The sequence below is a fragment of the Astatotilapia calliptera genome, chromosome 18 (assembly GCF_900246225.1).
Source record: "Astatotilapia calliptera chromosome 18, fAstCal1.2, whole genome shotgun sequence".
Classification (NCBI taxonomy): domain Eukaryota; kingdom Metazoa; phylum Chordata; class Actinopteri; order Cichliformes; family Cichlidae; genus Astatotilapia; species Astatotilapia calliptera.
In genome coordinates this window covers 18,743,601-18,991,366 of record NC_039319.1, presented here as the reverse complement: position 1 = coordinate 18,991,366, position 247,766 = coordinate 18,743,601, and the positions used below count along the sequence as shown (strand labels likewise).

General features: G+C 39.5%; 1 protein-coding gene across 4 annotated transcripts; it reads right to left on the bottom strand.

Moving 5' to 3' along the window:
- Nucleotides 1-17,257: 17,257 nt before the first annotated feature.
- tnr (tenascin R (restrictin, janusin)) lies at nt 17,258-226,935 on the bottom strand. Of its 4 annotated transcripts, XM_026149494.1 has the most exons (31): nt 226,804-226,935; nt 160,992-161,044; nt 124,889-124,941; nt 98,849-98,972; nt 96,197-96,419; nt 95,995-96,095; nt 93,681-93,843; nt 92,371-92,847; nt 77,716-77,835; nt 77,403-77,546; nt 76,372-76,487; nt 72,543-72,693; nt 68,461-68,639; nt 68,111-68,201; nt 67,577-67,677; nt 64,567-64,669; nt 63,680-63,769; nt 61,725-61,858; nt 61,522-61,651; nt 58,321-58,587; nt 55,183-55,302; nt 54,651-54,794; nt 48,155-48,274; nt 46,140-46,283; nt 35,364-35,494; nt 28,560-28,692; nt 26,745-26,896; nt 26,452-26,548; nt 21,059-21,220; nt 20,453-20,616; nt 17,258-18,085 (listed from the first exon to the last, which is right to left on the bottom strand). In XM_026149494.1, the coding sequence occupies exons 4-31, from the start codon at nt 98,960-98,962 to the stop codon at nt 17,966-17,968; spliced, it is 4,191 nt and encodes a 1,396-aa protein (XP_026005279.1). In that variant the 5' UTR covers nt 98,963-98,972; nt 124,889-124,941; nt 160,992-161,044; nt 226,804-226,935; the 3' UTR covers nt 17,258-17,965. The 4 variants fall into 4 exon arrangements, with proteins under 4 accessions (XP_026005279.1, XP_026005276.1, XP_026005277.1 ...); XM_026149491.1 differs by lacking the exons at nt 124,889-124,941; nt 226,804-226,935 and having other exon boundaries at nt 160,992-161,020; XM_026149492.1 differs by lacking the exons at nt 160,992-161,044; nt 226,804-226,935 and having other exon boundaries at nt 67,577-67,659; nt 124,889-124,935.
- Nucleotides 226,936-247,766: the final 20,831 nt, after the last annotated feature.

Here is a 247,766-nt window from a genome sequence, read left to right as displayed (position 1 = left end):
CGGATGTAACAATTTGCCTTTTCAAATAATGGAAAAAAACAGCAGGTTTCAGTATCAGAACAAATAAGAGGCAGATATTGTAGAAATATGTTGTCAGGGATATTTTATTTTTTATTTTATAAAGATATATATATGATTTATATGCATTTCCCTGACAGACTGTGTTTTGTTCTTATAAACCTCAGTCTCTATTATCTCTTTCCTTCACTCCTTCATTCTGTGGACACCTTATGTTTAGCCTATACTGCAGTGACCCTCATATACGTCCCATTTCCTCTATGGAAATCTTACTCTCCATTTATACTACCTCGACCCTGTGCTATAAAGGGTGCAGCTCCCATCTGGTTTATAGAAACTGCTCGCAGCGGAGCTCACCTCAGAGAAAAAGGTTCCAACGATATATCTCTTTATCCTACTCAGGTCTGTAGCTGAACAAATTGCGGGAAAGACCACTGAGCTCATGTCGGATCACTGGTCATACAATCATGATGGCAAAAAAAGTGACTTTGACATTACCAGCAGCATTAAGTAAAGCCTCACAGAATCAGTGGACTGTGCAAAAGGGCATTACGAATCACCATGACCTGCTGGTTCTGCCAGCATACACTGAAACATGAGTATGAACCCTATCCAGTGCACTGTGAGAGTTTCTGAATGGGAGTGCTAATGAAAACTGGCTAAAGGGTTGCTGTAGACGAATCTGACAAATGTCCAGAAATAGCCTGCTAATAAATCCAGTGTCCACCGGAGGAAAACCTGAGCTATAATCCAGTCCTGTAAAATGTCTAAGGCCAACTCTGTGACAACGGGCAGAGAGCAAGACAGAGAAAGAAATGATTTTGTCTATATAAGGAATTGCCTCTTGCTCTCAGAGAAAGTCATCTTTCAATAGCAATCGGTTGGCATTATAAACTTTGGGCTTTTTTTATGAGAGCACATAAATGCAAAAATCTAGCTATGATGTCAGTGTGCTATTTTAACATCTATTTATGTAATAATCTAAGCATAGTTCTTATGTGACACAAGCTCTACTTTGGGAATAAATATGTTAAACATGTCTTTCTTGGCTTGTGAAGAAGAAATGTCCTGCCTGTTCTGCTGCATAAATAAATACAGAGTAATGCTGTCAGCTTGCAGTGAAGGAAGTGTTTTTCCAGAGCACTTAATTATAATCAGCGGGGACTTTCTAAGTTCCTCTTTCTTGGCCTAGGATTTCCAAATACAGAAGAAACAGCGTGACACACTGTGGGAAAATAAAGTCACTCGTGTTGGACAACAGCTTACAAATACCTTAAGTGTAAATGACGAATACAAACCGCAGAAGAAGACCAGGCATTCTTTCCTATTTTTATGCAGAAATCTCTGGCACCCCTCATTTCTTTATGTTTTGCTTCCAAGGAGTCAGACATTTTTGTATTTTTTTTAAACTGGTCTGAAGTAATAGTTCTCCAGGCTTTCTGAAGGTCTTTCAAAGTTTTTCTCTCAACGTTTGTGGCTTTCAGTCTCATTTTTAGTCCAGCCATCATACCTGAATCATAGGAATGTTTTTTGAAAAAAAATATCAGTCACTGTCAGTCATGGATTGGCCTCCCAGAGACCAAACCCCAACATTACTGAAGCTATGTGCAATCATATAGACAGAAAATGGAACAAAGATTACTGAAGACCACTAAAGGAGTATAAGAAACCTTAAGAGAGCTCAAAGAGAGTTCAGTATAAGGGTGGTCATACTGAATATTGACTTTGATGTTTCTTAAAACTGCACATTTTTTCTGTTTTCTAAGCAAAATCCTAAGAACTAAGGCCGCTCAAGACATTACTGCACAGTTTGCAGTGCCCATTTAAGGCGACATAACATTTACTGTCTTTATCTCTTCCAGACAGACTTAACTTCTTTTTGACAAATAGAAAAGCTTGATGGACAGTCTTGAGACAAAAACAAGCTGTGTGGCAACAATATGTGGTCATAAGATAACAAAGAAACATAAATACACTTCCTTTCTTTTTTTAAATGCATACGTGTGTTTGGTTTGTCGGGTTTGTCTGTTTGCTTCAAAGGAAAGAACCTGTGTAGTGTTTCACAACTGTTTAGTGTAAGTGAAAATGATAATAGAGTGCCTGAAGCACATGTTTAATTTCTAACATGTAGTCAAAGAAACATTTTGACACAGTAAACAAATCCAATCAGAAAATGTTGAACCTGCACTTTTATTTAAATTATTATTAAAACTCAAAAGCACTTAACTGTTCAACCCCAGTTTATATCAGTGTGATGGTAATTGAATGTTTTTCTTGCATTAATCCCCCCCGCTGGGTCAAATTTTCTCGTCTTGTTATCACCATTGATCAACTATTCAGACTTAAATCTAAATCACTCAGAGGCCATTATGTAAGTAAGGCAGATATGCTGGTATGGTAAATATGACTTAACATCTTCTGTTGTTGTTGATGGCTAATCAGCTTGTGCTTGTGTTTACCCAGCGGGGTATAAAACAATACGATTTAGCCTTGAGGCAGTCTATGGAAAGTTCTCAGTAAAGTCCTTAACTTGGGTGATGATCACTTTGATTGTGCTCGTGCTTCATTCTGAGTAACTGAAAGTTGGATGGTGATCATATTTTGTTTTAGGGAGATTTTATTTCCAAGCATTCCTGGCATCCCGTGTTTGTTCCTAAGTCTTTACTTTAAAAAAAAAAAGTAAAACTGACAGCCTTACTGAAATGCCATTACAGCATAATTACCATTTGCTACACATAGTGAGAGGTGTAGCGATCTCACGCCCTCATAAATGCACAGACAAAAACATACGTTTTCCCACCATTTTCCGCAAGAATCACTAAAAAAAAATCTCTATCCAAAGTCTACTCAGTGTAGAATTGCTTTCCCTCTAGGTGATGTGACGAAGTACAGAACATACTCTCTACTGCGCTTGTCCCTCGGGTCACTGTAGCCCTGAGAGACACTTTCACATGTCTCAGCTCTCATATCTGAATGGCTCCCGAGGACTTCTGTGTAGTTCAAATGATGAAGGAGGCATTAAGGATCCCCTCTGGCACACTACAAAATCAAAATCCATTTCCTACTTGGCCTTAAATCATGGAAAGAAAATGGCAAAGCATGTCTTTGCAGGAAAGAAAGGCAGGGGGGGGGGGGTAACTGACGTACTCTGAGTACAAAAAGTAAACAAATACGAACAGTAGCAAAATATGGGTTAATCAAGTGTGGCTCCCCATGTGGGTAATGCGTTATTTTTGTGTATGTGCACACACATGTTAGCAATTCATTAGCTGGTGTATCCATATGCTGGTGACACTGCTGTTGTAGCTGAATAAGGTGGAGCTAATCCATCCAGTTGGTCATAAACTATCTGTAACGGGTCACCAGCTGATATACACTAAATAGTGAGATACTCTGTAAGCATTTTTTCTTCACTTTTTATCTTTTAATAGATTTAATAGGAAATTAGCCTTGGAGGAAACGGCTTTTTATAAAGCAGGTCACAAGCCAAGTATTTTTAGCAAAACACCTTTGGTCTTCAGTTTAGGCTATAAATTTTAAATGTTACACCTTAATCTTGCAAAAACAAGCAACAGGAAATGGAAAGTCTCACTGTCCTCCATGTAATGTTTGGATACCCACACCCCCACATCCAATGTATCTTGTTTAGCTGATTTCAAGTCAACTATGACAGATTTCTTTACTATTTTTTCACATAAAACACAGTAATATAGAAAGTAACAGAACACAAAACCCATCACAGAACTCTGGACACCTTGGAGTACTTAGTAATACACCCTCTGGCAAATATCACAGCTTGTAAAGGCTTTTTGTAGCATGTAAGAGTCTTTCACTTCTTGTTTGTTGGCTTTTTGACCATTTGTCCTTATAAAAGGCTCCGCCCAAGGTCTTTTAGCAGTGCATAAAAGACCTTGGGCAGTCTTTTATGCACTGCTATTCTAAGGTTGCTTCACAGACTTTTGATGATGTTTTGGTCTGAGCCACAGACTTTGAGACCCTGGCAAAACCTTCAGCTGTCATAGCTCAGCCTTGCATATGTTGAGCGTATTATCTGTGTCATATATATATATATATATATATATATATATATATATATATATATTTCTTTTCCTTGCTTTATTTAGTTCTTTGTATTTCTAATCTTGTTATCTTAATCTTCTGTTCTCAGTAATTACTGTGGCTTTCAGGCTGTTTTTAGTGACTTCCCTTTTGTGTTTCATTCCAGTGTAAAATATGTGCCTCACCTTCAGTGTTCCTCTTTGTCAAGTTTATCTTGTTTCCCCATTTACTCACCTTAATTCATGTTTTATTTTGTAAGTGCTTTTAGCTTTTGGATCTTGTCTAGTTTCACTTCCTATCCCTGCCTTCACTCATTCCTTGATTGTCTTCAGTTGTGTTTAGTTGTTTCCTCTTCCCTCATTACCTTTTGTATATATTGCCTCAGTCTCTCAGTCATCAAATCACTGGCTAAGCGCTTCAGAAGCCCCGGGATTTTCGGACTTGGATTTGTGCTTTGTGATTCTCTGGGCTAAGAGCATTAAAACTTCCTTAAAGTCTCCTGAGTCCACGCAGAGGTTCATAATGACAGCCAACCTGTTTTTCTTGGTAGGCACCATTCTCTTTTTATCTACAGCTTTCCCCCCTTTTTTTCTCTGATAGATGCCGTAATACTTGTTATAGAACTTTCAGGGATTGGATTGAACCCATTATTTCCTCTCCAACTTCACTTGAGAATGGCTGCAGCACAAGCCCAAAGCATGATCGATCACCCCGTGCTTGACAATTCATCTTCACTCATTCTCTTATTCACAGTAATGGGCTTTCACACCTTACTGCAGCTATGTGAAAGTTGGGCTCTGATATGCAATCAGGACCACAAACTGGTATAATATCTTGAGTATAGGGTATGTTTACTTTGGTGTTCTGCCTGGGTCAAAGTGAGTTCATTAAGACTGCATAAGAACTAAGCGGGAACAAAAAAGTCACACTGTAAATTAGTTCAGTGTCCTGCTTCTGAAACTCCAAAATGGTAGTTTAAAAACAAAACATAAAGCTTTAATATCAACAATATGAGTGACCATGCTTTACATGAATTTGCATGCAGCTATGTTTTCTCTGCAGATAAATACTACTCTACAAACCTTTCCAAAAATTCAATCTGTCTGTGGGAGTACGATAAAGGCTTACACAAGCTCATCTGATATGGCTGTCAGGGGTACGCTGAAAAGGACTAGAGACCACTAATTTAAATTATATATCAAATACAACAACCTCATAGGAAAGGAGGGGAGGCAGGGGGAGGATGGTAACAGTCCTTAATAGAATGAATGAAATCAAAACTAGAACAAAGAAAGTGCGTGCTTTATCCTTAAAGAATCATTTGTTTTAAAAAAAATCATTTTCTCTTGTTTTACTCTTTTCTTAAATCTTCTCCGGGAGCTCAGCTGTCAGTTCTAATGTTTTACCCGGAATAACCGCACCATAAGAATCACGTCAACTCATATCTACTTTTGCAGGTCAGCCATGTCCAGAGGGATGATGGTTAAAGCTTAGCTTAGCAGCTGCAGACAGTAAATGCTTTGGACTAAATTTTAAAGATGAAAAAGTGCCAGTCATATCTGGTCAATCACTACAGGAAAAAAAAATAGTCTTATGAAAAAGTACTCAGGCGTCAAACCTTCAATTAATGCATTCATTAATTAGCTGCAAGTGTCCAAGTGTGCTGAAAGCCCTAATGAGGGTTAGACAGTCCTCTTGAATAATAGGAGCTTTTCCCATTTTCATTTTTTTGTATTTTCCAATTTAAAAAAACTGGAGCATCACACACAAAAGCTAATGGAAAAACGTATGAGACTGTGACCAGCACAGCCAGATCTTACCTCACATTCAACTTGCTGAGGCTGCACAGACCAGTCTTCATGCCTTCCACTGCACTTGTGATGTATGTGAGGCCCTACTCATGCTCCCCCATCCCAACTCATGGAGCGCCAATAAAAGCATGATGAAAATCAAGCTGTTCACCAGCCGCATGCCCAATTAAGCCCCAGTGTTTACAATGCTATCACAGAGAGAGTCTAACTGGGAGAGCTGGATTGCACCTCCTTCTTATTCAGATGCCTGCCAGGGCCTGTTAGCTGTATGAGTTCAGTGAGATGTAAAGAGACTCCAGGAGCGCACGGGAGACTCGGGATGCCTCACAACGCCGCTTTTCATCAGCTTCAAGCCATCTGCATTCAATCCTGTGGAGAGATGTGGAGACATTACTGGATGGATGGGACGAGAATAAGATGAGTGAGGGCAGAAAATGCATGAGGAGGGAGGAAGAAGATGATGGCTCACACGAAGAAATGCATGGCTGCCGTTCCTTTCACCAAACACTGAAGTCATGTAGCAGCATTTTTTGTTTTTTATGAAATTTGTGGCTTGTTGTTTAAACTTAACCTTTTCAGTAAAAGGAAAACTCGAACTTCTATGTCTCAAAGGGAATTTTCTATGTAGTAACTGATTGTATCTTTTCATTATTATTTCTTTTTTCAGACAGCAATATCATATGATATATCTTTGGTTCTGAATTGCCTGATTAGAGCTTAATTAGTTTTCCATATGAAAACATTGCTTTGTAAACTCACAAAGTCTTCACAAGACTTTACAACAAAGCCCTCTGGCACTTTTGTAGAGGGGACTCTGTCGATTTTTCATAAGCTGGACTTAGCAGGAATGCACCCAAACATCCACAAAGCAGAGAAAGAAGACACTGGGATTTAGCTGAGTTAGTGAGCTGACATACTGGAGTCAACAAATCATCTTATGGCTGGAACTGTGTCGGGGCAAAGACGTCCTAGTGTAGCAGTTTGAGCCTGCTGGGCTTTAAAGAGGATTCATCAGTTGTGCTCTTTAACTAACAACCACTATATGTCCAGTGTAATGGTTAGTGAACGCATAATTTAATTAAAAAGCACAGTGTTGCTGCTCCACATAAGAGTAGGATGTTTACCTGACTTCATTAATGTTTAAATTCTGTGTTTAGTTTTGAATAATCTCCAGGTTGGTGCACTGTAGCCCCTCTGTCTGTATGATTACTAATTCTTTTTATCTGGACTGGCACATGACTGAACCGAAGTTTAGTCACAACCTCATTTCTAACAAAACTGTTACAACTTCCTCTGAGTTTATCCCTTATTTTCACACAATGAGCCCTAAGAAGTCATGCTGTTCCACCTGGGAGTTCTAGATAATAAACATGCTGCTATTTCTGTTTATATATATAAATGTAATAAAGTTATTTTAAACACCAGTGGCCCTGGGGTGGAAATAAATGATTTAAAATAATTGGGTTTGCAAAATAATGTAACAATACTTGCAATGCACAAATGCCGATGGCATTTTAGTTCTAAACTGAGTTGTAGTAGCTTTTTTTCATCGTACTTTGCATACAGAAAGCCTCATATTTTTTCCCCACTGTTGTTGTCACAGTGCAATAGAGCATCTTATTCCACACATTTGTGCTTTTTTGGTATTTGATTTAATGTAAAAACAAACTTTCTCAATGCTTTTTCATGTGAGCATTTACAGTTAACAAAGCAAACAAACAAACAAAAGAAAATATTTTGATTAGTCATGACTAATGGTTCATTAGTTATGATCACAGATAGTATAAAATGTGGACGTGGTTTCTGACGAAGTCACTCAAACCTGCATTCTACTCAAGGCCACCAGATGGCGATAGTGGTAGTTACAATACAACTTCCAGGATTATAGAACTCTGTGGGAAAACATCCCTCTGACTTGACATCTATCAACACTTTTCTCATAATTTTATGTTCTCAGTTACTAATTTCGGGGTCACGTTGTATAAAAAATCAAGTTTGTTTTGTAAATCTTGGTCATACCATGTGTCAAAATGAAGAATTATCTGTGGTATGAAACTTCTGGCTCATTGGCTAATGACCTGTCAGTCAGCTCGTTAGGTAATGATTATGTGCTTTTGCAGTCAGACCTGCCCCCCTTTATCATACCCAGGTTTTTGCAGCCAAAATGTTGACAGCAGGCTTCAAAATGGGACTTCATAAGCCAGTGGGCGATGTCATAGTAGATACATTATCCACTGTATCTAAGGAAACTGTCTAAAATTAAGATTAATATTATATTTTTTATGACAAGATGCACAGTATCCATATGAAATACAGAGTACAAAATCATAACACAAAGATGGCAGTATGCAAATGAAGCAGATTAAAACAGAGCTATTTTTTAAGTGCAAGAGTTACAGTGACAACAGACATTAAACATGAATGGTTTTTAAAGCCTTTTCAAATTAAAAAAAAAAAGAGTTCCGTTTCCTTCATGAAAATAGGGAAGTGTGAGTCTATAGCTCAGATTAGCACAGACATGCACAGTAAGCATTTGAGGAAGATTGAGATGTGCAGCGCATGGGATAATCATAATCTACTGTCTTCTTACAAGTGCCATCAGACATGTTCCTTCATTTATTTCCCTTTATACAGAAAAGGAAATGTGTGTGTGTGTGTGTGTGTGTGTGTGTGTGTGTGTGTGTGTGTGTGTGTGTGTGTGAGACAGTGTAAAACCACTCTTTGACTTAGCTCAATTAGTGGAACCTAGTGGAAAGTATTAGCTGTAGCTAAGTTGCTACCAAAGCAGTAGGGTTTCATTAACCTTTTATCATAGTATCATACAGGATCACTGGACTTGTCATTCTGGCTGTTAAATTACAAAATAATTCTCATCTTTCAGGAACGATTTGGATTTTTTTCCTAGTCTAAAATGGTTAAAGAGTTATAGTAATGTGAAGCTCACATGGTAAAATGTAGGCAGAGCTGATTTTTCTGTGTTCAGATGGTACTGCTTTGTAAATACTTTGTGTTACTGTGATAAACTGAATATCCCCCATAAAGTATGTCTTCTCTTCTTTTAGAAACCATTGAGTTTTGTCTCTAGCAGAAACAGTAACGCAGCTACGGTCAGTAAAATAGTGCTTGTAAAATGGTCCTGCCACCAGAAAGGGTTAAATTGGCTTTACTGGCTAATTAAGCCAAAATAGTTATTGTGAATATATTTCACTGGAGGGAAATGAGTAGTACTGAACCTGATACTTGGGTTTTAGTCAGTACAGTAATGCATTGCAGTACAATACAAAAAGCCTTTTTATAATGGCTCTGCCTGAAGGTGCCATTTTGGCTGCTGCTATGTTGCGTTTTGTGGGCAGACGTAATAATATCAGCTAATTTAGAAGTTAAGTTAGCAAGCTACATCCATAAATTGTATGGGTGCAAAGGCACATATCTCATAATTACTGCAGTAACAGCATAAATCACTAACATTTCATTCAGGCCACACAAAAAGCAATTTTATTGGTTAAATAATTCAATTAAAATGCTCCAAAAACCATCAAGACCGCAAACATGGTCAAGAGGTCCTGTTCAGGGACTCCAATTAGCAATGGTGAGGAAAGAGCGGTGAGCTGTAGTGACCTGTTTCAGCAATTCTGTCCATCACAGCAGCCATGCACCCTACTTTAAGCCTCACCAGTACTCTGTCCAAATAAATTAGCTATTTAAAAATAAAATGTACCAACTGTACAGTTTCGGTGAAAGGGGATACTTTCCAGAAAACAAAACTATTCACGAACCATGTTGTAAATGTTTCTTTCAGCTAATAAGTTGGTCTCTTTAGTGTGTATGTGTATGGAAACGGGATTGCTTGTGGACTCCTCCAATTGTTGTGTAGGTCCTCAACAAAGACACCTGTGTTGTTTCTTGCTGCTCTCCTTTACTGCAAGACTAAAACAAAACAATAGTAAGTAAACTCTCTCTTTTACTTTCAGACTGAGTGTATGCTATCTTCATATACAGTACGCATTGTTATTGTATGTTTGCATGGTTCATTAAGACTTGTGAGTGTTTTGTATCTATGTTTATTTGTATGTGTCTAATTTCTATGCTGAGTTTTGGGTTGTTTAGGGTTTTTGTTGTTGTTTTGGTACATATGTTTTGAGTATACAGACCAAACCAATATTTAATTACAGTTTTTGTATTTTTTACATTTAAGGTCAGTTTTTAAAGGTTTTTGTAAATTTAAAAAAAGTTCCCTGCTGCTTCCAGTTAAAAGAGAGTTTTTCCTTCCCACCGTCACAAAGTGCTCGCTCCTCAGCAGTCACTTGATTGTTAAAGTTTTCTCCAGAAAATTGTACAATATGGTAATATTGTAGTTCTGGGTTGTTTGGTGACCTTGTGGATGAGTCATTGATGCCTTCTTGGAGTAGTTTTGAGTGGACGACTACTGGAAAGGTTCCCCACTGTTCCAAGTTTGCTCCATTTGTGGATAATGGCTCTCATTGTTGTTCACTGAAGTCCCGAATCCTTAAAAATGCTTTTGTAACCTTTTCCAGACTTATAGATGCCAATGAATTTGCTTCTCTGCTGGATTCTTTTGAGACATTTTAGCCTACCTCTCTTTGCCAGACAAGTTCGACATAAATCATTTCTTGGTTCAATAGGTTTAGTAGAACTCAGGCCTGCGGGTGAACTGAACTCAGCTTTCCAAAACTAAAACTGGTTAATCATTTGTTTTCAATCATTCATCAAACAAATCAGTTTGTTTGATAAACTGGAACATTTAAATGCAAATATACAAAAGAAATTGCAAATGCTTTTTCACAACACTGTGGCTTTGTGAAAAGGACCTTGTGTTAAGAAATCAGATGAAAACATCATTCTCAATAAAAGCTTAGACATAAAGAAGACTCTTGAAGTGTTGGCTCAAATCAGGATTTTTTGTGTGACTCCCAAATCTGTGTCCATAAACCAGTGTAGCATGTGATGCTTAGTAATTCTGCACCAGTCCAACATAATAACTGTATCCCCCAGCTTAATCTTGCAAACTGAATGAGTAAGCTAATATACACTAAGTTGCTTCATATCTCCACTACAATGCTTTCTGTTAAAGATTAGACATACTTCTCCTAATTGGTTCTGACATCAGAACAGATCTAATCTAGCCTGGAAATTTTATTTCATCATTTTTGCAGCCTCGGCAGGTTCAGCTCAAAGTGTCATGTGCGCTGTTGTTTGACAATGTCAAATATTGCATTATAAATATATACAAAGTGCAGATATATACTATACTTTTGTGAGATATAGCCTTTGCTGCCTTGGTAACACACTCTCATATTTTGAAATATTATAATAAACAACAAAAGAGTTGAAACAAGAAAGAAAATGTCCCCACCTGCTGGTCCAAACGATGCTGTTTGCAAACTGGTCCGCCATTTTTCAAATGTATTTGCCATGAAAAAGATCCAAAGTTAATCCTCTGTAATTCCTAAATAATGTGGATTATAATTTGTATACAACTATCTTTGAATGCCTGGATTTGAATGTTTTTATTTCATAACTCATTTGAATACCTTAAACAAAAAGGGCCAGTGTCCAATTATATGGGCTGAGCTGTACAAGCCATATTTTGCAGTTGCCATGCAGTAGCTGAGATCTTAGTTTTGGTTTAGTGGAAGTTGGCACGTGTTTGTGAGTGGCTACAAGCATGAAGTAGCCTGTGTGACTTTGGCTGCAGAACAGCATTTTAGCCAGCAGCGAGAGGGTGACATGCTGGTTGGATATAAGGGGATCCCACTGAGAAAAACGATGCAGAGCAGGGAGCAGGGCACACTGGCTTAATCCTCAATCAGTGTGGAAGAGCTGAGCAAAGCAATAGGCACATGTGAGGGGAGGAACTAAACCTGAGGCACAGGAAACAAGAGGTTACTGGGAATTAAAAAACAAGAGTCACCCATGAGATTTAGATTTGGCTTGCCCACAGGCTACACTACCATGCTGGTGATGATTTAATGGAAAATGAGTTTAAATACTGCTGGAGGTGAAGACTGGATGAATCAAATGTCCAAGTCCACTGACCGAAGAGTTGGAGGAACCAATTAAAAAAGTGTCTGATCTTACCAAGAAATAACTTCATGCCATGGACGTACCTGGTGAGCTGATTGGGTGGCAGGCAGTTATTTTACACTTGTTGCTCTCTAATCTCGAGCCTAACCTGCTCCAGTCTGGGTTAGGTCTCAACATAAGTTGCCATGGCAATCTAACCTTGTAACTGAACCCCTTTCATAAATAAAAAGACACAGTTAACCTTGAATGTACCAGGAAATTAGCCCCAATCCCACTTTGAAATGAGAGCCTCTAGCTTGAGCTCTGTCATTAGTTAAAGGATACGTTTGGCACAGTGTCTCCTTGTTGCTTTCTGAATGTTGTGTCGATTATGAAGAAAATGTCACCCGATTACACATATCAGTTCCACATGACCGGAGAACCCTGTCGAATTGCGAGGATTACTTTAATGATCCAGTTGTGCATGTGACATGTTTTGTTTTGGTAAAGACTGAACAGATTAGCTTGTCTCACTGACCTTTATTCCACTGGTAAAGTCTGTGTTGCTCATCTATTTGTGCTTGACTCTAATATATTCACAAACTCCGCACAAGCTCATTACTTACCAAAGTTGTTTTTTGCTGACCAAACACATGAATGGATTATTATTGGATAATTAGAACATGCTGAAATCAAACAATGAATCTTAAAACTGCTGAACTGAAGATTTGCGAGTATTGTAGCTGTGCATTATAATAATGATAATAAAAACAATAATACATGGGTATAGTTGCGGTTGCACATATTTTTTTCCGCAGGCTCAGTTGTTTGATTTAGGATCCATGCTAGTCATTGCATAGTCTTTAAGCCTACATTTACAGCTAAGGACATGATGCTGTTCCCCTACCTTTAGGAGACATACATTAGGTGCTGCATCCAAGTCAGATTGGCAGAAAAAACATTTAGAGTCTTCTTCCATTGTTCTGCCATATTGGCCTAAACATGCAGTTATTTGAGAAATATTTTAAACAGACTCCATGCAATCTCGTGAATAAGTCCACCTCGTGATCCAAAAGCCTGTACAGCCACCTTTAGCAGCAATAACTTGAAGTAATTCTTTTCACTGTGACTTTCTCAGTCTCTCATCATCATTGTTGAGGAAATTTGGCCCACTCTTCTGGGTAGTGTTGCTTTATTTCATTGAGTATTACATTCATTTCTTGCACATCTCTCTCCTACCACATCATTTCAATGAGATTGAAGTCTGGACTTTGACTGGGTCATTGAGAATCCTTGATTCTTTTCTATTTGAGCCATTCTGTAGTAAGTTTTCTGCTGTGGCTGCGATCATTGTCCTGTTGCATGACTCAATTTCTGCAAAACTTTAGTTGTTGGACTCACATGGCCTCACATTTGACTCTAGCACACTTTGGTAGACAGATGGTTGACTCAGTGAGCGTAAGGTTGCCAGGTCTTGTGGCTTCAAAACAAGCCCAAATGATCAACCCTCCACCATCGTATTTGACACTTGGCATGATGTGTTTGTGTTGATATGCTGTGTTTGGTTTTTGCATATGTGATGCTGTACATTATGTCCAAACATCTCAACTTTGGTCTTGTCTCTCCAAAGTACATTGTCCCAGAAGTCTTTTAATTTGTTGAAATGCAACTTTACAAACCTAAGCTGTGCTACCATGTCCGTTTTAGAGAGCAGACACTGTCTCCTGGCAACTCTTTGAAAAAGCCACACTTGTTCAGTCCTGTTCTAATTATACTGTCATGAACTTTAACATCTAACATGCTAACTGAGGCCTAGAGTAGAGTCTGACATGTAGATCTGTTTTTTTCCATGCTCTCTCAGCATTGCACAGTCTGACCTTGTGGCAACTTTGCTGGGCTCCACACCAGCTAAAGTTCTGCTTTCATAGAGGTGTTGACACTTGCTAATGATCAGTTAATCAAGTGCAGTTGATTTCCAGCACCTGGCTGCCTCTTAATTCCTGTGGAAGAAGCAAGCGTGTACTGCAAATGTTTATGTATTGAGTACGGGAAATACACATTTTACTTTTGTCTACAATTAGTAAAAACACTAAACTGTAGACAACAGCTGATTCTCCTCTTTTTTTCTAAGCTAACCTTACAGAGCAGACGTTATCCAATTCCCGTGGTTGTTTTTTTTAAACAATTTCACTTAAAATTGCACCAATACTAAAAAAAAATCCTCCTCTTTGTAGATGATTAAAATTTAAAATGAACGTGTTATTGTTCTTCTGTGCCTACCTGTAATATTGCATAGGTTGGGTTGTTTTAGGTTCATGCAGGCCTGTTTTGTCTGTTTGAGAATAAATTAGAGGTCTTGTAGCCAAACCACACTGGCAGATTGTTATTACTGCCCCTGGCACTATTCACGAGTAGAAGTTGCATTTCAGTTCAGTTTTTAATGGCCTCCAATTAGAGGTGGAGAGACCCCGTGAGCAGTTCATTGTGTCATCAAATTTATGTAACAGCTTGCAGTCAGCGCTCACGAAACAAAAAGGAGAGTCAGACACCGATTCAGACTATTTGAATATTTTATTAATATGTAGAAAATGTATTAAAAAAGGAACTATATAGTACATGTTTAAGTCAAACTAGAGCTAAATTTGACAGTAATATCCAAGGTTATCCAACAATAATTCCTAGTTTCAGCTTACATGAGCGTTTCAAACAGTCAAGATCACATTTTATCAACATTTACATTTCCATGGCAAGATTTGTCAAATGAATGCAGTTACATTATCTGCCTATATAAGAGTTATTACCAACCACGGTGGCAATATCAGTTAAGTAATCTGTGAACACAAACCCAATAAATAAAAGCATTTTCTTTTTTTTTTTGTTGTTTTTGTGTCACATCAGTCACAAAGAAACAGGAAAATAAATAGCAGTGAAATAAATAAAGGGAGCAGATATCCTCTCAAGCGAGTGGGCCAGTCGAGATAAATACATTACTGGGTAATTATACAATATATGGACACAAGGTCAATATTGTCCTATTGTGTCTACAGAGAACATCACCAACGTTTTAGCTAACTCAATGTAAATGGTTACCAGGAGAAAAAAAGAGAAGTGTATGATTTGTGATGTCTAGGACGGACAGGTTCCAAGCTTTGAAGCATTTGGCTCAGCCCTAATTATTATGCTGTCAGTATATCAGTAGCATAAAAAGGTCATATAATCGCCATAACATTGGTTAAAGATGGTATCGTAACTTGTAAGAAGTTCAGTACGAGTCTTAAGTTTAAGCAATGGGGATAAAATGTACTTTTTAAACCGGATGCTGTGCAATAGGTGGAAAAGATTTTATAAAACACAGAATATAGACCAGATGTGGAAAAAAATATCAACACAACTTGATCTCAGGTAATGAGGGAAGGAAATAATATCAAGAAAATATTTCAGGCCCCTGTTTTTCTGTAGAATTTCATTGGATTTGTTTTCTCATGTAAATGCAAAGAAGAAGAATGGATGTGGATCTGTGGATGACGTTAAACAAAATGCTCGTTCTGTGAAGTTATTAACGGTTGAAGGATTATTGCAAAATAGAAAAAAATCAAAATCAATGGAAATATAACGTTAGCTTTCTTTAAGAGCACCTTATAATCCGCAGTGAGAGGTATTCCTCACAATGCAAATGATTTCTGTTCCTTTTCTGCTTCCCGACCTTTGTTCCTCGTACATAAAACCCAATGAGGCAAACTTCCTCTAATTAGTTAATGAAATAAGTACAGATAATTCTCTATTCTATTATAAATCACTACAGGAGATGGGCTGAAGCAGTTACTTAGACACTGAAACATAAATCAGACTCAGGAGAGATCATGTGATCACCTGACTTGGAGGCTGATAATCAAAGTGATCTATATCTTCTACCTAACAAACTTCAGGAGCACCTTTTACCCAGATCAACAAAGAAACGTGACTACAAATCAGATTGCAACGCATCCTCAGGACATATGGTTTTTACTGTCAGGCTCTTGATTGCATTTTAGTCCACATGCACAAGTCTCCCTCCAGCCTTCACCACAACACTGGTTAAAAATACAGCACTTAAAATGGAGATGTTCAAAAGGGCTTGTTGAATTAGTTCGCATCTTAAGGGGGAACACATCAAAAGCTGTTTTCAGCTCTATATCTACATGAGTATATTGTTAGTAGTTCATAGAGGGGAGAGTTACTAATATTTTAAAGTCTAAATGGGGAAGAAATAAAGACAAATATACAAAGTCGCAATAGGAGCCAAAGTCGCTTGCTTACTCCTGTGAGAAAAGTGAAGAAATAAAGAAAAGTTCACTTTCCAGCTGATCAAAAATTGAAAAAAACAGAATCAGATTATCAATCGTGAGACCAAATGTCGCTTGCAGTGATGGTGACATCGATTTCCGTGGACTGCTGTGTGGTTCATCTTCCGACTCCGCAGAGGGCATTTCCCCCCCGAAAAGGGGCCAGCAAAACTCCAAGAAAACAACTTCAAGAAAACCAACTGGCTCCCAACACTTTGTGCGACTCTGTGAGCGGTGAATTAAAGCAAAATGTTTGGTGGGCACGCTGCAGATTACACCCGCCCAGCTAAAAAGGAATACAGGCTCAGCCGTGTTTGCTGATTTTGTTGTTTCACCAGGGAGCTTAAATTGTGAAGCGAGTAAAAGAAGAGCACAGAAGAAAGACTTGGCTCCTCTCCACCTACTGTTCTGCTTTCTTTGTTAGGTTCATTTTCAGCCAGCAGTGGGAGAGAGGTGGGCCAAAACATGCGCTGTACCCCTGACTGCATAGAATTTAGCGATCATAATGCATAAAATTACGCCTGGGGACACAGTTACCATAAAAAGTCCCTGAAAAAGTGGGACTCTTATTAACACAGGGTGGAAAAAGCTGCTTCAGTGACTTTGGTGACTGGCATCTTTCCAAACAGCAGGCCGGGCCGTTATTATGCAGATCTTTGGTTAAATGTTGCATCTATCAGCGCCATCTCTGCAAGCAATCAGAGCATCTATAGCAGGGGTCAAAAAGCAATTAAGAGATTGTTATTTTTGGCCAAGAAGACGAGCTCGAAAAATCTAATGCCCATTAGCAACCGAAGAAATGAAGTGAATGACCAACAATAGCTTTGCTGTGTTCCCACTCACAGTGCAAATACTGTCTCAGCGTGGCCACCAGTAGTAGTAATAATAATAATAATAACAACGATAATAATGATAATAATAAGAGAATCGTTTTATTCTGCTTTAAAATCCATAATCCATAAGATAATGAAAAAAATAAAGTAGATGGTTATGAAGCTGCTGCTGGTGCACTGCTTTGTGAATGTTTTGTTTTTTAATGCTAATTATCCAGAAAATTAATATTAATTTTAATATAGGGTCAAAAACCAAGGCATCAAATAAATGGACTTTGTCACAATATCAGGTATAAAAATAGATATATATTTTACAGAGGGTTTTAAGGGCATATACAGGTTTTTTTTGTTTTTTCTTTTAGTTAAAAGTGTTATTTTGTAACGGTTAAAATAATGCTAGCTCTCACTCCTGAGGGCGCTTCTGAGCACATCGTAGGGAAAGACAAATCACGGATTAAAAGAAAAAAAAAAACAAAGCTTCCTGGTTTGCCTTTCCTCTTGTTTTGTCTTTTTGTTTGTTTTATACAGCAAACAGAACCATTTTCATTCATAGTATTTAATAAATTACATACAGTGTCTTCTAACTTCTGGGCAGAAGTACAGCAGGGTAAGACAGCTAAAGCTGGGCAGGTGGAGAGATCAACAGAGTTCGGACATTGCTCGAGCCTCGCTGCTATTTTATGATTACATCCGTGGTTATAACATCTTCTTGTTAATGTTTTAATAAAATATTAGTAGATTTTTGTCATATTCTGCTTCTTCTTTGAGCCTCACTAACGTTGCCCTGCCGCGGTCACATCCCAGCCTGCTGCTCCTGTCAGTGAGGCACGCGAATAGCAAAAACTCAACATCCGAACTCCATTTATCCATGACTCTGGGCTGGATCGTGGCGATTCATCTATACAGGGGCAGACCGCCTCCTCTTGCTGCTGATGCTGCGGAAATTGAACGGCCTCATTTTCATCTCCACAAAGGGAATGGAGAACTCGTGGCCTTTCCAGTGGTACCAGTTGATACCCTGTAAAAAAGCGAGAAGTACAATTTGGGAAGCAGCTCGGATCAACAGGATTTTTTTCTTCTTCTTCTTTTATTTTTTTTTTGAGCACATGAGATATGAGATATTTCTGAAGATGGAAAAGTTATGCTTCTATTTAAGTGTAGTTTTCATTTAAATGAAGCATTCAATCCAGGATGATAGGAATCCTGACTTAATAGCTAGCAAAAATACGACCCTGGTGTAATTACAGCCTGAGTCTAGCCTTTCTAATCCCCATCACCACCAACATTTCTTTCGCCGCGTGTCTTTATGGCCGAACATCTCTGCTGCCACCTGTTCCCGTTTCATGTCATTAACAGATGAAGAGGAAGGCACGGGAGCAGAGTGGGAGAAGCGGCGATGCTCAAAAATCCTAATCACGGCTTCACACAACACATTGAGCCATTTCACTATGAAGCAAGCAAAACGAGGAATACCACACACCAGTCAGAAGGGACACGAAAAGCCCTCAATTATCCCACATCACATGTACAAAACACAAAAAAGTGTCCATTTTCGTGTTTGGCTGGGGTGCCAGTGCTTTTTTATTTTTAATCTCACATTTAACAATTTGTTCCGTTCCTTAAAGGAACTTGAAATGCTTGAATTGTTTGAACTTACTGGGAAATGAAAGCGTATCTCTTGACAAATTAGTCTCAAGCGCCATCCTCTTTCATTAAAATCAGACGAGTAGTGTAGCAGATTTGGTCCTTCAAATTTTGACCTTTCATTAAAAAACTCCTTCATCAAGATGGATGCTGGTAGCAAGTTCCATGTGATTTCATTTGCTAATTATTACCCTTTCATAATGACAAGTTTTAGCCTTTAATCACTGTTCTGTATTGGATCCCATTAAAGTGAGACTTGTAAATGCCAAGATACACTTTCAAAACGCAACCTTTTTCAAAAGATGGCACTTACTTTAAGGCTTGATTCATTCAAATAGCCAAAAAAAAAAACACATTTTTAAAAACTTTCCCACTTAGAACTGGCACGTTCATGCAGTAAGGTTGAATGAAGTTTTCAAAGGATTCCTATTCTTGTGAACGTGGTATCCATTGCACACCTCGTGGGAGCTAATTTGGCACAAAGTTGATGTGGATTCAAGAATGAAGTCATTCAATTTTGGTCATGAAAGATCAAGGTTAGCGTGGTCTCGCAGAACACATTAAAAAAAATATCTAAGAGGACAAAACTGTAACGTTTAAAAGATCAAAATTTAGCTGCAACATCAAAAATATTCGGCACAAACATTTGTTGGCCGATAATCTGAACAGAGGTATTTCACAACGACTGCAAAGCTCTTTTACTATTTTTGTGAAGATGTGGGCGAAGAACATCTACATGCACTATATGTCTAACTTCATGGCTTCAGTTTTAATCCCATAGCATCAGCTGGTGTTGACATTTCAAAAGTTTTCACCACGTATATAAAATAAGTTGGACATGGAAGCACACTTCAACTGACTCGCTGGCCAAAATACTCAATAACCCACAAAACGGCTATCAACAACTTTCCCTTCAACTACTTCTCATCTGTTATTTCTAATGGAAACACTTAAACTGTGCTGAATTTCATTCCCATTGCAATGAGCTGACAGTTAAATTTTCACGCTACAGTCATGAAAAGGAAAGCAGTGATTAGAGACCGCAAACAAATTATCGCATGTGTGTTGAATTTGCGATCGTGCTGCCTCTGAAACAGTTGCTTCCAGGACATCGTTCAGGTTTGTGACCACTTGCAGTCATCTGCATCTACCTTGACTTTGTTGCATCAAGGTGACAATAAAACGGCAATCAATTTGCAACCGAATGGGGTCAAGTTGCAATTTCAAGCGGTCTTGTGATAATGTGGAAATTGTCTGAGAGTGATTGGAGTCAGATTGTGGCTGTTTGGAGACAGGTTGCCTTCTTCCAGGCATTGCAAACTTTGCTGTAACAACTCACCTGATGCAAAAAAACCCCACAATTTTTCCTAATTGCAAGGAGGATGCCACCCTATTTTTACTGTAGTGTGACTCAGCCAGGTGATCCCAGAAGGAAAAATAGAGTGGTTTACATCATATTTTCTAACATAAACACAAATGAAATCAGGAAGCACAAAAAACAAAATAACTATCTCCGGTCGCACCGACTGAAGTTGTGTCCTGAACATACTGTCAAACTAGCATAAACCTCTCGGAGCTCAGGTTGCTCTAAGAGACTCCGTCATGTTTTAAATAACAAACACAATAGTTTTGCCCTCTTTAAAAAAAAAAAAAACTTGCACCACAAAATTGTCAAAATTATATATCATTCATTCAGGATCATTTCTTTTTCATCACTTAATATGTATATATGAGCACTGACCTGACTGTGCCTGGACTCGCCGTATTTGCCATTGAGGTTAGCCCGGTGGCAGTTCTTGTACCACCAGGCTCCTTTGTATGACAACGCACAGTTAGTGACAGCGATGTCATTGTCTCTGTCTTTTGTCGAGAAGGGCCGACCCTGGTGGTAGCTCAAAGAGTCACCTGGGATCACAACAGAGAGAGAGAGGTAGAGAGCTTTTAATATTAGTACTGCTTCCTAAGAAACACTGAACTTCTGTGAATAACAGCGGGACATAAATGAGCCAATAAAAGCAGGAGGGTGACAGGAAGATGTAAGAGGAAAAAAGTCCCAACTTCAGGCTCTTTGAGTTTATCATGAGAGAGAGAGAATTACGATCATAAACATAAGGGCATCATGGATAATTGTGGTATATTGTCACACTAACAGACTGAGTGGACAGGAATGGAAATGTGGAGGAGTGCTGAGGCAGGTTTACAACGACAAAAAAATGGCAGAGGCATAGGGACAATTCTGACATAAAATGAGGGTCATATAGCAAAAACTGACAGCGCTGAATGTCACCACTGGCTATTTTGGGGTATATATATATAAATATATATATATATAATACATATAAATTACCAGCTGTGCCATTGTATTCTCCTATCCTGAGCTTGTAGAGATTTCTTGCATCTCCAATGGAGAACTTGTCATAATTAGCGTAGACTGACTCCTGTCCGTCCCTCATGTCAATCCTCAGCTCATAACGTCCCTGAGCGGCAATCTTCTGGATGTTGTCTAGACCTGCAGAGAAATGTGCAATTTTAGATTCAAACTGAGTTATATTTCCCGTCTGAATTACCCCAACATTCGATCACCAAAAAAAAAAAAAAAAGATTTCAGGTTTAGTCAGACTTTCCTGTAACAGAAACATCACCAAGATGTGCAAGCATAGGCAATAATGAGCAGTAGCAGATTTAAATGAAGACTGTGCTGCCGAGATAAGGCAAAGCCCTTAAAAGAATTCACAGAACAATTTACAATTTGTTGTTTGCAAACGCCTAATCGCCCCGAGATGTTCTCATGTGACTGCTTTAACCACCTGTTACAATCTTCACAGGCCCGATGTCAAGCGTCTTCATCAGCTGGCCTTGTGGCTCTACTGGATATGATTGGCAGTGTCGGCCAGTGGACACCGTCACCACCAGCCCTCCGGCAAATGCCAAGTTTGCGAGATATGCAGCTTTGCTCTCTATCTTAAAGGTAGCAGATACGGGGGGCTCGTTTGAGCCCCGACAGCCGATAAGGCCCCGCACTATCCTGAGCGATTGGAACTGCCTTCGCTATCAGATTACAACAAGCACCCATTTGGAAAAAGAGCCTCCTTCCCTGCTTAACCTCCGACAGAAACACACATGCACTTTTTCTGAACCCTTGGAACATTTTGAGCAGCAAATAAATAAAATAAAATCCCCAAGCCTTCGCTGATAAGAAGTAGGAAGTCAAAATCGGGGGAGAGCAGGGAAACTAAATCTGCTGTAATATGTCAATGGAAAGTAGATAAAATCTATGTTACAACCCAAAGGCACTTAGGGTGACAGGGGAAAAGCTATTGTTATAATAAAACTGTGTTTAACACTCAGTCATCTCTAATATCCATAGCATATCACCGCATTATCAGCAATTAATCTGTCGCACATCGTTTTTCTTTTTTCTTCTTCCAACACTTTTATGGGATCAGACTGCTCTATTCCAAACTGAGGCAATTAAAAATGCATTGTGAAACACTATTGCGCTCTTCTCCTATTATACTACCAATATTACCATCTCATCAAATTTTATTACCACTACATTTCTCTCACAATGAAGTAGAAACAAGGAATAGGGGGATTAAAGAAAAATCGAGAGCAGGGGATAATGATCGCAAATCGCACACAGTCGCTGTGCGTTTCTCTCCATTATGACATCATCAAACTGGCATTGGATTCGGGATAAACCGGTTAAGGTCAGCGGGGGTGGGGGAGAATAGATTGGCCTAGAGCTGCAATAAAAATGGCTGTTCTCAAGCTGTAACGGATAATAATGAAAGTTCAATTTCCATATTCTTTACTGCTGGCCCGTTAAGTGCTCCTTCTTTTCAGTTTGAGTGGATTTAGTATCAATGTTTATGGTTGGTATATTGCTATTCTGTGTGCAGAGGCAGTGATTAGCTAAATGTTCCCTGCAATGGCTCTCCAGGGCTAAGACGGTGACCTAATCTCTTGAAAGAGGAGTGAAGGTCACCTACTCTGGAACTGCAGTGACCATCTGTAGGACGATAACCTTCACGTTTTTATGAGGATAGACTTCTTTACACAGTGAAAAGTGAAATGAGAGCGACTACAGCGCCAGAATGAGACGCAACAGAAACATAGCAATTAGCTTAATTGATATGAACACAGCTCCCTGTAACATTTAGGAGTGCAGGGATATTCCGATCAGTGATTTGGGAGGAAGTAATGTCCATTTCTACTTGTTTATTTTGGCTAGCAACAGATGTCTATGTATAACACATAATATACTCCAAACAATGCAACATTCGCTGTGTTGGGGCTTGATGAGGGCAGCGATTAAAACCAGCATTTCATTTCACAATCAGCTTTGCGAAGCAGTGTAATTCCTGTCATCAGAGACTTTGCTCGTTCAGGAGAAACAAGTTGACACTGGGCCTTATGTAGAGTTTGATTGATTTTTACATGCATTTTAGGCAGTAAAGACATTAAAAGACAATTAGTGTTATTGACCAGGGGGGCAACACTGCATATTGCAAGGAAACCCTGAGGATTTTGTTCTTAAATTAAGCATTCATCACAGTTATAAAAGTAGGCCTTACATCAGTTACACCACAAATTTCACCGACCCCAGAGTGATCATTTTCCTCCGCCTCCTCGGATCCTTTTCACACATAATATTTTCATAACACATTTCAAAAACCTGCGATATATGTAGTGATGGCTGCACTCTGATCAGCAGTTTCATTTTCATGGTGTCTGTAGGTGGATACCGGATCATGCTGTCATGGTGTTACGAGGGCAGCTGAAGAGCAGAAAGCCATCAGTAATGTTTCTGGTGATTCCTGTGCTAATGGTTTCCTGCTCACAATAATTTTAACCCGTGGATGAACAGAAAAAAACTGGAGTTAACTGGAATAAAAACTAACAGCGCTAATACAAAAAGTAATACATGGAAGAATTTGTTCCAATCTTCTATTGTCCAATTTTAGTGGCCTATGTGAACTATAGCCTTGATTTCTCTGTCACACACACGCATTGTGTGTTCAGAGATGCTTTTTTGCATACCTTAGTTGTAATGAGTGCTACTGAAATACTATACCATTCTATTTGGAACCAAAGCCCATGCCACATTCAAGTACATCTCCTTTTTTCCCCATTCTGATGTTTGGTTTGAACTTCAGCGAGTCCTCTAGACCAGTGGTCCCCAACTTTTTTTGCGCCATGGACCGGTTTATGTCTGACAATATTTTCACGGACCGGGCTTTAAGGTGTCACGGATACAAACAACAAAATGAAACCAGTACCGGTACCAAAAAATGAAGAAGATTTATTCATAACACATGGGAAAAGACCCAGGGAAACCGAGTTAATGATAAAAACGATTAAAAAATAACACTTAAAAACCAATAAAAACCCTGAAAACGATGAATTTCACACCCAAGCCTCGACTCTCGTGGCCCGGTACCAATCCCGGGAGTTGGGGACCGCTGCTCTAGTCCATGTCTACATACCTAAATACACTGAATTGGTGACATGTAATAGGCTGATCAGATATTTGTGCTAATGAGCAGCTGAACAGAACCTAATAAAGTGTAAATAAAATTAAAAACTATAAAACTAAAATAAGTGTAATACACTAAAGAAATTAGTGTTCTGGTCTCAACATTTTGTGTTAAGACCTGTAAAGCTGAGGCTTCTGTGTGCTGTGCTGTCAGCATATCTGTCTTGCTTTATGGGGGCGCTCTTGACGCTCCACACCCTGAGGTTACATTAAGCTCCTTTTGTGCACCGAGGACAAAGTTACAGCGCAGCCAGAAGAAATAGGATGGAATGGGGGAAAGTGTATCCTGGGAGGCACCTAGAAAGTAAAGGAAGACCCTGGAGATGAAGGTACCGTTCTACGGGGCCTGCTCAGAATCGGCGAGAGGGCAAATTATAGCTGATTCAGCTGTAGTGGAAACAGGTCAGATGAAATGTAGTCACTGAGCCAGATACGCTCAGGCATCTTTAGACTGTATTGTACTGACATAGCCATTAAAAACAATCTTTCAGATCTGTGCCAGGAAGCTTTTATGCGATGCCTTCAGGTGCCTCCATCAGAAAGAGAAAAAACATTCCTGTCACTTTATAGTTCACTATCCACACTCAATACTTAACAGTGTGCAAAGGAGAGGGATTTCTCTCTTTATTCTGTGTGTGTGTGTGTGTGTGTGTGTGTGTGTGTGTGTGTGTGTGTGTGTGTGTGTGTGTGTGTGTGTGTGCAGTATCATCCTAAAAAAATATTTAATATTTTTATCAAAAGCTCTTTGCTTCCGGGAGTAATTTCCTCTCTTCTTTGTTGAAATACAAAAACAGATAAATTATTAATTCATACCAGCAGACAGCAATCCAACTTTTCCTGTTGAGATAAAGAGCTACCTTTGAACGCGCTCTCTTGTGTGCATAACAGTAACAGGAACAGCTGACAATATTATTTAATTCGGCTCAACAACAACTCAAAATAAATCTTTAAAAATAGCCAGCGTGAAACCCCCACCCCAAACAAATCTGATATGCTCAACAAGAACTGTACACTCTTTTACTGGATTATATTATATTGTCAGCTCATGATGGGTTAGATTTAAAAAAAAAAAAAATCCCTTTATGCTTTTACCTATTACAGCGTGCTTAGTCACAAATGGATGCCGCAGCTATCTTGCATTATTATCCAAAATGTGTCATCAAAGTAGCAGGCTTCCTTCTGGCGATAATGCAATGCCGTAAAATTTCCCCGCCGTGTTATTTCTTTCTTTAATCAAAAAGTTCAAAAAAGCATTCCACTCAAGGTCCTGATTCACTTGATGAAATATTCATGTAATATTTTTCCTTTAATCATCTGCACCAAAACAATAACACAAAAACTGGCCCATGAAGAAACATGAGTCATTTGCACATTTTTTTAATGAATATAATTATTGTTTCATAATGAGATTTGGAGGGGGGGGGCTGGGTGAAAAGTATTCAGCCGTCCATCAAAGCAGTGAGGACGTTCTGTTGTTTTTGTCTTTGGATCAGAGTGACGCTAAAAAAACAATTACCAAGTCATTTCGGAGAGAAATGAGCTTTCAGAGATTCCAGTAATGAATCGGATAGACTTTGTGAAGTCAAGTGCTAAAAGACGAGATGAGCGGCGTGACTCTCTGTCTTTGCACAACGTGAAAAATCTGACGAGAAGGGCTTTACAGCCTGCACAAAATATTGAAGACATCTTTCCTCTCCATAAAACAGATATATCAATTGAAACCAAGTGAAAGCTATGAACCTCTATTGATTGTACCTATTAAATCCACCTCAGTCATGGGGGACAGGGTGTAGACAGAGAGAGTGTTACAGCCTTCAGAAAACTGCAGCAGAAATTGAACAAAATGGGTGGCAGCTTGCAGCTCAATATTGCCCATAAAATGCAGCTGAAATATATTGGGCAGGGTGACAGGCTGAAATACGACGGTGGCAGACCTGACCTTACCTGTGAAATGTGCGATTCACCGACAAGTCAATCAGTGTCAGTTTTTTTTCCAAGAAAAACAAATAAATGCAGATAATCTCACCCCTGCCACCTTAACCTCACCGAGTGATGCAACATATGTTTCTAGCCAAGCCCGCAGACTTTCAGAAACTCAATATGTTTTTTTTCTCTGTCTTGCATTTGACAACTAAACATAATGAGTGAACCTTTGCTTTGGAACCACAGTTTATATAATCGTTATCTAGTGGGAGATTTACCAAGCCAGAACTCATCCTCCAGGTTTCCAAAGCCGACACGATAATCACTCCACTTCCTGGAAAAGTCCGTCAGGCCGTTCTGACGACGCTGGAATACCTGCAGAACAATAAGGTTTATTGAAACCGTTTGAACCACACGGCTCATAGGAATTTGTCTTGGCGTGTTCACATATAACAACACAAGACGCATCTAACAAAACTCTATGGAGGTTATAGATCAACCAATCAAAGTAGTACATCCTATACTCAGATTGGTACATAATTATACACTAGCTGTCTTTACACCCACTTACAATCCAGCCTCCTTCATCCGTGGTCATGTCACAGTACACCTGCACCCCCTGGCTGGGGTCTCTGTTGATGTAAATGGTGTAGATGCCGCTCAGAGTCTCTCCATTTAGCAGGTGTTGGGCGCAGTTCTGAGGTGTCGCAAATAGGCGACTCCCTGGAAAAAAAGGCGGAGGACCAGTGATGAGAAGTTAAAATTTGCTTGCTGTTCCCCATTTTGACTTAAAAATATTCAGCTTGTCAAAATGTTGCTCTATTACAGTATTTAGAAGCTTGTTACTTTAGATATTATATCAAAGGCGTGCTTTTAAACATCATTTATTAAGTATTTTTTGCCTTAAGAAAATGAGCTCTCCCCTGACTCTAACTTCCTCTAACAACTTGTGGCCATCATTTGGTTGAATTTGTTGAAAAATTGCAAAGGATGTGTCATGCAATGTAATTTGCTCTGCAGGTCAACAGTCGTTCTCAGGACTTTGGAGGCAACACAGAGAATAACCAGAAACAATTGTTAGGCATTGAAGTAAAATCAGAATTTGTCACTTTTACAAGCCTGGCAGTTTGTGCCAATGCTGGAGTCATCTGTGTAGGTTTACAGTTATCCGGTTAAAGGTAGTCTTGAGAGTTTGAAAAGAAGCCAACAGGACTCCAGTTAGAGTCATTCACACCTAGCTCCTATGCTGGGTAGTTAACAATTTGCTGTGTGAGCATGGTACGTTCCATCTGAAGAACACTGACCAGGCCCGCTCTATGAACGTGCTATAGCTTGTTTTTAAGTGCAAAAAACCAACCAATGGCTGTATTGCTGTAATGCTGGCTCTACCTTACTGAGGAGCAAAACGTTCCTGTTTTTCTTTACTTTTTCAACTTTACTGTTGGAATGCTCTCAGGTTAGGAGTGACGTCACTCCCAGCTCTGGCATCTGACTTCAGAGGCAAACAGGAGACAGGATTAACATCATCTACAAAAGAATCCAGTCTTTCTAGTAAAGTGCTTCTGGTCAAAAGGGAATATGACCAAAGTCTAGGGAAATCTAGGGCATGATTATCAGGGCATTAAGTTCACTTACAAAGTATTTCTGTGTCTTATATTTTGAGGCCAGTAAATTTGCTGTCAGTTTCAATCTATTCAGAAACTGCTGATGCAGCAGGTTGCAACAACATGAACTTGGTGTTTTGAAATTGGATGTGACAAGAGAGCGGCTGGGTCTGACTGTGAGAGCACACACTCATTGGCTAACAACCTAGCATAGGCCTCAATTTTTTATTCAGTACAACCCAAAATGAGTACAACTTACTCATCAGGTGTTTACAGACGTTTAGTCAGAAAGCTGTTTTCTATAGCTCTGGGTGTATTTCTGTCACCACAGGTGTCGCCACCTGGTGGCCAATAAAAAGAACAGGCATTTCTAAGATGGCTTAACTTTTCAGACCATGGCGCGATGTCTATCCTTTTTGATTGCCAGTGATATGTTTGTATGCCACAGATGTTGTGATTTATTCCTGCTGCTTTATGATGCTTCCTGACGCATCAGACATGCTGTCACACAATAAAAATTAAAGCACATTATTCATACAGCCACCCTGCAGGTGCAGCCTAACAGTAATTTTCTCTCACTAAGCGATGGGGTAAGGATGGAAATTGTGCTTGACTTTGGGGAACCATTACTGTGCACGTCTGTTAGAGTAACTGTAATGCAAAATGCAGCGAAAAGTCTCAGGGGCCAAGAAAACTCTACACATTAGTATTGCTTTCCCAGCTTCAATTAAAGAATACAAATGCATTACGTGTGCGTGTGATTGAATGAGTGCATTCTGTACCTGTAGTAAAGGTGGTAGAGACTACAGCGCTGGTGTCTAGTCCCCTCGCAGCCTGGAGCTTGACGGTGTACTCTGTAGTCTCGGCCAGTCCCTCCAGTCGAATCCATGTGTCCTCTGCATCGAGAATCAGCTCCTAGTGCACACACAGGACCAAATTCACTCGCGTAACGCATACTGTGTGAGGGAGACGATGTCCGATAAAGAAACTACATTCTGTAAAAGTAATAATTTAATGTGCATTCAGTACAAACCTCAGGGTAAAAATAAAACTGTGAAATTAAATTCTGAGACCTTCAGATATTCGTTTTTAACACATGACAGCTGGACTTCAGGCCCAGTGGCCCATGGGGCGATCGTGGCTCAAAGAGTTGGCAGTTCATCTTGTAACCGGAAGGTTGCTGAACCCGAACTCGAACCCCGGCTCGGACAGTCTCGGTCGTTGTGTCCTTGGGCAAGACACTTCACCTGCCACCTACTGGTGATGGCCAGAGGGGCCGATGGCGCGATATGGCAGCCTCGCTTCTGTCAGTCTGCCCCAGGGCAGCTGTAGCTACAACCGTAGCTGCCTCCACCAGTGTATGAATGTGAGAGTGAATGAATCGTGGAATTGTAAAGCGCTTTGAGGGCCCCGAAAAGCGCTATATCAATGCAATCCATTGTATATTCTCATGCTAACAGAAACAAATGAGGAGTATAGCAAAGAAATTAAAACTGCACATTAGGTGAAACTTAAATATTGTACGAGTTACGGTAACACTTCCTTTGTTTTCACAGGTGAAAGTGCAAGAGAACATGCAAAAATTTAAAGAGCAGAGGAAGTGAAAAACAAGAGATGCTAAGGGCGGGGTGGGTGGGGGAAATGAAAGACTTTTATCAGACAGCTGCGCTGAGAAGCTGCAAAGCAATCAGGAAACAAGAATTTCTATTTTAAGGCGTGACACCACAGTGCAGTCGCTTCCTTTGTCTTTGTCTCGAGGAGCCAAGACGTTTGACCGATTTGTGAGCGTACTTTCTGTGACACCAGTTTCTTACATGTGGCATGAATCCAATGGCATGAGGTTTGACCGATGAATACAAACTTGTGGGTCTATGTGTGTGTGTGTGTGTGTGTGTGTGTGTGTGTGTGTGTGTGTGTGTGTGTGTGTGTACATGTGTGTTACAGTCTGGCCTGAGTACACATTAAATATAAACAAGAAAAAATGAAATATTCAGCCGGTTTGGCCGGGGAAAAAAAATCATACATTCTGAAGCAATGTGTCCATGTGAATTATGCAGGGAAGCAGCTGGTAAACGGTGTCTCTCAGTCTCAGAGGATCTGTCATTGTCCCGCTGGGTTTTCAGGGTCAAGATAAGATTTTTATTGCAAGTGAGCAGCCCCGTCTTATCAAGGCTAATATATACCTACGTGCGCTTGCTATCGATTGTGTACGTGTAGCCGAATGGTTGGATGTTGTCCTTGTGTAAGATCTTTATCATTCCAGGCATGACCATTACTGATACATGTATTTACAAACTGTTCTGTTCATCAGATAAGAAATTAATCTCAAAGCTACTTTGTGTAAATTATAAGAGCCCATTATCTCGCTAAGAGGAGAAGCTGATTGAACAGCTTTAAGGCTCACCACTATGTGGTTAGATTACTGCTGAGGTAAGACCGAAGCGAGAACGAGCCACACCCTAAAGCAGAGACTGAAAGAGAAAAATCTTAAAAGCACTTCAGTCTGTTGCTGTTGCTTTTATGGGTTGAATGACTCATGTGTTGTTCAATACCCTAAATTCATGATGCTATGAACAATCGTTGTTTACGCAGCTCATAGCAGTGAACAAAGAATGAATAAATAAATCATCACATCTGAATAAATGATAAAAGACAGGGTTCACACAGGTGCTGAAATACTTGAGAATGCTTGAATTTTAATGTGGTGTTTTCAAGGCTTTATAAGAGCTTGGATTTTGAATAAAGCAACTGAAACTGAAACAAAGCAACTGAAACTTCGCTGCCATATCTGCCTAAATAGATTGCTTTTTAGATAAAGTAAATAAGCCCGAGGGAGGATAATTGCTTTTGCCTTTTACAACAAACACAGACAACGCTCGAGGCTCACTTGCCACCTTAATCTTTTCGTGCGTGGCGTCAAATGTGATCTGCCGGTGTTTTTGGATGCGCGTCCTGTGATGCAACGTGAGCAGGAGATGACAACATGTCAGGATGTTGCTGTTTAACTTAGTGAGGGCTTAAAAATAACAACCGCAAATCGTGGTCGAAAAGAGGAGCAAATACTCAAAAGTCTGCAAAAAGAGCACGCAGCCTTTCACAGTAAGAGAGTTTGCGTTGTAAAAGATGAACCGCAAGTTTTTATTTATTTCTTTTTATTATTCAGTTTGCTAAATTATACATTTCTCGAATCTGTACCCCATCTGGCAATGTTAACACACAGACTCCTGAGGATGAAATGGACTGTGATGTTTAGCAGCAGAGAGTCAGTCTCCAGTGAAATTCCTAAAGCTTTTATTTTTTTTAGCTGTAAACTCTTCACACTTCACTCACTCAGCTCTGGACTAATCTGATCTTTCTCACATTGCTAACTCGGTCAAGTCTCTGAACTCTTTCCAGTCATTAACATCTGGAAAAACACCCAGGACATTGTTGCCTGATGTCTGAAGAAACAGATGTACATATATAGCTTTTGTGTGTGTATATTGATCTATATTGATTTTTCCTCATATCACGTGGCATTACACCAGCAGTTGTACTATAAAACCCCAGAGAGGTATACCTGAAATCATGCATCTCCACATTCCTCCACACAACCGCTCCCAAAGTATGGAAATGCAATTTTTCAGCTTATTTACATAAATATGCACATATATCATTTATACCAGCTGTGTGGGGCTGGAAAAGCTTAATTTTGCACATTGAAATGTGTCTGAAATCATCTTCAAAAGATTATAGAAACCCTCAGTTTGCCTATAAAATGAAAACAATTTCTAAATCTGTTAGCTTATTTTTTTTCTATTACACAATTAAAATGCTACAAGGCATACTTTGTAAAAAAATAAATAAATGTCAAAGTGACTTAAATAGCTAAATAGCTTTCTTTTCCTCTCTGTCTCTGAAAGAGTGTATTTGGAGTTATAATGAAGCGTAAGAACAACCAAGATACAAAATGAGTGAAGTCACAGCTGGAAATTTTAAGCAGCTTATGTGTCAGTTTTTAAAGATAGGAACATTTCTCCATCTCTCCTCTAGAACAGTAAGAGGAGTGTTTAGCTTGTTCAGGTAGCAGCTTTTTGGTTTAGTGCTGACCATTGCTCACTTTTTGCAAAAGCATCGTCTGCAGCAGGTCATGCCATCTGTCGCTAATTAACATAAATACTTCAGCACCTTGATGGCACTTTATTATCATCATCATCATTATTATTATTATTATTATTATTATTATTATTATTATTATTATTATTATTATTATTATTATTATTAATAATAAAGAAAATTAAACTATGGCCACTATGGATTTTTGAGATCACTGCTGAAATGCCCTCTTTCCACTTGACTACCTTCCAAGCGCTTAGAGTGTGTGGCATATATATATGTGTAATCAACATTTAGGTAAGTAAATCTTAATTGCATTTTTTTTTTTAAATCCAGTAAGAAGTTCACTTTCTTTTTATCCACCAGGATGAGCTGACCATATGAAGCAAGATAGGCCAATGCTTTTTCTGTTGTTTACTCCAAATAGTTTACCTGCTATCTGAACGTCCCAGCAAAAATTGAGACTCATGCAGACAGCCAAAGTTTTTGTAATCTGTCCAAATGTCTAATTTCTGTGAGCTTACATGAACCATAGCGTCAGACTTGCGTTCTGAGCAGACAGGAGTGTCACCAGCTTCAGCTTTAACCCACCTCCCTTAAGGTTTAATGTGTTGAGTGTTCAGCGATGATCTTCTGCGGTTTCCCCCATTTCCAATTCCCAGTTTGAACTTTAGGGTCACCTCGGCTATGTTTACATGCCTTAAATCAGGGATATCAAATATAAGGCTTGGGGGCCAGAAGAAGCCACTGGACGGCTCTGGAAAATGTGAAGGAGTCATTTACTTTTAACTGTATTTTCATAAGTTTTACAGCTTTTCCTACTGATAACGATTCCTGTTATTAATAGAAAAGTAATTAAGTAATAGACAAACAATTACATGAGACAAAGTTCCTGTTTTTCCACTATGTCTTCAAATGTATATTTGTATGTATTTTTTACAGTGTGTTCACAGAAAAAAATAAGATTTTCTCTGAATTAACAAAACCTTTTTATTTTAATTATGGGACAGTCTGACACACCTTTTTCCTGTAATTTACACATTTATTATATAGTTTCACTGGTTCGGCCCACAGTGTAAAATGACATCCCAGCCTTAAATGCTTCCAATTCTGCCATGTGATTGGCTTATTATATGCATTATAAAGTGGCCGAACTTGTGTAGCTAATAAAGTGGCTGCTGGGTGTACCCAGAGAGAGCAAAAGTAAATAATATAACAGTATATATTTAACGTGTACTACTATATTATTTACTTACATTCGATTTAAATTCAGAAAATTCATGGAGTTATTAATGCACATGAAAGCAAAGTGTTAAAACTAGTACATGAAATGTTGATTCTGTGTTTGAAAACAAACCATTACTGTGGGGAAAAGGACAGAAACACAGAGAACAGGGTCAGCAGAGAGATTCTTGATCTAAGAAAGAGCTTTGCTTGTGTAAAATCTCATAAAAGAGCTCATCTCAAGAGTCAGACTGCATTCTTTGTGCATGAGTGACACCCGATGGACAACCGCACAGCAGTGCCACACTTGCAAGGTCAATTTGCGTGTGTGTGTGTGTGTGTGTGTCTGTGTTTGTCTGAGAGAGCAAGGCCTGTGGTAGGTCATCATTACAGTACATCAGTATGGATCTTTGTGCTTGTTTTGACCACATGGCTCTCGCTAATGTGCTTTATTACCGTTACTGAGCCACATCAAAACATTTAATCAAAATAAACAACGTCTCTACCGAGGCACATTATAATCATATCTCTATTTGACAGGCAATTTCACTGTGTGAGTGTGTCTGTCCCTGAATGCGTGACCGCTCCCCAACAAGGGGCTTTACCTGATTGAAAGATAAAATTAGAACTTTAAAGGGATTATCATGAAGTTGTGATTCTGCATTAATATTCTGTCCTGATCACTGCTTAACTCGGTGTATTAATTTCACTAAATTCGCACTTTCCAAAAAGAGGTTTCAACACATCTGACATGAATTATCATCTTTCCGATGCATTTGCTGTTGATTATACCTGAGCAATTAACATCCAATCATCCTCCATGGCATGTATATAACTCTTGAGGAGGATCATTCGGTTCTGTTGTTTGTTTATTTATTCATTTTTAATAACCTTACAAAAGAAACAGGGTTCATTGTTGGGGCAATGATGGCATGAGCTTTGGTCACAAATGCAGTTTAACTGGCTGATATTTCAATAGGAGCAGTGAATATAGTCACATCTTCGTCTATGACATCAGTAAATATTGTCAGAATTTGTTGTTGACAGTTTACAATCGATGACAGCGATGCTCGTGCATTTGTCATTATCGAGGACACGATACGAGACTGTGTCTGCAAGAACTGCCCGCTGACGAATACAACGAGAGGGAGATATTACCAGGCTGGATGCTTGACCCCTACGGGGAGGGGGTCCGATGGCTGTGCTGTGATCTGTTTGATGAGAGTCTCTGCTGGCTGCTCTTCTCTGTCTGTGTGCTATCTGTTTCACTGTGGGCGTGTAGCTGCAGGCTACAGAGGACATCTATCAAAATGTATGTGTATGCGTGCATATGATTTTAAGTGTACACCAAGTTAAAGTGTATGTTCCAATTAACGAGGTGTAGCTTGCAACGCATGCACACCTACATGAAATGAACACCAGACTCACACCTATGTCTTGGAAAACTGCGGCTGTGTATTCCGTGGTTGGATGAGATCTCAGATTTGATTGAATCCAAGCGATGCCACTATTTACTCCACTAATTCTTTAAATTTCAAATAGCTCTTTGCTGTTAAGCCAGTGTTCAAAAATCTCTGTTATACAAGTTACATAAACATTTTATTGTAATATTTCATTTCATTTCGAAACAAAAAGGAAAAAAAGGTCAAAATATACCACATTAGTATAAACACTAAAATAGAAAGTGCGTGAGAGTGGGAGTGCTGGGTGGATGTCTTCAGCTTTATATGGTTTAAAAGATGATATTATTTAATGAGGGGAGAGAAAAAAATAAGGAAAATAGGAAAATGAAAAAAGAAAATAAGATAAATACATACAGGAAGATCTTTGTCCTGTGTGTGGATTCTGTGGATACTGGGAAAAATACTCCTTCACATGAAGCCTCTGGCTTTACTGTTACAAGTAGTTCTCTTGTTTTGTTTCCAGACTAAAACCTCTCCAAACAAACAACATTTCAGTCAAATCAACAACTTATCATTTTTTTCACGTTCAGTTACCAACTGAAGCTGCAGCAGGTTCATGGTTCGACGTGGGGTTTACTTTGGATCAGTAAGTGGACCAGCCCTTTCCATCCGATATCTGATGGAACCGAGACTGTGACAAGATCGGATAGACTCGCCTTTTAGACACTGCTCGTCGTTTCATTTAAATAGGTTGCAAATATCAGAATACAGGTTAATTATGCTATACAAAAAATAGGAACCAGCACTACCAGTGGAGCTCAGGTTTAGGGGGTCGAGTTGAGGCGAGCGGGTTATGCCACTTACTTTACGGCTGCCGTCGGGTGTCTTGTAGGTGAGCATGTAGTTGTCTATTTCTGCAATGGGCGGCTGCCATGAAATGAGAGCACTGCGGTGATTCACTTCACTGGCTGTCAGGTTCACGGGTGCATCCATGGCTATCAGAAACAGAGAAAACACATTACTTTGACACTCGTGAAGAAGGTTTGCAAGACATTTAGGCAACGGTGAAAAGACTTCTACTGGTGCTGATACTGCACATAATAATGCTGTTCTTAACCCTATAATGCCCTTTGTATCATATTTTTGCTGTTTCCGAGACCTCTATCTCAGCAACATGATCAATACTTGCCATAATTTCAAAATGTTACGGACAAAACTCTTTTTTTTTTTAAATATAAAATTAACATTGTTGTTAACAAAAAGTTGCCAAAAACGCCCAATGTATTAAATGCGATACAAAAAATATATAATAAATACATAATACAAATATATTATACACAACATGATATAGCAGAAAAAATGTGGATTTTGTTATAAGGGTTAATAAACATCTCAGTTCCAAAAAAATCATAATTTTCTGGCTATTTTTTGACGGGTTGAGTCTTACAGAGTAAATACCCACTGAGATCATGATTTATTACTCAAGACTGTTATTAAAATGTTCACTACCTTTATATTTTATTGGTCCAGTAGTGATATGGTACACTGGTGTCGAGTGCATTGTCCAAGTACCACCCCTGCAGTTTGAGGAGCTTGAGCAAAGCTAGGAGATGCAGATGGGTACAAAAAATGACATCTCTGAAGCTCATCTCTTTGTTTGGATAAAACTACAGCCTCCGCTGCCTGCTCAGGTTTTCTCTTTATGGACAGAACAAGCAGTAGACGAAGAAAAGTGGCAGTGATCCAGCCTTCTAATAAAACCTCAGAAGCTCAGATGAAAGAGTCTCGAGTGTTAAGATATAAATTGCATTCATGCCAGTACTGCTGAAGGCCATCTTGAAAGGGTTTAATTATTTAGATTTTTCTGCCACTTAACCACAAGTGCAGCGCTGCTGATCTCCATGAAGAAGGATGAGGCTGCCATTACCACATATCTCTTAGTGTTAACAAAATGAAGAGATCATGCACAGTAATTTGTTTTAGTCCATACGTCAGTATTTCATATGTTATTTCGAAAAAAAAAATGTTACTCAGACAGGAGTCAACGGCTCATTTTGAGCTGCAGAGTAATATGCCAAATATTTACTGTGCTGCACTGATGTATGAAGGGATGTGTCATCCGCTTAATTTGTGTGACTCATTTAGTCTTTTTTTTTTTCAAAAGAATGAAAGTCTATGATACAGCTTTTTAGTACTTACACTACGAGACCATAAAAGTTTTCTGTATATATACTCTAAGCATTTAAAAGATGCCAGTTTTATTATAAAGGCCCCTATTGTGCTCTTCAGTCAGATTCTGTTGCTTTTGTAATTGTGAATTTGTATATCTATGGTGCGAGATGACATCATTGATTTATTTATCTTGGACAAAAAGGCTCATAGTGAACACACCATCCCCGACATCCAGCTTTTCAAATGTTCTTTTCACATTCATTACATATAACACACAAAATCTCTCTGTCTGTCCATCTGTGAACTCTGACACAGTCAGGAGACGAGCAGGCAAACTTGAGCCACAGCTACACCTTTTCCACATCACATATTATCATTGTAAATGACCATTAGCTTGCTTCAAAGCAACTTTTACAGATGGAAGCAGTGAGTCTGATAAATGCACAACTTGATGGCAAAATGTTCTAGGTGTGCTCTTTCTTTAGTGGTTGTTAAATTCTGTTGTATGTTTTATATCTGCCTACGGAGAATCGATGTGAATCACAGAATGACACAGCCCTGAGCTGCCTACAGACTGCAAACGATAGCAGAACTCTAATTTCCTTTTTACCTTTCATAGCATCTGTGATATTGAACCCTTGGTACGACGACCAACGTATGTGTTATTCATTTGTTTTATGTAAATGTTGCAAAGATCTAAAAAATACTGCAACATAGTGTTTGATGTAATTTCTAAACTGATCACCTGCCAATGGGCTAAAATGAGCCATTTTTTATGGCTTATGCACCTACAGCATCATATAAACATCCTTATAAGGTCTCATTTATGGCCACAAAACCTGAATTATACGTTGTATATTTCCGAAAGCACCTAACAATGGACTAAAACCACAGACTAAACAATACTGTAGCATCGACATGTCCAAGTGAGTCCAGTGTGTCCACCTTAATGCTTTATGACCAGTGATGATTTTGGCATCTTACAACTAAATTTATAGCCATAAGCTAATAGAATAAACAAAAAAATTCAAAGCACACCTCACCATCTCTACCTTCTAAGAAATTAACAACAGAAAAGAAAAGAGGAGGTACTTGTACACTTTAAATGTACTCCAGGAGGTGTGTACTCTAAAATCTCCACATCAGCACTCCTGATTCCCTTTAGGGCCGGCTAAAAAGAGCAGCAAGATATTTTTCCATGTTTAGTCGCTGCATATCACAGCCTCAAAAAGCATTCAAACCCTTGATCAGCAAGCCCACCCAAGTTTTACCGCACATTACATTACATCATCCAAGAATATTCTGGGTCCCTGCACGGTTTTAAACAAGGCCTGATTACAGTGCCTTTGTTGCTACTTTAACCACATCACAAGAAGACTCACCTCAGTTTCCAAACCTTACATCACCCTTTTTAAGCCAATATCTGATCTTCTGACATGTCGCGGAAGCACCGACATGCTCCAGCCTTATTTTAGTGCATAATATAAAATAGATGACCCTCTATTTGGAAAATCGGTTTCTTGGAGTTACATCATGACTCTGGGGCACATCGTCAGACACTCACGCAACAGCGCTCAGTGTTAGGGAGGACTGAAACAAATGAAGTGCTGAGCTTTGTGCGCTCAGCAGTCCAATGTCACCTCTGTGAATAAGAAATAAAGATATCCTCTACATGGCCGTCTCTTCTTCCGATTCCCTCTGTCTGATTTCCTTGCTTTTGATAGCCCCCCCCCCCTTTTTTTTTTTCTCTTCTATTCGTCCTCTGTAGGGAAATTAACATGAGTTTTTAGGACTCCAAGGATTAGAAGAGCTGGGGAGTTAACTCTGAGCTCAACATCAAGCCCCAAGACTGAACTCAGACTTCATAAAACTTTGCAAATACAAAGAAAATCCTCAGCACCAGCTTCCCCGCACACTTGTCAGTTAAATCCTTTTGTGTGTACACATGTGGAAAGATCAATGACAGCTCGGTAATTAACTGCGTGTACCTGAGCTGATAACCTCCTGAGAGATGCAGGGTGCCTTCTCTCACAGAAGGTGATAGGCAGACTCACGCTGACGGGGGGATGTTTTAGGGTGAGAGGAGTGAGTCGTCCGCTTTAAGACAGAAGAGGCACTTTGCAGAAGTCCAGGGTGACGTGGCAACCTCCTCTCATTGCATTAAGTTTATTGACCTCATCTGCATCTTATGTCTGCTTTTCCTCCTTGTCCCTTTGTCTGTTTTCTCCCACGTCCACATCAACCCGGGGCCTTCCACTTTCCTTATCTCCATTAGCGCTTATGTTTCACTCTTCTTCTCGTTTTCCCATCCTTTGCCCACCTCCTCTTGTCCTCCTTATCTGACAGGCTGTCACTCTCTTTCAGCGTGCTGCAGAAACAATGGAGTTTATCTATTCTTCTTTTCATTCCCCCGTTCTGATGAACACTGCGGCTGGATTATAGCTGCGTAGGGGACAGGTGAGAGTGGAGCTTCTGATTCATAGAAATATAACAACCATCATTTAGCTCGTCTTTATTCTCCCCTTTCTCTTCCGTCTCCAGCTAAATCTGTCCCCTTGTCTCTCTCTCTTTCAGGCTCTCCCTCCAATTAAACCTTTGCATGGAGTGCGGCCGAGCAGGTGTTTCACAGTTCCTGGCAGCTCTGGCGCTCTATCTTTGGATGACGAGGTTTGAACAATGGGATTGGGATGAATAGGTTTGGCTACATCTAATGACTCATTAACACACGTTGTAAACAATTCCAGAGGAGGAAAAAAAATAAGCACACACAGAGCGGCAGATGGGAAGGGCAGCATGGGCACCAGCAATTTGTTGCAATGAGACAAGAGGGAGGAAGTGACTCTTCTTTTTTTGAGTGGATATCACATCCCTGTGCCAGTTTACGAGTGAGTGATGGTGTCTGGATGATGTATAGGCCATCCATTTGTGTTTATGAAGTCAAATGTAAGCAAATGCTACTTGGATAAAACTCACAGATGGAGCGATGATGGCCAAGACAACACTGTGTTATTATCTTTTAAAGTCCAACTGTCTACTCCGGTATACATACGTGCCCGGTCAGTCACTTTTTTCTCCGTTTCCTTTTGGAGAACAAAAACATTTGGAAATAAAATAAATGTGTATGTCATATCTTTTGTTTTCACAATTGCTCACACCGCGGTTTTGCCTTCGTATGCAAATCAGTCACACTGAGCTAGACAGCAACCTGCTGCACAACACAAGGACTAAACACCTTGAATAACTAATGTTAGCTTTTCTGCTCAAGTCTTTTTCTTATCTAACTATTAAACAAGAACACAAGTGTGGCTTCTTTAAGGATATAAACTGAAACAAACATCTTATGGCAAAAGGTGCTCCATTAAAGTCAGTTTGTAGGATGTATTGCCAATTAGCTGGTCAGTTGGTGGAACTTGAGAAGTAAACAAACTTGCAAAATTCACTAGATGTGAGTATTTTGTGTCCTACGGTGGAGCAAAGACACTCGGAAAGTCTGCAGGCTGCTGTCAATCAAACACATCCATTCCCTATAACCAGCTGAGATGAAAAGCAGCATTTCTGTCTGTTAACAAATCATTTATGATGCACGGACAATATTTAAACGACAAAAAAAGGATGTCTTGACGGCTTTAGTGCATATTATTTGATATTATACTAAAAACACAATATACGATATATACGATGTTCTATTTTCCCATAAAACATTTAACAGTGCAGGCTTTTGAGGAAGCAAGACGATAAAACTGTCCAAAATGCATCATTTGCCTGAAGAATAAAGATTACGGTTGTGTAATAGTGGCACTCGGTGAAGAACTACAGTATAAACCAGAGCTGCCTGCAGCAAGGATTGCTGCTGCTTGAGAAACGTGCCAAGCTCTTCTCAGCTAGCGGGTTCAGACACATCTGAGAGAAAAGTCCCGGTGCTGCAACCTACAGGCTTATGTGGCCACCTTCAGCAAAATCCCTTATTTTCTAGCCTTTTAGCTTAAATATCTGCCTGTGGGGAGCCAAAACTGCCTCTTCTGACAACAAAAAACTTTCATCTGTGGTTAACAGGCTTGGGGAATCCAAAAAGTACTGTGCCACCACCCGAAAATAAATAAATAAATGATTAAATAAATATTAACTGTGGATGAGCCTCATCTCTTTTTCCACACTTCTGTCTGTGCTGTGCTCAGCAGGCATAGAAGAAAAGTGAAAACCTGACATCTAGAACTTTTACTGACCTTTTGGACATGTATATGTGTTTGTATCAGGTAGACAGGAACTGCAGCTTCTATTTGAACCTTTATGGATTCATTCTTAGTTTAAAAGAACTTGTTAACTTATTTAATTCCACGCTAATCAATATATCTATGAGTGCAACGTGAGAGTACCTTTACAAATTTAACAGTATGATCTTTCTGTGTAAAACATTTTAGTCAGCAGTATTTGTGCTCTAGACAAAACCTACTCACAGGCTTACTGCATAAAAAATACACAGAGCAGTAATTCTCAACCCTGTGATCAAGTAGACAGACACAAGAACAAAGTATTCAAAACAAAAGAAAAAAGCAGAAAAAAAAGATAGCGGGAGTAGGCAGGGTGGCACAGCAATAGATCCAAAGCCGGAGTAGCTGACCAAAACAATCAAAGGTCTCATGTTTTCTCCCAGCTCATTCGCAACTTGACATTTTCGGCTGGAGTGCAACAGCGTGAGAATGCAAGCTGTGAGAGAGGAACAGAACCGCGCTTTAAGGTTTCAATTAGGAAGTTTAATTAACAACACTGGAAGAGCTCTTTGAAGCTGAGGTTGACTGAGGCTCCCCCTGCTGAGACATGTCATCATCAGTCCTGGAAGGCAGAAGACTTAATTGTTGTGCGTTTGAGAGCTCACAGGGCCACACAGCACACAGCTGTGTGAATAGAGCCTACTGTATACAGTACGTGTGCACTGTGAGGCCGACACTGTCAAAAACTCAAATTGATTTTAGTCCCTTTGTGAATTCGGGCAAAACTCAAGAGAAAAAGCAGTGGATATATAAGTGGACAGAACAGAAGTACAGTAGAAAAGAGAAGGAAGAAACTTATTTTCTCATCTACAAATTTAACAGAATTCAGCTTTGATAATTTCTGTGGCTTTATGCTCTTTTAATGTAGGGCAGAATAGATCAAATACATTTCTGAATGAATACACCGAGTCCTCTGCAAATGCCTTTTCCTCTTTTCTGTCTTCCCCACCTGAGAATATTTCCTCCAGATTGGCACAGCGAGAATACATTTAGTCTGTTCCACTCAGAGAAGGACACCAACAAAAGGGAAGCACCCGACCGTTTTCTTAATCCAATAAGACAGGACATTCAAAACAAAACAAAATCCTTGTCCTCTTCGCTCACTCCGTGGCGTTGCCTGGATCACAGCAATTTCCCAGCTTCTATTATATGAGGGATTCTAACCGGGGCAGGAGCGCGCGTTTCCATCCTTCTTGTTTTGTTTTCTCGAGAAGCAGAGGTACGTGATGCACAAGCAGAGCTACTGTTTCAAAATTAGAAGCACCTTAAACTGCCAAGAACATTTGTTTATGTATGAGTTACTATATGCATATGCCGCATTGACATGGATGCAGGCACACCTAATTTTCCTGAGCCCACATACATGTTTTGAAGTGTCTGGAGCCTTGCTCTCATACATTGTCAGAGCTTGTTTCCATTTCCAGTAGTTCGTATCTGCTGCAGTGCAGGACAGGCATCTCTGGTGCTCAGATCCCATAGGGGATGTGAACTCCTCTGCTGACTATTTTTTTTATTTTTTTTCCCCTGGAAGAAAAATCTAAGTTTACAGAGCTGCAACTCAGCTAAACTAGAACAATTCCTTCACCCCTAACTTTCCTTTCAGTGGAGCAGGCGACAAACGTGAATTTACTGTGGGGGACAGGTGGAGGTGGAGCAGGGATGAGTTTAATCCTCATCACATAACGACTGTTTCACCACATCTACCGTCAGGCAGAATACAGACTGTCTGCAGCAGGTTTGAAAAAGAATCAAAGCTATTTAAATCAGTATCAGAATACATTATTAATCCCTGAGGAAATTATGTAATAAAGGTGTACATACACCTGACTGGCACTGTGAAACAATCCATCACAATATTAAGTATGCCTGAAATTCTTGCTGTTAGTCTTTTTGTTCCAAACTTTGATGCATGCATGCAAAAAACTTGTCATGAAAGATGGTAAAGGTAGCCCTTTACAAGAGTGGTACAAAGCGGGTAATACCATTGTAACAAATAGGTAGCTTCATGGTGACATCAGCATAAGTAAGTCAATAACTTTGGTTATTTGTCAGGATTCAGTGCGCAGAATATGAATAAGGCAAGAAAAACACACTGCAGTAAATACTGAATTATTTAAACATTACCGCTACTTATTGTTAAATCATATTTCTTAAGTTGGAGCAGATTTGTGTTTGCAATAAATGGGGGTGGGTGGGTGGGATATCAAAGCAGCAGATGGTGCAGATAAAGTTTAATGTTATAATCCTGATACAAAGGAGCAGATTTTAGGGTAAACATATCATGAGGGCTGTAAAAAGACAGAATTCCCTCTTTTCAATATTGTTTTTGTGTTGCTGGTTCACCCATCAGAGCTTCTGCAGCTAGTGTGACTTTGATATGCAGGTGAGTTTGCCAGCCAGCATTGCCTTCATCCAACAGCAGTGATCTTGGAGCCCTAAAAGGCAAGAATGCAGTGAGCTGTATAAACAACACTGATGACTTCTTACACCTGTCAGCTGGTAGTTTCTCCCACTCTTACTTTCCACTGTGTTCGAGCTCTTAAATGTCTACAGAATTCCTTTCTTCATTGGCAGATTTCATGTCTCTGGTTTTAGTGCCATTAACATCAGGACTGGACAAGTTCAAAACAGTCCAGTTTTTATTGTTGTTTTTCTTTTAGATAGTAAGCAATCGTTTTACATCTTAAGTTCATCAAGCAAAAGGCTCTGCTTGGTTTCAGTTAAAAGGTTAAAGCCACCTTTCTAATATTATGGTGCTAATGTTACACCCTTGAGCCACCAAAACAGCCATCACACTGACACGGGAGGACTGGGTACTCGAGTGTCTGGCATCAGGCAGCAGTGAATTCTTTGGGTGCTGTGGGGTTCGAGGGTGGAGCCTCTGCTGACCAGAGCAATAGGGAGGTTCAATTCAAAGCTTTGGGTTCTTTCTCTTCTTCTTGTTGATGGTCCTCGCTATCCAACAGTGACAGTTCTTGTCCACAAAAGGCAATGCTCAACAGACTTTCTGAGAGGGCACCTTTGTTCCATGTGTGCACCGCACAGTGCATGGCAGGATCTATAGTCCAAGGATACTTCAACTGAACAGGCACCTGGCATTACCTCGTCAACAGCACAATCAACTTTTGCTCCTGAGGTGAGGGAAGAAATCTAAACTCTGCTGGAGAAAAGGCTCCAATAGTTCCCACTCCAAAGACCCACAGCTACTATTTCATTGTTTTGAAAGAGCCCTCTGAGCCATGAGATAACCATGCTAAATAAGTACTTTCAGTTCAGAATGCTAACTGCATGTCAGGGGGTTGGAGTCACCGTGCACAAGGAGCTGGTTAGATTTGAAAGAACCTTATTTTCATTGCAAGTCCTAATTTCATCGAAGCAGTCCTTTTGTGTACTGGATAACGGCATAAAAATATTGTGCTCTCTCATTCGGAGTCTTGCTTGTGGCTCAAGGCATCGTTGGCACCCATCATGACAGAGGGCTTCTGGCCCCTGAACTACCTCTATGAGCTATTGATTTGGGAGAATTGGCTCATCCAGCCAGCACTCACGCAGTCCTGCTGATAATAGATTTACAATCGCTGAGGTTCAAACCAAGAGAAATACCATCTTCCTCCCAGTTAGAAAGTTTCTTTCCAGAGTTGAAGTTGGACTCTGTAATTAATAATGCATGGTTATCCCAGTGTGGTCAGGCAGTCCACACTACCTGACCACACTGCTTCTTTTGGAGAGACAAAGTTCCTTTCAACATGAACATGCAGGGCAGGGCTGTGCAAAAACAAATATGTGAATTTTGTTTGGCAGGACGAGGAAAGGTAGTATATCACTCCGTTAGAGCTGAGGCATTTTTACAGCCTCAATCCCACTGCAATTTTTATTTCTGCACCACGATGTAGACCGTGACAATACCCCCATATTCACATATATTCAGTGTTAGGATAAACTGCCCTTTGCCCCACTCTCTCTTTCTCTCTGTCAGCCTATTTAAATATGGTGCTATAAGCTGCTATCCCTAAAGGCGCCTCATAAACTGAGAGTTCTAAACCACTGAATGGATTTCAGCTCCTTCCAGAGAAAGAATGCGGTGCACGGAGAACAGATACAGAAACGATTTGGCCACTGTGGATGTGTTCACCTCCTTTACTCACACAAGTTGTTGCTACAGCTGCTGATTTAGGGCCAAGTCATCCTAATCTATCTGCCTGGGTATCACTGGTTGCAACTGAAAGGGGGCTGGGTGTTATGCATATAACCAATGAGGGAAGGAAACTAGATATAACACAGGTCAGCTCCTTACTGCCTAAGGAGCCTGTGAAGTGCAGTGTAGATTGAGGAGATGAGACTGTGCAGCATCTTTAATACCCCTTAGGGAGGGCGAAGCCTCTTGTGCCAGCAACACTCTCATTGGCCTTGACAGGCACGTTGAAGTTAATTTTTCAGGTCTCGCAAGGATCCAATGCACATACTGATGTGGTATACCTTGTCTCTATCCCTCAGGGAACATTCGTTATGCAGTTGTCGTTTTTTTCTTATTATACATATATATATATATTTTTTTTTTACTTGATATTGATTGTCATATTTTCCTATAGTTTCATACAGCAGGTGCCAATAATAGTAATCACATTACTGTGTAACTATATTAATGCAGACAGAAATTAAACCAACTGACACTGTATTCTTTATCCTTTATGGGTTCGACATAACATAACATAACTGCTTCTTGTATCATTAAGGCGTCAGTCTGTGACAGGCCTGAATTATATAAGACCCACCTTCTTGCCATCTAGTTACCAATTAATAGGAAAAACAGTGGCATGAGTATTTTGTTTTTGCCATTTTGCACACTTATTAAATTGATATGCACTAGCAGTTTTCTCTGTTAATTATAATTAATTACCGGTATATATATTTTTTGTAAGAAATAGCACAGCTGATTATTTTGAATTCTATTAATCCCCTTTGAGGGGTGAATGATCCATTGCAACTTTTCAAGGGTAGTGCAGCAGCTGCCCTTGGTCATTAAAAAAGTATCAGAAAAATTAACAATTAACATAACGATAGTTTTTGCTATAAATAAAACTGTATGTGCCCAGGACACCTGCACAGACCCAGTAGGCTAAACTCAGGCCTGCAAGAAGACGGCAGTGCTAGTTGCTGAGTCAGCTGCCCACTGTACTAGCCGAATCAAACGGATACATACGGGTTTGGAGGTTGGTGATGACGGTGCCACTTGTAAGTGGTCCTTTGGTGGCGTAGAGGGCTACAGAGTAGGTGGTGCTTGGCTTGAGGTTGGACAGCTGCAGTTCCTGCTTGTTGCCTTCCACGAGGAAAGTATCAGCCGTTACTAGAAAATGAAAAACAGAACACAGAAAACACATGAATGTTTACTACATTTAAACCATCCTAAAAAGATTGCAGTGTGTATCTCTGAAAATATTTCCCAACACAGGAAACATCAAAGTTTATAACTCCGCCTTGTGACACCTGGACTATTTTCTCTTCTACATTGTACATAGTAATATTTTAACTTGGAAATATTTCATTTTAATTTTTATTGCACTTTATATTTTTCTGTTCCTAACTGTGTGGCTCCATGGTGCAGTGATTTACACATTACACATTCAGTATTAAGAGAGCTCTTATTTACTTTAATATTATGAAACCAAGTAAGACACTGTGCTCAGGCTAAGAAAGATAATAATACAAAAACAATGCCACATTCAGAGGCTCACTGGCAGTATTTGTGGTTGTGGAGTGTTAAATTAAGGTGGCAATGATGGAAGGTCATCTACACGATGTTCTGAAGCATCTTATAGATGCAGTTCTGGATATTTTGAACCTTTTTCAGTTTCTCCTTCATCCTTTTATATACAGAAACATCACAAGAGCACTGATGCATTTTAATTAATCTAAAACATTACAGTAGACAGGTATATATTATTCGTAGTCCATGTGATACCATTAATCTCTGATACCACGACGGCTTGGATTTTATTTTATGTGGGTGTTTCCATCAATAAAAACTATTTTGTCATGCAGGACAATGCACAATGAAATATTTAACTATTGACCCTGGTTTAGTACATTAACACTCAAGGGAATTTGTCCACAACTTACATTGCACTTCTCTAAACCTTGGCTGGGGCTGGTTTCCAAATATGTGTCCAGCATATAGATGCTGTCTCCGTATCTGTGATGATCTGGCTGCAATCCAGTCAGTCAGAGTGTAATTTACACTCAGACTCTGACAGCTGAGTAATACAAATTTCTCTGGATAACTCCAGGCGTGGCATACTGCGTGGGGTCATGTGCAAATGAGAAAGATGCTTCCCATTACATTTTCCCCAGCCAGTTTATAAAAATAACAACAGCATGAGATAACACTGGTTGAGTGTTGTATTGACCTATTAGTAAAACAATATCCAATTTCTTGGAAACCTTTTATACCTACACATATCAGCGCTCTAGTTGTGTGCATGTCAAGTGTCTTTAAGCCATATCTGTACCTACTGCTGCTTGGCAGTCATCCACTTGGTTCAGGGAGCACATTATAGACTGGCTCTGAGGGGCCAAGCAATATGGCTATCTTTTACCTGTCTGGATATGGCTGTCAGATGCTGAAGACATGGGCTGCATCAGAAATGCATGCCGCCTAGTAACTGCATTGTTTTTGCCAAGGCTAAGCAGTTTAACCAAGCATAATGAACTGTTCTGAAAGCAAGACAAATGGATCTATATTGCCTCAAAGGACTCATTGCACTGATCTCACTTCTTAATGGGAAAACTGTGATGGTACCTGTCACATCTTCACATGCAACCGATGACTCTCATTGCACTGTATGCTGCCACTACTACAGTACTACTATATGTATGTATGTATGTATGTATGTATGTATGTATGTATGTATGTATGTATATATATATATATATATATATATATATATATATATATATATATATATATATATATATATATATATATATGTGTGTGTGTGTGTGTGTATGGTATTTATGGTCTAAAGTTAGAGCCAACTGTAGATGGGCACTACAGTAATTTTGTCAACGTAAGGAAGTATAAGCTAATGTTTTCATGTGTTTTAATGTGAAGTAGTCACAGTGTCGTGCTACAGTTTAATGGTTGTTAATGATGTTATCTAATTGGTGTCCTTTCACTGACTTTCCAACATCAAATCAAGCAAATGAATGCACACTCACCCTGGTTGTGTGTGAGAGTCACCACGTAGTTGTCAACATTGGACACGGGTGGATTCCACCTCAGCAGGGCTCCTTGAGGGGTGATGTTGAGGGCCGTCAACTCCGACGGCATATCCATCGCTATGTTTGCAATACAAGACAAGAATGAACACAACAGTTAAACAAAAGATAATATCAGGCTCTTTGAACATCTTCCCCATCATTTATGAGATACTGTGTCAGTGCTACACAGATAAATTGACAGCTGTGGATCACAACCAAGAATGACAGCGGTCCGCTCATTGCAGACAAACACAACATGTTTGCTATACATTGTCGAAATGATCTTGTTTGTTTGTAGCGTGTGCAAATCTATACAATTTTTTGTCAGCTTGCTTAACAGTGACCTATAAATCATTTGAGGAAAAAATAGGCACCCAAGTCAAGAGGCGAGAGAAACAGAGAGCATAACACATAACAGAGAACTTACCAAAGAACCCTTTTAAAATTTTAAATTGGTCTTTTTGTGTCTAGAAACCTGTTGTAAAAATACATAATTTGTTCCAAAAAAAATCAGAAGTGGACAAGAGGATGACAGAAGAAGTGACATGTCCCCCAAAAAGATCTACAGCCAATCAGGAGTATTTGAAAGTCATGTCCTCAAGAAATAAGAAAGAAATCCAGCAAAAATCTGACCCTGGACTTGAGAGATGTATCTAGCCTATCAGCTGCTTAATCTACACTTCAAATGAGTCTTCACTTAAGCCATTCTTACGGGAAATGTGGGGGAAAAGGCTGAGGAATGCCAGAATAGAAAAGGTCTTATGGAGCAATGAATCCAAATTTTTGTCATCATCAAAAGTCATCATCAATATGTATAAAAAAGGTCGGGATAGATGTACATCAGTGAGTATCTACAGTCATCTGTGGAGTCTCTGTCATTGTTTGGGTCTGCATTTTAGCAAGTGGTGTTGGATCTTATCAAAATTGATGTAATTATAAAAATTATAAACGCAGAAAAGCATAATCAGATTTTGATCTACCATGCAGTACCATCCTAAAAGCATCTGATTGGCATTAATTTCATTTTTCTGAATGACAATGATCCCAAACACAAGGCCAATGCAGTAAAAGTACCTTGTTTATACCTTGTTGTCAAACGTGTATGGAACAAAATCCATCGCGGATTGACAGAGAATAGAATAAAAGGCAGCCAATGTTCAAAGAGGAGTTTTCAATGTCCTTCAAAAAGCCTGGAGAACTATTCCTGAAGTCTATTTAAAGAAGTGGGAAAAAAAGCTTGGCTAACATGTTTCCATAAACTCCCGATTTCCTAGTAAAATGTGAGAAATTAAGGATCTTTTTTATATTACTGTGCATAGTTAAACCAGGAGACTGCTACACTACTTTTTGTATCACATAACAAAGTTCATGTAAAATCATGTATCTCTTAGCTGCTGGCTGTCACTGGATTTCTCGCCCAGTAAGCTCAGAGCAAATAAAAGAAAAAGGGAAATTGACTCTGTCAATCACCGCTTTTAATGGAAAATAACTTATCACTGAATTGTTCACAAATTAACAAGCTGCATCATATTTCCCTTCATATGCAGAGAGCTTTGTATTTTGAACACTGTGTGAAATTCAATTGGAGACACACCTAAATTATTAATTAGACTGACAACAACGAGATATATATTCATATGAATTGCAGAGACAAAAAAACTTTGCAAGAATGCTGATTAATGGTGACTTCACCGTGATGCGAAAGTTTCATATTCTCTTAGGCCTCCTGTTTCACACCCTCTCCCTAATTTTGTTCTCAGACTGCTGGACATGCCAAAATTGAGTTTGAATTTAATTATACCTTTAACCTCAGTGCTTCAACCCCAATTTCTCCTCAGGCATGTTATTTTGGCACAGCAGAGAGCGTGGCAGGAGAACACAGAACACTGCGAGTGATCCCAATCTCTGCCCAGATGAGGTAATTAATGTTGCCCTGCCCTCATCAGAATAATAAAAAAAAAAGAATTGTGCTCTTTCTTAACACTGCGATAGATGGACGAACCTGATTAAAATCATTACTTTAATTGCAAAAAGGTTTAAGTGAATTTAATGGAGCCTTGCCAAGTCAATTAGATTGGCAATGGAGATAGAGTAGAGATGGCCAAAATAGAAAAAAATAAACAGGTCATCCTCCTTCATCAAGAGCTGCGATAATTCAATCATCATACTGCATCTACTGATTGCATGGGTGAATTACAGGCTCAGGCTATCTATATACTTTCACTCAGATCTGGAAGTCAAGGCCCAGTGGGAATATAAATGCAGGCCATTATATGATTGCAGAAAATGATTTGATCACAACTTTGTATTTATTATGTACAGTATGTGTCGTACTACGATGATTTATTGGCTCATCTTCTGACTTAGCCTTGGGAACAGTGGATATTTTTCAGAACTTTCTTTGCATCCATGATATCTGGATAAGCAGACAGTTGATATCCATGCCAAATATCCTCAGAAGGGACCATACTGATGTAGCTGAATGGCTCAAGGATAAACCTTTCATCTAAGAGATAAGAAAGGCAACATATTATTTTTAGACTTATTTTTCTCCCAATATTTTTTACTTTTTACCTGCTTATTTCTTTTCCACTGTTTGGTTAGATTTAGGCAACAAAACTACTATGATTTAGGGTGAAAAATATAGAGTTTCACACAGCAAACCAGTTGCTTGAAACCATTTCTTCTTCTCTTGTTACCATATTTTTCAGATCTTAATTGTGGCACAACACAAACAACACAAACACAGCAATACCTGATAGACCTGCAGCAGTCCTGGTGAGGAGATGATTGAGGTTTGATGTTCTAAGTCGTCGTTATATGTTTTATTTAGGGCGCTCGGCTTGCTGTTACATGCAGAAAATATGCTCTCAGCTCATTATTAGTGTGTAATTCACAACGTAGGATATTTCAGAAACACTCCAGCTGTGCCGCTTGGTCACGAGGTCAGCCTGCGTTGTATTGAGACTGTGGCCATTAAAGCCAGTAAGACACAAAACTCCAGTAAATCTCTGTACACCCTCTCATTATTGTGGCAAAGCAAAAGAAAGCCGCATGCTCTACACATTAACCTCGGAGCTACGCTGAACGTGTATATGCGTGCTCCTGGTGTCGCGTTAATACTCATGAGGCGCACAAATATTTAGACACATAAACAGTGTTTTGGCTGCATATAATCTGTGGCGTTTTAGAGCCGCAGGGATACCGGTTGACTGATGATGTTGGATGTTGAGTGTGTTTCAAGTGTAGGTAAAATGCTCACTCATACAGTCATTTAAAATGTGAGACCAGTCATTACGCCCAATCATTAAGTAAAGATTAATTACTGGTTTTGTGGCACTTAGTAGCTGAACCTAAAGGAGTCTTTAAGATAAGGATCATTATGTAAATTCACAGAAAATAATAATTATCATAACATTAGCATAGCGGTAACTGTCCTGCTGATAAAGTGAGTTCTCTGTTTTGTGGAGCTGCACATTATTGCAATCCCTACTCGAGAACTGTTTCTTAGCAAACATGTAACAGTCACCGACTGTTAACTATTTCTGTGCCATTTCTTTTTTTAGTGATCCTAATCCACTAGTGATGAAAAAAAAGAATAAAAACCTATTTTCTCTTCTCCTTTCCTTTATTTTCATTACCCTTTTTAGTCAAATTTTTTTCCATTTTTGTATTTACCATTTCCTCTGCATGCCTGGCATTATGCCTTTTGTTTTTCTGTCAATTTATGTGTTATCTCTGATGTTCATTAAGTGTTATTTGGTATTGTGTGGACTATTTTAAGCATGTTTCAATTAACAAAGCAAGTGCATTCCCCTCCTCTGTTTTCTCTTAACGCAGCTGGCAGGGAGGATGTTAATGTTCTTTCCACAAACTTCAGTTTTGGGAAGAGTAATACTTTACTGGGGGTCCTGACACTTTGCTAATGAGCACCGTCATTAGCCCTTAAACAGGCCTTCACACAGTCCATTTAGTGTCACCCCCGCCAAATTCATCTTAGATTAGCAGTACCTGCTGCGCTTGCAAAATGAAATATGGCTCCCCGCTTTCTCAGCCCTTCGCACAGTAATTGATTACGGATGTGAAGTAAGTCGAAATTGCAGCGTTACCCAAGTTATTACATACTTGACCAGGCAGTGTTGGATTACGCTTTCAAATCCCTTGTTTATGTATTGTTGTTGAAAGCAGTGTAAAAGTGTCCCTGGTTGAGCATTCTTGGATGTGAGGAAAATGTTGTTTACCATTTCTAACAAGCTTGACTTTGTAGTTATGTTCTTTTCAGGCTATTACAGCCCCTCCGTCTCTGCTCATTGTACCCATGCTGGGATTGTTGGAAGAAGGCGCTGATAATAAAGAACAGGAGGAGGCAGGAAGCGAGGCAGGGGAGAGAAAGAGAAAACAAGGGAAAGGGTCTCTTTCAGCTTCTTTTTTCTTACTGGATTCTTGAACCTTGCCGCTCCAGGTGAATCAGGTCTCATTGGTATGCAAACACACCTTCTACTCGCCTGTTCCCGCTCCAATTCTGCGCTCTCCTCAGCTTTCCCTTTCCCCTCTCTTGCACGTACACCGAGCATTTTGAATACAGCACTGGGAGAGTGTGTTAATCTCAGGTTAGCGGAATTCTTCAGAGAAGAATGGTATCTCATTGTCACACGTGTGTGCAACGGCGAGGTTTTATTTTTACCTAACTTATGATTTGGTGCTAATTTTGAAAGCATGAAAACACAAGACCTTTGATTTCATTAAATTCTGAAGACACAACAAAGGAGGGAGGTAGGGCAGAGAAGATGGAGGGAGGAGGAGAGGAGGAAATCGAGGCAGAATGGGCGAGACAGAGAGAGACATCACAGTGCTAAAAGACTGAAGCGAGTCAAAGGATAGAGATAGGAGGCAGGAGAGCAGCCAGAGAGATAGAAGACAGTGAGATGGAGCTGGGAGCAGGTTACCAATTACTGGGTCACGGAGTGGACGCTTTCATCTGTTGCAGCGGCAGAGACTGCACCGTCTACAACATGAGCTTCACCCTTGGATTGTGTGCATACTTGTGTGTGCATTTTAGTCTGCTGCTCGTTTTTAACACAGCTGTTATAGCTGTGGACAGAGCAATTGACCCGAAAGTCTAGCAGGGGAGGAACTCTTCATTTATTTTACATGGCAAACATTTGTCCTTCTGCTGCCCTCTCACAGCAAGACTTACTTTATTCGAGAACTGTCAGCACTGTGATTTTACGACCTCAGAGGAGAACAAAATACCACTAACCTGTGAGGTGATCTTCAGAAAATTAAACGTAAACTATTTTACAGATTATCTGACTTTGATTGACTCATTTTTTAATTTACTGTTTCCTTTTTTAGGAGAAGAAAAAGTAAACAATTCGATTTCAGAAACACAGCTGTGATTGTTTCTCTTAATATTAATTAAGGACAACAATGTCTAGATCAGAATATTATAGTTAATCGAATACTAAAGATTCGAAAAGTTTATTATAATAAAAATCCATTATGCCCTCTACACAATAATAATTTAATCAAACAATAAAAACTAAACTGAAATTATAAAATCCACTCTGGAAACTGTCTGAAGTTAAGAAGAAAAGTCTCAATTAAAAAAGAGAAAATAATAATAATTAGAAAATACAAAACTATGATAACTCTGGTGTTGATAAATTGAGTATAAGCATGGTCATTAGTGGCCTACCTTTAATTTAACCTGTTTCAGTCCATTACTGCTCAGTTTGCTTTGCTTTTGTACTTAACTCACTATACTCAGTGTGTTTGCTGTTAGCCAACATATCTTCATAGGAGACGGGATAAAGACTGTATGGCTATCTGCCTGGCGATGGACGCTGCTGCTAGCTGGAGAAACAATGGGCTTACCAGAACATTAAAGGTTAGTAACATCATCCTTTGCACAGGCACCTAACTACAGTACATGCATAAAACCTGACAAGAGAAAAACAATTGTGTATATGAATAACAATCGATGGTTAGGTATGTCTTTCACTATTGCGAAAATGTGGAAGCTTTTTATTCATTTATTTTTCTGCAGAGGGAAATTTAGGTCGTGTCACTCTGAGGTGGGGTTGCTCACTTACCAGTCATTCACAGTGTTGCCTTACTTGAGACATTATAGCAGAACTATAGTAGACAGCAGCTCTTTTTTAGGTGTCTTAGAAATACCTTACAGCTATTTAAGACCTGGAACAAACACGCAATGCAATAAGGTTTTATATAAAGAGAGGGCACTATGTGGAGAACAGCTCAGCACACTTGAATACCTTTACATGTGTCCACCTGAGCTACCACACTCTGTTCTCCTTGGCTGAGTTTCCTGCACTAACTGTTTCTGTGTAAGACATCGGAGTCTCCTCAACGTTCTTCCTGCATGAGTAAACCCGGTCTCGAAGGGCCCCCACAACAATATGGACCTAATGGTTCTGTGGTTAGCTCCTACCTGTGAAGACGGAAGTGCTGACAACACTGCTCTCCTGACTCCCGCTGACAGCTTTGAGACTGATCTCATATTCTGTGGCAGGAAACAGACTGGACAGGGTGTAGTTTGTAACATCGCTGTCAATCATCACGCTGTCTACTCGACCTGCAGGGGACACGAGAGAGAGGCCAGCACCTGAACACCAGAACTGTCACACTGATCTCCTTCTTCACGTACAGGGTACGCAGCGTAGCCAGCTGCTGTTCCTTTATTTTTTTTTGCATCACAGGGAAAATACTTAATAAATATGGAATTTTAATTAAAATTTCAATTACCTTTCACTGATAAAATGTTATAATTAATTAGGTGTGTGGCACGGCGCTCTGCTACAAAATGTATCTTACATCAGAGGGAGCCTCCTACAGCAAATGCCATGCTCATTTAACTGTAACAAGGAACAGCAGTGTGCTCTGTGTATGCTAATATAATAAATAGCGTGTTATTCAAATGCACTTAAGAATAACATCACGGTTTGCAGTTATGTGCACGCTACCTCTGGCCGACTGGTAGGACAGCTTATAGTATTCAAACGGAGCCAGCGGTTTGATCCAAGAGATCGTCACGGCGTCCTCGGTGACGTCCGACACCATCATCTCTTTTGGTGGGTCCATGCCTAAAAGTGCGATGAGAAAGAAAACACTGTCATGCGGTTCAAATGGTATAAAAAAAAAAAAGGATGAGCCCCAGCATATAATAGGAGCATGTTATGTTATGTACAAAGCTAATTCAGTCATTTTCATGAAAATCTATAAGAAAGACTGCCCTTGAAGGCCCGAGTAGTTCAGTAACCCTCATTTTGTCCACATTTAATGTCCTCTTCATTAAATTTACATAGAAACAGAGCTGTCCTTGGGTCTGCGAGACTGTGTGAATTTTTAATGCACATTTTTATTACGAACAAAACACCATCAAAAGATTAGCGAGAAGAAACTGAGCAGCATCAAGCTAAAAAAAACACAACCGTTAATGTTGAGGCTGAGCAGGGTTTACACAGAGGAGACCCCTCCCCTGCCAAAATTCTGTTTTATATGTCTCCTCAGACCACTGAGCTGCCACGGAAAAGGTTACGGTGAAGACAATTTGAGCAAACAATTAAAGCCCTGACAGATCCTAGGGAAAAAAAGAAAGATATTTAGACAGTGAAGGAAAAAAAATAAGAACGTACGAGAATGGAACAAAAAAAAAAACAAAGATCAAGATTAAGAGATCGCTTCCATCTCCTGTTGTGGGCGATGGGTAAGAGCACTTATAGATGACTGCTACACTCTCTCTTCCCTGATTTGAGAAGAATTATGGCTATTATTCCCACGCAGAAAGCAGGAGATTTCAAATTCTTGGAAGAGGACTAATTTAAAGTCTGCTCGCATGGAATACAGTTGCATTTATTCAAGTCGTGCATGTTTTACTAATTACGTTTGCTTTGGCAAATGTAGAGCCAAAGAAAGAATAATGGCTGTAAAAATTTATTCTCTTATAAAGGTTCCTGGGGGGGGGGGGGGCGCAGGCAGAGATATACAGCTAGTCACTTTTGCATTATGTCAGCCAAAGCGGAGCTGGACCATAAAGTAAAACTGTGGTTAAATCTTAATGCAGCACAGTTCAAGTGTAGCAAGTGATTCAAGGCAGCAAGCAGCCCCCCATCAATGCTCACGTTCAAACACGTGAGATCAAAGCAGGGCGCTAAAATGATCACAGCGTAAAGACCGGTGCAAGAAATAGTGTACATCTGTCCCATCCCATCCAATCTCACCCCCTGAAAATCTGCCTCTTGTGTGTGCGTGAATGTAAAGCGAGAAAGCGGAGGCTCCAAGCTGCCAAGGGGGTGTTTGAAACCGGCATGTGCAGGTGTTTCTGCCACCGATGCTAAGTTAACATCTCTATTGTTTACTGCTGGCTCTCCTATTTTCTCCATTTGTCTCCAGCCCTCCATTATTTTTTTGTCTCATCCTCTTCCTTTTGTCCCCCTCGCTACAAAGAAAGAGAGCGATCCTCTTTCTTCCAGCTCATTGTCAAACTCTCCGGCAGGTTATAATACTGACCCTCTTCTCATTCATTTATCTCTCTTCTCTCTGAGATGTAAATAGCACAGTCGCAATCAAATGGGAGAGGGAGAGCTTCTTTTCATAATCTGCCAATTAAACTGGAATTTAGAAAGTCTGCAGAAAAATGACACAGAAATACTGTACTAATTAACGAGGGGTCGCGGTGGCGTCGCTGAAGGTAAAATAGGTTAATAAGACATGGAGAGAAGTGATAGAGAAACCGTAATTAAGATGTAAGAAAAAAAGACAAGAATATACTTAAATGGGTGAATACACAGGAAAAACAAAACAAGCAGACTGCTCCTTTCTGTTACTGCATGGCCTTCACTCCATTAGGCTGACACTTGTTAGCCACTTGTTTTTTCTCAAATATAATCCAACGTTACATCTGGGTTTTTGAGGTTAGCTTCAACTGTGCAAACCTCAACCATCTGATAGCACTGAGGAGCAAAACCTTTATTTTTGGCACTGCATCTCTACATCTACATCTGAACAGAAAAAAAGGAGAAAAATGAAAAAAATTAAAAAGCCTCCAAGGCAGTTTCTAATTACAAAAGTCATTCTGCTGTGGTGCTGCGCAAATGAAAGCCTAAAAAAAGCATTTCTGCAAATACATATTTAATTTAAAATCACTTTGTATTTCCATTTCTTAAACTAATTTTCTTTCTCTTTCCTTTTACACGCTACCTCATACATGTTAATTCAATATTTTGCTCCCCCAAAATCCTTTCTTTCCTGTTCCCCATCTCTGTTTTTTACATTGTATCCCTCATTCATAAATATGATTAAGGTGATTAGAGTTGGAATCTTTCTTAATTGTTAAGTAGATCAAGCTAAAACAAATAAATAAATGCTGGGAACTTGATGTCATTTTACATGCACAAATACAAAGCATTGCTAATTTAGAGCTTCTGGGGTGTGAGATTGTCTTGAATAATACTAGACTCAGAATATTTAGGATCCTTGGGGTTTTGTAGTGTTAAAAATAATACTTTGAGCTTCAAGAAGTTGTGATGATCATCTTTTTTCTTCACTTTCCAATGAACTGGGATGCTGCGTAAATAACAACATAACAACATAATACAATGATTTGTAAATCTCACAAAGCCATATTTTATTCACAGAACATAAAAAACATATTAAATGTTTTAAGTGAGACAATGTGCTGTGTAACATCAACTATTTTTTCACAACAGTCAACAAACGACTGGGAGTTGAGAAGACTGGCTGCTGGACTCTTGGGTCTGATATAGGATTCAACGCCTCTGGGTCATCTTTGTCATAGAAATAGCATCTTTTTGCTGGATGTCTCAGTTAAAACATTTCATGTGTTTTCTAATATAACTTTATGGGTTTTGCAAATGATTGGATTCTATTTACATTTAAAAAAAATTCACAATCATTGGGTCGGAGTTGCAGAAAAATGCATGTACTCTTGCCACACATAGACAAACAAAATTACTATGACCCTAAGTGTGCATATCTACTTGGACAGGACCCCCACAAAGTCACAAACCTTTATTTTGCTGCTGATGTTTCTCTATTTTCATCACTTACAAACTTTTTTTTCCATCATTCAAGCAGCTCACCTGTAGTAAGTGAAGCTGTAATGGGCTCTGAAGCAACGTCCCCCTGTATTGTGATTAGACTGACGGTGTAATGAGTGGACGGCAGCAGCCCCTGGATCAGTGACCTCGTCTTGGAGCCATGCAGTGTCACCTTAGAGGTGTCGGTCCCGTCGGCAGAGCTGTAGCTCAGAATGAAGAGTTCAGCGGGCGGTGCTGGGGCGCTCCACGCCACTGACACAGAGTCTGAAGTCACCTCTGATAAGTAGAGGTGGGTTACAGGTCTGATTCCTGGAGGAACGAGGGGGTTTAGAGGTCACCGAGGAGCTTTCAAGGACAGGCAAAAATCCTGCTATGAGCACGAAATGTTAATGGGAAAAAAAAAAACAGGCAGTTGCTGTCATTATAGAGATGACAGACAAGCCGTTAAGTGATGGATGAAAGCCGTCCTCGATGATGTAACAGACCGTTTATAATACAGTTGAGAAAATTAGCCTTGGGTGTAATCTTGATGGGGAAGGTGAGAGTCAAAGAAAACCACAATCATGTGGCAGTAATGAATTAATTGGTCATAAAAAGGGAAACTAATGAGATTACCCGCCGTTAGGATGAAGATGTGATGGGACTGTTCATAATAAGAAAATGGAAAAAGGATGATAGCAGCAGATGCTGTTGTCAAAATGTATGACCTGGACGGGAGATGATGTAATGAATATGAAGTAGTGTACCAGCTGACACAGCAACAAATGCAAGAGGACTTGAATTTAATTAGCCATGCGTGGATGTATAAGCAGGGGAAATGTGGCAACACTGACTTTCCTGAACTGCCAGGATTACAGGCATCCTGCGGAGTTTTCTTTGCAATCAATCATCATATGAAACCTGCATTGTTTACACTGGCCTGCATCTGTATTCTTCTTGGTGAGCTGCTGCCTTTTATTATTCTTCACAAGTTGTCAGTATGCATTACTGCCATGTGCAGTCAGCAGAAATTCTGTATCACATAGACCTCACGATACCAGTGCCTGTGTGCGTTCATGATCTCAACAGTGGTGGAGAGACGGGGTACGAAAAAGATCCAAACGTGTCTCCAGAGCAGCTTTAAAAAGAGAAGATTGTGGCTACGCATTGATTAAATATGAAAAAAATGCAAAAGGGGTCGAGAGTCTGTGTGAAGCAAAATTCCACAGACGTGATGAAAGTGCCGTCTTTGATCAAGATGACAGTGATAAGCTAGTTAATGGTTTAACAGCAAGTAAGACCACATAGAGGCAATGTGGGTGATGTGAGATGACAATGTGACTCACCTTTGTAGATATTAATGGAACTTTTTTATAGAGAAAATTATGTTTCCTTAAAGAGAAACCCTTGTCCTGGATTGTGAAAAAACTTCAACTTCACAGTTAATAAAAGAAAAGTTAATATTATCTCTAGCTGAGGATGGAGGATCTTGCGACAAGCAGTCTGTGGAAACAGGCTACACTCTGAGTCTGAAAGGACTTTGGTTAAAAGGTTAGAATATAAAGATGCTATTAAATGCAAAAATATGGGGTTTAACATCTTCGGAGGTTGGACTATATTAAGAATCACATCCCAGTGTGACAAACTAAATCACTTAATAATCTGTCATAATTCACTACACTTCTACACTTCATAAATATGAACATAGCTACCGCGACGTGCCCAGTGGGTTGTCCTGTTTAAAAGTCTCGAGATGGTCATTTTTAAAAACTCACGTGACAAAGAGAGGCGGTTCTGACTGTGAAACTGCTCACTCATTGGCTATTGACTTGTGATTGACTCGTAAGCCGTTTCATACCACAGATAATCCTCTGTTTTGAAACGCAGTATGAGAAGATTTTTTGAAATAGTCATAAATAAATATGTCCTAAAAGTGACTGAGCGCATAAACTCATCAGTGTTTGCAAGCATTTACAGAGGTCAAAAGAGAAAGCTGGTTTCCAATATACATAGCTACTGCAGCTATCGCCATCTGGTGGCCTTCAGACAAAGTGCAGGTCCGCATTAGCTTCATTTTTTGGACCCAGAAGATAAGTCCATGTTTTATCTCTATGGTTACTCTTACTGATGTGCAGATCGTGTATTAGAAAACTCTGAACGCATAAATGCTGGAAACATGCAAATGAACGCATCACCTGAGTATACCTGAGTGAAGGCGGACAGATGTCTCCAATAAGTGAATAGTGGATGAGAAGATGACAGGTAATTTATGGTTTGTCCTCTGATTCTCTTGATCTGTCATCGTATCATTCCTTCACGTCTCCCCAGACAGTTAAAGTGGTGTTACCAAAGGAGTGCGAGATAACAAAAAGATTAGAAGTAGGATGACATGATTATGACGCTGCGGCGGTGACAACAACGATGGCCGCAGCAATAAAGAAAAAGAGATGATGATAATGACACTGGTAAAGAAAGGAATGATGGCAGGTGATTGCATGTCCATCATCTCTGAAACCGGCCTTTGTGCAACTGAAACTCACGTCAAGCTTTCGGAAAAAGAAAAAAAAAACAAAGAACTACCAGAGTGGAGTAGCCTGACAGGCGGTCCGACGTATAGTTGGGCGGATGGATGTGAGTTTAGAGGAAAACGAAGTGATTGAAAAGAAAGGAGCAACATCAAGCTGAAAAACAGGGCGAGCAGACAGCACAGAGCGTGACGGCAAAGGGAGAGAATGTGGTACGAACCGGAGTAAGAAGAAACAGAAACACAAATACATTGAGATGCAAAAGAGAGGTGCAATTAGGAGCGCTTGTAACAAGCTCATTAACGGGCTGGAATAATTTGCCTCTGCTAATTGCTCCTTCGAAGTCTTTCACGGTCCTCCATTTTCTTTAAGCGGTACTCCCCTCACCTGATGTCACACTTTAGTTCATTATATCCATCATTCAACTTCATTACACCCTATACCGTCTTTAGAAGTGTTCTCCAGCTTTCCGTAGTAATGGGCTGATCTTTCATGTCTTTGTCTGTGCAGAGACGCTCGTGAGTGAATTTATTTGAGCTCCTTATGAAGCCTGAACGGATTAAATGAGTGCTGTTTAGGAACGTTTAGTTGAAGCTGTTGCAATGGAAAAGACAAAGGGAGACTGTTTGTCGAGGAAATGATCTCATCATTATGTTATCTGTATGCACGTCTCTGCTGATCTTCATTAAACACTTTAAAGTTAGTCCTTCACTATATGAAATTAGACTACGCTCCCTACCTGTGAAGGCGTCTATGGTAGCTGCAGTGCTCTGCTGTCTTCCTCTTCTTGCTGCTACAGTGATGGTGTACTCAGTCCCAGGCTCCAGGTCCTTCAAAGTGGTGGTGTTGATGTCTTTAGGCACCGTCAGCTAGAACAGGGAAGATGAGTTAAACAAGGTCCAAATCAGACATATACATGGTTATCGTTTCAGTGTTCTTTACCTCATTAGTGACGCCGGAGGCTGATGTGTAGGTGACCTTGTAGTGGTCAATGGGGCCCTGGACTATGCCCCAATTCAGAGTGATGGTGTTGTCCGTGGAAGCCGTCACAGTCAGATTCATAGGTACATCCAGAGCTAAAACATGGAAAAGCAACACTCAAAATTAAACTCAAAACTCCAGCCCAGATTCATGTAACACTCTCACCCTGAAAGATATATCTGAGTGGGTGCACATCGAAAAAATACATGACCTTTGAGGGACCTTCCTCTTAATCCTCCTTCAAATTCACAAGTATTTATATTAATGTTGTTCTCAGTCGTCTTCTCAACTGTCTTTGCAGCTTCTTAGCCCATTACCACCTGCTGTCATTTGGGAAAATACTACTGTGTTGTGTCACCTACAGTACGTGCTCGCGTGCATTTGCATAAAACAAAATAAGAGTTTATGGAAATATTCACTGATTCAAATTTGATTTGACATGTTGTTTTCTACATTTGAGGGCAACACAATTGCGCTGGATTTTTAACAATATTTTCAAATAAATTTAGAGCCAGATTTACTAAACAAGGTAAAACATCACGTGAGCATAATCCCCAAATAGTGCTCGCACATGTGGTTAGAAAGATTCATTTCACTATCAAGCGCTATCAGTTTGCGCGCTTGAATATCCTCCTGTCCTTATTTTGCACCTTGAGAAAAGATCTCTCAGAAATGCAACAGGTGTGGTCGCAAACATCTCACAGCCTTGTCATCGCATTTTTGTAAATACCAACAGTGCTTTTATTCAGGTTAGTAAATCTAGCTCGAAATGGTTAAAAATAAGAACAAAAATGTTGCTTTCATGATTTCAGTGGAAACATAATTACTGCTACTGGTTACTATGTTTTTTAATTCATGTTTAGTTTCTGCTATACTCTTGTCTACTTGTGTAACTGTGGTGCAGTTCTCACATTAAAGGACAGACCATTACTAATAAAACATTTACAGCGTTTCCAATGGGTTTAATGCATATTACCACAACGATCTGACTGTCTCCTTTAATCTTTTTATATTTCTTGTGTTTTTAAGTGAGTTGTTCTCTTCCCTGCAGAATGAGTAACCCAGTTTGCCCAGTGGATCATCAATGTTTAATCCTCAGCTAATCATCTGCCGCCTTGTTTGCCTGAACCTTTGGTGTTTCACGGCTTTTTAGGAGGTCAAACAGACATAAACAAAACCTGATGTAAATGTGTGTTAAATGAAATGATTATTTTAGCAGCTCTGGCTTAAGGTAACACCGGCGCTGCCATGAAGCTGTCTTCATAAACGGCTCTCTTAAAGCTCTTTAAGAGAAATGCGACAGATGTGATGCATTTTAAAGTTCAAAACGAGTGCAGGGAAAAGAGGCGTTACAACGAGCTTGTTTGTAAGACAAATGGAAGCATAATTTTTTATAAAGTGCAGAAAACCTTTAGCCATTAAAATAACTGCACCTGGATGAAAGATGTGCTTGACGGTGAACGTGAGGGGAAAGATTAGCGAGGCACCTCCACGCACTCACTTTTCAGACAAAGGGTTACATTTTTTTCTCCTTTCAGCCAAACAACTCAACAACACAATAAATATTCAAATAAAGGATCAAGTATGGAGGTAAAGAGAGGGCCATTAGCAAAAAAAAGTATGCATTATAACAGCTTTAAAATGTTGTAATGGGAACTTTGACCCAAGCCGACAATACCAAACACTTCTGGAGAAGAGTACAAGTCACGGCGAAACATATTTTGCTTAATTTTCTAAAATGGCTTTTAGTAGTTGGAGTGGCAGCGCCGACCCACAGGTGAGAATTACACGTATAATAACAAATGGGCCCACGAGCCTGCTGTGATGCTGCGATTCCCCGCTGTGATTTCTGTGTTGTACATGCGCGAGTGACTCACTGGCTTTTTACAGTGGAGCACAAAACATAATTCACTCACTCGTCCTGGCGTTCATTGTGGCTGGTGTACTCTGGTTGCTACCTTTCATGGCAGAAATGCCAATGCCGTACTCTGTGCCTGGAAGCAGGTCTGAGATACAAAGAGAGACAGAGAAGCAGGAACTAATTTAACACATAACGTAGCAGGAACAAAAAAAAATCGTAATAATAATAATAATCACAGACAGTGCTTCACGTTCTTGTCCTCGTGCAAAGTGCACATCAATTACACTGAGTTTTTTTTCATGACAGCCCCAATTAGCTCGACACCGGTGATGAGGTCTCGGCAAATTTACATGTAGCATCGTTGTGATTTCTGAAGAAATTTCTTTTTTTTTAAAATCAACTGCACAACTGATCAGTTTCAAATCGGTTGAGTGCATCCACAGAGAGGATCTCGAGCTACAGAAATAGAGATGAAGAGATGAGGAATGAAAAATAAGGAGGCGGACGACAGAGATTATTAGCGGAGGAGAGCAGGGGGAGAGGGAAAATGAGAATGACAGAATGGATGAGAGTGAGGGAGAGCATCGATGGCAACGAGCGAACAGAATAACACGGGGACCTTTTGCTTCTATTCTTATGCAGGCCGTGCCCTTTTCAGCACTCTGGCCTTTCAGAAAAAAACATCCCAGCTGACCCCATCTTTCTGACAGCCTTTCAATACGCCCGCAGGACAACAAGCGTTTCTACAGATACAATCAGTGGGCCGTCAGCCAAGTGTTAGCTCCGGAGATAATCTTGCCATGTAAAACACAGACACTTCCAGCTTCTTTGGTACATATTAGATGCATTGTGATGATACTGAAAGCATCAGGAAAATAGGAACTCTACAAATGTCGAGGATAAATAATTCAAAACGCAAAAAAATGGTTATTCCTCACTTACCTGTGAGAGTAGTCTTAGTAGTGGCTCCCTCATTGCGCGGTACGATGACTTTGTCATACTGATCTCCTGCTAATGTGCTATAAACCACCTGGTAACTCTCCACCTACATTTAAACACAAATATATTTACAGCATTAAAGAGAAGGTAATGCCTGAAAAAGTCTCGCTATGCAAGACTTACACAAACAGTCCAAAACTGTGTGGTTTTTTTTACTGTGCATTGTTTGGTTTATTTTGTCTCGGCACAGTGTGATGTTTGGCTCTTTGTCAACACTGCAGTGCAGAATCAGAAGGATGAATAAATTTGCCGGCATCGAGACAGACGGTCTTTATAAGTCTGAATGTGTGGTTAGCGAGCCCTGGAAATATCATTGTGACAGCTGAGCAAAACGCAATTTATCACATTTTCATTCACAGCAAAACATTCGGTGACCATTTGCACCGAGTGAAGCGCTTGCTCCAGCGCTCTAACTGGCATTTTCCAAGGCAGCGAAAGGCAGACCCGTCTGTGTGGGATGGTAACGTGTCCAAGAAGGGGAAAAAAAAGAAAAAGTAGAAGGAATAAAAAAGCTGTTTTATTGAAACAATTTAAGAGGAGTCATAATGTCAGAGGGATTAAGAGGAAATTAGCTGTTTTTTATAAAAAGGGCAAGGTAAACATGCAGCAGGCTCACTGATATAAGATGTACCTGCAGTATGAGAGCCAGCAGAAGCCTTAATGTGTTTCAGGATGGTCCACTACACTTATTTAATGCAGTGAAATAAAACAGCAGCTTGCACAGTATTACAAATCCAGTGACAAATTAAAGGTAAGCCATAATGAAGCATCTTTGGTAGGTGTTAGGCCATCACATGCCACCAAAACAGCTTCAAGTACCTTGGTACTGATTGTCTAAGGTCTTCTGGTGCCGAACACTGGCTTTCAGTTGGTTTTGAGTTTAAGATTTGCTTGTTTTTAAGTCACTGAATGAGTTAGCGCCGCCTTACCTTCCTGATCTTTCAACAATGCACACTCCCAATAGATCATGAAGGTCAGCTGACCAGATGTATCCACTAAACCTGCCTGAGTCTTAACACTAACTGTTTTACTGCTCGTGCTGTTTAACCTTTCAGCTGTACAGCGCTCTGGTCAGTGCTTGTTGTTTTTAAATGTGCTTATAAATAACTTGATTTGACTTGACAGCATTAGCCCAAAAGATCTTCCCTCATTTGGTGTTTGATGATGGTGATGGAGATTATTAGACGGGACTCCCATAGTTTGATTCACTTGATTTTTATACTTGTTAAATCATCCAGTGAGCCCTGTGGATCATAACCCAGGAAGAGATCACCTCCATGTTTCAATTTTGTATTGATTTACATTTGAACCCACATCAGCACAATCTCGCCCACAGACACCAGATCTCAGTGTATGAGTTTATTCCTTTAATTTGTTCACCATCTTTATATAACATTAAGTTGTTATCATCAGGATGTACGCAGCACTTCTATGTTGTAAACTCTCTCATTATTCAGGTCGCCCAGTCCACCTAAGGAATGCTGCAAGGATCCGATCAATCCTGAGCTTTAGTGGCACTCAGACTATCGTTCATGCTTTTATTTTCTCTCGGTTAGATTATTATAATGTGTTTTTTTTTTTATCAGGCATCAATCAGAAAGCATAAATAGGCAGCAGCAAGACCTCTTACAAGAACCAAGAAAACTGAACATATTACGCCGGTCTTAATGACTCGACACTGCCTGCCCATTAGAATTGATTTGAAGATTTTACTCATTATTTTTTAAGCCCTTCATGGCCTGGCCCCTGAATTTAAACCAATCATATCTCCCAACCAGTGTGCAGCCTCAGATTCTCAGGCAAAACCTGATAACTGCTCCCACCTCTCGCTTAAAAACAAAAGGCAATCCAGCGTTTGCTGTTGGGGTTGCTTTTGTTGTGGTATGAACTGCCTGAGGAAATCTGGCCTCATCAGTATCTTCTTTTAAATGACTGCTAAACACTTTTTGGGGGAAATTTTAACATGGATTTTATATTGTCTGACATTCTTAGCTTATCTTATAACTTCTAAAGTTTTATGTTGATTTTAAGTTATTCCTTAAGGTGGAATCATACTGTGTTTTATTCCTATTCTTATACTGACTACATACAGAACTTAATATATAAATTGTTTTGAAAATTTCCATCTAGTTTGTTCTTTTTTTCTGTGTTTCTAGTACTTTGTAACACTGGTTTTGATCATTTTTACAAATAATGTTTATTATGATTAATATTTTTATTATTAGATAACTTTGGCTTATGCTTGGTGATTTAATGCATTACACTGCGTATAATTCTATATATTTGTCATGTGTTAGCTATTAAATCTAAAGATGATATAATTAATATAGCATCAGATGCACTTTTGTAAGCATATGGAAGCCAAAATAATAAACAACAGATGCTTCGTGTCAAAGGTGTTGTTAATGATAAAGTTTAAAAAAGAGCCAGAACGATATAGGATGTTTACGACCAACACCGATATTTGGTCTGACAAATGTTTTCTTTCAGACATAAATAGATTTGCCTAACATTTATTATGTGTAGTTTTCTATTAGTCCTTACTAAGAAAATATGATAATGCAGATTAAAAATAAACGTTTATGTTCTGCCCAACTCTACTCGGTTGCTGTGTTTTGTTGCCAATGGGGAATGTGCAGAGTGCCCTCTGGTGGACAAACATAGAAACATAAGCACTCGTAACATGGTTGAATGGTGTTTCTCAGTCTCTTCTTTACTTTTTTATAACTATTTGTTTATAGTCATTAGCAATTATAAATGCAACCATTAATATATTGGCAAATACCTCATATTGGCCGTATATTAGCCAGGGTCCAATACACTTTTCATTATTGATGGCTTCATATTACCTGCAAATTTTTGGTAATTGTGCAGTCATGAGGACTAAGTCAAGCTGGTTATGCTTCACTATACTAGAACATGGGCAGTTAAAAAATGTCAAAAGACTTCCTACCTCAGCTTCACTGTTATCCCATTCAAGCTCAAGCGTGGTAGAGGTCTTGGAAACGAGACGCAAGTTCTTGGGGGCATCAATCTCTGAGAAAAACGATAAAGCTGACAATGTTGGGGACACTGAGACCCATTCTCAGAGATTGTGAACAAGCAAACAACAAACACAGGTCACATTAAATTGTCAGTTACTCATATTTAGCTCTTCATGTTCATCAAACACATTTCTCTTTGTATTTTTATAAGGTGTATCCTCTTCAGTTTTCTGTAGATTTTACTTCAAGTATCAACCACAAATAGATATTTAATGTGTAAATATGGCATCAGCGGGGAAAAACAAATCAGCATAGTGTTTCCATAAATAAGTACAAACTTTAGGAGCGTAAACATTCCCCTGAACAGATGTTCACTACTCCCTCCAATACAGATAAAAAGTGTGGCGTATATTAGGCCATATGTCATTACTGTTCTACTCTCAGAGGCAGACGCAGGATCACACACACCAGTATCACCACATCTGCTTGCTGTCAGACCTCACCGGTAGTAAATTCAGTGGAAATGGATCCGCTCTCGTTTCCTCTTCTCACGCCGCTCACTGTCACCTCGTAACGCGAGCCAGGACGCAGGACCTGTGGAGAGGAAAAAAACCCAAAACAACAGAGGCCGTTTAGTCTGTGTATAATCTCTTTGCATTATGTTTTTTTATGTGTTTGTTTTCTATTTGTTTTATCTCCAGACACAGAAGGCAGACAGACTGTGAGATTAGATCGTTTAACATGCATGGCAAGTACAAACACAGACACACACACACACACACAGATATACTGGTAATACTATACTTGTGACCTATAATGACTCTAGCCAAGTCTCATTTCAAAGCACACGCACCTGCAGAGAGTACTGGCTAAGTGTGGGCTGGAGGCGGAAGGTGGTCCGTGGCCCTTCTCCTCCCACGAGGCCGTAACGCAGCACAATCTGATCAATCTTTGCCCTCGGTGGCGTCCACTCCACAAATGCCACTGTGTCCGACACGTCACGCACAATCAGCTGAGTGGGACCATCGATTACTGCAAAACAAAGAAAATGTCTAATTATAAGGTCCCTTGGTGATGTTGTTACAAAGCACAGTCACCAGGGTGCGGTTTCTTTGTTAACCTTTCCGAACTTGGATGAAGTACATGTTGACCAGGCTGGGTATTAAAATTGAATGCCAAACTATTACTTGACAATTACTATTACAAGTTATGATCTCTTAATTTTTCACAACGCACTTGTGTTTTATCATAGTTTAAAAAAGTAAACTTTCATTATATGCAAAGTTAAATACTTCACTTGAGGATGGCCCCAAAGCAAATCAATCCCCACACACGCCCACATTAATAGAGATAAAAATAGTCTGGAGAAATAACTGTCTGGTTTTGGATAGATAATTTTTTCTTTCGTGACAACTGTACGAGAGGTGACTTTCTTTATGGCTTAAGAATCTATAAAGCTTTTAGGCTAAGGGGTATTTATTATTAGAGGCATGGCTGCTTTGACTGATTTGTGCTGCGAGCTGTGTGCGAATTCAAGTCACTTAACTTGACCACTCAACCGGTGTTGGTGCTTTTCGGGGCATTTTAAATGTAATTAAAATAATATGGCTTGTTGAGCAGCTGATTATACTTTTGTAGTTTAAAAAAAAAAAGGTTTTAAAATGGGGCTTAACCAATGCCTGAATACATAAAGTAATAATATAGAGAATCTATAGTTTAGACCAGTTGGAGAGACATCCCCAGAAAGAAACTGTCAGATGGTAAACATTTGAACAGATTATTTACTGAATAGCATTTAATCTGTCATTTGATCCCAAACAAGCTGAACCCCTAAAATGTAATCTAATCCCAAGAGGATGTAGTGTCATTGCCTTGAATTTTCTGGAGCGCTGGATGTGGATTTGATATCAGTGAAAGCTGTTCTGACAGCCAGTCACGAAAAACATATCAGACCTGACGCACGCTGAGACAGTAGGATTTATCTGCGTGAAAGGGTTAAAACATAAGCCGTGATTGAAGTCTTTCCATGCTGATTGCTAGAAAACAACACTTATCAAGTTCGCAGAGCTCAAAATACATCAAGGGAAAACACAAATGTCTGACAGAGGAGGGATTCACTAAACATTTTCTCTGCACTTGTTACAGCATCTATGCCAATGCACAGACATTTTGTCAAGGTAATGGGGTGTTAGAGAATGTGATAATTAGCACTTTATTTCATTAACCTGTTAATTACCTCTTTCCGCAGAAGCTACGGTTTAACATCTGCTGCGTTTAACATATTGTCTGGGAGAATGAAGGAGCGTTTGATCTCAAATTGAAACTTTTCGGCATAAATTTGCTGCCGTTAAAAGAAGTTCAGAGCTTAAAATGAAATGGCATTCTCGCACAGTTCGTGGCACTTAATTTGAAGTAATCAGCTTTTTGGTTCCGTTTGAAAAATGCGTGAAATTTTTAAATGTTGAGGTACTGACCAACAGAAAACTCCACAATGGATAGTTCAGCATACATATTTTTTAATTGAAAGCACCATGCTGTGCTGTAAAACCATAATTATTTTCCACTGCTCAACCCTGTGGGAACTCAGGTGAAAGGCAGATCTCACACACTGGGTGATGTAGAGCCAGTTTTCTTTTCTTTCAAACCTTTTTTTCTCTTCTTTTTAGTTTTCTGAGGTCTAAATAAAGTCTCAGACTAAGGCCTGACATATTGCAGGTCCGGCCTGATTCTTGATGTATTAGAAATTGGCCCCAAGGGTCTCGTCCTAGAAAGCATCCCAGGGAAGACAGTTGCTGAGAACCAGTTCCTAGATCAGCTGCGCTCACTCTCTGGCTTTCCTCTGACTCCTCATGGCGCTACGTTGTCTCAGAGGAAGGATAAATCATTGCTCTAAATTATTTAGTTACTTCAAATTTGTCTTTTCCTCTTTCTTTATCCAATACGGTGTCATAGAGTGGGCTGCTGTAAAAAAATAATGAGCGGGTGCCATGAATTATTAATCGATACTTAATTACAACCCAAGAAATGAACAAAGACTTGACAGGAAATTGATGGTGTTTTGACTGTGCATATCAGAGGCTGAATTGTTATGGAGGAGGTTTGAATTGGTGAGGAGTGGGGGGGGGGGACGATACTTCAGCGAGGTTTACGTCAGGGGCCTAAATGGTTTGCAGAGCAAATACGTCAAGGTGACATTCGCTGCTTTGCTGAGCGTACAGTGAGTCGGGAGCGTGCAGGGAAAGCTGTGCTACGGTTTATGTCGAAGTGATTAGCTAATTAACTGATTAACAGAAAACTTTTTGTAAACATTTATGCAGTTTCATTAAATATTTAGGTTTAGCACAAAATATGCTAAACTGTTTCTTTTTTTCAGTTTACAATTACAAGGATTAAGCAAAATAAACAAAACAAAACCCCCAAAAATCATCAGACTGAACTTATTTTTTGGCCTAATCACGTTCCCAGTTTACCGAGGATAAAAACTGATTTAGCTTAAAAAGGTAAAAAAAAAAAACATTCCCTGCAACCCTCAACATGGTAAGCAGATTCTGAAATGGATGACTGAAAGAATTTATGGTTGATCAGCGTCGAATTTTATAATCACAATTCAAAAAAAGGTGGGACGCTGTGTAAAATGTACATAAATAGCAGAATCTCTTCTAATATTCTTAATCAAATATATAAGATCTTTAAATTGTACTATTTTATGAAAAATATTGGCTCATTTTCAATTTGAGGACCAGCTGCTTGTCCCTCTTTTGTCTGAGAGACGAGTCACTCAACAGTTGTGGGTCTTCTTTGTTTTATTTTTCATGCTTTTATGTGTTTAAACTTGGAGAAACTCTTCTACTATGAAGCCATTCTGTTGTAATAGCTGCAGTTTGTAGTTTAACATTGTCTTGCTGAAATATTCGAGGCCTTCCCTGAAAAATATGTCATCTGGATGGGAGCACATGTTTCTTTAAAACCTGTTTACACCTTTCAGCATTCATGGCGAGCTTCCACATGTGCAAGCTGTCAGTTACATATGGCACTGCCATACCATCAAAGATGCAAGCTTTTGAACTGAGGACTGATGACAACCTTGTCATTTTTAGTCCCTCTTTAGTCCAGAGGATCTGGCGTCCATGATTCTCAAAAATAATTTTAAATTTTAACCACAAAACAGTTTTCCACTTTGCCTCAGTCTATTTTAAATGAGCTTCAGCTCAGAGAAGATTATCATCACCACATATGGCTTCTTCTTTGCATAGCAGAGCTTTAACTTGTATCTGTTGATGGCATTGTGAACTTTGTTCACATATAATGTTATTTGAAAGTGTTCCTCAGCCCATGCTGTGATTTCCATGCTGGCTGAGGGTCTGAAGATCATGCACAGTACTGAGTTTCAGTCTTGTCCCTTGCACACTGATATCTCCAGATTCTCTGCACCTTTTGAGGATAATATAGACGTACGACATATGACAACACGCATTATTCTGAAGTTGTTCCCTGATTTGTAGATGCAGTGTTTTTACAGAGCAGTGAAACTCTGCCCATCTTTTTAAAGATGATCTTTTTAGTCCTGTTCATGTTACTTACCTGTTGCCAGGTAACCGAATTATGTGCAAAACATTCCTCCAGTTGGTTTTTTTAGTACTATTTTCTTTTCAATGCTTTTGTTGGCCCATCCCAACAAAAGCAATTGTGTCATATTACTGCCATCAAATTAAAAAATAACTAATACTTCTCATGAAATAGTAAAATAACCCAGTTTAAACATTTTATACGTTTTGTATGTATGTGAATAAAATATGGATTTATGAGATTTGCAGAAAATGGCCTTTCTTTTTAACGCACATTTCGCACAGCAGCCTAACATTAAATACAAATTTTGGTGGTTATAATATTATAGCTAATTGTTGTTAATTTACAGCTTCCAAACTGAATACATACGTGTTGTGACAGTAGCTGTGACTGGCTGGCTTCGACCTTGGTCCCGGAGCGCCACCAGGTTCACTGTATATTCTTCGCCTGGCCTCAAACCAGTTTGCACAAATGACGTGATGGTGCTGGGCAGCTGTGTAGTCATCCCTCCATCATTATCCTGGAAGAAAAGCAAGGATTAAAGTGACAAAGGGGAAGGAAGAGAGAGAGAAAGCTCCTATCTGTTTTAATTTTTCAGTAAATATCAGCAACTGTGTGGCACAAACAGCGTCTCTCAGTGAAGGTAAGAAAAAGGCCCTCCCCCAATGACAGAACTTCAGCAGCTAATTTACATGCAGTACATTTTCTGTGTTGTATGCTTAAACTTTTGGAAGGTTTAGCACATTAAATTCCCAAACCGAATATCAAACGGGCTAGAGTGATATTTCTCTGGCCATGTTCTGCAAAGGCAGCACTGTGTGCGTTTCCAAAGGCGTGTCACTCATCCATACAGAGTCACAGCCATTCCCAGCTGTTCTCAGAGAGCCAGCATTGCTAATGCACTACCTGCCATCACACAGATGTTACACCCACTGCTGGTCCGAGATCTCCAAACCCCTGCGCTTTGACGGTTGCTATTAAAACAGAACATATAACAGCTTGCTGCTTTCCTGAATCAAATCTGTAATTAGAGATGTAATCCATTTAATCACCTCAGCTCCAATTACCAGGGTGGGCAGTAACACTCACAATGGTAATGTTCTAACAACAAGTGGTGTTCAATCTCAATAATAATACAGTTTCATGGAGGTAATGCTAAATTAAGCAAAATGAATCACCACAAAAGTATATCCCACTCCCATCTCATGTGTCACTTTGCTCATAATTAGTCATCATTATCTGTGCCGACAAGATCGCTTTGGCGACTTAGTCCCTTGTATTTTCTATTGCTTCCGTTTCACTGGATGAAAAGAAAATGTAGCAATTTAACTGCCCATTCATACATTGACTGTTTTCGTTCTTTTCTAATGATAAGAACTAGTGGGAAGTGTTTTTAGTCATCTCACAATTCAGAGGAAAAAATTCTGTACAACAAATACATCTAATTTGTTTACAGTTACCCGCGCTGAAAACTTATGTGTGAAAATCATTCATTATCCTTTTTAAACAGACAGCAATAGACGGTAACAAGGAAGATCGAAGAGTTCCCCCAGCCCGACACACAAAAGTATAGTCTGTTATTCAAAGTAACGGTGACACTGCTTCCGGAAAAGACGTTCTCGTCTTTTGTCTTTTAAATGTCATGTTTAATGCTGTGAGCACAAATATCAAAAAATCATCAACTTTGCTGTCTTAAGTTGAGAAACACTTCCTCAAAGACTAGTAGGAGAAAGTTAACAACATGTGTGCACGAGCTCGTTTGTTATCCTCTCATTTATTAACACATTTCTTTTTAAGGTGATTTGAGAAAAATAGACTTGAATTGGAGTTTTTCATGGTTGCATTTTTTTAAAGTTGAAAGAGTCCTTACAGAAAACAAATATGACACTAATGAACACAAAAATTGTTTAATGTCAATATGTGACTGCAATATCTGTCCAATAACACCAGCCCTAGTTGTCAACTGACTGATTCTTCTGCTTTTTCTCCTTCTTGGTGTCTTTTATCTCATTCTTTCCCTTCCATCCTTTTCTATCCCACCAACCGTCTGCATGTCTGTGGTTCTCCGCTTTTCCTCTTTCCTGGCAGCTCCATCGTCAGCATCCTTTTTCCAGTGTATCTACAATCCCACCCCACCTGCACATGTCCAAACCCTCTCAGCCTTCCTTCTTTTTCTTTGCCTCCAAACTGCTCAACCTGAGCCGTCCCTCCGATATACAACTGCCTTTCTTTGTAGTCTTATCTATTTTTTTATTGAATTACAAAATCCAACATATGAGATGTTGCAGTACTGCACGCATGCAGTACAAAAACCCTGGCAGCATATTACATTATGGGAATGTACCATATATACTGTGCTATAGCAGTTTCTAACCATATTAATGGTGGGTCCTAAAGCTCACCTTCCCCCCTTCCCTCTCGCTTTGTTTCCTTTTTACAGGGTAGTGAGTTTTGTGTTTGTTCGCATAGGCCAAAGCTTTCATGCCTACTTCCATTACAAGATTGTCAAAATTCACAATCCCTACTGCTGGATTAAACCCACCAGGGGTGGGACTGCCAACTCATAATATGATTTCCCCTGCGGCTGGAGAGAGAGGGAGGGAGGGAAAGCAAGGGACGATTGAGGAAAGAATATGAAAGAGAGAGAGAGAGAGAGAGAGAGAGAGAGAGAGAGAGAGAGAGGGATGCGAGAGAGGTGAAACAAAAAGGGATGGAGGGCAGTTTCAAGGGGTAACTGAAAAAAAAAAACAGTTACAGATTTCAACCAAGGGCTGTTGGATGGAAAATAGAAACAAGGGATTAGGTGGAAAGGCCCGGGGGGGATGGGAGAACACAACAGTGATGAGACATGAAGGAATGGACAGACCAAAGGAGGATGGGAACACTAAAAGCAATAAAATAAAATTAAGATGAGCACTTTTTTTTAACTTACTATCCTTAAAAGGCCTTGAAAAACAAACACACAAAAGCATCTTAACATCAGATTTGAGACTTAGTGCCTGGCTGGACCAAAGGATATCTCCCTTGAGAACACCTTAAAGGAGAAAACCAATTACTGTGAGAGGGGACAAGATTAGAGTTCAGAGTACCTGAGTTTACAGCAGGAATTAGAAAGAGAAAGGCTTTTGCTTTTTGGCTTTGAACCTGGCCCTAGTATGGCTTCGCGAAGGGTTATTCAGGAAAAAAGAGTTCAATGGCTCATCCATCTAATAGCCAATAAGCTTAAGACAATCCGCTCGTTTAATTTGGTATGGGCTTTAAACCCCCAAGAAAACCTAAATCCATGCAGTTTTCTCCCCGTTTTTACAGACATTCAAAGCTAGAGGATGGTATTAGTGAGATTTGAAAACAATTATTTCCAATCAAGATTTCACAAGCAAAACCCTGAAAAATAAAGAGTGTGCAAATATGTATCTAAAGCATAAATAACTCTTTATTCCTTCTGTTCACCTCACAAACACACGGGGATTAGGCGAGACTCGTGCACTCTCGCTTCTGAATGGGTAGATGTCACATGGTGCTGAACTACATTATCAATCCCTTGTTTTACTTTTCTGGCACTGTATGTGATAAAAAACAATCAAAATTCAACCTCTGAAGCACCATCGTAGACGTCGTCAAATCACATTGATTCAAATGTTCCAGCAGAGCCATTAACCAATGAAATGATGGTACGCAAATGTACTGAGAGTCTGGTTGCCTGGGCAGTTGATCATTGCGGTGAATAATCAACCTGTTGAACAATCGAAGCTCAAATAGCTTGCCTTGTGATTCCACTCAAGGTACACCCCAGCCACACACAAACACACACACACACATATCAGGAATGCCCAAAATCAAGAATCGCATCCATGTGTGTCATGTTTGAGTCTGCAAGCTTATTTAATGGTAAAAGGACTGATTATTATACAGCACTTTTCTACACTTTTCATTGTTTTTATGTCTTTGTATGTTATAATTTTGGTCTTCTTCTTAACCAATGGTTGACAGGCCAACAACAGCACTAGCGAAGGTAGTCGTGGCGACAATAAATGGTTACCTGTAGACAACAGTCTGCAAAACTCACAGCCAGCTGTGCGAAGGACTATTGCAGAACCATACTGGATATGTTTCACTGTACTTTCAGCATCTGTGGTGTAGTCTGACATAAGGAGGAGTGTCAATTCCATTCATTTAGATTCAGACAGGTAGATTGTACCTTGGGGATGAAGCTAATCTCCCATCCATCGAAGGAATAGTAGAACGGTTGCCAGTGGACCTCCACTGATGTCTCTGCCATGGATTTGAAGACTAAAACATCTGGACTTGAGAGATCTGAAGGAGTAGAGACATATCATTGTTCTTCAGTTAACCAACAGTCCATAAATCACAACTGTCTAATGCTTAAAAAACTCTCTTCTTTCTCTTTTTAAGTTTGGATACGTGAAAGTTTTCATAGTTTTGATGATATATAACTCACTGAAAAAGAACAGCTCATTCTTTAATTTTCAAAGTGCTATAATTAAATGTTTCCCAACAATCTTTCCAGAATATCTAATTAAACCCTTAAAATTAAGTTTAGCAAAAAAATAATGCCCAAAATAAATCATATTCTAGTGGAAAAATGGATCCATCAGAGTAAAGTGCCCTGAATCTAATTTATTAGTAGAAATTCTACTTAAATTAAATTCAGTTGTTGTTGAAATTGAGAATAATTTTACAAGCCAAGCCAGCACTAATAGCAATACACTGTATGTACCTAAACGTCACCTAATACACCGATCATACAATATTTTGCTTCCAGTGGAAGAAAGAAAAACTTATTCAGGGTTTTAATGCTTGCAGAGTGTTGGTAAGCGTGAAAGCAATTGGTGTATTTCAATATCAGGTGCAAGGACCCGGCATTAACACAGTGTGTGTGTGTGAGTGACACTAAGCAGTTGTTACAGGTGAAAATCACAAGCAATTTGCACAGACAAGCAAGTGGTATTCTCACTCTGTTGACACAGAGAAACAACTTTGGGAGGACTTGACAAAAAAAAAAAAATCGTGATAGACACTGTGTGCACATTTGTTAATGTAGAACTGCACGTGCAATAATCCAGGAGCCCGGGGATATTGCATGAAGGTAAATTGAGATATTAAATTGGGAAACAAAGATGCTTTCAGGCTCTTTCTGTTGCACCACAAGGGAACATTTTATAAAAAAAAAAGAACAAAAAAAGAACAAAAACATATGACTGCACTTACAGGTCCAAACAGTAATACTGGCAGGAACGCTGATAGTGTTGTTAATGACAGCGAACACATTGATGTTGTACTCCATGCCAGCTTGGAGCTCCAAGATAGTGCAGGTAGTCGTGTTGCCTGGAATCCTTATCTCTAGCTGCACACCTGACAGGGAGGCAGGTGAAGAGATATACACCGATACATGGATGCACTGCTTTTTTTTTTTTTTTTACAAAGAAATAGGAGATGTCGATGCTTTCAAGAGATTTCGAAGCAACGGGAAGTTAACTCACGGCTGTCCTGCTTTGAAAGGTCAGCGTGGATCTGTACTTACCTCCGGGGGTGCTCGGTGTGTAGGTCACCAAGAAATCTGTCAGCACAACTGACCCCTCCCACTCCAGCTCGATGGTTTGATCTGTCACCCCTCGAACTTTCAAGTTCATGGCGGGTGCAACTGTTAACGAAAAACAGAAAGCAAAACAACTAATTTGAATTTTTTTTTTGTACATTTGTTTTTGGTGTAGCAATGAAAAATACAAATCTTACACTAGTAATCTGCTACTGTAATAAATATGTGATAAAAAAAAAAAAAACCTTAACACAAAGCAAAACACTGAAAAATAGGCTTGAGTGGTACCATCTGTCTACCAGCAGCAGAAAGATGAGCAGCCGGACAATCTGTCCCTTCATCAGGCTGACACTGAAGCAGAAAGTTACAGGATTAAAATAGTTGTCATCAGCTTAGCGGAAGGAAATAACTACTGTTTTAACATGAAGATTTAATTATTATTAATTGTACGGATTCTTTTTTTAAGTAACATTTGGAACCATATTAATTCTTACAAAAATAATTTGTTTATTTGTGTGATTTGAACAAGTATCTGTGGAGATTACTTCAGTAGATGCCAAAAAAACAAAACAAAACAAAAAAACGACGAAGAAAAAAATGTTGTGCGCCTGCGGTGATGTGTGACTCACAAGAATGGCAATCTGTCTGCTCTGTGAGATGGGCGAGCGACAGATTGCTTCCAAAAAACGTTTTCTGTGTGGATTCGCCTACTTTAATCAGAAAACTGTGAGCATTTAGTAATCGAATTAGTATAAAGGCTGCAATTTGCAACAGAAGGTTCACATGGCATATGTCATTATTTCAGTGACTCGCACAGAGAGCGGTCAACCAGGTTGTGTATCCCTTGCTGTAATCCTTTGGTGAGCCAGCTTAAGCGCAGCCTGTCCAGTGAGTTAAGTAAGCCTGACATCCAAACTCTACAGATAAAAGATAATTTTACATGAGAGCTGTTGCCTTATCAGCTCAGCCAGATCAGTCAAAGGGCTAGAAAATGTTAAGGTGGTTATTAATCATGCCGATTTTAGAAGAGACATTAAAGTCTTACTTGTGGGCTTCGCAAGCTACTTAGTAGGAAATATGAGAATTTGTGTATTTTTGAAGCATTTCTGCAATAATCATTGAAGGTCCTGTGAAAAGGCTGAAACTTTTTAAAAGAAACTGGCTCGCTATAGTGGATTATACTGTGAGTGGAGTTTCTTTGGTGCACGTTCAACATAGCCAGACTTCAAACCCCAGTCAGAAAGGATGTTAGTTAGTTATCATCTTTCTTTGTTAACCCACACGTTGTCCTTCAGGCTCTGTGCGTGCTCCCATTTAAAGGAGGTGTTTGACCCATCATTTGACTTTTCTTTCTCACAAAGTGGATCGATTCAGTGCAGCCTACTTCAAGTCAGAAACCCCGTCAGACCAACAGGTGATGGAGATCTATAAAGAATGTGAGGAGTGTAACGGCAAAACAGAGCACTAGTTGGAAATAAGGTAAGAAAGCAATGCTGACGCTTGATCGGGTCTCTTTAGATTTGTGGCAACAAAGTAAAATTCATCCGTGCAACATTCTTGGTAATAACTATCCTCCTGACAGACTGATCAGTTTTGTAGTCTGTGTTCTGGCAGCAATTTCAGGACTGTACAACTAAACTGATGTTGAATTAGTACAAAATGTAAAAACATATCCCTGCACTATTTGTATCACATTTGTCTCATCACGCGTGCAATTATTCCACATTTCCTTTGGTGTTATTACCAACATATGGCTAAACAAGCTCAATGTATAAACTGTATCTATTCACCAGAGAATATAAATCACACTTATACCGCCGCCGAGGAAAAGAATCACTGAAAACATGTCACTTCCACTCAATTTACACTAAACTAACTAAATGATGCCTTAACTGAACACTTGCTTTGAGTCCGGTTATGTTTTAAGTTACAGTAAGAAAGACACAACCATTCATGCATGTCTTTGGCGTGTAGGAGGAAGCCAGGGTACGCAGGGGGAACACAAAAGTGCAGAAAGGCTGCAGATGTGATGGGTTCAAACTGGGGAGTGTCTTGCTGTGAGGCAACAGTGCTAACCACTGCACCACCATGTCGCCAGCTGACTTTGTGACAACGAGAACTTCTAACTCATTAATCACGGTCTTTGGTACTCTGCTATTTAGCCTGTATTTATTTAGATTTTAGAACATTAAGTATGCAATTTCTCTTTTTCCGATCTAACGTCAGATATGTTAACTAACAGCATTAAATACACTGACACTGAAGAAATTTTAAAAAACTGATGATCCATGGTAAGCTGTGATGCACTCCTTTTTTCTGGCCCATTACATCCTTACAGTGAGTTACAGCTTTTTTCACCAAATTGGCTATTAACTGTTTTTTGCTTTGTATGAGATAATATCTCAATTTAATGTTTTCTTTTTTCTTTTTAAAGAAAGCAGTGATGTAATTAAGAAAGTGCACATGCTCCACTGCTTATTGAGCAACATGCATACAAATAGGTTGTACAGCTAGTATGACCAAATTTCCTGCATCCAACTGGACCGTTGCAAAGCCACAGTTTGATTTAACGTTAAGCAATAGTAACTAGGCATGTTGAGCTTTCAGAAGAGGGGGAAATTCAGAATGTGTGCAAATGAAACCTGCAAATCACATATACTGTTTCAAAATATTCAGCTGACAAATTAAATAGTGAATGTGGCTTCCCAGCACAAGTGCTTTCTCTCATTCATTTCAGAGATTTACTATTATTTCCTTTGGAATGTCTCTCATTGACAGTTGAAAATGCCATAAATTGACACGCTGGGTGCTGGAGCAGCACCCGACAGGGGCGGGACTTGGCTAAAGGTCAGAAGCTTTTATTTATTTTTTTACATTTTTGCCTCATACTGCCACCCGTGCATTTCACGCAGGCTGACAAGACGTCATCATCATCGAGTGGCGAACCTATTTTGTGGTAATGGAGTATGAGTAGAAAATATATTTATAGATTATTAAGATCTTGGTTATGAAAATGTTCTTACCCATAAGGCAGGCAGTAATTATTATATTTAAAACTTTTGTTTGTGTTTTAATTATCCCGAAGTCACGCCTAAATAGTGCTCTGTTAGTGCTCTGTTAGTTTAGACACTGTGATTAGAGACAGATGTTAGCCTGTCATACTTAGAGACAGCTTATTACACCCATCTCATATTTGAACAGATTGCATTGTTAAAGCGAATCCCAGACAGTAAAAGAATACAGTGCTGGGTGCAAGAAATCCTGAACTTGAGATCATCAGGTCGTAAACCTAAAAGGTGGTGCTGAATGCAAATGTGGAGCCATAAAGAAAGACCGTCCACAACTCCCACAGGCAAACACAACAAAAGGGGAGGGGGAGACAAGTGAAGGACATAAAGGAGGTGAGACAAGACAGATGATACAAACAGTTTGACTTGGGGGGGAAAAAATGTAGGATGGGCTGGATGCACAGAAGACACAGAAGAGGAGAAAGAGATCTGCTGGAGAAGAATAAATAATTTAACACTGAAAAACAACTAAAAGTAAACTAGAGCAAAAAGGATGAAAGAGAGAAGGAGATAAAGGAGAATTGTGATGGTGTGAAAAACAAAACTCTCCCCACCCCTGTGATACAGGACACTACAGCCGATCAGTGAATCCCCCACCGGAAACCCTTGGGCACTTTAGTAGAATTTTCCAGCACTTTCTCACGCACTCGACAGATGGGCCCATCCTGTACAGTGGCTAGATCATTTCAGAACTGAGGGGCAAATCCTGCAGCATTCACTTAACGAGATTTATTTCGTCAGTTCAACTTGTCAGGTATATAAAGGGAATGATAAATCAAAGAAGGGGCAATAATCCACGGGACAAAAGAATAGTGACTGAATAAGGTCATGCAAGAGATGAATGGATGAACTCCTCGAAAGCAAAGGCATACAATACTATGCAAAGGTCTCAAGCCACCCCTCATTTCTTGATATTTTCCTTCCGAGAAGCCAGACTTTCTTCGGACATTTCAAAGTGGTCTTGGGCAGTAGTTCTCCAGAGTTTCTGATTTCCTTTGGTCGTTGCCTACTTTTTCACTCATTTTTAGTCCGTTCGTAGTACCTGAGCATTTTTAGAGGAATGCTGTTTTGCTTCTTATGCCACTTAACACTGACCTATGAACCACTCAAGAACCACTCCAGCTCAAGGGATAAACAACTGTGTCTATATATACAACTAAGCAAAGAACTGAATTTTCTAAAAGTATCTAAATGAAGGATGGCTCAAGACTTTTGCACAGTACTGTAAGCACAGCAGAAGGTCAGGGGTAGAGTGATTAACAAGGTTACTCAGAGAAGTCTGTCAACAGTATTAAATATTATTTCACTATGTGGCCATTGTGGAGCAGGGAAATTATTTTACTGCTATTGTTAAATTATCATCATTATTACCATTGCATTAATAATATAATCTGGAGTTTATATTGCATTCAGGGGTTGAACAGTGTGTGTCTTTCAGAAAGGCTAAAAGTCACAGGCTGACAGGAAACAGGCTTGCAGAGAGTTTGCAGAAGCAGGAAGTTATTTTGAGCAGCAGGCTAAGACGAGGCTTTAACAATGTAACAGATAGCTTTAAGATGGCCTTAAGATGTTTATGATGATGTTAATTTTGTATTTCAGATGCAGTTATAACTATTGTGTACACAATGCATATCTGTGCTTATTTGAGTTGATGTTCAGGTTCTTTAAAGGTCTTAAGCTTCACTGACGTGACTGTTCAGGTGATACATGCTGAGGGAAAACTAGAACATAGAAGGAATTGCAATACATGCTTACAAAACACTTATATCAGGTCATTTTATATTAAGGTTTTAGTAGAGGTTCTTGGTTAAAACATTTATTTAGTAGAAGACATACACATAGTCTCAGTGAGCCTCTGGTCTGGTGAAAGGTCAGAAGTGCAACAGGTGAATTGAGAAAGAGCATTTGAGGTCAACACACACACACATGAGTTAGATTTATTTAGAGGAGAGATTAGTCATGTCTCGGTAAAAGAGGAACAATTCACTTTAAGACAAGAATGGAAAGTACCAGCCATGAAAATAGAAGATGATCTTCTGGGTTAAAAGTCATTGTGGTGTTGATCTGATCTATGTATAAAATGTATCTGTGACGCATGAAGGGGCGTCAGTAAATCAAACCCTGATGCTATAAAATATCTGTTCATGCTTTGAGGAAGTCGAAGACTACTTGCTGTCTGCGTACAGAGTTGTCTTCCCACACGTGTGTGTTCATTAAAATCATTGTTTGACCAAGACCTTCTGGACCAAGGGTGGTTTGTACTCTCCCTCCTCAATTTTGAACCTTAACATTTGGGGGCTTCGTCCGGTGGTTGAGGAGGGAGAATTGGAGGTGTAGATGGAGAAATTTGGTCTTAGGTGGTCTGACGGGCAGACATGAATTCCAGTGGTCGAAGTGAGTGGGCATAAGCCGGCTTATCCAAAAGGTAAGGCACTACCTGTTGAATTATTTCCAAAGTGTGCCAAATTGGACATGATAAAATTTAAGTCTACTCACTGAAGTTACTGGTGGATGTCTGTTTTGATTTTGATGAAAAATCTCATGAGTTGAAGCAGTTAGAGTTCTGCTAAGAAGAAAGAAGAAATGAAAGCAGTTAAAGTCTGCGAGAGCAGTTAGAGTCTGCCAGGAAAAGTTTAAATACTGGGTTGAAGTCCCAAAGAAATTGAGTTAGAGTCTCAAGTAGTTTGGTAGGAAATTTGGTCATTTTGTGGGTTAAAGTCCCGGTTGGTCATTAGGTCAGACCTTGGTTGGTCATTTTGTGGGTTAGAGTCCCCATTGTCCATCAGGGTAGATCTGCCTCAGTCATACACTTGTGTTGGGTGTTGATTGTTGTTTCAAAGTATTATAAATTATTCTAGAACGGCAGTTCGAGTCTGCTAGGAAGCGCAGTGCTCAGAGGTAACGCTTGCCAATGCCAAGGACGCTTAGGCATTGTCCTCGAGTGAACTGTTTAAACCACAGTTGGTTTTACAAATACTGCTGCAAACATTGTTGAGTGTGTGTTTAAGATGCCATTTATGTTTATTAGAGGACTATAAATAAAGTTTTGAGTTGCCGTAGTGGATGTATAGTAATTGACTGAGTTTGGATGTAGATATATAAATATATTGAGTGCACTGTATATACTTAAGACTAACACATTACTTTCAGTAGTAACTTTTCTCCAGCATTAGTTGCTGGTGTGGTTTATTTTTTCAATTTTTTGTGTGTGCGGTGAGAATTAATGGAGGTTTCAATTTTTCGTTTGTTTGTTTTTGACTTGCTCTTTCTGATTATGATAAGCATGTCTAAAATACTCTTAGGAAAGTGTGTTTTGAGTTATATTTCTCAACTCTAGTCACAGTTTAAGTGTGTGAATGCAGTGACTAGAAGGTTTTGAATGATGAATAAAGGTGAGAGGTATTTCTTTGGTGATGTCAAGTAGGATGTTTTAAAGTTTGAAAGTGTTTTTAATTTGAGAGAGGCATGAGTGATGTTATAAGAGTTTGAGTTTCTTTTTCTTTCAGTTCAAGAACGCATAAGTACATACACTTGGTACACCCGTTTACTCTTTGACTTTATTAAAACAGACGGTGTATTTGAGTCTGAATTTCAGTAATTGTATGTTGATATGGTAATTTAGTTTTATGTTAGGTGAAGGAGATGTCCATCTCTGCGTCTCGCAGGATTGAAAGTGAAAGTTGAAGGTTGTGATGTGAATGCTGTGAGTACTCGATTTGAATGATTCTGTGTGATTTGAACAAAATAATAAATAATAATAACACTATGAAAGATTATAGTAGAGTGAGTGCAAGGCGGTGTGTGAACAGAGGAAGTCTGCAGAGTGTGTGTGCGTAAAAAGAGGGTGTATTGTTTTTACATCAAGGTTTAGTAGAACTAAAGTAGAACGTTACAAACAAACAGATAAAAAAGTAAAATTGAAGAGAGAAAATAACTGACAATTACATTAATGAATAGAAAACACACATACACAAAGTGCCATATGTGAAATTATTCTAGGAAGGAATCAGAAGTGAGATAGTTTAATATAAGATGCAATGAAGGAAGCAGCTTACACTCCTTTAATTTCCAGAGCCAGTGTGTTCCCTCCCCTGCCCACTTGGGCCCCGTATCAGGCGAGTATGGAAGGCTGGATAGCCCATGACGGGTAAGATCCCACCTCGAAACCCTGGGACAACCTAAGGCAGGCACAGTCACGATTACTCGGCCTCACTCAGTCCCGGTGAGCTCAGACTCACTGGTGAGATGAAGTGAAGAAGACGGGACCTCACGGGTAAAGCCGCTGGGCTGAGGCAGAGGGGGAGAGTGGCAAGTGGAGCCCTGACTTCTGGCTGAGGAGCAGGAATGCTGTTAATAAGGTGGGAACTTAAAATTTGGGTTAGCAAATTTGGGAAAGAAACTGACGGCTTAAGTGGAGAATTATGAAGGAGTCTGACACACTGCAAAAGCAACATATGCAAATTGACATACACAAACATAAAATACATTTGAGTTTGAAGCTGAGGAATAACTCAAAGAAGCTATATGACGAAGGGAGTGAGTTATGAAAACAAACGGTGATTAAAGTAGTTTTAAAAAGAGTGACTTAGGAGTGCTCTCTCGTACTGAGTGATCAAGTAGTGATCACTGTAGAAAGAAATAAAATGATTTAATGAGTTGGTAATGTTTAAACATATGTTTCTGTTGTTACAGCAACTCATTGAGAGATGACTCAGTATGCAAATTAGTTGGAGTGAGTGGTGACGAAGGAACTTCCTGTGTGTGTGTGTGTGTGTGTGTGTGACTGAGGAAGTGACTTTCAGAAGAGGAAGCATGGCAGACAAGAGAAGTACAGATTGGGGTAGGAAATTTATAGTTTAGTGATTATACGTTGTCGTAAGGGGGTTTTATGCTGAATTTAAGTATGTTAAAGGGGGTGATTTTTGTGTGCAAATTGTGTGGTTTTAATGAGACTTTCGGTGTATTGAGGAGGTGAAATTATGTGGTGGCAAGACTTGTGTGTTTAAGGTTGTTGAGGTTGTTGTGGTGATGGGTTGATTCTGTCAGTTAGGTTTGGGTTGTTGTTTTTGTTTTTAATAGAGGGAGTTTTAGGAAACATCGACATGTCTAAAATTGGGCCCATTATTTTGTAACAGTGCACTTAAAGAAAACCTGTCAGGTGATTTTGTTTTGTGTTCTCATGAGCTAATAATCAGCTCTATTTTTTCTCATTTCTGTTTTAAGGAGGCCTGCAACAGTGAATAACGGCGCTGAAAATTCTCGGGAAGAGCAAATATAAGGGGGCTTTCCAGATTACAATTGGCTGAGGAGAAAGCTACCTGTAGGGACTATTCATAGTCCCTGTAAAAAGGATTTTATGCGAGTCAATCCAGTCCAAAAGCATAAAGAAATATTTTCCTATGGAAAATAAAAAATGACTGAGCTCATTTTGCTGAGGGTGGAGAATCTGACGCGGGAAGCTCCACTATTAGCAAAAATATGGAGTGAATGTGTGACTGGATGAAGGAGGATGAATTAATGTGGACAAACAATTGGCTTTTACCAGAGAAAATTTTTGTTTTATTAAGTGGGGTTAGATTATGGGATTATAGTATATTGTTGGGAGAAGGCCAAATGTTACGGGGGAGGCATTTTCTGATATAACTCAGTTACCATTAATTGTAGAAACACATGACTGATAATTGTTCTGTGTTAAGTTTATTTTTATGATATAGATTGGAACATGAGTGGGGAAAACTGAGCATTTTTAGTTTTGTATAGTATTTTGACACATTTCATGTATCAAAATAAAGGGGGGTTTAGGGTGTATTAATTTAATTGTTTAATAATTTAGGATCATTTTAGGACTTTTGGGGTTTTTGATCATTTGGATATGGTAAAACTGAAACTGTTATTTTTATGTTAAGGTTAAAGGATTAAAGAACTGAATCCTGTTTAGAAGATACAATACCAGGGTTTTAAAGCTGTGTACAAATCTTAGAGGGAAATATGCTTAAACTTAATTGATTAAAGTGGTTGTTTTCTTTTGGAGCTTTTAGTAGAATAGGCGCTTACGATGATTTAGAGTAGAGGAACTTGCAGCAGCGACAATTTGTGCACAGGATGTTGATGATCAGATAAGGGAAAAATAGAGCGAGCAACCGGACGTAAAAGCAGGGCTTAAAGAGTTTTAAAGTGATGAGTAACGTTGAAGAATATACATAAATACAAGTCAATAAGTTAAGAAGATAATTAGGATCATGCTTTTGATTAAAGAGTCCCAAATAGGATAAGTTAGGGAGGTGCAGGAAAAGGTGTTTTGTTTCCTTTGCAGAAGATCTCGACGACCACAGGGAGGTCCGAGACCACCAGAGAGGGACCGAGAAAACCTAAGCTTACACATGGAGTGTTCTCGAATGGGAGCGGGTGTTTATTACTGGACCAATTAGATGACATGAGGTTGTCTGAGCGAGGACACAATGTATTGCGACCTCTGGTGTTCCAGAGGTCGAGAGAGGGAGTGTGGAGCAGGGAAATTATTTTACTGCTATTGTTAAATTATCATCATTATTACCATTGCATTAATAATATAATCTGGAGTTTATATTGCATTCAGGGGTTGAACAGTGTGTGTCTTTCAGAAAGGCTAAAAGTCACAGGCTGACAGGAAACAGGCTTGCAGAGTGTTTGCAGAAGCAGGAAGTTATTTTGAGCAGCAGGCTAAGACGAGGCTTTAACAATGTAACAGATAGCTTTAAGATGGCCTTAAGATGTTTATGATGATGTTAATTTGTATTTCAGATGCAGTTATAACTATTGTGTACACAATGCATATCTGTGCTTATTTGAGTTGATGTTCAGGTTCTTTAAAGGTCTTAAGCTTCACTGACATGACTGTTCAGGTGATACATGCTGAGGGAAAACTAGAACATAGAAGGAATTGCAATACATGCTTACAAAACACTTATATCAGGTCATTTTATATTAAGGTTTTAGTAGAGGTTCTTGGTTAAAACATTTATTTAGTAGAAGACATACACATAGTCTCAGTGAGCCTCTGGTCTGGTGAAAGGTCAGAAGTGCAACAGGTGAATTGAGAAAGAGCATGTGAGGTCAACACACACACACATGAGTTAGATTTATTTAGAGGAGAGATTAGTCATGTCTCGGTAAAAGAGGAACAATTCACTTTAAGACAAGAACGGAAAGTACCAGCCATGAAAATAGAAGATGATCTTCTGGGTTAAAAGTCATTGTGGTGTTGATCTGATCTATGTATAAAATGTATCTGTGACGCATGAAGGGGCGTCAGTAAATCAAACCCTGATGCTATAAAATATCTGTTCATGCTTTGAGGAAGTCGAAGACTACTTGCTGTCTGCGTACAGAGTTGTCTTCCCACACGTGTGTGTTCATTAAAATCATTGTTTGACCAAGACCTTCTGGACCAAGGGTGGTTTGTACTCTCCCTCCTCAATTTTGAACCTTAACACCATGTAAAACCTCACTATCAAACAATTAAGTTGGGTAAGGTTTTGGTTAATTTTTATTTACCCTGATGAGTGGTCTAACAGAGGATTGGTGCATTCAGACATCCCATCAACATTTCTAGTTGGTGAAAAACCAAGAGTGAATGACAGGCAGCACCAACCAACCTTGGATGGAACTAATCGCCTCTCTTAAAACGATCCGCAACATAAATCACATATTTCAAAGTACACTGCTTGAATCACATGAACTAATTAAAATGCTCAAGGTTTTTGTCTTCTTCAGCTTGTATTCTTCTGAATGTTTGCTTGAGAAAGGGCAAGTTGCTGAAGGTTGTTGAAGAATCTTGCCCGGAGTGTTTAAGTCTCATTAAGTCTAATCAGTATACTATTATAGGCAGATATAGCAGTATCCACCGAACTAAGACCCCGATGGTACAACTTTAAGCACACAACGAAGGTCAGTGCATCATCAGAGAAGGAACCTACCTTCAGGCTGCTATGTGTAATGGAATTTTTCATATAAATCACGCTTAAATTACTAAACTGCATGTTTTACTGTTAATTATAATATTTTGGAGTTTCTGTTGGGTGGAAAAGAAAGGACAGATGATTTTTAGGAAGCAAATCACGACAGATATTTTGAAGATACAGTACAAGATTGTTTTCTTCCTCTGGCTCAGAGTAAAAGACTTACTGCTGCACTTTGAATGATCCAAACAAACCAATATCTCAATAATAAATCAAGCTGAAGTTAAACAGACTGAGTTATCAGACTCACAAAGCCTGATAATCGTGAATCACAGGCGCGACTACCCGCTGAAATGTGATAACTGCCAACACAGACAATGCTGAATAAAAAAAATAAACAACAAGCACAAAAAATTTCTTTTGTGTTGTTTTTACAATAGTCATTGATAGAGATGCAAATAATAATTTTGTGTTGCACATACAAAAAGAGCTAAAAAAAACAAACAAAAAAAACAAGCTGAAGCACAGTTTCAGTCGAAACCATAATAACGATGTATGTTCTCACCCTGCTGAGGCTGTCCGTGAAAGCAACACGTGAAAAAAAAAAACCCACCCGCACAGCTGTCAGCCGATTGTGACAATGCATTACTGTGCGATGAGGCGAGTGTCACATTCCTGCCAAAATCGCTCGAGCTGTTAATCATAATATAATTGTATGGAGCAAAGTTAGTCTTTTAACAGTAGGCTTGTTTTAACTGGGCTGCTGTAAGTAACAAGGCCATGCTTTTGACTCATGAAGCCATAAAACTGACTGATGCTGAATGGGGCAATAAAACAAGGAAACAACATCTATAAGCAGACCACAGCGCCTAACTCTAAAAAATAAAATGTATACATGTGGCTTCCACTTTGTCCTTTTACAACACACATCCATTAAAATGGTTACATACATTTTTAAAAATCTATAATATTCATATAGTTTAATGGCATAATAAAGCTATTACAGTTATGGCGCATAAAGCCAGCAGCAACAGCCCTTAATATTAAAAGTACAGCAAAAGGTGATGCAATTTTGCTTGTATGACGTCAATAAGAGTGAATTTTTTTCACACCCATGCAGCAACATGCTTCCTCTTGCCTGGAAATGTTAGATGACGTGCTGCGGCAGCTTCTCGAGCCACAACTCCCGCCACGCAGGCTCTGCGGCTGTTCTAACCTGTCAACATCCTCGAAATGAGGATCCACGACTGTCACGCGCAGGTCGGGTAAGCGGTGAGGCCCGGGCCCCGAAGCTTTATCATAGCGCTGATATGATGAGAAATGTAAATGTCAGTTGTCACCACTGCAGCACTCAAAGGATGTCAACAAAGCAAGATTGTCACTGTCTCTCCACAGTGGCGTCGGGACTCATAGAAATGATCGTGGAGCACTTCTGCTGTATGGCTGAATGTCACTTTCCTCCGGGTGATTTTGGCTTTTTGGGGGGAATGTATTTTTATGTAAAGATATACTATTTCTTACTGCACGCCTGAAACGTCCAATTTAAATTCAACAACCTCCATTATTTCTCGTTGCGGGAGAATATAGGCCACCATTATTGAAGCAAAAATACATGCCGCTTTCTCCAGTTTGTGATAACGTGAAACACTTAAGCCTGTCACCCTACAAGTCTCCGGTAATTGAACTGCTTCGTTTTGTATTCAGCAAACTATCCCCTACAAGCGCTGCCTATTTTGGTCTCTAATTACAAAGAAATAGGCAATTCGGTCTCCCTCACTTGGTGTAGATATTAAATGGGTGGGGTAGGACCGAGACGCCTTAGTAATATGATTTTGCATCCCTGCCTTTCTATCACTCGCTCTTCTGTCTGTCCCCATCCGTCACCACGTTGACAGGCCTCTTAAATGGCAGAGGAGGATCTGATATTTTGGCGTGGAGAGCTGGCTTTGAACAAAAGCGGCTCAAAAAAACGTCTTAGCTACGGCTAATATGACAGCTCTCCCCCAGATGAATGTGACTTTTGACAAATGAATGCTGTTACACCTTTGGCTGTCCAGCAAGTCAGGCACCCCACCACCTCCATTTGAAGCACAGATGGGTTTATTTTTCAGGTGTGCTTTCAAACCTGTGAAGTCTACTTCCTATCCAAACACTGGACTAGGTTGTTGCATTAACAACCTCCTTTGTTCGTGCACGTGTTCATGCAAGCTCTCTGCGGCAATCACAGATAGTACTGGGTATTTACAGGAAGCTTTAAGTTTCTGTGTTATGTTCCACTTAATGTGGAAGCAGTCAGTTAATACATTTAAGACAGAATTCTGAAAGTGAATTACGCACATATTTGATCACGGTTTTAGTCAAATAAGAACAAAAAGCCTCTTAAATGTGATGTTTTGCAGTTTTCCACTGCTTTATATAAAACTGTAAGATTTACATCTTTAGGTTTAATGACCGATAACTGATATTGCTGTTTCTTTGGGCTCAGGGAAATTGTGATGGCCTTCAGGTAATTTAATTAATTAACTGAATAACAATGAAGTTGCAGCCCTAGCTGTATGTGGGGCAAATATGTAGGACTTGTAAAATCTCTAGCTGGATGTAAAATAGTGACTAAAAATATCTACTGCTGGTAGTTTGTTTTTAACAAGAGACAATTTCTTATTTTCCTTTCTTTCTTTCTTTCTTTTTTTTTTAGATCTCTATAGAAATAACACTGATATCCTCTTTATAAAGATACTCGTCTGAAACATGTCACATCAAGCATGGTTATGAGATACATAACCAGAACTTAAAGAGGAAAACTTTATCATGGTACACTCAGGAAACACTGTTTACAGATTGTCTGTACACTGAAGTTGATTCTTGTTCCTCTGAAATGGTTGTTTTGGAGACAAGGACTAGTTCTGCGACCCCACGCAATCAGTCATTGCCTCAAACGATTTTTTGGTGCAGTAAGTCTGAGAAAGACCGCCAACTGTGCCACACAGTGCCAACTGTGGCACGCGTGCCTAGGGTTGCCAACTCCTGCTGTAACTGGACTGAACTTCAGTTGGGAGAACTGAGATAATCCATCCACAATACGAGGTTAGTTATCAACATACTGCTGCATGGGCTGAGCTGTAGTTACATCGTAAGGTTTTAAAAACTGAGCTTAGCAGTAATAAAAACCGAGAGAGGCCGACAGTGATCACAGACTGTTTTTAGGGCCTTGTTGAGATTAAATGGAACAAGATACAAAGCATTAAAACATGTAAAAAACACAAAAGCCTTATTAAAGGCAGAGTAGTTTGGGCCCGGAAGCAGGACTCATTACGTCATCACTTAAAGACCGAATAGAGTCACTCTATTAAACATTTTAGCTACAATTCCATAAAAAACATGCCTCATTTGTAAAGAATTCAGTCTAATCTGTCTGTGGGTCACGCAGTGTTACTATAAAATCTGCTTAGACTGGATTTCTGTTCTGAGTGTATGATCCTGGTCACACCGATACCAAGTGTTAAGAAAGACATCTCCTTCTCCAAGAGTTTCTGCTCTAGGAAATAGAACCACAAACGTCAGACCAACTGCTTTTGGTACTTGCCAACAGGCAGACGATCAAAGCGATCAGTGGAAGATCAAAATTAGCAGCCTACCAGAGTTGCAGTCATCTCCAGCATATCCATCCTGACAGACGCAGAAGCCCTCCTTGCAGATTCCCTTCTTGCTGCAGTTGTTTGCACAGTAGACGAGCGAGCAGTCCTCTCCCACATACCCAGGCCGGCACTGGCACGTCCCGTTTATGCACAGCCCCTGGTCCGAGCAGTCATTGAGACACCTTCCGACCATGCAGTCTTCGCCTGTGAACGACTCCTCACAAACGCACTCCCCATCGATGCACAATCCGCGGCCAGAGCAGTCCGAAGGGCAGCGCGGCTCCGAACAGTTGTCACCTCCAAAGTCACGGTCGCACACGCACTCCCCTTCAACACACACCCCTTGACCGGAGCAGTCATTTGGGCAGCGAGGCTCGGAGCAGTTTTTGCCGGTCCACCCTTCCTCGCAGATGCAGCTGCACATATCGAAGCTGAAGCTGCCGTGGTTGCTGCAGCCTGGGACAAAGTCCAAACGGCCTGAAAAGACAGATTGAATCGCTTAGTACTTGATTCAAGTACAAAACCTCCCACACACACATCTTTAAAGCGGGAGTTTGAAAAGTTAGGGTCACATTACTTTGTGCATTTTGGGATACCTACCTCAAGTAACCACCATGAAATACATAGCATATTTGAAGAAACATATCAATTCAGTATAGAATAAAAAGTAACAACCAATCAGTTATCATTTAGTTAATGTTGTCAAACAGCCCTGATTAAAGAAACAGTAGTTAAATCTAAAATACTCCAACTTTTTCTACTTTGCCTTTCCCATCCTCCCATTGCTCTCGCAGGCTAAACATTTCATCCTCTTTCTGATTCTGATCGTGACTGCTGGAGATAATCATATTCTCACAGTGGAGATGGAGCGTTTTCAGAAAATATTTGACGGGGGGGATGGTGTCAATGGAGCAAATCCTTTAGCCATAATAAATTCTGTAACTCTATCAGTTGCAGTCCCCTCATATTATAATGGCAGCATCTCTTGAATAGACAACACATTTTTGCCAGTAACAAAGGTTTCTCCACACATTTCAGACTGTGAGCAAGACAAAAAGAGGAAGAAGAAGAAGAAGAAAACCCACCTTCCAGCATCAATATTTTACTGGCGTCTGTCTTTTCTTTTCTGCCTGGTTTACAGTTCATGTAATTCTTTTCATAACGCAGTCTTATTTCTTTGCATTTTTGCCTCAAAAAGCTCTCTGCAACACCACGGTCTGTTTGTACAGATGCTGAGGGGATTTATAGACAAAAACTACATTCTACAAGTTTGTCTATAGTATTTGTTGTCAGTGTTAAACAGTACTCACCAATGGCCGAGCTCTCCCCGCAGCATCCGGATCCACACTGAGCTCTGAGCATGGAAACCTCTCTCTCTAGCATCTCCACCCTGGTGGCAAGCTGCTGGATTGTGGCCGTTGCTGGACAACCGCACGCTGCTTTGGGGATATTGATGCGGTGTGTAAATGTCACCTAAACAAGGAGAAAATTTTGACAACTAAGTGCATCCATTAGATAAAAGAGTCACCATGAAGTAGAAATGCATCTTTAATTAACATCTTGAGGAAATCCCGAGTATATGCACACACAAATATCTCCTTTCAAGGTGTTTTTATTACACAACCAAGAGGTGCTTAGAAACATTATCATTCATTGGGAGTCGTGCTCATGGCTTCCACAGATAGCTCTGTGATTCACCCTTTTAGCTCTGTTTTTGTGCTACTCTCTCCTGATGTAAATAGCTGTCTCTTTAGCTGCAAAAAAGTCTCTGCTGTATTCACCAGATAGTTGCCAGCTCTGCTGTTTAATGCTGAGCAGGTAGAGTGGGTTTTTAGAGCTTTATTCCCCAAAAACAGTTGCCTGCTGCAGCAAAAAATCAATGCTATGAGAATGACGGGAGCTTACCAAAAGAGTTGTTGGCCAAATCGCTAGAAGATAAGCTAGACTAGCTATAAGCTCTGTAAACCCAGGGAAGCTGTGGATTTGGGTGATAATTCTCTGTAGGTTTATCACTCTGAGCTGCCGTGTTCACATTATGAAATGTTTTTTCACATTGTCACGTTCTCATTCTAGCATTTTAAACTTCTAATTATTTATAATGGATGAGTCGGCAAAGACTGTTGAGCTGCATTTCATGCTCCAAAGCCTGAAATAGCACTAATTATATGACTTCTTACCTTGTGTGTGCTTGTGTAGAATCATTTAGAAACAAATATAATTCATGGATAATCATAAAGCTTTAGAGGTGTCCAGGTGAGACGTAAATGAAGGCCACATTTAAAGGACAGATACAGATAGGGAACAGATCCATCGTGACAAAGTTATTAATGTCTGGCCATCTATTTTTTTCCCTTCCATTCCTAGAGTTTCTCAACAACCCCCTTCCTTTTCTTTATTAGCATTGTCATTTAATTACTTTAATTAACTTAAATAATTAACTATATATTTATATATATATATATATATATATATATATATATATATATATATATATATATATATATATATATATATATATATATGTATGTATATTAATTCATTTATTTTATTCCAATCTTAGGATTCTGATCATTTTTATCATAGATGACATTGTTGTTGTTATTAGTACTCGTTCATCCTTAACCCATCTTGGTCATGTGTGATGTAATTAATCACACTCACACAGCCTTGAGTGTAGTATGCGTCACACTCTTTTACACGCCAGTTACCCTACCATCTACCCCCCTTCTATCCTGTTTGTTTTGGCTTTGTCATGCTTTCTTTGTATGTTCATGTCTTGTGATGTTGTTGATCTGTTTTTGTAAATAAAGCCGTTTTAAGCTGTAGTGCTCGCTGTCTGAATCCAGCTTCTTTTCACCCACCCAGACCATCTACATCCTAACCACCTGTCCTTCGCGCTCTCTATTACCAGAATCTCACTGTAGAACAATAGTTTTCAGTTTGACAGTTTCACTTTGACTGGATTTGTCAAACCCAGTTTAAAAGAAGAAGAACAAAACCCAGACAGAGAAGCGGAGGGTTATGTGCCCAGATACAATTTAAAATTCACCTGTTTGCACTCTTGTTGGAGAGCGCTGAATCGTAATAAAGGGAACTATTAAGGTTCTGTCCCACATTAACTGTTACAACTGGATTGTCATTAAACAGGACATAGTTTAAAGTAATGAGGTTGGCATATACACTACGTAATCCCTGTGAGTCAAATGCTTTGGCTTCATGCTAAACATTCATGGCAGTTTTTTTATTCCTAACCTGAATCTGAAGAGAGGTGGTAACTTTAATAAGGTCATCTCAGAAAGAAGCCCAACTTACCTGCTGTTCAGTTTTATTATTTACAAGGGGTAGCCAATCAGGAAAATACTGCCTAAAAGGAGGGCGACCTTACAGGGAGAGGAGCTACAATCAGGGGCTGCAACAAGGCCCAGTATGAGATAAACAGAGATTTTTTTGATTGCTTTTTTGTTTTAATTAACTCTGGCAAAAACATCCCCATGAAACTCTTTCGTATCATATCTTTTCACATTAGATCATTTAATTCAACCCAAGAAGTCTCTTCACGTCTCGTAGCTCTTCCAAATTTTTAATGCTAATTACACACAAATAAAACACTGTTGAAGCACCCACCTGGCTCTCAGCATCCAGTGTTTGCTCTGTGTATTCTGTTGCTCCATTTGGATCCACTGGACCCTCTACAGAAGGTCTGGATCCCAACTCAGCACGAGAACCTATGATAGCAAAAAGAACAAGTCTCAAAAACTTCTTAAAGGCTTGTGTGTGTATTTGTGTGTTTGTGCGCGCACGCGCAGGACCAGAAATCGATCCTCACCGTCCCCTGGGCCTGATGGTGCAGAGGTGTCCAAGTCAACAGAGCATAGAGACTCCAAGGGTACGTTAATGTTATAGACGTGGTTAAAGACCAAAGGTTGCTCCCGCAGGGTCTGGTTGGCTGATAAGTCGGAGGGGGGCAGATCCCCCCCTGGGGTCTGCCTCCTCACTCTGGTGGTACGAACCAGCCTGTTGTCTCCTGATGGAGCAGCATGAGCGGCACCCTGGAGTGAGACACAAAATGAAACAAAAAAATAAAAACCAGGACACGTGGTTTGTACTCAGAGGCTTCCAATTGTTTTTTTCTGATACCTTCTGTTTACAAAATGATAGAGTGAAAACTCAGAGGAACCCAGGGGACACAAAACAAGATGACACTAATATACAGTATATGAAAGATTTTCTCACTGGCTGCAACACTGACAAAACAATTTTCACATGAAAAAATTGGGTCATTTTCAAAATTCTGTGGTGACAGTTTAGTGTTTTCAGCTTGCACTCCCGGCGTGTGAGGTAGAGAATTTGGAGAATTACTGACATTTAATAAAGAAGTAATATTTGAAGCAGAAAGGGAATGATAAGTAAAAAAATACAGCCTGAAGCAGGTACATTTGAACTCTACTGGATGAGCTCTTAGTATAGAGTAACTGCACCTATCTACACAATTAACTGTTTGTTAAACTCATTCCCTCAGTAGCACAGCAAATGGTACAGTATGTAGCATATATTTCTCAAAATGTTTCCACATGGCACAGTAGCTGTACACCTGTATATATTCTGCTGTAGCAAATTAATAAATAAACTAATATTTTTGTCAGTGCTATCACACTATCATGCTATAGCTATAGCTTGATAATATAGGATTTTTAGGATTTCACTAACATCTGTTATCAGCTGGTAGTTGTGGCGATTTGCCAACAGGCAGGTTGCAAAGTGTCCTCTGGTGGCCTAACTGCAACAGCAACACGTTGTAACATATTGGCAAATAGCTAATAGTGGCCAGTAATATTGGCCCACAATAACTGGTTAAATACAGACTACATGTTAGTAAGTTTTTGGTGATTACTTTTCTATCTATAGTTTATTTCAACTTGACCATTATTTAAGAGTCACAGAGTGCATTTGCCAAAAGCATAGACACTTCTCAGAAAAGTGTATTCATCTATCTGCTTGTTAAGTGGTGGCACATCAGCCCCAGTCCAAGTCAGCTATACGTTGACTGAGGCTGTCTTCGTAAAATGTTACGTTCCCTGCGCTATAGTGTTTATATTAGCCTAATGATAGCTCTGCAGCTAGCCACTAGCTATCATTATATGTAAACTTGCCCAACCACTAACCCTGCTATTTAGTCTTTTGTCTTTGTTTACATCCAAACTTGTAGAAGAGCTGTACATTTTAGCTTTTTAGGAACACCAACGGTCAGAACATGGTGTATTATCTTTGTACTGAAACTAGCAAGCTAACGTCCTGCTAACTAAAACTCCTAAATCCTCTTTTTCATCGATGCTGTTAAAATTTATTGTTACACCTGGCAGAACAGCCACACTGATGATTTTATTGAAGTTGAAAGAATTTGGACCACTTTCCCAGTGCCTCAGTATCTCGGTTATTACTGAACTGAAGGAGGGTTTGTACCCGGACATAGCTAATGATGTCAAACCTAACAAGTGGACAGAATTAAAAGAAAGCAAACTGTTTGACAAAACATATCTTGGTAATACAAATCAAACAGCTATTACTGGAACATGTCTTACATCTTTACTGAAGAATGATAGCAACATGTCTTAAGTTTTTTCCCCTTCGATACCTGTCCCATAATTCTATTTTATTCTATTCTGTTTTAAGTTAGTGAATGTGATCTCTGCCTATACAGCTTATTAGGGCTACCCTTCAAAAAACCAGCAATCTGTTCTAATGGTTGTCAAACCATATCTTTTTTGACATATAGTGAACTGTGAAAACTCATTGAGAGTACAGGGGAGGTTGTCAAATGTTGTCGAGTATGCCTACTTTTTACTTGACCATACAGGTTTAGCCTCATCCTTGAACACTGTATTGTGTTTGTAGCTCTCAAATAAATACAAAAAAGCGTTTTCTTTAAAAAGAAATCTGAGAAAGGAAAAAAGATGTCAGTTACTAACTGGTGGAGAGAACATTAGCTTAATTAGGTAGCTAGCTGCAGATGTCAGGGACAGCTGTCACTGTCAAGGAAAAAAGAAAAAGAGGAGCTTGCTTTTGTCGCACTCTTTCTACCTCTTTCACTGAGAATTTCAACCTCTTTTTGTTGTTTATTACAGAAAACTGCACAAGTGTAACGCAGGAGCAGAAAGCTCGACAAACACATTAACTAAGACAGTCAACTGTGAAACTTTGAGTTTAATAACTGAAACAGTCTACTTTCTAGAAGAAACTGGAACAAACTGAAATGCAAGCAGTCGAACTCATTATTTCTTCTCGATATTCAAACTGGCCAGGGCAGGATTTCAGTGGATTTGTGCCCAGAATCAAGTGATTAACATTACTGCCAATAATAGTTCAGTGGAAATAAACAATGAATGTGAAAAAACAGTGCTACTCATTAAAAGAAAAAAGAAAAAAAAAACAGAAAACAGAACAAATAAAGAAACCAACAGGAATATTTTTTTTAATTCACCTGTAGAGTGAGAAACAGAGCCAAAACCAGGATCCAGCTTGTTGTGGGCACACTGGCCTGGTGATGCTGTCGTGCCATCGGCATGCCGGAGACAGCCCGAGTGAACAGTACCATCCACTGGAAACTGCGAAGGAGCAAAGAAGTAGAAGAGAAAGAAGTGAAGCAGGGAATCATTAAAAATTAGGTTTCAGGAAAAGAAAAGTATGGAATTACTCCTGTGTCTGTGCATCTCTCTGTCTGCTGTACGTGAGCGAATGGGTAGTTGTAGTACCTTCAGCTTATCCGCTGTAAATGATAAATAAATGCCTTTGATCTGATGTGAAATAATTGGCTTTATAGAGAAAAAGAAACTCTTCCGGGGATTATGGAGTCAGCTAAGAACCTTTGAATGGATTTCACTGTGCAATACCAAATATTTGATCTTCCCACTTGGGAGCAATACAGAAATATTGCTCAGGGAGAGGGTTGATAGATGGATTTCAGCAGAGACACGGTCTGAGTGATGCTGCTGTAATCCCCTCTCCGTTGAGCAGAAGAGGGAGAACGGGAAACTACTGGAATAAAAGCCGCACAGCTGATGCAGATGCTCGAAGCAAACTGTCAGATATCAGCAGGGACATGACAGGACTGAAGTTTAATTTTAAAGCTGCTAGTTTAGTCACAATAATAACACATTTTCATTTTATGCTCGACCGTAGATATTCGCACATTACCCCTAAGTTTTAACAGACATATGTGGTTAGTGGGGGCGAAAGGAAGGAGTTAAAAACGAGTCTGTGTTGTCTGCATTCAAATAACCTTTTATCACAACAATACAATCTCATGTTGGTGAAGCAGGCTATTGCTCTCAGCTGGCTCCTTTTGTGAGAGACAGATGGAAATGTTCTTATCGCACCTAACTGGCTCAGGCCTTTTTTTCTTCTTTTTTTTGATCATTTAGGGTGGAAATGTTGAAACATGAGTGTATTTGCACATAAATGAAAAACAGAGAGACCCCCAGTGCGTTTGAGCCAAGCATCTTTAAAGTTGTCTCATTCAGAGAAAATGATTTTTTTTCTGGAATTAATGCATACGCAGTGTCTCGGACTATTTGCTTCTATACTGAAGATTAGTCACACAGTCACATATCTACCTGAGCACATCCTTCATTTTGTGACAGAGACAAAAAACCCTGAGTAGATGTGCAAGGGATTTTCTATATGTGTGGTGAAGATCTACACTCACACAAAGCACGACAGCGCACACAGTTTATCAAAGCGGTTCCATAGGAGGAGAATGGTTGGGCATATGTTACCATTTCCAGCACGCCTCGCTCCACACTGTGCTTCTAGCACTTTTAAAAATGACTTTGGCCTTGCAGAAATTGACTTCCAACCAGCGCTCTTCACTTTATGGTGAAGAGATGGAACTTTTTTGTACTTTGAAACCTCCCTTCAAGCATGGAGCTACTGCTCGACAAGACTGGAGCCATTTAACTGGTGAATTCAGCACAGAAACGATGAGCATGAAGATGATGACAAAGTGAGATGAACAAAGCCAACTGGAACTGTCTTGTTCACAGCCATTAGCCAAAGATGGATGCCATTGGCGAGCTTCAGTGGACGGCGGACGCATTCTTAAAAAATGACAAATGGCATTACATATGTAGGGATTTCATTCAGTTCCTAAGAAAGGGAAGACAGGAAGCAGCTCTCGTGATCAACCTTTACCACGATGTTATAATATAAACAGCATGACTTGTGTCAACATATCAGACTGTTCAATGACACAGAAGGACAATGACACAGAAGTATCACAAAAATTTTCATTTCTCTTACTATAAACAAATAAGGTAGAGGTCTGGGGTGTGCATTCAGAGTTTCATCCTTCAAGGCAAATAGCAAACCCATATATATATTTTTACGCTGGCAGTAATAAAACTTTGAAAGAGGTTCAAAGTCACAAGAGTATACTTCTGTTCCAGGGTCATGGTGCAAGCTGATGCCCACGAGCATTACCGCACAGACAAGGTTTTTCACGGAAGCTCAATTAAATACAGACCCACTCATTCACACTGAAGAGAATCGACATGCTTTAGGCAGTAAAACAGGCTTAATTTACTCACTTTTTTCCAGGAGAGAGAACATATGCACTTAGAGAAGCAAACACAAAGCCACCCAGCAATGATACACATGCTTTCAAATCCACAATGCACTCACAGAAAGCCCCCGTATGCACAAGTACTTCAAAAAATGTTTGACAAATGTGTATATTTTCATAAAAACACACTTTATGTCAAATATAAAGTGTTTTTAATTCTTCTGTATAATAGAAGCCTAAAGTGGAAGTTTAAAAAATATTTCTTCAGCTTCACAGGAAAATATGAGCGCATGTGCATGTAAGATCAAAGCCATTTCCTTACCGCTAACTATTTCGTTCATCTAGGAGAATATAAATTTTATGGCTTTGAGGAAGCTCTGAAACAATGCTGTCACATCATGTATTACCTGGTGATTTTCTTCAGTGAAATTGGGTGAGTTCACCCCCTGCGAGGCTGAAATGAAACTGCCTGTTCCAATTATAATAAAAACCATCAGGGCACTTTATGCAATGTCACAAAGGAAAAGGTAAAATCAGCCTACACAAAGGAGGCCGCTACAAAATATCTAGCGCTATAAAATGAATCACAAAAGCCAGCAAGCTTATGAGTTTGATGTTAAAAAAAAGTTGCTTTGATCTCGTCTTTCTAACTTTTTTCATCTCTGTTAGATTAAACTTCTCTCTGAGGTGAATGTTTGAATCCTTGACAATATCTCTCCCTTTCATCCACAATGGGGTTTATGAGCAACCGAGTCAACATAAAAAGAGAACTGAATCTAAAAATGCATAGTGTAATTACACTGAGATACTTATCCCATTATTTAGAAACAGTCCTTTAATCATATTTAGTAGATATTGAAGCTGGAGCTGGTAAATGGCAAAACTGTATCTTGGTTTTAAGACATAATAATCAAACTATGACACATATCAATATGTAGATGATGTAGATGATGTTTACAAAGGATTAATGAATACTGTAAAGCGGAAACATTTAAATTATTATACAGAGTTAAGTGTATCTCACAGTCTCCAGACCAGCTGTTACCAGCAGTACATGACAAAATATCCCACCTTCAAAAAACATATTAAGTATTTTACTCAAGCAATGCAATACTGAAATATTCTTTGCATTTTTTGACATTAAATACGTCAGTCTTTTGATTGCATTCCACCGCACAGCTCCTGCTTGTGATGTTTTAGCATTTGATTGAAACTGTAACATGTGCTATGTATAGCATCTATTTGTATTTGCATGATAAATGGCTGCCAGTGGGTGGTACAGTTGGAGCAGTGCATAACACTTTCACCTCACAGCAAGAAGGTGTTGGGGCCTTACAGGTGCAATCTGTATGTTGTCCATGAGCCAGCATGATACTTCCCCATTTGCTTTGGTTTCCTCCCACAGACCAAAGACAGGATTGTTAATTTAAATGCTGATTCTAAATTGGCCAACAGTACAGCTGTGAGAGTGTGTGGTTGTCTGTCTCTCTGTGTTAGCCCTGTGATGAAGTGTTAAAATGAAAATGGACGGATAGCTGTGGGAATCTACCATTTTTAACATTTTGTGATATGCTGAGTACTGTAATAATATATACTACAATTTTTTTCCAACTGCTAATTATATCCTTAAAATTATATTTGTTAGTGTTACACTTCAGTTGTTTTTCTTTTTTTGAGTTGTGTAAAGCAACCATCACTGCCACTAAAACCTGCCATAAATGTTGTCATTTGACACTGTTTGTTACCAGCCTATGTTTGAATCAGGGACAAGCTGTTTCTGGTAATACAGCAATTAACACTGGTAAATAGTTACAGTCAATCGAGTCAAATCCCCTGGAGTTACACTCATTGATAAAGACTCATTCAGCATTTATAAACTAGGCAGCGATCATTTACCAACCTTCGAAAATCTCTTTGAGAGTGGCCGCAGTCAGTCCAAGTCAGAGTGCAACTAGTTGCAGAAAGATTGCCTTCTACTAGATGTGATGAGCCCTTATAGTTGATGATCCTGTATCAATACAATATTGCCATGCAAAAAATTGCAATACTAACGATACATACCCCCCCACCCCCGACCCTACCCCCCACCCCAATACCTACTGGATGGATGGATGGATGGATAGATATATGGAAATGTGAATGCCTGTTCTTAGCCTCTTATCCAATATCATCTTCAACAGGCTCCAGCATATCCAAGTTGCTACCCTGGCTGAATAGGCAGTGCAGAAAATATTGCAGGCTTAATGTTCGCTTGAGTGATGTGATAATCAATTTAGCACCTCTAGCCAGATTTCCACAAAGTGATACAACACTTGGCCTTGTCAGTAGAAGTCTTCATCTTCTGAACCCAACCTCTACCCTTTTCACTAAAAATAGCATTTTGGATCTAATAAGATGTCCTGGGAAGATCACCAGCTGCTCCAACAGACTCGGAGAAGCCAAAGTAAAATCAGAGAATATCCACATACTCTCAAGTGAGCTAACAAAGGATCTCTCTCTCTTTCTCTGATATTAGCTCAAACGTTTACAATCTGTGCTATAGAACTCGATTTGTCACACAAGTTTCTACAATATTTACAATATACAGAACTGTTTTCATTACGAACCACTGAGGCATGGTTAATTAACTAAACCTATTTTTGTAACTCATCACTCATAAGTTTCGACTACAATAAAGGAAGTTTACTGCAGTGTTTTCCGTTGGGGCTACTGCAATTTGTGTTTGAAGACAGCAAGTCACTCAATCACAGTGTAAGGGTGTCAATGCTGCTTGGTGCCTTGATTAGGTAATGCTCATGCTTCTGATCACATTCTTACTTAAAATCTTACTTAACCTCTTTTGTGTATTCCCCAGGTTTTAAAGGTGATCCTTTCAAATCTGAACATACATTATGTTTCTGTATGAGGATATTTCTCTTTTTTTTCTGGTTTTGCCATATGCGACAGAGCAGACAATGGAAACTGAACCATCCTGAGATGTATAAGGGAGCTTTATTTTGCTTTTCTGTGTCTCTCCTTGCTGTTTTCCTTAGACCTCTCTCAGTACTTTTTATTTTTAAAAAAGAAAAACTGCTGCACCACATGATGTTCACTGGCATTTATTCCAGTGGCTCTGCTTAGATCACACCTCTTGCTGATTTTGGCTCTTATTCAAGCATTAATTGAACCTGTTGACCCAGCCACACTGAACGTATAATATATTCAGGTGCCGTTATATTATTCATCCTTTAGAGGAGCTTGCAGACCAAGTTAACAAGCATGTTTGTGTAATAGCATAGCCACTGACGGTAGGAGAAAGAAGACCCTTTGTTTTGTTTTTTTGAACTAGATCCTGATGTGACTGTGTCGTGACTCTCACACAGTGTAATGTGTCAGAAAAGTTTTTATCTGACTAAGAAAGCTGGGACTTTCTTTCATCTATGAGGCAGCTTTTTTTTTTTTTTTTTTGCTTTTTATCCATTCACCTGTATTTCAGACTGTATTTCACACTGGTTAAATAACAAACCTGGGAATACTTAATAAATTTTTGCTATAAAACCAAAGCCTATTGTTTCCTATTGTTTTACACATGAGGACATGATAAAAATAACATGATAAAAAAAACATAGCGTGTTATTAAGAACTGTGCCAAAATGCAGAAGCAGTGTGTGAAAAAAACATGAGTACGTCCTTTCTGCGAAAGTAAAAGCAATACACTGAAAATCTAATGTTATGACAGCATAATTAGAAAAAGACTGAACTGTGTTGCCAGGAGAAAACCTCGTATCTAAGGGGCCGAAACTAGCATCGCTGGCGAACACAGCTCATTGTTCGCTAGTGGTGCTAGTTTCAGTCATTATGCAAATGTGCAGTTTGAAAGTTTGGGAAAACCTGCAGTCAGCTGAGACTTAAGAAGTCACTTGGATGCCCTCTTTAATAGACATTCGTATTTGTTCTATATCTTTTTACTTATTTGAGCTACCCTACTAAGTCCTGATGTGCTCAACAGTGAGCATCCTGACCTCTCCAATGATATCTCATGTGTTTGGGTGGCCTCTTTTCTGACTCCAAACAGGAAGGAAATCACAAAAAAAGTTGAACTGAACAAAACATTTTTCCTTGGTTCTCATAGAAGCTGGGCTGTGCCTAGTTTTTTTTTTTTTTACATGCTAACTCTTGACTTCTCTTTAGTTTCTGTTAATAATAATGATATATTGTTATATGTCGCGTCTTATTGTTCATCTGAAGTTCTTTATCATGCCCTGACATGTAAAAACTTAGAACTGAAAGACAGTCTAGTTTTTCATAGCAAATATTACTTTTGTTAACAGGAATAGAAAACATATTTTTCTGATGACTATTTCGACCCACAGATTCATATCCATTTATTACACATGGATTTCAAATAAACAGTTTTGTACAAATGATAGTGAAACAACACATCGCCCAAGCCAGTACAGTAGCTTAAGAATGAGCTGTTGCTATATTTGGGTAGTTGCAGTAGGTAGTTGCAAACACTCGGCTGTACTTTTCCCAAGGATTATTATTGCTGTTGTTTGGTCATTCAAACTGCAGATATTTTTTTTAAAAACATATTGTGCTTAATATTGAACTTTGATGTCAACAGACTCACACAGAGTCCTGCAGTGCTGTACAGCTTATTCTTAGTTTACACTGGAGGTGTGAAAACCTGTCTTTCTATGTGAGCAACAAAAAACACAACAGGTTGTTATTAGCGCAACAGTATCAACAGCCGCTGTAAGCGCTACTCCCTGCCTCATCCATTATGATTCCCTCACCGCGGATGAGTGAACCGAGCCATGAATTGTGCGAGTGTTGTGCTTGCAGCTCTTTACTGAGCGGATAGCAAAATTTACAACGACTCGTGGCGTTCTCGCTCCCGTGGGTTTTCTCTTAAAACATGTTGCACCACCTGCATTTACACTTGAGCGCCTTGTAAGGTTCTGCATGAACCCACTTTTTTCATAATTTATACCAGTTATTATTTTAGGGGGAAAAGTGAAAGATTTGAAGAAGATGAAGTATTAGAAACTATAGGAACACAAGGGAAAAGGGGGGGGAGAGTGTGCACAGAAAGAAATAGCATGCTACAAAAATAACAAGATGTAATTACAGACAGGAGTGAAAGTAAAATGATTACAGGGATGTAATAATGAAATAAAACAAAACATGAGAACCAACAGAAGACGGTTCAAGAGATATGAAAAAGAAAGTTGAAGAGAAGGAGCACGCAGCTGAACAAGCCTCTCTCATCCAGCCAGCTGCACCATGAAACGGGAAGCAGCCACTGAATGCCTCACTTCCCACACTCCCCTCACGATCATAGAGTCTCTCAGAAAAAAAAAATGTGTGTGTAGGTGTGTGTATCTGTGTGTTTTAGCAGTTAGGGACCCACAGGAGATTAACATCCCTGTTGGATTATGGAAGGGATGCGTACTGGAAAGCTTCATTAACTCTGCATGTGTGGGTGCGTGTGTGTGTGTGTGTCTGCCGCTCTCGTTCCATGGCCACGGGGCTTTTTAGACTGTTGCCTCCTGAATAAGTGTTTGCTGTCTGCCCTGTATGTCTCAATCTGTGCATGTGGTCTCCTTCGTCTGTGGAAGCCTCCGGGGCTTCACGAGAACAGATAAATCAGCCCTGGGAGCAGTTGACTGTCACTATCCCTTTACAGCTGTCCAGAGGAGGACAGTGAAAGTGTTTATGAAGCAATCGCCTTCTGTAATCCAGCCCTGGTGATCTCTGGGGCCTCCCTAGCTTATAAGACACAGAGACACATCGGCGTAGAGAGACACTGTGATCAAGCCCTCCTCTGCTTTAAGGTGCAGCAGACTGGATGCTAGACTCAGGCCTGAACTGCTATCAGGGGGCACAACACATCCATCTGCTGAAATGTTGCCGGTGCTCTTCAGTAACACACCGCTACATTACAACATGGAGTCGGTGAGGAGAGGATGAAGGTGACAACGTTTTTTCCCCCTCATGATTTTATTCACCTCATTCAGAAAAATCACCTTTGCTCTATCCCGGTCCATCTCCTCTTTTTTGCTTCTCTCGTTTTTTATTATCTCCAGTTGTCACTTTCACCATCTTCTTTTATCTCACTAACAGGGATTTCATTTTCTCTCTTTCTCTGAGGATTTTCTTTATCCCTGAAAGTCATTTCTTCCGCACTGTGAAGTAATTCCATTCGTCCGGAGATGCTGATTTTCAGACTGAAAGCCACATGCTGTAGAGATGGAAAAACTGACATTTCTCTCCTCTGCCATCATTTATTTCTTACTCTCTTTTTCTGGAAGAACCCCTGTTGTCCCCTCCTGGCTAACCCTATGGAAGTAAAGCCACAACTTCCATTTGCACAGGTTAATGTGCAGCCACCTCAACATGAACATAAAACCAATACCATGCTTTCTTGCGTGGGTGATCGCTCATTTTCTCTCTCTCCCATCGCTCGCATTCCTTTATTCCTTCTCCATCCTCGCATCTGCTTCTTTCTCCCAGTGTCTCTCTCTCTCAGTCTCCCTGCTTCCCTACCTTCTAAATTGGACTCAGGCAACATCACGATGCTTTTCTCATTATTCCCATCACTCTGGCCAAATTGCCTTGTCTTTCAGGACCATTGGGCTCTGTTCATTGGCTGTTCCTGCAACCAGTCTTTCCCCCATTTCAGGGCTGTTTCAGAGCAAAGATGGGACCAAGAAATGGATTCAATTCTACAGCAAATAATACAACCTCAGGCCACTGATGACTGTGTGCTCCACACTGCACACAGTGATCCATTTATCAAGGAACGTGTAAACAAATGTTCACAGGAAGAACTGTGATAACATGCAGTGAAGAAAGAACTGCTGCACAGTGGTTGTTCATCTGAAAGAAGTTTCTTTAATCTGTGTCTTTCAGTCTTTCACTAATTTGTTTCTGCTAATTAATAACTTTCAGCCAAACACATGGCCAGTACAACAACAATAGGCCAAGCAGAAATCCCAGCAAGACTTTACTCAGAAAAAAAGACATAGAAGAGCGAGACGAACATTTAGCATTTGAGGTGCCAGTCTGTGAGGTGTGCTACATGAATTAAGGATGGGCGTGTTCCACTATTGCCAGCTTTTGTCATAATTTAGAGTGTACACCTGAATGATTAAATTCAACTAATGTCGATAGATGAGAATTAACACACCAGACAACATTGTTTGAGTTCCTAGAGGACTCAGGGTAGTCTTCTGCTGTTGTGGTCTATCTGCTTCAGGATCGATATGTGGTCCATTCAGAGATACTCTTCTGCATACCTTGGGAATAACGAGTGGTTATTTGAGTTCCTGTTGCCTTCCTATCAGCTCAAAGTAATCTGACCAATCTCCTCTGATCTCTTCCATCAACATTTTTCTTTTTCGGATCCATTCTCTGTAAACCCTAGTGATGGTTTAAGTGACTTTGAACCATGCTATGTTGGAAATTAGTGGAATGAGCTTTCTTCCCTGTTCTGCTGCTCATATTTAAATCCAGCAGGTCATTCTGACCATGCCTACTCGCCTCAAATGAGTTGCTGCCATGTGATTGGATAATTGGCCGTGAGTGTATGTACCCCATCTAGACTCCTTTTGTGTTTAGCTTATATTCAAACGTTGAATTGTCTTCTCTCACTTGTTCAGTGCTGGTAGAAAAATAGTTTGTCTCACAAATGAGACAAATTTGCACAGTTTGACAGAAAATGAGACAAACTGCAACAAAAGATAAATCCTGAAACAGAGATAAAAAGAGAACATTCATAATGACAAAAAAAAGAAAAAATCAGGCAGATAAACAGTGGAAGAAAAACACAAGCACAGAGTCGGTGAGGAGAAACCAGATAAAAAATAAATAAATAAATGCTGCATAGACACAAGAGAACACGAGAGAGATTCAGAAAGAGGGCACAGGGGACAGATTGAGCTAAATGGACAGAATGGACGGGTGGACGAGTGTGAGAGGAGAGTTAAAAAATTTAGAGTGAAGGAAAATGCTTAAGCCCTTTTGAGTTCAGTCAGCTGTGAGTCGGGAGAATGAAAAAGACTTCTTTTTCTCTTTCACTGTCTGCTGCAGCCGAATACCCACTTCTCCTCTATTCTGCCCTGATACAATACATGGCTTTTAGCAAATTCATTTTCCATCTCAGGGCTGCCCACTTCACATTTTTGAAAAGAAATAATCATTTATTAAATAAAAGAAAATACATAAGGGCAGAAAACATAAATATACCAAGCCAAAAGCTGCCATGCCGTATTTTGAGGGGTATTTTATGCATGTTAGGTGTATATTCTCTTTCGAAAGCAGCACTCATTTACATTTTATCACTCTTCTATGTGGGACCTGCACAAAACACATCAAACAGCCTGTCATTGCCTGAGTCCGACATGCATTTGTACTCCTCTGCCTCTCTTTCCCTCCCTTTTCACTCAATTCCCTTTCACTATCTTTTTACTCAGGCATGACCTAAAACAAAAAAAATGGACAAAAAAAAAACTTCAAAAACCTCCAGCCTGTCACCTGATGAGCTGTCATCGTCTGCTTGTCCAATTCCCTTCTTTTCTAGTAAGCCATTTCTCTCCTTTCATCTTCCCCTTTGAAAGGCTTTTGTTTCTTGTGGGGACAGAAATGACAAACACTTTCTGCTGTACCTTTCATATACAGTAAATAGGTGGGAAAAAAAGTCATACTCCTCCCACCTGTGCTATCTGTTTCTCGCTCGCTCTCTCTCCTGTGATTTAAGGTGGGTTGAAACGCGACACAAAACGCAGCAACAATCCAATATCATAAGCTGTGCAGAGACGATAAAGCAGCTACGAGGGATCAGAAGGATTGACACGTTCTTCTGTTGCAGCTGTCTGCTCGATGCCATGACAGCGAGGGAAGAAGTGCTCCTGGCGCTCACTAGGGATTGGATTCAATTACTAAATAAATAGCTCAATGGCGGAGAGCCACAATAAGATGTTGCTTTAACGCCGAAATAGTATTATGTTTCATTATTATGACTATCTGCTTGTATTTGTGCAGGCATTGTCATACTTTAATAAAAACCTGTTTCTAAATGTAGAGAAGGCATTAAAATGGAGAATGTTTCATGCTAAAGCAGGCTTATCAATGACACTGTGATTTTACGCTTCATTCTTGTTTAGTTTAGTAATATTTTGTGGTAATACCTATGTAATCTGCTACACCTGTCACAATGAGCTGTGTGAAGAGTAGCGAAACCACAAGCAGATACTCTCGAGGCAGATGAAAAAAGCATTTATTGCTGATTAGTCCTAAAGAAACACAAAGTCTTTTGCTCTTTTGATGCATTATAGACACAAGATCAGAAAACACTGGAAATACACTACCACCAAAACACAGTCATGTTAACGATACAGCAATGAACAAAGAAATGGCAGGAGTATTTACCCAAAGGTAACCAAGAACACAAACCTAAAGAATAGAATCAACATAACACAAAGGATAAACAACTCTCAAACAGGAACTCCAGTTAAACACATCAAATATAAAATCAAAACCCAGGACAATGGCCAAAAATGTCAGGCCTTAGGCTTTACTATTTCTTTCTGAAAGGTTTTGCATTCTGCCTGTGAATAAATAAATAAACTACAATATAATCTACAGAAATATATTCAATACTAACAGCACAAAGAAAACTAGGCCCTGCACTGCAAAACAAGATTGACATACTCAGGTTATCTTTCGGTTATCTGGATTCACATACCCTAACAGTAAACCAGTTAACCAAGTGTTAACCCAGTATTTCCTGATCTTGGTATACACACACTCACATAAAAAGGCTTGGCACTGGCAGTCACATTTATTAGTTTGCCGGCAACCGAGTGGATGATTTTACAGCAGAAGAGTAAATGATAATATTAAAGAAATATGAAGAGGTTACACACCGACTACAGAATGATAATAAAATAGCTGCGACAGATAAAAGACAAGCACTACAGTAGTAGTAGCAGCTTAGTGTTAAAACACTGTATGAACGTGTGCGCACTTTAAACATTTTAGTCAATAAGACTGGAAAAAAGCTACTGTATTACTGAAGCGTCGCTGATTTGAAGACAGGAAGCAAAGCTGTGTTAGCAAACTTGCATACTTTCAATTGAATATCACAACTCTATCATGGAGTCAAGAGAGAATCTGATGAGTTATAATATAGTATTAGTATACAGTATATAATTGTATTCTGTTCAATTAATGTTTAAATTTGCATAAGACAGCTTTACCATTCAGTCTTTCAGCTGTAGTCTCAGTGGTGTTTAATGGTCTGACAGGAAGTAAAGAAAGAAATACAAAGACAGAATTTAAATCTAGCCTTAGTTTACGTGTGACTGATATAAAGCCCATGAGTTCAAATAGCTATCCTGATTTATGCATTAATGCTTATACAACAACAAAATTGTTGCAAACCGGGACAAAATAAGGAAAATCTTAAATAAAAGTCTGTATCTCATACTGATGCTCATCCAGGAAACACAAAGACGTTTGATGCTATGAAAAAATGTATACACTCCTGCTATCCAGGTACAGCGGTCGGAGAAATCCTCCAGGAATTTTGGTAGTGTCGACTGGTCAGAAAGTGGTGGCTTCATATCTGCTGATCTCTAATCTGGAACCTAAACTGATCCGAAACAGGTTAGGTTTGCATCCTGAGTTACCATCAAAGGTTAAGAAGGCAAGCGAACATCATAGAGGAAGCACTTTTATGGAGGGAATTTGGGGTTTCTACCTATAGAATCAAAAATGCTGTCAGCAACTAAAAAACAAATAAATAAATAAATAAAATTAAGAAAATTAAGATCCCCTGCTGAAGTTGAGATTTATGAGTTTATAAAATTATATAGTATTATATTTATTGGAAACAATTATTTAGGTTTAAACCATTTAGGTAAGAGATGCCCCCAAGAACCTTGCATAACTGATTGTTTGTATTATTATTTTTATTATTAGTAGTATTAGTAGTAATAGTTGTAGTGGTAGTATTACCACTGGTAGTATTTTTGTGCTTTTTTCCTTTGTTTAAATATGCACCATATAGTGGTTGCATCCATTTTCTATAGATACCACTCTTTATTTTTTCTCTGTAAAGGCTAACCTGGTCCAGTACTGACTTTGACTTCCAAATATAAATTATTAACCAAACTATAACTGGACTTGACTTTTATTACTGAGTCGGGTACCAACTGAGAGGAAAGACTGATAAGCCATTTTATTACTGGTCAATCTGAAGAGTTACAGACATAAAATGTAGATAAATCGTTTGATTGTCAAGTCCCTTGACAAATCAGTGCCATTGTTCAATATCTTCTGGTATAAATCTCCAAGGATTGCTTAAAGAAGCTGCTGGATTGACTTCATTCCTACCCCTCGTTAATAATCTCATCGATCTCATTGCCAGAAATCTTACTCCTATTGAGAACTGGACCTTGCGTGCCTTTACTGGCTACCAGTACAATGAAGAAATTGTATTCATTACCCTTAAGCCACACCTTGGACTCGAGCCCAGCTGTATCTGAGCTTTTAAGTCCTTGTGAGTATAACCGTGGCTTGAGATCCTGAGGCAGTACTGATTTGGTCATTTCACGGTCTAGACAGAAGACTAAGAACTGTCAAGCTTTCTTCATCAGAACTGCAGAAAAGTCTTTGAATGACATTTCTGATGAGATCAAGTCAAACTGTGTTTTGTTTTGATTTTTTGTGCTTTTGCAATTTAGAAATGATATAAATTCATGTAAATAAAACAGACAAAGAAAAACAGAGCAAAGCTTGCAAATCATTATCGTTATTAAGCTGCCACTTATAGGGTTTGTCTGGCATTTATTATGACTATAAATCACAGCGAAGAAGAGTCAGGTATCACAATCACAATCATATAATAAAGGAAATGTCAGTTTTTTTCTGCGGTAGGGACAAACTGTTAAGACATCCAGTATTGATCGAGCTTACACAAGGTCAAATTGAAGTTGCCTTCAGTATAGAGGAAGGTAAGGTCAGATTGAACGGGTCATCTCAGCTACATCTCTTTTCCAGGGCATCAGATTGTGATGCTTTGAGTTCCAGGAATAGCCTGGTGAGGAGAAGACACAAGGGTCCACTTCATTAGCAGAGAGCCTGTCACAGTGACAGACTGCTCGAAGTGTTTTACCAGCCTGGTCTTAACACAGCAAAAGCAGAAATAGAATAAAATCTCACAAGTAAGGGTACAGTTACAAAAGGAAAAAAGCTCCAGTTAAGGAACAGTAGGTAAATTGACATTCCTTTGGCATGAAACCTGTAATGATCTTAATTTATTTAATTTCTCCTTCCCCAGTGTTCAGTAAGAGCAGAAAAGTGCTACATAAACACCAGGCAATTTACATGCAGTGTTGGGAAGGTTACTTTTAAAATGTATTCCATTACAGAATACAGAACACATGCCCCAAAATGTATTCTGTAACGTATTCCGTTACGTTACTCAATGACAGTAACGTATTCTGAATACTTTGGATTGCTTAATATATTATCATGCTTTTTACAACAACGTGAATGTACTATTGCTGTGTGATTTATTACTATTACTGAAGGTCCGCGACTCCGAACTGTAGTAAAGGGACCTCTGACTAATACGGCGGGGTCCCTGTCGGCTCGTAGCCGAAAAATAGCTTTACTTTGTTGTGTGGGTCAACTTTTCTTGCGAGAGACAGAGAGAGGCGTTGAAAGGCTGCTCCAACGGAACTTATTGTTTTCGGAGGAAAACACGAACACGGTGTACAGTCGAGTCTTAATAGCTTACTTACAACTGGGCTCGTCAGGCACTCTTCTTGGCTGAAGTGGTTATTATCATATTTACATGCTTCCAGCTCCCGTTTTTCCTCGATGACAACTCGTACCTTTCCACTCTCCTTTTTCTCCCTCCTCGCGCTCACAGACCCATAACGTGTATGGCAGTCCATTCTCCCTGCAACATGGACTACACTGCCCATGAAGCTACATTCTTTAGAGCTATGCTTGTAGCATTCTGCCCGTTAGCTTAGCACAACAACAACAACAACGAAAAGGCGCTCTCTCACCCAGGAAACACACAGTCGCAGAGAGAGAGAGAGAGCGTCACCCTGTAACCATGGCAACCGTAACGTTGCCGCCTGGAACAACAGAACGTAGCTGTCAAACAAAACCCAAACAGTCCTGACCCGCGACAAAATTAAACAGGAAAGTACCGCAGTGTAATCCATTTATTTCAACAAAGTAACTGTATTCTGAATACCACCTTTTTAAACGGTAACTGTAACGGAATACAGTTACTCATATTTAGTATTTTAAATACGTAACGGCGGTACATGTATTCCGTTACTCCCCAACACTGTTTACATGTTTCTATTTTTACCAATACAGCACTCTATGCTTGCGATCTTCTATGTTTATAGTTTGTAAATAAATATTTGTATATAACGGTTTTAAAGTTACATAAAAGATACCACAAGACCACACCGGTTTGTGTACTATGTTTTAAATATGCAGCACTTTCCCTGCAGAGTTCTCTGCAGGGTTATTTGACATTGATTCAAAGAAATATGAAACACAATAATTAGAGCTGGGCGATATATCGAGTTTTTAAAAAATATCGATATATTTTTATACGATATAAGATCTGACAATATCCTTTATATATAGTCTATGTTACGTTATAATTATACTTGTGGAGCCGCAAGTTTGCCTCTCTTTCGTCCACTTCCGTCTCTACGCAACGTTACTCGGCCTCGCCTCTCTTTCACTGAACACAACTCCCCCTCCTCCCCCATCGCTTCACCTGCAGGAAGCGACAAGATGGACACGGCAAATCTCCGTTAACGAGTTACTGCGCATCGCCCCGTGCGTGGGGCTGGACGGCGTCAATGTGTTAGCTAGCTAACCACGCTAACGAGCTAACCACGCTAACGCCATGCAGCCCAGAGGTGCTGCACGGACTAAAATCCTTTCATTTTCTCAAAAGTTGACAGCGCGCCTTATGTATGAATTCTGGTTGTGCTTGATGGCCGCGAACCGATTTTATGTGGAACACGGCGCTCAGCAATCTGTCAAAAATGTTTTAGTACGACTTTGGTAAGCTACGGAGCTGCACCGCTTGATGGATTGTCGGAGCATTACGGCTGAGCCTCGCGGAGTGATACGTACTGTGCTTCAACGTAATATTACCCTACTGTGTATAAGGACCATAAATGGCACCTGTTAAGAGACGTGGTTGCGAAGCGGATTTCAAACTCCAGGCTGTCAGTCACGCAGTACAAGTTGGGAACAGAGCAGCTGTGAAATCTGTCTTTGTTACTATGCTCAGCATCTTTTAGTTTACATTTTGACTGCACAATTGTGAGCTTTTTGTTATGCACAAAAACAACATTGTTTTCTTTTATTTATGGAGCATTATTATTTAATAAATGCTCATAATTTATTTTTGAGTAAATTTTATGTACATCTGCTCTATGTTAATAAAAGTGCCTGTGTGACATCTGGGACACAGCTTTGACTAAGAACTCTCTTCTTGTTCTTACTTTATGGCTTTAAAAAAATATATCGAGATATATCTTATATCGCCATCCAGCTAAAAAATATCGAGATATGAATTTTGGGTCATATCGCCCAGCCCTAACAATAATCATTATTTTAAATTTTGAATTCCCACTGCTATTTTGCTTCAAACCAAAGTGTGTGTAGGGTTATTGGTTAAATTTTTTTTCACTGTGTTGTATGTACTAGCCAAGAGCTTAGAGATTGCTATACCATGTGGATTGTATAAAGAAAACACCAGCAACCAACTTGGAAGAAATTTCTAAGGCTGTGCCCACCCACCTTTCAGAAAAAAACACATTTCTGTTGCTTGTGTTCATGATCTCATTCTTTTGGTCATTACCCAGAACTTGTGACCACTGGTGAAGGTAGGGATTGTAGGTCAACAGGTAAATTTACAGATTCGCTTTTATGCTAGGTTCTCTTTTCACCACAACAGACCAATATTGTGTTCGGGTCAATGCAGACACTGCACCAATCTGTCTGTCAATTTCCAACTCTCCTTTCTAGTCACCTGTGAGCAAGATACTCATATACTTAAACTCCTCCACTTGGGGGAGCACTTTGTCTCTAACCCAGAGAGTGCACTTGTTTTTTTCTGCTAAGAATCATGGTCTCAGGCTTGAAGGTACCCACTGCTTCACACGCAGCTGTGAACTACTCCAATGTGAGGTGGAGACCACACTGAAGCTAAAAGAATCATGTCATCTGCAAAAGGCAGAGACAATATCCTACGCCCACCAAGATGGAAAATCTAGAAAATCCGTCTATATAATTTATGAACAGAATTGGTGACAAGGGGGCTGCCAGAGTCCAACACTCACCAGGAACAAGTCTGAATCATTGCCAGCAATATAGTGCAAGCTCTCATGGCAGTTGACTGGAAAAGGCAAACTATGGGACAGACATTCCATACTCCCAAACCACCCGTCAAAGGATGCTCTGAGGGATGCGATGAAATGCCTTCTGTAAGTCCACAAAACACTTGGTAGACTGACTGGGCAAACTCCAATGTATGCATGAATATATTTGAGATGACAGAGCTGGTCCAGTGTTTCACAAAGGAGAAAAAAAATGTTTCTCTTGATTTCAAGGTTTGACTAACACATAGGCTCTCCTCTCCAGTACTTCTGTGTAGATCTTTCAAAGGAGGCTGAGGAGTGTGATCCTCCTATAACTGGAGCACACCCTCAGATGTCCTTAAAGTTGGGAACCACCACCTCAGTTTGCCAATTTGGAGGCACTGTCCCAAATCAACACATGCCATCGCAGAGGCATGTCAACCAGTATAGCATGATAACATCCAAGGTCTTTGGAAATTCAGGGACCCTGTCACCGAGGAGTTGTTTAACTACCTCATTGTCCTCATTCCCAATGATGGATGAGGAGCTTCCCCCGGCATTCCCCAACTCTGCTTTTTCTACACAAGAAAGTGGGACTGAAAGTATGCTCCAAGTATTCCTTCAACCAACCAAATGTATCCTCAGTTGAAGTGAGCAGCACCCCAGCTGGACTATACAATGTGTTAGAAGAGCTTGGCATTCCCCTCCTCAGTCTCTTAACATTTTGCCAGAATTACTTCAAGGCCATCTGACGGTCTTGATCCATCGTCTCACTGAACTCCTCCCACACCCAAGTTTTTGTTTCAGCTACTGCCAGAGCAAGACTCCACTTAGCCTGCCAGTACTGCTCTTTAAAAAAAAACCAAAAAAAAAAAACCAACCAAAACAAAAAACTATGGAATAAATGTTTACCATACTTTAATAGTTTAGGTTAGTTTTATTAATTATCTATGATAGATATTAGGATTAAAATATTCATGTTAGTTATTTCTATGCAAAAAATAAAACTGCCACATCTGAGGTATGTATGTATATATAGTATGTTATATAGAATCCACATGCTAAGAGACATGTTTAAAAAGGTGCCAAAAACAAGTGAAGCTTTTGCAAAACCTAAAGTAAAGGTTTAGTTTTTTCAAAAGCAGAAACTTAATCAAAAATAAAACTTTTGAAAGTCAAAGAAAGTCTAACAGATCCTCATCCAACCTTAACTAAAAACCAAAGAGGGGAGCTTAGAAGCTTAAGCATTATCCCAAAAAGCCTAAAGATTCAAAACATTCTGGGTCAACATTGCCACATGTAGCACCAACAACAAACTGAGTATTCCATTAACATCAGCCTTTGGCTGTTTACCCTCTGTTTGAGACTGATGGTTGAATGGTGGGCATCATTTTACATAGGGGTTCTTGATGGGCAAACAGTGCAGTGGGTGGTCTTCTGTTTGAAGAGGAGAACATGCAAATGAAATGGACTGCTGAAGCTGCATGTGAACATGTCATGGTGTGCTGAGGGGCTGACACTGGAGTAGCGCCTCACTAAGGAGTGGAATTTGATCAAAGATGGGCCTTCTGGCTTATTGTGGCACACTGCATTTATCAAAGTGCCCAGTGACTGAAAAAATCAGTGTTGGTAGCATTCTGCTGTGTTTCCAAAGCATAAAACATGTATTCTTCGACTTCATGGTTTGCCTTCATTCATTTTTTAAAAGCTGCACTCTTGTATTACTGTAAAAATGTTCAGATTCTTGAAAATCCTTCAGCAGTTTCCTCTGATGTTGAATGCAGGTCTGGAGGTCAAGACTTTCACGCTTCGCTTTCCTCTTACATCGGACATTTGCCAAGAATCATTTCTTCAATCATTTCTTCATGCTTTTCTTCATCCTAGCTACCATGTCAGAATGCAGCATCACACATTTGGATGTACTGTTGACACAGCTATAACAGTTTCAAGGAGCACAGCTCCAAACTACCGCTTTTGTCTTTGCATACACACCTCTAAACACTGTTTCTGTGGTATAAAAAAAAACATCACATGCTTGCTTGATGCCTTTAAATGTCTTTAACAGCTTAGGCTACGTTCACACTGCAGGCGAAAGCACATCAAATCCAATTTTTTTGACCCTATGCGACCCATATCCGATCATGGTATGACAGTGTGAACGGCACAAATCCGATATTTTCAAATCCGATCTGGGTCACTTTCGTATGTGGTACTGAATCCGATACATATCCGATGTTTCAGAAAGCGACTGCTGTGTGAATGGTCATGTCGCATTAAATCCGTCTTTTACGTCACTGACACAAGACAGACGCCAATTATCAGCGCCAGAGAAGACATCACGAACGTTTCCCTGGCCATCCGGTGAAACTGCTGGGAAGACAACGTTGGAGAAACGTGAACATTTTATTTGTACTGCATAACCTGCAGATTCTGACAGAAATCTGCAACTATCCTTTGAAGCACCGCTCCTCTAAAACAGCAATAAGGATCATTATTAGGTTATCTACATTATTATGTAAATAACAAAATAACTTAAAGCAAAACTTGGGAAACATGAAGTCCGAAGTCTTTATATTAAGGGCCATCAGTCAAACAATATAGTTTGCTCTGGGTCTAAACAGAGCACGTTGTGTGTGACGTCTTCTTTTGCGCATGCGGGCCGCTTTGAGCGTTCACCCTAGAGCGCATTTGCTGTCGCATTTTATTTGTAGTGTGAACGAGCAGACAAAAAAATCGGATTTGATCAAAAAATCGGAATTGAGCATTAAGACCTGCAGTGTGAACGTAGCCTTAGATTACTTTGATCTGTGCTGTCAACATTTCATGGAAAGTGCACAAAATTTGAAGCAATATGAGCACAAAAGTTGGGATGGCAGCATCTGCAGTTGCTCAAATGAGCCATTCTAACAGAGCAACTGCACCAGAGTATGCTTTAATCAAACCAAACCTGCCAAGTGTGAGCACATTCATGCTTTAGCATATTTAACACATAGTCTTCCAGTATTTAATGCAGATCTGCAATTCTGCAGGAACCCACTGACTCAATGAAATAGCATGTTATGTATTAAATGTGCATTAAATATTTTTAGGCTATTCCCTAAAAATTCTTGGATACTATGAATTATACTTGTGTATACAGTGTTTTGCAGTTTACAGTGCTATGTGTAAATACAAAAGAGGAGAAAAGCATTAGGGACGAGATGCATAATCCATCATATTTCAGACTGTGTCTCAGGAAAACATCAGTAAAATCTTAACTCCCTAGATGCAGTCAGTGGAATCCATCTGCTGTCACTGGAAGCTGAAAGAATTCAAAGATTTAAAAGTAGCTCTCCAGGCTCTGCCTATCCTTATGCTGCAGTTTACAGTCTTCTGTTACGTTATGTTTCATGTGATTTCCCATGTCATGCATTCACAATGTTTACTCCCCGTAGTGGAGATGCACTCCCCGCTGGCACATTACAGTCACTCCGGTTTGACTAGTAATGGCAGTGCAGTCTCCAGAGACGATTTTAATATGACCAGAATCAACTTTCTATGCTGAATCCATCTCCACGCTGGATTTCTGTGTCCTGTCAAACACTTCATGTGTCTGATCATATTCACCTATATGGAGCTTTGCAGAATGCCTCTTTTTGGAAGATGGGGTTGTATTTGTCTGCTGTTTTTCTGGATGCCCACTGTCTCTATGTGCCGGTGCAATAATTAGGACTGACACAGGCACAGAGACCATAATCCCCATTGATTAGAAGCCTAAGATCAAAGGCTTCCACTGCTGTCACTCTCACCTCGTCTCCACTCTGCTTAGCCTTCCTCTTTGTCTACCATCCCTCTCTCCATCTCTTTTGATTTTCCCTCTCCTTTTTGTCTGTGTATATGTTTCTCATGCTCTGGGCTTCGACTTGTTATTCTCCTGCCATTCAAGCCCTTGTATCGCCTTCTCATCCGTTGTCTCTCTCTCAGTAGCTGCTCGACATGCTACCAATACCCAGAGGATAAGCTCAATCAGAGCACTTCAGTCAGAATAAACTGGCTCACTCTGAAATAAATTTTGTTTCTGCATGCTTGACCACATATTTGCTAGCTAAGTTGATTCAAAATCATGGCTGCTGCTGCCTCTTCTCATATTTAATGACTGCAGGAGTAATCAAACTGTTTAATCAGTCTAAAGGTTGCAAACAAAGCAGCAACAAAAATTGTCAATTGCTATTCCACTATCATCGTTTTACCTCCTGTCTTCCATTTTACTCTGTTTTGCTACAAGTAATTGTTCTCTCTCTGCTGCTATCGAACCTCTACAAGTGTTCCATTACGATGATAAAGAAGCTATCCATGGCGAGTTTTCCCTGGTTCCCTTCAATTTTAAACTATATAAAACAAATCAAGGATATACATCTGCATTCTGATGTGTTCATTTGTGTCAGTCTCAACAACATTATAGTCTATTGTGATCGACTAGAGTTTCTTGGAGGTTAAATTCACGCTTACTATTAGATGCTGTCTGGCTGACTGCTTTGCTCTTAGTTTCATTTATAGTTTATTTTTTTATTCTCATTTCTCTAGTTTTCCAGGGTCTCCAGTCCTGGTTGTATTTTAATTCTAGTTACACTTTGTACCTAATGAGTTAATTACTTTCCTCTGTGTTTCCTTCTACTTCCTCCCTGTGTGTTTTCCCTCCTGTTAAGCACACATGTTCAGTGTCTCAGTTCCGATTGAAATTATTAACGGTTTTATTTTGGTAATCATTTGTCTCCTGTGTTTTACATTTAGTTGTACTTCCTCCCCTGTCATTATCCAGATTAGTTTCAGCTGTGTCTTGTTACTTTCCTTCCTCCAATTCCCTGATTTAACAGGATTAAAAACAAAAAAAAGCATTTCAAAAAATGTAAAAAATGAAAACTACATATTACCAACCCACAATGAAAAAATAATAACTACGTTCAAAAAAAGAAAAGGAAACAACCACAGAAAACCAAAAAAAAGAAAACAGGCTATTTAAACATACACATAATGAAAGATGGAAACTGCATATCATCAATAAGGCGGTAAAGCCTGAAGAAACATCCATTAAAAAAAGAAACATCCTGAAATTGAAACAATGATTTAATTATACTGACACATGTATGTTGATCTGATTATTTCTAGACTGAAATAGTGCTTATTCAAGAGAAGTGGTGTGTATCCCTGTCAATTCAAACCAATACTTTTTGCAGGCCTTCAAAGAGGAGGTCTATATATCTAGGCAGGCAGAAAAGGTCTTCTCTTACTTCTGTGCTACCCAAATTAGCCGAGCCTCCCCACGCACCGATTTATAAAAGCGGACAAAAGAAGACATTAAAGACACATCAATAAAGACTTCCACAATGTTCAACTGCTGTTTTCATATAATCAAGACAATGACACAGGATAAGTAAAACTAGAACCAAGAGACAGAGAACAAACAGCTGCCAGAATAAACAGCACACCACTAAGGAACCACATAGACTTCGTGATATTTACTTCATATTGTTCTTGTGTCTGCATTTCAGTCCATTCTTCTATCCAATTGATGACAAAGTCAGAAACATTTAAATCTCCAGCTGAAAGACTGCTGTCTGTCCTGATTCTCAGTCACAATCAAAAGGTTCACATAAATGTTAAAACCACAAGACCAACATTGCAAGTAAAAATAATTTCACACAATAATTTCACACTGCAAAAATATACTTTTTTCTTCTATGTAACACAATTAATAATGTAATTAATGTGGCTCCATACAGAAGTAACTTGTGAAAATACTGAACACTTTATTAACCTGCAGTTAAAATGTAAGATGAAATTAAATTATGTTGAAGTGATTAATATGCACACAACAATCACTGCTGTAAGGACTGCCAGAAAAAATATTATGCATGGTGTGTAAACTGAAACTGGTCCTAATCATAATCCTGTTTATGCAACTAATAGATTTACTTTATTATCCGGGAAAAAAAAAATTCTGTTTGAAGTACTGGCACTCAAGACCAATCCTACGGACACCTGCTACATTCCTGATAATCACTGCCTAAAATTAAAATCTGTGCAAGATTCTCCCCAGTTCAGTGTATAAGCAGTGTAGGTTGTGTTCCTATTTTGTCCCAGGGCTGAAAATTTAATTAAGAGATAAAGATGCTAAAGCTGTTTAACCCATGTGTAATTACACAGAGCAGTGCATCATATTCCCAAATCAGAGAGTGCGACTCAAACTTACATATCATCAATAAGGCAGTAATGCCTCGTACCTGAAGAAACATCTATTTATAATATTATATTAAATTACGGATACTAATTTAAGTTTACTGCCATGTGTATGAACTGTATATTCCTTCTAGACTGGAAAAATGTTTATTGAAGAGTGAAAAAAGAAGTGCTGTGTCTCTCTCTGTCAATTTAAATCAACACTCTTTGCAATCCTTCAAAGATGAGGTCTATACATGAACATAAACACTGGCATCAACGTCATCCACTTGGGTAGATTACATCGTAGTCTCTGTACACAGATTTGCCCAAGAAGTTTAAATCAGCTGTAAGGAGATGGAACAGTGTAAAGAAACTGCTTAGCATGTTGGAGTCTTAATGGAATTAACCTGGAGAATTGCTGTACTAGCGCAGAACAGCTATGCGCTACAGCCCACAGATCATGGCTGCGGCTTCTCCAGTCTATATGTCGAAGTATCCTTGGGCAAGCTACTGAAAGTTACCATCAGAGTGTGAGTGTGTGCATGAATATTAGGCAAAATGCTTAAAGGCACAGAATGTCTTCCTCCCTTCATCCCAACCAGTCAGGGCAGATGGCTGCCCCTCCCTGAGCCTGGTTCTGCTGGAGGTTTCTCTCTGTTAAAAGGGAGTTTTTTGTTCCCACTATCGCCAAAGTGGTTGCTCATAGGATTCATATGATTGTTGGGGGTTTCTCTGTTTTCTTTGGATTATTGTAGCGTCTTTACCTCACAATATAAAGCGCTTTGAGGCAACTGTTCTTGTGATTTTGCGCTGTGTAAATGAAATTTAACTGAATATTTAATTGAATTGAATGAAGATGTTGAAAGTACCGTGTGTGTGTGTGTGTGTGTGTGTGTGTGTGTGTGTGTGTGTGTGTGTGTGTGTGTGTGTGTGTGTGATTGGGTGAATGACGCTTGCAGTACAAAGCACTTTAAATGCTCCGATAGAGAAGTAAAGCACTGTATAACTAACTAATACAAGCTTAGAGATACTTGATCTGAATGTATTACTTGTGTACATTTGTTATTTAGGATACAGCAATTAACCTGAAACTGACACTGAAGCTAAATAAATAACAGACACCTGACTGAACAAATCACAATGCCGACATCTCAGCAATCTGCAGGCAGAAGAACATTAACAGCTGATTGCATGCTCTCTCATGCATGTTTGCAATAGATGACTTTCTGTCAGAACCTTTTCATGCCTGAATGGGAGCAATTAGAAACTCTGGACTATACATGGGGGTTAATACCGAAAGATCAGATGGTCTATGTTTTTATCTTGGTTTGATGATCGCTAGCTTTCTGTGTTTGTAAAGAATATGGATCATTTGTATGCAACACTGTATGTGTGTGTGTGTGTGTGTGTGTGTGTGTGTGTGTTCCTGTCTAGCTATCTTTGTGAGGACTGAAACCTGCATTCTACTATACTTGTGAGAACCAACAGTCACTTGCGAGGACACACAACCCGGTCTTCACAAATTTGAAGGCATTTAAAGCCATTTTTGAGGCTCAAAGTGTGGTTTTAGTGTCAGGGTTGCAATTAGGTTATGGTTAGGTATAAGAGAGAGTTTGATTTAGTTCTCTTTTGCTGAAGTTTTTATTGCGTGGTCCTAGTGGCTGCTGGATCATCCAGTTTTCTCCTTTAAGGCTCCTAGGGTTAGGGTTAGGCATTCATTTTTAATGGTTAGGGTAAGGGTAAGGGGCTAGGGAAAGCATTGTGTTAATGAAGGTCCTCGCTAAGATAGCTGAACGGGGTTGTGTGTGTGTGTGTGTGTGTGTATTTGTATAATCTTTGTGATGACCAAAAAAAGGTCCTATATTTGTGGGTACCAACAGTCACTTGTGGGGATCAAATTAGGGGAGGGCTTAGGGTTAGCCTAGTGAAAGCATTATGTCAATTTGATGTCCTCATTAAGGAGTGAAAGCGAGTTTTTTGTGTGTGTGTGTGTGTGTGTGTGTGTGTGTGTGTGTGTGTGTGTGTGTGTGTGTGTGTGTGTGTGTGTGTGTGTGTGTGTTTGTATAGGTGTGTGTGTGCACTATGTGAGAGAAAGCTGACAATTCATTTGTGTTTCTATTAGAAAGCCACTAATGGTGATGAATACATACATGGAAATTAGCCCAAGATGAGGGCTAATTGTCTGATTAGATGTGCTTCAGGTTGATAGATTCACAATAAGTCCATGCACATAAAGCAGTCATTAAGGAACATTAGACCATTAAATTGAACATTACACTATAGCCAGAGGGAAAAATATGGATGTTCATTAATGTGTCTCGACACGTAGGTGAGCGCCTATGTTTGTGTATGCGGACGGTACCTTCTCCGTGAGGACTTTGTTCTCTTGTAGCCAATCTCCCCCTGACTCTGCACCTGTCCAAGAGAGTGGAACATTAAATTAGCATTAGAGCAATTCCACATTTGAATCGCTTTATCCCGGACTTAAGAGTTACAGCGCTCTCTGGAGATGATTTGAAATGCAAATTGCTCAGTGGTAAAGATGCACAGGCATTAGCACTGCTAACACTGCAGAGGTGTTTATTACACCCACGTACTACATAACGAACTGAGATGTATGCAAACCACAGGTAAAGACGTGCAGTTCAGCCTTCTTAAGTCATCTCTGTCTCTTGTAGATTGTCTGTGTCTATATATACTAAATTAGCAGTAAAAGTCAACACATATATTCACTGACAAATAAGTCCTGTCTATTATGCCTCATTTATAATGGCAGAGTAACAGTGGGACATTGCAATGATACTGAAGACACACACACACACACACACACACAAAAAAAACCTATAAACATACAAACAAAAGCTCACACAGGTATGTATGTACTAGAGATGGACCGATCCGATATTACGTATCGGTATCGGTCCGATACTGACCTAAATTACTGGATCGGATATCGGAGAAAAATAAAAAATGTAATCCGATCCATTAAATATCACGAAAGCACCTCACAAAACTTGCCACACACCGTAACTCACCTCAGAACGTTAGCACATCGGAGCAGTATGCATCACGTGATAGAGCGGCTGTGGCATGCGGGACCTGTGGTGGTCTGGATAGCATTTGGACCTTCGCTAGCAACCCGGCATTTCATCTCCGACAAAGTTATCCCGAGAGAAGTAAAGCAAGTGTGTAAGTCCATCTCTGAATGTTTGTAAAGCATTCCTGCATTAAGCTTAACAAGCGATATATGGAGCGACTGCTTCTTCTTGCTGCTACTTCAATCATGAAACTGCTTAATGATCAGCTGATCGGCTTTTCTGTCGGGAGTCCGTGTCTCTAGTTTGCTTTTGGCCCACTTCGCACCAGAAAGAGGAAACCAGCGGCTGAACAACAGCAGCACGTTTAAGCTTGATCAGCTGTTGTTAGAATGTATTTAATATTACTTTCTACTCGAGGATCTTTTTCTACGTAGCTGACGGCTGTAACTGTGCAGGGGCGGATCTAGCAAAGTTTAGCCAGGGGGGCCGATAGGGCGTTAACAGGGAAAAGGGGGCACAAAGACATACTTTTCTTTCTTATTCTCATTTAAAATGTCTAGCTTTTAATAAATAATTATCTGACACCCAAAGTTTTAATTTGATGCAAAATGAATAGAAGTCCATTACTGTATATAGTAACTATTAAGTATAATATATATACCCTAGTAAGCTATAGTACTTTTTCCTTTGGGAAGGTACCATCTGTGCAGTCTGCAATTTTGTTGAAGAAAGATGTTGAATCTATTTAATATTTCTTGAAAAATAATTGATTTCTGTGCATTTTTTTTCACACTGCATCAAATTAAGGTTGATTACGTCGATTAAGCATCATGAGGTGGAGTGTGAGGGGTGGTTCCCTATTTTTTATTTATTTATGTTGTTGCTGGGAGTTGGAACCCTATTAGTTAGGTTGCTTAATATTTACACTAAGTACTCTTTAAAATACCAGAATAGGGAGGATGGTGCAGGTTTACAGTTTTTTACAGACGCTAGGACACATTTCTCAATACTTAGGTCACGTTTGCAAAACTCCTCACACAGTGAGCACAACAGAAGTCTATGTGGGCTAAACTGAGGACCAGTTATCATTGTTTTGGCACAAAATGCATTCAATGACTACATCTCTCAAATTTCATGAATCATCTTCTCACTCAGACACAACAACTGCCAAAAATCTTTGTACGTACAGGACATTTTGCATGTGCTTACATACTGTTTTCAAAACTGTTAAACTTATGGCCAAAACAATAACACAATGCAAAACTTGAAAAGACAGCAAAATCCAACAGCAATATTTTATTGAAACCTATTTTAAATCTAAAAATGCAGTTTAACCAGCCACAGCTTATTCTCATTGTAGATGAACATCTACACAGGTGTTACTCCTTCAATTTTTCAACTCCTTCAATTCTGGCAGCCAGAAGATTCTTTCCTAGGTGTGTTGCCCTAGATGACATAAGATGTGATGTGGCCAAATGGAGAAGACCGAGTAGATTAGCATTACTATTGTATGTGTATCAGTGGATGGTGTGTATACAAATTCTTGTATTTTGGGATTACTTAGTGCAAAAAAATAAAAATACATAAACAAATATTAACGAATTCTGCATGATGTCTGATTCATTCCAGTAACATATATTGAAATTATAAACAGAGATGTGTCCTTGTTTTACACAAGAAAACACTGTGTAATGCTACATGTTGTTGGTGTTTTTTAGGTCATTGTTTTGTGGGTGACAAAGTGTGTTTGTCGGCTGTCAACCTTTGCTAGTGTTCTGGAAGAATGAGTTTATTTGAGACCTGAATGAAGTGTTTTGGTAGTTGTAGTGCATTTTGAATGTGAAATGAACTGCTTTGCCAAGCTGACGGTCAGTTAGGAGGATTGTGTGAAGAGTTTTGCAAAAGTGACCTAAGTATTGGGAAATGTGTCCTAGCGTCTGTAAAAAACTGTAAGTTTATTAGATTGATCAGTATTGCTGAACTATGAAATATTTTTTTTTGCATACAGGTATAACAGAATAGCTTTAGTGTAGTTGTTGTTTTAAACTTGAGTATGAACTTATACAAAATGCAGCAAGATATTTAAAAAACAGTTTTGTTGATTAAAAAACACTATATCGGATTCATATCGGTATCGGCAGATATCCAAATTTATGATATCGGTATCGGTATCGGACATAAAAAAGTGGTATCGTGCCATCTCTAGTATGTACACATCCCCTTGCTGAGAAAAGAACGGCCAATATCAAAGCTATGTATCAACAAGGAAAACAGAAAAAGGACTTGTTTGCTTTCCTTGTTTGTTGTACTATTGAGTTTTTTTTGTTGCAACAAACCTCCTGAGGCATAGTCACTCAAATACATACACATGCACCCACACAAGACACAAAATCCAAGCCCTCTTTGCTCTAGCGGGTGTCTCACTCACCCTCCGAGACACAAAATAGCATGCTCTGCTGGACGTAGCTCCTTTCAGATTAGAGCGGTTGCAAATTCTCTGAAATTGGTGTCATTTTCACTTTGGCTTATTCCAGCAAAGAAGGTTGATTAAGTAAACAAAAGAACTAGACTCCTCTGTTAGTTCTTCAAACATTACAGGCGGGAGAGATATTCATCTCCATCTGTGCTCTTCATGAGGGAAATAAACATGCAAAGTCACTGTTTACAGTTCTGCAATATTATTTTCAAATATATATATATATATATATATATATATATATATATATATATATATATATATATATATATATATATATATATATATATAACAATATGAAATTTATTATGTGTTTGCTACTTTGTATGCAGGATGAAGCCTCTGCTGGGCTGATAAGCAATCATGTGCTAACACATTAACCGTATTTATTTAGTAAAAAGGAATTCAGAGTAATATTTTCTGGTGTTTTGTAAAAACATCTTCTATAATCTTCACTCATACATGTGAAAAAAATGTCTCTGTCTTTAGCAGCTGAATGCATCGCTATCTCTCCACCATTTGGTCACTGGTCTGCCGTTTGCAGCAGGTTTATTAGAACAGTTTTGTTCACTGCTGCTAGAAATGACTCAAGCCAAGATCATGAGCTGAAAAACAGGATACAGCAGAATGAAAAATGGCTGAGGTAACAAGAAAAAATATTTAACTAAAAGGGAAATAAGAAAGCAGAAGAGTCATCGGTTCCAGATGAGTGGTGGACCCTACCACCTACCCTTAACTCCTCTTTATAATGTTTTTTGCCACTGGAAGAAACACTTGACACATGACTTTGCCTAGACTGTCTAGATACCGTTCAGTGACCTCAGGCAACCTCCTGCCAATCAAATTACCTATGATTTCTGTAAATGCATAGCCTATGCCATTGTTGGTGAATGGCTGCTGTCGTTGGGTGAAATTAGTTGCAAACAGGGTTATGCACAAAAAATCTCCTTGGTTTTGATTTAGTCGCTAGCAGATACTGCAGCAACCTATAGTGTTACTCCCAAATGTCAGCAAACACATGCCAACTTTCAAATCAGTTTTTGGGTTTGCTCATTTCTGTTCTGTCTTTATTATTTGTTATTCTTTTTTTATTTAAATTTTTATTAGTTTCATCATTAGTTTTAGTCTTTTTTCATTATTCTCATATGGGGGGAATAAGCCAGAGGTAATATTTATTTAAATTAGTATAGGTATTACAATAAAATAACAAAACTGTAAGCAGTTGATTTGCAATCTCGATGATATCATATACCTTTTTGCAACCAATTACACGTAGTGACAGCAACCTCCTGCAACCACTCACCAACCAGTCAGGGAATACACATTTTTCCCTAACAACCAACTGATGGTTGACCGGGGCCAAACATAGTTGTTACATATATATATATATATATATTTTTTTTCTTTAAATTACCACTTTGTTTTTCTTTTCAGTACACGCCTCTTTCAATTTGCTGCAGTTCAGTAAAAGAAACCAAACAAACAAACAAAAGAAACCACAGTGTGTGATTGCAAATCAAAAGTGCAACAATGAAACAATGATTGCACTAAAAAAAATCAAGGCTTATTTATAGGTCTTGGGAGAACTACAGCATGTGTGGAAAATGTGGTATAAGGTCCTGTGCTGCTGTAGAGGAAGCTACGTGAAAGTCTGGGGTTACAGATAACTAATAATAAAAAAAGATGACCTGACCAGCCTTCAGCAGGTAATCATTTTTGCTGAGACAGCCAGCTTGAGGACCCAATAACCGCGACTAGCATAAACAGTTGAAAATGGAGGTGTACTGTAGAAAAGTAAAAGAAATCAGTATGTGTGGTAAAGAAGACAATATCTAGTTATCTCTGTTACATGAATCTGCTACATTTCCAGCGACTACTTTGTGCAGTATTGTTTATCCAGCTTGAGCAGACAATGTTGTCTAAATGGAGAAAAGTTGCATGAGTCAGTGAAAGGCTCTTTTCAGCCCATTTCACAGCATTAGTGAAATGAACATTTCCTTTCCACAGCAGTACCTACAGAGAAAAACCACCAAGAAAGTCTTGACAGACCAGAAGTGTTTTGCCTAAAGAAAAAAGTTTTTGCACAGATACATATACACAAACTCATGCTCATACTCTTCAGTAATCCACTCAGAAAAAACACAAACATCTCAAAACCTTTGCATTATCATCCATGCGCGCAAATATAGACAGGCTTTTTGTGTTGCTGCTGTACGCTGTCCCACTGAGAGAGAAGAAAGTTACAGATGGTCCTGTTTCCTTCCTCAGACTGCTTTGTAGTTGTGAGAGCAACACAGAGGAATGCTTTTGAATGTAAATCACATCATGTTCCCGCAGTTTATTCGCTGGGCCAGCAGCCAGTGAAAAATGCTGTTATTGCAAAAAATCCGAGCATAAATAAACAATGTAAGACAACAGAAATGAATGTGTATAATAAATAATTTGCATTCCCCCCGTCTTGGTTTCAGCCTCACCAAACAATAGCAGCAAGTCTAAGAAAAAAAGTTGGGGAGAACAGATTACTGATCGGGTTGTACAACTCTTATGAAGTGAAAATGGGAATGGAAATTATAGTTTGCTGATTTTGTGAATTCGTGAAGCTTGGTGCGGAGGCGTAGATCAAAAGGATTTGTGTTTGCTGACTTGTATCACAGCTCCCATCTGCTCTTATTTTATGTCCATTCTTGTAAGCAATGCCTTTAATACAATTAAAGTTGAAAAAACATTGCCAATAAAGGCACTCTGCGTAGATGCACATATGGCAAGAATACTGCATGCAACATTTTATTTAATGTGCACGGCAGCTGCGTGGAGCTGAATTTGTTTGCATCTTGGAACTTTTGGGACAAACGGTTTTAACTTTGGCTGAGTGCAATTGCCAAAGGAAAAACCCCAAAACTGCATACTTCTCAAAGAGTTCAAATACTTTTACGATTGCATTAACAAGTTTGATTTATCCAGAAAAAGACTCATTTACCTCTGATTTATGAAAAATAAGGAACACTGTAAATTACCCACTCCTTCACACTCTCTGCGGTCCACTGCCAGTGTATTTTCCCAGGAGGCTTGAAGTTTTAATATCCAAGGTTGTTTTCACACCTGCAGTGTTCATCTCCATTTAATTTCCATTGGTGTGGTTCATTTGTGCAGATGTGAACACAGTAATCGCACTGCGGACCAACTGCACAGACACTTCCCATAGCCATTAATGCTTCACGTTCTGAGATGCAGCAGAATACCGCACATATGCAAAGTACACAAATTGTAGCAATTAGCTCTCAATCTTCCATGAAATAGTCACAAAGCGGTATAGAGTGCTGCAATGAAAACTTCCTTACCATTGCTTTGGTCGCTAGCATATTCCTTTTGTCACCAGTAGTTTGCATGGACTTGATGAGTTGTCTGCAAACACTTGTGAAGTACTCGCCAACTGACAGAAAAACTGTGAAAATTCGTTTATATTATTCTTATTCAAAATGGAAATGGAGACCATTTTTGAAATCCTCATCGCTGCAACGGTATTGCACAATGTTTCCCCTGAAGCCAAATGGTCAGCAGTCCTGGTTTTTGATGCACTTTTTCAAGTTTCTCTACAGCTCGGAGAGTAAAGTCTTTCAGGCAAACAATGGGTGACCGCAACCAAAGCAATCACAACAAGGTTTTTAGTGCAGGTCACCTCTTTGTGATCGATTTCACCTGGTGAAAGCCAGCAACCTCAGGCAAATGATTTGCAAATCAGTGGGGGAATATACATTTTTCCCTAGCAACCAGTGGTAACCAGGGTGTTGCACTGGCCTGCAACGCTATGCCTGTGTGGCTTGTGTGGCTTTAAATACTAGATAAAGACTTATGTGTGTGTCTCTGCAATATTTTCCATGCAAGATTAAAATCCATACTGATTCACTAAAAATACCTCAAGCAGTTTTAAAGTTTATACAGAATACGGATTTAGATTAAAAAAATCTACCTTTCAGGCATTTTTTAATATGCACTTAAATTTAAAACATGAAGAACTTAATGTATATTACTGTCTATAGTCCTAAACCTCAACATAATTCTATACCAAAGCCACCCCAGCCACTACATAAATCATATTGGCTTATTGAATTGAGAAAGTATGAAATATCTCAGATGATAGATAGTTGGTATTTAGTCAGGATGGCACACAGCCACTGGTGAATTTCTCTCTTATATGTGTGTGAGAGTGTGTGTGTTTGTGAGAGAGAGTGTGTGTGTGTGTGTGTGTGTGTGTGTGTGTGTGTGTGTGTGTGTGTGAGAGAGAGTTTGAGAGAGAAAGACAGAGAGAGTGAGACAGCATGGTAGAGAAGAAACAAAGAGACAAAGAGAAAGACAGACTGAAAGACATCCTCTGTCCATCTCTCTCATGCACACACACACACACACACACACACACACACTACTGTACTCTACAGTGAGTTTAGGTCTGGTGTGAATCAGGCTCGTCTCTCACTGTGCAATCTTTTATCAGTGGACGATCCCATTTCCGTTGTGTTGATGCAGCAGATGGATTCCCTCCTACTAACCATTCATCACCTGCCACACCAAAACCTTTCTTTGCCCCCTTTTCACCAATGAAAAATGGGTTTTGGACCATCTTTTTCCTCAAGAAAATAAGAATCGTTTAACATGTCATCAAACAGGTTTCTTACTGGATGTTATGAGTTTGAAAATTGTTTTTATTTATTTTGTGCAACACAGCAAAAAATGAAAAGACAACGTGTTGACTATCAGACTGTTTTATTTCAAGTTACTATTTAAGAGAATGATGTTTTTTTTTAAAACAACAACAACTGCAATACAGTGGTCTTATGCATGATGAAATATTATAATAACAGTTCATTAAATATGAATATTAATTTCTTAAAATTTCAAAGTTTTATATTTACATGATAGACAGGGATTTAATTAAGAAAATCTCACAAATCACAAGAGGTCTTTCTTCCAACCCCCCCCCCAAAAAAAAAAAAAAAAACGGCAAATGATTTAACCTGGACATTTCAAAAAGCACAAATTCATTTAGGAATTTCTCCAGCATGTAACTGAAATAATTAAGCCAAGACTGTTAGTGAGACATTCAGAGTCACGACAGGTGAAAATGAGTTTTATCTTTGCAGAGCAGGAAATGACTACGCCCACAAGATGACTGCAATCATGTTAATAAAGTATGTAATGTAATAATGTTAGTGGCATCAAGCAAAATTTTGATCCTCAGTCTTAGGTATCTGTCACAGAGACCAATCCGTGACTGCCCACCAACTTTCAATGAATTCCCTATCTGACTGGCGAGTGGTTGCCAGAGGCTGCTAGTAGTTGCTAGGTAAACCTGGTTGCTGCATCCAAAACCTCCTTGTGATTGCTTCAGTTGCTAGGTACAGTCACTGTAGCTTGCATAGAAAATGCTAACTTGTCTTGAAATGGTTGCCAACTGCTCACCAAGTGGTAATTAAACTTGCATCTTTCAGGAAGTAAAGTAAAACCTTTGCCTTATCACTGCAACCGATGTGTTTCAAAAGATGCTAATTTTAATGTGACCAGCTGACTATTTTAGGACAGATCTGTGTCTTCCTTGTAAACTAAAGCAATCAAAACAACAAACATCATCTTTTTTTTTGGTGTAGCACCATATACTTCTTTGCTACCAATAGTGACAGCCAACAACCTCTAGCAACCGGATACATATTTTTTTACTACCACGGATGCTTGCTAAGGGGTTACCAACTGGCCTCTAGTGTGTGTGACTGAGGCCTTAAGCCTACTGTGTTCAATAAAAAGGAACTTATTACCCAATTTTTTAAACTAATTGACACAAATGGTTTTTACTTGTTCTGTTCATTTCACAGGCTGGGTGTATTACAGCCAAGTTACTTTGAAAAAAGCTGAAGAAATGTTTGGACTTTCAGAGCTGAGCCACTGTATATTCAATTAAGTGATTGCTGTGACTATTTACTTCTCTAAATTGATCAATAAACATGGGATTCAACTGAGAAGATGATAGAAATCCTGTCAAAGGCACGGTTCATTAACTTGTTGGGAAAACTAGGCTTATGGCTTCGCTTTTCAGACCAAATAAATTAACCACAGAGTCTGAGCAAAGGTCTCCACTGACCGATTTAAAAGTTGAAAAAAGATAATGTTGTTAGAAAGCAAAACCTCTTCCCCTTCTGCATTTCTTATATTTTCATGCTGGCCATAATTTTATTTCAATAACCCACACTAATGAAAAAACAACAACAAAGAAACTGCAAGGCCGAACAAGTTTATGATGTGAACATTTAGTGGAAAATTGGAAATTAAGCGAATACTTCAATGTTGTGCAATCAGCATGATTACAGTAGTTTGAGCCACTGTGTTTTATTTTTCCTCACAAATTGTACTTGCACTAACGACACATTCCAATTAAGTGTGTATGTGTATGTATGTGTGGGTGGGTGCATGCATGCACATACATCTGTGCGTGCAAATGTTTTTAAGAATCTATCACAAGCATTCAGCCAGTTTGTGACGCAGGGGTGCTCACATTGATTTGTAGACTTTTTATTGCTGAAGCAAACATTGGCCGTACTACAGAAGCACGCATAGACCTACAGGCAGACCTTCATATACAAAAGGCAGTAGATGTTATCTTTTTAGATCACTCGGCCTTCACATAACACTGTTAATCGTCATGGTAATCAATCCCATAGAGATGGACAGGAGTAGAAATCCTGTAAGTGAAGAAAGTGATAAAAGGTGATGAGGAAGCCAAAGAAAAAGTTAAGACAATCTTATGAACCCACAGGCTATGCGCAAAACTGAATGTTAATTAGGAAAAAAAAATAAAGCCCATAAATATTTTAACACTGCAGGATACAAAGTAAAATCCATCAAGTGAAGATCAATACCAGAAAGCACACATGTAATGATGTACAGTAATACCAGAGCCATATAAATACAGAAACTATTATAGTTTACATAATATTTGAAATATTTAACAACTGACATTTTCACATATTTAAGTGATTTGAACAATGAAAAATAGTTTTTCAGGTCTTATTTCCAGGGATACATCAATACAAAGTCCAATAGCTCCCGAGCAGAGATGGACAGTAACACGTTACAAGTAACACGTTACTGTAATCTGATTACTTTTTTCAGGTAACGAGTAAAGTAAGGGATTACTATTGCAAAAACGGTAATTAGATTACCGTTGCTTTCCCGTAGGAATGCTGCGTTACTGCGTTACTAAAACCGTGATTTTTTTGCAAAAATGTCTCATGACAGTGACGTAAGCGAGTGCGACGTTTGTGACAACAGCTGTGTGCAGATCAACAGTGCATCATATATCGAGTGCGGGAGAGAGTATGAGCGTGCAGTGTTTAAAGCGTGGAAGTACTGACCTTATTTTGAGTTTGATTCCATAAAAAGTGACAAAAACATTAGCGTCCGTTGTGCGTGGGAAGAAAACTTCTTTTTAAAGCGAAAAAAACCCCTTAACTTCCAAGCAAACACCGAGTGCGCTATGACGTAATGGGAAATTCACAGAGAAACTCGCGGATTCTTCCACTGACCGCTGCGGCACACCTGCACCAGGGTAAACCTCCGCCTATGCCCCTCCTGTTGTACAGGTGAAAATAGAGCAACAGGACCGCTAGTCTTTGATGTTATTTATTTTCTGCTGTGTTTTACTTGCATCTATTTGAAAGAGTGAGTGTAAACACACACACAAAAAATATATTTTATGTGCTGGAATGTGCAGAAAATAAGTTTAAATCCATCCATCCATCCATTCGCTTCCGCTTATCCTTTTCGGGGTCGCGGGGGGCGCTGGAGCCTATCCCAGCTATCATAGGGCGAGAGGCGGGGTACACCCTGGACAGGTCGCCAGTCTGTCGCAGGGCTAACACATAGGGACAGACAACCATTCACACTCACATTCACTCGCACATTCACACCTAGTGGCAATTTGGATTATCCAATTAACCTATCCCCACAAGAGAATGGTGCATATAATTTAATTTTTGCTTGATGCATAAAGTTAAAAGGTTAAAACTAATAAAACAAGTTTTAAAAAGAGACTTTTCCATTTGATTACATTTTGTATGATGGATTATGCAGAAAAAGTAGAATTGGGCTGAAAGGTCTATCGCTTTATCACCTATTCAGGTTGTAAATCGTGTTTTTAAAAAGTAACTAAGTAACTAAGTAATTAATTACTTTTGAAAATAAGTAATCAGTAAAGTAACAGGATTACTTTTTTGGGGGAGTAATCGGTAATTAGTTACTGATTACTTTTTTCAAGTAACTTGACCAACACTGCTCCCGAGTGCAAATGCACCTTCATTTAACAATGTGGACCCTGGAACAGCAAAGCACGGCGTGTGTGAGGATTTCACAGAGCGAAGAAAAAGGGCAATGAAAGATCTTATAAATCACTTTAGGAGTAACCTCTCAGGACTTTGAAAGAAGTCAATAATGCTTTAAAATCAAATCTGGAGACAACTAGTAGCAAGTATGCCAATGAAGCCCCCGATTTGGTGAAATGTGGTCATTTTTTCCTTCACTGATACCATTTATATGAGTGCAATGAGTCAGTTAATGCTGTTTATTACTCCCAAATTTCTCTAAAAGAGAAACAAAGGCTTTAGTTTAAGCTGCTGATTGGCTGTCTGGCAAACTGTGGCACAAGACATACTAGGCTGCAAAAGTTTAAAACTGCCTAAAACATAAAAGCTAGCCCTTTATTAGCTTTTCACTCCCAACAGAATGGGTGTACACTACATTTTTTTCCTACTCTTTTCTTTGTGCATCTACACAGGCTCTCTGATCTAAAGTGCTTTTATATCACTAGGTTGCAGACAAGGGTCAAAAAGCTGGTCATTTAAGTTGTCACACCAACTCAGACACCTTCTGTGCAGGTGAAAAGCCACCATTTACCTCTCACTGAAACAACATTAAAAAAAAGTAAGACTTGAAATATGTGGGGTCTAATTGCACCAGTTCTGGTTTAGAAAAAAATACACAACATTTAAACCGACAAGCTTACTTTTAAAGCTTGCTTTTAAAAAAAGTGCTGTATTGAACGAACAGCTGAAATAAGATGCTATTGTAGCCCTCTTCAAAGCAAAGGAGAATAACAAGCAGTTTGTGGCTGCACATGCAAATAAAATGCTGTTTTTACTATTAATATAATTTATTTATATTTCTTCGAAAAGAAACAGCTACTCACACAACCTACCAGCCTGAATACAGCCCGTTAAATATTTTTACAGTGTGCTTTTTAAAAATGACAAATCTTGCTCAGCTGTCTCTACAACCATGCAGCAAGCCACCAAGTATTAAGTGTCATTCAGTATACTAATCATTTCTCAGTCTTAATGCAATTAGAATGAGAAAGCTGATGTCTTGGTAAATTTTGCATTCTTTAATATAAAGTTGAAACACTTACAGCTGTGGAAAAGTGTGGTGAAAGGAGAGGTGATGTAAAACTTCCATTTATTGCTCATTACTCATGTTGGAAGGGTGACCTCTGAGAGCATCAAGCATCTTGCTGCAAGCATAGTTGCAGGTTGCTTTGGTTGTTATGGGTATGTCTGATGTTACTGGTTGGAGTTATTAGTACTTGAAGTGTTTCGATGGCCAAAATGTTTAAGTACCAACGGCATGGGAGTTGAGGAATTCCCTTGCTTCAGAACAATGCACCAGCAAGCACAACCGTCACCAGATGCATGCAGTTACAATGCTATGTCACCGCAAATCGTAATCAGACTCTAGAGCCCGACCGACATAAGACTGACACCAATATTGTGTGAGCTAAAAATGAGATATTTCAATATTTCAGATGTTTTTTTTTCCTCAGCAGATTTTTATGTTCTGAGTTATGATTGATTGGTTATTAGTTTTCTTATTGTTTACATTTTCAGCATTGTGTTATTCCTCAATATTTTCATTCTTCAGTGTTTAGTTGCAGTTATTGTTTATGTTAGTTGGTTTACTTCATTTGCTTTGTTTCTCATCTTATCCTCCTGTGACAATTAACCTGTTTTAAAACCTTCCCTGTGCCTGTATTCCTTGAATTGGTTACAGTTGTCACTTTCTGAGTTTTTTTTTGTCTAGAACTTTGTGTTTAGTCTCACTATCACTGATTATTTTCACCTGCATCTCATGGCCCTGCTATGTCCACTTCCCTCTAATGACCTTATGTGTATTTAAGCATTATACCGCAAAGCAAAGTCAACATATCCACAGTATCTTTCTGTTATCTGGATTCACTTATCTTAACATTAGTAATCAAAATAAGTGGTTACATGAAGCTGTTTATCAGCTCACTAAGTTAACCCAGAGTGTACTAGGTACAAGTGCGTTCGAACGAAGGGGTGACATTTGGCCAATCACACTGATTAGTGCACTGGCAGCTGAAAAGCTGATTTACAATTAAATTACAATTTTTACAAAAATATGAAGTGGTTACAAAACAAAAGTAGCACATCTGCTCCATCTGAATCAGCTATGTGAGATAAAAATCACTATATAGCAGTTTACCATCAACAGCACTTCAAGTGCTTTGGTCAATAAGACTGGAAAAGAGTTACTGTATTATATTAATAAAGTGTAGCCTATTTGAAGGCAGGAAGGAAGGCCTGCAAAACATCAACTCCAAAATAAAGGCTCACTTTTGGTGCCTGTCTCAATGTGTCTGCATTTGGGTCCTAAATGCCAGCTCTGCTCAAATAAGCTGGTTGTTGTCATCACTGATAACATGGTGGAAGGGTGTTTCTCCTTTGCTCTTTAAATTTTCATTCACCAGAAATTATGAATGATATTTCTGATAGTTTGGCCCACAGATAAATCAGTTCTGTCGGACTCTGGTGACCCAGCTACTCTAGATTTCTTCTTTGCAATGTCGAAGACTTGTTACATGAGTAAGAGCATTGTGAGATATCAAAAATAGTCAAACCAGAACTAAGAAATGAAAAACATGTGTTGTAGCTGAGAAACATAATATGGCAGTGAAGAAATCTACTCCACTTCTCTACATATACTGCACATTACATACTCAGGATTATAGAGCAAGTAACACTTCCCCACACTGCACAGTCACTATCTCTCTGTAGCTATCTCTCTAGTGCACACACACACACACAAACACACACGGGCGCACTTTAAAGGCAGTCCTTGTCAGAGCAGCGCAGAGAGGTTAGGGCTGCAGGTCTAGCCTCGGATATCCTGAAGGATGACTGAGATTGTGAAAGGAGAGTGTGAGAGAGGTTGAAAGCAGCACTCAATCTGCTTCTATTCTATTCTATTTCACTACTGTGGGGGCACTGGAAGCAATGTGGAGCTAAGCAATGCATGTCTTTTTTTGCTTTCTTGCACTTTCAGGAATAGCCAATGTGGATTCCATGAAATGTTGAGGCTGCTTTGATACCCATACTTTGGATGATTTGATTAAAGAAAGGTTTTGTATAGCAAAAGATCGTTTTATTTGCTAAAACTACAAATATTTATATTTTCACTGTTAGCAGACAACGGGTTACAAAACTGCAAGGAAGCAGGGAAACCACATTAAGGTTTTCCTTCTCCTGTCAAAAATCAGTATGCATCCTGCATGCTGAGCAGGTGCAAATGTGAAAACCACAATATGGCATGAAATTACTAACTTAGGTTCCACGAAGGTTAATGATATTCAAAATACACTAAAAAATGCAAATGTAGCTCTAATGGCAGAGTGGTCTTACAATGCTTTGCAAAAATTGTAAAGTGGTAAAAGTGGTAATTATTCGTTGTTTAATGAACACTTTTAGAATACAAGTATTTCAAAAAATGGAAATGACTGATACAACAGTCACTGTTTTAAATTTTTTTTCAATTTGGAGAAAATGGAAAATACAGAGCTTTTCAGAATAAATCTGATTTGTGGCTTATCAACATTGCTATCATGTTTAATAACCCAAACTAAACACAATTACATTTACACCACATTCATATTTTTATTTACCTTGTTCCCTGCATTTGTAAATTTCTAGCATCAGTCTTCAGGGCCTATTTTGACAGACAAGCACAGGGACAAGAAATATATAATATTTAAAAAAATGTTTTACTTTCCTTACATCATTTTTTGTCTCTGCATGTGCATTTGTGTATGTTTGACAATCTAATTTCCAGAGTGAGTAACGCATATTCATGATGTCAGGAAACTTTTCAAATAACTGTGTGAGAGTCAGTCTGAAAGGAAGTATGTCAGCTTCTATTCAAATGCACTGTTCAAAATCATTTTGATATTTTTATTACACAAGTTATCCCTGAGTCTTTTTTTCCCATATGTTGTATATCCAAAACTATAACCAGTGTAAAAACCAAGACTGATGTACAAAAGCACATCAGCCTGTGGGAGGAAACCGGAGTACCTGGAGCATCAAAATCTCAACAGATTTCAATAACAATGTTGGAATAAACCAACAAAGAAATTATTAAGACATACTATAGCATGGGAAGAATACACCATCTGGCCCCTGCCAGAAATTTGCATGTTTTTGTGTCTGCATGGATTTTCTCCAGTCAGGCTCTTCTTAACCATGCATGGAGCTAGGTTAATTGAGACTATAAATTGGGCTTAGGCATGAAGCCTCCCAAATAGGAGCTGAAGAATATGGATAGATGGATGGATGGATACTGTAGTGCATCTAGGCTATGTTTCAGCACGGGAAAGACACGTTTGGTGATAATCTGACTCTTGTACTTGTATTGTATCCTGAAAACCAATATAATTTTAAAGGCAATCTTGCATTCAGTGGCATTTTGGCAAATTTGGATTAATGTCTGAGCTATTAATCTTGGCAGTAATAGCAATATCTCTATAACATTTATTTCAAAATAGGAAAAAGACTTTCAAACTTTAAAAGCAGGTAGTAATACATACTGGATAATATAAAAAAATCACCCTAATGTTTCCAAGACAAACAGTGTTGGTGTGAGCCTTCGATAAAAGTTTGCTGTGGTTTTTCTTTTTCATGTTAACTGTGAGAAGGAGGCAGGATATCAGTGTTTTTACAATTCATAAAAAAATCAAATGATTTTAAAGTCTTAATAATGTCTGTGTAAAAATGTATGTTGTGGTTTGATGCGTTGACCTGCAAATGGTCTTGAGGTGTCTTGACAACACATGCAGAAATACCTGCGATTGATTCACTTTCAAGGTTGTGATTCATATATTTTATGGTTTTAAGCTTGCTTGATTGTAGAATTAGTCATGTAGAACAGCTTAAAACGTTTAAAAAGCCTTTTTTTTTCCAAACTAGCTGAATGCTATCAAAGAAAAACAGATGCATGTCCAACTGTATGAGTGCTGCATGTGAAATATATCCTTTTTCTTATGAATAACAGACTTTCCAATAATCTCGAGAGACGGCTCTGCCTGCCAATGAGCAAAACTGCATTCGGAAAGTGAGAAGGGGCTTTGATAAAAGTTTTTCTATTACCTCAGTTATTCAAGCAAAACCAGTGAATCAACTTTGCATGTTTCATTGATTCCTGGGAACCTTTTCATATATTAAACAGTCATCTACTTGAATACAGATTCATATTTTTCAGGCTGCAAACCAATGAGGAGTTTTATATCATAAAGTAAGTTTGAAACTGTGGTCCTCTCTTTAGTAATATGTATACAGTATAGTACAGTTACAGATAAAGCTCCGCATGTTACAAAAGTTATGTAGTGTATATTAATACAACAAACCAGTCTATTGTTATAATGTATAAGCATATTGTTCATAAATGTGTTACTGTAAGCAACAGGGATCATTGGAAAAACTAATAATATATACAATTCAACCATGTGAATTAAAAGGAAAAAAATATATTACTACATTATGTAGACTACAAAATTTTGTGGTGCAGTTAAAGCCACTGACTAAAGCCAGTAGTTAAGTAATGGCACACTTCACGACAGCTCACAGAGTGTGACTTAGGAGCTTGCAGCTATCTTCAGGATCTCACGTCTAACATCCTGGCCTAGTTAAGACAAGCATTTCTGCACATGAAGCTGACCTTTCATTTTATCTACAAAAAAAAATAAACTGGTGAAAAATGTGTATTTGCTTAGTAGTTCAGTGCAGAGACAGAAATAGTTTAGTGTGTGTATATCTGTGTTTAAACCATCCCTCACTCACTTTCCCATGTTGCTTGTTTGTCATCTTGCTGCGAACGTATCTGTTAAGAACAGATATCAACAGTGTGTCCGCACTGATTCTTTTCCTTTGTTATGACACCAAATTCCACTCCAGTGCTCTCTCCTACATAAACAAGCCACACGCAAACCCACACACACTTGTGCACACTGACACCATGATAGATGGCTACGAACGCATAACTTGATACAAGATAATTTGTTATTTTGAGACTATTGATTTGTGTGTTACACAATGAAACAAGTCTCTTTCAGAAGCATCCCTACAGCAGTCGATTTCAGCATGCTCGCCCATTCATCGCATTCTAATAATGTGATCAATATATTTTCTAAGATGCTGAATACACAGAAATATGGCATCATTATCTAGGGACAAATACAACCACATAAAAAAACCCAACAAGTATGACAAGAACAGTATTGTGGGATGACAGTGTTTTATGTGTGAGGCTCCTCGGATGGAAGTCCTGAAAGCGCAAAGCTCCCCTGAATATCATCCATCATCTGAACAACTACAAAAAGGATGAATATATTATGTTATTTTTGGCTCGGTATTTCTACGTTGTGAGGTTATACACTATATTCCTTCATTATCTTGCAACAAACAGGTCCAGTTGACATGTAAGGCAGCGAGTTAGCCTATCAGCAGGGAACACTATTTACAGAAGGGGTCACAAGTAATGGAAAGTCATTTTCACCAGGGGCTGTTTTCCATTCTGGATGGCTACTGCGCTGCCAGCCCAACTAGGACAAATGGCTACCTCTTGCTCAAATCACTACAGTAACCTAGACTAAGTAGCTAAGCAGCCCCAGCTGAGGGCTTTGGATGGCTAAACGTTTCCCTTGACCACTGCTATGCTGTCTGCAACCTTTAAAAAGCACATTCATTTCACGTAGCAATAGAGTTGTATTTATTAAACAGTTAACAGTTCTCAGTATAGATACAATTTACAGCTATTTTCTTTTAAACAAAGAACACCTCAGTCAGAAAACATAAGCCCACAATGCCTTGATGCTGGTAATGATACTAATGTCAGGAGGTGGAACACAAAACACATGCATTACGCCTGTAAAAGCAGACGCCCGCGTTGGTGGGAGTGTGTTGTTTCAGATATCACTGAGACATGAAAGGAGCCCTTGACTTTGAGTACGAGATCCAGGGACTGAATGCTTCACGGATGGACTACACTATAAAGCAGTTCACAGTTAGAGCTGGAAAACATTGGAAAACACTGATGCTTCTCCCTTTTTTTTTTGTATTTTCTTTCCTCAATTACCTGTTGAGAGGTACCTGCTTACATGCCAGCACACTCAGGGCGTTTGTATCTGAAAACCTCGGTATTTTGGCTTTTTAAAATTTTAAATAGATTACCATTTCTTAGTTGTTTATAAGTGCGTTTTCAAATGAAACTGCAGCACTACTGAGCAGAAAAGCAAGAGCTTCCAAGTGACTGTAAAGCACCTTTAGATCACCTGAACGTATTTGTTTCCATACACTGTAGTTTCAGATGTAACGAGCGATGTGTGGGCATTTTAGAAGCAATTCAAACTGATTACACAGCAGTATTTATTTCATTAGGGTGATTCATTAACCTCCTCATGGCTGCAGTAAAAGCCAGAGTGCAGTAGCTGCAAACACCAAGGATCCCTGGCTACAAAAATATATATCTAGCCTCGTAAATTAAACTTACATTTATGTATAGGGCAGGGCAATATGGCCCAAAATATTTATCACGATATACATTTAAAAATTTGTGATAACGATATAACTGACGATATAATTGATGCGGGATAAATCAAGCACAGTACGTATCACTCCGCGACGCTCCTGCCTACGGTAGCCGGAATGCTCAGACAGTGCTGCTTCGTAGCTTACCACTTCGTACTAAAACATTTTTTGACAGAAAATATGTACCACATAAAATCGGTTCGAGGTCAGTAAGCACAACCAGAATTCATACATAAGGTGCACCTGCTTATAAGGGTTTTCAGAAAATTTAACGGATGGATTTTAAGTGTGCCTTATTTTCCGAAAAACACGGTAAAAACGACGGCCCGCTAGCAAGCTCTACCAAAAATAGTGCTTTGTTGTGTATCTGACGGACGGAAGCCAAACCAGTTCCACATCACTGAAGTTGCAGCATTTTTACAAACCAGTTCTGGTTCATCCGTTTCATTCAACGATCCGCTTTCGCCTGCTTTTGTCATTCTCTGTCGCCGCCATGCTTTTTCTGCCATGTGCATATGAAAACAAAGGCACCGTGCATGCGCGTTTTACCCATACTCTATCACGATATTTCATTTTCTTATCATTGCCTAACATTATACCGGTATTACCATGAACGGTATGAAATGACCCAGCCCTATTAATGTATTTGTATTTTATTTAAGTATCTCTTTTGATGTAAAACCATATCAAAACTCAAAACTAGTCAAAACTAAACAGTAAAACTTTGATTGTAGACAAACTGAAAGTAGCATGGTGACAAAGTTTGAAGTCTTTAATGAGTTTTCTTGTGCTACACAAATGATGATGATAGTGGTGACCAGTGATGCATTAACAACATATTGGAAACTTCAATTAGAAGCAATAATTAAAAAGTTTACTGAAAATGATTTAGAGCATGAACAAGACTTCGAACTTTGTCACCATGCTACTTTCAGTCACCATGAGGGCGTTCAATGGCAGGACAAAGGAAAAGAAAAAGTTAATACATTAAGTTTAATGTACTATAACGGGAGACTATAAGAGAATATTACAGTCGATGTTTCAAGCAGTTGTTTATAATGCGGTTTAAGTCAAATTTAAAATACTTTCATATGAAGTGAGCAACTGTAAATATAACTGGAGCCAAACAGATCATTTGAGTAATGGATATGTCACTAATTTCTAAAGCTCAAAGCCTGTCTTCCAGTACCTCTCCCCCACAGAAGAAAAATAAACTGCACATAGTGTGACAGCAAATAAAGCAAATTAGAGCTTTCTTTGAATTTAAATTGTGAATGGATTTAACTAGATAACGAGTGCCTCTTAACAGTTAAGCAGTAAAGCAAGTAATTGCTTTTTCATGGACTCAGATTTTGACTTCCTATCATGTGGTGAGACTAACAAAATCCAATCGCATGGATTGCAATTAAACTCTTCAGTGAACTTCTGACATGGTTCACTTCTAAGGTAATCACATAACTTACTGTGATCCATACTTAATTTTCTCTCAGGATGTCAGTGATGTCTTCTGCCTGTAGCAGAGGTAAAGTTTTGTTAAAGGCATGTACTGCTGTCGTGGACAGCAGCTAAAGTTACAAAGATGGCTTTTATGTGATGCACAACGAATGCAAGAGAAAAAATAAACTTTACGTAAAGGGGACTTTTCTTAGGCTTTTATAGGCCATAACAGGGATTTACTGTAGTGCAATATTTCCAATAATGACATAACAATGAAAATTTATCTGCCATTCCTGTCAATGGAGGGGTTTTGGGGGGCAGAGTTTGAAATGATCACTATTAGTTTTGTACAAAGGTTCTGAAAGTGTGAAATCAGTGCATCAGGTGAGGAGCGAGACAAGGAGAATTTTCACTGCTCGGTTTTATTTATTTACTGTTTCTGGTTTTTTTGGGGGTTTTTTTGTATGTTTGCTTGTGTTCAGCATACACTAGGGGTTCTGCATTATGAATTGGTCCCCACAGGAGAGACTGTCTTTTGTTCACCACTTGTCATCCTGTTAGATTTGGCTCCTTGCAATTTTTTTGGACCCTCCCTGCTGATGAGAATCGAGTTGAAGGATTTTTGTTTTGATAGACTGAAGGAATTCCAGCTGAGAGACAAGTGCAAGTGGACACAACAGGACTACTATAAAGTGGTTTTAAAATTGGGGCAGTGCTGAATGCAGCACAGAGATTCAAGAGAAGATGTATGCGAAATCAGGCACATGCGTTTCATTTTTAAAGACGCCACCCTGAAACCTTTCAGTTGTATATGTACTGCATATGCTTTTAATTATTAATTACATTAATTACATTAACAATTATTATCTTATAATGTTGTTTGTTCTCAGGGTTTTTTTTTTCCTTATAAAGGATTTTTTGCCAACCCTGGAAAAATGTAGCTAACATGTGTTTTTTTTTTTTTTTTCTAATTGGGGTGTATTTACTTAATAATAACAAGCATTTTTTGTTGAATGCACAGATTTATGCCCACCAAGGTAAGACTCAGTGCCATTGATTGCACACAGAACAGCTGGGCTTATGTGCACAGCCACCCCTGAAAAAAAAGCCCTGGTGTTAAGAAGTGTGATGAATTGATAGAGCCCATTCACAGAGGAAGAAGAGGACATGCTATTCTAATGTTTTTGCCTGTTTGAAATAGTGGGTTTGTGTCTAGCCTGTGACACCAGAGATGGGGCAAATACAGGATGGATCCAGGCAATCCCTCTGATTTCCTGCTGTTTCCATTATTACGGCGGTCTGACTCACCCAACGGCCGCTTCCATATGGTGGCCTGTCCAACAGCAAGAGCAGATTGCATTATTGGACTGGTCACAGCCAATGGTTGCTGCTAACAAGTTGCCGCTTCTCTCTGACCCCTGTTTGTGTGGTCGGTGTGTTGCTGCGGCTGTCCGTGTGTTCATGTGGATTCGTATTTGTCTATCTGTGTGTGTGCAAATTCATGTGTGCATGACCCAAGGTGACTTGTTTCCAATAAGAAAATGAAATCCATTGTGAGGTTTTTTCCCCCTCCCTCCCAGCGAACCATTTTCTTTTATTACTTCACCTGCACTTTCCTGAGCCACTGGGTATGCTCCCACACTGCAACTCCCAGACAAGCATCGGCAGCATCTATCTTATGGACAGAAGTGCTGAGTGGCTATTACTTCTCAGCAGACCACATAAAAACCACAGCAATTAAATGCTATTGGGCCATTTGACTTTGTCTTCTTAGAGGAAAAAAGGAAGTGAGCAGCAAGAGAAGAAAGGCAGAGAAATAGAGTGGAAGTGAGAGGAAGAAAAGAGACCTCAACTTAACGGAGAGAAATACCTTCGTGTCAGATGCCTGAAATGAAGATAAAGGAATTAAAGGGGAAAAGTGGACGGGAAATTAGAAATGATAGAGTACAGTAGAGTACAGAAGCAGTTCTCAATGGGAAAGAGTTCTTTAACTTAGATCTGATTTAAAGTAAAACTAGATAATATCATAGGAGTTTAAGAAAGATCTTCACTTTTAACTGGACTTGAAGTTAAAGTGAATCAGCTACATTGTTGTTCTGTCACACTGAAGCAACTTCTTAACATTAGAAATACCAAGGAGGTTATTTTAATCATGTGACATAAAAAAAAAAATGTAACCCTGTTAAAATAAAACTCAATTATCAAATATCTTGACTTTTCCTAAAAGATATACAACTGCTTATACCTAGAACGGCAGAGGATGTCATTTTGACCACATCGAAATTAATCCATGCAACCGCTTCCCTGGTGTTGTTAGTACAACACTTATTGTTTAGCAACAATTTGATGTGAAACCATGCTGAATATAAGTGAGAGCTATCTAGATGTGATTAATTCATAAACATTTGAAGAACTGTAGTTTGATAAAAGATGAATAATTGTTGGGATCAGAGCAGTGGAGGGTATGGTGGAAGTAGGTGGCTGCTGCCTGTGCAGAGCGGCAGGAAAACAGTCTAGAGTGTGTAGAACTAATCGGAGTAAATGAAGAGTGAAATCTGGAGCAAATCGGACGGGTTTTAGGTCTGAGGAGGTAAAGGGCAGCAGATTTGAGGCATGGAGGAGTGTAGAGAGAGGCTACAGGTCTGATGAAGAGGAGGCAGATATGGATGAGATTATACTTTTTTTAAATTCTACCTTTACAGACTTAATTTCCTTATTTTATTTTTTAAATTTTAAAATGAAGACGCCGATCAGTTCAATCTGTTTCACAGTGAGCGCTCTGTTTTTTTATACCTTCTGTATTTTAGAGTAACTAAATACGACACATTCTCCAGAATGTTCTTCTCCTACAATAATTGGATAATTTAGACATGTTAGTTATCAGTGTTGGGGAGTAACGGAATACACGTACCGCCGTTATGTATTTAAAATACAAAATATGAGTAACTGTATTCCGTTACAGTTACCGTTTAAAAAGGTGGTATTCAGAATACAGTTACTTTGTTGAAATAAATGGATTACATGGCGGTATTTTCCTGTTTCATATTGTCACGGGTCAGGACTGTTTGGGTTTTGTTTGACAGCTACGTTCTGTTGTTCCAGGCGGCAGCATTACGGTTGCCGTGGTTACAGGGTGACGCTGCTCTCTCTGCGACTGCGTTATTCCTGAGTGAGAGAGCGCTTTTTTGTTGTTGTTGTTGTACTAAGCTAATAGGCAGAGTGTTACAGGCATTGCCCTAAAGAATGTAGCCTCATGGGCAGTGTAGTCCGTGCTGCAGGGAGAATGGACTGCCATACACGTTATGTGTCTGTGAGCGCGAGGAGGGAGAAAAAGGAGAATGGAAAAGTACAAGTTGTCATCGAGCAGAAACGGGAGCTGGAAGCATGTAAATATAATAACAACCACTGCAGCCAAGAAGAGTGCCTGACGAGCCCAGTTGTAAGTAAGCTATTAAGACTCGACTGTACGCTGTGTTCCTGTTTTCCCCCCAAACAACAACAAGACAACAAAGTAAAGCTATTTTTCGGTTATGAGCCCGACACAGAACCCACGTAGTAATGAGCCAGAGGTCTCTTTACTATGGTTTGGAGCCACGGACCTTCAGTAATAGTAATAAATCACATTCATGTAGTTTTAAAAAGCATAATAATATATTCAGTTATCCAAAGTATTCAGAATACGTTACTCTCATTGAGTAACGTAACGGAATACGTTACAGAATACATTTTGGGGCATGCATTTTGTAATCTGTAGTGGAACACATTTTAAAAGTAACCTTCCCAACACTGTCAGTTATTGTGTTGTTTAGTATACCTTTTGTTTATTAGTAGATAGTAGAATTTATTTAAACTTTATGGTTTAAATAATTCAAATCATTTGTAAAACAAATAAAACCCCTAAAGAATTTAAATTCACATCTTAACTTCTTTATAAAATTATTTCTTTGCTGTTGATGATGTTGTTACAGGATGTGGAGGGGACTGACCACTCCCCCAGCGGTTCTAGTATTAAATCACAGTCTATGACATTCAGCCAGCACCAGCTTGCAATTTCCACTGGCCAAAAATATCTTTAAAAACTAGCAGTTAAGGGGACTCAAAAGTCGAAAAACATTTAGAAAAAAAGGTGTCTGCTGAGACTGATGTATCAAAACCCCATGTGACAGCAGAGGAGCTAGAGATTATCTGCTGTCACTCAAATGGATAGGATGGGCCAGTGCCAATGCTATATAGGATGGATAAGGATATACTATATACAGTACTTTTGGCCTCTGCATAAAATGCACTGCATTTAATTTTGGTGATGCTTTAAAACAGTCTCCAGAAGTACAGGAACTTTTTACTCATCAAAAGCTGATACGAAGATAAAATTATGGCAGCTGTCAATATCGATTAAAACTGACTTTGCTCGGTTCCAAGTCAAGCCAATCAGGGGAACTGCTGATTGATCCATTGCAGCTGTATCAAATACTTCCTTTGACAGATAATTAGATACACACACATACTCCTCGAATCCCCCTGAAAAAAAACAGATCAGGGCTTAAAATATGCTCTGCTGAACTTTTAATTATTGATCTACAGGCAATTCTCTGTGCCCTACAAACAACAGCTCTCTGAAGTAAACCAGACAATCCCAACCAAATGAAAACTTGGAAAATCAGAAATGTAAGAAAACCTTTAGCGTGTTTTACACACAATACTTAGAGGGTGGTGTTAGAGGTGCAGTACATATTCCAGGCTTTGTATCCTTTGTACTGGGTGTGGCAAGTTTCTGGTTTCAATAAGACAAAGAAAGCAAACCTGTGTGTGAAGTCGTTTTTGACTTCATGACCGCTGCCTTTTCCGAACCTCAATCAATCTTAGACTGTTCAATTCTTCTCCAATCCTTCTGAACACATGTCACAAATGATCAAACAACAACAATCACCAATTTTAAGCAAACAGAGCTAATTTTTTTCAAAGTTGGATGTAGTGACTAGAGATGGCACGATACCACTTTTTTATGTCCGATACAGATACCGATATCATAAATTTGGATATCTGCCGATACGATATGAATCCGATATAGTGTTTTTTAATCAACAAAACTGTTTTTTAAAATATCTTGCTGCATTTTGTATAAGTTCATACTCAAGTTTAAAACAACAACTAAGCTAAAGCTATTCTGTTATACCTGTATGCAAAAAAAAAATATTTCATAGTTCAGCAATACTGATCAATCTAATAAACTTAAACCTACACCATCCTCCCTATTCTGGTATTTTAAAGAGTACTTAGCATAAATATTAAGCAACCTAACTAATAGGGTTCCAACTCCCAGCAACAACAAAAATAAATAAATAAAAAATAGGGAACCACCCCTCACGCTCCACCTCATGATGCTTAATCGACGTAATCAACCTTAATTTGATGCAGTGTGGAAAAAAAATGCACAGAAATCAATTATTTTTCAAGAAATATTAAATAGATTCAACATCTTTCTTCAACAAAATTGCAGACTGCACAGATGGTACCTTCCCAAAGGAAAAAGTACTATAGCTTACTAGGGTATATATATATTAGACTTAATAGTCACTATATATAGTAATTGACTTCTATTCATTTTACATCAAATTAAAACTTTGGGTGTCAGATAATTATTTATTAAAAGCTAGACATTTTAAATGAGATGGGGCGATCGTGGCTCAAGAGTTGGGAGTTCGCCTTGTAATCGGAAGGTTGCCGGTTCGAGCCCCGGCTTGGACAGTCTCGGTCGTTGTGTCCTTGGGCAAGACACTTCACCCGTTGCCTACTGGGGGTGGTCAGAGGGCCCGGTGGCGCCAGTGTCCGGCAGCCTCGCTTCTGTCAGTGCGCCCCAGGGTGGCTGTGGCTACACTGTAGCTTGTGTTACGTTCCCCTGAGGGGTCTAGGCGGTGAGGGGGGAGTAACAAAAAGTGTCCAGGTCAGAAAAAGGAGTCAAGGAGGCAAAAGGGTTAAATCAAAGAGTTTTATTAAAGTAGCTCAACTAAAAGAGACAGACAAGCCGCTATCACCATTTAAGAAAACAAACAAAACTCAGGCGTGGTCAATAAAGTAAAACGTAAGCCAAAAAGAAAGAGAGCAGCTCACTAGCTGCAAACCACAATAACACAGCTCACTAGCTGTAACCACTCACAAACACACTCAGCTCACTAGCTGTAACCACACTCATGGCACTCAGGCCCAGAGCTCACCTTTCCCTGGGCTTAAATACTTTTAATTACTGATGTGAGTCAGCTGTGTAACAGGGAAAGGTGGCACCTCAGGCAGAAGAGGTGGTGGGACACGCTCACACAGGCACCTTCAGGAGGAGGCCCTGCTAGGGCCGTAACACTTGCCATCACCAGTGTGTGAATGTGTGTGTGGATGGGTGGATGACTGGATATGTAAAGCGCTTTGGGGTCCTTAGGGACTAGTAAAGCGCTATATAAATACAGGCCATTTACCATTTACCAATAAGAAAGAAAAGTATGTCTTTGTGCCCCCTTTTCCCTGTTAATGCCCTATCGGCCCCCCTGGCTAAACTTTGCTAGATCCGCCCCTGCACAGTTACCAGCCGTCAGCTACGTAGGAAAAGATCCTCGAGTAGAAAGTAATATTAAATAAATTCTAACAACAGCTTATCAAGCTTAAACGTGCTGCTGTTGTTTATCCGCTGGTTTCCTCTTTCTGGTGCAAAGTGGGCCAAAAACAAACAAGAGAGACGGACTCGCGACAGAAAAGCCGATCAGCTGATCATTAAGCAGTTTCATGATTGAAGTAGCAACAAGAAGAGGCAGTCGCTTGTTAAGCTTAACGCAGGAATGCTTTACAAACATTCAGAGATGGACTTACACACTTGCTTTACTTCTCTCGGGAATAACTTTGTCGGAGATGAAATGCCGGGTTGCTAGCGAAGCTCCAAATGCTATCCAGACCACCGACAGGTCCCGCATGCCACAGCCGCTCTATCACGTGATGCATACTGCTCCGACGTGCTAACGTTCTGAGGTGAGTTACGGCGTGTTGCAAGTTTTGTGAGGTGCTTTCGTGATATTTAATGGATCGGATTACATTTTTTATTTTTCTCCGATATCTGATCCAGTAATTTAGGTCAGTATTGGACCGATACCGATACGTAATATCGGATCGGTCCATCTCTAGTAGTGACAGGAATATTCCCAAAGCTACAGTCAATTCTGCTACTGTTGTTTCTGCCACAATGGAGGACTGTTCCCATTCATCACGGTCTGTCGATGTACGTTTCAGACAACTAAAAATAAACATTTCCAATCTCTCGGTAATCAGGAACGTGATGTAGGTACACAGTGTAGAAAAGACACAAGGAGCACTGAACTAACACCGAAAATTACAAAAGACTGGCAGTCTCATTACCAAAGCAAACCACATTAGATACCCTTTGGAAGCCTGATACAGATGCTGCACTGTGTGGCCCTCTCGCTCTCAATAAGCCTTTCTATCCATCTTTCTTGCTGTTGATATGTCTCTTGCTTTCTTCGTCTGCCCTTTTGTTGCTATCGTTCTTTATACCCTTCCTCACTCTTTGTCCCTTTGCCTTTTGTAACTCTGTGTTTATTTTTCAGTCAACAGAGAGACTCTCTCTTTTCTGACCAGAAAGATATATTCAAATGGAAGTTGAAGAACAGAATGATGCATTATTCAAAACCCTTCACAGGAATAAGGGAACAATGATAGGCAAATTCCTATTAAAGTAGGCGATATCCTGGCAGGACAAAACCAAAGACCAAAGTAAAAAAAAAAAGTAAGCAGCAGTACAACTCCAGAGGGGTGTTTATGTGCAAAAGAGACTGAGTCATTTTTGTCAGCAAGCCATCTCTTTTTAATTCCCAGTCATTAGAAGATTTAAGCTACCACAAGTCGTGCATATCAAGATGACAATGATAATCTTTCAAATCCACCATACAATATAGTGTGCACTGTGCACTAAGTCATGTGAAAAATCAAGAAACTGAATCCAGGACAGTGCCAACTTGGCGTAGAACACGTGGAGCCTTCTGGGTAAAAACATGACCACCAAATCCACCAGTCCTCCTTCAACAATGTACTGCAGGACTATACTGGTTGTTCTCTTACTTTACACCTTAGCTTTTTTACAGCTTACCATCACAGACTGATAGATTGACGCAACACTGTCAGAGTTGCAGGCTCGATTACTGTTGGTTGGTGTGGCAATCATCGGAGAAACAATAGCTATACTGGTGTGCATTTTAAAAAATTTGAATACCTACTAGCACTATGGGGGCCATGCAGCGTCTAATCAAGTAGTCACACACAAACACCAGATAGCATTTTACACTTTCATTAGTGCTAAACTGTAAGAGGGTTCTTAAAGTTTTGATGGCTGGCTGCTTTGGGAACAGTTGGTGACTGCCTGGCAACCACCGGTCACCAAGGAAAAACGAGTATTCCCCCAGTGAGTGGTTGCTCAATCCCCATGCACACATGCCTAGAGCTTGGTCACTGACCCCCTGATAAACACTGTTTGCTAAGGAAAAGTGCATATTTCTCAACAGGCTAATGAGTGAATGCTTGCTGGCACTTGTTGGAATTGGTCACAGAGAGGTATGCAGTGCTGCAGCTTCATTGTGGTTTGCATCACACTTCGTGGCTTCGTAGTTAGTTTACAGTTCAATTTTCTTATATACAGTAGTGCCACTTCACAGCACCAGTTGCTTTAAGGCGCTTTATACTGTAGGCCAAGAAACCCCAACAATCACATGACCCTTTATGAGTGAGCACTTGGCAACAATGGGAAGGAAAAACACCTTTTTAACAGGAAGAAATCTCCAGCAGATTCAGGCTCAGGGAGGGGCAGCCTGTCTCTGCTGTAGCAATATGCTAGCAGCTGACGCAATCGAGGGGAGATTTTTGGTGTAGCAACTTCTCTGTGACCAGTTTTTAAGCAATAGCCATTAACTTCTCACGTTTTTCTCCATCAACCAGGGGATAACCAATGTTACCAGGGGGGTAGGCCTTTTAACAGATGAGTTGTTTTAAATGTGTTTGTATCAGCTGAATTCATCAGTGTCAAAAACAAAAACATAATGTGAAGCACAACATTGTTTTCTCATGCTCACATGAAAATGATACACCTGGTCTATGGACTGTACTTTGTGAATCCTGGTATTAGAGGACTCAGTCAGTTTGCTGATCTATATAGTTTGTAAATAATGATGTAATTTTGCCAACTGTAAGAAGTTAAACAGCCAGGGGTTATGCCTACAACTTTATTTTGTATTTTAATGCTTACTTTGCACTCCTTTGTACTTGACATGCTGTCATCTCAACTTGCAATGCCAGCAGAATTCATTAATGGATAATTAAAGTAGTTATTGAACTGTGGCATCACCTAACATTTAGTTACTAAAAATATTGAAAGAGACTGCTGATATATTGTGGCACCCCTTCTGACCTTCTGACATGGTGATCTGTTTAGAATCACAGGGAGGCAAGTCTTGTGATTTTATCCAATGGGAACAAACAGTTTGCCAATAGCTTTTGGCTATCTCAATGTGCAAGTAAGCACGCTGTTTCCCCTTGCTTGATCGATGCTTCTCGATTAGGCTTCCGGGGCCAAAAGAAATGCAGCAACTTTCCTATTCCTCAGATACACAAGCCCATTCTCATTTAATCTACAGAAAAAATGCATGCACAGACACATTTGCATACCTCTTCCTCCGCACACATACCCGCAAACAGATAAACCGATGTCACAGACAAGCCCACTGACGTCATTCGTCCCCTGGTATTTAGCACAAACGTCAGATAGTGTAGAGTCCTGCTAAAAATCAATGAGCATTTGCAACAATCAATAGCTGGGTTCCTATGAGAAGTAATTAGAAAGGCAAACATGCAGTGCTGCCTTCCTGCTCACCCCCACTGTAGGCTCAAAACAGAGTTTTACAAAACAGTGATACTCGAACAAGTAAAATACACAGATTAAAGCACGAGTAACACACTGGTCCTCATCCAGTATGAAAATTGGTTTAAATTAAAGACTAGTTATCATAAAGAAAATGTTGAGTTTTTATGAACCTATTTGTTCATCTACAACAGCCTTTGGCTAAAAAACTTCAGTGTATTTAAGTACATCTATTAGAATAAGTGACAAAATCACATAATAACTGAGTCTGACCGTGATGCCCAGCAGCTATTCACTTCACTGCTTTGAAAAGGATGTCATGACTGAAATCCTCTATCGAGTTCCTTTTGTACAAAATCTTACTTACAAAGGCTTTCATGTTACATGTCAAAGATTATACGTCCTTGAATGACCGCTCTGGTACTAATAAGATGTTAATCAGAGGTGTGGACTCGAGTCACATGACTTGGACTCGAGTCAGACTCGAGTCATTAATTTTATGACTTTAGACTTGACTTGAAAAAATGTTCTAAGACTTGTGACTTGACTTGGACTTTTACACCAATGACTTGGGACTTGAATTGGACTTGAACCGGTTTATTTGAAAAGACTTGATATTTTACCCCAAATATAAAATTTAACATGCATATTATATAGAGATTGAAAATGTGACGTCATTCACGGGTAGAACCGCAAAGGATTCTGGGAACTCGTGGCAAGCGGTACTAGCGCACGCAGGCTTTCAATTAAAATCAGTTATACAGCGATAAAAAGAAACACAAAAATGTCAAGAAGCTGTTGTATTATTAACTGCAATAGCCGGTCGCATGACAGCCACGGGAAGCCGACGGGTAAAGAGATCGGTTGTTATCGGATTACGACGTTGAAGAGAAATTGTTCAAGCCATGTTTCCGAAGTAACAAAGAGGTGACGGATGGACTGGATAGCAGCCATTCAAAGATCAAATATAACGTCCCAGAACACTCCAGCTCACAGGTTAGTCTGCTCCAAGCATTTACACGAAGGTCAGTGTTTTTTAGTAGTTAATACGTCATTTTCATAACATAATTAGTGATATAGGTTACAAGCAAGTCTGGCGCTGAACAGAAATTGTCGCGCTATGCTCCTTTGTTTATTGTGCATAAATAGTAAATTGTCCTGACACAATATTGCGTTTCGCTTCTGTTATTATGGTACATTGACAAAAACATATACTTTTATTCACAGGATAAAACAGGTTTTTTGTATCACTAATTGCCCAGTACGATTACAGCATACAATATTGTTGTCACTGCTACATTTCTGTGATGGATACCAGAAATTATTTCCACTACTAATTAATTACCCTTGAGCTCAAAGGTCCTATTAATAAACGGTTAACGAATGTGTATTTATGACGACAATTTGTGAGACTGGTAAACTTATGATACGTACGATGGTCTTTCGTTCTACACGGTGCATTTCAAGGTCCTGCACCCATCCGTCGGTAAACTGTACCTGGACTTGTTGCAGTGACCTGAAGTTACTAAACTTCATGAGTGTATGCACTCACTCCAACAACCGTATGATTATAAATATGCATATAAATATGCTAAGATGAGATAGCTGACTTCATCTAACTAGCAAATGTTGTCCAGGCTACGTTGGTGATGCAGTTTTTTTTTTTAATGTGTATGATATTTTTGTCATGCGATTTTAAAGCCGGTCCTACAACCGCATCCAAGAATAACATGCAGCTTATCTCAGAACTGTCGGTGAAAATTATTCTTGGAGCTAGGTTTAATTGAGCTGCATTTTAAAGAGGTGCAATTTCACAATTTGTGTATATTTTCTAAGTTCACTATTTTGTCATGTGTTGAGAAAAACACAGATTTTAAAATTACATGGTCTAATATTTACATTTAGCATATAACTGCAACATGCCTTTTTTTTTTTTTTTTTTTTTTTTTAAAGACTCGAAAGGACTTGAAATTCAAAGTTTCAGACTTGTGACTTGACTCGGACTTTTACACCAGTGACTTGAGACTCGACTCTGACTTGCCTGACATTACTTGAGACTTGACTTGAGACTTGAGGATAAAGACTTGAGACTTACTTGAGACTTGCAAAACAATGACTTGGTCCCATCTCTGATGTTAATTCCATACACCTGGCATGAGATCGTATTGACAGGTGTTAGAATGATCTTACCTGAAGTGCTTTATTACTGTGCCTTATATTAATCTCATATTAATCAAAACTGCCCATATAATCATATAGAGTAGTGTTAAGTGGACACAGGCCTGAATAATAAAGGCATTAGAATAGGTGTCCTCCAGTCGTAGACTCTCGCCCATGTTTGCCTGTAGAGCAGTAGATAAGAGGGAACCATCTTATCTAAGTTACTGAAATGCTGTTGTTTAGACTAGAATAGGGTGCCCGGTAATAAAACTGTCAGGTGCCCGTCACCATATTGAGATCCGCGGCAACGTGTCTTGCAGGACGCATCTCCCTTCTAGAAGTATTGTCAAAGTGAAAATAAAGTGTTAAATGGTCTACTGAGCAGTGTTTTGTCTTCCATCGGATGCCTCTGAGGAATCAAAAGAACTCAGTGTGACTTAAGGATTATATATATATATACATACATATATATACATACATATATACATATATATATATACATACATATATATAATATACATACATATATACATACATACATATATATAATATACATATATATATATGTATATTATATATATATATATATATATAATATACATATATATATAATATACATATATATATAATATACATATATATATAATATACATATATATATATGTATATTATATATATATATATATATATAATATACATATATATATAATATACATATATATATATATACATATATATATATATATATGTCAACGGCATATGTAGGTCAACGGCTTGTCATTCCTAGTATCAGTAGTGTACTAATTCAGCAATGCAAGATTTCAATTATGGGCAGGTTCAACTCTAACCAATTTCTTTTCTTTTTTTTAACAATATGGTAAACTGACCTTTTAAATAAGCTATGAGGAAAGCTACAATGGTTTATTTAAGAGGGTAAAAGTTTGCTTCTGTGAAGCTTGAACAAAGGGATGATGGCAACAAGGTGTAGGCGAGGCTAGAGGAGGTGAAGGATGAGATGTCTCCTGCTGCCGAAGCTGCTGATGAGTCAGGACATGAGAGCTCCCACTGCCTCATCTACAAGCTCAAGTTGGTTAAGAAGAGGCTCTTCAGCTACCAGTTAGCTAGCTTTATGGTTCTCAAACATTTTTCTTAGTTTGTATCAATATCAAACATTTTTCTCACCATTATTGCTTATAATAATGGTGTTAAAAGGTGCCTTTACTAAGGGCCGCAGTGGTAAATAATAATAGCATTGTGCAAAAGTCTTAAACCACCCCTCATTTCTTTTTTACCTCATCTCTGAAACATGTGCAAACATTAATAAAAACATAGTATATAATGCAAACATTTATTTGCATTATTCTAATAGAAAAAAAGTTTTTTAGCCTCTATAACATTTAGTTAAGAAAAAATATCTTTGAGTAACATTAAGAGCACGAAACTGTCTGCACATCAAAATGAAACTTGAAACTCACCCGATAACGGGTAATAGCTCCTTTACTTTGAGATGGGGTTCAAAGAAACTAAGTCTATTGTGCTACATTGTGTGAAACCTCTGATCCCGGAGTATCACTCCATAGCTCTGCAGGTATGTGGATTCCGGCATCAAAATGACGATGCACATTACATCCTCTGAAGGCAGAAATTGTCTCGTGGCAAATGGATACATCAGCCTCTTTTTACACTTTATAAAGATACATGCTTTTTTTCACACCCCAGTGGAAATTCTCTCCCTTCAGCATCAACTTTTCATCTTCTTGAAACTTGTTTTAATATGCGTGTTCTTTTAAAGCTGCAAAACACGCCTGTCTATTCAGGTGGAGTGCTACTTGGAGTGTTCGGGGGGCGAGCTGTGCAGATCACAGCCACAACCGGGTGAGACGAACTTTAATAAGAATGTAAAATGATCTGTGAGTTAGATTAAAACCTTGGATTATGGATTTTGGCTCAGGACTTTGACACACGATGTACAAAACGCATATTAAAAGCATAACTTCTGATTATTGCTGTGTGGGAAAACTGGCTAAGCCATGTTTGTAATATATAGATAAATAGCACTTCTCCATAGAGTAATCAAATGAGAGATTTGTCTCATTTTAGTTGGCAAACACTGATTGCTTCCTTTTCACTGTATTCCTTCTGCTGACTGACGATGAGGAGAGGATAATATGAAAACAGCAAAAAGAATGAGAAGCATAACAGACAGATGACAGGACAGTATCATATAGATAGACAAGGCACAGATATAATACAGTATGTCACAGTTGAAAAAGGAGCCTTTATCACATAATAGAAATAGACGCTATCAGAGCAGGGTTGGCCAATTTTCAAAATTGAAGTTTTACCAACATATAATCTACCATATGACTCCTTCATCAACACCAAGACCCTTTTCCTTCAAGATTTTACTCCTGCTGCTGAAAAAGAAATAATAAATAAAAGAAATAAATAAGAAAGCTGAATGAGAAAATTGCAGTCATATTGTGAAAGGCAGCCTACTCACCTGACTGAAACCTTTTGCAAGACTGCGGTGCCTCACAGCTTGTTTTCATTTTACACTGAAATATCATAATAATACTGCAATTATCAGATGGAACTCTAAAGATTTTTTGACTGGGCTGAGCCCCCAACGGATCCTAACAACACCTCTTGCTCTTGATGCATGTGTTGTATTAGTGGCTGTGATGCCGGTGCTTATGAGGCATCGCTGCGGGGCGGGTGTTTACGTGGCAGGGAGGGACACTCTGCAGTACCCAGTACAGTAAACTGTCGTGTTTTCACAAATACCAATGTGAAGTAGCTTCATTTTGGCAATGCTGAGAGGAAAGGTCATTCTTCACTTTTTAGCTTTTATTTCTCAAAATAGTGAATCATGTTTTCATCTGCCGGTTATACCCTGCATTAACAGTATCATATATTGTTGTTTGTTAGACAAATGACAAACTGAGTTCACATTTTTATGTCCAAATTTGAGCCGGCACACTTGAGTTCAGATAAATTAATCAAGTAATTTTTCTGTTCAGGAATGTAAGTTAACGACTGTATAATAATAATAATACAATAATAATTCATGTATAAATACATTTTTGCATTAAAAATATCATTCTGATTGAAGATTAAGGAGCCTGCACACACTGGTGGATCAGCAATTATTAAAAAATATTTTGGTAATTATCAATACTGTTAATTTAGAGTAGCTGTGGCATAAACATTAGACTGGGTGGTGATTGAATAAATTTGTTAAGCACTGTTGTGCTATTGTCCTATTGTACTATGTTCATCATGTTGCTGCACACCTTGCTGTAGCTGGCCAGAGAGTGAACTGTAAAGCCAAAGTATGTCTAGAACGTTGACGTATACAGCACACAACTTTTGGAAAACCCTCCAAAGTTTGCACCTCGGTTTTCATTGCATTTGTGAATGCATTTTATATCTTTTATTTGAAGTCGTTTTACATAAGCAGTAGAGGAAAAAAACAACAACAGAGAGAACCACACACACACAAACACATGCCGTAGCATTCGTTTGAAGTTCCAACTCACCTGGAAAGCACAAACTGGACTTGATTGTTTTAGTGTTGGTCCCTGGGATGATGCTGTCAAGAGAAAAAGAGAGAGGTTGTAAATTACTTAAACATACCATAAAATACATATATTTTTTCTTTTTGTCCCTTCTTTGGTATTCTTCAAATCCATTCGATCTGGCAATTATAGAAGCATACAGATTTCCTCTCCTCAGTGAGCCCGCTATCTATTGTTAAAAGTCTATGTCAAAATGTTCGACAGAAGAAAACAACAGAATAAAGGACCAAAGATCTAGAGCAGGGATCTCCAACTCCAGGCCTCGAGGGCCGGTGTCCTGAAGATTTTAGATATCACCCTGGGTCAACACACCTGAATCAAATGATTAGTTCATTACCAGGCCTCTGGAGAACTACAAGACATATTGAGGAGGTAATTTAGCCATTTGAATCAGCTGTGTTGGATCAAGGACGCATCTAAAACCTGCAGGACACCAGCCCTCGAGGCCTGGAGTTGGAGACCCCTGATCTAGAGTTTGAGATCTAACTGAAATGAATTGGGATTTATTGTCCATCTCCATTTTTTAATAAATAGGTCGGCTTATACTTCAAGAGTCTGTGATTTGTCTTTATACATCGTGTAATGTCCACACGGTGCCTGGTCAGTGTGTACTGTGTAAGAATACTACAGCATTACCTGCTTATATGAAACAAGATGGAACAAAAACAGCATGGTCAAGAGTTAATTAGAATTTTTAATAGTTCTGAGAGACAGTAAAAGTTTTACACTTGAGAGACGAGACAGCACTTGATGCTCGCTCTTGACACACTTAGTGGATGCAGGTATTGTTTACGTACGTGTGCCTGGTGAAGTACAACAGGATGTAACCTTTCCTGTTGCATAAGGCACTCGTCTCATGAGCTCCTCTCATGATACTAATTATCCTGCCATATTGTTCCAAGCACTTAGACTAACAATCAGTTTTTGGTCAAGTTCAAGTGTTTATTAAATATAGAGTTAAGGTGCTTTTGTGTGCACTTACAGAGGCATGCACATAAAAACATACACACACATGCACAGCTGCTATCCAACCCCCCGAGGGGTTTCAGCTGAACCAGAGGTCACTCTGCAAAGCTCCATACTCCCGTTCAATCTGTCTCAATGCACACAAATAAACATGAAAATTGAACAGTCACAAGGACAGAGAGAAAATGGCACAAAAGCAGATACTTTGGTGAAATAAACTAATAATTTACACTGATGTTAGAAAGATGAAATTTGTCTAAGCTCAGTGCTGAGCTAACACGCTTAAAGACTTGGGGCGGGGAAAAATATAATATACAGATACATTTCAATTGGAAATAACTGGCTCCAAATTAGAAAATAAATATCAAGGCAGCACACAAAGTGTTCCATATTGAGCATATTTGATTTTTCTAACACTCTCAACAGAAGCTGGGCAGGCAAGGCGGGGACGAAAAATAAAAATGATTTAAAACGAGTCAAAGTTGTGGAGACGGGCTCTGATTGTTTTCGAAAATCACGGTGTTTCAGAGTTTGTCCCGCTCTCATCTCCCTCACTGAATGACACCTCGCATTTTACCAGCTGACGAGGACAAAAAGGTAATGTTAATTCAATTAAACTCAACTGAAAAAATTATAGGATCACTTGCAATGACTTAAGCTTAAAAGGAGCTAGACTATTTTTGGATACTGGCTCCGTTTTCATTCATTTTTAGTCCAAGTGTTGTACCTAATCATTTTCAGAGAAATGTTTTGTTTGTTTGTTTGTTTGTTAGGTCTCTTAACGATGACCTTTGATTTATTCAAGCACAGAAAAGGCATCGACCTTAAGAAGTGAACCAGTGTCGTGTCTTAGCAAGGAACCAAGTTTAAAGTGTCTTTAGGCACTTTGTCACTAACAGCCTGTTTCAAAAACACATCATTTGTTCCCATTTCTTTAGTTCGTTCTACAAAAAATACCATCGATAACACAGTTTGACTGACACATAATAGTATTTTTGCACTAACAAAGATCTCAGTGAAAGTGTGGCTGTAAAAAAGCTTTCTAAAGGAAGGAAAACACGGAGAAAAGGCTAAAGTATGACAAATTACACGAGTACTTGACTGAAAATTAGTGGCAACAGGTCTTGTGAAGAATCAAAATTTGACATTTTTGGCTCAAAACAGAGTACCATCAGATTTAATCCACCATGCAATACCACCTGGAAAGCATCTGATTGGCCTAATTTTTCAGAGTGACAATGCTCCCAAAACAGCATGGAAAGAAGGTTATATTCCAGCTATGATCCAACCTTAAACTACATCGGGGTGCATCTGCTCTTCCAAATGTTCTGAGTCCAGCAAACCATTTACAGGAAGTGATTTTATTTTGTTTAGGTAAAGAACCCTTAAAATATCTCAGGGAGACATAAATAAGGACATATGCAGATGGTGAATATAAATTATAAATTCACTTGCGCTCAGAGTGTAGGAGAGGGGGGATATCTGACACATATCCAGCTACATCTGCTGCTGCAGCTGACTGAGCCTTTGGTGAGAAAACGAGGCAATGTGTGCGTGTGTGTGTGTGTACTCATGTTGTGAAGAAATAGATTTGTTTACAAATTTCCATAGTGGTGGTCCACAAAAGCAATTCTCCGCAGAGAATCGGTAGTTTTTGTTAATAGTAATGTTTGATTTGGGTTTGTGGTCAGGTTAGACTCAGGTTAAGGCAAGCAGCAGCCATAGTTAATATTACTGTAGGCCAGTGAGAAGTTAATGTAAGTCAGTGTAATGTCTCCTCAAGTGATGGAAATAATTCTGTGAGTGTGTGTGTGCTGTCACTTTATCACTTCATTAATTCCTGGGGACATCCAACAGCTTGAGGGAGCAAGTGACAGAACAAGAAAGGAAGACGAGAGAAGCGTGTGGGAGGTGAGACAAAGGCAAGAAAAAAAAAAAAATCGCAGTGGTAAAGCGGGGAAGATGATTGGCTGATTTTCACACCAGCTAAGTCCCTGAAAACAGAAAAACACAGTGATATGCTGGAACCAAGAGAAACCTTTGGCTCCTCACCAGGACTGAAATCTGGCACTGGAAGCAGACAGCAGCTGCTACATGCACTACACTTAACACATCTTTGTCAGTACAGTATACACACTGAAGAAGAAAACTTATGAATTTTGCAATCACTTACTCAAACAGAAACCCATTACCACAGTGAGTGCACTAACACCATTCTGCGTACCTCTTGCACTGTTCCTTATTTTCTGTCCACAATGGTGAATGCTCATATTGGTCTTATTAAAAATCCTAAAAATGTTAGAAACAGTAATAAAATGTCTGCTTCACCGGGTCACAAAGCTCAGATCATCTCAAGTTGGTTGGTCTCAGTCCAAGAAAGCACCACGATGTAGTAGAACAGGAAATTTGCACTATGGATGTGTAGCTGATAAATTTGCACGAAGAATCAAAGACGTTCCGAAAGCAAACGGAGGACCAACCCAGTACTAGCAAGGTATAATTAAAGAAGTGCCAATGATTGTACATTCAATCTCCATCAGAATTAGTTATTATCCTTTCAAGGGAGATATAGGCCCACAAATTACTCTTTTTCTTTTTAGACATAATACTAATACTCACTGCACACCCATCAGCTGTACAATTTATTGTCTAACAATATAATAACTCTGTGCCCTTGACAAGTAGCTGAAAAGTTAAAAGCAATTTAAGAATCACTTATTTTGGGCATATTTTCAGTTGTTTCATTTAAAATACTCTGATGGCTGATAAATTCATAAATCACTCCTCTTTTTTTAATGGGAAAATAAAAAGCCTGACAGCAACCCTTTCCTCTGTGTTTCTGTTGCATTTTTAAACCTTCCTCATCTTTCTTAGTCATTATTTCATCCACCCTGTTCCCTTTTCCCCTTCTCACTAAGGTGACATAGTGCAGTCGAAATGTCACAGGAGCTAAAAGTATTGCACTATGAATATTTCCCCGGCCGGCTCCAGACCTTCTGTCAGGCGACAAACTTCTCGGCTATTTGTCCTCATTATAGAACAGCCTCCGACTGCCCACCTTAATTCCCTTTCCCGTTCCTCAAGGGTCTCTTTTCCACCCCTGCTTGGCATGAGTCATTTTTACGACCACCATTTTGGCTCCCATCGGCCCTCGCCATCTACAGTTAAACCCAGCTTGGCGAGTAAATCTGCAGCTTTAATTAAAATAGCTTCTTTTGTAGCACTTTCCATCCCTCTGTCCTCTTATCCCTGGTGACATAATGGTGCTGGGAACTTCCCTCTACAGAGCTGATTCAGAAGAACTAGCACTTGAAATAATGGAGGTGTGCTGCTTTATGATGAGTTAGCAAGATGAGTGAGCAGTATCTCATTTTATCTCCTCATCTTCTTCCTTTGACCTGACTTTCTGAGCAAAGGAAAATTAGAAAGGTCAGGAGCAGAGGCTACATCGATAAGAAGAGTCAAGATAATAGAAATGTGAAATATGCAACAGAAATCAATGAGGCAAAATCAGCATGGGGTACTTTTTCAATCAGAACAAGCTTTCCGTGCCTTCAAGGTCAGTCTTTCTTGAGGAAACAACGATTTTTGAAGCCAAATCAATGAGACTCATTCAAGCCGTTTTCCCACAATATTGTTGAGGGACTGACTTTGTTGCCATTGATTAGCTGATTTATCGCCTGAATCTATTGTGGGCTCACAATAAATGCAGATCCGCTCACAAGAGTAGCAAAGTGTTTTACAAATATGCTGGAAGAGCTTACAGCTGTAACTTCGCTGTGAGAACAAGAGTAACTACACAAAAGCATTGTGTAGTAATGACCACAGTGGAGCTGCAGGTCAGTGGAGATGCACACTGGCCCAAAAAGGCATTTCCTCAACACAAAATTATTGCAAAAAAAATGACAAATACATTTTCATGAACACTTCAAAGACCCTGAAATGACTCCCATTATCACGATTTGATCCACAGTGTTCATCCAAACCTGAAGTCTCAGCTCCATCAGTGACTCATCAAGTCATTCGGGATATGTGTGTATATTAGGGGTGGGGGAAAAAATCGATACTGTGTAGTATCGTGATATTTTGTTTGCTAATAATGTATCGATACAGGGACAGCAGAAATCGATATTTTGTTACAAAAAGGTTTTTGTGCTCTGACTTCAGAGCATGTTGATCCTTTTTCTGAGCAAGAACCCTGACATTCCTTCACTGTCCAAATGTGTTTAACCTTTTTTGGCAGCAATAAACATGACAGTTTACTTATTTTAATTTAAGACATGTTTTATTTTAATTAAGTTTAAAACTTTTTTATTTAATGTAAAATTATATTTTGTTTTAATTTACTTTCAAATTCTTCAGTTGCTGAAGGGGCTGCATAGTTTTCACAAATTGCATAGTTCAGAATAGCTATAATTGTACCAGATGGTTGCATTCAGTTAAGTTGGACTAGACTGTAATACAAACCGTTCACTTTGTCAACAATAAAACTGACTGAAATGAGAGAAAGACTGAGTGTGAGACTTTGATATTAGATAAAATGAATATTGATAAAGTTTACCTTTATGTACAGAATCTGAATATCGCAAAATATTTTACAAAATTGCAATAATATCATATCGTGCGTTAAGTATTGTGATAATATCGTATCGTGGGATGTATGGTGATTCCCACCTCTAGTGTATATGTGTTCTAAACACGGATGTCGAGAAAACCTGCAGTAATGAGGTTTTTGTCATATGTGCCCACCACACATCCTACAAGTCCTATTGCACAAGTCCATTTACCATCCCACATTCTCTCCTTATCTTCTCCTTTTTTCACTTTTTTCCGTGTTGCTCATCTTCTTTTCCTATTTTTCGCTCATCTTTCTTCCACTCATAAAGCAAGCTCTAGATGCACTAATAACATAACCCTCCCTGCGTCTTCTTTACTCTCTCGCTCTTATTTCCTCTCCTTTCTTATCTTCACCCCTGAAGGGGATGTCTGTCTCCTAACCAGCTGAAGCAATGCTTCCGCTGGTCTGCGCCTGGCCCCTATTACCAGAGCATGACAAGGAGCTGCAGTGTCGACTTGTCAGCCTAATAAACATCCTTTATGGCACCCGCCTGGGTGTGTTTTGAGGGGAGTCAGCCAGCCACCAAGCAGTGGACCATTGATTTTATGGATGGCACACAGTGCTTACACTTCTACCCGTCTATTATGCAGTGGACAGGCTGCAATTGTTTTGCCATGCACAGCCATACTTATGACACTCATACTGCCAGAGGCTTTCTATTTAGTTTCAGACATGGTTACTGAGCAAGAGGCAGAAGAGAAAGACAGAATTAAAGAAACCAACACAGGTCAAGTATGGCAGGACTCAGGGCAGATGTATATTTAATCACAGGCTGCTTTATCACACCTTTTGCACAAGACCTTCTATACCCTTTGCGCAGCAGGTCAAGGTCAATAAAGCTTTTATATTTTCTCTTTGTCTCCAACTTCTTTTCTTCTTTTCCATAGCACGGCAAAGGTTAGAAGTCGCTCAGCTGCTGAACAAGCTATTCAGCTAATTTCCTCCTCGGCCAGCCCGAGTATCTGACAGCATTAACTGTTCCAGGTGCAAATTCACTGGAACAAAAAGGAAAAGTAAAAAAACAAAACCTAAACAACAGAACAGCACCTCTCTGAATAAGCTGTGAGTTCAGTACCACGGACAGCAACTTTTCTTGCCCACCAATTAAGTAGCAGAAGTGAAGGCAGTGAGCCGAAAGCAAAATGCGTCTCTTTAACCTTTGTCCTCTAGCACGTTATAAATATTCAGAGCATTCGGATATGTCATCTTAGCAAGCAAGCAGCGTAGGCTAAAAGCTCATTAATATCAAACGTAGCCATGGAAAAATGATAAAATATTAATCGAATGCTTGACATAGAATAAGTATGCGGTTTTGTTTTGAATGATTTAGTGGTTGTTTCCCGTTTATAGATTACATGTCAAGTCTTTTTTTTAATTGTTATTGCTTTTGATAATATGTAAAGTCCCTCGCTTTTCTGAATGTTAATAAAGCCAGTTTACTGACCTGTGATCACTGACAAACAGGTCAGTTGGTCACCTGAATGATAAATAATTTAATTCTACCTTAAAGACACACAAGTGATATATACAGATACAAGAGCTAAGGATCAAGGAAAGCACTTAGTGTAATCGTGAGCCTATCTTGCACAAGTGGGGGAAGGTCAAATTCAGACTAATGCACCTTTGATTGTATTTGCTATTTGTTGAACTGGTCGTGTGTCATGATACAATGAAATAAGCAATGCCGAGGAAGAAACAACCTTAGAGAGCTTTGAGAAGCAACAGCACTAAGGCAGGAAAAGCTGCCAACCCGTAAAGCTGTCATAGCGACCTTCACTTACCCCTAGTATTGATGGTCCAATCATACAGAGAATATGAATAAGTACCTTCAGGGATTACTTAAAATGAGGCATATTTCTTGGATATGTCTAAAGAAAGAAGAATAAATCATGCGGTGGCTTTACGGCATCGCCCAGAGAGCTGAAGAAGATGAATTTCAAAAACATGTTTTCCTCACTCTTTCCAGCTGTTGTGGTCAGAATAGTGATAATGACACTTTACTGATTAAACAAACATTTTACAAACACTTTAAGAGAATACATTTTGACTGTACACATTTTTTTCTTATTTGCTGACAAACAAGGGAAGTCCTATTATTTGTTACATTACAGCATTTCAACTACTAGTGGCATAATACTGTTTGGCCTGTGCATACTGGTGGGAAACTGGTATACTTAACTATACTGAGAAAAATCAGGAGAGTGTAGATGTTAAAATGTTTAATTTTAGCCTGTTGCTAAGTGGTTGCTAGGCAACCTGATGGCATCAAGCACAGTTCAAAATTTGTGGATATAAATGAGCTGTTAGTGTCATTGAATTTAAAATGATAGGATGTCTTTTTAAGGCGGTGCATAAATGCTAAAAATGTGTCACTTTAGCCTGTTGCTAAGTGGCTGCTAGGCAACATCATCACATTATAAGAACCTTTGGATTTGGATAAGAACCTTCAGTGGCCTAAGATGTACTGGTGTGCCATGTTTGGTCTAACAAACAAATAAACAAACACAGGCTGGCAGACAAAGGTTTCTTGCAGTACAATATTAAGATAGATATTATCTCCAGCAAATGTGCTGCTACGAATCTTGGAAAAAACAAAATAATGCCAACACTTCTCAATTGTGGGATCCCTGAGTGAGGTTCAGACCCCAGATAAACTGAATATAGTCCAACATTTTACTATAGATGTTTTAAGTGTGTAAGAAATTGTGAAATATACCATGCATGTTGTTTTTATTAAAAATAATCTATTAATCTAATAAGATCTACTTTTAAAATATTTTATTTTTATTAAAAATATTTTTTTAAGTTGTTCTACCTTTAAAAACAAAGTAGCAGAAAATAAAGACACTGTGTTAAATATCATAAAGGGCTATTATGCTGCTCTATCTACTTTCTGACATTTCGCTGACGCCTGTTTCGTTGTCGTCCTATACACCATGTGCCCTGCTGACTGAAACCTGCATTTATTCACATATTTTGTTTTGTTTTTTAAGCTCTACTGGTTATTTGATTAAAATAAACTATTGATGTAAAAGAAAGTGCAGCTGTAGTCTATTGGATTTTCTCATTAAAAACATTTGTTTTTAACTATAATGGTCAAAATGTAGTAATAAGCATATCTTTTTTTTCTCTTTCGTTTCTTTTTTTAAGCCAGGAAGTCATGCTGCATTAGACTGTCTGCCCACTAGTGTAGGAAAGCATTACAGCCAGTGGCTCTGCTCTCTCTCCCTCTTTGTTCAGCTTTTCTATTCATCTTCTTTAGCTTTCCCCACTATAAATAGAAGGAAGTGTCCATTACTGTTGCTGGACTCCTAAAAGACCCCGTTGTACTTTCCAATCTCTCTGTGCCTGGTTGTAACTCTGCTTTCAGACACTGGACGTACCAAACACAGTGGAGCATTCTACCTTTTCTTGTTGGCTAAAGTTATCCGATGAAGAGCATGTTTAAGGTTTTAATTTTAACACCTGATAAATAATCATAGGCTATAGTTAAACTGTAAAACTTTCAAAATATGTTTCACTGATACTGTGCTTTATATCTTGTGTGTAAACATAATAACTGAGACATTTGTTTGGATTTTATAGCCTTTCTGGAGGTGGAAGACTGATTTTTATTTTATTTATAGAGGCATTATTATAAAGACAAGCTGGCGCAGTATACCTAAAAACCATCTGATTCATCTCTGACACAAAAAGGATCTCTTTATGACTCAGAAAATGAGCTTTGATTTTCTAATATTAAAGAAAAGATCAGACCATGACAGCAATGGCCTTACATTAGTGCTCCAAAAAAAAAAAAAGGAAAAAGGCTGAAATGGAAAAAATGAAATTCTTTGTAGGCTGCAGAGCATATTCCTCATCTAATTGAACAGCTCTGAACATGTTGATGCATTATCTATTATTACAAGGCGCACGAGCTGAATGTGAGTGGATAAATAAAACACAAAAGTCAGTAAAAAGGCTGATGCATTATATGTCACGCAACAAATGCAGGGACAGTAGGAAGATTTCACACACGCAAATAATCATGCAAATTCTTTGTGTACTGTAAATTTGTATTGCAATAGTGTCGTCAGTGTCCACGGGAAAGAAAAAAAATGTGACAGTTTGGTAATCACAGTGACAGGAGCAGGATATTGGATTTTACCTGCTATGTCCAGGAAATGACACATTTATCTATTCAGTATGTTAAGAGATAAATGTACACATGTGCTGTACTCATGCACTGAATAAATGTCTAACGCACAAGAAACACACTCACTTAGATGCACGTGAAATGCGCCGCCCCACTGAGGCCGCCACGAGTGCAGGGGTGCTCGCTCACTCATCAGCTCAGAAGTGAAACAAAGAATTGCTGTCAGGAAAAGGCACAGCACAGCAGGGATGCGGGGTGGGGGCACATCACTTGAATGCTGGACAGGTTTCTATCGATTCTGTCAGGTACACAGCAGCGTTGGCAACTGAGTTCATTTTTGTTAAAATAAAGAAACAAAATCTCATGTTTTTCCTTTTATTTGTGTCTTTTGTGCGAAGAACAAATGCGGAGGTGTTAGATAACCCATGAAAGCTCCCAACCTCTGACAGGTTTGCCAGTTCGTTTGATCAGGCAGCCCTTTGGTCAGATGACTGACTGAACAATTGCTACCACTTCAGAGTCCATACCAGTCTCCTATAGGAATACAGATACGTGTTTTTTTTAATAGATGCAACGATCAACTGGCTGATTATCAAAATCAAATTAGTTTCAGCTGATCAAACACAACAGGTTGGTGCTTTAGCCTGAGTGCACATTTCTAGAAACATAACTGCATGTAGTGATAAGCACTGTAAACATGCAGATGATTACAAACACAGCAAAGTGATCTGCATAAAGATCAGCTATCTAAAATGAAATATGTGCCAAGCTCGCGCTGTAGCATGTTGCATTCTCCTCCTTTTCATAAAACAATCTGAGCACACACTCATTTGATTCTTCAGTGCAATTTAGTAAAGTGTAACTGCCGTTAGACTTTTATTGGCTTCAACGCCGACAAGATCAGCTCAGCTCAGAGAACACAGGGAAGCTCAACACAGCATGTTAACACCACCAACAACTAAAGGTGTAATTACAGCGCAAACGCTACTTTCCACCTTTTGGAATAAGGCTGAGCTGTATTCACAAGGGGTCTCCACAGTGAGTTGCCCCACATATTTGATATCACAGATTTTTTTATGCTCTCCTAGAAGTGAACTGGAAATCTTTAACTTGTTAGGAAAATGTGTAAAAAACTACACTATGGAGCTGCTGTAATTACGCTGTGCAGATGCATAAAGCTAGATAAAGTGTTATATGTTGTTTGCAGTTGAATGTAATTGGGCAGGAAAGCTCTGTTAAGTAACCGGATACTGACATGGACTAAATGTAAGAGTCACTAACAGAGGTGGCAAAAATACACTTTTTTTTTTTAACTTAAGTAGAAGTACAGATGCCTGTGTTTAGAATACTCCAGGTCAGCTGACCTGCTGGTTCTTCTGGATTTCCACAACTGATTTCAACAAGATGTCAGCAGATGTTTCAAAGCTATCTTGGCTGTTGGCTACGGTATATTGTCTTTATACTAAACAGTATACAGTTGGTATAAAGGTGGACTTCAGTGAATTAATCTACCCATCATCATCTTAAATGCGAATTAGTCTACTACAGTTTATGTAAACCAGCACCGACACAGCAACTGTGCGCCAGTCCAATACAGTGCTTTAGAATAAATTCACCACAGTAGCTAACCTTGTATTTTAATGCGACATTTGAATAACACAAAATTAGCATAGCTTGTTTTGCAGGAATATCATATATGTAATTAAAAATTATGACATTATATGTAATCGTTAAGTCTGCAGTTTATTAAGTGTCACTAAGCAATCCTTACCTTTAAATACAACATCTCTTCTTCCTGTCCCGTCTATCCTCCTATGTCTTTCTCCATTTTAGACTGAAGTCATCTCATACTCTTTTCTCTCCCTGTGAAATACAGCAGCTGGACCATGCTTACCTCCCATCCAATGTGGACGCGGATCAGCTGGAGGCACACCCTTTATGCATTCTCCTCTTCTGTAGCGGTAGCTAGATGCTAGATACACCAATGGTATCAATATGAAGCTCCTATAGGGCTGCCGCAAACGATTATTTTGATAGTCAACTAGTCACCGATTATTTTTGCGATTAGTCGACTAATCAGATCATGCATCCATTGAATGTATAACGTACAGCTTGCACCAGCATGCATCTGCTCCTATATAACTATCATTAGCTTACAGCTTTAAGTGTTTAAGGTATGTGCTAACTAAAAATAAAGACAAGATGATATTTTATAAAATTTTAATGAAATTTGCAGATTGTTTCGGTGAAGTTTAATAAACTCAGCCGTCTGCTCCTTGCTATCTAAAATATAACAGGACACCGGAGTATATTCTCGAGTATCTCACACTTCTGATACTCAGTTGTCTGCTTGACGTTTATTCAGCTGTGTAAAAACTATAACTTTAATCTCAGCCAAACCGATTTACTCAGGAACAAATAAAATACTGAAAAAAGCCAAACAATAACATTTTTAAGTTATCTAAGTGACTTATATATCATGTTTAACCTGAGTAGCGAAAGACGGCGGTGGGTTTGAAAATGATTTGCCGGGAGTCCGGTGTTCTCACCGGCTCTAGTGAGCCTCGAACCCCGGCTAGCTATCGAGCTAGTGGGTAACAGACATCTCCGAAAACGTCGGAGCGCTTTTGAAAATATGTGGTGTCCTGATAAACTGAGCAGATATTTGAAGTTTACACAGCTACATTCTCGGCTGAAAATATGTTAAACGTTTATTATGTGACCCAGAAAGAATAATAAGAGTAATATTAAAACTAATTAGCTGCCACCATTGTTGGAAACTGAGCTGGGCCGCGCTATGAATTCTGGGACACATCATCTTCTTCTTCGGGGTTTAACGGCAGCTGGCATCCTTGTACTGTACCTGCAGTGCTGCCATCTTCTGTTTCAGTCCGTTATTACACTCTTAAATCATACTACTTATTCCTGCGTCTTTTAATAATAATAATAATAATAATGGATTGCATTTATATAGCGCTTTTCAAGAAACTTCAAAGCGTTTTACAATTCCACTGTTCATTCACTCTCACATTCAGACAGTGGTGGAGGCAAGCTACAGTTGTAGCCACAGGTGCCCTGGGGCAGACTGACAGAAGCAAAGCTGCCATATTGCGCCATCAGGCCCTCCGGCCAGCACCAGTAGGCGGTAGGTGAAGTGTCTTGCCCAAGGACACAACGACCAAGACTGTCCGAGCTGGGGCTCGAACCGGCAACCTTCCGATTACAAGACGAACTGCCAACTCTTGAGCCATGATCGCCCCTTTTGGGACCTTACAAAGCTTCAAACGACGCGTCGACTATTAAGTTAGTCGTCAACGATTTAGATAGTCGACGTAATCATGACTAGTCGACTAATCGTGGCAGCCCTAATCTCCTATGACGCCTCATTTTCGAGGTATCCCATACACACACTTGGGTGTCCACACCGCTGTTGACGACAACAATACCCCAACAGGCTTTTTAACAGGTAAAAAATTTTATGTATAAAATGTAAAGAATGTTGAGTCTGCGTTTAAATATACTTATCACACTATGACACGTTTTCACTGACAGACAGGCAATAAAAAAACAATATTGGGCCGTAAAGTCAGGACTAATAGGTGATCTGTTATCCTGTCAGTTTTTGAAAAGAAGTCCCAGACGTACATTCACTTTAAATTTGCAAAAGCTTGATGAATGGCCCTTTCGACATTGTTAAACTAGTTTCATTGATCTGAACTGTAGATTTATTGATTGAGACCGTGATTAATGGGCATGGGGTTTAATCACGCTGAGATTAATTACTGAAGACAAGAGCTAAAAAATACTATGAAATATTGCCCCGTATCTTAAAACCTTCCCAATAATGAGCAAGAATTAGCTTTTGTGGCCACGCTATATTAGGTCTATGCAAAACAAGGTTGAGAACAGGACTTAAATGCTAACATCACTTGTTCTAAGTTTCTTCCAATCAATCATTCTGTCAGACAAAGTCACAAAGTGCCATTTTAATCGAACTTGGGTTTTTTCATTTTGCTGCCTTGGGCTTCATATCCTGTACTAAATGACCAAATCCTGAAGCTGTATGTTCAAGGGCCCATCTCTGCTGACATTCATCAGCAGGTCATTTTATCCCCACTGTAGTTAACTATTCAGTGCACGCTGTTACCAAAACACACAATCCAAGAGCAGCAACCAGATTATACATATATTTGTAAGTTATGTGGTACTGGGCTCTTTTTGATTTTTTCGATACAAGGACGTTATGGTCAGAAAATTGGATCCAACTCATCCATTAATGCTGAAATGCTCTCAGATGATTCATGCTACATTATTTCAAAAGCCTCATCAAATCACCCACATGTATCTGCCTCAAACCTCTCACCAAAACACGAGAAAACGCTGCATAGTAAAGTAAAATGGAATCCGCCACACGTGGATCCTCTGAGAGCAACACAAGATCAATGAGAGTGTTTTTTTTAAAACAGCAGGGTTGTCCTCCAGCCAGAGTAAGAAATGATCTATGTAGATCTCATTAGCCCCCTATGATGACAGACGTACGACCAAATGATTAATGGCCAGCTGGAGAAACAGGAGAATTATTGATGTGACCTTTAGGAATGCCTCTGTCCAGGAGTGACATGCCTTCCACTAAAATGATCCAATTTGACACATCCATCCTTTCCTTTTTTACCTCTATAAATCTCTTTCTCTTTCTTTGTCTTTAATGCAGTCCAGGAATCCTATAAAACATGACAACCTGCTCAGGCCTGTCTTTGTATGTTAGAATAAAGCCTATAAAGTGAAACTGGTAAGAGGCTTCTAAGGTTTTGTGCAAGAATTGGTATTATTCCAGCTGTATAAAGCACTCTGTCTTTATTAATCTGTACTTATAAAGTCCATAAAAGTGTTTTAATGAAATGATGGTTGAATAGTCATCGGCCGATTGGATTTTATGGGCATATCCTTTGTGAGGGGGGAAAAAAGTGAAAGTCAATAACAGTAGACTGTGTCATCTCAGATGATGAGGTTTTAATGACGGGGAGCCATCCAGTCACCTTTCCACAACCCCCAAAGATAAAGGACCACCGGCAGCGAGCAAGGACAGTGAGGGAATTAATTCAACATTTTGTCTTTATGTGTGTGCGTGTGTGTGTGTGTGTGTGTGTGTGCGTGTGTGTGCGAGAGTGGTCGATGCAATGAAGTGTGGGCAGGTGATGTAGATAAGAAGTCTAAAAGACAGAGGGAGGGGAGGTCTGTGAGGAGGTAGCAAAAGAAAAGGAAGCACACAATAAGACAGTCTTTTTTGTTGTATATTTCCATTATATACATAAAAAAACTGCACAATAAAGGGCACAGAGAAGCGAGGGAGGCATAATGAGAGGTGCAGTGGGTATAGAAAAACTCGAGGGAAGGAGGTGGGGGAGAACAGATGAGGGAAGCATAAATGAAGGAGGAGTTGTGGGTGGGAACATCCGCCAATGGGCACTGCCGCAAGGCTTTGCAATTAATTGGTTTGAACGAACACAGATGTTTGCATTTTGCCTCAGGCCCATGTTTACCTCCCCACATTCTTTGCTGCTTCTGACAGTCCATAATCGATATGGGGGAGCTCCAGCCCGATTCATCTAGCTCACTGACTTAACACCACTAATTTGAAGCTCTCCATAAAAAATACATAAAATGTTCCTTTTCAAATTAAATCAATGGTAAAAAAAATATGTACCTTAATAAGAAGAAACGCTATTTTTTGTTACATTTTATCAAAAACATCTGTGTAATTCAATGTTTTTTTCCATGTAGCTTCCATTTGAGAAGCTACAAAACACAATCAGGTTTTCATCATGTTCTAGGATGCAAGAGGATTTCAAAAGACTGTTTAAGCATCACCTGTTTAAACCACAGTTGTCATTAATATTTAGTCATATGCTTAAAAAATTGCCATGCAGAGCTGATCACACGGCACGATTTAACAAGTGTACCAAAAATGTCAAGGTTACGGGGAAAACGCCTCAAACAAGAGTATGGATCAAATTTTCTTGCTCCACCTCTTGGCATTACTACTAATACAATGAAAGAAAGAGCAGCATTAAATAAAGAAGAGCCTGCCACTCAAGTAGAAATACTGTCCAGAATCTAAAGCAGCTTTGGGGAATAATTCCAATAAAAATATCAGCAGTGTGAGATTTATAACTGAGCTGCTTGAGAAAAACAGGTACTGGCACAGAGCGGCTTAAAATATAGAACATTTATTTATTTGTTTTTAATACAAAAGTCCTGATGTGATCTGATGTACTCTTCTAGAGTTGTGCGATGTATATTTTTTTTAAATTTAAATACACTGTGAGAACACACAAAGGAACTTCTTTTAAGGGCAAAGAAAATAAATTTAAAACTTTAAAACCAAAATTGTTTCCTTTCTTTATTTACCCAAATCTACTTTTCATTTCAGTGTAATGCGAGAACTAACGCTAACGCAATAAAAAGACACCCACATCATTGCTTGTGTTTGTACCTGTTACAGAGACATTAGGAAAAGTGTTACATGATCAAACTTCATAGATCTTATGAGACATTTATCACAGCATTTGTTGCCAGGAGTTACCCTGATTTATTATGGCTGTATACAGGCTGTAAACTTTATTTGAATTGTATTTTTATTAAGCCGTTCTCATGTCCAGTCTCCCAGAGGCCATCGTCTTTATTGACAAGCGATACGGGAGTGATACGTCTCTCCCTTCAACTTAATGGGAGCTCCGGGGCTTAACGGTGTGGCGTGTCACCACGGACATTCGCTGTAATATTTCTGGTGCTGTAAAATTGAGTGCAGGTCCCAGCTGTGTTGTATCAACATCTATATCTTCCAATCCATCTTTTCTCTCCCTTTCATTCACCATTAAACAGAGGTGCCATGGATGCCATACTAAAGCGCTGGGACTAGGTTTCATCTGCTTAAACCTTCGGTGTGTTGCTTGCTTTCATTTTTGAAACGGCTCTGAGAGCAAGTGTTACTGTAGATATTGTCAGGGTTTTGAAAAGAGCCAAAATAAATTCAGTCGTGCTGCTTAGTTCTGGGCTCGCAGTAGCCTTTAATCAAAGCTTCACTTTATGTCAATACTTCTCTGAGATATTTTTATATTTCTTCTATCTTTTCTGTTCACATTTGTTATGACTCACTGTCAACACGGTGCCTCTAGAGGCTAAAGGCGCTTTAAGATGAGATTCTGATTTTTTATTTTTTTTGTCAACGATGGATACCCTATGAGAAATAAAGTCATACAAGGTGAGAAGTGCAAAGCAAGAGATCCCTCCTCCACAAAATCCTATAAATCACAAAAGCAAATGCATAACAAACACCAAAAAGAAGCCGGCTCCATCAATGCCTGCAGATGAACAAGCTCCCACCTAAAAGGAGAACCAGACTAAATTGACGTTTTTTCATTACAGTTACATACTGTAGTAAGCAAACCAAGCTACAATGTGTTATGTCTGTGTTTGAATCAGTATCAACAATTCAGGTAAAATTACAGCATTCTGTAAATTTGCTATATTTAACTTTTACCCTACGTTTGCATACAGTAAAACCTTCATACATAGTTGCATTAAAGAATGGAAGAAATTCAAATTATATGTACACAATTGATAGAACACTTACCAGATGTTTTTGTTTTGTTCCAAATGACATCAGTTCTTGCAGAAAGTTTGCAAAGCATGGGGTATTATGGATTTGTTTGTTTTTTTTGGTATTGTGTTATAAGTAAAAGAGGTCGTGGAGCTAGGACATGCACTTCAAACAAAACCAATTAACTCTCATGCAATGTCTGAAATCCATCTACTAACAAAATGTGCATCAAGGCCAATAACAATACCCTTCTAAAGTGCACAGCAAACTCAGTGACAAATGTAATGGTTTCTTATTGCTTTACAATAAGCGATGGATGGTCTGTTGTCTAGAGTAAATTCAAAGAGTCAGTATCAGGAAATGTTCAGTTTGCATTACCAGTAATTCAATAGTGGCATAGCTGTAGTCCTATCAAGCAACAGGAAGGCCTTTTTCAATGAGACAAAATTACAACAGTAAGCCTTGTATGCACTGTTTTGCATAAACTAAAAGCACACTTGGATCAGAAAACGCACAATGTGACTCTATCAGTCATGGACTGGCCTCCCCAGAAGAAACAAAAGGCAGCCAAAATCCAAAGAAGAGCTTTGAATGTTCCTGGAAAACTATTCCTGAAGAATAATTAAAGAAATTACAAGAACGAGTGTTTGGGTTGTGTTAATGAATAAAGGTGTCATACTAAATACTGACTACCAAGCTTGATATAATTGTACAAACTGTGTTTATGCCTTATAATGGGACTATAATATACCATATTTCAATAAATCACTGCACCTATTTTCCATTTTCTAGCAAAACAAAAAGCACTGAAAGATAGAAATATGCTGTAGATCATTTGAATTTCAACTACAGGAAAACATAAAAGCAATGTGCATGCAGTACTCCTGAAATTAAAAAAAAAAAAAAGCCAAGGAAATCTACATGAAGCCAGGCAAACGATGTGCTCGCTTCTTATTCAACACCGCCGATAAAAAGTATAAGAATTTTATCATAAATATAGTCACTGATGCCTATTCGATGCTCACACCTGCTATGAAGAACCCTGGATGAAGACATTGAAGTCTGGGTCGATGGAGCTGATAAATGGCTCATCTTGTTCCTGTGAAAGGTCAGAGCTCTTATTATTTACAACACTGGATCTTTGTCACGGCTCAGTGACACTGACCTTGCACAGGTCTTACATCCCTCCGTCTGTCTGTAACGGTGTGTGCATGGGATTTCATTTTCTTACATACTGCAGATTCACAATTTACAACATACACACGTTCTCCTACTCCTCCATACATGTACAAACACATGTGCGCACACAAACACAATAAATACACAGAGTGGTTTTCAACCGGAGTGACCTTGGTCTAGATTAACAATGGTCCTAGAGGAGCAGACCTCATTTAGAAATTCTCTAAGAGAGCCACGGTATATTTTTGTTATTCCTCATGGGCAAGTAGTGGTATATACTATGCAAGAATTTGGAGATCCTTTCTTTTTAAACCCTAACAATAGCACACAGAAAAGGGGAGTGGGGTTCGAAGCTAACCAAACAAACAAAATTTTATTTGCTTCATTAGTGTACAAAATTCATCAAGTCATTGCTCTTCGGGGCAAAACGTGGTCAAAATGGCAGCTTGGCAAGCTGCTCTGCTGCAATCCATTACAAGCTCTTCCTCAAAATGTTGCCTGAGGATAATTGAATATTAATAGCTGTTAAGTTGCTTGTCAGTTTATTGGGATAAATGGTAACATTTTAAATACCTCTGGAGGCTCGAACAAGAGAACATGCTGTTTGTTTTAGGATACATTTTAATGCAAATGAGCATGTGTGAATGATGTATGAATGAGTTTGTGCTTAATGCCAGGTAAAAAACACCAGGTACTGTCAGTGATTTAGTGTCTCCCAAGTAATAAATGTGGAGTCGTTTATCAAAAACAATGCATTACATTCAATTTAGACATACATACCCAACAGTATAATGCTTTATTTTGTAAAAGCACATCTTAAGACAACAAAAAAGCCTTATTTTTGTGAAACATCACTTGGAAATTTCATCATGTAACTGCTGTGTGTTTTGTGGTGACAGTGCCAAGACAAAGGGGTCAGAAAGAGGGAGAAAAATGCAAAAAAAAAAAAAGAGGTGTTTTTGAAAAATGACTCCAGGATATCTGTGGCTTCAGAACAAATAAAAGCTATGTGTTATAATCCTCTACATTAACATTTCATAAAGACATGATGGACCTGCAGGGACTCTCAATGAAGTGACATTAAAAAACACCCTTTCCCCAAATGTGAAGATAATAAGTTAATCTCTCAGTATGAAAATGCATCTCCAAATGCACTTTAAAACAATTTTCACTCAAGCTAAGCGCCACAGATGCTTGCCTTTAAATCACCTCGCATACACGTCCCCGATTTAAGTCTAATTCAGGCACAGTAAATGCCAGCAATATGGTGCCTTGGCTAGATTACTTTGGCTAGTTTATGAATACAAGGTATCAATCACCCATGCTGTCCCCATTTTATTTACTGCAACTGACTACTGCTGATGATTCATGATAAGGATAATTTTGGGATTTGTCTAATGATACTGCTGAGACAAGCAATCTCAGCAGACGGCTGCTGCACCCTGTCATTATGTACAAGGCCACCACAGTTCACATCAGCTGAATCTTTAATCTGAAAACCCTAGGTGCTGTTTTGATTTTAGACAAAACGTGTCCTTGATGATCTACACCCTGCAGAGGCTTTGGATTTATGGATTGCATCCAGCTGCCTGCAACACTAAAAAAATGGCAAATCAGCATATAAATGACGACATTATTGAGAGCGCTAAGAAAAACATCAACCCACAAGTCCATTATATTAATTGGAATCCCCTTCACCGTGGCAAGCGGCTCCAGTCGCACTGGGGTCGAGTGGTGATAAATGAAAGGCCGGAGTATGAATATAGCTTTGACCAATGATATAGCAGAACATGCGAACAACTGCACCCTTTTGTTTATACTGACCTTGTAATTAATCAGGGAGCAGCAGGAAAGTTGGAAAATGTATAGGAGTGGTGAAAGGTGGATGGGTAGGGTGGGGCCAGAGAGAAGGCAAAGAAGGGGGGAGGACAACGCTGGGAAATCCTGAGTAATGCCAACAGTCAACATATGTTCGAAGTATAAAGATAAAGAGGTGATATATCTGAGGTATCAGGAGCCCCTTACACCTGCTATGTTAAGACATAAAATAAAAGTATTATGTCAACTTGCCTTTCTTTCTTTTTAAAATGACAGTACGGCCAAAACACCAAAACACCAAAATAAATTTAAGATAATTTTTTTACTTTTTTCCGTCACAGTAATGGATGATTTGGGATTTCACCTTTTATGTTTCATGCAGGCCTAATAGACTTATTTTGTAATTTTGACGGTAAAATTACAAAATAGCTCTCCATTTGAATTTACGGTACTGTGAAACACACATTGGTATAATTTAGGCAGAGATTATTTTTTTATGTCTGTGTTCAGACAGCAGTGCCTTGTTAATGTCTTGCGCTACCATGATAAACAAAATATATCCACAAAGCTTCTTCTCTTCTTTCTGAAATATTTAAATTTTATGTCTAGCACAAACTATAGATTTTTGGTATTTATTTGGCAAATGTAAACAAAAGGTGAACCTATTGTGGCTAATAAAGAGACCAAATCAAAGTATAAGAAACCCAAAAGGATCCAAAATGCAACAAGGCTAAATCAGGAAAAGCTGGAGGGGGAGACTGAGGAGGACAGAAGTATTTATACACACAAGATTCACATTATAATAGGACTGAACAATGAATCAAAACTTAATTAAATGCAGAACTGACCTCTAATCTTACCCATTTGGGTTACTTTGCTTTGTTTATTTTTCTTAATGCTGTTATTTTTTTTACTACCACTTGTGTTATCGTGTCTTCACCATGGAAGCATCATGAAGACATCATGAAAACTTAAACACCGAGCCGACTGCAAATTTGTGTTCGTCATTTGACTTTATTAAAGATGACATTGAACAAAAAGGAAATGGAAAAATACTTTTACCAACTAAAGATAATACCACCAACCTGTTCAACATTTAGAGCGTGGAAAAATCATTAATTAGTCATAATGGTGCTAAACTGTTAAGATAATCACAATATCGTGTTGGAAACAGTTTTAATAGCTACTTCATCCTTAAGTACTAAATCCATTCTCAGTGTCCTCAAAAGCTGTAAATTCACTGCAGTTCTCTCTCTGACATTATAGTAAATGGGAAAAATTGTAAAGCACATTATCTATTTTTTTCTGCTTTGGAGTAAATATGTAACTAATCAAATAAGAAAACTGTTAATGAATAATCAATATCAGTCAATATAACGGTTATCTGCAGCTATGTTTACCCATTATTGAAAGCCCCATAACCATCAATCGGTAACCTATGAACATACTGAATTCCAGTTACTTTACACTATAATAATTAGGGATGGGTACCATGGCACCGGTTCTGACATAAACGGTAGTAACCAGACCGTTGGGTGGACTGTCCCGGGCTCTGTGGGGCCGGGCGGCGCTGCTGCACTGGGCCCCGGTCTGGATGGGCCTGGGCCCCCTTTCCCTGGCGGGTCGCGGAGTGTGGGGGTGCCTACTGGGGTCAGCGGGGGAGCTGGCCCCAGGGAGGGGTCACTTGCCCCTCCCTTCCTTCCCTCCCCATCTCCAGCTGCCTCCCTCTTCCCGCTCCACCACAACCACCCACACATGCAGGGCCTTGGAGTAGGGGTATGTCACCAGGGTGCAGAGGAGGCTACCCCCCCCCCCCCCCCCCCCCCCCCCTCTGTCCCCTTCTGGCTGCCTCTGCCTCAATTTTATCCCACAACTTAGACATTCACATTACTCACACTCTCATTACACATACATATAGGATCTTGGGGGTGGGCACGATACACGGAGTCCAAAGTACCATCAGGGTGTACACCTCACCCCTGGCGTCGTTGCCCACCTCTCAATTTTAAATACACATAGACATTGAGGGCTAGCAGGAGGGACTATGCGCTTACCTGCTGCTCTCTGGCAGGTAGCTCCAAGCCCTCCTGGGTTTTAAATGCACCTTAAAACACACATGCATCAACACTACAATGAGCGGGTGGAGGGAGGTTTGGAGTCTTCTCTCACCCCCATTCTCTGCGACCTGCTGGAGCAGGGGGGCTAGGAGGAGGAGTTGGCCGTCCGACTGCGGTCTGGAGTGTGGAGCCTTCCTGCTGCTGCGGAGTCGGGGCGGTCTGCCTCCCCCCACCGCAGGGAAAAGGGAAACACCACCTGGGTCTGGGTGCAGTTCCCCCCTCCAGGGGCGGGGGCACTGGTTTGTAGAGTACGCTTGGGGAGTGTGATCGTGTGTACAGCGTCTCTTTATGTCTGTCTCCACGTTGGTTGAGTGTGGAGTAAGTGCATATGAGAGCATGAGGGTGGGAATGGATGTTTGTATCTGTGTTTGCCTGTATGTCTGTGTCTATATGTCAGGTTGGGCGTCAGGCGCCACCTCTCTGGGGACATCTCAGGCCCTCCAAGGTTTGGAGGCCTATCTCCCCCTACCACCACTTCCCCTGCCAGTGGCGGACCCCCTCAGACATCGGTGCGTTGGTGGTTCTTTGTGTCCGGGGATGGGCGTCCAGGTACACACCGGCTCACTCCTTGGCGGCCGCTTATCGGGGCCTGGAGCCTGGGGCTCGCTCGGGCCACTTCGGAGGTGGGGTGCCCCCGGCCTCTCGGCCTGGGGCTCGGTTACTCAGGCGCAGCTGGCTGCCGGCGGAGCTCACGGGCGCGTCACTGCAACTCCCCCTGGCTTCTGCTCCGCGGCTGCTGAGTGAGCCCTCATCTGGGACTCTCCTCAGCTCTTTCTGGGACAGTGGCGCGGCTGCCCCTCTGTTGGTCTTCCTTGGTCTCTTGTGTTCTGGGGGCCTCTGGATGTCTGGAGTTTTGATCTCCTCCATACCTGCTTCATGCCCTGGAGGACGGGGCTGTGGCCCCCCCACACCCTCTAGCAGATTATTACATGAAGGAACCTTTTAAAAAACAAAAAACAAGCGCGTCCATGCTCACAGGTGTACACACGGGTGATCACACCCACAAACTACACCCTTTTTGGCTCCTACCTCAAAGCACACTGTGTTCTGTTGATCTTATGTGCTGCACAATAATGTTTAATATTTAGTATTTACTGTCATATTCCCATATATCATTGTGATGTTGTTTATTCTATTACTCTTGTTCTCTTCTGCTTGCTTTCTTTTTTCAGCAGGTGACCCAGGTGATTGATATATGCATTTTTTTTCTCTGCCCGTTCTGTTGGTTTTTGTCTTTTGCCCTTCTCCCCCGTCCCTCTTCTCAGCTGTTTCTCTTTCCCTCTTTCTTTCTCCCCTTCTTTCCCCCAGTCAAGTCTGTCCCGTATTCAGTAAGTGAAAATAAAATAAACAATAAAAGGTGAATCAAATGGACCATTACGGCAAGGCTGGGATGGTCAGTTTGGTAAAGTAAATCCGTTGGGCATCTTTCTTTGCCTTTAGACAACAATTCTGAGGGCAAAAGAGCCAAACGGGACAGGCCAAAAAAAAAAAAAAGAGAATGACTCCATGATGATGAGCCACAACTTCTGTATAATCAAATGCTGTTATTAAAGGCAGCCTGAAGCCTTGCTTAGCCACAGTGTGGTCTACGCCTGCACTAAAAAAAAAAAAGAAAAAAAAAAAATGTAACCAGACCGAAAAGCAGCGCACATTTTGGTGCTTTATTTCGGTGCTTTTTTTCTCCCTAAGCTGTGATACACTTTAGATTCTAGCCAATCGTTTTACGTTTCCGAGGATAGTAGGCGGGTCTAGGTACGTACGTTCTTTTATGCAGAGCTACAGATTAAAATGCCCAAGGCGAAGCGGTCAAAAGTCTGGCTGTACTTCACAGCAAAAGATGCAAACTCAGCAGCCTGCAACAAGTGCTTTAAGGTGATACTGTGATACTGTCAAAGGAGGTAACACCTCAAATCCGATGAAACGCATAGCGTTTTTTTTAAAAGCCGAGAAATGCGCCGTATTTGATAGCTTGCTGCAAGACCTCACACCGTGCACATCTACTGCGGGTGGGTTGCCAGTTATCGGACCCGGAGCAACATCCCCCAAAAACCCGAAGAATAGAGTCCTGGCCCCTAGCCCTGCCTGTGTAGCAGAAATGAATGACGGATGATGATGGCAGCAGCAGCCGTTCTTCTCTGCGTGAGTATCTCAATGTTGTTCGTGTGTAATTTACGTTGAGTAGGCTAACCACATTATTACATTAATGCATGTAAGGTGAACTAGCAAACATCATCATAGCTACATGCGGCTGTCTTCTTGTTTGATGGCAGATACTCCCTTCACCCTGGCCAAAAAGGCTAAAATGACCAAAGAAAAAGTGGAAAACAGTTAAACATGAGAGGTTTTTGGACAAAGTTTGTGTTTTTTCCATTGATTAAGCACTGCTTCCAGCCAAGAGTGATACCATATATGCCCCATAGCTGCAGAAAAGGCTAACATTGTTATCTTTTTACAAAAAAACAGCTGAACATGAGAGGTTTTTGGACCAATTTTGTGTTCTCCATTCTTTAAGCACCAGTTTGAGCACCGTTTAAGCACCGGCACCGTTTCAAAAGTAAAGTACCGGTTTGGCACCGGTATCGGATAAAACCTAAACGATACCCATCCCTAATAATAATAATGATACATTTATTTTATAGGTGCCTTTAAGACCCTCGAGGTCACCTTACAATAGTACAAACAGCAGCAACAATACAATATAATAAAATGTAGCGTGAAAGTATAAAGGCTAAGCAAGGTAAAAAATTGACTATGACCGAATCAAGGGTATGCCGTTCTAAATAGAGGGGTTTTGAGACGTGATTTAAAAGTGGTGAGAGAGTTTGTCGTCCGGAGATCTGGTGGAAGTGTATTCCAAAGTCTCGCTGCAGAACAACTAAAGGCTCTGAGTCCTATGGCAGTCAGGCGAGCAGGTGGAACAAACAGAAGGGAAGCTGAAGAAGAGCAGAGTGTACGAGGGGGCTAGTACGTATGGAGAAGATCAGATAAATATGGAGGAGCGAGGTTATGAAGCGCTTTGAAAGTAAGAAGCCGGATCTTAAAATTGACACAGAGGTGAACTGGAAGCCATTGGAGCTGTTTAAGAACAGGTGTTATATGTTCAGTGGATCTAGTTCTGGATATAATACGAGCAGCTGTATTTGAACTAACTGCAATTTATGGAGAGATTTATGAGGTAGACCATAGAGGAGAGAATTACAGTAATCTAAACGAGATGTGAAAAGAGCATTGACAAGTATGGCGGTACTACACGGTAAAAGAGCCAAGCTGATAATTGCCAGCAAGCTAAATTTGTGATTATCCTTTAAATAGCGCTTTGAGCCACACCCACCAATGGTCCATTAGGAGATTTGGTAATCAAACCAAGCTTGAGGCAAAAATGTTAACAAACTGACTGACAACAACACACAGGTTTCCCCGGTGTAAGTAGGTGAACAAGGTCTCGCACTTGCATAGCTCGGATTACTTTCTCTTCATAAGAAAGGGCAAAATACACCCTCCTGCTCATTATATCTCTCCTTTCATTAGCAGCAGGATGTCTGCACAGTAGAAAGTAGCAGGAAGTGCACCTACACTTTTCTGTCTCTGCTACAAATTACATCCAACACACACACAAGCACACACTACAGAGACACAATTTTGATCTGGACATATCAGAAAAATTCAAACTTGACTTGGATAAACTTAGAAAATAAAGCAGACCTGATAACACAAAGATCTGCTTTGAATATACTCAAAGATAATTGGCAGCAACCCAAATCACGTCCACAAAGAGACCGAAAGAGGAGAAAGAGAAGAGCAGCAGCATCATGATGCACAACCAATTAACAGGGAGACAAGGTTAGCTTGTACTGCACTTGTCACTTCACAATCACTGTCTTACACACACACCCACACACACACAGCAATGCAATGCAACGATTATGAGGTGTCACACAAAGAGCTGACACATAAACCCAAGAACTTTCAAAATATAGCTGGACCGTCCTGACCTGATTCATGATTCCTCCTGACTCATCTTATTTGGACCCAGCCCACTTTGGTCTTGCCTTTTATGGTCATTCCAGCGGTTCTCCACTAAAACTCAAGACAATACTATTTCCTAAAATATGCCCACTTCAAATGATAGTTCTTCCTTGGTCATTGCACTGATTTTTAATGTTCTAGCAGCCTGACATTATTTCAGTGTTTCGTTCTTTGTATCTGTAAAAGAAAAGTCCTTCAGAGAAACCACATTCAAAATCATCAGATCCCCTCACTCAGTGCTAAAATATATAAAGATTTTTTTCTGTTTACTAATTTAATCCTTCTTAATTTCCCACTACCTAAGAAGTATAAGAAAGAGCATACTTGAGCTTCGTTTAGAAAAATACCTTATAATTAGTTATATAAAGGTTCTGAAACTAAGACTCAGTCCACAAAAACTGCCATAAGACTTTGGTGTCCAGGGTTAAAGCATTTTATGTGAGCTCCACATCAGAAAACAAGAGCTCAGTGTTTACAGAGTTTGTCACTGTTGCTAGCTGTTGATCACTAGGCTATATAATAAAAGATACAATCCAATATAATGTAATAAGAAATAGCAGAGGCTTTTCAACAACAGGACTAAAGATAAAAGCAACAAAGGGTCTCCTGCTAATGAATGATGCTAGTTTATCTCAGTGATTCTTAAACATTATTATCTCACAAAGCACATAATTTAAGAAAACAATTTCTAATGCAGTCCTTTTAATCTAATTATAGCTCAAACTATAACTAACTCAAAGACACAACCACTGGTGTGTCCAACTACTTAGTTATGTCTATGTACAGTATGCATGAGAGTAAACTGGTAAATTACATATGTTTTTTTATGTGGCTTTACGTTAGCATTGACACATACACATGCCTCCAGTACAGGAGAGAAGAGAACTCAACAAGAGAGCAGAGAATAGATGAGACACCAAAAGAGTTAATGAAGAGGAGAGTTTCAGAAAGCCTGATAAGATGCTGAGTTAACACAGCCTGTCTGTTCTAAAGGAGCCCACGACACACCATAGCAGAAGAAGCTATCAAGGTTGGAGAATGTTAAAAACTGACTTCTCATTCAACATATGAGACATTCAGTGATGTAAAGACTTAATAAATAAATAAAAATAACAACGAAATTGAATGAATCCACTGATCTTGTTTATGCACCTGTTTGCTACATTCATTTTATTCTAAAATAGTTTGGGAATTATGCTATTGTCAGCTGCAACGCTAAACATTCTTAGTCTTCCCAAAACTGAGGGCTGAACCAACAATTACAAAAAAAGATATAGTGCCGTATACTTTAGGCCTGACGGACCAAAACAAGCAGAGAAACTCATATTGGACGCAACACGAGGTTGTTGAGGGTTGTTTATTGTGAATCTCCCATTTTTAAATTCAATAACTATCAAGGTTAAAAACAGAGCTACTTGTCATTTGCATAAGAAACTGTCTGATTTACTTTGATGAATATAAAATTGAATGGGATTAGGGCTGGGCGATATGGCCTAAAATCAATATCACGATAAATTGAGCAGTTAACCTCGATAACGATAAATGGACGACACCCACCCCAAGTGCCAAAAAAACAAACGTTGGTTTGTTTTTTTTCATTTGATGGGGCTGTGGCAGGCAGCATAGTTTCTCCAGTTATTTTGATAATATTATTCCCCCTAGACCTATTCATTGCAATTATATTATTACCACTTTAAAGGACTGTAAAATGTCACTGAAAATAAATGAAGACAATAGTAGTAAGTACTTTTAGTGGTTAAGATTTATTAACTGAACAAAATAAAAAGTGTAGGATACAATATGTAACCATGCTCTCTAAAAAATGTGTATCCCTTGTAAACAAAATAGTTTAATAATAAATATGTTTCACATTGGCTATTCACAAAGTAAACAATGATTGTGCAAATGTAATGCCATCATGGACAAAGGCCTATCTCTGCTAAGGCCTTGAGGTACTATAACTTGTAAACAAATAATGTCACAAACACAAATGTCAATTGAACACAGAAAAAACTATAATAAATACTAAGCACTGCCATGTGACTAGTGAAAACTATAAACTCTTAAACAAAAACGTGTGCTGCAGGTGGTGGAAGAGGTTGGTTGTGTTACCTTGACTTGACGCAACAGTCTTTTTGCAGAGTTTACATTTAACAATTTTTTGATCAATATCATCCTTGTTGAATCCAAAATGTTGCCAAACGATTGATGATGCTTTTTTTTTTTTTGTTAACAAGCGTCTCCTCTTCCTCCTCCACCAGCTCTACCTCCGTCGCTGCTGCTTCAACATTTAAATTGTCCTCCATTTGTTCACCCGTGTCTCGTCTTGTTATGCTGGGTTTATGCTGGGCTTACACTGTGCGATTTTTGGCCCATTTTGAGCCGATTTTTGAGTCGTGCGACCGTTTTGGCGATCGGCCCGATTTTGGCCTTCATCGTGCGTTGTGCATCGTGTAGTATACGTGGGGTAACGAGAAGCGATTGACACCTCACGACGAGCTCCCGATCATCAATCGCTTGGTCGTGAGGATTTCAAACCTGTTTGAAATCCTCGCGACCGTCGTGAGAGTGTCACCGCAGTTTGTCACACTGCGCACGCGCAAACACAAATGTCAGCAAAAAAGACGGCGCAGCACGGCAGTGTAGCGTGTGATCTGGACACAAGCGATGGAGGCACAACTTGTAGAACTTTGGAAAGCTCATCCGAGCCTTTTCGATGTGACCTCACAAAATCATCATGACCACAACAACCGTGAAAATAGTTGGATCTACACTGCTGCTCAATCACAGCTGCCTGATCAATGTTTTTCATTAGCAATTTAGCAAAGTTGATGGTGGTGGTGTGCATGTCTGTGTGAGTGAAAGACAGAAAGGGAGAGCGAGCGACAGAATTTCTGTTATAACCTTCGTTTTATGGACGCACAGTGTGAGCACTCAGGTCGCATCAGAGCATCAGGCCGTATAGTGTGAGACCCTGCATCGTGACCTATGAACTTCTAACCTCTGCGAGTCAATCGTACAGTTTGAGCAGGAGCTGAATCGCGCGACTGAAAAAATCGCACAGTGTCGTAGAGTCATGTGACTCCACCCCGTCAAGTCTGTAACGTAGCACAGCGTCTTAAAGGGACATGAACATCGCCAACCTGCACATCCCTTTTCTTTTTTTTTAAATACCGAATTTACTGACATGGGCAAAATGACGTCGATGAGAGTCATAAATTTCGGTAACGATACATTTTTGATATATCGCCCAGCCCTAAATGGGATGCTATTCTGTCACGTTAGCCTTTGGAACGACAAAAGAAAAATAAACCAGTATAGATTTAAAAACACAAAGCTGATATATTTGATTTTGTGCTTACTAGTTTTATAGCCGCTCTTAACCAGCTTCGGCTATTATTCAAACGGGCACTGAACAGAGAGAAAGATGCAGGTTTATTTAGCAAACACAAGAGATTTATTTCATCTCTACAAAAAAAAACTAAAATATGACACAGGTTCATAGCGGAGTCATAATTCAGCCTTGAGAAAATATATTCATGCACAATCTGATGCATTACAAGAATTTATAATCAGTGGAGCAACACCAGACTTTTATAGAGATGTAACTCTCTGGGGTGCTATACTATGCATTTCAACACACGGTAATGCTCATACAGCTGAGTTACAGTTTTAACGTCATCCACTGATTAACCTGAGTGCATGTCACACAAAGATTTCTCACACCTGTGAGATATTTGTCAAAGAAAGACTCTCCATTACCTGCATTAATACAGGACATTTCTTTATGTGACGTAGAATTTAGAAAGCTTTTTCAAAACGACTAACATCCACTGTGTTTAAGTTCTCATATTTATAGAATGTTTGACTCTAGTGTACATGCATCTAGAAATTCAGTCAGTTGCAAAACTGCCTTAGCTCACACACTCAATGTCCACGTTCTTTGGTTAGGTGATAAGGCTATTCAATACAAATATCTAATCAGCCAATCACATGGCAGAAACTGAATGCATTTAGGTATGTAGGCATGTTCAAGATGACCTGCTGAAGTTCAAACCGAGCATCAAAATGGGGAAGAAAGGTGATTTTATTGAATGTGCCATGGTAGATGCCAGACAGGCTGCTCAGAAACTGATGATCTGCTGAGAACACGGTCGGTTCAAAATACCCATAATTGGATAACATGAAAGCCCGGATTTTCTTCCATTTTCTTTCCTATACTTTCATAGTACCAACTGATCACTTTTTAAATTAAAAACAGCCTCCCTGAGTATCGTTGCTGACCATGTCAGTCCCCTTGTGACCACAGTGTACCTGTATCTTCTGATCGCTGCTTCCAGCAGGATAACTGAAAATGTCACAAAGCTCAAATCATCTGAAACTGGGTTTTTGAAGATGACAATGAGTTCCTTGTACCCAATTGACCTCCACGGTCACCAGACTGGAGTCCAATATAGCACTTTTGGTATGTGTTGCATTCTTAGTCTTCCCAATCATGGATGTGAATCAGGAGATTCCCAACATGGATGTGAAGCATACAATTCAGCAGCAACTGTGCAAAGCTGTTGTGTCAATAAGGACCAAAATCTCTGAGCAATGTTTCCAGCACCTGTTGAATCATTATACCATAAACAATTAAGGCAAACAGGTTCAATCCACAATTAGCATGGTGTCCCTAATAAAGTGGCTGTTGACTGTAAACTTATAGACCACCTTGAGTCAAAGTCTTACGCAAAACCACTAATCTTATAACCCTTTGCACTTCGAACACAAAGTGAGTACAATAACCTTTTACATTACACACTTCAGCACATTTCACAGTAACGCCAGGTTTTATAATTTGACACTTCAAAAAGCCGACACTGTCACTGACAGATAATCTTTTATTTTTTCCTCATGAAACAAACCACAATAATAAACCCCTCCTGCCCTAAGGGTCAAAAGTTTTCTAATATGCTGAACTGTTTACAATAAAAACTTCATATATTGACAAACTGTCAAGACCTTTGCTGCAATCAGGCAATTTACAATTCACTGACTCAGAGAGCTGCAGCTATACCTCAAAGAATCTCACAGCCATGTTCGTGGATAACATTCAGTATAATAGTATAGCTGAGCTTTTCCACTTATTTTTACAGCTCCACCTGCCCACTTTTTTAATTTAGCATTGGTTGACCTTATATGAGATTTAAACACTAATAAGAACTAATAATAATATGAAGACAAATACTCACTCCATTCATTTGGAAGCTTAATGTAATGAGTGTTTCCCAGTCAAACATAAATTCAACTACTGAAACCCTAGGTGTTTTATGAATGAGCGTCAAAATAAGACATAAGCAGTTGCTGTGTATTTTAAACTATTTGGTTTTATTAGGCTGCTCGGATTGATGGCGGTCCTCCCTGAGGTCCAGATTTATGCAGTCATATGAAAGGTTATGCCTATTTTCTGTATGTGTGTGCCCGTGTGTTGCTCACTCCAGCCAGCCAAAGTAATGGAGCAGCCCCATCTGGACCTAACACATGGCCCAGCCTGTTCAACCTGTCAGGGGATGAATGTGCTCCAGAGACGGACTTTGTGCATGTGTTTGAACTACAGGCAGAGGCTCTGAGTGGTCAGCCAGGACGAGAGGCTGAAAACCTGCACCTGTTACTGCTTCCAAAGAGGCAACAGAACAAAAGCAGCGATGCAGTCGAGAGCAAAGGAGTGGTGAGACAGATAAAGAAAAAGGAGAGAGGAAAATCAAAACGAGGAGAAAGGGACGAGGAGGACGGATATAGCAGAGACGGGTTGGTTTGCCCGCCCGTATTTGCCTCCATCTCTGTGTTGTGTGCTTTATGGATCACAAAAACATGATCAAGGCGTAACTTTATTATGGTGGCAGCTTTTGGCTGTAGTTTAAAAGACTGATCAATTTGGCTTCGACATAGCCCTGCCATGCTGCCCATGACTCCGCAAAACATTCAGCTGCTTGGCAGCACAGAAGGGGCTGGCGGGCACCAAAAGAAACGGATTGTAGCTTTGCGAAGAAAAAAAAAAAAGGACTGTAGCCCAGTGAATGAGCTCATTTTCTGCCCTCTCGCACCATCTCATCTGCACTGGCACAAAGCAGTGCTGTGATGTATACTCCAACACAGCAAAAATATTCATTAATTCATACAATAGAGCCTATAAACCACAAGGAGGACTGAATAATCACAGCTTTTCTCCAATTATGATTTAAATGTAAATGTCTTTTCACAGCACAAGTTATCTCTGCATTTTGGGAAGTGTGAACTTATTTGAGGATTCCAAGCTGCAGAGCTCATAAAACTTGAAGGGACTGAGAATATCCAGCTCGTTTCTCATACTGGAGAGAACAGCAGCTGACAAAAATAGCCAGGCGGCACCACCAATTTAATAGATTTAACAGCCATTAAAATAAAGCGTCTTGTTTAATGTTGCTTGCACATCAGAGTGACTCATCTGCCCTTTCGAAGCCAAACACATGCACTTTATCACTCGCAACAAACCTCAAGCGAGCCGAGTGTCGCTCATTTTCCCGCGTTAAGAAATATCAAAACTCCAAACAAACACACTCAGAGACTTAAACTTACGCCTACACATCAACAGCTCTTCCCTTCCCAGGCAGACGTACAAAATAAAACTCCTCAGGTGGAATGATTTACCTGTTGAACAGGATGATATGCTGCTGAGAGCTTCCATTTTTCACTCGGGGGGCTGACACATTTGCCCCAAAGAGTCATAAAGAGACAGGGTACATCCATATAGCAAGCATAGCTCATTTCTATGTTCTGCATCCAACTGCACTTTACAATGCTTATCCAAACATAGCTGGAATAAAATGTATATCATAAATACATGTGTAAGGACTCCTTGAACACTGCCATGCCAAGCAAGGATACATAAGAGCTGCTGTGTTCTCGATTTAATGAAGCTTTTCTCTAAAAGTCTGGTGTCTTTATAATGGGACTTAATGGTGCTTTCTTTAAAAGAGTAGCCCTTTATCAGGACAGACTGCATCAGAGATCAATTTCACCAGAGTTCAAACATGAAAGCAATTCCTCGTGATGACTTCAATCCATTTTGCACACTCTTGGAGACTTACTTAAGAACACATATTGATATCCATTTTGCAATCCATAGCTGTTTGCAAAATATGATGTTCAAGCCATTTAGATCTGCATGTTGACAGAAGGCAGTGACAAATGTTTATTTTACAAGAACCTAATTAGGAAATATGTTTTGGGAGTTTTATTGGAAATTCCTTTCCATTTTTCTTTCTGGGAATGCTCTTTACCCTAAGCATTTTCCAATTTGATTAGAACAATGATAAATTCTGAGGTCTTACTTTGACTTTTCTTTCCCAAACAGCTGTTTAAAGCTTACATTTAGCTTCATGCTGTAAAAATGAGGGTGCTCAGATATTTCTATATGGCTGGTATTCAGTGATAAATGCAGGAAACTTGCTTCTCTTTAAATAAAAATGACCTGTATAAAAAGATCATAAAGAGCCTCAAGCACTTTGAACTCATTGTGCTATAAATCCTACAAAGCTAACTATCAGATATTAGATTGTATGTAAACTTTTGTCTGTAAAGTTGCCTTTGTAGAGCATCAGACCACCCACCTCTCCTCAACTCCCCCGTTCCTCTTTGGGCCTATTTAACCCTCCACCTGTGATTCGGTTTCTGGCAACTGGGTTACCTAAATGTTCTCTCCCTTGACCCCGCAGTAACAGCACCAGTAGGCGGTGGTGTCTTTTTATCCAGCTTTATTTCAACCCCCAGAAAAGACAGGAAGACGGAGAGCAAGAGGAGATCTGGGCACACTGTTGGTGTCACAGTGCTGAGCTTTAGGAAAGGGCCAGTTGGATCTGCTGAGATGACTTGGCAGAGCCTGATTTGTTGCATGATTTGGCCACCATTCCCGCAACAGAGCTTCATTCAAATTCATCTTATTTTTATTCTAAAGCAGCAGCCCATAGCGCTGCTCCCTTTATAATAATTATGCACGACCAGCATTTACATCTAAATTTGCTTTAAATGCTGTTTATCAGATGATCAGCAAAGTTGTCCTTTGACCACTGAAATCTAATCAGTTTTTTTCTTTAGTCCAAGTGAATGTTTATGCCTTATTCAACATAATTACTTTGAGGCCTTAAAGGGATATCACATTCACAAAAACAGGACAGTGGCAGCTGTGACAGTGGAATAAACAGCCCGTCCTCACTCCCTAGGAATAACATCCTGACGATTTGTCACGTCTGTGGCATTCCTAAGGAACGCGAAAGGCGACCTTCGGCGTTCTTATGGTACACGCCGGGTTATGGGTTAAATACAGTGGAATGACTGTCCCGCGGTAAAACACATCCCAGCCATGTATTCCAACCCTAACCCTAACCAGCATTTTAATGACGCGAAATAGTGTTTTCCAAAGCAATTTGAGGAAAATGAACGAACATGTGTGGATTGATTCCAAACGGTTCTCATGTTTCCTCCTTTTTCCGATCTCGTCATTTAGGAACATGTTGGGTGCCCGGAAGCGTAACATGTTGTTGATTTGTCACAAGTTAAATATAAATCACTAAAAAAATGATTACTTGCTAGTGTATTCAGAGTATCACCAAACTACCAAAACCACCATTAACAACCTGTGCCTGAGTCAGCAGGTTTTTAGCAAATAAACCTGCAGAGTTTCTGGTTGATGAAGGCCCAATAAGACTAACACAGCTGATGATAAACCCAAACTTCATCAGTTACCTTTTTTGGTTGATTTAACTGTGTAACAATTTTTCGCTGAGCTAAGCAGTGGTTGTTACAGCTATCAAATAACGTGTTGCTTTCACAGCTGGTCCAGAGGTTTGACATTACTGATGGTGCAGCTTTCAGTTTGTTGGTCCCCTCAAAGACATCAGCTTCCATCTTTAAATCTGCCTTGCTCATTAACAGGGTTTGTGCACACTTTCATGGGTTTATGAGTGAGTTTTAATCACACTTCTGATGACAAATGACCGGAGTGTGGCCGGTGACTGAAACTCTATCGCACTCAGTCGCACACATACACACAGTTTTCAACCTCCAGCGCCCTTCATGTGGGCCCTGACTTCTGTTCCCATGGCAACTCTATCAATAGGGGACCAACCAGGGTCAGAAAGCCTCTCCCTCTCTCGCTTTCTCCTCTTTGCACAAATCCTGACATTTGGAGCTCTCTCTCGCTGTGTACCTGTTCATCCCCAAAAATCCCTGATGGTATATTTTCTCTTTCTATCGATTTCTCTGCTCCGTCTCTTGTTGGCTCTTGTCTGTTCAGTTCAGTGTCAAGCATGTGCATACAAGAATACAGACACATGCACATGCTCGTGATTTTTTTTCTGACTCTACTAAAGTAGATTTACATTTTGCACTTATCTCACACTGGCCCCGATACAGATGGAGTCCCTTTAAGGACACCCTTACTTTAGGCCAGTCGTCTTCTGATTGGCTGCTCCCTCACCTGGTTTTCACATCAGCTACATGTGGTCATCAGAATACGCATCTAAAGTCTTTAAGCCCAAATCCTATCGTGAACATCCGCAGCGACAAAGATTACAGCAGGACATCATGTTTAGCGAATACTATATTTATTACCTGCTTAATGTGGAACACAGAGATGGACTTAGCCTTTCAATAACACTGTGTATGAAATACTGTCTATATATAGTCCTGTCTTAGATTGCATGTTAAAGAAATGTGTTGAAATATCAAGTGAATTGGAAAACTTGTGCTGTTTGGAAACACAAAGGTAATGTAGCGAGTAAAATGTTATTCTGCTGTTGCAATGTGTCTGTGTACTATCTCTCTATGCGGCTTATAACCCAAGCCTTACATATACAAAGAACAGCTTAGCAAGGGTTAGCAGAGAAAAGGAGATGTTTCGCTACGTTGTTAATATGCCTCCTGTCAGTACTGAAACTGAAGCCATTTAATCTGATTATCAATACAAGGCAAACATTTCAGAGATATAATATTTCTTACAAGCTGTACTTCTAACTTCTGAACACTGCCCTTTGTGCAATCTCGCCTTTTACATTAGCCTATAAAACCCAGCTTCATACTGGTTTATCTTAATGAAGGACTCATCTATAGCAACCAAGTTATGGTTGCTATAAAATGTGGCTTACGTTTGATGTTAGTCTGAAACAATGTACCTTATCAAGTGCTGCAGTGCTTTCTTCTTTAAGAAAAGCAAGCACGTTCAACTTTGCTTCACAAACACTCTGCAATAAATATCAATAAATCATGTTTAGTTCCATAATTCCCTCAGTTGGGACAAGATCTCCAACACCACTGGCTGAAATAAAGCCAAAATCATGGCAGAACCTCCACCGTGCTTTACAGATTAACTTAGGTGCCTCTTATAAAGTACACTTTCTTCTTTCTTTATAAATGCTTGAATGATTCATAGTCCACAGTTAAGTCACTTAAAAAAAACTGCCTCCTCTGAAAATGGTCAGGTAGAAGGATTGGACTGAAAATGAGTCAAAAATCAGCCAATATCCAAAGAATGCCACTTTAAAAACTTATTTAAAAAGAAATCCTGACTCATTTCAAGAAAAATATAAAGAAATGTGGGGTAGCTCAAGATTTTTTGCACAATATTGGGAAAAGAAAAAAATAGATCCACTTAAACATTTATTAAACAGGACTTAATCTCATCCTATTGAGACCAAGCTCTAAATCCATATGCACTCTGCAAATATGCATGCATTTTCTTACAATGAGTCAGCCTTTGCATTGAAAACAGCTTTTTATCAACATAAGTTAGAATGAGCATATTCATAATAGAAATTATTTATACCCATACACCATGAATTCCGAAAATGTCAACTAAGCCAGAATAATGAATTAAGAGAAACATTCAGGGATTTATTCAATGGGAACTCGACTTATTGAAATGACTTGCTGCATTAGCGGAGATGGGCATAATTATGAAATGAATGCAACTGCATAATGGGCTTAGGGTTTTTGGACAATACATAGCTCCTTAACTACAATCCTTTAATTAAAAAAAGTACGAGACAAGATTGGATGCCCTGCTCTTTTTTCCCCTATATGATTGTGCTGTTGCTTCCTCACTGAAAATGTTAAATTAATATTTATAATTATATGATGCATATTTTAGAGCACGTGGAGTTTTCTGAGTAACAGCGTCTGGTGCAAACTGATGAAGAGTCACATTGGTGTTGGTGTTTGGAAGACAGGACTAAATGAACCGTCAAGTTGTGGAAAAACAGAGATGGATGAAACTGTTGTTATGGCTTTTTGCTGCAACGACAGCAGAGCGAATCAATCCCCGTCCACCAATGACAATCAGGACAGGAGAGGCAGCTCCATCTCATGCGATATTCAAAGCGCTTGCTATAAATCTGGAGTTGGTTAGGGATGTGTCAATAATGGTGTCACTTTTTCTCAACATGGAAATGGTGTTCTGACCTGAGCTAACCCGGTTTAATCCCACTCCCAGTGGTATACTGCTGAGTTGATGCAAGTCGCACACTTTGTTGGAGAGAATGCCAATGGCTGTCAGACAGCCACCTGCCCATGCGTCTCTGCCTAGGGAGGTGCTGCCAGGCCAAACCCCACTGATTAGGTTATTTCTGAGTCTGATTGTGTCCCCACTTCCACTTGTAGTTTTTGAAGAGAAATAAGAGGAGGGTAGTTCTGGTACAAGAGAGAAAATGCCCTCTATCTAATCGCTTTCATTTTTTTGTCCTTTCCTGATTAAAAAGTTTCCCTTCAAATAAAAGACCTGCTGTAAACCTGCAAAGGTTTTAGCACGTCTCATTTGCTTTGTTGTAGTTCTTAAAACATGCCTCATTTTTGGATAGAATTGAGGCATTTAATTCATATTCACTGCTGAAAAAAATTATGTCAGTCGGTGCAGAATAAATTGCAACTTTGATCAACTATAAATTTATTTATTTATGAGTGAAAAATTACACACTCTCCCCTCCTCTACTGCACTGTGACAAGTTCCTGCTTTTTTGATTTATGAACCTTCACGTTTAATATTGCGGTCTGCTCCTTCTTTTGCACCTTCATCACTTTACTTCAGTTGCCACTAACAAACTGTGGAGCGAACTTACAATGTCACTTTGTTGCCTTCCTCATACTTATGTATGCCTCAAGTGGGATGATTCAGTCTGATGACCTTTAGTGTACTTGCTCAGGCTCCAGGCTGCAAATTCGCAAACACATGAACAATGCAAATAAATGTAAAAGCAAGAAGATCAAAGATGCTAGCAGGAAAAGTTGACTTTAAATCCTAAATCTTTCTTTACATGTAATGAGTCATAACTTTAAAGTTGTCACTAATTGAGAGGGGAAACGCTCATGTCTCATCTAAAAGCAAGAAAACAGTGAAATGAGCACAATCGAAGAGATGGTATCCGACTTTTCACTTTTTATTTGATACTAAGAATCTTTTAAATCCCACTGATTATGGCACACACACACACAGAGACATACACAATCTCATATTAGCTCACCAGTTGGAGCTAGCAATAGCAGTGGCAGCATCGGTAACCTGTTTTAGCCTTCTTTAGTCACGCTAACATCCATCCATCCCATGCAAGATATGGTGCACTAGTCCCAGCATTTACTCACAAAGCCTACTTATAATTCTTCGTTTTCCTGTCATTTTATATCATTTTCTATGTCATGCAGCACAACATCTTTGACCTAAGTTGTCAAGGTGTGTAGATTCAAGAAAGTGCTGTGAAAAAATAAACTTCGCACACTGTGGCAGAAACATTTAAATGTCAACTAGTCGGGCGCATCCCAAGCATCGCGCTATCCATCACAATATCCACAAAAACTGTGGAGAGAAAGGGTTTGCAGGCAGCTGAGCGCAAACGCTGAGCAAATAGGGAGGGATATGTAAGATTCACTCTGTTACACTTTAAATCTTCTTGATTTTTTTATTTTTATTTATTCATATTTTGAACGCTGTTTCAGCTCAAATGTTAATGAGTTGTTTTTGTTTGTTCATCTGTGTGTATAATGAAAGGCTTTGGAACTTTTTGGTATGAAAAATAACACAAAACAGATCGAATGAATTCAGTTTTCTTCTGGAAGTGGTACAGTGCTAGGTAATAAATTACATTTACATGACATGTAAAATGCATTACTTTTTACAACAGCGAGTAACTTTAACCTGCTGCCTTGAGTGATGACAGTCCCGGCTACTCTGATGTAAACACTTTTTAACTATATGTCCACCTACCAGTCATTATTCCAGCTGGCTAGCTGGCTCTCAGTCACAAGGTGTTACCTGCCTTCACCTGTTACGACAGGTGAAGGCATGAGAGTCAGTCAACCAGTGTGTGGGTTCTACCTTGTTTAGACAGCCTCTGCCTGTCCAGTAGCCAACGCTAGCAGCTGTCTGCAGAGGTCAGACTGAGGTCCACAAACACAAAGACAGAGAGAAGCTGGACCACTCAACATTTTTGTCTATTCTGTGTTCTTTGCTTAACTGCTGTGGCTTTTAACCTTTAAAAATGAGAAATACATCAAAATGGCAAATTGGCAAGAGACTAAAAACAAAACAAAGTCAAAAAGAAATACAAGGTTTTTTTCTCCCTCCATCCATTCTGCCACTTATCCAAGTCTGGGATGCGGGGGCAGCAGTCTAAGCAGAGGCACACAGACCTCCCTTTGCCCAGCGACCTCTTCCTGCTCTGCTGGATTTTGTTCGTCAACCCTATTGCTCCAATTTGACAGACCAAACAGCCAAATGAGCAAGTCAACGTGAATTCTCCTTGTTTGCTTCAGCCATAAACCATGGCTCTCAAAGACCTTGAATTCCTAAATGAGCTTAATATTTTCCCTAGATTCATGTTCACCCACATCCACATTTGGGTTGGGCTGAAGATGTGACAACATCACAGCAGACAAAAGGAGACATTGTGGAGGTTGAAAAAGTGCTTAATAAAGAGGTGTGCTAATTAATGATTTATCATGCCTTGAGGGTTCAAACTGGAAAATCTAAGAAACCTGTCTACACACTTGTGAAGGTTGCCATGTAATTCCATGCTCCCTGTAAAGCTGCAATACAGTTTGATTATCCATCAGTGTGACGACTCAGTTGTTATAATGACATGACTACCCCGTTCCCTGATGTCTGCCAAATGAAAACAGAACAGCGTCATCCCCAGAGGAGCTTAATGATCCGCAAACACACAGTCACGTCCACACATGCAAACGCAGCTAAACCTGCACACACGAACCCACACAGAGACAGCGGCTTATTGATCACTGTCAGATCAGTCTATAGACTGGAAACAAGCCTCTAAGCAACACAAGAATTGGGACACTGATGATTTGTTAGTTAATACAATCAGCAATGACAACTCCCCCTCCCATATCCACACTGGCCACCCTGTCCCTCGTTTTGGCACACTTTTGCACATTCAGAAACATCGCCAACAACCCCAAACGTACACAGACACGCACACACATAAATGCAGACACAGTAATTGACTGATATGGAACAGTGAACAAGGAGTTCTTGTCTGTTTTTGAATTATGTCTGGCGCTGGACAATTGTGGATGAGTCTCTGGCGAAAAAATACAGTGTGGGTATCCAAGAGAGAGAAAGACAGAGAACAAGAGGGCGAATCAAGCATGGCAACTAGGAAAGACTCAGGCACAGAGCAGCAAACTGTGTGAACTTCACAGCTCCCTGCCCCAGGTCTCCACTGTGCCTCTTTTGGGCTACAATGGAGACCTGGGGTCTGACAAAAGCCATAAAATCTGAACACACAAGCATTTAATGAAGTGATTGGCTGGAGCCAAACTGGAACCAACCAACTTCAGTTGTCTAGACCAGCCATCTCTGGATTTTGGACTCTGGCTGGACCGGCCCGCCTGCCTGTCTCGGCAGAGAACTAATTGTGACACTCAGTGTGAAAGAAGGCGCCAGAAAAGTGGAGAGGAAGACAGGAAGGCAAGGAGTTAAGGATTCAATGGGAAAAGAGAGTGTGAGAGAAAGAATGAGGACAGATGCTGTAACTGTGACTAACACTGGTTGTAACTAACGGTCACACAGCACAAAAGAACAGGAAAATTAGTGTTCACAGTCGCCAGTGTTAAGAGGTAGTTTCAGGTCTGTGCGTGAGCTCAGTGTGATTAAAATTAAAGAAAAACATGAAGCAATTACCCCAATGGGTCTGTTAGAACGTACCTGCAAATTACTACATTATTATATACAGTTTGCCTTCATTTTTTTCAACTATTTCTTCTTTTTTCTTATAACTCACATCAAATTATTTTTTTACATGAGAGAGCAAACAAGGTTAAATCCACCTGCTGGGTGACTCTGGCTTCCTCCCACAGTCCAAAAATGTTAGGTTAAAGGTCTTAATGTGAGCATGAATGTATGTCTGTTCCTCTATGTTAGCCCTGCGAAACTGCCAATCTGTCCTGGGTCCTGGGTGCACCCCACCTCTCGCTCTGTGACAGCTGGGACAGATTCCAGCTCCCCTCTGGAAATATTTTTTTCTTTTCTCTTTCACTCTTTTTCCTGCATAAAGTCGTCAGCACTTGCACTTACTTTATAATGCAGACTGCAGACTAAGAAATAAAAAACCCAGCCACCCAACTTTTGACCTCCCATGAATCCTCTCCATGGAAACAACAATCATGTGTTTTTTTCCCGAAGATAGTTTAAATTAAATCTTGTGTAGATCTTAGACCGGCAAAAGCTGGATAATTGCATTTCATATCCTCAGTTACAGCTATTTTTTTTCCTTTCTAGTCTTAAGCACGTTCAGTTGCACTGTGAGTTTTCTTCTTCTCCAAATTCCCAAAATACAACTCTGAGATTACGCTACATTTAAATTTTAAGCTGTCACACGTCTAGCACCCTCAATAGATTTCAAAACTGATCCCAGTGGGGAAGTTAAGAGACTAAGAGAGTAAGGAATGATAAAAGATGACCCTTGAGGTGTGACTCAGAGCTTTGGAAAATAAAAACCAGTGAGAAAGAGCACGCTCATGTGAGTCTAAGCACACATGCGAAGCATCGTTCGGCTGCAACTTAAGAAATCCTAAACAAGAACCGGAGGAAAGAAAAGCAGCTCATCTCTGCACAAGGAGAAGGTGGCTGTAAACTGTAAATCATTTGCCTGACTGTTAATTGCCTGAGTATTATGCAAATAAAATGCATGAAAGCTGGAAATTTAAGTTACTCTCAAAACCATGAAAAAAAGAAACTGAACGGATGATTTCACTTCGAGTGCCCCACTTCACTGTGTTGCATCAGCCTCGGCAAATCAAATGCACCCAAAGCTTAGTTAAAAAGGAAGTCAAAGACAATGCTCCCCGACAGGTGATTTAAAAGCAAGAGCACGTACGCATTCACACACCATTACCTCCTGCTCTTCACTTCATTGTCTCTATACAGCCAAGGCCTCTACACCGCAGTAGGTTTTAATACACCTCAATCGAAACTTTGTACAATTGTACCAGAAATTAGTCACTTTGAGCTAAATCTGTCACCTTTCGAATTATTGTGCAATGAAGTTGCACTAAAGGCTAAACATGGAGCCAAAAACTGTTATATTCCTCTGCAGCGTGTCCACTTACTGCTCATGTGCACACATGTAAATATCCACTGTGTTTCATGCATCCTCCAGACCCACTAAAATAAGTCTTAAAACGCGAAGAATTGCGTGGGAGACAAAAACAGTAGCACCCGAGTTAACAAAAGGTAAACGCAGAATCTCCCATGTTCCGTTAATGTGCGATTTCACCCAATTTCAAGCATGACTGACTCAATAAGATTCCTGCATCCCATTTAAACATTCCTCCAGAAATAACATTTATCCAATTTGTTTCATGGCTTCCCGCTTCCATGCACTCAAATCACACATGCCTTTGGCAGCCAGCAGGAGTAGTTCGGATTTCAAATGTAAAAAAGGGAATACTCTGTCCTCTCTAGGAAACGTATTTGTGGGCTAATCCAGCATGTCTATTTGCAGAGAGGGGATATAAAAGTAAATGTGCTTCTAATACCACTAATATGTGATATTCAGTTGTGTATTGTGTAAATGGTGCACCAGTGTGGCACATATGAGCTGGGAGCGTGCATTCAGTGATGACTCGCCTCAGATTTTAGATGGTCATTTTGCACTAATGCATCAGGCAGGTAATGACCGCAGTCATGTTTTTAGTCCCCTTTCGGGGTGCTGTTCATTCCCCCCCGAAGAATATCACTCCACTGTGCCAGCTGTTTGTTTAGCTTTTTTTCTGGCATTACTTCCCTTTGAGTAACCACGGATGGTACTGCTGGATGCGAAACCACCGCTGTTTCCAGGCACAGCGCCTATCTCAGCAGCAACACGCGGCAAAACACAGAATCCATCCAGCTAACAATGGCAACCCTCCCTATTTCGCTACATTCCCTGCACTGCTCATGCTGCTAATTAAAAAATGAACCAGGTAATTAACCACCTTGTCCTATTGTTTGAGATGGAATATTTCTCTTTCTGAGCCATGCAAGTGTGTTTATTGGCAACTTATAATGACAGTTTGGGGGGGGCGGGTTTGTTTCAGTGTGCATCCGTCACTCCAGTTCAAATAACCAGCAACTCAAAGAAGCGAAGATGAGGCAAAAAAAGTGGGAAAAATGGCAAGTGCTTGTTGGGTGTGATGGTTCTTTGCCTTATCGCAGAACACAGCTCTTTTTTTTGACAGAAGTGCTTATCTCCAGTTTTTTTGCTGTATTTCACTTATTGCACAAGAAAAAAAAAAGACTGAAACTGCGGGATGACTGCCGACCGACACATAATTATTACCACACCAACCAATTACCATTTTAAATTTAAAGTCAGTGAAACATTTCAGAGAAACTGAGTTGGGTTTCTTTTGGGTTTCTTTTGGCTTTTTTTGTCGGTTTGATGCGCTCATAACTTCACGTACAACAAAGACCGAGCGACACCGCGCTCTGAAGCGAGGCTCCTCAGCACGGGATCAGGGCTGGTGTGGTTACACCATTTTGTAAACCTTGAACTTTGTGGTCCCCAGAGAAGAAAAGAATAAGGAACATTGATCTCTTTCACGAAGCTGACAGCCACCTTCTAACATCGGTAAAAATGTGCGGCATAAATTATTTTGCAGCACTTCTTACTACTTTTCATTTCACCTACAAGCGATCAAGGACAAATGTTTTTACTGAAAGAAGGTAGAGAAGCTGGGGAAAAAAATGATCTTACAGAAAGTAATTATCACAGTTTTTTGCTCGTGTTTAAGGTTAAAGATAAAGCTTGCAGCAATAATGAGGACCGCTTTGACGAGGAATGTCTCTGAATTTCACTTGCAAATTGTGGTATTTTTTTAATGCCTCTGGATGATTTGGATTTACTTCACTCTCATAGCTTTAGCAGAATCTGAAAATGGCCTAGAAGGAAAGGGAGGAATGATTGTAACAGCACTAATAGCAATTTTTCAGAGGAAGAAATGTATACAAATTTAGTATTTCAAACGAGGTTACATTCAGAGAGCCTGCTACCTTCACAGCCAGAGGAAAGCTTGAGAGAGCCATCATCAACTGGTTTGTGAATTCCTATTTTGAAGTATTGATCTCATTATTATGATAAGATGTCACAAGCAAAGGTTTCTGAGTCTTTGGACACCGCATGTCCATGTGGTGGTGACCATCCATCCATCTTCTTCCACATATCCAATTCAGGGTCACAACTGGGGTTTAAGCCTAGCAAGAGGCTGCATTCACCCTGAACAGGTTGACAGTCTATCACAGGGCTAACACATAAAGACAAACCAAATGTGCTCATCATGTGGGAGGAAGCCAAAGTACCTGAAGAGTACCCACGCAGGCACAGGGAGACAGCCAGCGGATTTAAAACCAGGGCACGCTGTGATGGGAGCCACTTGCCTCACCAGTTCATCAAACGAGCATCACTGTGTATTAAAACGATGTGAAACTAGTGACTGAGGCCAAATTTTAAGCAAGAAGTAGGGTCAGTGTCTCATATACCTTTATACAAACTGACAATTCTGCAACCAGAGGAGTTGTAACCTGCCAGTGATTTAAAACAATGCTAGTTTAAAGCACTTCTACACTGACACCAAAGTGTTTCCCTCGCTATTGCATATCACCAGGCTCACGTATGCGGGAGTAACCATGTAGAAGAGGAATGTAGAGCATAGAGCAGAAGCAATGAAAGAAAAGGTAGGAATACCCAAGTTGATGACAACTTGTTAGGAGGGAACTAAAGTTCCCCAACAAGTGTTAATTGGTCTAAACCACAAATTGGGCAGTGACAGAGCAATCCCAGATATCTGTAAGTCTTATGGCACCAAAGCTAATGGAGCCTGAAGGAGTAGCACAGAGATGAGTATTTATTTTTTAGTATTACTGAATACAACATTAATGATCTTTTTCAAGCAGACCAGGATAACTGGAATGCTTTTCCATTAGAGCTGGAGGACCTTTTATTGATCTGTGACTCGCAGCAATAGGTCAGTTTCTTCACGTATAACAGAAAACTGGTTGAACAGTCTCAAAGGAAGAATAGAAATAGAAAACACAAAACCTTAAACAGTAAATAATGGAATTATAATGACACAGGGCCGCTTGTGATACAGGTTTTTTTTTATTATATTAAAATTTGTTGGTTTTCCTCCAAACCGTAACAAACCACTGAAAGATTTTTCAATGAGCCCTTCTGATCTGTGTCCAGCGAGCTTGATTAGAAAGATGGTTTTTTGCCAATTTTTTCACCGGCCAGATAAAAGGCCTTGAAAAACCAACTGCAATGTGTCACAAAAAGAAAGAAGGAGAAAAAAAATGCGGAAATGTGAGAGACAGACAGGCGGACAGGGAGAGTGAGAAAAGAATACTTCATTGTGTGTGCTCTCTCTGGGTGGACAGTCTTTGTAATGAGAAATATTAACATTGCCAGAGTCTTTCAGCCTAGTTGGAAAAAAAAACAAAACTGTGCAAACACAAAAGAGTGCCCCTAAAATCCATCCAACCAATCAATGGTCTTTACAGAAAAGGCAGCGCAAAGAGAAGAGCACCATTGAAAGCTAAATTATTGCTATTTTTTCTTTTTTTGGTCTGAAACATATGTTAGTACAACAGTAATAGGTGAGTAAGACAACGAATGACATGCAAGAGGCCCATCAGGGTTTTTCCTTCTGTTTGGTTAAATAAATACACATTCAGATGCTTTGCCATTGTGCTCGAAAGCTTTTATTTCTTACCAAAAAGTCTTCCTGACATGTTCAGGAAGATGTCTTTATTTGATGAATATCTGAATGGATGTGACGCTGAACACAGCTAAGTATGTCAGTCGTAACCCTCAAGGCTGGATCTCTGAAGATTTTGAGCCAAAGCATTTCAACAAGACTCCACATGAGCTCTGTGTGTGATACTCACACTTATCACTTGTAGTCAACAAGAATACGGATAAGGATTTTCTAATCATCTCCCTATAAGAGACACTAAACTTCCACAGAGATGTATCTTTGCTTTCAAGCAAAGTCAGTCAATACATTATTATTTTTTAAGAAGAACTTTATGACAGTATTTTCATTTGTTGCCATACGGTTTCATAAAGGACTGCTTCTTTTGAGCAACATAACCTCAACATAGTTCCCACACAATAAAGAGTCACAGAGTGAAAAGGATTTAGTCCTTCAAATGATGGCAAAGGCGTTATTCAGTGAGGGTAGCTAACCACGTTAATTTGATTAAAAAAAAAATCTCTTCAAAGGACAAATGTATATGAGAGTTAAAAGAATGCACAGGAAAACTCGATGCGATTCAGTCACATGTGTAAAAACCTGAGTAGGCTAGTCTTAGCTTTAACATTAGCAGCTAACTGACTCCCTCCAATTCTCCTGAGATGCAACCATTTAACGGTACCATACAGTACCGCACAGTCTCAAGCTTCCTCAGTAAGTTCATAATTCAATCGTAATAATCCATGACAGTCGAGAAAGGTTAAAAAAAAAACTTACAGCAACACTGCTGTTAAATTGCTCAAGGTCAGATAGTAGAAGTCTACAATGATTTTCTGCTATCAAGGCCAACAGGGTATTTGACTAGCTGTTTGGGTAAGGGAGTTCGGGATAGTGTTTTGTACAGATAAAAGGTAGTTTTAGAGTTTTGGTGGTGAGACTGATCCAGAAAAGACTGTCTGTCTTTGAAAGGTTTACTGCTGGAAAAGCTAGGATTCCTAATTCTTAGTTTAAGTTTAATGACATCATCCAGGAAACACTGAGCGTCTGAATTCACACAACTATAAGTTTCAGTCTGGCTATTACTATCCCTCTGCTGCTGCTATGTCAAAGTCTTTTCAAAATGCGTCAAATTCAAAATGTTGCTATCACAGCTGGAGTAAAAACATCATCATTAGTCAGGCTTTTTGCTGGGAAAGTTGTTAAACCTGTCAGCTCCATTACCCTGGTGGAGATTTAACGATTAATTCTTACATAACATACAACTATTCACCTGCCTTGCTGCATACAGTGTGACAGAGACAGAACAACGGAGCTGCGTAGGTGTAGCTCCCACTGCTTCTTCTGTGCAGACAAATTTTGTTGCTGATGAGAGGCGGTGAGGTCGAGGAAAAGGAGCAGGGAGATTTTTCCCACTTCCAGCATGAAAAGAAAGCTGCACAGGGCTATACCTCCACGAGTGCCGCAAAACATGCTTAACCTTGTTTGCGTAGAGTAATACTCATGTGAAAAAGAAAGTTTTCAAAGAATTCTATGCAAGTAAATCCTACGATTCAATAGCTTGTAGAATCCATTTTAGCAGTAATACCTTGAAGTAATTGTTTTCTATATCACTTCAGTCTCTCACATCATTGCGGGCGTGGCTTCTGTTCATTGAGGTTTGAGGACATTCGTTTTTGCATAGATCTGAACGTCCCACCACAGCACTTCAGTCAGGTTGAGATCTGGACTTTGACATTTATTTAACAAAAACTAGCCCAAATTGAAAAGCGCATGAGAAACTATATAATATATTTCATGATTTAATATCTTGTAGAATCACCTTTAGCACCAATAATCTGTTGAAGCAGGTTTTTCTGTATGACTTTATCAGTCTCTCACATTGTTGTGGAGGAGCTTCAGACAGTGCTGCTCGCTGATGCTCGCTGTTTGCAAATCCCTGATTTTTTTTTCTTTTTGAGCCATTCTGTTGTAGATTTGTTGCTGTATTTCTAATCATTGTTCAAATGCATGACCCAGTTTGGAACAAGCTTAAACTGTCGGAGACAAGGCCACACATTTGAATCTACAATACACTGGTATTCACAGGAGTTCATGGTCCACTCAATGACTGCAGGGTTTACAGGTTCTGTGACTGCAAACAAACCCAAATCATCACCCCTCCACTACCATGTTTGATAGCTGTTTGAGGCGCTTCTACTGATATGCTGTTTGTTTGTCGCCAAGCATGGTTCTATGGAGATGTTTAGTCAAAATGCAAAAACTTTTGGTCTCATTTTTTCCAAAAGTCCTTTGGTCTCTTCAGATGCAGCTTTGCAAACCTAAGTCATGCTGCCGTGTTCTTTTTAGAGAAGATGCTTTCTCCTTGCAAATCTTTCATGAAAGCCATACCCTATATTTATAGAGCGTCAAATCACAACAAAGTTGCCTCAATGGCTTTTTCTATTTGTACTATCAGAAACTTGAACATTATCATGTTAAATGACATTTGAGGCTGAGATTTAGCTCTTTTTTAGCTCTTCCCTGAGCTTTGCACGGTCTGATTGGGGAGAATCTGCAGGAACGTCCACTCTTGAGAAGATTTGGCATTGTGTTAACTCACAGCTGAATGCTCCAGACCAGAAAAGTGCCAAAACTTCTGTTTTATAGAGGTGTTTAGCTAGGCTTAATCAAGTGCATTTGATTAGAAGCAGCTGGATGCGACTTACTGTCTTAAATCCCATGAACGCAGTAAGGGTGTACTTCATAGGACTCCATAGAGACCTATGAAAACATTCCTTTTAATACGACTGTAAAAGACTTAGCATACAGTTATTTTCAACTGATGAAAATAACTGGACAGGCATCATATTACAGAAACAATGGTTAGAAGTTAGTGTTTGCTTGGTTCTTACAAAAATCTTTATCTTTCCACCGACTCTAATTAATAATGCATTCATTTTCAGGCATCTCTGCTGGTAATGAGCGGTGTACATCCTACATTCTCACAAAGATGAGAGAAAAACAACAACAGTAAAACCAGGAAGGCACCCACATGAGCATATATTTGCATTATTGAATTCACCAGACCTACCTGAATCGCTACATTTATTAACTAGCCCCTAACCTTACTCTTATCTGTGTTTGCCTGTTAACATCAAACAAAAAACTCTACTAAGTCTCACTTATAAAGCCTTTGGTATTTTACAACAGTCTTAAAGTAGAATGTAATTGTTTAGTTTTACATTCTTACACTCCACATTTGACTCACATTAAAGTCATAATCTAGGACACACATTCGCGTGGCCTTCGATCGCTCTGTCAATTACACAGAGGAAGTCAGAGAGGAGGAAAATGATGAGAGTCAACAGTGCATGGAACATCGATGTGTCCAACCACCACTGTCTGTTTAAGTGGAATCGACTTATGCTCAAATCCCAAATTAAGCATATCTGACTGTCCCACCGCTGCAGGGGCTACAGGAAGCACAGGGACCCATGGAGAGTCTCTCTCTCACACACACACATACTCCATTTCTCCGTTTCTCTGCAGGGAATCAATGATGTCTGCTTAATTATTGGGTGAATTTAATCAGCGGCACAGCAGTACGAACTGCCGTGTGACCCATTGGCTGTCAGGAAGTCATTTGGTTTCTAGCAGTTAGTGTTTGGATACCACCACAATAATTAAGGGTACAACATTTTAATTGTTGTAAAGGTGTAGAGGTAGCAGAAAAACTACCTCTGCATTGTGGTGGCTCTGCTCTCACTTATTCTCACACACTGGTTTTGTGAAAATGGTGCCAAAACACCACAAATCTCTCTGACCTAAAAACCACTGTAGTGATTAATGATTCTTACCTTTGGATTAGTGTTTAAAAAGGAATTAATTAACAGGCCTAGCATTATGTCCTGATTTATTATCAAGACAAACTGTTTAGATTATTTAGAATTTATTCTTAACCTTTATTCCCAAGGTTCTCAAAGCAAAGTCCATCTGTGCCGCTGGTGTTTCTATTGTAAATAAAACTCTAAATGTAAATACTGTTGTGTCAAAAAACTATTGTTAAAATAAAACACAATCATCTGAATAGATACATTATAAAGCTTTAAGAATCAGTGCTTTACACAATCTGTATACCTGTAAATGTTTTATTTTTGTCACGTAAGACAGAATGGCATTTTATATTATACATGGACTATAGCACAGTGATTTGTCAATATAAACTCTTCATGTAATTCGTAAATCTACAAATCTCTTAATTTAAGTGTTTTAATTGGCCATGCATCATCACACGCAGATATCTGTGAATTCAACAATTTTCAGGTAAGTCAATGCAGCTGTTCAGCAACAAACAAACAACAGAAGTCTCTTCACACTTTTTATCTCGTCTGCCAAACACTCTGTGTTCTCCAGTGAAGTGCACTCAGTCCAACCTGAGGAGACACAAAAATGATGCTCTGAGCAGAGACTCACAAACCTACGCTCCTTCAAACTGATGATAAACAATATATATGTGGAAGTTTCTATCTATTATGGGTTTAATCTTTAAAAAGCTTATCAGAATAATTAGACATTTTGGGACATAAGCATATTGGCTTTCTTGCAGAGAGTTCTGTGAGAAGATCAATTCAGTTTCAAGCCTACAAGCATGAATAATGAGGATGAAGCCTTGAGGCAATTAGCTTAGTTTACCATAAAGATAAGAAGCACGGCGGGGAAAGTTAACACGCTCCCTGAAGTTACAAAAAACATGTTGCAGCATCTCTAATATCCACAAATTACCACACAGCATCATGTTTGTTTAACCTTCACACCCACATGCAAAACAACAGGAAAGATCCCAAAAAAGAGAAAAACATCTTCATAAAAGTAGTGACCCAAGGTTCATATAATGGACACATCTGTATGAAATGTACTAAAAACACCATTTGTGGGTTTTGCCACAACACAAATACTCATCCTAATCTCATCTACAATACTTGTCAGCAGAGCAAATAGCCATGTTTCTCAAAATGTCTTTAAAATTGTAATAATACATTTTTGAGCATGTGGTTACTAATGGTACTTTTATATTCACTTGGGAAAATGCAAAAAAGAATCATCATTAATTAATGAACCCACCAAAAAACAAACAAACAAACAAACAAATAAATAAATAACAGCTTGTTTTTTTCTACTTTTTGATTTTATGCTATAATCATATGCATGTGAAGAAAATGTGCCACGGACCAACTTTGATTAAAAACAGCAAACTGGAGCATCAGTTTGGCTCATGCACCATCATCAAGGTTGTTCTAATGTGTAACGCGCTAGCTTTAAGTTTCGTCTCCAATTGGCGGCACTGCAAAAATTATTGAAATTTAAATCTATTGTAAAGTCAATGAGGCTCAAAAATTTAAGTCTGATTAAACAAGTTAGCTATTAAGGTAACTTTTTTTTCCAATACACGTATTTTTCCAGGGTATTCAATGCAAGTGCAATTATGTGACAAGCAATTAAAGAAGCTCATTAATTGGTGGTCACATAAATATGAAAAATTAAATATTTAAATCAATTTAGGCCTGAGGCACTTTTTTCCACTTCTTTTTTTGTCCTGAGCATAAAAATCCAAAAAGAAAAACAAACCCTTATTTATTTTTCAGGCGGAGTCGTAATGAAATAACAAAACTTTAATTATATATACACAGATTTATAGATATCTAGTTTAGAATTTGCCAATAACAGCTGACTGAAAAACTACAACAGTTGTCCTAATCTTATTTAACAGTGTAAGTAATGCAAAGGGAATAATACCGTAACTGTTCTGTTGTTTCTCATTCAAAATACCATTTAAACATCCCAAAAAATCTTTCAACAGCTACACAACGAGGATGATTTCCACCTTGCCACAGAGCCTCCGGGGTGTCTTCCCGGCTTCCAGATAGCACCTCTGATGTTTTTGGAAAGGTCTAATGAAAGTATTCTGAGAAGCGTCTCATCGCTCTCCAAAACGATATTGATCGGAATAGATCAATGAAAAGTCTGCAGGGTAAAGGCAGTATTGCCTCATCAGAATACTTTTTTCCATCAGAACATGGTGCATGGTCATGGTGCATGTACATGTAGAGTCTACAGTGAAGAATGTGAAATTCTCTCATCCAAACGAGTACTCTGATATTATAAAAGCCAAAAAAAAAAAGCAGCTACTGCAGTATTTACAAAGGTAGAATTAATCAATCTCTTTACTGTCAAAAATCCATTGAAAATACTTGGTCAGCTGTCTCAATTGATGAGACAGCACACCAGGTGAACATTAAAGCCCAAACCACAGTGGTGCTAAACATTATTTCCCACATATAGACATTATGTTTCCTTACGAGCAAGTTGACCATTCACCGCCAGTCAGGTGCTATTCCAGTGGCTTTCTCGTTATGTGGTCAGATTGAGTCATCATTGTTCTACTCTGTGCATTTGCATTGATATGGAGGGTTGCACTAACCAGAAGCTGCAGAAGAACGAGGACTGGTTTGTGTACCACTATGCTCTGATCACAGTACAAGTCATCTGCAGAAGGAGAAACTAATCCCATAAGCAGATGATTATTTTACTTGTGTCAACCAAAATACTTGGCACTACATTATACACTCTATTTAGGTATTCATTTATGAATTGATAAACGATTCTTTATATCCTGGCACTAAACACATGTCTGTTAGTAAACACATGAACTGAACATCACACAGAAGAACGAACCAAACATACTGACTGCTCTTTCCAACATGTGGTACAGCATTTTAAAAATGGCTGCTTCTTCATGATGATTCAGTGATGATCTTTGTTGCAACCCATACCTCAGTGACAACAGACGCTATAGTCTTTTTAAAAAAAGGATGAAATGTACACTGTTTTCATTTTACACAGCTGAGATACTGATTAATATATCTGTATCCCTGTGCTATGATATTAAGTAAAAGTGTTTGCTTAGTTGAGCCAATTATTAGGTATACATTGTGCAAACCAACCCATAACAGCTCTGTGCTGCATATTAAGTAGAAAACCCAATCTATCTGAATGCATAGTCTATAAAACTATGCAAATGGGAGAACTGGAGCAGGTATAATTGCTGAGTGTGTGCTAGGAATGAGAATGGCTTTTCGTATGAGCTAAGGACATATTACGTTAATGACACCATTCTGCTAAATGGCAGACAGATGGAAAGTTCACAAAGACAAAGAGCTGTCTTAGTTCTTAATCACATGTGCAATTAACTGCAGTATGGATGTGATTTAATTGGCTTGTGGTAGCCATGTTTGATTGAAAAAGTTGTTTTGCGGTCATATTAGGCTAAATCTTGGAACAAAGACAAGTTTCACCTAGAAAGGAGTGTTTTATGACCAAAACAAAAGTGGAAGAGTTGTAAGTGTGAAAAGGGGAGCAAATGAAGCAACGTGCACTGTAGTACTGACAGGAAAAACAGAATAGCATTCCCACTGAGATCATGGAAATCTGAAGAATATGTAGATTTTAAAAGGACTTTGTAATGTATGCATTGCAGAGCTTTTCCACCATCAGTTCATTGCAGGTTAAGAATTGATGCTGTCTGAAAACTAAAAATCTGTTTGGCATGCACATGCTGTTTATCATCCAGGTGTCAGGCTCTGAAAGCAGCTACCAGACTAACCCAAACCTGCATCTGAAAGGACGGGATGCCATGAAAAATGGAATTCGACTTGTAAATCATTTAAACAGTATTTTTAATTGAAAATGGCACAAAATGTACTTGGTTGTGTTCAATTTTGAAGGTGATGTTAGCAACACGTGTCAAAAAAAATGCTGGGATAGATCGAAAGGACCTATCGCTGATAACATGACTGTGAGTCTTTCAGAAGGAGCTACTGTGAGGCATTTACAACTCTGTGATAGAAGGCAAGTAATTCAAGTTAATAAACTATTTCTAAGAATAACAGAAATATTTAGGAATTTCATCTTTTTTCATCTGGTACAAAATATCACCAAAAATATTCAGAGAATCCAAAGACGTGTCTGCACCCAAGAGAGGCAGCTAAAAATCCTGAACGGTCATTATCTTCTAGCCGTAGGGTGACACTGGATTAAAAACAGTCCCAATTATGTGGTGGAAATCACAGCACCGGCTCAGGATCTCTAAAGACCATTTGTCATTGAACGCATTTCACCGCTGGAGCCACACATTCCAGTTAAAACTCGATCGTGCAATTCATAACCAGGATTGATCTCTGGGCGCTTTACATTCTCGGATGGTCAGACCTTCAAGTATCACGACTAAAACCCCAAAAAATTCCTAAAAAGCCAGGCTGATAACAGTGTACAGGCGGAGGTCGAGAGTGAAATTGTCCTCTTCTTTGACAAATTCAAACTGTATTTTTGTTTTTTCTGGAAATCATGAATGTTGTGTTCTCCTCAGACCACAGTTCTAAAGCCAGCGCCCATGATGCTATATTAAGTCTGACTAACTGGATTTTTAAGACTAATACCAGTGTTTGGGTATTTAAAAGTCTGATATACCAGGTAGTTTTTTCTCTTTTTGACACTCAAAACATAAACAGACTAACTAACCTTTGTTATGTGCAGTTATTTAGGAATTCTTACTAAGATAATCTGTGCCTATGAAATTTAAAAAGAATCTTGATTTATTGTCACAAGAAGTCGTGGATTACCAATTTATGCTCTGCCTAACTCTTTCTTGGACTTACTGGTTGAACGGTGTTTCTCCCGTATTTATCAGCACTTACAAATGCAGATACCAACAGATTGCGCATAGCTAATATCAGCTGATAAATTAGCCTTTGTCCAGTGTTAAACATTAGAAGCGCTATGACTAAATCTAGCAAAAACTGGCTACGGCAACTGGTCTCTTCAGCTCCCAAATGTTTAGATTTATCCTAAAAGAAGAGATGCACACACATACCTGTTCAAATTTTGTTTTAATTTTTAAAAACTCTTCTTAACATCTTTTTTTTTACATTATTTTCAGTTGAATACAAGTGTTAAATGAAATGCAAATCATTGCATTCTCGCGTCTTACACCACATCCCATTTGGAAACAGGTTCAAATGCAATTAACTATCTTCGCAACTTTGAAAGGAAAATATTCAAAGTTGCAGCAGATTTCCATTATGCTTATGAAAACTTGGCTTTGCTTGACTTGGACATGTCTCAAATGACTTTATAAACTTGAGCTGGACTTGCCTCAACAGATTTAAAAACAGCACTGGCTGCAAGGCTTTCCACGCTACGCTCTCGTTTCTTACTCCAAACCGACACACTGGATGATGTACTTCAAACATCAAAAAGACATCTTTACTCACTCCAGAGTTTGCCTCTTCCAAACATACTGAAAATAAAAATACCAGGCTATCGTCCAACCGAAATATAAGGAAGACATATCTTTTCTGAGCCAAGTTTACAGCTTATTAGAAGACTTTGTTTTTAGGCTATCAATTTGACAGGTTAATTACAAGGAGAGAAGACAGCATGCAGTATGAACCATCTCATTTAAAATCAATTTAAATATTCATTAAGGCTATTATCAGAACTCTAATACTAATTCATAGTCTGATCATGTCATATAGTTGCCCAAGTAATGAATACTAGATGAGAGGATTTTTCTTTCGATGTCGAAGTTTTATGATCTTCACTGCAATACTACTGTACCAGCTGAGCGGTTTTGAGCACCGTGTAAAGTACACATGTTCCAAAAAGGCTTAATGTCACATTTGAAGAGATCTGCATGCTTCACAGCTGAGGCAACATAGCTAACTTCTGCAGAATTTTTAGTATTTAACCTTATTTTTGCCTCTATCAAATTCTCCAAAATTGCTCATTCAACACAGCGGAACCAGAATCAGAATTCATGCATTCAGGGCACATTTTAGGGGACATTTATTCCCCCCCCCCCCGGTGATCAGCGTGACTTTCCTTCCTAAATAAAGGTTATATTAAGGCAGCACATTTAAATAAGTATCAAAATGGTGCCGTATGGAAGCTTGGACGGTACGAGTGCAGATATCAAACAGCAGCATCAAAAGTTTGCCTCTCACCACAGCACAGCTGTTGTATAAACAGAGCCAGAGCATATTTACCCTTTAGCTAAAGGTGTCTCTTGAGCCGATATGTTTATATATCCGAACATCCTTCACAGGCTGCCTGGAGGGGGCTCACGCCTGAACTTTAAGCTTTTTACTTCACAGTAGGGGAGAAAAAGCAACTAGTATCAGAGGTCATTTGGAACACTTCCCTTTTTTTCAGCTATGTGCTCATACATGATCACTCACAGCAGCTACAGCATCAGCACACAGGAACACACCTGCATCCAGGGAATTGCACCGTGCAGTAAATATCTTGAAAAAATACGTTTGAAGAAGAGGTTGAAAGAGATGGAAGACCTTTATGGATTATTTCCCAGTGCAGACAGCGAAGTGGGAAAAGGAGGAGAGCGAGAGAGACAGAACGAGACAATGAGGGAGGAAAAGAAACGATGCTGCTGCAGAAAGAGGGGGAAGTGAAGAAGCAAAGTCAGACGGAGAGAGAAAGTGTCACGGCTGCCGGCGTGAGCCGTGTGGTGTAGGAGGAAAAGAACCCAAAATGCAGGCAGTTGACTGGTGATGAGAATGAAGTTTTATTTGCAGAAGTGGAGCGACTGAACAGGTAGTGAGACAAGACGAATGACTGGAAAAAACCTAGACTGGGAAAACTAAATAACAAACCTAAGCATGAAACGGGGAGCGGAGAATGCAGAGAGACGTAGTTACACCGAGAAACACAGACGATCCGACGATGAACAGAAGCCAACACACACTATAAATACACACTAGGTAATGAGGAGATGACATGCAGGGGTGGACACAGCTGATACTAATGGACATGATGAGAGGCAGACCTACAAAGTAAAACCGGAAACACCCAGACTGTTTAGCAACAAAAACACAGGGACCTGAACGGAGCACAGAGGGGAGACACAGGTAGGGATAATAAACACGACAACCAACCCAAAGAATTAATACAGAATCAGAATAAACACCAAACACAAGATGAACCCAAAAAGAAACACAAAACGCTGGGTCAACAACCCAGGATCATGACAGAAAGGGAGAGATAGTGAGAAAGACAGACAGTAGAGAGAGAAGAACACCAAATGTTAAGTAGCAATTGAAGTGGAAGAATTCCAGTTTGGATTCAAGCTCCTTGGCTAATGAGGATCATTAACGTGGCCTGCCCAGCTACTCCAAACGCTGGGGAGGACTGCAAGAACGAGGATAAAAATAAAACCTCTCAAGCATATCCCCACAAGATTCATAAGGCGGGCACTTGTAAAAAATATATAACACATGCTGGCTACGGAAGGTACTTCATAATGTAACACCACATGCCACAGATCCTGAAAACAGCGATACTTACCCAACAAGTGCACTCAGCTGAACTCTGAACTGTTTGGATTTAAAGCACAGTGGCAAAAGAAGCCATTTTCGCCCCGCTATTTCGCAGATTGAAAATAAAGACAGAGGTGATAATGTCCATACAGCACTCCATGATACAATATAAATCAGAGGCTTATCAGTTCAGCTGTGTCATCCCATTTGGGAAATTTGCCTCACAGGTTCGGGACGGAAAGGCGAGGAAAAAAGGGCTCCGGTGTAAAGCTCTCATATCTTACGCACATTATTTCAAGTGGGCAGTTCACATTCCTCCACACATTTTATGATCCTATCAGCTTTGTCGTTTTCCATCTCTTCAATTGCTGTTTAACACACTGTAAAACTGAAGCCGCACACAACGCTCAAGCTCAAAAACCAATCCAAGTTCCGTCCTGCCCCGTAAATCATATGTGATATACAGTTTTTAAGCACTTCTGACCACATTTACAGCACAGTCCATTGATTGGCTACATTCCTGGGTTTAAAAATAGTTCCTCAATGGTTCCAAATAAAGGAAAGAGATGCCTTCGTACAAAATCTAACCTCTGCATACTGTTTAGAGTATGTGAAATTTGAACATCTCGCAGAAAAACCTCAAAGTTTCGGTTTCGTCGGCCCTTCGGTCTATTATTTTTTCCTTGAGAATGCTCACAGACTCTGCTGTTTGAGACTCGAGGCAGTCAAACAGACAAGTGTCTTGATAAGATTAGCATAATTGGCACATTCATCCGTTCTCTGTTAATAAAGTGCTTTGTGGTTGAGAAATCAACAGTGTAGAGATGTGATGCTCACTGTTGGATTGGTCTCCAGCGTTTACTTAAACAGCCTCAGCCTTCGTTAGTACACAGTAAAGATACGTTTTGACTACAAAATATTCCCAGATAGGGTTGTGCAGCCTTAAGCAAATCAATTAAATCTCAGCAAAATGAAATGAACAGCAGTTTGAAGATGCTTCTGGAAAACCAAGAAACTGTGCTGGCAAACCCGTTTTCATTATTGCATGATGAAAAGCACTGTCATGGAACACAGGAGTATGTGAATGTTTCTGAATCGCTGAAATAAAAGAGCTGGGTTGTTAGATTGACAAAATACATAAGCACAATTGATCGGTAACAAATGTGGTTTTTTTTATCTCTTCTCTAATTGTATTCCAGTCTGCACACAACATTCATGTAGCAGCTTCTTGCAGTTTAAAAAATGTTGTTTTGTATTAATCAATTAAAAAAAAAAAAACATATCCTTAGCAGGGCTTAGAACTAGATAAATACAGGCAAAGATGATCTACAACGCAGGACATAATATACCATGTCATTATTTATTTAACAAAAACTGAGCCAAAACGCAGGAGCTACTATTCGCAGCTATGGTGAAAAAACAAGTACACCTTTACTGCTTCCATGGGAATTAAGAGGGTAAGTCGCAGCCAAAAACTTGTTAATCAAATAACTGATCGTCAGCATGTGTGAAAACCTCTATAAGAGCAGATATTTGGACAGTTTGCTGGTCTGCAGCATTCGGTGGGTGTTAACACATTGACACAATCTTCTCAGGAGTGGACGTTTCAACAAATTCAACCCAAGGTCAGACCGCGTAATGCTCGGAGAAACTGCTAAAAACTAACAAGCCACATCTCAGACTCTACATTTAGCATGTTAAATATCAAAGTTCATGAGAGTACAATTAGAAAAAAGCTAAACAAGTACGCTTTGTTTGGAAGGGTTGCCAGAATCTCTCTAAAAAGAACATGGCAGCATGACGTGTGCTGAGCTGCATCTGAACAAACCCCAAGGCTTCTGGAACGATGTCCTTTGGACGGACAAGACTGAAGTGGAGATATCTGCTTATGATGCACACCACCACATGGCAAAAACACAACATGAACATGACATATTTGTGCAGTTTGCACCAACAGTCAAGTATTGCAGTGGAGGGGTCATGATTTGAGCATTTACAGGACCTGGACACTAGAAAGTCATCGAGGCGACCGTGAACTCCTGTGAATACCAAAGTATTGTAGAGTCAAATGTGAGGCCATCTGTCTAACAGCTAAAGCTTGGCCCAAACCGGGTCATGCAACAGGACAATGAACCCAAGCACAGCAGCAAATCGACAACAGAATGGCTGAAAAAGGAAAAGATGCTCCAGACCTCAATCTGGCTGAAATGCTGTAGCGAGGCCTTAAGAGAGCCGCTGATAAACGAATGCCCACAAACTTCACTGAACTGAAGCAACATTGTTAAGAAGAGTGGGTGAAAACTCCTCCGCAACGTTGTGAGAGATAAAATCATAGACAAAACAACTGCTTCAACAAGTTAGTGCTGCTAAGTTTAATTCTACAAGCTACTACATCGTAAGGTGTACTTAGTATTTCACACTGCTCTTTGGTTAAGTTTTTAAATAATCATAAATAATGATGTTGTGCTATGTCATGTGTTGTCATTCATAAGAGGTTTTATTTAGCTAATTTTAGAACCTGCTAATGACCAGATGATTTTTTTTTTATATCCTCACACATAAAACCTCAGAACACCAGGCAGGTGTACTTTATTTTTCACATCACTGTATTTGTAGCCAATGATTTCACCAGTTATCCTGATGAACATCACTGGTAGCATATCAGCTAATTAGCCTTGTGTAATCAAATGAAACTTTGCTCTGTGTGGTGAAATCCAATGAAGTCATTGACTGTGTTCATCCAGACAGCCTTTATGAGGGAAAAAGAAACAAACACGATTGCAATGAATCAGATTGGACTCCATATCAAAAGACTCCAGATCTGGACCAGGGCCAAAAAACTCAATACGTACTATTTAATTTAACATCATTATGCTAACTGACCTTGTTTTTAAAGGGTTTTACAAAAACAGCATATTTGCACTGCCTTCGTGAGCACTTACACTATTGTTCTCCATAAGGTTACACCACTAGAACAGAGCTGGAGGACACGGCACCCAACAGTCTGTAAACATCTATTAATACTGAAAAAAACAAAACAAATAAATAAGGGTTAACTTATAGATGTTGGAAAGGTTTATGCAATGTAAACAAAGATGTTGCATTCATTTGTCAATCTATTAAGGAGTTAATTATCATATCCATTATATTCTTGGTTATTTTCATTACAAAACTTGATAGAAATCTATCTTGCTTATCAAGTTATGCAACATTATATACAATTTATCTTATAAATAATCATAAAATTATTAATTACAGCACTTTTACAGCACTTTTACAGCCTACTTATCGGTAAGTGTCTACCTGCCGCTGATAACAGAGGGACAGATGTGAGTGTGACAGGTGCTGCAGGGAGTGGGGTAAAAATGCTGTCCTGCTGCGCTGTTCTTAAATAAAGAGGGTTGTTCAGACAAACTGTAGCCAGCTTGTCTTTCACAGCACATAGTGTCTGTAGTCTGGACAACACCACCCACCAAGAAATCAGGACTACAAAGCCCACAAGTGTCTCCGTATTGAATATTCAGCATTTTCAGTGGACTTTTTCATGCTTACGGCGCAACTGTGAAGTTGCTGCCAGCTGTGTTTTCCCAAGTAATCCGTCTAATGAGTTGTCCCATTTCTCTGCAATCAATGGCATTCTTAATGTCTTTTGTCATCGATTATTTTGCTAATATTTATCTAACAATGAAGACAACTCCCTGCTATCAACTCTGTTGGACACAACCTCGAAACTGAGCACGCGCACACAAGCACTGAGTGTGTTTGTGTGTGGTGGTGGTGCGGGGGAGACTGATGCAGACAGACAGGTACATGTCTGGCACTGGTTTAAAGCAGAGGCTGGGTGGACTATTATGTACAAGCGCATCAAAAAATTTTCATTAGAACGAAATGGGAAATCAGGAATAATAATAAATCATAATAATGGGCAGACCTCCTGCCTGTATAAACATGTATTAGGAGATGTGGATGCCCCATAACAACATGGCAGCTGCACAATATTCAACCATGAGGTAATGAAGCTGACAAAATGCGGTGCAATGTTTGAGTGGTAAAATTAAAAACTGACGTAGCTAGTACTGAGTGGGCCCTCCTTTTGCCTTCAGAACCGCCTTAATTTTTCATGCCACTGATGACTGACACACTGATTCAGAGATTTTGGTTCATGTTGACCTGACAGCATCACACAGTTGCGTCAGATTTGTAGGCTGCATGTTCAGAGATGCTCTTCTGCAAACTGTTTTTGCGATGAGTGACTCTGAAAAGCAGTCTCTGACCTATGACCTCTGGCATTAGCAAGACATTTTCATCCAGAGAACTGATCAGCAGTTTCTGAAATATTCCATCCATCCATCCATCCATCCATCCATTCGCTTCCGCTTATCCTTTTCAGGGTCGCGGGGGGCGCTGGACCCTATCCCAGCTGTCATAGGGCGAGAGGCGGGGTACACTCTGGACAGGTCGCCAGTCTGTCGCAGGGCTAACACATAGGGACAGACAACCATTCACACTCACATTCACTCGCACATTCACACCTAGTGGCAATTTGGATTATTCAATTAACCTATCCCCACAAGCTGCATGTCTTTGGACGGTGGGAGGAAGCCGGAGTACCCGGAGAGAACCCACGCAAACACGGGGAGAACATGCAAACTCCACACAGAAAGACCCCGGCCTGATGGTGGAATTGAACTCAGGACCTTCTTGCTGTGCGGCAACAGTGCTAACCACCGATGGATGGATGGATGGATGGAGAACTGATCAGCAGTTTCTGAAATATTCACACCAATCAAATCTAGCACATCAATGTACAGAATAATTCTGGCATGACAATTTGGTACGAGATCCACATCCCTCAACTGCATGCGTCGGTTTATTTGGGTGTCACTTAGCCAAAATCATCCCATGAGGTTAATGGTAAGTGAAGAAAAGCAAAAGAAAGGAAGAATTGTAGTCTTCTGCTGACTCCTCCGCCTTGGAAACATAAATCAGAGCCCTCCATTCGGGATTCATCACACAGACTTAGATGATAGTGCAGGAGGCCACTGAGGTGATTCCTTGAATGATGAACCACGGGTGAAAGGAAAGGAAATTCTTTATTTCCACAGAGATTTCTCTTAAGCTTTTAAATACTGCACGCTGTACAAAGTGTGTGATGTAAAAATAGTCGTGCAAACGTGCAAAACTTGACAATGAGAAGAACTGTGTTCATGTTAAGGTGCTTGTTTCTAAACCACAATAACACTAATCTAATTACCAAACAAGAAGAGAAACTACTTACGCGAATGATGTAGGCGCTTGAACTCCAACTAACAGAAGAACAAATGGTTAAAGATTTGTGTCCCCGTTGTGCGGTTTCTTTCCTGCTACTGTGTTTAAATCTGTGTGGCTTCTGATGGATGATTCACCCGATAATGAGAGCTGGATATGTGCACATTTAACTGTCTTCCTAATGATAAGTAATGACGGTAGCTTAGCTAACACAATTAACGCTGGCGCAGAGGAAAATAAAATTCTCCCAGAATGAAGTATTATGTAAATTATTAATTAGCACACAGACAATTGCAATCTTGTTCGGCTGCCCATTGGCACTCGAATAAATGTGAATGATCTAGAAACAGAGAAAGGAAGATTGTGAACATAATCCCAACACAGAGGGAACGTGAGAGAAAAATTTAACAAATACCACCTGCTTCTTAAGCAATTTATGGAAACAATTTGCATTTGAAATTGGACCTCTAGACACGGAAACAGACTCTCGGCAAATGCAAAAAAAAACAAATGTGGAAACCATTTGTGCACTTCTGCATTTGTACTTCAGCTATTGCGTCTCCATTAATCTGGCAGATATAACTCTAGCTGTAATGAGTGCCCTAGTGAAATCCTCTAAATCCACTGTTATAGATTGCAAAAGTCCAAAACTAGAGGCCGGGTATAGTAATCTGTTTTTAATTTGAGCTCCAATTCCACAATTTCTGTACATTCTACATTAAATGAAGGACGCATGTTTTATGAGCATCAGTTTCCACAAATGCATTTTCACTTGTACAGATGCCTCCTCCTCCATGTGTGCGTGTTTTCTGAATATATATATATATGTGTGTGTGTGTGTGTGTGTGTTTGTGTTTGTGAGACATAGAGAGAGACAGAGTGAGTAATGAACAGATAAAGAGCCAGCGTGAGGCAAAGACAGAGGGAGTCCAGTGCAACAAGGGGGGGGGGGGAGAGAAAGAGAAGAGGGTGGGAGAGAGAAAGTGATCTCTCAGATTTGGTGTCTCAGCTTAATGACACTGGACCCACATGGGAGAGAAGGAAAGCAAAGCTCAGTGCGAGAAATGATGAATCCAAAGACAGATAACCTCCAGCCTCGCCATTGGCAGCCTACACACACAGAAAAAAAAAGAAAACCTCAGAAATGAACTGCTCAGCTTTTGTGTCGACAAGAAAACCTAACCAGCACATTTCTCTCCACCTTCTTCTAACTGCACCTGCCTTTCTTTTTTTCTGTCACTCTCTTGTCAAGTTCCGTACAATATCGTGTCAATTGAACCGCCCAACCTCTCCTCCCGTTCCGACCGTGGACAATATGTCTGGACGACTTTGACAAATTAAACCGACTCAATATATGGCAATAACCTTCACCGTATAGCAGTGAGGGAGAGGCGGAATGGGAACGGGAGAGGAACGGGGACTCAAAGCGGAACGGAGACGCTGGCAGATGGATGACGGGATAGATCGAGCATGGCGTGGTATTTACAAGGCAGGTATAACATGAGAACGCAGAGAGAGGTGGTGCATATATAGACCAATTTTCTAAATGTCACCATGTCTAATAATAAGTCAGTGCAGCTTGAAGTCACTGAATTATCTGAACTGGAAAGACAGTTAATTAACCTAAGAAAGCAGCAGTCCACAAGAAGGCACAGTGCTACAGGCATATGACAGGCTTGGGAAAACAGGATTTACCTCACCAAGTTTTAAAAATATTGCAATATGATTACAGCACAGCTCAAATTTATTAGATGTCTTTTTTTTATTTTTTAGATTAACCCTTATTCATGTTAATTAAGTTTGTTTGTTGTTTGAAAGTAATTTCCTAAAAGATCATCAAGAAATTTCACCAAAAAAATCTGCTTTTTTGGGGGGGGGCTTTCTTTTTCCATAACTGACGTGATAAATGAACAAACCGGCAGCTTTTCCTGACAGACGTGACAAATTACACTGAACGGCATCAGGCTCTCTAATTAATTTTCTCAAAGCAAGCTTTTATAATAACCCGTATTAAACGGCTCACGTGGCTGCTATTCAGGCGCACACCTTTGCCTGGTAGGATAAACGGATTCAACAGCACACCGAGATGCACTTCGACTACACACGCACGCATTCATGCAACGCACAAACCGGCGAGAGGGGGGTCGTTAAGAACCTATTGTAGTCTTCCTCTCTGCTCTGCGTGATAACGGCTTGATTGATAATGAGGTTCCAGAGCTAATCACCTGCCTAGAAGACTGTAAGTCACATGCTCTGGCAAGTGATGCACTTTGCTAAAATAGAGGGGGGTAAAAGAAACAGGACAGCAGAAACTCTGTGCATTGGTGAAGATATAGGACTGACACACACACACACACACACTTGTCACAAGCACAATGTACCTGCAGAACATGTACTGCCACTCCACACAAGCACAAGTTAACTCACCCTTGCTCTGAGTGACAAGCCGAAAGCTTTCAAATTGGCCCTGGGTAATCTTCTCCCCTCTTGCTCTCTTCACTCTCTCCGTCCCTTTGGCTACTCTCTCGCTCCCTCTCTGGTAGTGCACGGATGTCCTGCGGGCGGCTCACCCCCTCTGTGTGGCTCGGCGTAAGTGCATCGATCTCTCAGCCAAGTGGTACGCGGGTCCCGCTGTTTCCACGAGACTCAGATGTGCTCGCTCCTCTCCACTGCTCACTCTGCTTCACACAGCTGCAGAGGGAAATATGAGGACGGGCAACGTGGTACTCCTCTCTCTCCCTCTCTCTCTTTAGTAAGCTAAGACTCTCTCTCTCTCTCAGGTTGTCAGTTGCTGCGATGCTCACCCCCGCTATCTCCTCACTCTGTCACTCTTTCTTGCTGAGCTGAACTGCATGCTACCACCATCTCTCTCTTTTTTTTTTTACTGTTTCTCCACTGACTCCTGTGCCTCTCTCTCTCTTACTATTGATCCTTGTATCTGTGTCTTAGCTAGTGCAGCCTCTAGTGGCTGACTTCTCTTTATGCTGCTCAGAAAGTCAGAATTATTTATTTTATTTAATTAATTCTTTTTTTTACTCAAAGAGAAATTGAAGCTGAATAATAAATAAATAAAGCAGAATGGGGAACAAAGTGAAATGTCACAATTCAGCTGATATGGGTTTCAGCTAAAGGTTATTTTCATTATTTTTTCAATGAATCAATTGCTTCATTTCTAAATGCGAGCAAATGCTTAAAAGACATTTCGCCAAAGCTCAAGGTGAAGGTCATCCTGTCCAGTCAATAGCTACCAACACAATGATGGCAAGCTTACAGCAATGGAAAAGTAGAAAATTTTAACATTGAAAAAAGTTAAAACATAAAATTATATATAGAGAGAGAGAGAACTAAAAAAATTACAATCAATTGCAATTAATTAAAAGTTAACATTTTTGCCAAATTTTTGTTAAACAGTGCAGGCTTTCTATGAATAAAAGATGAAAATACATCTTAGCATACATTCTTATAAAACAAAAAACGGTTTTATCATGTGTGATTGTAAGTTTCACTCACTAAAAATGAAGAAGAAAACTATTTGATGACCAGAAGCACGGGACAGGACAATTGGAAAACCACGTGACTGGTAAAAAGCAATATTGCAAAGACACTCAGATAAAACAAAGAAATGAAACAATACAACAAAATTCTATTTTTTCATACAATTAACTTTAAATTTAAAGCACAATAATTAGATTTACACACCAAATCCAAATAAACACCTTGCAAGGTCACGAGACGTACACATTTACTGGTCACTCCAATAGGTAGACGTGGTCAACTGATTGTTAATGAGAATATATAATAAGCCAATCACAGGGAAGAAACTCAAAGCATTTAGACATCTGGTCAAGATGACCTGAAGTTCAAAGCGAGCGTGAGAATGAGGGAAACGGTGACATAAGTGACAGTCGCTCATAGTACAACTCCATATAAAGTACGTGTTGCCAACTTAGCGACTTTGTCGCTATATTTAGCGAGTTTTCAGACCCCCTTAGCGACTTTTTTTTCTAAAAAGCGACTAACGACAAATCTGGCGACTTTTTCTGGTGCATTGGAGACTTATTTATGACGACTTTTTGACGTGAAAGGGCGTGTTGCTCTTACTCTCAACAAGCAGCGGTGCTGCCGTGGGCACCTCACCCGTGCTAAAGCGCTCACGGGCGGAGGATAGTCCTCCCCCAGCTGCAGGAGATGTTCACACCTATGCGTCCAAACTGCAAATGAACCGCGCATGAGCGAAGCCGCTGCTCCCGCACTGAGTTCTTCTTTTACTGTTTAAGGTTTAAAACTACTTATAAACACACACACATAAAGGAACTCCACCAGAGTGCCAATTTCGGGTCACTTTTGCCGGTCGAAGCCCGGATAAAGGAGCAGGGTTGGAATTGTGACATTAAAAAACAATAATTGCTAAAAGAAATTTAATTGGTAGTTCTAAATAAATTCTAAATGCAATTAGGACGTTTTTTGCTTCCACGATATTATTTCTCTCTCCAACAGCATAGGTTACAATTATATTAGCATGACCAATTATGCAAATTAGGCGATGACGTCATTTAGCGACTTCTAGCGACTTTCAGGACAGCCAATAGCGATTTTCCTTACTGAGGAGTTGGCAACACTGCGTCCAACCCTGAACCAGATGGGCTACAGCAGCAGAAGACCCACACTGGATGCCGCTCCTGTTAGCTCAGGCTATAATTTACATAGTTTAAATCTATGCCATGAAGAACTGAATCAGTTCAGAAAGCAAAGGGTGGTCCAGGGCACTACTAACAAGGTGTACCTAATAAAGTGGCGGTGTGTCTACATGTCTCAAAACACGCATTTGCTTTTTACTGACCTAGCTTTAGTTAGCCGACTTTACTTTAGTGGGTCTGTTCTGAGCCTTCTTCTAAACACACTTAACATTAGCTCGCCACCCGTTAGCTCTCAAATAACTTACCATAGAAAGATACTTTGAGGAAAGTAAGCAGAGACAGCAAAATGTCTGCAGAATATCTTCCAGTCAATTAAATCAATATTAAATGAAGACATGATATTTGGGAAAGATTCACTCTGGACCTCTGCATTTTGGCTCAGTGCTGCCACCAGTGGCAAAAAGGGATATTGATATCCAAGCGGTCCCATCAGCTCTACAGCACAGGGTGGCTAAAAAAACACAAATCCAAATTTATATGAGCATGTGTTTTGACAGTATTTTGATATGCATCACATATGAGTACTATTGAAATATTTAGCTGCATAAAGCAGTTTCCATTTACTTTTTTTAGTGCTTAGTTTTCCTTTCAGGACTTTGCAGGCCAGGTTGTGAAGCTCCAAAGGCTACTTAAGGTTTTATTTTGCCTGTGTGTGTGCTCTACAGCATATCCCAAGACCTTGTTCCCCTGTCCAAAACTAAGCGAATCCCATACAAAATATTTTGTCTTTTGTTGTCTTTCAAAACCTCCTAAGATACATTTAACTCACTTTGTATTTCATTTGTGTCCGACTCTCTGTTTAGCCCTGTTATATTTTGTATTCCCCTAAATTTCTCACTTCAGCTCCTTCTCTTCTTGCCCTTGTGCGCGACCTGCCCATGTGTTTACCTGGCCGGCTCTAATGAGCTCCGCTGTCTCCCCTCCTCTTTGCCTTCAAGCTATGTGTGCTTCCCTCGCCCTCTGCCAGATCGTCTTAGTCATGTGCCAACCATTTCAGCACTCTTTGCCTCGTGTTAGTCTTCCCATGTGCCCGTGTGTTTTGTTTGCCAGGTTGAACTGACTGTTCATATACTGAACTTTGCTTTGATTGAGCAAAGACTGAGCCTATGAACTTTTACCTGATCTCCCAAGGCGTGCATGCAAGTCCCACTCTGCAATGCTTTGATCATTGCAATGAATGTTTTTTTTTCTCTTGCATTCAAGAGAAAAATATTTTAGCCTTCTGCAGAATCCTTACATATCAAAATCACTAAATGATAGCTAACTGAAAGTTGTGCTATCTTGCAGAAATTCTGTTATATTCACATAAAAGTGAGAGAAAGTACCAGACTAACAGAAGGATAACAGTTATATATAAGACGTGGTTTTTCAAAGGTTGCTGCTGTGAGGGACATTCTGTAAATTCAACCTCCTAAAAAGTCCAAAATGAATTTTGTTTTTTAATTGAATGCAAAACTACAACCATTGCATGTTAATGAATAATGCTAAAAAACATTATTTTGTTTTGATCATTCTCTGTGTGAGTAGAAAAGGTGTCAGGGAGCCTCATTTGATAGACCCAAGTTCAAATAGAGAATAATAAGTTGGCTCCCGTCATTAAGAAGAATGGCAGGAGAGGGTTTTTTTCCCCCTAATTTGACCATGATCCCAAGCACACTGCAAAAATCAGCAGTAGTTGTTGGCTGACTTGAATTGAATAGGACACCCATGGAGCATTTTAGAGGGAGGCAAAGAAACAAAAACCTTGCAGCTGAGAGCAGTTGAAAGGAATAATCTGTGAAGAATGGATTAGCAAGGCTAGCGTAATCTGTGCTCAGGAGGATCAAATCAGTCAACAAAAAACACAACATATTAAAAATAATAATAATACAAGATGCCATCACTGGCGAAGAGTGCACGTAGGCATGTATTTTTTCATCCAGCATATCAAATCTATTTGTTTTTACTTGTAAAATTAAAATCCCTTAACATACATTTGAGTCACTTCATGTTTTTGTGATGTCACATGAAATTGTTGCAGGTTGTTTTTTTTTAATGTCACTTTGACCCTGTAATCCCAGATTATCGTGCATCTACAGACTTTTTCTCTGACTGATGAGTTTCAAATTGGCAATGTGCTTTGTTTTATTATATATATATATATATATATATATATATATATATATATATATATATATATATATACAGTGGGGCAAAAAAGTATTTAGTCAGCCACCGATTGTGCAAGTTCCCCCACTTAAAATGATGACAGAGGTCGGTAATTTGCACCAGAGGTACACTTCGACTGTGAGAGACAGAATGTGAAAAAAAAAATCCATGAATTCACATGGTAGGATTTGTAAAGAATTTATACGTAAATCAGGGTGGAAAATAAGTATTTGGTCACCTCAAACAAGGAAAATCTCTGGCTCTCACAGACCTGTAACGTCTTCTGTAAGAAGCTTTTCTGTCCCCCACTCGTTACCTGTATGAATGGCACCTGTTTGAACTCATCATCTGTATAAAAGACACCTGTCCACAGCCTCAAACAGTCAGACTCCAAACGCCGCCATGGCCAAGACCAAAGAGCTTTCGAAGGACACCAGGAAAAGTATTGTAGACCTGCACCAGACTGGGAAGAGTGAATCTACAATAGGCAAGCAGCTTGGTGTGAAAAAATCAACTGTGGGAGCAATCATCAGAAAATGGAAGACATACAAGACCACTGATAATCTCCCTCGATCTGGGGCTCCACGCAAGATCTCATCCCGTGGGGTCAAAATGATCATGAGAACGGTGAGTAAAGATCCCAGAACCACACGGGGGGACCTGGTGAATGACCTGCAGAGAGCTGGGACCAAAGTAACAAAGGTCACCATCAGTAACACACTACAACGGCAGGGAATCAAATCCCGCAGTGCCAGACGTGTTCCGCTGCTGAAGCCAGTGCATGTCCAGGCCCGTCTGAAGTTTGCCAGAGAGCACATGGATGATACAGCAGAGGATTGGGACAATGTCATGTGGTCAGATGAAACCAAAGTAGAACTTTTTGGTATAAACTCAACTCGTCGTGTTTGGAGGAAGAAGAATACTGAGTTGCATCCCAAGAACACCATACCTACTGTGAAGCATGGGGGTGGAAACATCATGCTATGGGGCTGTTTTTCTGCCAAGGGGACAGGACGACTGATCCGTGTTAAGGACAGAATGAATGGGGCCATGTATCGTGAGATTTTGAGCCAAAACCTCCTTCCATCAGTGAGAACTTTGAAGATGAAACGAGGCTGGGTCTTCCAACATGACAATGATCCAAAACACACCGCCCGGGCAACAAAGGAGTGGCTCCGTAAGAAGCATTTGAAAGTCCTGGAGTGGCCTAGCCAGTCTCCAGACCTCAACCCCATAGAAAATCTGTGGCGGGAGTTGAAAGTCCGTGTTGCTCGGCGACAGCCCCAAAACATCACTGCTCTCGAGAAGATCTGCATGGAGGAATGGGCCAAAATACCAGCTACTGTGTGTGCAAACCTGGTAAAGACCTATAGTAAACGTTTGACCTCTGTTATTGCCAACAAAGGTTATGTTACAAAGTATTGAGTTGTATTTTTGTTATTGACCAAATACTTATTTTCCACCCTGATTTACAAATAAATTCTTTACAAATCCTACCATGTGGATTCATGGATTTTTTTTTTTCACATTCTGTCTCTCACAGTTGAAGTGTACCTCTGGTGCAAATTACTGACCTCTGTCATCATTTTAAGTGGGGGAACTTGCACAATCGGTGGCTGACTAAATACTTTTTTGCCCCACTGTATATTATATATAGATATTGTTTGCACACAGCTGAATGACAAACATGGAGCTGTGTTCTCAGGGAAACGTCTTCACTAGCACTAACACTGTTTGTCAGATAGGTGCAGAAGATGAATAGCAGCACCTGCTGGTTTGCTACTACGCTTTGATTCCTTTTACTATTACCTCGCATACACACCAAAAAACACAATTTGCTCATAAGAGGTAAAGGCTTTGCTGTGTTGTACACAATTAAGCAACAAAAGTCAGAGAGGTTTAGTTCACCACTGACGTCTACTAATTGGTTAAGCGCTGGAGTGAAGTAGAAAATACTCTTTGTGATGTGTAAATGCCCAGTTTGCATCACTGAACTATAGGTGAAGAAAGAAAAATCATCAAACAGAGCTGCGACAAAATATGTTTCTTTAATGTCACTGATTTGGCTGCTTGTTGAGTTGCAATAAAGAAAGAAAGCACCCAAGAGGAGTGCTTATGTTTTATTCTTAGTGAGACACGTGTGCACACTCACACGCACAGAGCAACTTGTGTTTACAATCATCACAAACAGGATCAGGAGATCAGCCAAAAATACCTCAGGCTTTCCAACAAACACTATAGATAATTGTGAGTTTGTGTAGGAAAGAATATGTGGGCTGAATGGGTAAGACGCTGGCCTAGATAAGAATCCACAGGGTGCCATTAGCCGGGTACGGCAGGAAAACCTGATGCTAGCTGTCACAGCTGATGAACAGATTTTAGTCGGAGATCACTCGCTGGCTTACGCGCAGATCGACAAAGCGAGCTAATTAAAAATGCTCGGTAAAGAATCCCAAGGCAAAGATAAACACGGTATAAAAAAAATAAAAAGTCACACATCCCAACACGTGGAGTGTGAGAGTATTGTAAAAGCAGCTTTTACTTGGTGGAATACATGCATTTTTCACACTGGCAGTTTCATTGTTCGGTTAAAACCGTTGATCCACAATTTACAAAAATAGACGATTGTGAAAAACATAACCAGTCTGAATAAAAGTGGATCAGTACAACTTCAGACTCTTGAGCTTTCTTGAAAGACAGAGCACGAGATTCTATTTAGAAGAAAAGAGCTGAAACACACAGGGTCAAGGCACTGAGTGGCTCTCACACTGTGGTAAAATGAACCGAACATGAGGAAACATACATGTGCATGTGATCGAAAACATACATGTGTTGAACTTGTAGAACAAGCAAAACAAAAACAGAGAACAGAAGCTTGGTTTATTCTGTATGCCAGAAGCTCATGAATTTAACATAGACAGTTACACGGTGAAAAACATGATCCGTGGACACCTGCCACACTTTTTCAGCTCTGACAAGGATAGGTTTCACTTTCAAATGTTTTCCTTGAACCTATAAAGAACAGACAGTGTACTTTTCCACTGTGGAAAACTGATATCTACTGATAGTGATTTGCATTTACATTATTTATTTTGCTGGTATTTTTCTCTCTTACATTCATACACTCTTCACTGTGTTAACTGAAGGGATCATATAGCTGAAATGATTCATGATGTTATGCAGCTGCACAAACTTAAACTTAAATGCAGAATTCAGTTCAGTCCTTTGGTTATTCAGAGAAACACAGAGTCATACAGTTGAGGGACAACTTGGGCTGTCGATGCAAGACATGCTTTCATTTTTACACCAAGTTCTGACCCTGCCATCTGAATGTTGCAGCAGAAATCGAGACTCGTCAGGTCAGGCAACGTTGTTCCAATCTCCTGTCGTGAGCCCGTCCAAGTCGTGAAGTCAGTCAGCTGATCTTCGCTGACAGCAGTGGCACCTGGTGTAGTCTTGTACTATTGTAGCCAATCTGTTTCACTTGTGATTTGTTTTGTTTTCAGAGATGTACTTCTGCATACCTTGCTTGCAACAAGTAGTTATTTGCCTTCCTGTCAGCCCAAAACAGTCTAGCAAGGTAGTTTCATCAAGACAACTGCCGCTCGCTGGGTATTTTCTCTATTTCAGATCATTATCTGTAAAACCTAACAATGTTAGCTATCAGAAATATTCAAATATTCTTATGTGACACCAACAATCATGTCCAGAGTCACTTTCATCAGATTTCTTCCTCATTCTGATGCTCGCTTTGAACTTCCGCAGGTCATCTTGACTACGTCTACAAATTGTTTCCATGTGGTTGGCTGATGAGATATCTTCATTAACAAGCAGTTCCTACAAAAGTGAGTGTATATGATTCACAGGCTTGTCAGATATTGTCTTTGTTTACAGTCTGTCACAAGTGTAACAAAGTATTCAGAGTCCTCACTCAATGACTGTGTGCATCATCCTCAGTTCACAGACTCATGAAAATCAAATGAAGGTGAAGAGCGGGCATTGCAAATGGAGATGCAGCAGCTAATTGTGTTTTAATTGAACAACTAGCATTCCAACAATAACCAGGCTTCAATTCTTAACAACTGAAATGTGCCATCACCCACAAACAACAGTTTTGCAAAATCACTAGACCTACTCTGTATTTTTGTGAGCTTAGCACAAAACAAAAGTCTGATTAAACTGATTAAAATTACCACTGATTCCTTAAATATTTATTTTTAATTATATGTTTTGCTAAACGTGTTATTTGCGTAGTTGCTGTGCCTCATAATGTTTAGCAGTTAGTGTAGCAAAGTCAAATCCCACGTCAAGATATTTATTATGGCCATATTTTCTAATGTGTTCTTTTTGTTTCCTCTTGCTGTACTTATAATAAAGCTGTCTATGGGAGGATGTAAGTAGACACTTTCAAAAACTCTGCCAGTGTGAGGAATTTGATTCAGGGTGTGCGACTTGCTGCGGTACCTCAAAATAAATTCATATTGGAAAAATATTGCTTCGTCTTCACAGTCCACAAATAACATGCACGATTTCCAACCAGTAACAGCAATGTTAATTTTTGTGAGCAGCTATTTCCATGCAAAACACAGCAAAACGAGCTGCACTCTGCAGAATTATGCTGCTCCACTGATTTTTCGAGTGATTTACCTCTTGCACGAAACATTCGTAGATGCAATGCCAGTGACATTTCCCATATCGAACGGCCATTCATTGCATCATTGTCATTTATGGGCCTGAGAAAGGAGACTATTTCATGAAAAATTGAAGGTAAGAAATGATTTCAATCACTTGTAGAACCTCGGCCTGTTTCTGCCCTGCCCTCTGTTGCTCCCAATATTCTTCTTCCTATTGTGTTGTCAGGTTTTATTCTTTATTTATGCCACTCTGTGTCTTCTACAGCAAAGCCTCAGGCAACATTGGCTGTATTTACTTTAGGTTCACTGTGATGCTGAACTAAATAAAGAGTGTAATAATTTTTTTAATCAGCAACGAGGTTATTCCTGTAAACCCTTTGCTATGGAAAAGTGGTTCCTGAGTAAGAAGTTGGCTTGCAGCCTGTGTGATGAATAGATAATATCGCACAGCTATAGAGTGTGAGAAGCTCATTCCATTGCTGAGCTACTATAGGATTCATGATAGATCCATTCTTCCTGGGAAAACACCGCAGACACAGTGAGCTTGTACTGTAAGGAGACCTTGGTTTATCACAAAGCTCAGACAAGGGCATCACAGAGAAATAGCATTCAGCGCTGTTCTTCTGAGCCTGCGCACTCGTGTCTATGTGCTTTATTTTTCCGGAGGATCAGGGGCACTGACTCGTGATAAAGCCTCCCACATCATTCTAGTCAATAGCACTTCACCATTGTTTAATGTTGGTAGTTGCGTGTGCCAATAATCCAATTAATAAATGTCTGTTTTTAAACATTGCAATTGAGCAAAGCTGTTACCACCTTTTCTTATTTGATTAATCTGCCTTGTTAGTGTCAAGGACAACTTCCATCCAGGGATGACAATTAAAGTTGAACAAAAACTGCACTTCCTCAAATTGGCGACTTGAGGCTGCCTCTAAAAGTGAGTGGATTTTATTTCATTTTACCATATGGATCAACCAGGGACCCATAATGGTAAAATCCCGAGTTTTACAGTAAAGTGAAATGTTTAGAGCCTGATCTAAATTAGCATTCTGTTTTCTTAACATTGAGAATTACAGATGTACAATGATTTTACAGGGCTGCAGGAAGTACTCGGAACAAAGCTAAGTAAAAAAAGCTAAACACTAAAAACACATTTACTGATTTCATAGGAATTAAGAGGGCAGTCCAGTGCTGCTAATCAAATGCACTTGATTAAATGAACATCAGCAAGTATGCCCACCTCTGCCACTACGTGTCAGGCTCTACAGGCCTCAGTTAGCAAATTAAATATTAAAGTTCATGACAGTATAATTAGAAAAACACTGATCAGGTATGGCTGGAACAATGTCCTTTGGACAGACAAGACCACAGTTGAGCCTTTTGATGATGCACAGCAACACATTTGGTGAAAACCAAACACAGCATATCAGCACAAACACCTCATATCAACTGTCAGCACAGTGCTAGAAGGATGGTGATTCTGAGTTTGTTTTGCAGCCCCAGCACCTGGGCACCTTGCAGTGACTGAGACAACCATGAATTTCTGTGTATATTAAAATGTTATTAAATGTGAGGCTCTCAGTTTTACAGCTAAAGGAATCAAGGTGTTGCAATGGCCCAGTTAAGACCACAACCAGACTGAAAAGTCATGCTGGGACTTTAAGAGAACTGTGCATTAGCAAATACATAAAAGCTTCAATGAACTGAAGCAACATTGTAAAGAAGAGTGGAACAAAATTCCTCCACAATGATGTGAGAGCCTGTTAAAGTCATACAGAAAAGTACTTCATCAGCCTGTGGTTGTGGTTATGGACAGAAATGTTTTCACATGACTGTGCCTTGTTAAGCAAGCCAGCTATCTAGGCTGCTGAAAACTGCCCAGCACTGTGGTACCAATATGTCCAGTTTCAAAACAGTCAAGGTGCTCAAAATTTCAAATTAAAAGCTTCAAAATTGTGTTCCACAAAACAGCAGGGGACCTTATCCTTAATTTATTTATTTTAATTTAAAGTTTATGTTAATGGTGTATTTATAGGCTGCTTTACTTACTTAATGCTTCATCGAGCTGATTATAGCATTCATTTTTCCTATAAATCTTTGACTTGGCAGATTGATCCGTTTTATGTCTTCTAAATACTGAACCACATAAGGAACTTTTAACCTGTGTAATGATACATTTTTTTTGCATATGTTACAATTTTTTTTTCTTTTTTGTCAAACAGGTAGACACAGTGCCTCTCAGGTTATACCTAACTGTATCTTTCTTTATAGGTCATTTCAGGAAAGACCCAAACAGCTTTTACAGCCTCAACAAAGATTTAGGACTAACAGAAGGGCGGCTATTCATTTAAGACAAAAACATGCTGAGGATTAGTGCACTTTAAGAGGAAATTTTTAGAAATGGGAACATGGTCTAAACATCTGTCACAGCAGTTTAATTGCCCAGGGAAATCATCCAGGCTTTTTCTAAATGAAAGAGGAAACATTCTCTTCTTTACTTAATTAAACATGAAAACATTCTTTCTTTCTTCTAATTAAAGATCTACTGAGCTGGCCAACGGAAGTAATCTCAGGTGTCTAAGTGTCTCGCCACACTTCATTTCACATCTTTTTAGTGCCATGCCAGCACCAGGAGAGCTCTCTGTCACTGACTATTTATCAGCGCAAAACAAAGAGGGGAACAACTTAAACGAGCAGCTTTGATGTTCGGCGCTGTGTATTTTTAGTCGAAAGTCCAAGTAGCAGGTATGTTGAGATAACAATAATTGATATACAAAGGGTAAATGGAGCAAAACTCAACTTAAGCAAGGCCGAGTGCCAATCAAGCAAGGTGACTAATGACGGAGAAAAAAACCCATCTGGCTGTTGTGAAGAGAATAAAATGGAGAAATAGTTTAGAATACACTGCAAGCAAGTGTTTTTATCCCTATTCTTCTGCTTAATCTTAAGGGACACAGTGAGATCCTGTACTATCTCCTAAATTAGATAACAGAAAATTAACTTACTTGAAGGCACAAACAGACACGCCAGAGCAGAGAACCTGAAGTCATCCACAGAGACAGCTCATCGCATTTCAGAAACAGGCTATAGTAGGTGTGACCTCCTGATATCTAACCAATTTAAAGGAGATCCAGTCTAATCACTGCTTACCCAGCATGTCAGGATCCTTTCTGGATGACGTGCACTTGCGCCCATGCTCATGCAGTGAATTAGAGATCAGGAGTTATGCTTTAAAAAATTACTTTCCCAAAGAAATAAAACTAGCTGGGTCACCTTACAAGCCCTTTCTCCTGGAGGTTTTACCCACTTTAAATTACAGTCATTAGCAGAGGAAGCAGTGGAAGAGGAGAGGTAGGTGGGGCCATAAAAGCTAATAATGGAACGTTATTGTAATGACACTGTAATTTCATTTAAATATCTACAGCAGCGTGATGCCGAAACAAATTTGTCTGTGAAATAAATTAAGTGAATGCAACCTCAGGAGCAATAATGTGATGTTAACAGCACATACTGTTCCAGCTCTCAATCTCATTTCCTGTCTCTCTCTGTGTCTCATGCATATATAAATACATATATATCACATATAAACACAGCATTAAACTTTACTAATATGACTCTATAAATGGGAATAACGACATGAAGTAAACAGGCTGTGACTTTAAGTATTCTTTAGGGAATAGCTGCACTGGCCTGGCAGGTATACAGTCCTCTGTCGCTCCCTTCCTAGCAGTGTGTGGCAGGTACCCCCTTACCTGGAGGCCCCGCCTGGAGCCTTGGCTTCAAGCAACCGTGGCTACGATTCATCAATACACATGTTCTACATCAGTCGCTGCCAAATGTTTGTACCTAGTCGAGGCAATTTCAATTTTGAAACGAGAATAGGAGGCAGATCCTCCAGCTTCCAGAACTGTTCTGTCGAACCATTTCCATTAAGATTAGGCTTAAAACCTTCCTTTTAGATAAAGCATACAGTTAGGCCTGGATCTAACCCTACATCTGAAAGCATATTGATTTGCTCTCCTGATATTTAGACTGTAGTATTGATATTTTAACCTTTTTTAAACTGGATCTGCGATCATTTGAATTGATTTTGTAATCGAGCCTTGGCTTAAATTTCATGTTGCGTTCCTTAAACTCGTGCTGTTACCTGCCCACTCTCTGTAACCCAATCAGAAAATTAAAAAAAGTTATTTATTGTATTATTTATTTATTTATTTATCTGTAGAGCTAAAATGTTGGTTATTGTTTTAAAGGCTGAGATAATGACAGAAGATTAACGCACATATTAGAATTTTGACCTGATAAGGAATGTTTCGTTTTCTTTTTGGCAGTGTCAAGCTTCCACATCACAAGTCAAGTCAAACTGTTAGGATTTCCTAGCCGTGAATAAATCAGTTAAACATGTGATCTTTATCTGGGTGTTTTGAGTCCATCTTTTCTGACTATAATGAGTAGCATATTGTAAAAAAGAAAAAAAAAGCTCTCCATGCAGTATTGTATGCCTTTTGAACTAACATGCTGCAGCTATATATGCTCTTTACATTTGTGATGGGTGAATAATGTATTTTAAATGACGTACACCTTTTCAGTGTACTTTGGAGGGAGGTTGTTTGCAGTTTCTCTGTATGCTGTCCTTGTACTTCCTCTCTCTGTATAATCCCAGATAATGTTACTATCAGGACTATGCAGGACTCCTTGTTCTTCTCATCACTGGACATTTTGGCTGCATGTTTGAGTTTGCTGTACTGCGGCAGAATGGATCTTGGACCAGTAGACACTTCCTGTGTGTTTTTTTGACAACGAAGAAGAATCTAAAGACCGAAAATGTTTTGAACTTTTGTGCCCATTTGTCTTTTTGCAGATGCAAAAAGCCAACAGATACAACAAATGGATGTAAATAGTGAGAGATAAAAAAAATAGAAATAGTTCTTTGTTCTTTTCCTTTTCTTTCTCTTTTGTCTTTTGGGTGAGCATGCTGACAGCACTCCTGCATTTTGCTGTAGAGGTATCTGTTGCTTGGAGTCACATCTGCTGAAGGAATCAAAGAGACATAGAAAGAATTAATGTTCTGCCAGACGAGTGCGAGCTGACAACCCACTACTTGTTAAGCAGTCTTGGCTCAAAACAAGCTCCTCGTCACTTCCTCATGAAGTGACCTTCATAGCATGTCTGTACATCTATTTTTAACAGAAAATGAGACAGACCTATTCACTGCAACTGCAAGGCAAAGTAAGTGAATTTCTTTGGTTTTTGGATTAATCTGAATTATTATCCTAAGGAAAGGAGCAATAGAATATCTAATATCGTAATTGTCGGGCTATAAGCCGCTACTTTTTGCACAAGCTTTGAACCCTGCGGCTTTTAGTCAGGTGCGGCTTTTCTATGGATTGTCCGTGATTTTTGTCATATCGTAAGACGATTTGTTTTGTTTGTTCCGCTGTTGTACGGCACTACGTTGCCTGGCGGAAGGATCGGGGTTCAAGAGTGGTATGTTAGTCACATGTCCGTCCGCCAGGCAACGTAGTGCCGTACGAAGTAGCGCGAAAAACAAACTTCAAAGTAGCGGTACGCGTTCAGCGGGAGGCGTGGATGATGAGCGGCGATAAACTTGCGAAAAGCAAGTTATGCTCAACTCCACCGGTGGATTCTGACAGCGTGGAAAAGTGTGAAAGCATCCACGATCACCAACGGATTTTGAAGGGCTGGACTGCTGCATGATGGAGAGGAGGACACCGCCACGGCCCTTCAGAGGGTGTTCGACTCTGACACTGACAACGAGGATTTCTTTGGTTTTGAAAGTGACAACGAAGGAAAGGAGCTAAGAGTGGATGACGAAGCCATCCTGAGCCTATTTGTATCCGACACTGGAGGAGAGGACTTTGGTGGTTTTAGTGCGCAGGAAGAAGAGAAAGATGGTGAATGACTGACTTTTCTTCTTGTTAAAGCCGTGTCACTGCACCTGAGCCTAAAAGGTAGTCCGAATCTATTGTTCTGGTGTGCTGTAGGCTACTGTTATGTACTACATGTGCAAATATGTACCCATAACTTGTTTTTCAAAATATTAATAAAAGTGATGTCTCCAAACTAGTGATGGGCAGATGAAGCCCCATGAAGCACTGAAGCTTTTCATCCAATTGGTTCACCCCAACGCGAAGCTTCATGAAGCTTCATTTGCTCTAGCAGGACACCTACTGGACGTAAAAATAATAGCTGGCATGAATTTGAAGAGTGTGGCATTTTGCACACAGCCTGTAAATGTCAACAACAAAAGGAGTGTGTAAAACATGTATATTGTAGTGATGGCAGTATACTGTGTATATTTATAGTGGCAGTATGGGAAATGATTATTTGGAAATGCTTGAAATGGAAATGATCATTTACTGTGAGGTGAGGTGTGGTTGGGGTGTGGACAGTGGTTGTGCTTTTGTAACGTTGAGGTATGGACAGCTACACACTGCCTGTTCACATTTTATTCTGTAAAAATTTTCACTGCTTTTATGACCTTTTTAGTGGGGAGAACATAGCTAGGATTTAATGATTTAACAAATCTTTTGAATCCTTTGTCCTCCACAATGCTAAATGGCTGGGAGTCCTCAATCACCATGCTGACCAGGTCTTCATCTATTTGAGATTGTTCTCCTGAGGAAAGACAATAAAGATAAAGCACAAATATAAATATCACATACGTAACTTATAACAGTTGTATAATATTGTTATATCATTTAGTAACATTACTGCATCCTATATTATCATTGCATTTGATGGCTCACCTGGTCTTGCTCCACAATCGGTGTCCCCCTTATTCTCATGCAAAGCTCTGTAGTGCCTAAGCATGGATAAGGTGTTGTTGTTGTTATATCCCAGCTCCCTGGCACATAGAAAACACTTCACCTTGTACAAAAGTCAAGACAGCTCAACATAAATTGTATTGCACCATCAGTATCATGAAAATACATCTTCTGTAGAAATTTACATACCTTGTTGGGAGGAATAAGATCAAAATGTACCCACACAGGGGAGGACATCCTCCTCTTCTTAGCTGGCTCCATTCTCTCCTGACTTTCCTCACTCTCATAAACCTCCAAACGGTCTCCAAACTCTCACTAACCGCAACTCTCCATCAAACACCCACATTTTTGAATGAAGTCTGAGGGGTTTATATCGCTGTCATATCTCGCGGCAAAGTTCGAACCACTTCATGAACCAGTCACGTGGTACAGCCGGGCAGCGAGGCTTCGGACGTCATCATTTTCAGCTCCTCCCATAAATGAAGCAAGCCTCGATACGCGCTTCGCGGAAACGCCCCCTCCATTACTCGACACACGCTCCGAAGCCTCGATACAGAACGTCCCATCACTACTCCAAACAGCCATCTCTTTCCTGACAATTCCCTTTGTGCATATTCTCTTACATATGATAAGTCAACATTGAAACACCTGCGGCTTTTAGTCAGGTGCGGCTAATGTATGTACAAAACAGGATTTTCCCCTGATTTTAGCTTGTGCGGCTAATATTCAGGTGCGCTTTGTAGTCCGGGAAATACGGTAATCACTTTTTAGGTTCAACTTTGACCTCTGATACTTAATTGTTATGACTTCTTATTCATGATGGCTGCTGCTTATTGTGCCGACATGTGATTTTGTTTCATGGTTCATTCAAGACAGGAACAAATATAAGTGCAGGACACTCTTGAAAGCAGTGTTTTCACACAGTATACTGGGATCTCTAACATTCACACAAAGCTCCATTCACTAACGAAAAACTTGGGTGAAACATGACATGCTGTTTAAAGCTCTACGGAAAGCAAATACGCTGATCGTTTTTACGCTGATTGTTTTGAGAAATTATTTTCTCAAACCATGATTTGCAAGGTTAAGACTGTCAAAAAACAGACACTGCCACTTGTGTCTGATGCTGCTGAAAAAAAGGAGTCAAATTTATTTCCGATGTTTTCTGTTCAGTTCAACCAGTTTAATCAATGTGCAATCAACTGGTTGTGATTGCACATTGATTAAATTGGTTAAACTGGTGGTGGTGTTTTCAAAATTTCATTTAGCTTAGAGAGCATTTATAATCAAGTCCAAATTCATTCGAGCTCGAAGGTTATGGCCTGTATTTGTATAGCACTTTACTTAGTCCCTATGGACCCCAAAGTGCTTTACACTACATTCGGTCATCCACCCATTCACACACCCATTCACACACTGGTGATGGCAAGCTGCATTGTAGCCACAGCTGCCCTGGGGCGCACTGACAGAGGCGAGGCTGACGGACACTGGCGCCACCGGGCCCTCTGACCACCACCAGTAGGCAACGGGTGAAGTGCCTTGCCCAAGGACAACGACCGAGCCTGTCAGAGCCGGGGCTCGAACCAGCAACCTTCCGATTACAAGACGAACTCCCAACTCTTGAGCCACGATCGCCCCATGGTAACGTAAAACTCACTTCTCTGTGGAAGGTGACACTGGTCTTCCAGCAGCTTCCAGTTCATGGCAGGATTGAGCCTTGGTGGTTCCTGGATTGTTCCTGAACATCCAAATCTTATCTGAATGTGACAGTGATGACACATGTTAATAACTTGTTCTTAAATATGGTCGCTTGAACTGGTGATTTCAGAATTGGAAGTTGTTGAGAGATCTCTCCAAGAGATTTTACCAGCTTGTGTAAATCTACTGTTCTCCTTAGATCTTCCCTCACTAACACTTATTAAAAGGTTTGAGTGAGCATATATTTGAGCCTGTATGTAGTAACAATCCAAAAATCCCAAAGTCCAAAAATGAGCGGTTCAAAGACATCATTAAAACCCCAAATTACCATGACATTCATGCCTATGATGAGTGCATGTAAGCTTCTGCCCACGACTGTATGAAATGAAACTGGACCAGTCAGTTCTTTTGAAGTGAAGGGAAGTACAGCAGTCTTCAGGTCCTGCTCATCCGAGCTGGCAGAAACTGTCACCGACTGTCAGACAGTGCAGCACACTCCTGAATGTTTTATCTACTTGCTTGTGGCTGTATGTGTTCTGTTCAGAGGTATATCTTCTTCTTTTTTCTGCAGATTGAATCCCGCTGTCACTGAAAAGATTGGTTTGCTCTATTCTCAGTCCTCAAAGTGTACTCTAAGCTCTTCAAATTCCTTTCTAAACATGCCAGAGTTTCAAATTGAATCAGGGTTTTATTTGATACATTAAAACAGCTGTCATAATCCTCAAATTCTCCAGCTGTGCATTGTTTATTAGGCTGACACCAGCAGGAAAAGTAATTACAATCCCTCAAATTTGTGTCTATTCTGTGTGCTTGGTGTCTGACAAATGACATTTGTTTAAAAATGTGAATTAGAACCTGTGCAAGCATCTGCGACTCTGCACTGAAATAATATTTTGATCTATAGGTCTGCTATAAACAGAAAAAAAGAGGATTAATGAGTGTGTGTGTGTGTGTGTGTGTGTGTGTGTGTGTGTGTGTGTGTGTGTGTGTGTGTGTGTTTGTTTTTCTGCCTGCACTAACACACTAAAAATCTTCGTCCAATCAAAGTTACTTCTCTCTGTGCTCCTGATGTGCTGCCCTTTAAGTCCACAGGGTTGACAGCAGTGACACGGGAAGAGTTTTTGTCACGCAGCTTCTTCCAGAGATAGCTGAACGATGCTTTCGAAGTTTCCTTATTGGGAAACTTCTCACCACAGAGTACACAAGTTACCATGGATAATCTTGCACAAACTCAAGTGGATACATGCTCAAAGACACTTTTCCAGGTTCCATTTCAGTGAAGTGAGGAGAAGAAAGCAATGAGCACAAATAGAGAAAGTAAGTACAAGTGAGAGAGGTTCAAATGGATGTGATGAAGGAGGGTGAAATTACTGAGATCAGACAATCTGAGGCCACACTAGGATTGGGCTGCACGAGAAACGAGGAGCAGTGGAGTGTGCTGAACACGGCTGGGACTGATGGCAAACAGTAAGCAGGCATCTCGGTGGGAATTTTTATCTTGAAGCTTAAAATCACTGCAGATCAGATCAGCTGTCCCACATTCTGTAATAGTTGCATGCTTTCAACATGCAGGAGAAGTATGTTGACTGTAAATGTTAATTAGCAATACTACTACTAATAATAAAAACAATCTCTAAAATCAATAATAACAGCAAATTTTACCTTTTCCATGTTGATTAACATACAAGGTTATCAAATCTGCTTATACATTGCTTTGTACTCCCTTTAAAGCGCTGGTTGGATAAAACTTATGAGTTTAACCTGTTTTGGAAGCTAAAGTAGGACAAAAGCAAAGCCTCACTTTATGCAGGGAGCCAGCAGTGCCAGAGCCTGTGTGACAGCTTGTACATTTTTAGCAAATTAATCCAGCATTGCTGAATGTTGTCTCAGAAACCACACAGAAGGAAAAATCTTATTCCAGCAAGTTTAAAGTACTTCATATAATTATCTTACAACAATTCTGCGAAATGCCCACAGTTATCCCTAACTGAGTATAGATTTATCCTTCTTCTAACAATAAGCATAAATGAAACAACAGAGTGACACGCACAAACTGGCTCCCAGCTGAAATTGATTATATTAGCCAAAGACCACTGAACCGCATTTATATGTCAGCCGTAGCTGTGTTATTATACTGTCTGTTTTGTAGAATAATGTGTCGATATGAAACATCGCTAAACAGCATAACTGTCCAGTGAAAAATATGTACCTCTAAAACATTCAATTTTGTCAACCAATAACAACAGGGCTGTTATGAAGTTTGAATTTTGCAAACTTTCCAGTGGAGTGGGATTTTTCCTGTCTAACGTCTCAACCTATCACAACTGGAATTACATTACACTGGAAGTACATGCTTACTGCTTCCACAGGAATCAAGAGAATAAGTAGAAGCCAGGTGCTGATAATTGAATGCATTTGATTAATTGATCATCAGCACATGTGAGTACCTCTAAAAAAACAGAGCTTTTGGAGCATTCAGGTGTGTGTCAGCACAAGCTTCCCAAGAGTGGACGTCCCAGTAAATCCACCCCAAGGCCAGATGGTGCAATTCTCAGAGGAATTGCAAAATACTGACCAAAAAAAAGGGTTTTGCAGGAGAAAGCCTCTTCTCTCTAAAACGAACATAGCAGCACAGGTTAGCTTTGCAAAATTGCATCTCATCCTATGCCTAGCATCCTCCTCTGTCACACCAACCCCCTGCATGTGCTCCCTGACTTCTTTGCTGTGGTTTTCCTCTTTTCTCCTTATATACGCACTGTCACTCGTCTTCACATGCCAAAACCATCTCAGCCATGCCTCTCTAATTTGGCCAAACCACTCAGCCTGTATTCTATATATTCTGTCCTTCTTCTCATTTGAGGACTATCATTCCTCAAATGAGTTATTAATAGTAAAAATATAAATCCATATTCATATTTGTTTGTTTGTTTTGTAATTAAAACACTTTTAAAGGTCCCCATACGTGAATAATGTGTTAGCAGTTAATGAAGATAAAAATAAAACACAGAGCATTGCAAAACTCTATTTGAAAAAGAAATGTTAACTTTGAGTTAACATTTCTGAGTCGGCATTTCCATCTGCTCCCCCAGGTTGTGAACTTTGGCTAAATTTAACCTTACATTATTATTCCAGCGGCACAGGTAGCCCGGAGGGTAATGGTGTGAAAAGAGAAATATGAATATCATCATGAGACCATAAAATATTTCCTTCTCTTCAGATCGATATCAGGCAGGTGTGCAGTCCTTTGACCCGCTGACATTCAGCTGTTCAGTCAGAGCTCGGGCTGTCGACCAGAGGAGGGGTGAGCTGGAAAACGCTGCTTTCAGGTAGCATGTTTTAGACTGTAAAAAAATATGACAACATTATGGGGAAGACAAGCAATGTTTGTGCTGACAACATGATTGTACTGAATAGAGTGCGGTTTA

Bases quoted from the DNA above. Each gene is read 5' to 3' on its own strand.
- tnr (XM_026149494.1), bottom strand. From the start codon at position 98,962: ATGGTACTGTTCACTCGGGCTGTCTCCGGCATGCCGATGGCACGACAG. The intron at 58,588-61,521 runs GTAGGGAGCGTA...TCGTTCCTCCAG, and splicing joins TACCATAGACGCCTTCACAG to GAATCAGACCTGTAACCCAC. The intron at 21,221-26,451 runs GTAAATCTCCCA...ATTTCTCTGCAG, and splicing joins GGAGGATGAGTTCTGGCTTG to GTCTAGACAACATCCAGAAG.